General features: G+C 38.8%; 1 protein-coding gene across 1 annotated transcript; it reads right to left on the bottom strand.

Annotated features, from left to right (window-relative positions):
• Window positions 1–20,396: 20,396 nt before the first annotated feature.
• ANTXR2 (ANTXR cell adhesion molecule 2) lies at window positions 20,397–199,316 on the bottom strand. The gene is made up of 17 exons (XM_055433967.2): window positions 198,362–199,316; window positions 197,643–197,714; window positions 195,471–195,542; window positions 176,425–176,506; window positions 175,572–175,679; window positions 175,373–175,441; window positions 173,925–174,005; window positions 153,652–153,712; window positions 151,451–151,549; window positions 149,165–149,234; window positions 134,944–135,022; window positions 122,878–122,973; window positions 102,694–102,738; window positions 101,714–101,806; window positions 95,341–95,508; window positions 94,971–95,051; window positions 20,397–20,575 (listed from the first exon to the last, which is right to left on the bottom strand). Exons 1-17 carry the CDS (start codon window positions 198,511–198,513, stop codon window positions 20,537–20,539), a joined length of 1,467 nt encoding a protein of 488 aa, XP_055289942.1. The 5' UTR covers window positions 198,514–199,316; the 3' UTR covers window positions 20,397–20,536.
• Window positions 199,317–288,358: the final 89,042 nt, after the last annotated feature.

Here is a 288,358-nt window from a genome sequence, read left to right on the forward strand (position 1 = left end):
ACGGATATCAAAACAGAATAAACACCTGGAACAGTTTCGTTATCACAGAGTTAAAATGTAAAATATAAATCTAGTTGCTCAGTTTTCCATTGTGAAGGGTCACTTCACCATACAATCTTTAGAAATTAAAACTAAGACTCTGAATTAATTATCCTTTCACTGTGTTGGGTTTTCTTTCCTTTCTTGTTCAACATTAACTGCCTCTGAAATTATGTTAAAGCAATGATCTCTATCGTAATGTCCTTCAGCTGGCCCTGAAAGCAATTTCCTATGAAAACCTCCTTTTTTTCCCTGGGAAACATCTCAACCTTCTTAACCTCATCATTTTTATGTCATTTTGCTTTGTTTTGTTTATACTTAGAGGATATTACAATTTTATGTGGCTTCACTTATCTGTGACTTAAACTAAAGTCATGTTTTGCAACAAATAGAATGATTTAAAAGTATTTTCCTCCCTCAGGAAGGCTGTTAATGTACATGGGAAATTGTGCGGCAGCAAAATGAGATACTCTCCGTGGTACAGAGTTTATCTAGGGTTGCCCATATAAAACAGGCCTCATTTAGCATTAAATCTCATTTTATGTGATCAGGGTTTATTTTCCAATGGGCTACTCAGGATTCATGCGGTAAGACTGCTTTTTACTGAGCATCCTGAGAAGGCTGTCTCTATCTCGCCCCACTCAAGTTGCTTACACCTCAATTTCACACTTCAATTTGCTAAGTTTTGGCCCAATTAGCACTGAATACATTGTATGCTGCCAGTACATATTTATTAAATAAAAACAATGAACAACACATGTCAAAGTACTTTGGAAAATTATAAAGTAATAAGTACACATTATTAATGCTTTCAGATGATTTGCCTGGTTATCTTTAAACATGCTGAAAATCATTGTCTGATGTCATATTGTTTCACATGAATAATCAAGGATATCTTTAGGATTGTGGGGCACTTAAGAGTTCATCTTATGAGTCATTTTTAGCATCTTTCCCCAGAAAGGATTGTGTGTGTTTGTGTATGTGCGTAACTTATGAGCAACATGAACACTATTCCTAGTTAATGTAAAGAATTTCATAATTTTTCCTAAAAACTCAAGATTGATTGGTATATAATGTTGTATTTTAGGGGAAATCCAGCTGGAAAATCTGATCCCTTTTATTTCTTACATTTTAGAGTTTATCAGTCTTATTGATGTCACGTTCAAGATTACTACTCGAACAATATTTTAAGTAGATATTAGTTTTAATAACATTAAAATCATTCTCCTTTCTTTAATTATTTTTTATTCTGTGAAGAGAACAACTAACAGGTGAGGAGATCTTGCTGTTTAAGATCTATATATTTAGGTTGGTGCAAACGTATTTCTGGTTTCAGACCATGAATTTTAAATCATTATAACTAGGCTGTTATCATAATAACATCTTTATTAATCAAAATAGGAACCATTGCAATCAACACATTTTTGCCAATGAGAAATAAGTTTGTTTACTCCTGCAGCATAAAAATCTGTGCTTCAGGGTTTGATGAACTCTTGGAAAGCATTTTCTTCATTCTGCTGGTTGTGGAAGTGTTTTCCCTGCAAAAAGTTTTTGAGATTCATGAAGAAGTGGTAGTTGGTTGTCAAGAGGTCAGGTGAATATGGCAGAACAGACAAAACTTTGTAACCCAATTCGTTCAACTTTTGAAGTGTTGATTGCGCGATCTGTGGTTGGGCATTGTCGTGGAAAAGAATTGGCACCTTTCTGTTGACCAATGCCGTCGGCAAGCATTGAAGTTTTTGGTTCATCTCATTGATTTGCTCAGCATACTTCTCAGATGTAATGGTTTCACTGGGATTCAGCAAGCTGTAGTGGATCAGACCGGCAGCAGACAACCAAACAGTGACCATGACCTTTTTTTGGTGCAAATTTGGCTTCAGGAAGTGCTTTGGAGCTTCTTCTCAGTCCAGCCACTGAGCTGGTCATCACCACTTGTTGTATAAAATCCTCTTTTCAGCTTTGGTAGTGGTGGAACTCATAATGGTAGAAACAAAGGAGTTCATTGACTATCAGAGCTGCAAAATGTAAAGAACATTTTTTCCACTTAGAACTGGATTTACTGGCAGACGCGAGAGACGCCCGGCTCTGGCGCAACCGACACGTGCAGAATCGTGGCTGAGATGAGCTACCCCGCGCCCAGGGTTAGGGCGGTGGCCGAGAGGAGCTGTACCACGTCCAGGAGGCGGTGGCTGCTTGGGCACCGGAGGGCCGAGAGGAGCTGATCCACATTCAAAGCAAGAGGGGCAGCCTTGAGGAGATACCCCTCGTCCGAGGTAAGGTATAGCGGCTGCGCCTTGCTGGAGCAGCTGGGAAGAGGTACTCCACGATCAAGTGGAATATAAGAATCCAGTGTTCTGGGGAGGAAGGAACAAGATGGCGGAGGGATAAGATGGCAAGACCACTCTCTCCCCCACAAATTCATCAAAAGAACATTTGAACACGGAGTAAAGTCCACAAAACAACTTCTGAATACTGGCAGAGGACATCAGGCTCCCAGAAAAGCAGTCCATTGTCTTCGAAAGGAGAGAGAAGAAATCCAGCTCCACCCACCAGAACACCGACACATGCTTCCCTAACCAGGGAACCCGGACAAGTCACCCGTCCAACCCCACACACAGCGAAGAAACTACATAATAAAGAGAACTCCACAAACTGCAAGAAGAGGGAAAGGCCACCCCAAGCAAAGCAATATAAGCAAGATGAAGAGGCAGAGAAATACCCAGCAAGTAAAGGAACAAGATAATTGCCCACCAACACAAACAAAAGAAGAAGATATAGGGAATTTACCTGATAAAGAATTTCAAATTTTGATGGTGAAAATGATTCAAAATCTTGAAAGCAAAATGGAGTTACAGATAAATAACCTGGAGAAAAGGATTGAGAAGATGGAAGAAAGATTTAATAAGGACTTAGAAGAAATAAAAAAGAGTCAATATACAATGAATAATGCAATAGATGAGATCAGAAATACTCTGGAGGGAACAAACAGTAGAATAACAGAGGCAGAAGACAGGATAAGCGAACTAGAAGATAGAATTGTAGAAATAAATGAAACAGAGAGGAAAAAAGAAAAACGAATTAAAAGAAATGAGGACAATATTAGAGACCTCTGGGACAATGTTAAACGCTCCAACATTCGAATCATAGGAGTCCCAGAAGAAGAAGACAAAAAGAAAGACCATGAGAGAATACTTGAGGAGATAATAGTTGAAAACTTCCCTAAAATAGGGAAAGAAATAATCACCCAAGTCCAAGAAACCCAGAGAGTCCCCAACAGGATAAACCCAAGGCGAAATACTCCAAGACACATATTAATCAAATTAACAAAGATCAAACACAAAGAACAAATATTAAAAGCAGCAAGGGAAAAGCAGCAAATAACACATAAGGGGATTCCCATAAGGATAACAGCTGATCTTTCAACAGAAACTCTTCAGGCCAGAAGGGAGTGGCAAGACATACTTAAAGTGATGAAAGAAAATACCCTACAGCCCAGATTACTATACCCAGCAAGGATCTCATTCAAATATGAAGGAGAAATCAAAAGCTTTACAGACAAGCAAAAGCTGAGGGAATTCAGCATCACCAAACCAGCTCTCCAACAAATGCTAAAGGATCTTCTATAGACAGGAATCACAGAAAGAGTGTATAAACTTGAACCCAAAGCAATAAAGAAAATGGCTACGGGATCCTACTTTTCAATAATTACCTTAAATGTAAATGGGTTGAATGCCCCAACCAAAAGACAAAGGCTGGCTGAATGGATACAAAAACAAAACCCCCATATATGTTGTCTACAAGAGACCCACCTCAAAACGAGGGACGCATACAGACTGAAAGTGAAGGGCTGGAAAAAGATATTCCATGCAAATAGAGATCAATAAAGGACAGAAATGGTATGGACCTAACAGAAGCAGAAGATACTAAGAAGAGGTGGCAAGAATACACAGAAGAACTGTACAAAAAAGATCTCCACGACCCAGATAACCATGATGGTGTGGATTTTTAAAAATTGAATACCAATCTGTGAATGCAAAAAACAAAACTCCTTGAGACTGGGCAAAGAACTAATGAGAGGCAATAACATGATCAGTTCCAGAGAACACTCGGAGTTGGGAGGCATTTGAATTTCAACCAGCCAGAAAGAACAGAACTTTTTAAATACCAGAGGCATTTAGCAGAGACTCCAGAGGAATGAATACTATAGACCCCCTCTAATGATGCTTCAAAACAAACCTTGAAAGGATCCAGAAATTTGACTGTCAGCTAAAAAGAAATGAATGTTCTTTAAAAAAAGAAATAAAATCCATTGCTCCACATTGAAACATTCACTGTGTCCAGCAGTCAATTAAAAAATATTAGTTTGCAGAGAAGGAAAAGGTGACCCACACTAGAAGGTGGTCAATAGAAACAGAACCGGAAATGACAGGATTGACGGGATTAGTAGCACAGAATTTTAAATTTATTTTAAGTATACTCAAGAATTTAAAAGAAGTTAATATGAAGAGATAAATGGAAAATTTAAGGTGAATCAGAATCTTTAAACTCCTCTTCAATAGTTACAAAAATCTGTAGAACATTTCAACTCCAACCATTTCCTTCTGAACTTATGTGCTGATACTGCCATGTATTTTAATTTTAATCTCATTTTTTAAAAGATTTCTGGAAGCATTGTCATTTTTACTTTGTGTGACTGAGGTTTAAACTGTTATATATATTCACCGTCTTATTCTTTATGTTCTTTCATCTTACACCACCCATCTCTTCTCACTTTCTTTCCATCTAAAATAAACATTCTAGAATTTCCTTTAATGAAAAAAAAAAATCCTCTTTTCATTGCATGTCACAATCATGTTGAGAAATAGTTCATTGTCACGTAGAATAAGAGAAGACACTTCAAAACATTTTTTTAAAATTTTCAGTTAGCTCATGAGGTGCCCACTTATCAAGCTTTTTCACCTTTCCAATATGCTTCAAATGCTGAATGACCATAGAATGGTCAACGATGAGTTCTTCAGCAACTTCTCATGTAGTTGTAAGAGGATCAGCTTCAGTGATTGCTCTCAATTGGACATTGTCAACTTCTGATGAACTGTCAGTATGCTCCTCGCCTTCAAGTCTCTTGTCTCCTTTGCAAAACTTCTTGAACCACCACTGCACTGTACATTCATTAGCAGTTCCAGGGCCAAATGTGTTGTTGATGTTGCAAGTTGTCTCTGGTGCTTTATGACCCATTTTAACTCGAAAAAGAAAATTGCTGGACTTTGCTTTTGTTTAACATTAACTCTCTAGTCTAAAATAAATATAAAATACACAGCAAAGGAAATAGCCGGGGAAACAGTGTCAAACTGTAATTTTTGGAGCTCCAAAATCACTGCGGATGCTAATTGCAGCCATGAAATTAAAAGACACTTACTCCTTGGAAGAAAAGTTATGACCAACCTAGATAGCATATTAAAAAGCAGAGACATTACTTTTACTTTGCCAACAAATGTCCATCTAGTCAAGGCTATGGTTTTTCCAGTGGTCATGTATGGATGTGAGAGTTGGACTGTGAAGACAGCTGATCGCCGAAGAATTGATGCTTTTGAACTGTGGTGTTGGAGAAGACTCTTGAGAGTCCCTTGGACTGCAAGGAGATCCAACCAGTCCATTCTAAAGGAGATCAATCCTGGGTGTTCATTGGAAGGACTGATGCTAAAGCTGAAGCTCCAATACTTTGGCCACCTCATGCGACAAGTTGACTCACTGGAAAAGACTCTGATACTAGGAGGGATTGGGGGCATGATGAGAAGGGGACGACAGAGAATGAGATGGCTAGATGGCATCACCAACTCGATGGACGTGAGTTTGGGTGGACTCCGGGAGTTGGTGATGGACAGGGAGGCCTGACGTGCTGTGATTCATGGGGTTGCAAAGAGTCGGACACGACTGAGCGACTGAACTGAACTGAACTGAATAAGTCACTAGCAAAAGAAAATTAAGTGATAAATGTGCATTAAAATGATGTATAACATAACCACTTTATTTAAGAATGTATTCCAATATCAAAGGCAAATTTCAACAGTGCAAAAACCGCAATTATTTTTGCACCAACCTAATACCATTACCTCGAATCCATTCATCAGTTTTGGAATGGCCACTCCTCAATATGTCTGCAAATTTTCAGAGGTTTATTTTTTATATTAATTTGAGGGATCACTTTGCTTTTCTTGAGTTTGGCCAACTTCCTCAAGTGACAGAAAATGTGAGTTAGTAGACAACTGAAATTATGCGATGGAAGGGTTTACATTGCAGGAATGCATGCCATTTAAAGTGGAATAGCAAGGATTCTTAAAATAGCATTCTTAAAAACATAAAAACTTACTCTGTCATTTTCTCAATTGATCCTGTCACCTCCTGTAAAATTGCTCAGCCTCCCCTCTCTCTTCTTTTTTCTCTATTTTATTTCCCTTCAATTTGGGGTGGGAGGGGTAAGTGGAGAATCCCTCCAAGATTTTATTTAGGCAGAGAAATTTAGTTTTGTCCAGCCTCTGTGGTAAAACTGAGATCTGAGATTCACTTCACATGGAGGAACTGAGCTGAAGCCATGAATGCATAACTTGCAAGAGCCCCTTCTGGTTGAATTACATTCTTAGACTAAGGCTGTCATGCTCTTTAGTTCTCTACAAAGAGGAGTGGAAAGGCAGTTTATTTTTCGTTACCGAGGTACCTAAGCAAATGAGTACAAGATATTTTAAATTTCCTGGCGTTTCTTTTAAGACTCTTATAATCGACTTGGAATGTATCGACTCAATGGACATAAGTCTGAGCAACCTCCCGGAGATAGTGGAGGACATGGAAGCCTGATGTGCTGCAGTCCACAGGGTTGCGAAGAGTCAGACACGACTCAGCAACTGAACGACAATATTATTCATCAGTGTTCCTTGAAAAATATGTGAACAATCTTACACAGATTGAAGAACAGAGGCTCTTTCTGTACTCCACACAGGTCTCCCTGCTTCCATTTTTGCCTTCTGAAGCTTACTCTCCATCAAGAAGCTAGAGTCTTTTTGTTTTCAAGTATAAAGCAGAACATATGACTCTTATGCTCAAATCTTCCTAGGGCTGGCTTCCCATCACAGAGTTTAATCTTACACCCTTACATGTCCTTGCAAGCCCTGCATGCTCTGATTTCCCACTCCCCATCTTCTCTCACGCTCTCTATCAGCCCCTCTACCTTTCTTCATTTAACTTGTTGTTCTTTGTTGTTGCTCAGGCGCTAAGTCATGTCCAGCTCTTCGTGGCCCCGTGGACAGCAGCGGATCAGGCTTCCCTGCCGTTCACCATCTCCCGGAGTTTGCTCAAACTCAGGTCCATTGAGTAGGTGATGCCATCCAAGCATCTCGTCCTTGTTCTTACCAAGCTCAGTTCTGTCTCAGGACCTGGGAAGGTGCTCTTTCTTGTGCCTGGAATCCTCACCCTTCAGAGAGACTTTCAATGACCACCTCAACTATAAATCTTTTTAACTGTTTTTATGTCATTCTGTTTTATTTTCTTCCCAGCACAAGATATATATATATACACACATGTATATACAAAGCTATATATATGTATATATATTTGATACTTCACTGAGAGCATCTCTCTGGACATCCCCTTGTTTATGTGCTATTTTCTCATTTGAATATAAAGTAGGGAACTTTCTCTTTTCTTCTGTTTCTCCAACACCCAGAATGGGCTTTTAATAAATTATAACATAATATTATACGGGGCTCTTTTGGTTTCAGTTGCAGCAGAAGCCTCAGAACTTCGGAATAACACTAGGCATGGCATCCTAGTGTGCATCATAGTAGCTCTTCTGGACATGATACACTGATATTGTGAAACTGGTTGCACAGTAGTCCTTTGGTATATGCCACGCTAAGTCAGTCAATCGTGTCTGACTCTTTGCGACCCTATGGACTGTAGCCCACCAGGCTTCTCTGTCCATTGGATTCTCCAGGCAAGAATACTGAAGTGGGTTGCCATGCCCTCCATGATCTCCCTGACCCAGGGATCAAACTTGCATCTCTTATGTCTCCTGCATTGCCAGGCAGGTTCTTTACCACTAGCACCACCTAGGAAATCCAGTCCTTTGGCATGCATGGGTAATTGGTACTAGGACACTCCACCCCCCATGGATACCAAACTCCTTCTTATATAGTGACATAGTATTGTCATTGACCCTCCATATCTGCACTTCTGCATCTGCAAATTCAACCAGTGAGAACCTGTGGATATGGATGGTCGATTGTACTGACATTAGCTAATCATACCTAGACAGCATATTAAAAAATAGAGACATTACTTTGCCAACAAAGGTCCGTCTAATCAAAGCTATGTCTTTTCCAGTAGTCATGTATGGATGTGAGATTTGGACTATTAAGCTGAGAGCTGAAGAATTGATGCTTTTGAACTATGGTGTTGGATAAGACTCTTGAGAGCCCCTTGGACAGCAAGGACATCAATCCAGTCCATCCTAAAGGAAACCAGTCCTGAATATTCATTGGAAGGACTGATGCCGAAGCTGAAACTCCAATACTTTGGAGTATTGGATACCTCCAATACCTGATGCTGGGGAAGATTGAAGGTAGGAGAAGAAGGGGATGACAGAGGATGAGATGGTTGGATGGCATCACTGGCTCTACGGACATGAGTTTGAGTAAACAAGGAGGCCTGGCATGCTGCAGTCCATGGGGTCTCAAAGAGATGGACATGACTGAGCGACTGAACTGAACTGAACTGAATGTGAGGGTAAGGTTGAAGCATTCAGATTGGCAATGAGAGACTTGGGTAGAGGCCAGACCCCAGAGCTCTAGACATAGGAGTTAGACACCCTGGAAAGACAGGGGGTGCAGAGGAAGGGCAAAGTACTGTAACAAAATTATTCAAAATGGTACTCAATTGAATCTTTAAAAGTAACAGAAAAAAATAGAAGTGTCTATGGCTAGTTCTAACCTTAAACACACGGCATATGCTTAAAACTAAGGGGGAATATGTCTTAATTGAAGTAGTAGAAGATAAATGTTCCCATAATTCAAAGGAGTTTTGAATTATGATAAATTCAGAAATGTAATATCTAGCCAGTGCACAATGATGTGATATTTGAGATGAGATATTGAATTATCTACAATACATCCTTTCCTTGATGGTCTCCTCTGTAATCTATGATTGCTTCAAAATGTCATTCTGATAATACAAACTGCTTTCCTGCTTTAGACCTTCAAACCTTGGTTGAATGGCTTCTTTTCATCCTGAAGATAACAGTCAAAAATAGTGAACACGGTTCTATGCTGTCTGATTTCTTTTTGTTTGGTTTTAAATTAATTTTTATTGGCACATAGTTGCTTTACAATGTTGTGTTAGTTTCTACTGTGAACAAATGAATAATCATTAAAAAGAATCAGCCATGCATATACATATATCCCCTCCCTTTTGGACTTTCTTCCCATTCAGGTCACCAGAGTGCATTAATTAGAGTTCCCTGTATAATATGGCATTTTAAATGAAGCAACTGACAAAGGATTAATCTCCAAAATATACAAGCAGCTCATGCAGCTAAATATTAAAAAAATAAACATCCCAATCAAAAATTGTGCGGAAGACCTAAATAGACACTGCTCCAAAGAAGACACACAGATGGCCAACAAATACATGAAAAGATGCTCAACATTGCTTATCATTAGAGAAATGAAAATCTGATTTCTTTCTAAATCATCCTGCATCTTTTCCCACTCTTCCAGGCTCTCTGTTCATAATTCCTAACTCTCCATCTTCAAAGATAGCCTTAGTTTTTGTTACTTCGAGGGCACACTTGTCCACTGTCTACAAGATTCTTCTTTCCTCCTCCCTTTGTGTCTTTCAAAGTTTCTGCTTCTTTCAATTTTTCCCTGAAAGCCTAGACCAAAGCTCACACACATTTAAAACGCCTGTCCCACTTGTTACCCATTTACTTAAGGTGTTTGTTTTTTCTCCACCATAATGTGGGCTTAACTTATTCCTTACTAATTATTCCTAACTTACTTATTCCTAACTTATTCCTTAACTTATTCCCTACTAATCTGCATATTGCTTATCCCTCATTTGTTGCTCATGTTGGCATTAGAATGCCAACATATTTTTGTTGTCTCTAGTAATCTTTCAATACTTTCAGTATGACAGAAGAAAGTATTACAGGAACTAAATCTAGGTTAACTTTGTGGCTTATGCCAGATAGATCAAGTAAATACTCCGGAGGCAACAAAAACCTGCTCATATACTTCTCAGCCTCGTGTGAAGTTTATCATCTGGCAAGAATCTTCCAAGAATTTATCCCCTCGCATTTTTCCTTTTATGAGAGAAATCTCAAGTAAAACATGAAGCCACAAAATGAGGACAAACGGAATTCCTCCAAAAACAAAACCACTCATGTGATGACAAGATCTAAATAATTTGGGCAGGCAAAGATTTAATATAGAAAGTTGTAGGATTGGCATATATATACCACCATGTATAAAGTAGACAGCTAGTGAGAAGCTGCTGTACAGCACAGGGAGCTCAGCTCAGGGCTCTGTGATGACCTAGAGGGATGGATGCACAGGTGGGAGGGAAGTTCAAGAGGGAGAGGATATATGTATACATATAGCTGATTCACTCCATGGTTCAGCAGAAACTAACACAACATTGTGAAGCAATTACACTCCAATAATAAACAAACTCTGATAGAGTGCTTGAAGAAGTATGGACGGAGGTTCGTGACATTGTACTGAAGACAGGGATCAAGACCATCCCCAAGAAAAAGAAATGCAAAAAAGCAAAATGGCTGTTTGAGGAGACCTTACAAATAGCTGTGAAAAGAAGAGAAGCAAAAAGCAAAGGAGAAAAGGAAAGATATACCCATTTGAATGCTGAGTTCCAAAGAATAGCAAGGAGATAAAAAAAGCCTTCCTCAGTGATCAGTGAAAAGAAATAAAGAAAAACAATAGAATGGAAAACACTAGAGATCTCCTCAAGAAAATTAGAGATAGCAAGGGAACATTTCATTCAAAGATGGGCTCAATAAAGAATGGAAATTATACGGATCTAACAGAAGCAGAAGATATTAAGAAGAGGTGGCAAGAATACACAGAAGAACTATACAAAAAAGATCTTCATGACCCAGATAATCACAACGGTGTGATCACTCCCCTAGAGCCAGACATCCTGGAATGTGAAATCAAGTGGACCTTAGGAAGCATCATTACGAACAAGGCTAGTGGAGGTGATGGAATTCCAGTTGAGCTATTTCAAATCCTGAAAGATGATGCTGTGAAAATGCTGCACTCAATATGCCAGCGAATTTGGAAAGCGCAGCAATGGCCACAGGACTGGAAAAGGTCAGTTTTCACTCAATCCCAAAGAAAAGCAATGCCAAAGAATGCTCAAACTACCATACAATCGCACTCATCTCACACTCTTGTAAAGTAATGCTCAAAACTCTTCAAGCCAGGCTTCAACAGTACATGAATGCTGAAATCCAGATGTTCAAGCTGGATTTAGAAAAGGCAGAGGAACCAGAGGTCAAATTGCAAACATCTGTTGGATCATCAAAAAAGCAAGAGAGTTCCAGAAAAATATTGACTACTGCTTTATTGACTATGCCAAAGCCTTTGACTGTGTGGATCACAACAAACTGTGGAAAATTCTTCAAGAGATGGGAATACCAGATCACCTGACCTGCCTCTTGAGTAATCTGTTTGCAGGTCAGGAAGCAACAGTTAGAACTGGACATGGAACAACTGACTGGGTCCAAATCAGGAAAGGAGTACGTCAAGGCTGTATATTGTTACCCTGCTTATTTAACTTATATGCAGAGTACATCATGAGGAACGCTGGGCTGGATAAAGCACAAGCTGCAATCAAGATTGCCAGGAGAAATATCAATAACCTCAGATATGCGGATGACACCACCCTTATGGCAGAAAGCAAAGAAAAACTAAAGAGCCTCTTGATGAAAGTGAAAGAAGAGAGTGAAAAAGTTGGTTTAAAACTCAATATTCAGAAAACTAAGGATGGGACATCTGGTCCCATCACTTCATGGCAAATAGATGGGGAAACAGTAGAAACAGTGGCAGACTTTACTTTTGGGGGCTCCGAAATCACTGCAGATGGTGACTGCAGCCATGAAATTAAAAGACACTTACTCCTTGGAAGAAAAGTTATGGCAACCTAGATAGCATATTAAAAAGCAGAGACCTTATTTTGCCAACAAAGGTCTGTCTAATCAAAGCTATGGTTTTTTCAATAGTCATGTATGGATGTGAGAGATGGTCTCCAAAGAAAGCTGAGCGCCCAAGAACTGATGCTTTTGAACTGTGTTGTTGGAGAAGACTCTTGGGAATCCCTTGGACTGCAAGGAGATCCAACCAGTCCATCCTTAAGCAAATCAGTCCTGAATATTCATTGAAAGGACTGATGTTGAAGCTGAAACTCCAATACTTTGGCCACCTGATTCTAAGAACTGACTCATTAGAAAAGACCCTGATGCTGGGAAAGATTGAAGGCAGGAGGAGAAGGGGATGACAGAGGATGGGATGGCTGAATGGCATCACCGACTCAGTGGAGCTGAGTTTGAGTGAACTGCAGGAGTTGGTGATGAACAGGGAGGCCTGGAGTGCTGCAGTCCATGGGGTTGCAAAGAGTTGGACACGACTGAGCAAATGAACTGAACTGGACTGAAAAAACAAAATGTAAAAAAAAAAACAAAGTTAAAGTCAACTTATATATTTTCTTATGAAGTCAGATAGAAGGAAAATATTTATAAAAGGAAAAATATTAAGCTTTATGGTATGTTGAATATAGCCTCTCAAGGTGTCCATGGGAATGGCTATCCACTCCAGTATTCTTTCCTGGAGAATCCCATGGACAGAGGAGCCTGGTGGGCTACAATCTAAGGGGTCGTAAGAAGTAGAACAGGACAGAGCAACTAAGCACACAGCACAAGGTGTCCATGGCCAATCCCAGAACCCGTGATTGTTACCTTATATGGCAAAAGGAACTCTGCAGATGTGACTATGTTAAGAATTTTGAGATGAGAAAGTTATCTGGATATCCAGGTGAGTCCAGTGTAATCACAGTGGTCCTTTTAAAAAGGAAGAAGGAGACTAGAGACAAAAGGAGATGACTGAAGCAGAGGCTGAAGTGATACACTTTGAAAATGAATGATGGGACCACAATCCAAGGAGTACAGGTAGCCACTCGAGGCTGAAAAGGGCAAGGAAACAACCTCCAAAAGGAACTAATCCTGAACAAACCTTAGTTTTTTAGTTCAGTGAATCTGATTGTGAACTTCTGACCTCTAGATCTGTCAGAGAATAAATCTGTGTTCTTTTAAGCCACTAAGTTTGTGGTAATTTGTGACAGCAGCATTAGAAAACTAATCTAAGCCTTCTCTTCTCAATTGAATTGATACTAAATGTGTCTTTTACAAAGTTAGAAGTTATAAACATATGCAGACCTTGGGTTGAGAATTATTGGACTGATTTTTAAAGAGGTTGAGGGAAATATTTTTAAAAGCAGAGTCAGGGGCTTCCCTGGTACCTCAGTGGCACAGAACCTGCCTGCTAATGCAGGAGACCCCGGTTCTGTCCCTGGTCTAGGAAGTTCCTGTATGCCGAGAAGCAACTAAGCCCACGCACCACAACTGAGCCTGTGTTCTACAGCCTGGGCACCGCAACTAATAAGCCCATGTACCCCAACTACTGAAGTCTGCGTGCTCTAGAGCCCATGCTCCTGAAGAGAAGCCACTGTAATGAGAAGCCCTCACACCACAACTAGAGAGTAGCCCCCTCTCGCCACAATTAGAGAAAAGTCCGTGCAGCAACAAAGACCCAGCACAGCCAAAAATAAATAAACAGTCATCCCTTCCATTTTATCCATGATTACGAAGAAATAATTTGAGGAGTATACTATTGTTCTTCCACCAGATCAACAGATTCAATGGTTCTGAAATCACTCATGAATTGGCCTTTATCATTTTGAATTAGAATTTTAAAAACCATGGCTACCACTACAGCATTTTAGTGCTTTCTGGGAATGACAGGAATACAGAGACACTGAGTATTTTCAATGCCAACATAATTTTCTTTTGTTTTTACTGCTGTGTCCTACTATTTTTCATTTCAGAAAAAGTACATTGACTATTCCAGGTCATCACTTAATCTTGATATCCTTTATAAAGATTATTCTAAATCTTTTCAAATTTTCTATAATATACAGCACTCTCAGAAGAGTCCCAAGACTTTAACTGCAGAAGCCCTGGAACTTTCTCCCATTTTTTTAAACATTAAGAATTTATTGAAGATTTTTTTTATACTTGAACATATTGTTTAAAATATAATCTTTCTTCCCATGTGACAGCCTCACACAAACAAAGTATTTAAAGAAGATGAAGGTCTGTCATTGCTCTGTTTAATTAACAAGAGACTTTTAGAATTAGAGAATGTTAAAAAAAGAATGCAGAAGAAAACTTAGTGTGATAATGATAATCGTTTCATTTCACATCAGAATTTCAACTCATAAAAATTCTATTTACAGGTGTCATCTGCTCAAACTAGTCAATCTTCTTTCATAATGTGAGCTTTTCTTTCCCTACTTACTTATACAAATCAGATGGTAGAGTACAAAATCATGCGGAGAGGTTTAGATTTGCTTCTAATTTAGCACATGATGTAACAACTTCCTTTTTCTATCATCTATGACTTTGAAAGCGCCCAGATCCTTTGTTTTGCATCTAAATTATTTAAAATCATCTTTCCTTTTAGTACATAAAGGCAATGCCTATCTTTTTAATAGCCTGCATTCTTGAAAATTAACTCAAGGTTTCTAACCAAACTACTTCAATGCACATTTCAGGAACTTTTCAATTTATTTTGGATTACCCAGTGACATTTATAATCTTGAACATACAATTCACCTAAGATACAAATAACTTTACAGTAATTATGAGACAATGTTAAGGGTCTGTACATGCTGTGCTAAGTCACTTCAGTCATGTCTGACGCTTTGCGACCCTATGGACCATAGCCTGCCGGGCTCCTCTGTCCATGGGGCTCTCCAGCCAAGAATACTGGAGTGGATTCTTACGCCTTTTCCAGGAATCAAACCCTCATCTCTTATATTTCCTGCATTAGGCAGGCTGGTTTTTTACCACGAGTTTTCTTTTACTATAAGATAGTGGTGAATTTGTGAGAGGTTAGCAATTTTAACACAGCACATATACTCAGCTGTATTCACAGTACTCAATAAAATGTTTTCCAGTGAATACTTCTTGTGGGATGCACAAGCATAGTTATCATCAATTAAGATTTTTTCTTCCAATTTTGACTAAGGAAAGAAAGAGTTTAGCTTTCTGCGGGGTATGAAGTAGCTCAATCATTAAAACTGTAGCATAAATATCTCCTAACAATTTCTGTTTATCTTTATATATCCCTTTGAGACACTTGTTAAGACTGTAAAGTCTAAGTGAAACACATGGATATATTTTCCAATATTTTACACAACTTTTGAGAGGTTTCAGCAGGTGTAAAGTTTATTATCAGTTGCCTCTTTGACAAAACATAGTTAAAAGAAATTTACTGAGAAATTACTCTATCACGGCTAATTACCATATTTTGTAATATATAGTTCAATGCCTTTTTTATAACGAAATGGCAGTTTACAGAGCTAATATTATCACATTCTACAAATGAAGCCAGTCATTAAAATATGATATACATAAATACTAAAACAACAAATAAGATGTATATTCATAAAAATGTCAGAGCTGGAAGGAAATTTAGGTATTTCCAGTTCATCCATTTTCACTCTGTGGTTGAGAAGCTAATCTGTTCAATTTCATCAAGCTACTTATGGCTAGATCTAGGTCCAGAACCTCCATCATCTAATTCTTAAGCCAAGACAATTTGTAGCACATTTGGGCTTCCCCGATGGCTCAGTGGCAAAGGATCCACCTGCAAAGAATGAGGATAGGAAATGTGGGTTCGATCCCTGTATCGTAAAGATCTCCTGGATGAGGAAATTGTCAACCTCTCCGGTACTCGTCCCTTGAAAAATCCAATGGACAGAGAAAGCTGACGGGCTAGAGTCGGACACGACTGAGCAACCGAGTATGCATGCACTCTGAGTCAATCTCCACCTCTCTCTTCCTCCCCTGCTTCATGCACACACACACTGTACCTTAATATCGTTCTTGCAAAGCAATCTGAACAAGCACAGTTTAATATAAATTTGCATATTATACTCTGTACTTTCTTATCAGCATTTTCTTTTGGCAGAAGAGCCCCAAAATAAAATGCATTAAAAAACCCAGCACAGGGCTTGCTACACTATGAGAAAGAAGTTTTTCTATCTTTTGTCAAATTGACTGAATTAGATCCTGGTAAGAGCAGAAATATCCCCAAATTGAAGTGTTCTCTGAAATAAGCATAGAAATTCACTTGGTAAAATATTAATCTAACTCTGAGTCTAGAGTACGTGGCCACACTCACTTCATCACCTGCAGATAGACAACATACTCCAGCCTCACCTGCTTGTTTCTTTACTTAAACATCCAAGAGATGAATCAGAGTTATTCGATGATTCTAGAATAGGTATTTCCTTTTATATTAAAAAATGTATGTATTTCTCTCCTGTGCAATACTAACATTTTTCCAGTAGCAATACAGAAGTGATAAACTTCCTAAAGTAATGTGATGCTAAACAAAATCTAGTAAAAGTTAACCATAAGGCTTTGTGATAGAGGAAGTTATAATATTTACAATATTTGTAAATGTTACTCACTTATATTTTACCCTCTTAAAATTGAAAAATAATATGTAAGCAGTTCAATTAAAAAAAAACACTTTAGACACCTTCTTGGCCACAATACAGACTGTTTTAATTTTTAAAATCATCTCATAAAATGCCTCTGAGCAGTAAACAATGGTCAGTGATATCTAGATAATAAAGTTAAGTTTACAGAGATGCCCAGATCTTGTATCCAGTAAGGATTTATTGGAAAAACAAATATTGAATAATTTATGATTTAAAGTGGTTAGACTATAATTCAGGAAAAATATAAGCAAATCATTTCCTTTCTAACAATTTAAAATGTAGAACGTTTAAACCTTATATATTTTTGCCAAAATAGTAATTATCCATAGATGACAGATGCTGTTCCCCACTTAATGGAGGGTCTCAAATTTTACTCTGCATCTCATTGGGAAGGAAATATAAAAATTTAAAATAGAATTAACTCGGGGAAAGACATCAGTGCTGTAACTCTTAGCACCAAATGTTTCTTCTTGGAGCACCAAATGCTTTAAGGAAAACATTCCAAGTATCAAAGTTTTCAGATAGATAAATATTTATGGATCAAATCCATAAAGAACAGACATTGTTATGAAATATATATAGATGCCTTCAAAACTTTCTTTCCAGGCAGAGTAGACACATAAGTTAGGAGTCATTTCCCACTTAATTGTTTTTGCAACCTTATGCAACACAAATGGATTGTGGATAAAGACTTAAACTGACTTATTCACAGAACGTAGCTCTTGACTGACATTATGTCCAGAAAATTAAACAGGAACTGTTTCTCAATATAAAACACTATTAAACTTAAAGAAATGGCTTTATTTTAACCTTTTATTTTCATAGTTGAAAGGCACAGAGGTTTTCAATTTTGTCCTTTTGTGAGAAAACAACACTCCTTAAGCAAATTATTCTCAATTTGCCAGTTAGCAAAATCAGAGAAAATCATTAACCTAGATCTAGTTTGTATCTTCAAGTGCAATAAAATTCCATCTGTCTTTGAACTTTATGAACGATACGTTTTTAGTCTGTATATAGACCACTGCCTCTTCCTTTTCACTGAGAGTTCTTCATAGTGATATTAGAACCGGAAATCCATTTTCCTTACAATCTACAGAAACCTACTTTGCCACTTAAGGGCAAAGGTCTATTTACATTGCTCAGGTAAAAAACAAAAGTGTCACAGAAATGCCATTTGATACTAGATGAATTCAAAGGAACTACCAAAGAAGCAGACTTAGTTTCTGCATGTACCCTTGATGCTCTTCAATACCATTTAGGGGTGTGCACTGAACAGAAGGGCTTTCCCTGATAGTTCAGTGGTAAAGAATCCACCTGCCAATGCAGGAAGCATGGGTTCAATTCCTGGGTCTGGAAGATCCCCTGGAGAAGAAAATGACAACCCACTCCAGTATTATGGCCTGGGAAATCCCATAGACAGGGGAGCCTGATGGACTACAGTCCATGGGTTCTCAAGAGTTGGACATGACTTAGTGACTAAACAACAACTGATCAGAAATGAAATGCCAAGTTAAGAAAACAGCATCTGCACCAGATGCAAATGTAGAACAATGGTCTACAAGAACTCAATGGGGATGTATGTGGTTTCCAAGTTACACTTGCACACATGGATAATTACTACCAACACTATCATTTGTGAACATAACAGACATTTTGGAACTGGATACAATTCTGTCCCTGCAACTAGCCAAGACAGTTCAATATTCAACCAAACAAGGCTTGAGTGTATGTGGGCTTAAAGAAAACGGTAGCCAAAGCACAGGTAAAATTTTATTCATGAATATGGAGACACATGACTTTGGATCCAGCCAGCCAGTGACATAAATAAACTTGAGCAAAAGATTCAAGCTAGAGGATATATATGTATATCTATATATAAAAATGTGTGTGTCTGAGTAAGGCTTCTTGGAACAGTGCCACAAATCTGAATACCAACCATCAGAATCACTCCCGTCCTTTGAAATTTCCATTAAGAGCACAATGGGGGTAATTATACTGGGATGCTCCAAATCGCTGTTTCCATCTTGTGCACTCACATGCCCGCCAAACATGAAATGTTCGCCTTCTCCCTTCCAACATGATGGTTGTTGAACTTATTTTTAGTGTCATTTGATAAGCCTTTGTGCTCGCAGAGAGACATCCCACTGACCCAGCCACTGGTCATTGTCTATACCAGTTCACATCAAAGCAGGCGCGCTTTGTCAGGTTTCCAGTCGAATATCCATTTCGCATCTGAAGTACAGTATCGAAAGTGACTAGATCATTTGAGCTTTTTCTTCAGCTGCTGCCTCCTTCCTCCCCCACAGTCTTTCCGCTCACGCTAACATAATTTGGCACCGTCGACGTGACACGATGGTGGTTTTTCTAAAAAAAAAAAATTATAATACAGACATTTTCGATGTTTCGAGGTGGTCGACCCTCCTCATATTTTCATTTATAATTTGATGAGAGGAGGTCTTTTTGTTTTTTTCTCTACTGAATCACAACCAAGGTACAGTGCCCCTCAAAAATCCAAGAAATACGCATACAGTAATAGGTCATTCAATGTCAAAAGGCATAAAAAAGATGAGCAAAATCTTCACAGGCTGCTGCTTGCTGTTGCCTTTAATTATATTAATTAAACTTTGAAATTTTCATGCAAAGAGAGTTGCTGGCTTGTGACACTGAAGAGCCCTTGGAGACTTGGAGGAAGAAAAAACCCTGAGCGGAAGCTTTGTGGTTACTGCTTCCTTTAAATTAAAAGCAAAACAAACTCCTATGTATGTTTACAGATATTAATGCTTTATGCACTACTAAGCCCTAAACATAGCAAGAGGGGTAAATCGACCCATCACAGGGACAAGTTCTCAAATCATGAGTCCATTAAACTCCACTCAAGATCTCTGGTTAGAGGCTGTCTTCCTGTGGAATAATGCACTATTAATTTTCTTCTTTTCCCAAGTGCATAATGAAAGGAAGGTGTCTTCAAAATCTAAAGGGCAAAATCTTGCTTGCTACCAATACCTTGAGGCATTCTGTCTACATTTTGTCATGCGTGTGCACTTTTCAGTGTTAGAATGACAAGATTTTCCAGTCAGAAGCTTCCCGGAAGGCACATTGTGGTAGGGGGACTTGGAAGGCTTTCGTGATCTGACATAGCTATAAGGCAATAGACTCCATTATTTGCTGAGCCTGGTGGGAGATTTCGCACTCTGCCTTTGGCTAACAATTTTGCCATGTAAACACACAAGTGCCATGTTTCCATGTAAAACACTCCTTTCTCCATTCAGGATCCACCATGGCCAATTGTTTTTTTTCTCTCTATTTTGACATCATCTTCACACTTTTGTTTTCACTTTTTCCTCTTCTACACATTCAAGCAGACTTTCTTGTATAAATCACAGCATGTCCATTAATGTTCCTCTTTATTTTCAATGTCCTGAATCATGAGTTACCATTGAGTTTCATCCACTCCCATGTAGATGGCAGAACAAGTGTTTGAAAATGTTTGGTGCAAGCAAAGCAGAAGGCAGAGAAAACATTTCCTGACTGAGAGGAATAAAGCTGCTCTTCCAAAAACTTCTGAAATGCACTTTTTTCATTTGGTTGGAAATTGGTGGTGTGAACGTGTGCCATCTTCGTACCTCTTGGTCTTCTTGTTTTCCTTTTACTGAGATGGAACTCGAGAGAAGTTTATGCACCGGCCCTAGGAAAGAAACAAATACTTATTGAAATACTGAAATAATTACTTAAAAAGCCTGAGAACATCTAGTTTTTCTACTGAAACAAATAATTACCCAAGGTAAGGTAGACATTAAGATGAAACATGGTCATAAGTGTTTTTTCCCCCTGGGTCAAAGCATGATGGTTTATTCAGATCTTTACTATAACAAGTTCACCTACACAATGGCATGATAGAGTTAGAGCCGGAAAAAAAAAAAAAAAAACAACTATGGGAAATATAACTTTGGTATTGTTATTTAAAGAATAGTATAACTATCCTAGCAATAAAAATATCAAACCCACAAACTTATATTTTCTATATGAAATAAAAGTATCCTTTATGCAAGCTGGTGCTTTTAAAGCTGATATAAAATCGGTGCTTCAAAAATGTATACATGAAGTGTGTATATAAGGGATTGAGGATAAGAAGTCAGGGAGAAAGGGAGAGATGCAATTTCTCTGTGATTCCATTTTATAATAGGCTTTCACAAGAGACTTAGCATCCTTGTTCACTACTCGACCATGTGTCACAGCTGCACACCACCGTTACATGGTCTCTACACGGAGTGACTCTATTTACACTCCACATTTCCAAAGAGAGTCTGCCATTCCAGTTCCTTAGCACTTCAGTAAAGCTTAGAGAGAAACACTGTTTCATATGTAACTATAAATAATCCAAGAATCAGTTGAAAATAAATTTCCAGTTAGTAATAAAAGATCCCCTTCTTCCCCTCCTTGGTGTAACAGTGCTGATGTCTTGTACTGTCTAAATAAAATCCAGATTCCTTAGTCCAAAGCTACCACATTGCTTTCTACTTTAGGGTTCAGATCATCACCTTATGGAGATTGTCCTATTTCTCTTAATACCTGCTCTCTAACTTCATATTTTAGACTGTCTTTTCATTTCCCTCTAAATGTGAATCAATACATTTATTTCAAGTGTATATCCTATATACATGGTGCATTAAGAAGGAAACAAGATTTTGGTCTGTTTTCCTCTCAAAAATCACTGTACAACAAGTTGGAAATTTCAGAAATCAATGAAGAAATATCAAAGCAAGGTAGTTTACATTTGCTCTTCCCTAAGAGGCAAATATTCATCAAATTACCTGCCTTCTAAATAATTTTGGAGGTAACGTTATTACTACGATTGTTGATTTTATTCCTTACTTTGTGCCTATGGTCTACAGGTAATATCTATGCAAAAAGAAGTGGGAGAAAATCATGGAGAAGACTACTTTAGAATGAGATCAAAATTCACTGATAATAAAATGGTCACAGGTCATATATTTAGACTGTATTTTTGTATTATCTAGAACCTTCAAACAAGATTTTCAGAATGAATGTTAAGGGAAAATATGCTTTTCTCCAGATTAGATACATTTGGCATCAAGGGTCAAGAAAAACATTTTTAAATGTTATTTTCATTATATATCCCTTTTGAAAAAAAATTTTCCAGGTGGGTAGGAGGGAAAATGACATAATTAATAAATATTTTGTTGAAGCAGTAAATCAGGCCTTCTGAGCCGTGACAGTATAAATAGTATAAATATATACAATGAGAAATAGATTTTAACTGTGCATATTAAAACAATGATGTATATTAAAAATATTATTTCCTGGCAGTTTTCCAGAATCAAACAAAAGGAAATATATGACGAATGGCATTCAGAGAGCAAAGATACAAATTAATGACATCTTTTCTTGTGTATTTATTATGGACCAAAAATGTAAAAGTTTTCTCTCTTCTATATCATTTTGAAAAAGAAGTTATCATGAACTTCTACTTTTGTTTGCATTTCATCACTAGTTAACTAGATTTAGGTGTAAGGTTCTTTCTCTGACCATTTCTATTCTACATACCAGATTAATCTTAGTGACGCTGATTCATTTATTTTAAGCAACTGGAGAGTTTAAACAGAGAAATTCATAGTCCACTTGAATTTTAAAAATCATGTTAACATCTAAACTATTCCAGACTAAATTATTTTCTGTTTCATTTGGTGTGGTTTAATTAAGACCTAGAAACTAAAATGAAGAAATCCCTATTGATTTTCACCCTGCGGTCCTTACTCCAACTCTTCCCAACCTTGGGATTAAGTACTGATCATCAGTCTACTGATTTAAGTACCTCAACACCGTGATGAATACCATACATACCCTGGATTTTAGCACACACATTGATAAAAAATAACCAAATACCTCCTCTTCTTCTAATCGTGGACTCAGTGTTTTTCACTTTTATCAAGATCTGATCATGTTTTAATTTATAGGAATTCAGAAGTTGGTAACTTAGAGGAGTTTTCTTCAGAATTTACTTCCTCTGTTGAAGCTTTCCTCAGCTCACCCAGTAATGCGGCTCTTTCCCCGAAATTGCATCTCTATAAAGGCCAAACCACATTGCACCATAATTGCTTGCTCCAAGACCAGAAGAAAAGATAGTGCTCAAATCTGAGTGCTCCAAAGCTTGAATAGGTATCCCAGTTCTGTTATTTATTAACTGTGGGATCATGAGCAACTTATGATTTTTTCATCAATAAAATGGGGATTAAAAATTGAATGTTTATAAAGACTATTAAGTCTGTTAATATATATCTATAAAGCACTTAGAATAGTACCTGGCATATAGTAAACTCTCATTTAAAAAGCAGTCACTATCCATCTCCTGTCTATGATGTCATTGTACAATGCCTAACATAGAACAGACATATAATAAATACTTGCTTAGAAACAACTGAACAGATGGATGGTGTATTAAAAAAGAATACCTCTACTTGGGGAGGAGAAGACCTTGAAAATGGGAAGACAGAAAAAGTACAAATTTGACAGAGTAAAAAAAAAAAAAGGATTACAAAGGAGAAAAAAACAATAGTGAAAAGGAGAGAAGATAATATGGAAAAACATAGAGTAGTTCTAAAAAGAAAAGACAGATAAAGAATAATAAAGAAAAAAAGAAACTATTGGCCAAAGGAAATTTTTATTTAGTATTCCATCAGTTATCTTACTCCCAGGGGATTATTTCATGCTAGCTACTACATTCACTTAACAGAATATTCTAAAATCAAGGCAACATACCCTGGTTTCAAGTGGCTGTAATTAAGAGTCTGTGGGCCTTCAAATACTACTCAATACTAAGTTTACAAAACCTGTCAATATCATGCTAATTACGTTTAAGGTCAAGAATGTTTGGGCTGTACTGATATCATGGCAAGCAAACAGTCTAGGCCAGAACACTGCAGAACAATTGTTCACAGGAAATGGGATATGATAGGGCTTATAGGTCTGCTATATCCTCATGCTTACAATGCCTATACAATAAAGGTTTGTTACCAAGGTAACAAGGAAAGCAATATAAAATAGCTTGAGCAAATGACTCATCATTGAATGGTTCAGAATGGAAAATATTAGTAGTAAATAGAGATTCTTTTCCTGAGACTATTTCACTTAGCGTGCATTTGTGTGCTCAGTCTCTCAGTCGTATCCAATTGTTTGCGACTCTATAGACTGTAGCCTGGCAGGCTCCTCTGCTTGTGGAATTTTCCAGGCAAGAATACTGGAGTGGGTTGCCATTTCCACCTCCAGGGATGTGACCCAAGGATTGAACAAGCATCTCCTGCATTGCGGGCAGATTCTTTACTGCTAAGCCACCAAGGGAAGCCCCCCTATTCCACTGTAATTATAAACAATCAAGCTCTGAAAATTTTTTTAAAAGTTAGTTGAACTAACCTAAATATAAAGAAATATACATAGATACATAATTTTAATACTTTATTCTCTAAATAGAGGTTAATACTAGTACCAGGTAAAGGACTATAGAGTCTCTAAAATAAACCACTAAAATATATGCTAAACCAAATGAATGCAAGGTTTCTGCTAGCAAGAGTTAAAATAGATGTGGCTTCCCAATGTGGCTCAGTGGTAAAGAATCCGCCTGCCAATGCAAGAGACGCAAGAGATGCGAGTTTAAACCTTGGATCAGGAAGATCCTCTGGAGTAGGAAAATGGCAACCCACTCCAGTATTCTTGCCTGGAAAATTTCACAGACAGAGGAGCTACAATCCATGGGCCTGCAGAGTCGGACACAACTGAGCAATTGAGCATGCGTGCAATATTATATTTATGCTATATTTTACAAAATAATAAAAGAAGCTTGAATTAAGCTGACACAGTGTTTACAGAATAATATATAATAACATGTAATATTGTATTATGCCTGTATGCTAAGTTGCTTCACCTGTGCCTGACTCTTTGAGACCCTATGAACCCACCAGGCTCCTCTCCAGACAAGAATACTAGAGTGGGTTGCCATGCCCTATTCTTCTCCAGGGGATCGTCCTGACCCAAGGATTGAACCTGGGTCTTCTGCATTGCAGGCAGAAAAAAACATTAATTTTCTCTATATTTCCAAATTTTTATTGAATATTTTAAAAATAATTTTCCTGACTTAAAATCATGCTCTAATCATGCATCTAAATAATGCGTGAAATCAAAGTATACTGTTGTGATGATTTTGATAACACCATATTATTTATTCAATTAGTCAATCATTACAACCAACCTGAATTTTCATACCATGCCTAAATCACTAGTTCATAAGTTTCAACAGTAACAACACACAGTTAGTACGAAACTGAATTAAAATAGTATCCTCAGGACTGCATTCATTTAAAAATGAACTATGAATATATTCTATTCTTTTGCCTTGAGAGTATAGAATTCTTTGGATGCAATGAAATAATTGTTAAATTTATTCATTTTGTATGACATAGATTAAGAGCAAAACTACTTAAACATTTTTAGAAATTAAGGTTAGGCAGAACAAATAGAATAACTACTGACTTTAGGTTATAGCCAAATACATTTAAAGTACATTAATTTCAAAACTATGATAATTCAGATAATGACTGACCAGGTTACAATTTACCTTCTTACTATGTTAAACAATCAATGAGGCAAATAAACTATAAACAATATTGTTATTGACATATTTACCAACTTAAAATAAGTTGTAGAATATTAGAAAGGCATTTATATATTAACAATTAAAACCATGGTATTATGATCTGGGTAAGACATTTTATTTACCTAATAAAGATTATGGCTTAAAAGGAATAAAACTGCCTCACTTTGAACGTAAAACTGTTTTATGCAACTTTATATTGAGCACATTACCTAATTAGTGAGCTTCTGTGGCAAGAGAACCCTCACGCGTTGCTAGTGAAAGCATAAATTGGCAAAAATTATATAGTAAGCCACATGTGTAATAAATCTTTAAAAGCTTATTTCCTTGACTCAGTAATTTCATGTTGGGAATTCAGCCCAGTAAAGTATCTACAAAGATTTCAAAATGTTTACCATCAGGTTTTTATAATATGAAAAATATAACAGTTAATTTATATTTATTTCTATCAGAGAAAAATTAAATTATGATTCATTTATCATATAGGTAGCCATTAAAATAGAAAAATTTAAAAATATTTAAAGATGTAGGGAAATAATAGGTGAAAAAATTCCAATTTGTATATATTTATTATTGGGCTTCCCTTGTAGCTCGGTTGGTAAAGAATCTGCCTGCAGTGCAGGAGACCCGGGTTCGATCCCTGGGTTGGGAAGATCCCCTGGAGAAGGAAATGGCAAACCACTCCAGTACCCTTGCCTGGAAAATCTCATGGACAGAGGAGCCTGGTGGGCTGCAGTCCATGGGGTCGCAAAGAGTCAAGCACGACTGAGTGACTAACACTTACTTACAATATTTATTATTATGCAATGTATATGTCTGGCGGGCTTCCCTGGTGGCTCAGACAGTAAAGAATCTGCCTGCAGTGCAGGAGACCCAGGTCAGGAAGATCCCCTGGAGAAGGGAACAGCTACCAACTCCTGGTATTCTTGCCTGGAGAATACCATGGATAGAAGAGTCTGGAGGGCTCATAGAGCCCATGGGGCCACAAAGAGTCAGACACAACTGAGCAACTAACAATGTATGTCTAAAGAGTAAAAGACAAGACTAACAGACTGCACCAAACATACTATGAGGAGTGGAACTGTATTTCTTACATTCTATTTTATATCTTTTCTGTATATTTATAAATTTGATAGTTTAAAAAAAATAGTTTTCAAAGAGTAAATTCAATCAGCAAAAATGTGATCCTTTCTAACGATCTATATTTATGTTTCTAAAAATCAGCCCAGGAACCCACTGACTGCTCTCAGGAATCACCATCATCTACCATCTATGCCAAAGTTCTTCAGAATTCATGTTCCCATAGGTCACCTCATTTACTTGCCTCAAAGTTGTCTTTTACAGTCAATATCCTGATGAACTCATGTGAGTGCAGTTCAACTCAAGACGGTATGAGTATGGCAGAAGACGATGATTAATAAATTTTATAGTCCACAGTCAGTATTTTCATTTTTATGGTATACAATACTAAGAGTTTCCATCAAAAGCTTGTTCAAGCATTTGTCCAGGTCACAATTAGCAATCTAACTTCTTTAAATGTTTGTATGTGTGTATGTGTTCACATTCATGAGTGTACATGTACACACATAGCCTACCTCAAACCCTGTGCATACGGGAGTTGATTACCTTTAAATGAAAATATAAGATAAAACTTTCATAGCACATCAAACTTTCCAATAACATGCATAGTATCTAGGGCATATGTAGGCACATGTGTTCTGTCATGCAGTTGTGTCCAACTCTTTTGTGACCCCGGGGACTGTAGCTTGCCAGGTTCCTCTGTCTATGGGATTCTCCAGGCAAGAACACCAGAGTGGGTTGCCATCTCCTCCTCCAGGGGATCTTCCTGACCCATGGATCAAATCTATGTCTCCTGTGGTTCCTGCATTGGCAGGCAGACTCCTTATCACTGAGGCATAAAGAAGCAGGATGTGTGTGTGTGTCTGTGTGTGTGTGTGTGTGTGTATCCACTCAATCAATACCATAGAATATGTATACTTCAGGCACTCATCAACAACAATTTTGGAATCCTTCCTCCCCAGATCTGTGGGCAAAACTATATTTGAAAGTGAGGTTCTAAGTGAAATGCTAGCCATTGATTTCTCTAGGTCAGTCTGTTTTCACATACTGTAGTCCATGACGTCCTGTGGGTTCTAAAAGAGCCACTACAGCTGGAATAGTGCACAAGAATGGAGGAAACAGACACATACAAGCTCTCCTAATGCAAAGTCAAGTGAGCTAGGGGAGGTGATGGAATTCCAATTGAGCTATATCAAATCCTGAAAGATGATGTTGTGAAAGTGCTGCACTCAATATGACAGCAAATTTGGAAAACTCAGCAGTGGCCACAGGACTGGAAAAGGTCAGTTTTCATTCCAATCCCAAAGAAAGGCAATTCCAAAGAATGCTCAAACAACCGCACAATCTCATCTCAAACGCTAGTAAAGTGATGCTTACAATTCTCCAAGCCAGGCTTCAGCAATACGTGAACCGTGAACTTCCAGATGTTCAAGCTGGTTTTAGAAAAGGCAGAGGAACCAGAGATCAAATTGCCAACATCTGCTGGATCATTGCAAAAGCAAGAAAGTTCCAGAAAAACATCTATTTCTGCTTTATTGACTATGCCAAAGCCTTTGACTGTGTGGATCACAATAAACTGTGGAAAATTCTGAAAGAGATGGGAATACCAGGCCACCTAACCTGCCTCTTGAGAAACCTATATGCAGGTCAGGAAGCAACAGTTAGAACTGGACATGGAACAACAGACCAGTTCCAAATAGGAAAAGGAGTGTATATTGTCAAGGCTGTATATTGTCACCCTGCTTATTTAACTTATATGCAGAGTACAACATGAGAAACGCTGGGCTGGAAAAAGCACAAGCTGGAATCAAGATTGCCGGGAGAAATATCAATAACCTCAGATATTCAGATGACACCACCCTTATGGCAGAAAGTGAAGAGGAACTAAAGAGCCTCTTGATGAAAGTAAAAAAGGAGAGTGAAAAAGTTGGCTTGAAGCTCAACATTCCAAAAACTAAGATCATGGCATCTGGTCCCATCACTTCATGGCAAATAGATGGGGAAACAGTGGAAACAGTGGCTGACTATTTTTCTGGGCTCTAAAATGACTGGAGATGGTGAGTGCAGCCATGAAATTAAAGGACGCTTACTCCTTGGAAGGCAAGTTATGACCAACCTAGACAGCCTATTAAAAAGCAGAGACGTTACTTTGCCAACAAAGGTCCGTCTAGTCAAGGCTATGGTTTTTCCAGTGGTCATGTATGGATATGAGAGTTGGACTATAAAGAAAGCTGAGCAAGGAAGAATTGATGTTTTTGAACTGTGGTGTTGGAGAAGACTCTTGAGAGTTCCTTGGACTGCAAGGAGATCCAACCAGTCCATTCTAAAGAAGGACTGATATTGAAGCTGCAACTCCAATACTTGGGCCATCTCATGCGAAGAGCTGACTCATTGGAAAGGACCCTGATACTGGGAAAGATTGAGGGCAGGAGGAGAAGGGGACAACAGAAGATGAGATGGTTGGATGGCATCACCAACTTGATGGCCATGGGTTTGGGGACTCCCGGAGTTGGTGATGGACAGGGAGGCCTGGCGTGCTGCAGTTCATGGGGTCACCAAGAATCAGACATGACTGAGCGACTGAACTGAACTGAACTCAAATCAAGAAGCTGTACCCTTATCTATGCTCTAAAACTGCAATTCATATAAGATTTTGGTTTTGCTTACACTAAAATTGTAGTTTGATAACTATTATTCAAGCTGTTCATACCTATGTAAAACCAGATCACCAGTAAACTATCAATAAACCTGGACTTGGTGTCTTTACTTCTCTTTAGAAATATAATGCCTTCCTAAATAAATTTATGATAAGATTAAAGCATAATCCCTTCAACATTTGGTCATATCAAGAACCCATATGAACTTTGATCATATATAGAGAATTTTATATTTTGGAAAATTGCTATTGAGGATGATGATATTAAAGGATCAATTTTTGGAGTTCAGAGCTAGGTAGGAAAAAGCTTGTCATTTACGGGAAGCTCATGTGTTTCCCTTGTATTATGTAATGCCAACTGTATAACTCAGCCTTTCTCTTTGCTCCTTGACTTCCAAAAGCTCAGACATACATCATGTTCTAAAGCATTGCTATCCTTAGTGTACATTTTCTGGTATAGCTAGAACTTTGGCCCATGATTATTTCTCTATTTTTATCCTTAAGTTTTATTATACATTTTCTTCAATATTTCTTTACAAGTGGATTCAGTTCAGTTCAGCTCAGTCACTCAGTTGTGTCTGACTCTTTGCGACCCCATGAATCACAGCATGCCAGGCCTCCCTGTCCATCACCAACTCCCAGAGTTCACTCAAATTCATGTCCATCGAGTCGGTGATGCCATCCAGCCATCTCATTCTCTGTCGTCCCCTTCTATCCCACCTCCAATCCCTCCCAGCATCAGAGTCTTTTCAGTGAGTCAACTCTTCGCATGAGGTGGGCAAAGTATTGGAGTTTCAGCTTTAGCATCAGTCTTTCCAATGAACACCCAGGATTGATCTCCTTTAGAATGGACTGGTTGGATCTCCTTGCCATCCAAGGGACTCTCAAGAGTCTTCTCCAACACCACAGTTCAAAAGCTTCAATTCTTCGGCAACCAGCTTTCTTCACAGTCCAACTCTCACATCCATACATGACCACTGGAAAAACTATAGCCTTGACTAGACGGACCTTTGTTGGCAAAGTAATGTCTCTGCTTTTTAATATGCTATCTAGGTTGGTCATAACTTTCCTTCCAAGGAGTAAGTGTCTTTTAATTTCATGGCTGCAATCAGCATCCGCAGTGATTTTGGAGGCCCCCAAAATTAAAGTCTGACACTGTTTCCACTATTTCTCCATCTATTTCTCATAAAGTGATGGGACCAGATGCCATGATCTTTGTTTTCTGAATGTTGAGCTTGAAGCCAACTTTTTCACTCTCCTCTTTCACTTTCATCAAGTGGATTAGGTATAAGTAATTGTAAACTCATATATTTCTCTCTTAATTCTCAACTTTCTTAATTATGAAGATTCCACACTCCTCTAAACCTTTAAAACCTGCCAACAAATGTATTATACCTCAACATCTATCTTACACAAAAGATCAAATCTTTTCTAATTCCCTTCTTTGTTGCCTTTTCTTATTCTGGTATGACTTATTGAAGTACCGTGGAGATAGCTGATGTCAAATCAATCTTAACTGATATGAATTTGTAGCTAAACACGCAAACATGTTGAAACTATACTATTCCATAAAATTCCAAAAGTTCTTCTACAAAAATAAATCTCCTAGGTCTAAAAACTAAATGCTTAGCTTCATTTTCTTTGATTGCTATAAAAAATAAGCACAATATGATGCTTTATAAACTTTAAATATACTTATATACCAATTCACCTCTTAGAGCTGAGGTCTGTGCAGAGGCTTTACTCTGTTACTCAATTTCCCTCGTATAAGAAGGAACTGAATGTACCAAGGATATATTACAAACAGGCATATCACTTAACTCCACTTAGGTGATTTTCAGGAAACACCAAGTATCTATTACAGTAAGAAGTTCATTGTCATTTCATCATTGGCAATACCTTCTCTTGGGTCACAGAGATGACCATTAGTTTCTTCAGCTAATGAAACCAGGAGATTAAAACTAGACAACAGTAGGAACCAATATATTTACTGTTGGTTAAGGGCATAGACCCCAACTCTGTTACAATATTTGAAAATTGATTTTGCCAATCCATTGTTACTGTGACCAGAGTAGCATTAACCAGAGCAAATGCCACACTTCCCATCTCTTGAGCATTAAAATTCTGCTGGCATTAACACCTGCAAGCTCCTTTACTAGCTATCAGAACAGGATATATTTCACTGTTATAGCCGTTACAGTATTATGCTCACCTCATAAATATCCATTGACAAGCTGAAGCATACAACTGCACTTTAGTTTAGACTTTTCAAACACAGATAGCTGATTTATTTATATCTGCACTTCAAGAAAGACTTTACTAAAGCTTCATGCTTTGTGCAACAGTGAACAGTGACTCAGATTTAAAATTGTGTACAAAGCAAAGATACACAAGGAAACAGACCCAAGACAACTGAAGAGGTCTAGGAAATCACAAACGTCAGGAAAGAATGTTGACTTGAGAACACAATAGGCTCTTGGAGTGAAAATTTCCTGTAGCAACAGGAGGTACAGGGGGAGGAAAGGGCACCTAGTACTCTCTCTCTCTCTCTGTCTAAATGTCAGAACTTCCTGAGAGGTTTATTTCATTGTTTGAGTAAAAGGGCAAGTTACTGAAGCTTACATATCTAATGCTAACAGTATAATAAGACTACATTCAACTATCAGGTATATATATATATATATATATATATATATATATATATATATACACACACACATTATATATGCATATAAAAACATATACATATATATATGCTATACACACACATAATGAGAAAGATATATATACACATAGTGAAGAGTTAGTTGCTCAGTCATGTCTGACTCTTTGCGATCCCATGGAGTGTAGCCTGCCAGGCTCCTCTGTCCAAGGGATTCTCCAGGCAAGCATACTGGAGTGGGTTGCCATTTCCTTATAATATATACACAAATGTATATGTATAAAATGTATGTATAATTATATATGTAAATATATTATTTATATATTATGATATATATTATATATGTAAGAATCTGTGTTATCCTGCTTTAAAAAAAACCTGAAATATACTGAACCAAAATATAATATAATCCATATACTTTTGTTCTAACAGAAGCCCAAACTATACCATATTCCATTTACAATGGAGACAACACACCATATAGATTCAGTTAATTTCATGAAGGGAAGTACTGAGTTTGCCTGATGAATTCACCTTTCAGTTTTTTTCTCTTCATTCTGTTATGGCACCTGCAAACTTTCAGTGACTCTACATGTACTGGTACCATTTATTTTGCAAATATCTATGTATCTTTATTTTTCTGAGATTCAGGTATATAGCTGGCAGTTAATGAAACAACTAATTCATACCTCATAATAGACACGAAAGCTAAAAGTAGTCTTCACTAAATGCAAGGCAGAACCCTACCAAAAGCTGGGAACATAGCAGGAAACCTAAGAGAGACCCCTACATAGTACATAACATTTTCCTTGAAAGTAAAGCAATCAAGTGAAAGCTAGGGAGAAAAGCAGGAGGCGAGTGAAATAATTAGCTTTTCAAAGACACACAGGGCCTTCCCTAAGAAAAAAGAAGCAGCCCTTGAAGGTTTGGGGAATGGGAAGAGGAATGAGAAAAACAACCCTGAGGGACTCAGGACATTCTTGATCCACATGGCAATAACCTGTTGAAACCTGGAAGAGGAGAACTGAGAAAGATCCCTCCAGGATTCATGGGGCCTTCTGACAGTGCAGGGAATATGGCCAATCAAAGGATAGGGCAGGGAATCAATATGGAAATGGGTCTTCCAGTACAGAAAGTGATAATTGGTGGGGATAGGGGAGGTGTGGTCCTGGACACTGGAGAGCAAAGAGAACTCTCCAACAACTAGGAAGCTCACAGGTGGGTGGTAAAGGAGAGAGACAGACATAGATATGAGATGGGGGTGGAGGTGGGGTGGAAGGAGAGCTCTGCTAAAGGAAAATCCTTGATCCTGCCCTCAAATGTCTGGAAGCCAGTAGTACACTAAATCTAAGATGGCAGCAAACTGAGACCAGCTCAACCTTAAATCAGCAACATGACAGAGGAACTGTATACATGATTCCAGAGGTAAATATTATCTAGGTTAGTTTTTACTTTTTAATGACAGTGTCCAGCATAAAATCGCAAATTATCGTATTCACAAGGAAGTAGGACAATATGACCTGAAAGCAACAGAAAATACAGTTAATATAGGCAAATCTATACTTAAGAGACAAGGACTTTAAAATATGTATGGTAAAATATTATTAATAAAATTTATAATGAGAAAGATGGATAGCATGCATAAAAATATGGTGAAATTCAGCAGAAATATGCAAACTCTCAATAAGACCAAAATGGAAAAACTAGAAACAAAAAAGTAGTAGCAGATATAAAGAATGTTTTTGATTCATGTAAAAGTAGGCTAAAATAACAGCTTAAAAAATGCATTGAACTTGAAGGTAAGAGAATGTAAATTGTTCAAATTGAAAAAAAAGAGAAAAAAATAACTAAAGATAATCTGAGACCATTGGGACAGTATCTAATGGTCTGTCACATGAGTAATTGGTGTCTCAGAAGAAAGAAGAAGGAATGGGGCAGAAAAATTTGAAACAAAAATAACGGCTAAGAATTTCCTAGATTTGATGAAAGGCATAAACCTACATATCAAAGAAACTCAGTGATCTTCAAGCAGGATAAACACACAGGAAACCTTACCAGAGAATATATAATGAAACTTACGAAAATCAAAGAATATCATAAAAGGATACCTCTCTGCCCCTCCTCATTCCAACTAAAGATAGTCTATATAAAGAAAACATTTGTAAGCACAACAACTAACATTTTATCAGAAACAATGGAAAATATAAGACAGCAGAATTCTCTCAAATGCTAAATGGGGAGGAAAAAAGTCAACCTCAGGAAAGTAAGCAAAATAAAGACATTTTAAGACAGGCAAAACCTGACATAATTTATTTACAATAGATTGCAACAACCACAAGTGTTAAATGAATTTCTTGAAATTGAAAGAAAAGACACTAGATGGAAGCCTGGATGTGCAGAAAGAAACAAGGAGAAACAGGAGTAAATATGTGCATAAATGTGAAATATAAATATATAAAAATTTTATGACACTATTGATTACTTAAAGCAAAAATAATAATAACATATTCTGGAATTCATAACATCTGTAGAAGTACAATTTATGATAATAAGAACACATAGAAATAGAAGTTAATAAATGAAAGTTAGGCCACGGTAATGTTTATATATTACTTTAAATTTGTACACAATTATTAGATTGTAGATTAAGAAAAGTTATCTTTAGAGCAACCACTGAAAAATAGCACAGAGGTATACCTTAATATATTACATAAAATACTATATTAATCCAAAAGAGGTCAGAAAAAGAAACAGAGGAATAAAGAACGGATAGAATAAATACAAATAAAATGCAGTAGATGCAAGAACTGAAAATAAATGGAAACCAATGAACTGGATACATAATCACATTTACAAAACAACTATTTCAGGTGACTTAACACAGTATTTTCTTTGTGTATTTACTACAGAAAATAATTTAAGAATAACAGACCAACAAAAAATGTTTTATTTCATTCACTAGTCTTAATTTTGCTAATGCTACTTTAATATTAATTTGTAGCTAATATATATTATAGCACAGGGCAGATAAGTATTTAAATATTGTAAGGCCAAGGTTGTTAATGTAAGAGAAAAGAGGTACAAGTATGAATTCAAAAATATTTAGTAAGAGCCTTTAATTCCAAATCAGAATTGAAAATATACCATAAACTCATGATTTTCTCAAAACTATTGATTTTCCAGTTTTACCTGCTGAAAATGCTTACAAGCAATGAATACCCCCCCATATACAAACATGCTTTATCTAAATAATACTATTTACTAAAAACATCTAAATCTCCTTGGAATTGAATGATTTATTCCAGTTTTGAAACAAAAATATAAAAGATGAGTATGAGACATATTTTGACAAAATAAAATTTATCAAAGACTAATGCTAAAGCTGAAACTCCAATACTTTGGCCACTTCATGCGACGAGTTGACTCACTGGAAAAGACTCTGATGCTGGGAGGGATTGGGGGTGGGAGGAGAAGGGGACGACAGAGAATGAGATGGCTGAATGGCATCACCGACTCGATGGACATGAGTTTGAGTGAACTCCGGGAGTTGGTGATGGACAGGGAGGCCTGGAGTGCTGTGATTCATGGGGTCGCAGAGTTGGACACGACTGAGCGACTGAACTGAACCAAACTGAATGTAGGCCATGTCAAAAAGATATAATAACCAACGTGAATTAGGTTTTTACAGTATGGTTTCTCTGATCAAACTTCTCATCACAAATAGAAGAACAATTGATATGGTACATTACCAAGTGCATAGGACCACTTATTAATAGCCCATGCTCTAAAAAGGTGAATTTGAATCGGAGTCAATGATTACAGAGTGCCAGTATATATAAGTGTGTGTGTTGCAGACCAGTGCTGGAGGAGCTGTACTTTATAGAAATGTTCAGATGGCACTGAGATTCTAAGGAAGTCAATGAAACTATGACTGCCTGGGGAAGAATAATTCTGGTAGAGAAATCAGCAAGTGGAAAGTGTAACTGGCACTTCCACAGAAAAGTAATACAGACAGTATGGCAAGAGCAGACTGAGCAATGAAGGGTGGAGGATGAGGTCAGAGAGGAAAGCAGAGACCCTATGATGTAAAGTCCTGTAGCAGTAACTGTTATAAATTCTCTTTTCTAAAAGTCAAGTTATAATTACACAAAGTTAACACCAAAAGCTTTTGACTGTGTGGATCACAACAAACTGTGGAAAAATCTTTAAAAGATGGGAATACCAGACCACCTGACCTGCCTCCTGAGAAATCTGTATGCAGGTCAAGAAGCAACAGTTAGAACTGGACATGAAACAACAACATGGCCCAATCTGGACATGGTTCCAAATTGGGAAAGGAGTATGTCAAGCCTGTATATTGTCACCCTGCTTATTTAACTGATATACAGAGTACATCATGAGAAATGCTGGACTGGATGAAGAATAAGCTGGAATCAAGACTGCCAGTAGAAATATCAATAACCTCAGATATGCATATGATACCACACTTATGGCAGAAAGTGAAGAAAAACTAAAGAGCCTTTTGATGAAAGTGAAAGAGAAGAGTGGAAAAAGTTGGCTTAAAACTCAACATTCAGAAAACTAAGATCATGGCATCCGGTCCCATCACTTCATGGGAAATAGATGGAGAAACAATGGAAACAGTGAAAGACTTTATTTTCTTGGGCTCCAAAATCACTGCAGATGGTGACTGCAGCCAAGAAATTAGAAGGTGCTTGCTCCTTAGAAGAAAAGTTATGACCAACCTAGACAGCTTATTAAAAAGCAGAGACATTACTTTGCCAACAAAGGTCCGTCTAGTCAAAGCTATGGTTTTTCCAGTAGTCATGTACGGATCTGAGAGTTGGACCATAAACAAAGCTGAGTATCAAACAATTGATGCTTTTGAACTGTGGTGTTGGAGAAGACGCTTGACAGTCCCTTGGACAGCAAGAAGATTTAACCAGTCCATCCTAAAGGAGATCAGTCCTGAATATTCACTGGAAGGACTGATGCTGAAGCTGAAACTCCAATACTTTGGCCACCTCATGCGAAGAACTGACTCATTTGAAAAGACCCTAATGCTGGGAAAGATTGAGGCCAGGAGGAGAAGGGGACAGCAGAGGATGAGATAGTTGGATGGCATCACCAACTCGGTGGACATGAGTTTGAGTACGCTCTGGCAGTTGGTGATGGACAGGGAAGCCTGGCGTGCTACAGTCCACGAGGTCGCAAAGAGTTGAACAGAACTGAGCAAATGAACTGAACTGATTGAACACCTGTATTTCTCCTCATCTCTTTTACAACAGACTGAGCTAAGATGTTAAGTGATTTCCTCTTCAAAGTTCATAAGACCAACACACACACACACACACAGACACACACACACACACTTTCTTTCTTTCCCACATACACTCAACAAACAGGATAAAAAACCCAAACTCCAACCACTATGTCAAATAATAGCTATTTGAAAACTCAACTCACATTTGAATTATGTGTTTATATAAATGTTAGACAAATCCAAATGAAAAGTATGTTATATCACAACTCTTCAATCAGGTGGGAAATAGAATAAATTAATTCACTCAGTGTGGAAGAATGATGTATGAAAATATTAATATTCACCTGAGTATTTATAGACTTAAAATTTTAACCCCCAGTTGTTAGTATCACAGAGCAAAAATTTTACATGCAATTTGTGTATTTTTTCCTAGAAAATTAGGCATCAAGATAATTCATTTGTATTATCAAACTGATTTTGGCACATTAAAAGAGAAATCCCAAATGATTATACACCATTGTCACTGAAAAACATTTATTGGGAGATTTTGTTAATGTATACAATCCTAGTAATACAATGATTTCTTCCTAGCTAAGTTTAGATTCTAAGAATTACATCCTCACTTTTGGGACAGTGTATGTTGTCCCAGTTAAAAAAATTAATAACTAAAAATTTGTTGATGAATTCAGCCTATCAGGAAGATCCCCTGAAGGAGGAAATGGTTTCATTAGCTGTCTCTGCTTTAAAGTATTCACAGCTCTTTGGGTCATTTGTCAGAGAGCTAAATTCCCAGCTAATCTGAGACAAACTCCAATGATTTAAACAGATTCTTTCAAAGAAAAACAAACATTAAAAACTGCACTTTAAGTTTTAAAATCAATACTTAATGGGTAATACCAATTAAAAATACCTTAAAAGATTTAGTTTTTAAAGCTTCATTTCGAAGGGAAATTATAAATTACTTTCTAGATGATAAATGAAAAAAATTTTATAGAAAAATCTTCCTAAAGCGTTAGCTGGAAAATTAGTCACTCTTATGCTGTTTCCCTTCAGTGCAGCAAATATTTAATGAACTCATTCCAGACATTCAATTTGAACACGGGACATATGTATACCTTCAATTTTTGGACAAAAAAATTTATGCTTTAGATATTTTTATTACATTTGGGAAAAACAATTTTGAACAATTGCTGAAGTCATTTTTATATTTAATAATGGTATCCAAATCCCCAAAGTCAGGATTTCATTTTGAACATTTATTACTGACTAATATTAAGACATGAAATGATATATACTTTTTTATAACACAGAAGTAATGTGGATTAAAATTATTCACAATACACTTCAACATTCTAAACTGCCAGAGCAGCAGCCAAATGATTACATTTACTGCTAAATTTATACCAGGGAGAACAAAACTTCAAGTAGCACCTTAAATCGTTGATATGGAAATTAGGCTGATACCAGTGTGAAGACTATCCTCGCTTTTATGTGCAGATGCAAGTTTGAACAGACCTTTCAGATACAGCCCCTGGGATTCATATTGCAAAGATAGATGCCACTGTGACCCAGATGTCACTTCACTTATCAATGAGTATACAATGGCACTTAATGGGAATCCCTTGGTTTTCACATTATGAAAAGAAACTAAATATGAATTTTGTCCCTTAATCAATACAGGCATTCCTTGCTTAAATAACGTATCAACTAACAAGATAACTCTTAAAATAATTGAGGTAATATTAAACCATCTCAAGAGATATAAAATCTCCCTCAGAAGGAAAGGACAGACTTTTAAAGTTTAAACATTTATACAAAGATAAGCATATACATACACTCAAATAAGTAGACAAACATGACTGTGATACTGTTTCAGAGTACTAATGATCTATTCATGTGTAATAATTTACCTTTATATAGAAAGGACATTTATACTTCAGCCATAGAACTCAAAAGTGCTGAAGACATGTACATTTGAGTCAAATAATTAAGTGACTGACTTTGATTATTTAATTTCCATTTGATTGTTACACATAATTATTTAACATAAATCCCAAAACCAGAAACTGGAGTTTAGGTCTATCTACAACTTGAATACTGGGTCTAGTGTTAGTGTAAATAGATGATTTATGGATGGATGGATACATAGAAAGATAGATACTGATACACATTTTGATAAATAAATAGGAAGATATATAGGTAGACAGATGTGGATATAAAATCAATTTTCAGTTAGTTAAGAAAAATTCTGTTATTCTAAGCCAAAATTATTTTCTAAACCAAAAATTATATAATAGGCCTAATGTTCTACTTGGAGAAGGAAATGGCAACCCACTCCAATATTCTTGCCTGCAAAATCTCAAGGATAGAGGAGCCTGGTGGGCTACAGTCCATGGGGTTGCAGAGAGTTGGACGTGACTGAGTGACTAACACTCATATTCTACTACAAAAGATATAATTAGATTTCAGATGATAGCAAAGTTTGTTCAGCAGTACAACAACTCTTTTAATTTTTTAACAAAAAAAATTTTTGTTTAAACTCTATCTTCTTTCCCAGACTATAAGTTTCATGAGGGCTTCCCTGGTGGCTTGGATGGTAAAGCATCTACCTGTAATGCAGAAGACCTGGGTTCGATACCTGGGTCAGGAAGATCCCCTGAAGAAAGAAATGGCAACCCACTCCAGTATTCCTTCCTGGAGAATTCCATGGACAGAGGAGCCTGGCGGGCTACAGTCCATGGGATTGCAAAGAGTTGGACACAATTGAGCAACTAACACACAAGAGTTTCATGACTGTTTTTTTACTACCATTTTGTAAATGCTTAAAACAGTGTTCACCATACAGTCTGTGTTTAAAACATATTTACTGAATTAATGATAACTACTGAGTATGAAATATTAAAGTTGATTTATGCAGCTACTGTCTCTCTAAAACATATAATTGATATTGATACAGACATTCATGTGACTATTGAGGTAGTTCAATTTAACCACATAATGATTAGGAAGCTATAAATAAAAGACAGTGGTTTACTTGCCTATATGTATAAACACAAAACTATGAAACTACATTTCAATTTTTGCTGACTTATGATTAAACAATAGTGGCATTGTTCTATGGTCAGAGTCTTCCTGGCTTCTCTTGTGATGTGGATATTCAAAGCAATCCTTAGAGGTCTCCTTTCCTATGTGTCAGCCCAGTGCTAGGCATAATAGAGAAAGAGCTGAAGTGGAGGGAAGAAGTATTCTAAGCTGGAAAACAAGTAGGCATCAGGGAGGAACTGAACTAGATGTCGATTTTAAATAGAGAACAGATGGTAGGAAGTGAGGTCTGCTTCAGGCTTGAAATCACCAACAGAGAGAGAAGATAATGGTACATATTCCAAATCCATTATGATATTTAGATCTAAATACAACACATGTTTGACAAGCAGGAAGTGGTCATTACGAGTAACCTAACCACATGGAAACATGTCATGAAGTACTGAAATATTAAATCTGTGCCCAATTAATCAGTTTTGTGGGTGTTTATTTTCCTTTATGACTCTGCTATTCCCCGTCAAAGAAATCAATATTTGAAGAAACATGGTACTTCTTAATATAAGGGGCATATCTCGATGTGTGTCAATAAAAATTCCAGAGACCAAGTCATGCATCGGGAAAAATTATTCTATATTTTCTATTGTTAACATCATGAGATTTGAAAACAATATAGCATAATTCATGCAGACTTGCCAAAACATATTTTTTCAAAACTCTCTTAAAATTAATGACATCTGTTCTTGCCTGGAGAATCCCAGGGACAGGGGAGCCTGGTGGGCTTCCCTCTATGGGGTCACACAGAGTCGGACACAACTGAAGTGACTTAGCAGCAGCAGCAGCAGCAGCAGCTGACAAATGTGAAAGTTTAATATTTAATATATACTGTGCTGTGGTTAGTTGTCCAGTCATGTCCAACTGTCTGCAACCCCATGGACTGTAGCCCACCAGGCTCCACTGTTCATGGGGTTTCTCCAGGCAAGAATACTGGAGCGGGTTGCCAGGTCATTGTCTAGGAAATCTTCCCAACTCAGATGTCGAACCCAGGTCTGCCACATTATAGGTGGATTCTTTACCATCTGAGCCACCAGAAAAGCCCAAGAATACTGGAGTGGGTACCCTATCCCTTCTCCAGGGGATCTTCTGGGTCGTGAAGATCTTTTTCTGTATAGTTCTTCTGTGTATTCTTGCCATCTCTCTTAATATCTTCTGCTTCTGTTAGGTCCATATAATTTCTTTCCTTTATTGTCCCCATTTTTGCACAAAATGTTCCCTTGGTATCTCTAATTTTCTTGAAGAGATCTCTGGTCTTTCCCATTCTATTGTTTTAATCTATTTCTTTGCATTGATCACTGAGGAAGGCTTTCTTACCTCACCATGCTATTCTTTGGAATTCTGCATTCAAATGGGTATATCTTTCCTTTTCCCCTATGCCTTTAGTTTCTCTTCTTTTCTTAGCTATTTGTAAGGCCTCCTCAACAACGATTTTGACTTTTAGGATTTCTTTTTCTTCAGGATGGTCTTTATCAATGCCTCCTGAACAATGTCACGAACCTCCATCCATAGTTCAGACTTCCGTCCATAGATGGTGTGATTAATCACCTACAGCCAGACATCCTAGAATGCGAAGTCAAGTGGGCCTTAGGAAACATCACTACGAACAAAGCTAGTGGAGGTGATAGAATTCCAGTTGAGCTATTTTAAATCCTAAAAGATGATGCTGTGAATGTGCTGCACTCAATATGCCAGCAAATTTGGAGAACTTAGCAGGGGCCAAAGGACTGGAAAAGTTTTTTCAGATTTCTTCCCAATCTCAAAGAAAGGCAATGCCAAAGAATGTGCAAACTACCACACAATTGCACTCATCTCACATGCTAGCAAAGTAATACTCAAAATTCTCCAAGCCAGGCTCCAACAGTATGTGAACCATGAACTTCCAGATGTTCAAGATGGATTTAGAAAAGGTAGAGGAAACAGAGATCAAATTGCCAACATCCATTTGATGTATCTTTCTCTCAGGGAGAAAAGCAAGAGAGTTCCAGTAAGACATCTACTTCTGCTTTATTGACTACACCAAAGCCTTTGACTGTAGATCACAACAAACTGAAAAATTCTTAGAGACAGGAATAGCAGACCAAATTTCCTGCCTCCTGAGAAATCTGTATGCAGGTCAGTAAGCAACAATTAGAACTGGACATGGAACAACAGACTGGTTCAAATCAGGAAAGGAGTATGTGAAGGCTGTATACTGTCACCCTGCTTATTTAATTCATATGCAGAATACACCCTGTGAAATGCCAAATGAATGAAGCACAAGCTGGAATCAAGGCTACCGGGAGTAATATCAATAACATCAGATACACAGATGACAGCACCCTTATGGCAGAAAGCGTAGAAATAAAGAGCCTCTTGATGAAAGTGAAAGAGGAGAGTGAAAAAGTTGGCTTAAAACTCAACATTCAGAAAACTAAAATCATGGCATCTGGTCCCATCACTTCATGGCAAATAGATGGAGAAACAATGGAAACAGTGACAGACTTTATTTTGGGGGCTCCAAAATCACTGCAGATGGTGACTGCAATCATGAAATTAAAAGACGTTTGCTCCTTAGAAGGAAAGTTACGACCAACCTAGACAGCATATTAAAAAGCAAAGACATTACTTTGCCAACAAAGGTCCCTCTAGTCAAAGCTATGATTTTTCCAGTAGTCATATATGGATGTGAGAGTTGGACTATAAAGAAAGCTGCGTATCAAAGAATTAATGCTTTTGAACTGTGGTGTTGGAGAAGACTCTTGAGAGTCCCTTGGACTGCAAGGAGGTCCAACCAGCCCATCCTAAAGGAGATTAGTCCTGGATGTTCATTGGAAGGACTGATGTTGAAGCCGACACTCCAATACTTTGGCCACCTGATGCAAAGAGCTGATTCATTTGAAAAGACCCTGATGCTGGGAAAGATTGAGAGCCAGAGAGAAGGGGACAACAGAGGATGAGACTGTTGGATGGCATCACCGACTCAATGGACATGAGTTTGAGCAAGCTCTGAGAGTTGGTGATGGATAGGGAAGCCTGGTATGTTGCAGTCCATAGGGTAGCAAAGAGTCGGACACAACTGAGTGACTGGGTTGAACTGACTGAGGGGATCTTCCCAACCCAGGAATTGATCTGGGGTCTCTTGCATTGCAGGCGGATTCACTACCAGTTGAGCTATACTAATTCTAACAGATTGCCGGGAGAAATATCAATAACCTCAGATATGCAGAAGACACCACGCTTATGGCAGAAAGTGAAGAAGAACTCAAAAGCCTCTTGATGAAAGTGAAAGAGGAGAGTGAAAAGGTTGGCTTGAAGCTCAACATTCAGAAAACTAAGATCATGGCATCTGGTCCCATCACTTCACGGGAAATAGATGGGGAACAGTGGAAACCGTGTCAGATTTTATTTTTTTGGGCTCCAAAATCACTGCAGATGCTGAGTGCAACCATGAAATTAAAAGACGCTTACTCCTTGGAAGGAAAGTTATGACCAATCTAGACAGCATATTAAAAAGCAGAGACATTACGTTGCCAACCAAGGTCCATCTAGTCAAGGCTATGGTTTTTCCAGTGGTCATGTATGGATGTGAGAGTTGGACTGTGAAGAAAGCTGAGCGCCGAAGAATTGATGCGTTTGACCTGTGGTGCTGGAGAAGACTCTTGAGAGTTCCTTGGACTGAAAGGAGATCCAACCAGTCCATCCTAAAGGAGATCAGTCCTGGGTGTTTATTGGAAGGACTAATGCTAAAGCTGAAACTCCAATACTTTGGCCACCTCATGTGAAGAGTTGACTCATTGGAAAGGACTCTGATGCTGGGAGGGATTGGGGGCAGGAGGAGAAGGGGACGACAGAAGATGAGATGGCTGGATGGCATCACTGACTCGGTGCATATGAGTTTGGGTGAACTGGAGTTGGTGACGGACAGGGAGGCCTGGCGTACTGTGATTCACGGGGTCGCAAAAACTGAGTGACTGAACTGAACTGAACTCTATCAAAAAGTAAAGATGAAAGCTTAAAAAGAATGAAAACCTGCCTAAAAGGAATAAAATATACCTTGATAAATCAATTTCGGTGAGTCATTATTTACAATGAAAGAGTGTTTAATCTACAATGTATTATTGGAGTTGTTCTCTCTTTGGTAGCACATTATTAGAAAAGTATCAATTCTGTGACAGGTCTGGTATTCAGAACATTTTTCCGAGTCAGGAACGTGAAAGGAAAAGGCCAGAAACTGCCTTTTGCCATTGCAAAAAATATATATATAGTGTTCATAAAGCTTGCTTTCTTTGAATTCAGTCTTTTGTCACACTTTTAAAATGTGACAATGAAAATTCAATTCCAAAAACTTGCCACTGGAAAATGTCTCTTTGACTGAAATGAAGAGAGGTGCTGGTAGCGGTGCATCAGTACACCACAATGAAAGCTGTGCCGAGCTGTCATATTCTAACCTAGCATCCCATCACCATAGATAGAAAAGCTATGTGAGATGACAGCGTAATGCGTGGTTTGAATGGCATCCCTAAGAAAAACCCAACTGCAGCAGCACATTTTTAGATTTAAATGTGGAAGATGGGTCATACTAAATATATATCATTGTATTTTTTCATCAGAGTCAACATCTATCTTTGGGACGTAGAGAAAGCTGAATGAATAAAATATGCTTGTACTGGCAAAACCCAAACCTGGACAATTGTATCAGCATTTTTATTCGGTCTCTTCTGACAACATCAATGTACCTTGCAAAAAGAAAGCCAGATGTTCCTTCCACTCAGTGCTATTAAAAGTCTGTTTTAGAGACTTAAATTATATTCACTGTTTCTCTTTTTTTTCCAAATGATGATGGCATTGAAGCCTTTGATAATGAAGAAAACACATTTTTATGTGGGTTTTTTAGTACTTCTAGATTTAAATATACGGCTTAACATATGTTTAAGACAGAGCATATGGAAATAAGAAAAAGCAAATCTGAAATCCAGGCACAAATATTACTTTATAGTCATTTCAAATCATGCAGGTTATTGAGACTCAGAAACAACAAAAATATAATCTCTTTTGCTATAATCATACTAACCTACAGGACTTGAAATTTCCGTGGTTAATGTCTCATTGTTCAGATTCTACAGAATTCATCCTAGATTTTAAAAGGATGAAACCAAGAGAGTTCTTCCCTTCGTGTGACTTGGGGTCATTTCTTACTGAGCAATATTAAAAATAACACCTTTACAAATCAGCCAGTGAATAAATTAATTAGCAGCAACCAGTGAGTACTTCTAGTGTAACAACTTCAATCTATCCACTTAACTGCATTATTACAGAGGTGATGCCCATGAAGAAGTCAGTAGAAAAATATACAAAGAAAAATGTACAAAGCAGAGACATCACTTTGCCTACAAAGTACTCATGTTCGGATGTGAGAGCTGGACCATAAAGAAGACTGAGTGCCAAAGAATTGATGCTTTCAAATTGTTGTGCTGGAGAAGACTCTTCAGTGTCCCTTGGACAGCAAGGAGATCAAACCAGTCAATCTGAAAGGAAATCAACCCTGAATATTCATTGGAAGGATTGTTGCTGAAGCCTAAGCTCCAACACTCACGAAACCTGATTCAAAGAGCAGCTCACTGGAAAAGATTCTGATGCTGGGAAAGATTGCAGGCAAAAGAGGGGGGTGGCAGCAGATGAGATGATTAGATAGCATCAACAGACACACTGGACATGAATTTTGAGAAAACTGATAGATACTAGAGGACAGAGGAACTTGACATGCTGCAGTCCATGAGTTTCAAAGAGTTGGACACAACTTAGCAACTGAACAACAGCAACAACATTGTATGATTTCACTTTTATGTGGTACCTAGAATAGTCAAAATAATAAAGAAAGAAAAATAAATAATGGTTATCAGGAGCTAGAGGAGAGGAAACATAGCGAGTTACTGTTTAATAGGTACACAGTTTCAGTATGCTTTGCTAAAAAGTTCCAGAGGTGAACAGCGATAATGGCTGCACAACAATCTCGACGCACTTCACGCTACTGAATTGGACACTTAATAATGGTTAAAACTGTAAATCTTATGTGATACGTATTTTACCACAATAAAGAATTATTATTTACAGAATTTAAAAGTCAACTAATATTATTACCATAATTTACAGGTTAGTTAAATTGTAGAATTTAATTCATGATAGATGAATTCGAGATCGAAAAAATCAAAAGTTCTCATATATCAGTAATAATTAAGTTAGGAATATTTTTAAATATATATTTAAATAAAAATATTTCATTTATTCTAAAAGATATAACAGACTTTTATACATTACTCCTCTTCCTCATAGCTCATTGGGTAAAGAATCTGTCTGCAATGCAGGAGACCCAGGTTCAATTCCTGGGCTAGGAAGATCCCCTGGAGAAGGAAATGGCAACCCACTCCAGTAGTATTATTGCCTGGAGAATCCCATGGATAGAAGAGCCTTGTAGGCTACAGTCCATGGGGTTGTAAGAGTTAGACATGACTTAGCAACTAAACTACCACCATATATTACTCATATGTGGTTATTTATCTATCTATCTATATTAATCATAATTATTTTATGTCATGACAGTCAATTTACTGTAATGTAATAAAACCAGTGACAGCATGAAAAAATAATTATTGCTTAATAAGTATTTTGTAAGACACACAGCCAAGTAAATATTTGATATTTCAAAAGTTAACTCAAAATTCTATTTTAGATATAATTTACTATCTTAATCTCAGTAAAACAGTAACAGAGTCAAATAAAGTCTTGACCATATGCAGTAGTTGGGAATAAGTAATTCAGAGTGGAAAAACTATCATGATAATTGAAAATGAAAGGCAAAAATGCTGCTGGCTTTCCCCCAGCCTCTGTTCCATTCCTTCAGTCATTCAAGTAGGCCCTAATAGGAGTCCTCTCCCCTATTTACCTCGGAGAAGGCAATGGCAACCCACTCCAGTACTCTTGCCTGGAAAATCCCATGGACAGAGGAGCCTGGAAGGCTGCAGTCCATGGGGTTCTGAAGAGTCGCACACGACTGAGTGACTTCACTTTCACTTTTCACTTTCACGCATTGGAGAAGGAAATGGCAACCCACTCCAGTGTTCTTGCCTGGAGAATCTCAGGGACGGAGGAGCCTGGTGGGCTGCCGTCTATGGGGTCGCACAGAGTCGGACATGACTGAAGCGACTTAGCAGCAGCAGCAGCCCCTATTTACCTATCATCTGGTGGACATAGGTGACAACCATTGGGCCCACAGACTCAGCCACCAAAGACAAAAATGTAAAGATTCTAACTAATAATGGAAGAATAAACTTTTTGTGAGTTGTCCTTCATGTTGCTGCCACCACTATTTTCTCCAAATGAGACAGGACCCAGGGCCTAGGAGAAAAGCAAACACTACGGCATTTCTCTCTTCTAGTGCTAACTTGGCAATACAACTATGGTTCTGAAGGTCTTTCCAAACTGATACATGGGTAAACATATGCAAAATTGTCAGAGAAATCAGTTACAATCACTTTTAATAATATAATTTGAGCCATAACCCACTATATTCCTCAGGAATATAACCAAAAGTTTTCTGGCAACAACAGCAATGATAATTATGACCAACCATTATACAATTTAGTCCATATATATAAAGTGCTTTTCTAAGGGTTACATAAGGACTTGACTGTGTGGATCACAATAAACTGTGGAAAATTCTGAAAGAGATGGGAATACCAGATCACCTGACCTGCCTCTTGAGAAACCTGTATACAGGTCAGGAAGCAACAGTCAGAACTGGACATGGAACAACAGACTGGTTCCAAATAGGAAAGGGAGTACGTCAAGGTTGTATATTGTCACCCCGCTTATTTAATTTATATGCAGAGTACATCATGAGGAACGCTGGGCTGGAGGAAGCACAAGCTGGAACCAAGATTGCTGGGAGAAATATCAATAACCTCAGATATGCAGATGACACCACCCTTATGGCAGAAACTGAAGAACTAAAGAACCTCTTGATGAAAGTGAAAGAGGAGAGTGAAAAAGTTAGCTTAAAGCTCAACATTCAGAAAACTAAGATCATGGCATCCAGTGCCATCACTTCAAGGCAAATAGATGGGGAAACAGTGGAAACAGTGGCTGACTTTATTTTTCTGGGCTCCAAAATCACTCCAGATGGTGAGTGCAGCCATGAAATTAACAACGCTTGCTCCTTGGAAGGAAAGTTATGACCAACCTAGATAGCATATTAAGAAGCAGAGACATTACTTTGCCAACAAAGTCCGTCTAGTCAAGGCTATGGTTTTTCCAGTAGTCATGTATGGATGTGAGAGTTGGACTATAAAGAAAACTGAGCACAGAAGAATTGATGCTTTTGAACTGTGGTGTTGGAGAAGACTCTTGAGAGTCCCTTGGACTGCAAGGAGATCCAACCAGTCCATCCTAAAGGAGATTAGTCCTGGATGTTCATTGGAAGGACTGATGTTGAAGCTGAAACTCCAATACTTTGGCCACCTGATGCAGAGAGCTGACTCATTTGAAAAGACCCTGATGCTGAGAAAGATTGAGGGCAGGAGGAGAAGGGACGACAGAGGATGAGATGGTTGGATGGCATCACCGACAGAATGGACATGGGTTTGGGTGGACTCCGGGAGTTGGTGATGGACAGGGAGGCCTGGCGTGCTGTAGTTCATGGGGTCGCAAAGAGTCAGACACGACTGAGTGACTGAAATTGGGTTGTTTACCCATCACTTCTATGTGGTGGGTATTGATATCTTGAATTTACAAATGAGGAAACTGATGCTTGGAGAAAGCAAGTCCTTTACTCAAAAAAGTTCATTACAAGTAAGCAACAGCTCCAGGATATGGACCCAGGACAGTCAACCTCCAACACCCATAATCATCATGGGTTTGATTATGAATGAATAAAATTCTTTATTTTGTATATATGTATGCTGCTGTTGCTAAGTCGCTTCAGTCGTGTCCAACTCTGTGCGACCCCATAGATGGCAGCCCACCAGGTTCCCCTGTCCCTGGAATTCTCCAGGCAAAAACACTGGATTGGGTTGCCATTTCCTTCTCCAATGCATGAAAGTGAAAAGTGAAAGTGAATTCGCTCAGTTGTGTCCGATTCTTCAAGACCCCATGGACTGCAGCCTACCAGGCCCCTCTGTCCATGGGATTTTCCAGGCAAGAGTACTGGAGTGCAGTGCCATTGCCTTCTCTGGTATATATATATAGATATTTTAAAATTACATTGAAGATGATAAAATATTACTGGATGGGAATATAGGAAAATGACTATCAAGTGGCACTAGTGGTAAAGAACCCACCTGCCAATGTAGGAGAGCTAAGAGATGCCAGTACAATCCCTGGGTCAGGAAGATCCCCTGGAGGAGGGCATGGCAACCCACTTCAGTATTCTTGCCATGGAGAGAAGGGCATGATGGGCTACAGACCAAAGGGTCCCCAAGAGTCTGACTGAAGGACTTAGCACACATGAAACTTACATCTAGTGAGAATTTAGAAATTATTAAATATATTATAAATTAAATCTGCAGAATGTTATGAAAAGAATTACAAAATTTATAAAGGGAAATTACATAAGAGAGACCTTACCTATTTACAGCCAAATAAAATGAACTCAGATGCTTAGCATTAGCACAACACAAACTAGTATGTAAGAATAGATGTGAATCGACTACATTAAGTCCCCAAACTTTACATACTTTCCATTTAGGATGAAACTCTTTTCAGTAACATACTCACACTCTATCTTCCTAGACTCAGTTGTCTGACAAGTTCTCATATCCAAGACAAAGCTTTTCAATGATGGAAATTGATAATTATACTAGGATGTAGTCCAGCAAGATCCTTAGGGCATTCTGGGGAAGATGAAGTTTCTTATATTAAACAACTCCAGATTGCAGCATCTGAGTCTTGTGTCCATTCCTTTTCTCATTCTCTTTCTTGCAAATCTTACCTCTCATTACTGTGATATATGTATCTTTTGCACTCCCATTTTATCATATTCCTTCTAATATATATATATTATATTTTATTATATTGCTTCTAATTGCCACAGGTATGGAAACCAGATAATCAAGCCCACTAAAAACAGGTATAAGATAAAAGTAGACAATATTGTAAAGAGCTGGCACTCTTCAAAATCTGTTTTTACTGATTGGAGAATTATTTATCCATTTACAGCTCTAGAGTATGCTCTAGGTATGAAAGTTGCTGATCTATTTTACAGTACTATATATTTTAATATATATAATTTCACAAAGATTCTACAAAATAAATTCAGTTGATTATATGTTCAGTACAGAGCCATACTTTCCCTACATATGACCGTAATATTCTTGAGTCTCAATTTCAACACATTTACCAAAATAGAGTTCAAATCAAGAAGCCTACCAGATCTAATCAACAAAACCAAACTTACTTTATGTATATTCACTGTCATAGAAGAAGTGCACATATATTCGAATTGTACATAATTTCTCTCAACTTGAAAATTTTGCAAATGTGCTTTGTTATATTTCCTTATTTAAATGCTTGGTTTTAATCTCATTTGCATATTACAGGCTGAAAGTAAATAGCTATTTCATATATATATGTATGTGTATATACATATATATATATACATGTGTATATACATATATATATACACACACATACCTTTTTTAAGAGAAAGCAAATTAATAGTTAATTTTATAAGGGTTGCAGTCAGGGACACCAGCTGCAAATATTTTATCCTTTTCTAAATTGTATTTGTGCCAATGGTGAGTAAAATAAATGCCCTAGGATCTCTCTTTCTCTCTCTTTTCCCTCTCTCCTCCTCTTTCTCTCTCTCTCCCCCTCTCTCCACTTTCAGATAAATGCCAGTCATTTGGCCAGGGCTCACTCACAGAAGGTACAGCAGGCACAGATGGCACTAATGCATAAATGTAATCTAGCAAAAGAATGCCAACGCCAACCCAGAAAAGGTTCCAAAGAACTGCAGTGCACTTACAGGAAGTCTGTGATTGGCAAGGTTAAAGCTGCAACTGTGAGAGCTCACTATTTGTTCCCAGATCAACAATAGATACTCTTGAGCAAATGAGCATATTTAATTTGCTTTATTTGCCACCAAAGTATTAATTTAGATGGCATTTAGATTAGTGATATAGCCTTAGAAATAACACTAAATGAGGATCATCGAATTCCTGCAACTGAACATCTTCATAGATTCATGTCCGTCTGAGTATCTGTAGACTCTTTCCATTCTCTATTTCCTTACCCCAGTTTGTCTTCTTTGCAGCTCTTGCTACCTGAAATTATATTTTGCCTATTAATATATCAACATATGCCTCCCCTAGTTACTTTCATTCAATCATTCTTCAAAGGATTTCACATTTCATGATTATTTTAACTTTATTTTCTGTCTGTCCCCTGAATTCAACTCCACAAGAACAGAGTCTTGATCTATCTTGTTTACCTGTCTCAGTGCAAAGTAATAAATTATTGATTGAATATTAAAGAAAAAAGGGGTGAATAAAGGCACTCACATGTAACACATGCTTACATGTTAAGTAACAGTATTCTGGTGTCCATTCAAACTTACTGTAAACTGCTGATATAATGCTACTCTGAGGATAGTTTCTCTCTCTTTTTTTTCTCAAAACCAAGTCATCCCACCATACTATAAATTTAGAATGCTCACAAAATATTCATTATTTGGTAAATTAATTAAGGCCTTCGATATTAATACTTGGGTAATTATTAAATATGAGCAAAATATTAATAATAATATTAACTGCATTTAGTAATCCCACCACTGCCGACTTAGAGTTCTATTTGTTTCATGAAATACGCCACCTGATTGACTAGCCTAGGAAAAGCAGGAAGATTAGTGAAAGAGACATTCCAGGAGAAGAGCAACATCAGGGCAGAAAGGATTTCCTTGTATAGTGATTGAAATGGTTTACAATAACTCTTAATAAAGGAATGATGTGTTTCCTTAGCAAAAGATACTGCTTCTGAGTTCTTCATTATAAACCTATTTATTTTCTCCTCAAAAACACCCAGCTTGCAATAAAGCAATCATTGCTGCATTAGTTATAATGCTACCATTCACACCATGATTGAAAAACTATTAAGGATTCAAACTCATGAACAGTATGAAAAGGCAAAAAGATAGGACACTGAAAGATGAACTCCCCAGGTCGGTAGGTGCCTGATATGCTACTGGAGATCAGTGGAGAAATAACTCCAGAAAGAATGAAGAGATGGAGCCAAAGCAAAATCAACACCCAGTTGTGGATGTGACTGGTCATGAAAGTAAAGTCCAATGCTGTAAAGAGCATATTGCATAGGAACCTAGGAGTGTTAGGTCCATGAATCAAGGCAAATTGGAAGTGGTCAAACAGGAGATGCCAAGAGTGAACAGTGACATTTTAGGAATCAGTGAACTAAAATGTACTGGAATGGGTGAATCTAACTCAGATGACCATTATACTGTGGACAAGAATCCCCTAGAAGAAATGGAGTAACCATCATAGTCAACAAAGGAGTCCGAAATGCAGTACTTGCATGCAATCTCAAAATCGACAGAATGATCTCTGTTCGTTTCCAAGGCTAACCACTCAATATCACAGTAATCCAAGTCTATGTACCGACCAGTAATGTTGAAGAAGCAGAACAGTTCTATGAAGAACTACAAGACCTTCCAGAACTAACACACAAAAATGATGTCCTTTTCATTACAGGGGACTGGAATGTAAAAGTAGGAAGTTAAGAAATACCTGGAGTAACAGGCAAATTTGGCCTTGGAGTACAGAATTAAGCAGGGCAAAAGCTAACAGAGTTTTGTCAAGAGAATGCACTGGTCATGGCAAACACCCTCTTTCAACAACACAAGAGAAGACTCTACACATGGACATCACCAGATGGTCAACACTGAAATCAGATTGATTATATTCTTTGCAGCCAGAGATGGAGAAACTCTATACAGTCAGCAAAAATGAGACCAGGAGGTGACAGTGGCTCAGATCATGAACTCCTTATTGCCAAAGTCAGATTTAAATTGAAGAAAGTCAGGAAAATCACTAGACCATTCAGGTATGACCTAAATCAAATCCCTTACTATTATACAGTGGAGGTGAGAAATAAATTTAAGGGATTAGATCTGATAGAGTTCCTGAAGAACTGTGGACAGAGGTTCGTGACATTGTACAGGAGACAGGGATCAAGACAATCCTCGAGAAAAATAAATGCAAAAAGGCAAAATGGTTGCCTGAGGAGGTCTTACAAATAGCTGAGAAAAGAAGACAAGTGAAAGGCAAAGGAGAAAAGGAAAGATATATCCATTTGACTGCAGAGTCCCAAAGAATAGCAAGGAGAGATAAGAAAACCTCCTCAGTGATCAGTGCAAAGAAATAGAGAAAAACAATAGAATGGGAAAGACTAGAGATCTCTTCAAGAAAATTAGAGATACAAAGGGAACATTTCATGCAAAGATGGGCACAATAAAGCACAGAAACAGTATGGACCTAATAGAAGCAGAAGATATTAAGAAGAGGTGGCAAGAATACATGGAAGAACTGTACAAAAAGGATCTTCATGACACAGATAATCACGATGGTGCCAGACATCCTGGAATGCAAAGTCAAGTGGGCCTAAAGGAAGCACCACTACAAACAAAGCTGGTGGAGGTGATGGAATTCCAGCTGAGTTGTTTTAAATCCTAGAAGCTAATGCTGTGAAAGTGCTGCACTCAATATGCAAGCAAATTTGGAAAACTCATCAGTGGCCACAGGACTGGAAAACATCAGTTTTGATTCCAATCCCAAAGAAAGGCAATGCCAAAGAATGCTCAAACTACTGCACAACTGAACTCATCTCACACACTAGTAATGCTCAAAATTCTCAAGCTAGCTTCAACAGTACATGAACCCTGAACTTCCAGATGTTCAAGCTAGATTTAGAAAAGGCAGAGGAACCAGAGATCAAATTGCCAACATCTGTTGGATCATTGAAAAAGTCAGAGAGTTCCAGAAAAACATCGACTTCTGCTTTATTGACTATGAGAGCCTTTGACTGTGTGGATCACAATAAACTATGGAAAATTCTTAAAGAGATGGGAATACCAGACCACCTGACCTGCCTCTTGAGAAATCTGTAAGCAGGTCAGGAAACAACAGTTAAAACTGGACATGGAACAACAGACTGCTTCCAGTTAGGGAAAGGAGTACGTCAAGGCTGTATATTGTCACCCTGCTTATTTAACAGATATGAAGAGTACATCATGTACTCTGCACATCAGAAATGCTGGGCCAGATGAAGCACAAGCTGAATCAAGATTGCTGGGAGAAATATCAATAATCTCAGATGTGCGGATGACACCACCCTTAAGGCTGAAAGCAAAGAAGAACTAAAGAGCCTCTTGATGAAAGTGAAAGAGGAGAGTGAAAAAGTTGGCTTAAAACTCAACATTCAGAAAACTAAGAATGGGTCATCTGGTCCCATCATTTCATGGCAAATAGATGGGGAAACAGTGGAAACAGTGACAGCCTTTATTTTCGGTGGCTCCAAAATCACTGCATGACTTTAGCCATGAAATTAAAAGACACTTGCTCTTTGGAAGGAAAGTTATGACCAACTTAGACAGCATATTAAAAAGAAAAAATTACTTTGCCAACAAAGGTCTGTCTAGTCAAAGCTATGGTTTTTCCAGTAGTCATGTATGGATGTGAGAAGCTAAGTATCAAAGAATTGATGCTTTTGAACTATGGTGTTGGAGAAGACTCTTGAGAGTCCCTTGGACTGCAAGGAGATCCAACCAGTCCATCCTAAAGGAAATCAGTCCTAAATATTCATTGGAAGGACTGATGCTGAAGTTGAAACTCCAATACTTTGGCCACCTTATGCAAAGAACTGACTCATTGGAAAAGACCCTGATGCTGGGAAAGATTGAAGGCAGGAAGAGAAGAGGACGGCAGAGGAAGAGATAGTTGGGTGGCATCACCGATCCACGGATGTGAGTTTGAGCAAGCTCTGGGAGTTGGAGATGGACAGGGAGGCCTGGTGTGCCGTGGTCCATGGGGTTGCAAAGAGTTGAACATGACTTAATGACTGAACTGAACTGAACTGATGCAAACTCAGGGGGTGCCTACATTTACCATGGGAAAATGCTTGGTAAAATGTTATGTGAATGTTATCATAAAAACTGTGTAGCAATATAAAAACAAAAATGATATAATTTTAAAGCAGATTGGAAATTAGTATTTATAAAGTATGATTTCATCTATATTTAAAAAAGAAATTCAGAAAAATTTTGAAATAATATTTTCTTTAATAGTTTTGGTTTGTGCGATACTTATAAGAAGATTTCTGGGCTTCTGGTGGCTCAGACAGTAAAATCTGTTTGCAATGCCGGAGACCTGGGTTCGATCCCTGGGTTAGGAAGCTTCCATGGAGAATGGAACGGCTATTCACTCCTGTATTCTTGCCTGGACAATCCCCAAGGATACAGCAGCCTGGTGGGCTAGAGTCCATGGGGTCTCAAAGAGTTGGACACGACTGAGCAGATTTCAGTTTCACTTTTTTTTCTATAAGAAGATACTATTTTCTTCTCTGTCCTAAATGTTCTGCAGTTTTTCTTTAGTAAATGCTTGCTTTATAATAATGAAGAGTTGAAAGATAACTTACCACTTTATTTATGTATTTTACCCCACCTTATTCCACACACACACAAATTGAAGTTAACTGTAAACTGTAATCTCTCCTTGAATCAAATTACTGGAAGAAACTAAGTAGCTGTTAATATTTTGAGTGTTCTCTCGGATACAAATTGTGGCATATGACAAATGTGTACAAAAAACACTAGAAAAGAATTTTTGGCACAAAGAGTATCAGTAAATGATGACATCAAAGCTTCTGAGGAAGATGAAAGGCGTAGGTGGGCTCTTTCTATCTTTGAAAACCAAGTCTACAATGAGAGTCACTTGACTTGGAGTACTGTACCTTTTTTTTTTGAGTAATGTGTCTTTTCCACTATAATTTCCTCATTTATAAATTTTGGACAATAGCATGGCCTCATGGAGTAAGTGGGAGAACTCTGGGCATGCCCGTGAAGTTCAATGCCTGACACAGGATATGCATATGTTCCTACCACTGTTTCCATCTAACAGAGAGGAACTGGCAAATACTATGGTGCATTGAACTGTTTTAAATAAAACTTCAAAGCAGATATAGGAGTAAAAAAAAAAAACGCCTTCATTAGTCAAGTTCCAATCCAAAGAAATACTATCTATTCAGCGGTTCTTTCATGAAGAACATCAAGAACACAGTCATCAGAGTGAGATCCTGTGTGCTTTCAGAGGATTGACTCTGGACATTTTATTAAGAAAACAACTATATAGTGTCAGCCATAGCTAAGGACAGACAGGTTTGTAATATGCTCCTAAGATTAAAATGCATGCCCTCTACCAGTGTGGAGAGTTTATAATTTTTATGTTGCTTTTTTTGAAAGAAAGGCACTGCATCTGTCAGTCAAAACAAGCACCCTCTCCTCCATGCTAACCCAACTTCTCAGCACAAATGGGCTGGATTTCAGTGACCACTCCTCATTCTTCCCTCAGTTTTCACCTTTACACAGGATATGACTTGGTATTAGTGGTTCAGTGGCTAAGTCATGTCCAGCTCTTTGTTACCCGATGGAGAGTAGCCCGCCAGGTTCCTCCTTCCACGGAATTTCCCAGGCAAGAACACTGGAGTGGGTTGCCATTTTCCCGATCCAGAGATGAAACCACATCTGCTGCATTGCAGGTGCATTCTTCAGTGACTGAATCCCCAGGACATCCCCAGGACATAATTTACTCAACTAGAAACAGCACTGCTGAAATTATACATAGTTCATGATAACACAACATGAACCACAAACATAAAAATGACAATGCGGGAGGCACACTGTTTCAGGAGAAACACTGAACACAAAAAGAAGAGCTCAAAAGTGAGCTGGACTGGAAAAAAGAGGATCTAAAACCGGAGGAAATGCCACAAGGAACAGTAACTTGGGTGAGGGCGAAGTCAAACACAAATATGAGGAAGCAAAGTAGAAACCACAGAGCAACACACCACATTGATATTTAGGCTTACATGCCCATGATGTGTGGCGTGAGATGGGAAGGAAGTCTTCTTTCCCTTGGCTGCAGAAATTGTAACATGAAGAAATTTCAGGATGTCTGCAATTCAATCAAAAGACCAGCATCTAAGGTGACTTAGAGTGAAAATGCTGTGTCCACCCTTGTGTATGTTGGCCACCTGTTTGTGGAAGGAACATTTACTATTTCACATTCATTGTGTTAATAGGTAGTACGTTTCTATAGCTGTCGAGTTGTTGTAGAGCCACGCTGAAGAGTGATACTTCAGTTAAACTACTTGTAGGAGATGGCTTAGCTTCTAGTAGAATCTATCTTCTTAAATGGTAAATGCCTGTTTTGGAAAATAAAATGCACCAAGAACTGATTTCATTCTAAAGTTGTAAGAAAATGTATCAGTATTTGACACATGTGCAACCTGATCACAGGCTGCCCAGGTGGTGCCAGTGGGAAAGAACCCACCTGCCAATGCAGGAGAGGTAAGAGATGTGGGTTCAATTTCTGGGTGGGGAAGATTCCCTAGAGGAGGGCACAGCAACCCACTCCAGTATTCTTGCCTGGAAAATTCCATGAACAGAGAAGCCTGGTGGCTACAGTCCACGAGGTCTCAAAGAGTGCAACACAACTGAAGTGACAGCACACACGCACGCACAACCTAATTACAGGCCACACATTCTAAAACTAAAGTATTATTCATTGTCCTAAAGGTAGGGAGTAATCACATCATTGTCAGAACCATCATGATTCTTCTCTTTAAAGGAATTTAAATTTGTTTCAATCATTTCTCTTAAACACGTATACAATAAATGACCTAATTATTTAGTCAGAAGCTCATTCTTTTGCTGGATTTTTAATTGATCTCTATTCAGATACATTTCACGTACAGTTAGAACTGGACATGGAGCAACAGACTAGTTCCAAATTGCAAAAGGAGTATGTCAAGCCTGAATATTGTTACCCTGCTTATTTAACTTACATGTAGAGTGCATCATGAGAAATGCTGGGCTGGATGAAGCACAAGCTGGAATCAAGATTGCCGGGAGAAATATCAATAACCTCAGATATGCAGATGACACCACCCTTATGGCGGAAAGCAAACAGGAACTAAAGAGCCTCTTGATGAAGGTGAAAGATGAGAGTGAAAAAGCTGGCTTAACACTCAACTTTCAAAAAACGAAGTTCATGGCATCTGGTCCCATCACTTCATGGCAAACAGATGGAGAAATAATGGAAACAGTAGCATTGGGCTCTGTTGGGCTCCAAAATCACTGCAGATGGTGAGTGCAGCCATGAAATTGAAAGATGCTTGCTCCTTGGAAGAAAAGCTATGACTAACATAGACAGCATATTAAAAAGGAGAGACATTATTTTGCTAACAAAGGTCCATCTAGTCAAAGCTATGGCTTTTCCAGTAGTCATGTATGGATGTGAGATTTGGACCATAAAGAAAGCTGATCATCAAAGGTGAACACTGATGCTTTTGAAATGTGGTGTAGAAGAAGACTCTTGAGAGTCTCTTGGATCACATGGAGATCAAACAAGTTAATGCTAAAGAAAATCGATTCTGAATAAATATTGGAGGGATTAATACTGAAACTGAAGCTCCAATACTTTGGGCACCTGATGCAAAGAGCTGACTCACTGGAAAAGACCCTAACGCTGCGAAAGACTGAAGGCAGGAGAAGGGAATGACAGAGGGCAAGATGGTTGGATGGCATTACCAACTTGGTGAACATGAGTCAGCAAACTCATGGACAGGAGACAGTGAGGGACAGGAAGCCTGGCGTGCTGAAGTCCATGGGGTCACAAAGAGTTGGACATGACTGAGCGACTGAATGACAATATTCAGATACATTTTTAAATGACACAACGCTATTCAACTGCTATTTTCAGATCTTCTGTCATCAAAACTTGACTATTCTCTTTCAAAACTACTACCATTCTCTTTCCTAAATTAGTACTATAATTGGTAGCATTGTAATCAACCTTCCCTACCTACAATTTCTCTATCTATGGGTTCCTCGTTGGCAAATTCAACCAACCTCAGACTGAAAATATTCGGGAAAAAAATCCAGAAATTTCCAAAAAGTGAAACTTAATTTCCATGCACTGGCAGCTATTTAGATAGCATTTACATTGTATTAGGTATAATAAGGAATCTGGAGATGATTTAAGATATACAGGAGGATGTGTGTAGGCTATATGCAAACACTACTACCATTTTACATAAAAGACTTGAGCATCCACAGATTCTGTATTCCGGAACCAATGCTCTGGAAACTGGATAATGGGGGACAAATGTACTTAAAATCCTGCTTCGATGAGTCACACAAAAGTTTTCCCCTTAATCACACATCTAAAACTTAAATGAAGAGCCAAAATGTTCTCACATTTTTCTAATTCAATGAATGCTTCTTTTCCTTTTACGAAAATTTGTTTTCTCATAAAAGTTCAAGCATAACTGCTAATGGAAACAGTGAAATATTTCAACAGTATTCAAATTGGTCTCAGAGATTGGTGAATGATGCAAAAGAAATAAAAATCTCACATTAAAACTAAAGGATAGTGAAGAAAAAAACTAACATGTGAAATAATCAGAGAGCAATTAATTTGAAAATTATTGCACAATATTTAAAATAATTCACTTTAAGCTCTGGTTATTTATTGCGCTCTGACGTATAATGGCTTTTGCACTTACACATATTCCTACCCACTACTATACAAGAATAAGAGCTACCTTTCTATTTTCTATTTTTCTGTCTCTTGCGCAATTCTAGACACAAAGTCGGCAAGTAATGAATAACTTCACTATGCACTCATTCAATCATTTGGAGGCATTTCTCATTTAAATCTTTGTTATAAAGAAGAAAAAGTGTGTTGGTGACTTTTTTCTTTATTTTAAAAAATTAATAAATGAAGGAGCCTTAATTTTATAAAATTTAAAAACATCAGAAATTTAATTAAGCTTTTAATTCAGTGATAAAGAATAGGAATCAATCACTATAGTCTCAACAGTAGTATTAAGAAAACAAGGTGCCCATTTCAGTTCCTTAATGAGGCAATTACCAGTAATAGGAAAAGCTCAAAAGATTCAGATTTGGCTAAATTAAATTCCTTGAAAACCAATCTCATCTAAAATAGCACAAAGCAAAGCAGAAGAAATTCTCTGGAAGATTATTTGCAATATCCATAGAAGTTTAGGCTAAGGCAGCCAGTTTCTGATTATATGTCTTCAGTCATATCTATACTGACAACTTCACTATAGTAAATTCATAGAAAACTGTCTATCTGCAAGTGACTTTTCTGCCATTCACTTGGGCCACTTTTTCCCAATTCTAATTTGCAACTCATATTTACCCTGATAGAGATACTGCATGGAGTGTGACATTCTTAAACAACAGATATCTGTTTCATTATCTGAACCAGAAATAAAGAAATCACAAAATCACTGACAAAGTACAACTGGATGACTTAAGGATCTATTAAGCCAAATATTTGTACTGAACATCAACCATGCTCCTAGCCTTGTGTTGGTGTTTCAAAAATGCCTAATATTTTTGATTAGTTCATTGCTTTTCAGTGAAAACAAGAAATGATATTTGACATTTAGTTACTATTTTATTCTAGTTTTCACTAATCAATGATGCCTTATCCATTCCTTATTTTTAGGAATTTTCTGTTTCAACACCTCACGAAAAAATTTCATGAGGTTGGTAACACACATTACTGCTGTCCACTTAGACAGAGATGGTCAGAAGGAAAGTTCAGTTCAGTTCAGTTCAGTTCAGTTCAGTCACTCAATCGTGTCCAACTCTATGCGACCCCATGAACTGCAGCATGCCAGGCCTCCCTGTCCATCAACAATTCCCAGAGTCCACCCAAACCCATGTCCATGAGTCAGTGATGCCATCCAATCATCTCATCCTCTATCGTCCCCTTCTCCTCCTGCCCTCAATCTTTCCCAGCATGAGGGTCTTTTCCAATGAGTCAGCTTTGCATCAGGTGGCCAAAGTATTGGAGTTTCAGATTCAGCATCAGTCCTTCTAATGAATATTCAGGACTGATTTCTTTTAGGATTGACTGGTTGGATCTCCTTGCAGTCCAAGGGACTCTCAACAGTCTTCTCCAACACCACAGTTCAAAAGCATCAATTCTTTGGCAATCAGTTTTCTTTACAGTCCAACTCTCACATCCATACATGACCACTGGAAAAACCATGGCGTTGATTAGACGGAACATTGTTGGCAAAGTAACGTCTCTGCTTCTTAATATGCTATCTGCTGCTGCTGCTGCTGCTAAGTCACTTCAGTCGTGTCCGACTCTGTGTGACCCCATAGATGGAAGCCTGGTGGGACACGACTGAAGTGACTTAGCAGCAGCAGCAGCAGCAGATAGCATATTAAGAAGCAGAGACGTTACTTTGCCAACAATGTTCCGTCTAATCAACGCCATGGTTTTTCCAGTGGTCATGTATGGATGTGAGAGTTGGACTGTAAAGAAAGCTGATTGCCAAAGAATTGATGCTATCTAGGTTGGTCATAACTTTCCTTCCAAGGAGCAAGCATCTTTTAATTTCATGGCTGCAATCACCATCTGCAGTGATTGTGAAGTCCAGAAAAATAAAGTCAGCCACTGTCTCCACTGTTTCCCCATCTATTTGCCATGAAGTGATGGGACCGGATGCCATGATCTTAGTTTTCTGAATGTTGAGTTTTAAGCCAACTTTTTCACCCTCCTCTTTCACTTTCATCAAGAGACTCTTTAGTTCTTCACTTTCTGCCATAAGGATGGCCTTACAAATAGCTGTGAAAAGAAGGGAAGCAAAAAGCAAAGGAGAAAAGGAAAGATATTCCCATTTGAATGCAGAGTTTCAAAGAATAGCACGGAGAGATAAGAAAGCCTTCCTCAGTGATCAATGCAAAGAAATAAAGGAAAACAATAGAATGGGAAAGACTAGAGATCTCTTCAAGAAAATTAGAGATACCAAGGGAACATTTCATGTAAAGATGGGCTCAATAAAGGACAGAATTGGTAGGGACCTAACAGAAGCAGACTGCAAGGAGATCCAACCAGTCCATTCTAAAGGAGATCAGTCCCGGGTATTCATTGGAAGGACTGATGCTGAGGCTGAAACTCCAATACTTTGGCCACCTCATGCAAAGAGTTGACTCACTGGAAAAGACTCTGATGCTGGGAGGGATTGGGGGCAGGAGGAGAAGGGGACGACAGAGAATGAGATGGCTGGATGGCATCACCGACTGGATGGACATGAGTTTGAGTGAACTCCGGGAGTTGGTGATGGACAGGGAGGCCTGGCGTGCTGTGATTCATGGGGTCGCAAAGAGTCGGACACGACTGAGTGAGCTGAGCTGAGCTGAGCTAACAGAAGCAGAAGATATTAAGAAGAGGTGGCAAGAATACACAGAAGAACTGTACAAAAAAGATCTTCATGACCCAGATAAGCACGATGGTGTGATCACTCACCTAGAGCCAGACATCCTGGAATGTGAAGTCAAGTGGGCCTTAGGAAGCATCACTACGAACAAAGCTAATGGAGGTGATGGAATTCCAGTTGAGCTATTTCAAATCCTGAAAGATGACGCTGTGAAAGTGCTGCACTCAATATGCCAGCAAATTTGGAAAACTCAGCAGTCGCAACAGGACTGGAAAAGGTCAGTTTTCAGTCCAATCCCAAAGACAGGCAATGCCAAAGAATGCTCAAACTACCATAAGGAAAGAACACTGAACAAAATGGTAAGTTCTCCTGCTAAGTATGAAAGCAGAGTGTCATTCACTTCTTAGTTTGAATCAAGTCAATTAAGACCTGCCAGAGGCTTTGCAAACCCTACCACCACTAGTGTTGCTCATACAAATTACAAAATATTTTACTCCAGAGGATATCTCTGTGAGCCACAAAACAGTAACAGAAAAGCAAGAAAGAGAAGAGAGGTCTAGAATTCAAGCTCATTAAATGTATCCAAAATGTTTCTGCCTTTTCATGCCAAACTCTCTATAAGCAATTCAGTCCCTACAGAAAAATGCGAATGATGCTGACAAAGGAGGACATTACCTTCAGGATTGCTACTTTGTTATTCATGGTGGTTAATATATTGTATTATATATAGGGATAATTACTACAATTATACTCATTAAAAGTCACTAAATCACAAGACCATTTTAAACTGCTGCAGTAGGAGAAAAACGTTCAGATTTTTACAGTATCCAATTCTGGCACCACACCAAAAAAATGATGTACTGTACTACTTGGGAGATTAAAAAAAATGTGAACATGAGTTCTGGTACTTATGTGTATATTTCCAATTTGTGTGACAAATAAAAGGTATTTCGTTCAGCCTTCAGAATTAAAAAGTCCTACTCTATGCCTGTCACAACAGAAAAGCAAGCCACTGGCCTAATGCTGGCGCCCATATGGTTGTTACACATACATTTGTGAGTGTGGAACAGCATGCTTTGTATTGGCCATTTTAATTTCAATAGGCTATTAATCTTTTAAATACATTAAGCATGTCCACCCCTGCTGCCAGGGTCTCCTGCCCCTCTGATTCTCCTTCCTTCTAGCTCAGGCTTTTTGCCCTAGAGCTGGAGGTTTCAGCAGAGTGACTCCTGCGAAAAGGAAGACAGAGAAGTTCACTTAAAATTAGAGTTGTTTTGAAATTGCCTAGTGACACTATAATTTTCTATTCTTAAACTTCATAAAATGAAGCCTAAGTGCTTTTCAAACAGATAATGCTGGTTTTTACAAACATGACTTGAATTATTTAACTCAAATCTAGGCTTAGTTTCAAGCAGCTTCATTGGAGATAGACTGGCCCATGATAGAGCTACCTCGGTGATGAGTGTGGGCTTCCCTTGGCCCCCTTCACATTTATACTACAGAGAATTGCCCACGGAAAGGAAAGATGAGAAAGCAATCAGGTGGTGATTTCTTGCCCAATGAGAAAACTCGGTATGTTAAGAAATATGTACAAAAGTCCAATATGAAAATCCCTTGTTTAGGAATATACTCCCCAATTATTTTATGGAGTAGTTGTTAACCTCAACATGGAATAATCATATTCCTCAAAATTCCCATTACAGTTTCAACTTCCAGATTTGTAAGTCAACCACCATCCATCTTATATCATTTTATTGGAAGAAGTGCACTGATTTCCTATGTACTGTTACTGTTACTAATGGCTCAAACACATGTTAACACTGATTGAACACTGACTTCATGCCAGGCAATGTTCTAAGTGTTTTACATGTAATAACTTCACAAAATTAAGCAGGGTATTCATATGACTTAATGCCAAGGAGGCAATTTTATGTTTTCTTTTTTATGAAGAAAGATATTGCTTATTTTAGAACCCTGGGGCATTTACGGAAATGCAGAAACCTTTTATTCAGCATTTGAGAAGTACTTAATCTGATGGGCTTCCCTGGTGGTTCAAACAGTAAAGAATCTGTCTGCAATGCAGGAGACCTTGGTTCAGTCCCTGAGTCAGGAAGATCCCCTGGAGAAGAAATGGCAACTCATGCCATTCTTGCCTGGAGAATCATAGGGACGGAGGAGACTGGTGGGCTACAGTCCATGGAATTGCAAAATGTAGGACACGACTGAGCGACTAACAGATTACTTCTGCTACCAGTTTGATGTAATACAGATAGATATTTTGGATTCGTCCAGAAAAGAATGTGTTATTTTCTAAGCTTATTCTATACACTGAATTATAAATTTTTAAAAGGCCAAGAAAGAAGTGCTTAGGTCCTTCTGCTTATCCATTTAGCAAATCAAAATATGATTATTTGATAGTAATTACCATAAGAGAATTTACCATCTGAATTCCATAACTACATAGAAAGATTTTAATACAGATATCTTTAATATTTGGAACATATTTTATAGGGGAGATTTTTATTGGAGTATTGATGTTTTTCATCTTATAAACCTACTATCTATTGATCTGAGATTCTCAATACAAGTTGAAATCAAAATACTCAGTTTTCCCTAGATCCCTTTGAATCACAGCCACTTCAGACTTGCTTTTGTGGACCTCACTTGGAACTCTTCCAGGAGCCTCAGCCATCAAACTTCTGGTAGAAGAAGAATGAGTGAAGGAGCCCCATGCAGTCAGAAAGGTCTGAATTATACCAATTGGAGCCTAATTTACTTTGCTAATCACAAATAGGCCCTATCTTAACATATTTGTTCTTACACATAAATATATACCCAGATTTATCCACTAAAATTTTTAAAAATAAAAATTTTAAAAGCTGAAAGCAGGCTATATATGAAGTGGTAAAAATGTAGAGTGAGAATGAAACTGAGAAGCAGAGGCTGCCAAATTTGGAAATATAATAAGTATATAACAGCAAATATTTATTAAGAACTTCCTGGATTTCAGTCACTGGGCCTATGTGCTTCACTATCTCATCTAATCTTCCGTAAGCAGGGGTGGTAGTGCTATTATGAAATAATTCTTGTTTTAAATATTTTTTAAAAAGGAAAATGAGCTTTAGAGAGCCTGAGAATGTGCTTAAGGGCACAGAGTAAACCATACAACCACGAATGGAACCCAGGCATCATAAATCAGTTAAGTCATACACCCCTGTGAACACACTAAGATGAACATCTGTGTGCAGAATGTTTACTGGGCAGCACTGTCAGAAACAACCCTTGTTTCTGTGAAGAACATCGAATTGGACAAGGAGAGAATTTGTTTTGTGTTTCAGTTTCAACAGAGGCCTCAACCAATTCCATGAAATTTTTGGAGCTTCAGGTTAAAAAGCCTTTGCACACCCAGATCCTATTCTATTACTATGGAAACTTCAGAGAAAATCCAGTCCTCATGAACTGTCCATCATTTAAAAAATAAGAAAAGAGGGACTTCCCTGGTGGTCCAGTTGTTAAGAATCCGTGTGCCAATGCAGCTGACGTGGGTTCAATCCCTTGTCTGGGAAGATTTCATATGCCGTGGAGCAACTAATAAGCTCGCGTGCCTAGAGCCTATGCTTGGCAAGGAGAGAAGCTACTACCATGACAAGCCCACACACAGCAACTAGAGAAAGCCCTGAGTAGCAACAAAGATCCAACGCAGCCAGAAATAAATAAAGGCTGTGAAACGGTAATAAGCTTAACCAACCTCTGTTTTTGTTTTTTAATCGAAGGCATTCCTTTTTTAGAATATTAATACTATCTGAAGATCTATACCAGACAGTTTATGTCCTGTCAGCTAAAGTCCTTATCCCTAAACCTTAGGATCTAGATATCGTATAAAATAAAAAAGGCACAGTGCTTTCTCTCTTTTCTCAGTAAAGTAAGGATTTATATAGCCATGTGAGACAATATTCAAAACTGCTATGAGCCTCTTCTATATGTGAGATGCCTACTTATTCTGCTAGAAGCAAATAGGAACCGACTATAATGACTGAATTGTAATCTCTACTTCTCAGCTGCTGCTGCTGCTGCTGCTAAGTCGCTTCAGTCGTGTCCGACTCTGTGCAACCCTGTAGACGGCAGCCGACCAGGCTCTGCCGTCCCTGGGATTCTCCAGGCAACAGCACTGGAGTGGGTTGCCATTTCCTTCTCCAACTTCTCAGCTAGATGGGGCTATTTTAAGACTAATGAGAATGGCCACCCTAAGGTAAAGTGGTTCTTCCCATTAGAATTGTTCTCTCTCCAAATTTCAGGGCAAGTAGATTATTCACGTTTGTTTTATTTTTATTTAAAAAGTTTCTACTGAAATATAGTTAATGTATAATATTATATACTAAAGGTGTGCAAAATATAGTGACTCACAATTTTTAAGGTTATTTAGTCCCTTTAAGTTATTATAAAATGTTGTACAGTATGTCTTTCTACCTTATTTATTTTATACATAGTAGTTTGCATCTCTTAATTTCCTACCCCGATATTGCTCTTTCCATCTCCCAACTGTAACCTCTAGTTTATTCTCTATTTCTGTGAGTCAGATAATTTTTTATTATATTCACTAGGCTATTGTCTTTTAGATTCCACATTTAAGTGATATCATACAGTATTTGTCATTCTCTGCCTCATTTCACTTAGTACAATACCCCTCCAAGTCTCTTCATGTTGCTGCATATGCAAAATTCCATTTTTTATGGCTGAGTAGTGTTTCACTGGATATATACACCACATTTTCATCCATTCATCTGTTGATGAACATTTAGGTTGTTTCCACATCTTGGAAATTGTAAACAGGGCTTCTGTGAACACTGGGATATGTGTATCTTTTCAAATTACTTTTTTTTCCAGATATATACCTAGGAGTGGAATTGCTGGCTCACATTGGAAGGACTGATGCTAAAGCTGAAACTCCAATACTTTGGCCACCTCATGCGACGAGTTGACTCACTGGAAAAGACTCTGATGCTGGGAGGGATTGGGGGCAGGAGGAGACGGGGACGATAGAGAATGAGATGGCTGGATGGCATCACCGACTCGATGGACATGAGTTTGAGTGAACTCCGGGAGTTGGTGATGGACAGGGAGGCCTGGCGTGGTGTGATTCATGGGGTCGCAAAGAGTCGGACACGACTGAGCGACTGAACTGAACTGAGCTGAATAGTAGTTCTAATTTTAGTCTTTTTGAGAAATTTTCATACTGTTTTACACAATGGCTGTACCAATTTACATTCCCACCAATGTACAAGAGTTTCTTTATTCTACCTCCTCACCAACATTTGTTATTTGTGTTCTTTTTGATGACAGCTATTCTGACAGGTGTGAAGTGATATTTCATTGTGGTTTTGATTTGCATTTCCCTGTTGATTAGTGACATTGAGTATCTTTTCATGTGCCTGTTGGCTATCTGCAATTCCTGTTTGGAAAAATGTTTATTCAGTTTTTCAGTCCATTTTTTAATTGGGTTGTTTGGTTTTTTGGATATTGAGTTTGTTTATTGCTTATATATGTTGGATATTAACCCCTTATTGGTCATAAAATTTGCAAGTATTTTCTCTCATTCAGTAGGTTGTCTTTTCATTTTATTGATCCTCTCCTTTGCTGTGCAAAAGTTTTTAAGTATAATTAGTCCCATTTGTTTATTTTTGCTTTTATTTACTTTGCGTTAGGAGACAGATCCAAAAAATATTGCTATGGTTTATGTCAAAGAGTATTTTATGTTTTCCTCTAGGAATTTTAGTCTTACCATTCAGGTTTTTAATCCATTTTGAATTTATTTTTTTGTATACTGTATTAGAGAATGCTCTGATTCCCTTCTTTTACTTGCAGCTGTCCACATTTCTCTTATTTTAAACTAGCATACGTAAACAGGGAAGAAAGTACTCATAAGCAAAATATGAAATTGGAAGAAAAAATAATAATCACGCTGCTCTGCGTTGCTACCTCCTCTCATAACCAAATCTACTCCGGCATATTGGTTCAATTAGGTAAATCTGATTATGTAGGTAGCAAGGTCCTATTTACAACAAGGATTGGTTTAGCCTAACCATCATTCATGTTTTCAGTGCCACAGAGACTAAATAGCAAGACAAACTCATAATGAAAACAATGACCTAAAAATATTTATCATTGTGCACCAGCAGAACGTTTTCTAACCTACAGCTTCCAATCACCTTTCACTGTGGGCGATGTCAAAAACACTTATTGCACAAGCAGAGATCTGTGTTTCCTTTGCCACAGACAATAAATCTTTAGTGTCTGCTCCTGATACGCATCACTCCACTTGTTCTCAAGAGGCACTGGATGTCTCTCTTGCCTTCCCCCTCACCTAACAAGGTCACTTTTGAGTGATGATACAACTTACTGCAAAAATGTATAGGCATGCACAATAATTATTTAAATATCTTATCAGTAAATATTACAAAGCTCTAAACACTGTTGCTTTCCAAACTTAATATAATGTATATATAACCTTGGTATTTCACTAATATATGAAAAAGATAAGACCATCTAAAACCAGATTTCTGTCCTGTCCTCTCTGTTTATTATTGCTATACAGTTATACTTTATCCAGAAAGTACATATTTGAGAAATTTTAGCTTCAGAGAAATCTCCTTTTCACTGAGTGGTAATCTGGGAATTAAAGAAAATAAATTGCTACTTGAATGAATTCACCTCTAGCTTACAAAGCCAAAGTTTTTTCTCAGTTAGTGAGAAAAGTAGTGGCGAAAATATGTAGAGTGCAATTTTTTATCTTCGTTAGCCTTTCTCAACCAGGGTTTTGTAAGTGCACTAACACCTCTGGAGCCATCTATTGTATATGATAAGCTAACTTCTCACCCGAGCCTGTGAGTTGTGTAGCATCCTTGGAAGAATGAGAAAATAATTCCTTCAATTATTTTCTCTGTTCTCTGATTCAGATAAAAAGCCTCAGTTGAAAAGTTCTTTTAATAAAAAGGTTCAGAGATTATACAACTTGCTGAGGGCCAATCAGTTGGAAAATTCAAAAGCTGATATTTGAACCTGGTCTTTTGACGATAAGCTGGGGCATATCATATAATGAATACAAGACATGTGTTATTCCAAATTTCAGGCATGACATTTTGCTTTCTTTAAGGGTCAAATTAAGATACATAAAAATTCAGAAGCACATTTTAGATTAACTGTCCTAAGTAAAATAAGCCAAAACAGATACCTATGCATCTAAAGCAAAACAAAGATAATACAAGTCAAAAAAAGAAAGTAACAGTCTTCAAACTCTGAGACAAAGGAATTTCTAAACACATTCAAATAAATATGTAATAATATTTTGATGATGTAAAATCATGATAGAAAACCTTTCCATTTCAGTAAGATAGTGAATCTCCCATGTGTTCTCAAAGTAAATGCGAAGACAAAAGGGAGGAAGAGAGGGAGGAAACTGTCCTTGCAAGTAACTCAAGATCTTTAAATTAAAGCAAAGTTTTTAATCAGGCACTATAGTACCTTCTGTACATGATCTATACCTTTTAAATTTGCTCCTCATCCTTCCTTTGGGTCAGCACTACCACTCCTTCTTCTACTCTAGCTCTCCAGTATTTTCAGTAGGACAAATAACCACTCTAAATCCCTTGGCCATGTTTTATGTTCAGGAAATATTATCCCTTCATAAATGTCTGGCTAGTATTTAAAAACTAAGGAGATGAATCCTTTCCATGTGAGTGAAAGAATGAAAATACTTCAACTGAGGTATAAAACGTATTTAAATATCATGAGAAAAAAGGAAACGCAGAGGACACAGGTATCCACAAACAAGATGAGAACACAGGAGCTAAGATGGGCTTGGCATATTATCACATGACACTTACACGTCTGCGATGACTAAGAGCTGTCTGTTAAATAGAGGATGACAGGTAGTAATTATTCTAATGCAATACATTGTACACTAAACAAGGATGGCTGGGATAAAGTGTCAAATGCAGGTCATTAATGATGACAAGGGCTGGATTCAGCTGCAGCAGCTGTCACCGTCCCAGGTGGGTGACCATACTGCCATAATCCCTGTCTCTACAGAGGTCCTTCCTGGGAAAGTACAAGCCAATACTGCAGGTTAAAAAATAAGTAATACTATATACAGTAACATGCACATAAAATCTCAGTGTCCTTAGTACCCCCAAGAATTTACTTCTTGGTAGATTATACCTCTACAAGTCACTAACTCCAGTGTAATTTACATGACAACTTTGATATCATCAAACTCTGAGTTTAAACTTTACCACTTGCCAGCTGTTTAATCTTTTTTTAACATCCTGTGTGTGTGCATAATGGAGAATTTACTTTTTATGAGGACAATAGTGAAAAATGAATGTTACATAGTGGGCACATAGACAGTATAAATTAAGTGTTAGTTATCTCCTAAGCCATTGAACAAGTTGGTCAAATCTAAATTGCTTTCTGTTAGTGAACATGTATCATTCCTACCAAGATTTGATGAAAAGACATCAATTTTACAAACACTATAATTTATGAATTATGGTCCGATATTTAAAAATGAGGCAAAAAACTGATGATTATATTCAAAATTCTAGGATAAGGAAAGGACTAGAACAGCTATCATATCATTGTTGTCCTCTGAATATGCATGATTACAACTAAGTCTGTAAAACAACTAGAAAACTTCCATTCTTAAAAAATTCCCACTCAATATTCATTACTTTATTCAGTATCACTTCACATTTTTTAAGCTAAATGATCATCCCAAAACTCTCTGTTGGATCATCAATCTTAGAAACAGTTGCAGAAAATAATCAAAAATTCCATTATTATATCTTCATTCACACTCTTCCCCTACTCTAAGACTTCAGAAGTTACTATCTGGACTATTCCTTTCAAAACATCCAATATCATCATTCACATCATTCTTTAACACTACTTTCAGATACACTGGTTTACAAGAACCCACGGTCTCTCCTCTCTATTTCCTCATGGATTTATGAAACTCCCACTGCTTCAAGAGAAAAAGGGTTACATCGCCAGTAGCTACAAATCTATTGACATATTTCTTGATAACTAATGAGAACTCACTCTGTAGCACAGGGAACTCTACTTAATGCACTGTGGTGACCTGAATGGGAAGTCCAAAAGGGAATATGTACGTCTGATTCATTCTGCCAGCACAGTAGAAAGTAACGCAGCATTGTAAAGCAACTACCCTCCAATAAAAATTAATAATAAAAAGGAACTAAGCTGCTGAAAATAGCTGGAGCAAGTTAATAGTTTCAGAATTTTTCAAACCAAATCCCATATTTATTTTCCCTTTTTCTCTCATTCCCTCTGCTGACCCACCCTCCACTGTAAATTATTCCAATAGTACCTCAGTTTCTATATATTTCATGTTATCAAAAATGCTGAAGATTTGGAAAATACAAATCTATACCAAGGAGAGGATGGGATGCTAATTCTAATTTTTAAAAATTAAACCAGATGCCAGTTTTGATTCACAAGAAAGAAAATACCCAATATTAAAGAAGGAGAAAACCAATCCTCAGTCTCTTAAACATAGTTTCAACTATTTAAGGAACCTCTCCAATCTTCATGTCCAGGTCTGATTTTTTTCCCCAAACCAGTATTTCTAACTTTCCACTGGCATTTCCAATTTTTTCCTCAAGCTCAATTCCATGGCACCATCCTCAGGGCCTTCTGCTTTTCTTTATTCTCCTTGTCACACATCTAGCTCCCCTTAGTGACCAAGTGCTGTTAGAAGCCCATTTTCCACTCTATTTCCATTCTGTTGGAATCCCACTGTCCCTTGCCCCAGTTGGTGCCCTCACTTGGTGGTTCCTGCATTAGTCCAGCCTCCTGATCTTTCCCTCAATCTATCCAAGAGTACACTATCTGTCATGAACCTAATACTATTTTTTAAAAAAAACTGAAGTAGAATTTCTTTACAATGTTGTGCTAGTTTCTGCTACACAATGAAGTGAATCACGTGTGTGTGTGTGTGTATCTACTTCCTCCCACCCTCACCCCCTGATCCGTGTGTGTGTGTCTACTTCCTCCCACCCTCACCCCCTGTGTGTGTGTGTGTGTGTGTGTGTGTGTCTACTTCCTCCCATCCTCACCCCGTGTGTGTGTGTGTGTGTGTGTGTGTGTGTCTACTTCCTCCCACCCTCACCCCCTGATCCCTGCCCTGTAGGTCATCACAGGGTATGGAGCTGAGCTCCCTGTGCTACACAGCAGCTTCCTACTAGTTACCTGTTTTATACATGGTAGTGGATACATGTCAATCCTACTTTCCCAATTCGTCCCCCCCTCACCTTCCCCTGTATCCACACGTCTGTTCTCTATGTCTGCATCTCTATTTCTTCCCTGCAAATAAGTTCATGTGCACCATTTTTTTAGATTCCATATATATATGTATTAATATACAATATTTGTTTTTCTCTTTCTGACTTACTTCACTGGGTATGACAGACTCTAGGTCCATCCACATCTCTACAAATGACCCAATTGTGTTCCTTTTTATGACTGAGTAATATTTTATCACATTCCCCATCTCCTTTATCCATTCATCTGTCAATGGACATTTAGGTTGTGAAGCTAATACTCTTTAAAAAATTGTTTCCATGAGGTCCTAATACAGAACTAGAAAGCAAAACTGAATAAAACGTTTTTGTCTGGTGGGGTAAAACTTTAAAAAGCTTGAGGGGATTTCCCTGGCAGTCCAGTGATTAAGACAAAGTTGTAGGTTCAGTCCCTGGTTGGGGAGCTAAGAGCCCCCATGCCTTGTGGTCGAAAAACTAAAACATAAAAGAGTAGTAATATTGAAACAAATTCAGTAATGACTTAAAATGTATGTGTGCGTGTGTGTGTGTGTGTACACAAGCATGTGTGCTCAGTCCTATCCAACTCTTTGAGACTCCATGGATTGTAGCCCACAAGGCTCCTCTCTCTATGGGATTTCATATGGTCCACATTAAAAAAATGTAAAAATGAAAAGCTTGATAAACAGCACAATGAAATACTTGCTGGATATTAAGTGCTAAATGTTAATCTAATATACTGAAACCCTCAGAAATGGATATGACATATATTTATTCCCCATTATTTCCCAACATGTAACTTGGAAGTGACTAAAGCATATAGTTGAGCCACTGTCCTGGAACACATGTGAACTTTTTTGTCTTCTCTACCGGTACAAATCCTTCAAGGTTAATTCAAACCTTTCTTCCCCTATAAACTGTCATCTTATTTCCTCATCTGAAGTGCTCGTCCCTGATAACTCAAATAGCAATTAAAGTCTAGACCATTCATTTGGAAATTAATTAGACAACACATTAGCTACATCTCTTGTTACTGCCTTGAACTGATATTTAAATACCTCATTATTTTATTTTCTATATATGTATTCTTGATCCTTTGAATAGATCAAAAATTTACTGAAGACTATTTACCAAATATTTTGGGAGCTCAAAGACTACTTAAAAACACAAGGTGCTCAAGAAAAAAGTTACTATTTTTATGCCTCTTACAGTCTAATTCTAGCTAATTTTGTCAAACTACCATTTGATGTGAAATTATAACTGTGTAGACATAAAGACCCTGATGCTGGGAAAGACTGAAGGCAGGAGGAGAAGGGGACGACAGAGGATGAGATGGTTCAATGGCATCACCGACTTGATGGACATGAGTTTGAGCAAGCTCGGGGAGATGGTGAGGACAGGGAAGCCTGGCGTGCTGCAGTCCATGGGGTTGCAAAAAATCAGACACGACTGAGCAATGGAACTGAACTGATACATATTTTACACTTTTATTTGCTGCATTAATATATAGTATAGATTATCTGTAATATCTTTGTGCATGTATTACTAAGAATTAAAGCAGCAATATTAATTCTCCAAATATAGTATTTATCAAAATCATCACTATCATATATCTGAAGGCCATACAAAAATTGGAGTGGAAAGCTAAAGTAGAAATTAGAATCCATCCAGAATGTACAATGGGTTTTATTTTTTTATATTTGTTTTTAAATGAATTTTGCTTACTTTGCTTTGAATTATAATTTTTGAGGCTTTACTTTATCCTCTACTCCAAATAGATCATAAATTATTAGAAGGTTAGGGACAAGAAGTAATTTTTTAAGTCACATTAATTTTTTTAAATGTTTCTCTTAATTAAGATAAAAGAGTCTATTGACAATAATATAGTTCATTTTCCTTTCAGCCTAATTTTACTGAAAAGCATTTCAACCAAAAGTGAGAAACATGTTTAAATGCATATTTTCCAACACATAAAAAAGAAAAACTCTAGCATTAATAATTTTTAAATTCAAAGATATCTACCAGCAGTCTTATAGACCATATAGTTTCATTAATGCCATTAACTATTCCATAGTTTTCCCTATTTCTTATTCCTATAAAAAGATTTTAGAAACAAATCAGTAAATGTTTATAAAGCATTAGAAAAACTGTTTACTATCAATATAATAAACTAGGCTTTAAAACATAGTTTAGGGCTTCCCTGGTGGCTCAGTGGGAAAGAATCTGCCTTACAGGCAGGAGACAGGGGTTCGATCCCTCATCTGGGAAGATCCCACATGCCATAGAGCAACTACACCCATGAGCTACAACTACTGAGTCTGTGCTCTAGCGCCCAGGAGCCACAACTAAAGAGCCCACGTGTTGCAACTACTGAAGTCCACGTGCCCTAGAGCCTGTGCTCTACAACAAGTCACCGCAATGAGAAGACCATGCTCCACAAGAGAGTAGCCCCTGCTCTCTGCAACTAGAGAAAAGCCTGAGCAGCAGTGAAGACCCAGCACAGCCAAAAATAAATAAATAAAATTATATTAAAAAAAAAACACATAGTTTATAAGGACACTGTTCTCATGCCTTCAGTTACATAAATTATCATTAGTATTAATTTTAATATTAGTAGTTTATATGAGGGGGAACACATAGAACGGTATCTGAGAAATAAGGGAAAGAGTATTTCTCAAAATTTGTTAAGAAGGTATTTTCTCAGCAAAATAACAACAACGACGGTTGTAATGATAATGTCAGCGAGCCATGTCATGAAGGTCTTTCTAGATGCCTCATCAAAGCCAGTTTTATGACGAGGAAACCCTGGGCTCACCGTGTGAAGTGGAAGGTACGTAAGGCCCACTTGCACCACTACACTGTAGCTATCAACCTGCAAACGTCAGCCTTCAGCTCCTGATACTTGCATGCTAGGAATCTGTCTTAAAAGTAATGGTTGACAGCCTGTTTGCTTCAATTTTCACTAATGTACCTTAGAAGACACTTTAAAAACCATTTTAGTGGGCTCGTGTAGGATGATTTGGGGCACACTATTTGCAGCTAGATCAAGGGATAAATTTGACAAGTGGAATCGGTTGCTCCATAGATCAAAATGAGAGCTCAAGCAAGAGAAAATGATCGAGGAAATAAACAGTAGACTCAATAAATATTTAACTGAAGTCGAAAATGATGATGAAATATTCTGAAAACAAGATTTTAAGAGGGATTCTAAACAATAAATTATACGACTGTGCCAACAGCATCCTAAACTAAAAATTATGGCCTTTCTTTAGTGAATATGAGTTTTGATATGAAGCACATTTAGAAAATATAACTTGGAATTGTGTCATAATCTCTGGATGGAATTTTTTAGTTTGATTTTACAGATCAGAAATAACCATTGATTTGTAAAAGTTTAATATTAAGATTAATCAGTCACTATATTTTCTACCATTAATTACATCTCACTTCTTTTTGAAAAGAAAATGTTTTATACTTATTCCTTATTCTTGGCCCCTCCATAATACCTGAAAAGTGCCCCCAAGTAAATCCACACATAATTTTGTGACCCCAATATTTTAAAAATGTAATTAAAATACTTTACATATACATGCTGGGTATACTGTATCTAAATAGTCACTAGTGATTCCTATGTTATTTAAACAGTTGACTAGTAATTCCCATTTCTATATTGGACTTTGCAATTTAATTTCATCAGTTCAATGCACTGGTCTATAAATTGTAACTAAAACACTGAATGCATGTCTATATAACTGGCCAATTAACTTTAAAACATAAAGTAGAATTTAAACAGTACACTAAATTTTCCTATAACCTAAAGTTCAAACCAAGTCAACACCCCTCACTCACTACTCCTCTGTGTGACGCTAACAACTTATCTGACCTTTCTGATCCTCAGTTTCCTTATTCATAAGCATGGGAATAAGGAAAGTGAGTTGCTTTGAGAATTATGGTGACACATACAAGGTCACTAGCATAGTGCCTGGCACATAGCTGCTGCTGTATAGATTATGCTGTTTTTTCATTACTGATGATATTAGAAGTGATGGCCATGTACACTGACTTCCATAGAACTAGCTTAATTTTTTAGTTAAGCATATTCTTCAAGTTTTGACTTTCTATACAAGCCATCACAGTTTTGGATCCTGACACTGTCCCAACATAAATGTAGTTAATCTAGGCATATGTTACATTGGGGTCTTTCCTGATTTATCTTTTCTAGTTGCAAATATGAAATTAAAAATTACTGTTTCCAAGTCTTTCTCAGTCAGCTCAGTTCAGTAGCTCAGTTGTATCCAACTCTTTGTGACCCCATGGACTGCAGCATGCCATGCCTCCTTGTCCATCACCAACTCCCAGAGCTTGTTCAAACATGTCTATCGAGTTGGTGGATGCCATCCAACCATCTTATCCTCTGTCGTCCCCTTCTCCTCCCACCTTCAATCTTTCCCAGCATCAGGGTTTTTTCCAGTAGGTCAGTTCTTCACATCAGGTGGCCAAAGTATTGGAGCTTAAGCTTAGCATCAGTCCTTCTAATGAATATTCAGGACTGATTTCCCTTAGGATGGACTGGTTTGATCTCCTTGCAGTCCAAGGGACTCTCAAGAGTCTTCTTCAACATCACAGTTCAAAAGCACCAATTCTTCAGCACTCAGCCTTCTTTATGATCTAGCTCTCACATCCATACATGACAACTGGAAAAATCATGTCTTGCTACGTTCTAGTATTTCCCAGTAACATGTTACTATTTATATCCATGTTGTATTCATAATGAGATATTTCTGACATAGATTTGAAATATTAAAAGTCTAAGAAATTGTGGTTAAGTAATATTAAGAATTTTCTATTTACAAATATCTAAAACTACTTTTATCCAATCAAGAATAAGATAATTTTAACATTACAATAAAATTGCAATCAAACCATTGTCCTCAGAGTTTTCTGTTAAAAGTGTTCAAAGGCTAAAGATCAAAACAAATGTTATTTGTCTTCTAGTTAGCTGTAGGGGAAAAGACCACTTAATAAAAGGAGTATATTTAGCTGATTTAAATCAAAGTGATTGATTTTCATTTAACATTTGTCCACTGTTGTTAGCCCAAGGTAGAAAATCAATTTCAGAATGACCCAATGGGAGAACAGTCCCATGTAGCTATATATATTTAATGACAAGAACACATTAGTATTTCAATGCTTATAACAGTATTAAATAAAAGAAACTTTTGTGTTTAAATTATTCTATAGTTGTGACATAAGACAGAAAACTGCCACATATCAAAATGACAATGGAGATAATCCAAGATCACACATTAATAGCTTCTCTTTTTGTTTTGAAAGAAGCAGCAAAAAATAGATGTCTTATAGAAAGACAGAAAACTGGCATAAAATTTAAATATACTGCTCTCTTAAATCTGTATCCTCTTTACTTTCTTCTATGTGCAGTTATTATCAATTTATTTAAAGCATAATAGTAGTAAAATACCCATTATGGATCTAGAATCATAGCATTGTCCTATTTATTCTAGTGTATTTCAGAATATTGAGATATATATGCCACTTTTAATTCTTGTAGTAACCTGTAATATGGTTATATGTATTAACTATTGATGATATCATGAAAGGTCTAATTACTCAAAATGTATGAATTTAACAGCTTTGTAAACAACGAACCAAACATTCTACCAACATAAATTTTTTCATTACTCAATGATTATCAAAGCCTCCTGTCCGAGAGCCAATGCATAAGCTCTTGGGGTTATACTAGTGAGCATGACAGGACAAGTGCCATGTTCATGGGGAGCTGGCTTGGTTGGAATTACATAAAAATCAAGATTTTGAGAATTCAAAGTTACCTTTGTGATCATTTATTTCTCTTAATACAAATGAGAAAACTGAGGACCAGAGAGATGAGGAAATTTGTGGCAGTTTTCAAGACAATGTCTTCTGACTCCTAAGACAGTGATCTTTCCAAAATGACACCAAGGACTTTAGGAATTGCTGTAACTCTGCCCTCCTCTTGGAACTTATCTCCCCATCTCCCAATTTGTTGCTTCAGCCAAGGAAACTACCTGCAATTCCTGGAATATAAAAGTTATTTCATCCCTTGTGCCTTTGAACATCCTCTTCCTTTGGAGCCCAGAATTGAGGTAGCAATAGAAGTTGCAGTGTATGAAGGTGTTGAATTACGTAACTTCTGAGGCCCTTTATGATGCAAAAGTTCCTTATTCCACACAGCTCATGAAATTTCTGAACAATTTACTGCCACTTCTAATATCGGTTTTTATTTATAGATGCATGCAAAGTTAATTATTTTTATCTATGTAATAGGGTAATATGCATGCCAAAGAATGCTCAAACTACCACACAGTTGCACTCATTTCACTTGCTAGTAAAGTAATGCTCAAAATTCTCCAAGCCAGGCTTCAACAGTATGTGAACTGTGAACTTCCAGATGGTCAAGCTGGATTTAGAAAAGGCAGAGGAACCAGAGATCAAATTGCCAACATCCGTTGGAGTATCGAAAAAGCAAGAGAGTTCCAGAAAAACACCTACTTCTGCTTTATTGACTATGCCAAAGCCTTTGACTGTGTGGATCACAATAAACTGTGGAAAATTCTGAAAGAGATGGGAATACCAGACCACCTGACCTACCTCCTGAGAAATCTGTATGCAGATCAAGAAGCAATAGTTAGAACTGGACATGGAACAACAGACTGGTTCCAAATCAGGAAAGGAGTACATCAAGGCTGTATATTGTCACCCTGCTTATTTAACTTATATGCAGAATACATCATGAGAAACTCTGGGCTGGATGAAGCACAAGTTGGAATCAAGATAGCTGGGGGAAATGTCAATAACCTCAGATATGCAGATGACACTACCCTTATGGCAGAAAGCAAAGAAGAACTAAAGAGTCTCTTGATGAAAGTGAAAAAGGAGAGTGAAAAAGTTGGCTTAAAACTCAACATTCAGAAAACTAAGATCATGGCATCTGGTTCCATCACTTCATGGCAAATAGTTGGGGAAACAATAGAGACAGTGACAGACTTTCTTTTTGGGCTCCAAAATCACTGCAGATGGTGACTGCAGCCATGAAATTAAAAGACTCTTGATCCTTGGAAGAAAAGTTATGACCAACCTAGACAGCATATTAAAAAGCAGAGACATTACTTTGCCAACAAAGGTCCATCTAGTCAAAACAATGTTTTTTCCAGGAGTCATGTAAGGATGTGAGAGTTGGACAATAAAAAAAGCTGAGTGCCGAAGAATTGATGCTTTTGAACTATGGTGTTGGAGAAGACCCTTAAGAATCCCTTGGACTGCAAGGAGGTCCAACCAGCCCATCCTAAAGCAAATCAGTCCTGAATATTCATTAGATGGACTCATGCGGAAGCTGAAACGCCAATACTTTGGCCACCTGATGTGAAGAACTGACTCACTGGAAAAGACCCTGATGCTGGAAAAGACTGAAGGCGGGAGGAAAGTGGGGACGACAGAGGATGAGATGGTTGGATGGCATCATCGACTCAATGGACATGAGTCTGAGTAAACTCCAGGAGCAGTGATGGACAGGGAGGCCTGGCATGCTGCAGTCCATGGGGTCGCAAAGAGTCGGACACGACTGAGCAATTGAACTGAACTGATGCATTCTGAATACATAGTCTCTCTGTCCTCAGTATCCACAGTGGATTGACTCCAAGACCCCCCAGGATACTACAATCCACTGACGCTCAAGTCCTTCATCCGAAATGGTTCTACTCACTGTTTCCACATCCACAGATTCACCAATAGTGGACTGAATTTCAACTCTACACGCTAAAAATATTTATGGATACAGACACAGATACAAAATTTCACATTTTGGCCCAAGAGAATCAGACTCAAAATTGGAAATTTTAAAAAGCACTTCTCTACCTGTACAAAAGCCCTAGTTCACTGAGTTATTGACTGAACAGGACAAAGAATAAAGAGCAGCACTGGACAATGATAGTATGTCATAATAGGGCACTCACTGAACTGGAAATAAATAAAACCTGGGTTTGAATCTAGGCTCTGTTATTTTTCAGCAATGTAACCTTGGCAAATGCAGTAAATTTCTCTGAGTCTCATGTTCTTCATCTATAAAATGGAAATGAAATGACACCTAATTCTAAGTACTAATAGCTGAACACACCTAACTGAACATACCTAAGACATTTGCTGTAGCTTACTTGCTATATCATGTCTGACTCTTGTAACCATCTGGACCATAACTCGCTAGGCTCCTCTGTCCATGGGATTTCTCAGGCAAGAATACTGGATTGAGTGGCCATTTCCTTCTGCAGGGGATTTTCCTGATTCAGGGATCAAATCCTTGTCTCCTGAATTGGCAGATTTTTACCATTGAACCACTGAGCCACCAGGGAAGCACCTAAGACATAGTAAGTGCTCAGCGATTAGCTGAATTTGAGTCCTAAACCCTTCCCATCAAGAGAAAGTGCTCCCTCTCCTGAAATTATGAGTGCCCTCAACAACTGTGATGCCCTGCTGTCACCCTCATTAGATGCATACACACCCTCCACATGCATGCTTGCATGCACATATGAATAAATATATGTATTCATATACATCTGATCTGCGAGTCTGAGCTTTATCTATCTAAATATTACTAAGAAAGATCTCTAGACCTCTGACAAATCAGGAAAAATACATGAAGCCATGAAACATCAGATTTTTAGCTAATTAACCTAAGTTGGTATTTTTAAAAAAATGGGATGTCTGTTAGAAAAAAAAGTGTTATTTTATCCAAAAACCACTTAGTCATTTGACAATCCATCAGGCCTCCTATATTACAATGTTCATGTGATTCTTTCTGCAACTCATGATGAAAGACTACACATAAATATAAAAGCATTGATACTAGATTATCACACACAAAAAAATTATCTCCACTCCTCTCCCAAATTTCACTTGGTCACATTACTAGCCAGCTCCAAAACTTTACTGGCTCTCCACTGCCTATAAATTAAAATCTAAACTCTTGATATCTTCAGATTTTTGCACTATCCCTCCAATAATTAGTGTGCAAAATAGGTAGATAAATACTATGTCATGTTTTATCTTATTTATATTTAAAGGTAATAATAAAAGGAAGAAAACACTTCTGTAAAGAATAAATATTATATATCTCAAAACCTAATTTGGGATTTTAAATTCCTGGACAACAATATTCAAGTCACTGGCTATAACCTGCTACTGCAATTCAGTTCAGAGTCATTGGAAGAAAGATATACATGTAAAAATTAACTTAGTGCATTATATACTTTCGTTATAGACCTTTTCATTTGTCCAAATACATGGAGAATTTGAAATATAATTCTGAAATCATAATTCGGAGACTTTAAGCCATACCTGCTTTTTGGCGATTTTTCCCTGGAAGTACTGCAAGCCTTATTCCATAGCCTCCTTGGCCAAAATATTCACAATTAATACAGTTAGTTGCAATTTCACACTGAAAAGTATCATGGAATAATAATGGAGATTTAATAGCAAAGTAGGGTAAACCTGACAAACATGAGTAGAATAGCCAAGTGGGAAGAAAAAAAGAATTTTAAAAGAAAGGCTGCTCAGTCATTTCAAGGTTCAACTTGTTTAATTCTAAATGATTAGGGCTGCAATAGAGGAATATGGAACTATACAAATGCATAATTTGTAGTTTAATATTTAAATAAACACTAATTCTATTGCCTGCAAGTTTTTCAGAAGAATAATCTCTTTCTCATTCATTTCTTTTTCATTTGCTTCTTTTCCCACTTCTGTTCATGATCTTCCCTCCTTCTATTTCAGCCCATAATCTGACATTTCCTCTTCAGTGAAGTATTTTGTATGCAGGTAAACATGAAAGCAATATTATTCAGATTTACTGCTGCTGCTATATCTAGAAATTTTATTTGGATTTATTGTTACTTGTCTATAATTCCTAACTGCCCTACAGTAACTGTCAAAAGGTGAAGGCCTGAATATTAACCCAGGAAAATGTTTGAAAGATGTAAATGAAAATATTTATGTAAGATACATACACACACTTCTCTCCCTCCTAAACCTTTTATCTTATAAAAGAGCATCTGATGCCAAAGCATGAACAGTATATTAAGGGCTTAACTTCAGTATTAACTCTTGGCAATTAATTAAGATTAATGACAGAAGTCATCCCTTTCTCCCTAATGTAACACTTCCTCCCATCTCTTCAATTCCCCACTCCACTGACCCTTCCATGCTCATTTCAGGCTGTGAAAACCTCAGGTCCTGAAACTCTGATCCTGTTAGGGGCTGCCTTTTGTACCTGAGATTAACGAAGTAGACATTAGCAAATTTACAACCAACAGCTCAGACAGCTGCCCTACTTTAAGCAGTTAATGGAAAAGGAACTAATCTAGTTAAGAGCATAGGACTAGTTCATAAATCTGGATTCAGAGAACAGATAAAGCCATCATGCTTCTTCTGGAGAGTAGGGACTGAGTTCAGTTGTCAGCTTTCTGGTCATTTTGTTGAGAAGAGCCAGTGTTTCTAAAAAATGGACTAATGAGACTCAGAGCTAGCATAAGCCGCATGTACGCTTGCACAGAAGATGATAATGCAAGAGACTGACATCATAATGTATGATTTCACTGGGATAAACATACATCTTACAAGAATCCCAGTCACTGAAAATTTCTCTTGGATCAAATATGTAACAAAGAGTAAATCTGTTTAAAAAAAAAAAACAAGAAGAATGCAAATGCAAGCAAGAAAATAATAAACATATCCCAATAAAGAGAATTAATAAAAATTATAAGCCTTCATCTATTCAGAATTAAACCTAAGGAGAAATAATTGTGTCATGCTCTTATAACTCAGAAAATGTTCAACAGATTTAATTATGAATTAAAAATTAATCATCATCCCCAAATGATAAACCTTAGCTCCAGAGAAATAGCATTTTTATGTATCAGCATCCTCAGTCATACTATTATAAGAGACAATTCATATTTGTCAAATTTAAGAATTGCTCTGATGTCATAATTTTCTCAGTAGCTTAGTTTCAGGGTGGAAACATGAAGGTAAAATTGTAAGTCCTGCTTACAAAAACCTTTTTAAGTTCCACAAAATAAAAATATGTATCTCTCAAGAATCAGTAGAGTTTACTACATAAATTCATCAAGAATTCATCTTAATCAATTACAATAAAGCTAAAAGGGACATTAAATCACATAATTCTGTTCATTCAATCACTACCTTGTATACATTATAGAGTAATATTGTGATTTTTTGGCATGAGACATCATACTCAGAATAAGTTAAGGTCTTGTCTCTGCTCACTGAATTGTGGGAACCATGAGATCTGTTCAGCCTCAGCTTAGATGCAGCAGGGGAAGGGTAGCTAGAATAACGGAAATAAAGTTAATATATGAAAAACATACATAAGGAATATGCTAATCCAGTTAAACACAGAGAACGTGGTAATAATACAACATTTAAGAGGAAAATTCATACACGTTTTCAGAGACAAGAAAGAGGAATGGAAAAAGGAGGCCAGAACTGTCTAAACCTGTGTGTATCGTGATGAGAGCAAAGCAGTGAAAATCGACATGGTCTCTAGAGAAAGCAGGAAGAAAGAAAACTTAAGATCAAGGGTTAAACTGTAGGAATCAACCAATGTTAGGTGATAGGAGAAGGGAGAGAAATGAAAGTGTTAGGCACAGATAACTGGAGAGTAATCATTCTTTACTCTCGACCTCTAACCTATGTACTATGTATATAGATGTGCTATTTGAATTTTTTATTGAAGTGTATTTTACAGATTTACTGTCAATCAAGATAGGATATAATATGATATGATATGATGTATGTCTGTGTGATTGCAAACCAAAATGTGCTTAATACTGGTCAGGATTATGAAAAAAATATAGGTATATATATTTTCAATATACTAACCTGCTTTTGAAGACACATTATGGGAATCTAAAATTTAGAAAACGAGAACCACCTTTTCCCCCCTTATTTTCTAAGTGAAAAGAGTTCTCTAGGGTGAGAAATACGAAGTATATCAGTGAACAAAATTATTTTGAAATGGGAAAGTGTTCCAATTTCATTAACTGAAAAAAGAAAAGCATTAGGAGAAAAAAATTTCTTATAAGTCTTTGAAATAAAAGGAGTTAATTTTTAATCCAAAGTCAGATAAATAAAAATGGTAAAAAAAAGTAAATGGCCATTGGCATTCTTAAACATAATTTTTGCAAAGTCTGAATAGTAAATCATTTTTTATTTTTTACCTTAAAGTTTACAACAGTTTCAAATTCCTCATACATTAGAGGCTGTGATTTGATTCAGAGGGGAATTAGGGAAGAATATAAGATTATATGAAGCAATTTTAAAGATGATTTACTTAGATTATAAACGTATATTATAAAAATTATAGTGTTTTATTTAGAAGTAGAAAAAGAAATGAAAGCTATTTAGCCAAAAATTTATTTCTCCTTAAAAGTATACATTTATACAATGTATTAGTATAAATTCATTTTTAAAAGAAGGGGACAATGAAAGCTCCCTACTCAAGCCAATTTCCTTAACTGAGTTACAAAGGTTTCCTTAAACTGAACTTATAAATGGGGGCCTGGTAGACATAAAGGCACCATCATTAGGCTCTCAGTTAAAGTAATAAACTGTCTACAAAACAATGTACTTTTCCCCCTCATTGTACTATATCCTTTGAGCTCTAAATTGAAAGCAATATTTAAGATATACAGAATAATATAAATTTCTGTAAATTATCAGAAATTGTCAGGTGACATTTAAATAAATATAAACTTAATCTATTGTAATTAAAATTACATAAGGGCTACAGAAAAAGTACTTTAAACACAGAAAAAGAAAGGTTAAAATTCTACCCTTGCTGACATTTCTACTCCCAATTGGATGATTTAATTAATGTCCTCCAGGTGCTTAACAACAAAACTGTATATGAGCCTAAGAAAATAATGTACTTGGCCAGAGAGGGAGCAGAAGACGACGGTGGAGGAGTAAGACCAGCCTCCCTACAAATACAATAATGTATTTGGCCATGGAACCAATGTTAACAAGGTTGATATTTTTAAAGTATTCTTTTAGTGTGCCAAAGCTCACTGGTGACAAAAAAAACAGAGAGAGAGACTTATTTTTAAACTCAGGGCATTAATTCAAGAGGATATTTATATTAATTTAATAATTTTTGTCTCGTGATTTTCTAAAGGTTGCTGATCAATTTTAACCAAGAAATATCTCTACCTAAATTTATAAATTAATATATAACATATATATGAGGCCACTAAATACATTTTGGATCAGAGGGGTAAAAAGCCAATTAAATATCTAAGTTCTACTTATACTTTGGTTGAAAAAAATAAACCTTTTTTGGTAATTTAAATGATTAAAATTTGCATATTCTGTTTTTCACTTTGGGCAACCAAACTGAGTCAACACTTTCGCCAGCTTATATGCATAATTAAGGAACAATTTTATTTAAACTATGCTGCCACTGCTGCTGCTAAGTCACTTCAGTCGTGTCCGACTCTGTGTGACCCCACAGACGGCAGCCCACCAGGCTCCCCCGTCCCTGGGATTCTCCAGGCAAGAACACTGGAGTGGGTTGCCATTTCCTTCTCCAATGTGTGAAAGTGAAAAGGGAAAGTGAAGTTGCTCAGTCGTGTCCGACCCTTAGCGACCCCACGGACTGCAGCCTACCAGGCCCCTCAATCCATGGGATTTTCCAGGCAAGAGTACTGGAGTGGCTTGCCATTGCCTTCTATGAAATGGTATCAAAAAAGCACTCTATTTTCTGAACTTGCTATTTTCCACTGAAACAGACATTAGTCAAAGACATATACACTGAAAAATATGTTCTGTAGGATTATATATACACATACATTTATATTAAACATTATACACACACATATACCGCACACACGCATAAATCAGATGGGAAACTGTAACAATGGCGTGTTCACGACATGAGTTATTCTAGTAAAAATTTGTCTTTCAAATATGTGTAAGCCAAAGTTGTTTCTGCTAATTTAAGTGGGATATTTATGGTATTTTAAGGATGCCCTGAAATGTAATGACAAGAGGTGATAAGAACTGGGGCTTTCCTGATGGTCCAGTGGTTAAGACTCCATGCTGCCAGTACATGGGGCAGGAGTTCAATTCCTAGTCAGGGAATTAAGATCCTCATGCATGCCATGCGGTACAGCCAAAAGATTAAATAAATAAATCTGCCTACCAAGGCTGTTTTCTGAAGGAAAGAAAAAGAGAGAGAGAAAGATAGTAAGAATGGGAAAAGACTGGTGGTAACAAAAAGGATAGAAACATCTTTTCAACATAGGTACTCTTTTTAAGTGCTGTTGCATCATACTTGGCCTAGAAGACCATACAAAATTTCAGATCTTATGGAAACAAAATCCAAGCAATCACTTAAGAGTTTTTGCAAATGATATTTTTCTCTACTCTTTAAGTATAAAAAGGGAAAAGTGAAAGCATTGCGGGCATTTTGTGTTCAGTAGGACTGACTCAAAGCTAAAGTACAGTCCCTAAAATCTATGTTTGGCTATATGACACAAGGAATTTACGTGAAATTCAAAAACGAAGTTTAAGAATGCAGTTATTAGCAGCATAGTTCCAAGCACTGAAGACATCTTACACATCAAATCGTCTAAGTGAAGGCTTCAATCTGCTCACAAACATCCACAAGTGGTTTACATCTTGCAAATGTGATGCGGAATTTAAAATCGCTGCCTTCCAGATGTTTCTTCAATCTGAAGATGAAGTGGTTTGATAGCACAGAGTGCTGCTTTGTAAGCACGCGCATTCAGAGTGATTCTTGGGAGGGTAAGAATCCTTGAAAAAGCTGCTGCTGAAGAGGTGAGGCCATTAGTTTGGAGCGCGAGAATTCAGAAGCAGGACTGACAAAGGACTGAACCTAAATCAAGATCTGGAGATGGAAGCCAGAGGTCCAGCCCGAATCATCTGCCACTGAGGTTCTCAGGCTTCTCTGGTGCCTTCTAAATAAACCCGTGCTACCTATGTTCTCAGACTGGGTTTTGGTGGGAGGGTTTTTCTGTAGATTTTTTTTTAAATCAGAGGACTAGCACTGAGTTCTGTTATAATGAACTTTTTTTTTTAAGCAGTTACCATCAATCATTTTTAAAAATGAAAATATCTGCACAATTAATGGAAGTCCTCTCCATGGAATAAACTTAACTGGAAACTCACTATGCACCTATATTGCTTATTTCACCACCGACTGATGAAAACTTTGCCAAGTGCTAGCATCTCTCCTCAGGTCATTGCACCCAGGCTGCCCTCACTCCAAAAGTCATTTTGGATGAGCTCCTCTCCTTTATCTTCGTGGCGGCCCAACTTTCAGTTCAGTTCAGTTCAGTCGCTCAGTCGTGTCTGACTCTTTGCCACCCCATGAAGCACAGCACGCCAGGCCTCCCTGTCCATCACCAACTCCCGGAGTTCACTCAAACTCATGTCCATTGAGTCGGTGATGCCATCCAGCCATCTCATTCTCTGTCGTCCCTGTCTCCTCCTGCTCCCCATCCTTCCCAGCATCAGAGTCTTTTTCAGTGAGTCAACTCGTCGCATGAGGTGGCCAAAGTATTGCAGTTTCAGCTTTAGCATCAGTCCTTCCAATGAACACCCAGGATTGATCTCCTTTAGAATGGACTGGTTGGATCTCCTTGCAGACCAAGGGACTCTCAAGAGTCTTCTCCAGCACCACAGTTCAAAAGCATCAATTCTTCGGCGATCAGCTTTCTTCACAGTCCAACTCTCACATCCATACATGACTACGGGAAAAACCATAGCCTTGACTAGACCATAACAGTTTATATTACCATGGAATCCTTATTACCTTACCATACCCCGGAGTTTTACTTGTCAGACTAATATTTTTACGAATCTGTTGTGCCAATAATGTGCGCACAATTATAAGTTTTTGCAATATTCTCTGCGAATTATACAAATTCTTAAGATTTTTTTCCGGCTGAACCTAGGTGGTAGAGGAGGAAACTTCCTTAAAAGGGAAAAAAACACTTCCATTAACATGTTAATCTTACTTTTGATTTTTAATACCCAACTATCGCTACACAGCCTTTATAAATGAGAAGAAAATTAAAGTCAGTGCAATATTCTCAATTTTGTCATACTAAAATTTAAACACATCTGGCAAGAAAACCTAATTCTCTTTCATCTCCATGTAATAAAAAGCCCTAAGTTTAAAAAACAAAGACATAGTGGGCATACATCACGGGTGTTACTACCACCAGCATTCTTTTCTGGCCGTGTTTCAATTTCTGTCTGCTTACTGGTGAACGAGGGACTACGGTCTGAAGGTTAACATAACCTCGATGACAGACAAGAAGCTCCTTGGAGATTGACTGGGTTTGTGGAACAGCTCCCTAACCAGGGATGCGCTTTCTTCTTTGCTTTGCTGCTTCTCTCTCTTTTCAAATAGAAAAAGAAAAAGAGAGAGAGAGAACGCCTGCTAATGCATCATTTATAAATTACCTTGTTATGGCAAAAACAAAACACCGCTTTGAAAACCAAACGCACGCCTGCCGCAGACCCCAGCCCGTTTGATGGAGGCCCTTCAAAAGAGTCCCCGGCTTCGCGGAGGCCGTTTATGTGGAGACTTCGATCGGTACCTGCTGTCCCCCGTCACTCCCTGGAAACTTGGCGGCAGATGTTGCCGCGTTAAGTTGTCTCTGAAGTGGCTTTCCGTCCTCGTCTCCCCACCGCCACGGAGTCAAACTGCATTAGATCTCTTTATTCGCGCCTAAGGCAAGTTCGGGAGCGCAGCTGTGTCCACCCCCTGCTCCTACCTTTGGTGTTTCAGGCCTCCAGGCAGCGAGAGGGAGACCAAAACGGTCCTGCCGCTCTCAACTACCTCGGCTGACAATCCGGCCGCTCGCTGAGGGCCGGGGGAGGCCGCCGCCGCCGCGGCGAACAGATGTCGGCGACAAGCTGCGAGCTCACACCTGGCCGCGCCGCCCGCACCTCGCGCCCGCGCGCTGAAACATTCATGAGTCCGAGGCCCCGCGGCCGCCTTCAAAGCCCGGCCCCCGGGCCGCCCGCAGCCCCGCCGCCCCGCCGCCGGGCGATGGCTGGCGGCGCCCACAGGTAGCCGGAGCGCGGGGCCCGAACAAGAGATGCCTCAACTTCAGTTACTTGATCAAGGACTTCAGTTCGGCCGCGGCTGCTGCCAGTGAGCCCGCTGCGGCCTCGGAGCCATGAAAGGAGAGCCATTTGGCTGGAAATTCAGCGTGACGGGCCTTGCCGGGGAAACGTGCGTGACTCCGGGCTTGGTTCTATGGACGCTGATGTGTTTATGAAACCAGACTCTCAAGAGGCAGAATCTGCAGTAAACAATTTATAAACCCATGACAGGATGGGTTTTCGAGGTGGAAACCGCGCTGTTGACTAAAGCAATGTGGTGTTATTTTGGAACCAAAAGCCACAATCTGAAAACAATGGTGTTTTATTGTCTCTTCAGCAGTTTTGTTGTCTTCCCCCACCCCCCAAAGAAAGAGCGTGACTATTCCTTTCTTTAAAATTGAGAAATGAGAAAGCGTTCTCATTTGTTTTTTGACAATATACAGCAAAACTGCATCCATGCCCAACGAAATGAAAATGTTTCCAAAAGTCCTCCTAAACTCTGCAAAATTGCTTTAAACACACACAAACACACACACACAGCTCTTATACCATTATGCACACATTTCACAAGAAGCACAGTCAAAGGTAAACACACTCAAGCCTTTACAAGCACAGAAAATTCACAAAATTATTTGCAAAATTTATTCACCAGTTTGTTTGTTGATAAGATTAAGTTTTTCTTATAAAGAAATGGCCTTGAACAGCTAATGACATATATTCCAATGAACCATTTGATAGGCAGAGACAAATCTTTGTAGTGGGAATCAATATTGATACATATATATACCTATATATACTATATATGTAGTACACACATATTTAAGAAATCTTTCATGAGTTGTCTGAGTAGTCAGAGATCTGTATTTTAACTTAGTTTTATCAAGTACTGATTGGTTTCAGGGGAGTCAAGTTGAAGATAAAATTTTATCCTTCCTTATGCTGGCGAAGCCTAGTCATAGGTAAATCTAGCTATCTAAATGTGTCAAAAAAAAAACCTTCCAAGACTAATTTTCCCATTCAGTGATTATGCCCCAGCTTCTCTAGGAAATCCAAAACAAAGAATAGGCAGAAAATTAGAGGACACTGCTACTTAGACATCCTTGTCTTCTAAATTTAAATTTTCCTCTACTCCATGTAATCCTATGAGATAAACCATATCTATATAAACTAAGTTGATAAAAATCTTGGAGTTCAGACAGTTTAATTTTTGAGAGCTTACCTAACTAGCCACAATAAATAGAAGGTTACAGTGAGCCATGGTCTTCTCCTGCGTAGGTAATTATAGAAGCAAAGCATCCTATCTTACTATCATACACAAAAATTAGCTGTGCCAAATATGTTCTATATCACGTATTTTCCTCCTACCTCTGGGTCCTTAATTTATTACTAGGTAAATTAAGTTTCTCAAATGAAAGCTATTCTAAAGCAAAAGAAAAGTACTGGAATTTAAAAAATATTATATGATCTTTTTTAAAAATAAAATTTGTGGGATGCTGGCATATCAGCACAGATTATGCTATGTACCATGCAAACAATTTTATTTAGAGAAATAATTAAATATTACTTTTTGGATAATAATATTTGATGTATTCCAGTCACTGTAAAGTTTTTCAAAATAAAACCCACCAAACATTTACTAAGTGTCCTATGTTTGATGCAGATTCTTTGGGGCACAAGTACCAAAGTCCCATGAGTTGGCCTTATCAATAACAGTATTTACTATGCTCATGAGGAAAAGAATAGAGCAATTAAGAAGCCAGAAAGAAAATTAGCATAGTGTATAAGAAATTCATAAACTAAGACATCAGCATATGGAGGATGGGAAGTTAATATTGGAATTAACTCTATCAAATAAGAAGAACCTGGTAGATGATACAAAATTGAAAGAAACTCAGATATTCTTAATAATCTTTGTGAAACATGAAAAATGGGGAAATGAGAAATAAAAAGGGGGGAGGGCAAAGATTTCCCAGGCTGTCTAAAGGGAAAAAGTTATATGCTGTAAACTACAGGTCTGACATCAAACCCTAGTCTAAAAAAATAATAAATATTATAAAAGATCACAGCAAGAATTAAAAGTAAGAAAAAAATCATGTCACAATTACTTGATTTCCAGGACCAAATAATTTTGCATCACTGATTCGGTTGAATGGGGGAATACATAAATATACATTATACCTTAAATACAGAAAACTAATAAAATTTATTAAATATCCTTATGAATAAGATGGTAAACTGAGTTAATGCTATTGGTGGGCTTCTACCTTTACCATATTCATTTCAATTAACAGTGTGGAGTGTCAATCTGTGTGGAAGGTGCTCATGGAGTACCCCACTGAACTTGATCTAAGTGACAAAAATTTGCAGTTGACAAAATTTTGGAAGCAGCAAAGCCATCAAGAATAGGTATTATGAATAAAGATTAAACCAGACTGTGTCAGACACACATAGAATCATAATATATATCTGATGGAAAAGCAAATCAATTAACTTAACCAACAATTGATATTTACTAAGTTTAAAGTCCTGTATTTAAACAAAAACAAATTTAAAAATCATAAATCACATACATAGGTGAAGAGTGAAAAAAGTGGTAAACAAAAAACTGGGAAACAATAAAAGTTTACTATCTTTTGTCTATATTTTTTAAATACAAAATCTTTAAAATCTTAAAGTTTTGTTAACTGTGTCACTAAAATACATTTGGAAGAAAAAAACTGACCTGAACTAACTGGAGAGTATTTATGGTCTATTACTATGCTCCTGTTCAGTTCAGTTCAGTTCAGTCGCTCAGTCGTGTCCGACTCTCCGCGACCCCATGATCACAGCACACCAGGCCTCCCTGTCCATCACCAACTCCCAGAGTTCACTCAAACTCATGTCCACAGAGTTGGTGATGCCATCCAGCCATCTCATTCTTGGTCGTCCCCTTCTCCTCCCGCCCCCAACCTTTCCCAGCATCAGAGACTTTTCCAGTGAGTCAACTCGTCACATGAGGTGGCCAAAGTATTGGAGTTTCAGCTTTAGCATCAGTCCTTCCAATGAACACCTGTACTAATCAATATTTCTGTAGTAGAATGTCTCAACACTGAGCTCAGGAGATGATGCTTTCCACAGTATATAAGCAGATATATGGACTGTATCAGATTCACAAAATTTGAAAAATTCTGAGTTTTAAAACAATTTAACCTCAAGAGTTAGGATAAAGGTTCTAGGATCATATCAGACAGAAGAATGAGCAAATTCTCAAAAAAAAAGGAAATTTTGGTCAAAATAATGAAAGCATTATTCTGCAATCATGGAAAAATAAATGATACTTTAACCTGCTGGGGCAACATGTATACTATTCTAGCACTATAATCTAAGAAGAACGTTAGATTTACTTAGTATCTAATAAAGTGTTTGGTACATTTTAGACATTAGATAGATATTTGTTTGAATTAATCAAAGAATGATTATAATGCATCATTCAGAAGCACAAATGTATCGATTTATCCAAACTCAAAGATTTCTTCTATTCCCAATTCATCATTCTGGCTTGAATCCCCAACCCCCAGACTATCTTTTAATCCACACATCACTGTTCTTGGCTACCTCAGAGATTCTGCTCATGATGCTTCATCTGTGGAAATACTCATTCCACCTAGCTCCACCTGATGAAACTTTATGCATTTTCAAAGCTAGCAGGCCTCTATTTTTGATGAAACATTCCCAGATTCCTCCAGGAAGAGTTAATGTCTCTTCCTCCATGTACTCAAGAGTACTTTATGCTTATCTATATATGGCTTAGATCATGTTCTGGAATAAATTTTATTTTTGTGTGTCTCCCAAAGTTTAGATTTCTTAAGGGCAAAAGTTATCATCTGTATTCCCAATATTACCAGATGCTATTACTTGTGCATATTTATAATCTATAAATTATTGAATTAAGTCAAAATTAGTACAAATGAGAAAAGACCACAAAACTAAATTTTAATCATGAGAATTAAAGGAATATAGAAGGTTATGGACAAGAGTGTTGGAACCACTCTCTTGTTTTTGCTAAGACATCTTCAGTGCTACCACTATACCCAACACTTAAAACGTTGAAAATTAATGTCTAAGTTGGGGTACAGAAAACTAAGATGATGCATGAAAACAATTTTAAAACCTATAAAGTGAAAGTCTAGTATATTGAACATTGTTATATGTTGTTTGAGAAGCAGAACTCTAGATTATGCATTAATTTAAACAGAGGCACAAACTTCATTAAATACAACAACTTTGTATTAACCACAGTGGTTTGGTAATGAAAGAGCCTGCTTCACAAACCACCTAATTCTCTCTACCTATGGTCATAGCAAAGGGTAAACGATCTGTTGGGAATATTCCAGGAATACTTCCTCAAATTGGTTTTCTAAATGGTTGAACTCAGATGTTTTTAAAATTATCTCCATCTCATAGAAGTAAAATCTTAATATTTAGATATTTTGATAGTTTAAACACCATGCTAGAATCATATAACACTAAATATGGCTTGGCACTGAAAATATTAATCTCATCAATTATTTCATCCTTAAAAGAATAATCGAGCTTTTTCCCAACACACCCCAGGTACAAACCTCATCTCCTTCCTGAGGTCGCATCAAGGAAACGCGGTCATACTGCCTCCGTAACAAAGCCCAGAGCGCATCCAGCCGGCCCTAAAGGGAAACATGAACTGTAAATCTCTGGGAAACGCACTCAACCTCTGCTTGCTAGACAAATGAGCTAAAACGAAGAAGATATAGTCGTTTCCTCTACTCTCATTTCTTTCATAAATGAAATGAATAAATAACAAAAACGGAGTTCCTAGTTGCTGAGAAATGATTCAGTTGTTAGAAGGTAAATTGAATGTCTGCTATTTGATATACCTTGGTCCTCCTTCAGGGCGACTAAAAGGATTACACTTTAGGAAGTTGCAGTTAAATCCCACAAAGTTTGAACAGTCACCTTAATCGGCGTGTACCACTTTGTCTGAGGAGGCTGGTGTGTGGGTTTGGATCGTGGTGGTCTGGGTCTGATGGGTTCCTCTGGTTCTTCAGGAAGGGTTACCACAGCATTTTTGGCTTTCTCTAGCCTTGCACCTTCTTCTGTAGATCCTTTATCACCCCAACGAACCTTTAAAACAAAGGGAAATATTGCTATCAGACATACAGTGGCCTAGGAGAAGAGACTCTTGTTCAGCTGGTTCTTGGCTCACCACCTCAGAGTCAAAAGATGAGTAGGTAACCTAACTCCAAATTCCTCTTCTTCTGAGATTTACCAGGTTTTTCACCACTCCTTATGTATTTAATATCAAGATCCTAGAAATAAAGACCCTTTATAAAAATTTGGCATCAATTAAATTTAATATAACCATTTCCCCATTGTTTCAAATAAGGAGTTAATTTGTATTTTACAAGGGAAATGTGTAATTCTGTTCTCTAGGTATGTTCTCCTTCTAGCTAAACACACACCCCTATATACTGATGACAATGGTTGAAATAGATGGTAACGATGACGATAATTAGCATTTACTGAATAATAATTATCATGTGCCAAGCTGCATTTAATCCATACAAAGCATGCTATGAGGTAGATACTGTGTTTTTTGCTTCCCACGGAGGAAACAAAGATACAGAGAGCTTACATGATGAGCCCAAAGCCACACGGTAAGTAGCAAGACAGGGATTTGAACATGTTAGTCTGAAGTGGACAAGATGTTTCAACTAGGTTCCAATTTTACAAATGCATTTTATAAAAGGAGTTAATTTCTCCTTCCAAAGTTTCCATCAAGTTTGACTAAGGACAAAATTATGATTAAACTTTCGCCTTTGGAAGTAAAAATAATTATGTATATTTTATCTTCACTTTTTAAAGCTCAACTTTGTAAAGCAGCTCTCAGTCTTCAGTTCCTCTGCTCAGATGGATATGGTTATTTGACATATACATTTTTTCATTAAGGAAGACAAATCTGAAAAGACTCTGAAGAGAAGGATTCAAAGACAGCAGAGATTTCCACAAATTTGGGGGAATTCCTTTCTCTGAAAACCCTGGCCACTGAAAAGAACTGCAAGGTCAAATGATGTTTTTTTTTCAATGAAAATTGGCTAAATCTGAGCCAAATTTTTTTCAAGTGTGGGCATGTGAAGAGGATGCGGCCCCTGAAGGAAGGTTTTGTTCATCCAAGATCAGCAGAGAAGTCTAAAAAGCAAGGATGTTACCAAAGAAGACAAAGATAAGTGAAGCTCTAAAAAGAAACAGGAAGGCCTGTCCTGGGCACAGAGTGACTCACCATTGTTAAGTAATTTCGACAAAGAAAAAATGATTAATAAGCTTTTTAAAAGCATTTTAATGACCTGAATTAGTGGACAGGAATACAGATGATTACTGTTCATAGAAAGATCTATTCATAGCTTTTTGATAAGGCTTACTTAGATGTTTTTACCTTTTTTTAACTACAATTTTAGAATAGGTTTTCAATTTCAAGTGGACCCTGTTGAGTCATTAAAATGTATCTGTATCTTTCAGTGTGATCAGTGGTACTAGAATGTTCTTTATGAGGTTGTTAAAATTGTTTTAAACACCATTAAACCTTTAGAGCTAGATAGTTGGCGTTCTTTCCAGAGAAATGACCTTCTCTTTCAAATCAGTGTCTTTGCCTAGATTAATTAAAACTTTAAAAATCTTTAGATATATTTAAATTGAACTAAAAAATTCTAAAACCAGGACCCATCTCCTGCAGTTGTAAAGTCTCAATTTTAAGGGAAAAACAAAAAAAAAACAAAATAAGATACATAGTCAAATAGTATCATAACATAGAGAAGTAATTCGGAGTAGAAGTGTAAGTAGGTAAAATTTAGGATCATTCAGAAGTTATAATTTTTAACTTAGATTTTAACTAGTGCAGCAGTCACAGTTGGTATCACAGAGGTAACAGTGATCGTATCCCTCCTCTAAATAACATTGGCACCATTCTCAGACAAAGAACACAAAGATAGTTGAACTTGAGTTCTCACCCAACATGGCATTTCTAAGGACTCAACTATTAAACAACTAAATGTATGATACTAGGTTAGTGGAAAAGTCCATTTTACAACATCTTATAGAAAAAACTGAATGAACTTTTTGGCCAACCCAATATATAATTGTTGTTGCTGTTGTTTAGTCACTAAATTGCATCCAATTCTTTTGCCACCCATGGATTGTAGCCTGCCAAGCTCCTCTGTCCATGGGATTTTCCAGGCAAGAATACTGGAGTGGGTTGCTGTTTCCTTCTCCAGGGAATCTTCCCGAGCCAGAGATTGAACCCGTATCTCCTGCACTGGCAGGAGAGGCTCTTTACCTCTGAGCCACCAGGAAAGCCCCAATTGTAGTTGCTGAGGTCTAAAATAAATGCATCACATAAATCCATTATTCTCAGTTCATCATAGCTGTTTCATCATTAGCACCATCACCACAAACAACAGCACAATCAATTCTCACTCAACTTCAAATTCTAAAGCTAGGAAACACTATATAGAGTTTTCCTTAAACTCTTAAAAACAATTAAATATATATATACACACTTATATGTATAATTTAATATTTTACTTTGACCACACTGAGATAGCCAAAAAGGATATAAGAATAACAGGAACAGATTGCTAAAGGCATCCTTAACAAAATTGATACATCTGACATCAGTTCAGTTTAGTCGCTCAGTCGTGTCTGACTCTTTGCGACCCCATGAATCGCAGCATGCCAGGCCTCCCTGTCCATCACCAACTCCCGGAGTTCACCCAAACTCATGTGCATCAAGTCAGTGATGCCATCCAGCCATCTCATCCTCTGTCGTACCCTTCTCCTCCTGCCCCCAATACCTCCCCGCATCAGGGTCTTTTCCAGTGAGTCAACTCTTCCCATGAGGTAGCCAAAGTATTGGAGTTTCAGTCTCAGCAGCAGTCCTTCCAATGAACACCCAGGACTGGTCTCCTTCAGGATGGATTGGTTGGATCTCATATCTGACTTATGACTATTTTTAAAAAAAGTGCAAGTTTGATAACTAAATGTTTCTGATTCTATTTGGTTTTCATGATAAAAAATGAAATTCCATAATTCCTGAGCATATTCAGAGGTTGTATCATAAAGGAGCAATTTCAGAACTGAGAAAAGAAACAAAAACAGTTTCCTGCTGAACTGCCAGAAACACACATGTGAAGTCATCAGGTACTGTGGATCAGTTGTGCTAACAGCTGTTATTAACATCAGGTCAGCTCCAGCTTTCTGCAAATAGCCATTACCATAGTGTTTAAACATTTAATGTAAAGGAGAAGGAAGAAAGACTTTCTACTAAAATTCCTATACTGGCTTAAAATAACATTTAGTTACAAAGACTTATTTTTTAATTCAGATGTACCATGATTTCTATAATTCCATTTACTTTCCCTTTAACATATTTTTTTTAAGGAAAATACTTTCCAGATTTGAATAGGCATGATTTTAAAACAAGGTATGGTTTCTATTTCTTCTCTCCAAGTTTAAATAAATTCATGCTTGAAAAAGTCTCAGTTCAGTTCAGTTCAGTCGCTCAGTCGTGTCCGACTCTTTGCCACTCCATGAAGCACAGCACGCCAGGCCTCCCTGTCCATCACCAACTCCCGGAGTTCACTCAAACTCATGTCCACAGAGTCAGTGATGCCATCCAGTCATCTCATTCTCTGTCGTCCCCTTCTCCTCCCGCCCCCAACCTTTCCTAGCATCAGAGTCTTTTCCAGTGAGTCAGCTTGTCGCATGAGGTGGCCAAAGTATTGCAGTTTCAGCTTTAGCATCAGTCCTTCCAATGAACACCCAGGATTGATCTCCCTTAGAATGGACTGGTTGGATCTCCTTGCAGTACAAGGGACTCTCAAGAGTCTTCTCCAACACCACAGTTCAAAAGCATCAATTCTTCGGCGATGAGCTTTATTCACAGTCCAACTCTCACATCCATACATGACCACGGGAAAAACCATAGCCTTGACTGGACGGACCTTTGTTGGCAAAGTAATGTCTCTGCTTTTTAATATACTATCAAGGTTGGTCATAACTTTCCTTCCAAAAGTCTAATGGTGCTTAATTCTCAGTATATTTTTATTGTGCATTTTTACATATTGTGTTTCCCCTTTGTGATGCCCATATTTACTTGCTCATATTTTTCATCATTCCCATCCTTATTTCCACCTCACTGATGGAGTAGTCCATAAAATGTAACCAAAATTATCCATGGTTAGGGAACTTCCCCAGTGGTCCATTGGTTAAGACTTTGCCTTCCAATGCAGGGGGAGCGGATTTGATCCCTGGTCTGGGAAGTTAAGATCCCAAATGCCTTGCAGCCAAAAAAACCAAAATGTAAAATAGAAACAAACAATATTGTTTCGAAAAACCAAAATGTAAAACAAATTGAACAAATTTAATAAAGACTTTCAAAATGGTCCACATTAAAGAAAAAACTTTAAAAACATTATCTATGACTAAAATGGACTCTGATTTATTAACAGTGAGTCCTTCTCATAAATTTTCTTCAGCTAAAAAGGAAGCACAATGTAATTTCATATTAAGTCAAAACTAAAACACAAATAAATTTCAATTCAACTAAATTTTAAATAAAAGAGTCAATAACTCTTAAAATTTGAAATGTGAGTTACTCAAAGATGCTCATGGCCCCATGGCTTTCCTGATCATATTCCAATAATATGCCTTTTAACTTGGAACCCATTCAGGAGCTCATATATATTCTAGTACATTCGTGTAATACTAGAATACTGGAGTAACAAAAGTCTGCCACAATTCCTCGTGTTTTCAGTAAGAACAAATACACCAGGTGGCTCAGATGATAAAGGACCACCTGCAATGCAGGAGACCTGGATTTCATCACTGGGTTGAGAAGATTCCCCGGAGAAGGGAGTGGCTACCTACTTCAGTACTATTGCCTGGAGAATCCCATAGACAGAGTTGCCCGGCGGGCTACAGTCCATAGGGTCACAAAGAGTTGGACACAACTGAGCAACTGAGCACACATGCAATGTATCTGAACACCACTGTCATGTGGTATTTTATATGTGTGGATTTCAAAATGGAATTAGGCTTATTATTCTGATATAAATTAGTACATGCTCTCTGTCAAATAGGGCATGAACAAGCAGAGAAATACATAACACACATTGAAAATCACTCCATTCAAGGAAAACTACCAATATGTTGTGCTAATTCCTGTCTAACTCTTTTCCCCCTACATACATTTTCTTATATACACGCTTTGCCAGGATCTGTGTTTAATAATAAAGCCATGATATCAATGACAAAATCCCTCCAACTGCTCCCTTGGGTGGAAGGCTGGCTTATCTCTGCCACTGTTAAGGGGTCAGGGCTGACAGGACTTGCTTATTATTAATTATTCCATCACATTGAAAAATATGTCTGTGGTGATAAGAAGACTTCGTTTGATGTTTAAGATATAATATTTAAGTTCTATTTTAATCCGTACTTTTTGCCAGTCTAAAAATTTAATACATTCTATAAATTATATTTAATATTAATTATGATAATTCATAAGTGGCAACTAAAACCTATTTTTAAAAGTCTTAAAGGTACCTCCTCTACATTTGTGATAGGGTCATATCCACTCTACTGAATATTTTAACATTTTTTTCTCCCCAAACAGTACTTAACTACTGAATCTTTTCAAAGACAAGCATTGTTACAAAGAAGTAGTTGGCTTCTTCAAAGTTAATGTTCTCTGTAGTCATTTTTTCCAAAACAGTGAGGAATATCCCTAATTTTGTTTTGCCCTTTAGAATTCAGTCATCTTATCAATGCAATCCATTGGCGAATGAAGTCAGTTCTTGCACAATTTTGAAATGGCTAGAATTATTCCATGGAAAAAAACTGCCCAAAAAACTACCACATGTTAAGAAAAACTGGATAGTATTAGGAAATTGAGCTGTGAAAAGTAGTTTCCAAGGCTTCACTTCAGTTCAGTCGCTCAGTCGTGTCAGACTCTTTGCAATCCCATGAATCACAGCACGCCAGGCCTCCCTGTCCATCACCAACTCCCGGAGTTCAGTCAAACTCATGTCCATCGAGCTGGTGATGCCATCCAGCCATCTCATTCTCTGTCATCCCCGTCTCGTCCCACCCCCAATCCCTCCCAGCATCAGACTCTCTTCCATTGAGTCAACTCGTCGCATGAGGTGGCCAAAGTATTGGAGTTTCAGCTTCAGCAGCAGTCCTTCCAATGAACACCCAGGATTGATCTCCTTGCTTAATAGTTCTAAAAATATATATTCCAGATTAGCAGCTTCTATTTTTTTTAAGATATACCAACCTCCATTCTTTTAATTCCTCCAACACCTCGACCGCCATAATAGGAAGCATCCACGGTTGGCCATTTCTTGGTAGGCAGAGGTTCTTCTTCCTCCTATTCAGATACAAGTTTTTAAAAATGTGTTTAATTAATTTCTTAAAATGTTACTTAGTCAGAACTGGCTCACATTTAGATATTTTTCTGAATAATACCACTGATATGGAAGAAAATAGTAAAAATTACACATAGCACGTCTGTATGTACTTCTGCTTATTTGTATAAATTTCAAGTGAAGTTCTACAGAATTTAAGGGCTCCTTTCATTCCACAATTCATGGAATCTACCTTATTTTGCTAGGCTACCAGAAGTTGCTCCTTAATTATGAACTTCATTTGTTTTTTCCAGATTTATTCATCATTTCATATGTAAAAAGATAAAACATTAAAATTAGGACCACATTTTAATGATCGTTTAAAGTCTCAACATATGTGTAAATTTGAACCCTGCAAAATTGGTACTAAAAAGGTAGTTGAGAAGTTCTGAAAATGCACAATGCCATGTTTCTTCTTGCTAACACAATATTACTAGTATATACTAGTAATATAATATTTAATATATACTACAGTAATAGTATGGTAATACAGCATATAGCAACAATATAAAAGTAATAATAATTTTGAAGAAAGTAATAATATCTTTAAACTGCAAGCTTGGATCTTCCAAGGTAAGTAAAAATTATTCATATATTGGTATAAAAAGTAAATTAAATTTCTATGTACTGTTGCTCCTGATGGGCAGTCTGTGTTTATCAATGTATGAAGGTCCCATCTTCTAACACATAAGAGAAACCACAAGGTTTGAAAAATAACAAATGACTTTCATAAACTCAAAAGTCAATAATATATCAGAGTTACCTAACAACAACGTAATTGATCATATCTGGGCATAATATCTTAAAAAAAAAAAAAAATACCCACACCACTTATTAAGCACTCATTTACCTCTTTCGGTGCAGAAGGTGGTGGTGGAGGAGGATCCTTGATAACCTATACCAAAAAAAAAAAAATTAAATGTAGGAACTTCAGTGGCATCGTGAGGAGACAAAAAGAATGTATAAAAATAATTAGATTAGTAAAATACTGTGGTGGTGCCAAAGATATCCCTGATCAACTTAGCTTCTCAATACTTATGCCCCTATTGCCTTTGAAACTGGGTTTTTTAACTAGCTTTTGACTTACTAGCAACTACTAGTAGTTTTTTTTTTTAACTAACTAGCTAACCAACCAGCACATTCACTCATTTTATCTTTATGATATAGACACATTATAGCTTCATTTTTCAGGTGACAAGAAAACTGTCAAATACCTTTCACTAGGTGTTTCTTCTAATGTTAATTATGCAAACATTTTTCACTAGATTACAGCTTGTTCCCTCAAATGGAGAGGGTATTTACTAGCAAAGTCTTCCTGCTGTGATTCACCGATTCTTTTCAAATTGATGATATAAAAATCAGCTTGCATTGGATGAGATAAGGGAAATGAACATACTCTCTTTCCCCACCTTTTTTTTTTTTTCTAGAAACAAATCAACCTCTTAGCTAAGATTCCTTTCCTGTGAATCATTACTCAGTATATTATTTCATGAAGTCTGATATGGTTATTTCTTTATGTGAGAGGAATATAGACTGAAATCTGATTTAAATGATCTTCACAGGTATTGGGATGTCTGGACTTTCATACCATCCTGATAGAAAATGACTGACCAAGTGCCAATGGCTTCTGATAATTTGGGTACACATCCAAGTCTGTATACTAAGAAGAAAAAATTTGAAAATATTACTGCTTCACTTAATTTAAGGTCAAATGTTTCAATTCTGTTATTAGATGCTTAAAATTTTAAAAGAGTAGCTTTGAAAATGAATATCATCAAAGCTTTTACTGTACCAGTATCTTCCTATTATCATGAATATGTTTTTATTTATTTTTTACACTTTTTATTTTGTATTGGGGTATAGCCAACTAACAAACAATGTTATAATAGTTTCAGGTGAACAGTGAAGGGACTCAATCATGCATATACATGTATCCATTTTCCCCCAAACTCTCCTCCCATCCAGGCTGCCACATAACATTGAGGAGAGTTCCATGTGCTATACAGTAAGTCCTTTTTGGTTATCCAATTTAAATATAACAGTGCGTACATGGTCCATCCCAAACTCCCTAACTATCCCTGAATATATTTTTTATAGACTGCTTATATTTTAAAGATATATACCGAATCACTTCCAGGTTAATGATATAATACTGATATTTTCACCAAAATAATTTGAGGTGGGAAGTGAATAGGGTTACAGATGAAATAAGATTAGGCATAATTGAGAATCATTGAAGCTGTGTGAAGAAGACATGGAGGATTCATTATTTTACTCTTTCTCTTTGCATATGTTTGAAATTTTCCATAATGAAAAGTTTTTTAAAAATATTTAGAGAACAGACTCATAATCTTTTTATGTATATTACTTTTATCATTCTAATTTTGGTTTAGATCTAAATCTCAGGAAGAAAAAAAACAGGCAGTAACAACAATTACATGGCTATAACTGGACAGTAATTTAATCTGATTGAATCTCAAACTAATTCATCGTAGCATTTGAATGCTATAAGAAATGTTGTTATTTTTACTTAACCCTTTTATTATCCAAGTTCATTTTATCAATAAACATAAAATTCCAGTTCTCTTTGGTAATATTGAACGATAGAAATCTGTGAATTTTGAGATTTAGCCCAGAAATAAATGCCGAGAGGATAAAGATTTAAAATAATACTGTAGTAAAATAAGACAAAGGTTATTATGCTACAGATGCATTTCCTTCATAAAAAGGAAGCACTCAACTTATTGGCAGGGCAGGAACAGAGATACAAATGTAGGAAATGGATACCTGGACAAGGAGAGGGGAAAGGAGAGAGTGGGAAGAACTGAGAGAGTGGCACTGATGTATATAACTAGCATGTGTAAAATAGAGAGCTAATGGGAAACTGCACAGGGAGCTAAGCTCATTGCTCTGTGATGGCCTACAGGGTGGGATGGGAGTGGAGGGTGGAAGGGAAGCTCAAGAGAAAGGGGGTATATGTGTACATAGAGCTGATTCACTTTGCTGTACAGCAGAAACTAGCACAACACTGTAAAGCACTTATACTTCAATAAAACAAAATTAAAAAATAAAATAACAGTAATCTAGAAAATAAATAAAAGTATGGCAAATCAAAAAAAAAAAAGAAGCACACAAGTCATTATCAACGTGCATGTCCAAAATAAATGAAAACCACATCAGTCAATATTTCTCACTCAACAGAGTCAAAACCAACCTAATTACCTTCATTTAAAAGCTTATTCTTCTTCCTGTCTTCCCTGTTTCTTTCAAGTAAATCATTTTCTTTAAAATTGCAGCCTCAAAATTTTCTCATAATCTATAATTTATTCTCACCTCTGAATGACTTCACCAAATCACTTACCAAGTCCAAAAGACTTTTTGAAATATTCCAGTCTCTGCAGTGTGTATGTGTGTGTCTGTCTCTCTTTTTGTCCCCACGTTCCTAACTTTTCCTCTTCTTTCCCCACCATGAATTCCCCAGTCTTCTCAAAGTAGTTCAGATTTCCTTAGTATGCACGGATGCCTGTTTGTTCTCCCCTAGCATTGATCACAATTGATAATTTTATCCAAATCCAAAACACTGTAACTTCTGTGAGGATGAATTTTATGTCTGCTTTGTTCCTAGTTATATTCCCAGAACTTAGCCAAGTGTCCAGCAGAAAAGAAGGGAAGAAAGGAAGTCAGAAAGAGAGAAAAAGGAGTAAGGCAGGAAGAGACAACAAGATGGAAGAAGAGAGAAGGAGGAAGGAAGGAGGGAAGAAAGGCAGGAAGGAGGAAAGGGAAGGAGAGAAGAGAGGGGGAAGGAAGGAGGGGGAAAGGAAGGAGGGCGGGCAGGAGGAGAGGGAGACAACAGAGAAGGAAGGGTTCTTTACATTCCTTTCCCATTCAGTTCAGTTCAGCTCAGTCACTCAGGCGTGTCCAACTCTGCAACGCCAAGGACTGCAGCACGCCAGGCCTCCCTGTCCATCACCAACTCTCGGAGCTTACTCAGACTCATGTCCATTGAGTCGGTGACGCCATCCAACCATCGCATCCTCTGTCATTCCCTTCTCCTCCCGCCTTCAATCTTTCCCAGCATCAGGGTCTTTTCCAATGAGTCATTTCTTTGCATCAAGTGGTCAAAGTATTGGAGCTTCAGCTTCAGCATCAGTCCTTCCAATGAACACCCAGGATTGATCTCCTTTAGAATGGACTGGTTGGATCTCCTTGCAGTCCAAGGGACTCTCAAGAGTCTTCTCCAACACCACAGTTCAAAAGTATTAATTATTCGGTGCTCAGCTTTCTTTATAATCCAACAGTCACATCCATTCCCATTATTACTACCTAAAATCATGAACTTGAGAGTCTTTGGACCTTAAAAATATCTAGTACAATATTTTTCAACTTCCCCAATGCATCCAACCAGAACTTCACTATTCTGAAAAATCCCCACCTAGTTGTCATCCAACTCTCTCTGAATTCCTGCAATAAAGAGAAATTCACTACTTCACTAAGCAATTCATTCCACTGGCAAGGAACCCACATCATTTGAAAAAATTTCCCCTAAATGAAGCCAAAGCCTCCCTCTTCGTCGTTTCCACTTTTTAGCCCTGATCCTACAGTGTGAAATGTATACACACACAGAGAGACAACTATTTTTAATTCCAAAAGGGAGGGTTTCCTGTTTTTGAATACTAACCATATATCATCTGAGAGCTAAACCTCACAATCCTTTTCATGTAACGGTCTAAGATATTGGGTGATCTTGGTCAGTTTCTTTAGTATTTATTCATTTGTACAATATCTCAAAGTGTGTATTCTAGAACTGATAAATAGCATTTTAAGTGTGGCCAAGCCATTAATTAAAGGCATGGTACTCAAGAAAAACAGATGTACCCCTGGCAGTCCTCACCTTCATTCCATGCATTTTAATTAATAACATATTGAAAATTAGGATTGATCTATAATTACCATAGCTTTATTCTGGCATTAACGTCTACATACTTTGCGTGTGTGTGTGTGCAAAGTCGCTTTAGTCGTGTCCAACTCTTTGCAAACCTTGAACGGCAGCCTGCCAGGCTCCTCTGTCTGTGTGATTCTCCAAACAAGAATACTGTAGTGGATTGCCATGCTCTCCTCCAGAGGATTTTCCCGACACAGGGATCGAACTGGTGTCTCATTATGTCTCCTGCACTGGCAGGCAGGTTCTTTACCACTAGAGCCACTTGGGAAGCCCCCACAAGCTTCCCTGGTGGCTCAGAGGTTAAAGCGTCTGCCTCCAATGTGGGAGACCAGGGTTCGATCCCTGGGTGGGGAAGATCCCCTGGAGAAGGAAACGGTAACCCACTCCAGTATTCTTGCCTGGAGAATCCCATGGACAGAGAAGCCTGGTAGGCTACAGTCCATGGGGTCGCAAAGAGTCGGACACGACTGAGCAAAGGAACGGAACGGAAATTATACATGCAACTTGCTTCTCTATCTCTAACTCATCCTTCATTCTAATCTATGCAGCCAGGTCAATATTTTTCTAAGCTTGTTGTTGCCTGCTGTTCAGTCTCTAAGCTGTGTCCAACTCTTTGCAACCCCATGGACTGCTCCTCTGTCCTTCACCATCTCCCAGAGTTTGCTTAGATTCGTGTCCATTAAGTCGGTGCTGCTATTTAATCATCTCATCCTCCGCTGCCCTCTTCTCCTCTTGACTTCAATCTTTCCCAGCGTCAGGGTCTTTTCCAGTGAGTCAGTTCTTCACATCAGGGGGCCAAAATATTTGAGCTTCAGCTTCAGTCCTTATAATGAATATTCAGGGTTGATTTCCTTTAGAATTGACTGGTTTGATCTTCTGCAGTTCAAGGGACTCTCAAGAAGCTTAACTGACTGCAATAGGAGCTTAATTGATCATTTCTCTAGTCAAAATGGATCAAATGTTCCAGTGACCACAACTGAAATCAAGGAATTACTGCATTTTTGGAAGAACCTTATACATCATGCTTCTACTCAGTTTTGCAAATTATCATAAAGTGCTCCAGAGTTCTTTCACTAGGAAGAGGCTAAGGTACCTCCTTCATTCCACTAAGTCTAAGTCTAATATACGGTACTCATTTTCATTTCCTTGTGAGGATTTTAAACTTACTCTGGTTACCACATGTGCATCTTGTACTGGTATACGAATTTCTGAGAACTGAAATAGTATCCCCAATCCTATATTAAACTATGTGCACGTGCGTGCTCAGTTGCTTCAGTTCTGTGACTCTATGGACTGTAGCCCACCAGGCTCCTCTGTCCTTGGGATTCTCCAGACAAAAATACTGGAGTAGGTTGTCATGCCCTCCTCCAGGTGATTTTCCCAACCCAGGGATGCAACCTGCATCTCTTATGTCTCATGCATTGGCAGGCAGATTCTTTACACTAGTGCCGCCTATATCCCCTTGAGAATTACTGAACATCCACCTCCATAACAGCTCTTTTGTTATGTCATATTTATCATGCTCATTATCCTGCACAGCATCGAGTTTTAGCATGGATATGGGCAAATCAAGTTTCAATTTAAAATCCTCATCTGACCGCTGCTGACAACCTCACAACAGGATAATAATGACAGGCATTTTTACCTTCTTTCTCAGAGACTCTTTATCTGTTATCATAAGCCACAACTCGGAAAACAAAAAGTCCTTTTTCAGTGCATGAGTCCTCCTGCACTGTGATGGTTCAAATGCCTTAGCATGGCCCTCAATTCAGCCCTAACACTCAATCTACAAACCACCTCATGCAAAGAGTTGACTCAGTGGAAAAGACTCTGATGCTGGGAGGGATTGGGGGCAGGAGGAGAAGGGGACAACAGAGAATGAGATGGCTGGATGGCATCACCAACTTGGTGGACATGAGTTTGAGTGAATTCTGGGAGTTGGTGATGGACAGGGAGGCCTGGCGTGCTGTGATTCATGGGGTCGCAAAGAGTCGGACACGACTGAGCAACTGAACTGAACTCCAGATTGACTGAAGACCCCTTTGCTACCCCCAATAAAATGACCATTTCCATATTAAGTCCCTTCCATGCTTCATAGAGTAGTCTACCAAATTTCCATTCCATTATCTAGAAACTTTAAAACTTTTAACAATATAAACATTATAGCCCAGTTGAACCATTCATGCTTCATCAATCTGGGTTTATATGTTTATTTCGGAATTTTTCAACTACCCCTCAGAAGTGTTGATTTCTTAGGGGCATTATCATCTCTCCCTCTTTAAAAATATCACGGTGCCTAATAAAGTGCTGAGAAAACAACAGATACTAAAAACATGATTGAAAGTGAGTTGAAGGAACTAGTTGAGAATGTTTGCAAAGGCTCATAGCCAACCTCTAAATTTAGAGAAAAAAGATGCAAATGATAACTGATAAAGATTTCCATGAAAATAAAATATTGCTAGTTCCAAAGTAAATGAAGTATCAAATATTTCTTTTGACCAATAAAGTCCAAGAGCTAATGAACTCAAAGATAGATGGGACAATATAAGACCATGCTAAGTTTCTTCATCTGGGAAATAAATCTGATTCACCAGAGGTCCTTCCCAAACTGAAAATTCTGGTAGAATGATAAAGACAAAATATGTATCACAATATTTCCAACAGGTCTTTTGCTTCTATGCCTTTACATAATTAAGTAAGCCATATGTCTACATGTATTTGTATTCACCTTATTTCAGAAAAGAACATTAGGGTTTGTTTTTCCAATAATGTGTAATTAATTGTATGTATGACTAATTGCATGACTTATCATAAATTTAAATTGATTTTTAAATCCTGGCAAGTGTACTTTCTACATTGTTAACAATGGGAAAAAAAAACCCTTAAAACTCTGCATAAATAAAAACTTGACCTTGTAGATTAAGAGACACAACCACCACCACAACAAATAACAGAACTTTCAGAAACTGAAACAGACCCAAGGCTCATCTGTGTGCTGTTAATACTATTAACAATAATCACAATTTATTGGTGCTGGCATATGCCACACACTCTATATTTCTTTCATTTTCATAATGCTATGCCATAACTATGCTTATTTTAAATATAAGGAGAGGGAGGCTCTGAATTCAGTAACTTGTCCAAGGATATACAGAGAAAACATCAGAATTAGTATTTAAACCCAGGACGCTGGTCCACCTACCTCCAAACTCTGGGTTCAACTTTCACTGGCACATGACATCCTCTTAAAATAAGGTGTGAAGGCCAAGGGAAAGGGTACAGGAGAAAAGGTTTAATATGTGTTGAGAAGTACATTACTTGGTGGGATGGATGGATGGTTAGATAGATAGATGAATAGGTAGATAAGATAGATATAGACAATATAGATCAGTATTTATGGTAACTGTATGAGACAGATGCTATCATCTTCATTTTATAGGGACATAACATATTCATTCATATGCCCAACATCATTGCCCTAGAAATGTTGGAATAGGAAATAAATGTTGTGTGTGTGTGATGTTTCTAAATGCTCCGTCTCTCCATTGTACCACACAACCTCATAAGTAACAAAGGAGAGTGAAAATAATCTGAAGTCATTCAGTCCAAAAGCCAAAAATGGCAAAAGTCTATGTCCACTGATGTCCCTACATTTCAGTAAAATTAGTGCAGAAGAAAAGGAAACCTTATTGTTGGTCCAAATACATTAAAAATAACAGTCATGAGAATCCCATTCTTGTATTAAATAGTGCAAGAACACTCATCTCAGAAAAGGATGTATTCGTATGCACCATATTTTATGAGAATTTGCAGATTTTAAAAGGCATAATATTGCCTAGTTGCCAGGAATTTTTCTACTTAGCATCCTTCAACTCGATATTGAAGATTCTGGAAAACACTTTCACCACTTTATGAACCATATGCAGAGTTTGATTCTTCTCCAATTTTTTTTTTCATTTGTTATTATCATCATCAGAGAGGATTACATCTCATCTACTTAGCTGCTAGAATGAAGATTTCAGTTTGGAGGAGAGCCGATTTAAAAAAAAAAAAAGTTAGCTGCTTCAGGCAACAGTCCTTTTGATCTGCTCATTAACACTTTTCAAATGTTCGAGTGATGTGGGCATTCTTTGCGCTAGAAAATGTCAGCACTGGAGCCTGCAGCCAGCTTGATGCAATCATATGTTCCGATATTCAGAAAAGAGTGAAAAGAACTGTCAACAGTGAACTGCCTTGGATTAAAAAAAAAAGATACTGTGTAACGACTGTAGATCAAGTAGTATTTCAGAAGTGACTCTTGCCAGTGACAGAAGCAAATGCCCAATATTTCAGCAATGTCATCTAAGCACCTAAGGGTCCACAGACTTCAAGAACTCATCCTTAGTGTGTACAAAAACTTGTTTAAAATACATGTGGAATTTCCTTTCACTCTTCCCTTTCTTTTTTGATAAGATCATAGAACAAGTGCAATGCCTTTCCTCTCATGAATACAAAGTTCTCTGACATTAGTGTTTGGGAAGTCCTTTTCCAAATCCCACAAAGTGAGTTGCTTTCAACAATGAGACCAAGATATGGCTGGGTTATCTGCCTCCCTTTCCTTTCCTCCTTGACAGACTCATCAATGTTCAAAGAGACTGCTTAGAATAAACAAATAATAGTGGGAAGTCCGGACAATAAATATAATTTTAAATGCCTAACGAGGACTGGGAAGAACAATGTGAGAGTGTGCTTTGAAGGGTCAGGGAGCATGCATGCTCAGTTGTGTCCAACTCTTTTGCAACCTCATGGACTGTAGTCTGCCAGGCTCCTCTGCCCATGGAATTCTCCAGGCAAGAATACTGGAGTGGGTTGCCATTTCCTCCTCCAGGGGATCTTCCCGACCCAGGGATCGAACTGGCGTCTTCTCTATCAGCAAGCATATTCTTTACTACTGGGCCACCTGGGAAGCCCCGTGAGAGTGTATTCTCCTGGAGTTAAGTAAAGGTACTGCTCTCAAGGTAAATAAACTAACACTGGGAAGAGTGTGATACCCTGTTCTGTAATGATGATCTGTTGGAAAACATCACCATAGAACCAATAAGTACTAACATCACACTCTATTTCAAAGAGGCAACCAAACATAAATCATTTTAATTAATGGTGCAAGGAAGGCATATTAAAATTTAAATTCCTTCTGTTTTATTGTGCATTCTTAAAAAAAAAAATCAGGCTGCTCTCAAAGTAACTCAGTAAAGGCACCAAGAGCCCTCCTCAACAATAAAAAACAAGTGCAATGTAGAAGCATTATTACTATTTAGAAAGGACAGCACAGCTGTTGCTGGCTAAGAAAATGATTCTATATAGCTCTAGTCAGATATATCCTCATCATGAAAGCCCCAGCTTACTTATAAGTAAACTGGGCTTTAAAAATATAACTTTTTAAAATGGTTTTTTAAAAAGATTTATGAGATCTTTATGCAATGTCTTAAATGTACTGAGGAAAAATGAGCTTGCAGTTCTCCCTTGTGGATGGAGAACTTTGGCCAAGGATACTAGAGCAAAGTGAACATTTATCATTTTCAGCATATTCAGATATTTATTTGCAGCTGGATAACACACTCTAATTGACAACACTCCAGAAAGTCTTTGTTTGCCACCTCAATAGCCTTACATCTGTAATTTTGCAGAATGCCCAGTTCTTCCAAATGATGCAACTAAAGGACGGTCAGTTCTGCTATCCTGGTAGTAAAACAAACCTGCCGTAAACTCAACACATCTTATTAGTTAAACAGTGATGTAAAGAGACGTATTTTCTGATATCTCCCTCATGATTCAATACATAATTGTTTTTAACTTCTCCCCTTTTTTAATCTAAGGAAAAGGAAGGCTGCTGCTGACATCTTTGTTATAGAAAAGCAGTTATGAAGGATGGATATGGGGTTATTCAATGAATAGGAAACAGAATCATAAACAGGTTATGAGAAATAACTTTACACAAAAATGAGAACTTCCCCCCCTGATGGAATAGTTTGCAAACTCAACATACTCTATAGTTCACTAATAACAGAGCCTAAAAATTCCAGCTTTGCATGAGGGTTCTACTATTATTACTACTATTACTACTACTACGAGATAAAGTTCTCCAAAGATCATTGATTTAGATCCTATTTGCCATGGAAAACCTAGGCACACAGAGGACACAAATCTGCAACATTTTAATCTGTCTTTAATGATATCACCTATCTCTTTTATCCTTTAATATACTCATTAAATGAATTGAAACATTTAACATTTTTAAACAGTCTAATATTAAAAGCATCATTGGTAGCCAGATATTCTATTTGGGGAGTTTTTTCCTAACCTTTTTTATTCTATATTCCTCTTTGGCAATCTGATTATAGGGGACCAATGAACCCCTTCCTAGACTTAACAAGCTAAATAAAAATACACAGGATTAAAAGGAAGCCAATTGTATTGAAACGTAACTGTCAAATCTACTTTAAAAACAAGAAACCAAATCTGTGAAACAGAAATACTATGTGCTTCTTTATTAGTTCATCAAATAATGAAATATAATAGTAGGTCTAGGAACTATCATGATTTCTTAAAGTTTAATTGACTTACAATAGTTTTGTGTGTACAGCATAGTGGTTCAATATTTTTATATCATAGAAAGTTGTAACAATACAACTATTTTGCCTGTTCCATACATTATATCCTCATGACTAATTATATCCTCATGACTATCTTATAACTTGTATTCTGGATCTCTTAATCCCCTTCACCCATCCCTCACCCCTTCCCCTCTGGCAACCACTTGTTTGTCCTCTGTATCCATATCTTCTTCTGTTTGGTTATACTTGTTCTTTGTTTTGTTTTCTAGGTTGCACAAATAAGTGGAAACATATGGTATTTGTCTTTCCCTCTCATAATTTTGAAATAGTGGTACGTATCTGAATATGTATGGGACTGGACTGGTTTCTACCATCACATAATAAGCACCCTGAGACAGCTGACCATGGATCTTTGCTGTCATGCTGTCAATGGGTTCTAATAACATATATGTCTCGGATACTTCGTAAAATAGGAAACCTGTTTCTTCGACAAATTCCTGTCACTCGGAAACAGTGCATAAATTCTACTCAGTATATAAAGCATTACGCATATTTACTTGACAGTTGACCCAAAACAAAACAGAATGGTAACTCTAATTTTAAAGAACGCACATGGGTTTTAACTGCCACAGAATCACTGCAAATATTTTAAGAATATTTCCTTATCTCCCATCTTACAACTTCTTGCACTCCGTAGACAGTTTTGGTAATGAGTTGATCCGAAAACATATTATATAAGAATTCCCCAAAATCAATAGCCCTGAGCGGTGATCCCCAGCTCTGGCGAATATCAGAATCATGTAGGGAATCTCTTAGATCTTTAATGCTGCAATAACAAATTACCACAAACAGTGGCTTAACACAACAGAAATTTATATTCCTATAGTTCTAGATGCCAGGAGTCCAAACTGAGTCTTACAACTAAAGTCTGGTGTCATTAGAGCTGGTTCCTTCTGCAGACTCGAGGGGTTTATCACTCCTTGCCCCTTCCAGCTCCTGGTGACTGCCAGCATTCCCTGACTAGAAGCTGCATCACTTTGGTCTCTGCCTCCATGGTCACACTGCCCTCTCCCCATCTGTGGTCTTATCTCCTCTGTCACCCTATTATATGGGTACAGTGATGGTATTTAGAGCCAGCTAGGTCATTCCGGATGATCTCCCTATTTCAAGATCCTGAATTTCATTATATCTGTAAAGTCTCTTTTGCCATAGAAGACAATGATCACAGTTTCCAGGAATTAAGACCTGGATATCTTTAGGGATCAGTATTGACCTTACCATAGGGGCTATCCTAAACCATACTGATCCCTGGAGATGTCTCAGCCAACCACCCTTTCCCCTCAGAGAGAGACACCACAGATAGAAATCTGACAGCAACTACTCTGAGAGCCTTCCAGTTACTAGGAGCAGAAAAAAAAAAAATCCGGGTTAAGACATAGGTAACATTGTCATCTCTGAGTCATTAATTAGATATCTGTGAAATTTTAATCTCTGAAAAATGAATGGTTAAATTATTTCACAAGATATTTTTTAAAACTATGAAATGATTCAATGAAGAATGTGTGACAAATATGGGTGCCTCTGTTCAGGGTTTGTTTCCATTCCAGGATTTCTATCTCGATAAGAGCTTCTAAGCATATGATTCCCAAGGAGGTGATGGCTGACATAGTCTAAATGTGCCTGAAAACAGACATTTTAAGCTGTTTAATAATATTTCAGTTGAAAGGCTAAATGTTTGCCCCCATACTTAAAAGACACTCAAACAAAAGAAATTTACACAACACCAAGCTGAAATAAGGACTTCTCTGATGACTCAGACATTAAAGAATTGACCGGCAATGCGGGAAACCCAGGTTTGATCCCTGGGTTGGGAAGATCCTCTGGAGAAGGAAATTGCAACCCACTCTAGTATTCTTGCTTGGAGAATTCCATGGACAGAGGCTACAGTCCATGGGGTTGCAAAGAGCTGGACACAACTGAGTGACTAACACTAAGCTGAAATAAATGCATTTCAATGCCTATTAAAAAGAATTATTACCGGTAATAGTTGATAGTCAAAGTCCAAAATAATCCCTAATAACCGAACATTGCTAAAAATCAACTAATCATATTCTAATACCAGCATTGTGGAAATATGTTCTCTAAACATAATCAAATAAATAAATATCCTGCAGCTGTACTATCATAGTACACCTCCTGTTATACTCAAGATCTCGTTTTTCATAAGGCTATGGTCTCCTTTGACCCTTCCTTTTTACATCAGCTCCTCATCTTTCTCTAACTGATTTAGCTTACTTGTTATATTCCAACTCTCTATACTTTGTTAGAGACACTTTGCTCAGGCTATATCTTTTTTTTTTTAAATACAAATGTTAAAGGTTACACTCCATTTACAGTTATTACAAAACAATGGCCATATTCCTTGTGTTGTGTAATACATCGTTGTAGGAGAAGGCAATGGCAACCCACTCCGGTACAGTGGCTGCACTCTGCTGGAGCAGCTGTGAAGAGATTTTCCACCGCCAAGCTAAGTGAAACCCAAATAAGACGGTAGGTATTGGGAGGGGCCATTAGAGGGCAGACACACTGAAATCATAATCACAAAAAACTAGTTGATCTGATCATATGGACCACAGCCCTGTCTAACTCAATGAAACTAAGCCATGCCGTGTGGGGCCACCCAAGACGGACGGGTCATGGTGGAGAGGTCTGACAGAATGTGGTCCACTGAAGAAGGGAATGATAAACCACTTCAGTATGCTTGCCTTGAGAACCCCATGAACAGTATCAAAAGGCAAATGATAGGATACTGAATGAGGAATTTCCCAGGTCGGTAGGTGCCCAGTATGCTACTGGAGATCAGTGGAGAAGTAACTCCAGAAAGAACGAAGGGATGGAGCCAAAGCCAAACAAATACTCAGTTGTGGATATAACTGGTGATAGAAGCAAGGTCCGATGCTGTAAAGGGCAATATTTCATGGGAACCTGGAATGTTAGGTCCATGAATCAAGGCAAATTGGAAGTGGTCAAACAGGAGATGGCAAGAGTGAACATAGACATTCTAGGAATCAGTGAACTAAAATGGACTGGAATGGGTGAATTTAACTCAGATGACCATTATATCTACTACTGTGGGCAGGAATCCCTTAGAAGAAATGGAGTAGCCATCATGGTCAACAAAAGAGTTCGAAATGCAGTACTTGGATGCAATCTTAAAAACGACAGAATGATTTCTGTTCGTTTCCAAGGCAAACCATTCAATATTACAGTAATCCAAGTCTATGCCCCAACGAGTAATTCTGAAGAAGCCGAAGTTGAACGGTTCTATGAAGACCTACAAGACCTTTTAGAACTAACACCCAAAAAAGATGTCCTTTTCATTATAGGGGACTGGAATGCAAAAGTAGGATGTCAAGAAACACCTGGAGTAACAGGCAAATTTGGCCTTGGAGCACGAAATGAAGCAGGGCAAAGGCTAATAGAGTTTTGCCAAGAGAACGCACTGGTCATAGCAAACACCCTCTTCCAACAACACAAGAGAAGACTCTACACATGGACATCACCAGATGGTCAACACCGAAATCAGACTGATTATTTTCTTTGCAGCCAAAGATGGAGAAGCTGTATACAGTTAGCAAAAATAAGACCAGGAGCTGACTGTGGCTCAGATTATGAACTCCTTATTGCCAAATTCAGACTTAAATTGAAGAAAGTAGGGCAAACCACTAGACCATTCAGATATGACCTAAATCAAATCCCTTATGATTATACAGTGGAAGTGACAAATAGATTTAAGGGACTAGATCTGATTGATAGAGTGCCTGATGAACTCTGGACAGAAGTTCGTGACATTGTACAGGACACAGGGTCCAAGACCATCCCCATGGAAAAGAAATGCAAAAAAGCAAAATGGCTGTCTGGGGAGGCCTTACAAATAGCTGTGAAAAGAAGAGAAGTGAAAAGCAAAGGAGAAAAGGAAAGATATAAGCGTCTGAATGCAGAGTTCCAAAGAATAGCAAGGAGAGATAAGAAAGCCTTCCTCAGTGATCAATGCAAAGAAATAGAGGAAAACAACAGAATAGGAAAAACAAGAGATCTTTTCAAGAAAATTAGAGATATCAAGGGAACGTTTCATGCAAAGATGGGCTCGATAAAGGACAGAAATGGTATGGACCTAACAGAAGCAGAAGATATTAAGAAGAGGTGGCAAGAATACACAGAAGAACTGTACAAAAAAGATCTTCACGACCAAGATAATCACGATGGCGTGATCACTCACCTGGAACCAGACATCTTGGAATGTGAAGTCAAGTGGGCCTTAGAGAGCATCACTACAAACAAAGCTAGTGGAGGTGACGGAATTCCAATCGAGCTATTTCAAATCCTGAAAGATGATGCTGTGAAAGTGCTGCACTCAATATGCCAGAAAATTTGGAAAACTCAGCAATGGCCACAGGACTGGAAAAGGACAGTCTTCATTCCAATCCCAAAGAAAGGGAATGCCAAAGAATGCTCAAACTACCGCACAACTGCACTCATCTCACACGCTAGTAAAGTCATGCTCAAAATTCTCCAAGCCAGGCTTCAGCAATATGTGAACCGTGAACTTCCAGATGTTCAAGCAGGTTTTAGAAAAGGCAGAGGCACCAGAGATCAAATTGCCAACATCCGCTGGATCATGAAGAAAGCAAGAGAGTTCCAGAAAAACATCTATTTCTGCTTCATTGACTATGCCAAAGCCTTTGACTGTGTGGATCACAATAAACTGTGGAAAATTCTGAAAAAATGGGAATACCAGACCACCTGACCTGCCTCTTGAGAAACCTGTATGCAGGTCAGGAAGCAACAGTTAGAACTGGACATGGAACAACAGATCGGTTCCAAATAGGAAAAGGAGTACGTCAAGGTTGTATATTGTCACCCTGCTTATTTAACTTATATGCAGAGTACATCATGAGGAACGCTGGGCTGGAAGAAGCACAAGCTGGAATCAAGATTGCCGGGAGAAATATCAATAACTTCAGATATGCAGATGACCCCACCCTTATGGCAGAAAGTGAAGAGGAACTCAAAGGCCTCTTGATGAAAGTGAAAGAGGAGAGTGAAAAGGTTGGCTTGAAGCTCAACATTCAGCAAACGAAGATCATGGCATCTGGTCCCATCACTTCATGGGAAATAGATGGGGAAACAGTGGAAACAGTGTCAGACTTTATTTTTTTGGGCTCCAAAATCACTGCAGATGCTGACTGCAGCCAGGAAATTAAAAGACGCTTACTCCCTGGAAGGAAAGTTATGACCAACATAGATGGCATATTAAAAAGCAGAGACATTACTTTGCCAACCAAGGTCCGTCTAGTCAAGGCTATGGTTTTTCCCGTGGTCATGTATGGCTGTGGGAGTTGGACTGTGAAGAAAGCTGATCGCCAAAGAATTGATGCTTTTGAACTGTGGTGCTGGAGGAGACTCTTGAGAGTCCCTTGGACTGCAAGGAGATCCAACCAGTCCATTCTAAAGGAGATCAATCCTGGGTGTTCATTGGAAGGACTGATGCTAAAGCTGAAACTGCAATACTTTGGCCACCTCATGCGACGAGTTGACTCACTGGAAAAGACTCTGATGCTGGGAGGGATTGGGGGCGGGAGGAGACGGGGACGACAGAGAATGAGATGGCTGGATGGCATCACCGACTCAATGGACATGAGTTTGAGTGAACTCCGGGAGTTGGTGATGGACAGGGAGGCCTGGCGTGCTGTGATTCATGGGGTCGCAAAGAGTCGGGCACAACTGAGAAACTGAACTGAACTGTACTGAACTGAGGAGAAGGCAATGGCAACCCACTCCGGTACTCTTGCCTGGAGAGTCCCAGGGACGGGGGAGCCTGGTGGGCTGCCGTCTCTGGGGTCGCACAGAGTCGGACACGACTGAAGCGACTTAGCAGCAGCAGCCTAACTTATACCCAATAGTTGGTACTCCCCACTCCCCCCATCCCTACGTTGCCCCTCCCCTGCCCACCGCCATATCTAAGGCACACTGTCTATTACTGGCTTGTATTTCAATAGCTGATGGATCTCAGTTGGGTAAGACTTAATCCCCACTGGGACCAGATCTCAGCACCATATACAGCAAGTAAAGCTTCTTTCAGGGCATCAGTGATCAAATCTTTCCAGTGTTTTCTCCTCACCGCTGGGGTGAGTTCAAACTTCCTCAAAGACATAGGAGGTTCATGCCTAGATCCTAAAGCATATTTCACTGCTCCTTTCCCTGGCACGCTAGACCTCAGCCTATGACATCTCAAAGCACGTCTGAATAACTTGTAATTCCACACACACTTCATAGGAAATGTCCCTCATCAACTGCCAAAGTCAGTTTGGAATCGGCAGCTCCACCCAGTTTCCCTGAAACAATCCCTCAATTCTGGCAAATTCCTCTTTCCTTTGTGTTCCTGACATGTGTTGCTCCTGGCATACTCATGAACCTCCATTCTCACTTTGTCTACCATTCTGTGCTTCGTATTAAAATATGAGTTTCCATATCATATGGTAGACATTTCTGAACCCCTAATTCCAAGCCCATCACTGGCTCAGATTACTAAGGGCTGAATGCAGAATTTTGCCTCTATTTTCTCTCTGCTTTTAAGTCTGTGTTTTTAGGGAACATTTGTTCTGATTCATTTATGTGCTCAGTCGCTCAGTAACGTCTGATTCTTTGTGGCCCTGTGAACTGCAGCCCACCAGGCTCCTCTATCTATAGGATTTTCCAGGCAAGAATACTGGAGTGGGTTGCCATTTCCTACATTTTCTTCCTGACCCAGGGATCGAACCAGCATCTCTTATATCTCCTGCTTTGGTACGTGGGTTATTTACTACTAGCACCACCTGGAAAGCTCAATTCATTTATTTTTAGATCTAAAGGCAAGTTCATACTCAAGGCTAACTGCTCTGTAGTCTATATTTCTAAATGTAAAATAAGGATGATTCTCTCTATTAAATAAGTTGCAGAAATTAGTAAGCATTCATGATGTCTCTGTAAATAGAAAGCCCTGCTGACATCCTAAAAACACACCTTAATGGTGTCCCTCTATACCCTGCATAAAGAAATATAATTCCTGATTCCCAATCTGCAGAGTTTCAGGGATGGAATGGATCTAGTCTCACTACCTGATGATTGAATCCCCTCTATAACATCACATGTGACGGTGAAGACTTCATTTGATTACATCAAGTGTTATGGTAAAGAAACTGCCTGCCAAGCAGGAGATTTGGGTTTGATTCCTGGGTTAGGAAAATCCTCTGGAGAAGGAAATGGCAAACCCACTCCAGTGCTCTTGTCTGGGAAATGCCATGGACAGAGGAGCCTGGTGGCCTACAGTCCAGGGGGTTGCAAAAGAGTCAGACACAACTGAGCAACTGAGCAGGAATGCAGCAACCTCACAAAGAAGCCCAGTTCAGTCTTCTCAAGTGTCCTTGTAAAAAACCATATACTTTGACACTTTTGAGCCCTCTGGTCAATAGCAAATGAAAATGCAAAGTAACAAAAGAATGAAAACCACCCCTGTGAATTTGAAATTAAAAAAGTAAGGAGTACAAATCATATTGAGGCACCTCTTTGCTTTTTAATTTGAGACTCAAGAAAGTTAGCTCTTCTAAAAATCACCATATCTAATATAATCAAGATTACAACAGGAAACTGAGCATAAATTGCTGTGGCAGGAAACTGATTAGTTCAGCAAAGAGACAGGATGCTTCTTGTCTCTGCTGTTGTCTAAATTAATTCTGTGCCTCCTCCGTGGCCAACTGCTCTGAGATAAAGGATTGTAAAGTTGCCTCATGAAAGTGGACTGAAGTACGATGAATAATAAATGTAGAAGTAATACAAAGCACTGCCTGAAGTTGCAAGGAGTGGAAATCAGTCAGCAAGGGTGAGAGGGGAAAAGAGTCTAGTAATATTACGTAAAACACTACTGTGATCCACAAAACATAAAGTTCAATATAATGTGCTGATAAGAAGAGGATATCAAAATAGGTAGTAGGCATGCTTTGAAGGAGCACTTCTTCAGAATAACCTTTTCTATGAAGCCTGAACAATCCAAGTTATATTGCTTGAAATGTGCTGATGTTTGTTACTTAGAGCTCCACCTCGTGACAGGCAGAATAATGGCCCCATAAAGATGTCCACCTGCCAAAGCAGGAGATGCAAGAGATGCGGGTTCGATCCCTGGGACAGGATGATCCATTGGTGAAGGAAATGGCAACCCACTCCAGTATGTTTGCCTGGAGAACCCCATAGACAGAGGTGCCTGGAGGGCTACAGTCCATGGGGTCACAAAGAGTCAGACACAACTGAGCAACTGAGCACACACACACATACAAGGATCAGTTCAGTTCAGTCACTCAGTCGTGTCCGACTCTTTATATCCATGCTCTAATTCCCTGGAACTGTGAATAAGCTGTCTTCCAGGACCAAAGAGACCTTGCAGATGTGATTAGCATGAAGGATATTGAGATGCGAGATTATGCATGCATGCATAATGCATGCATGCGTGCATCAAGGTGGGTCCAACCTAATCACATGGTTCCTTGATATTGGAGGTCCTTTCCCAGCTGGGTTTGGAATCAGAAAGACATGTGACTACAGAAGAATGGTGACAGAGATGCAGCATGCCTGGCTCTGAAGCTGGAGGAAGGGGCTTAGGCAAGAATGGAAGGAGCCCCTGCAAGCTGCAAAGAGCAAGGGAGCAGATTCTCCTCTAGAGCATTAAGAGAGGAATGTATCACTGTCGATACTTTTCAGCTTAGTTTAGCCCAGCAAGACCCATGTTGGATCTGTGATTACATAACTGTTAGGTAATAAATTTGTGTTGCTTTAAGCCAGCAAATGTGTGGCAATTTGCTACAGTAGCACTAGAAAGCTTGCATATATCCATGTTCTTTCAGAGGTTTTACTCAAGCATGAAAAATGACACAACCTCAAACCAACTGTCATAACTTCAAAGTGACTGTTTCACAGACACCCTAACATTTGCATGTGACTTATTTCTAAAATGTTTTTCCAAGAGGCAAACAGAAAAAGTCCTGAAATAGTGTATCTTTCAAAGAGATAATGAAACATTCAATAAGCAATGAAAACAAAACAAAATAAACCCCAAACCTGACAGATTATCAACCCCTCTCAATGAATCCAGTAGAAAATATCATTCAATTTACTTGAAATTCTTTTGTACTTGAGTGGGAAATTCTTTATCCCTATCATCATTCCTACCTCCTCCTCTTCTTCCCCTAAACCTGATTTTGAAGTGCTTCCTAGATGAAGTTTTATAGTAAACATTTATTAGCAGGCATGAATAGAATTTCTGACAATGATTAAAATATATAACTATTAAAATTCAATTTGCTAACTGAAACTTTGCTGTTGTTGAGCAATGTGGCACTGATTCATATTTCAGCCTTACTTTACACCTTGATGTTTAAAAAAAAAAGGACTGCAAATCCTTCTTACTTACCACTTTGCAGCAAAGGGGCCAAAACCACCACATCAGTCCAATACCCAAGAGCAGCAGTAACACCAAAATAGCAATGAGGGCTGCAATCCCACTAGACTGGAGGAAGCCGAAAACAAAAACAAGGCAGTCAGCAAAGTTGATGGTCCAATCCCAAACATATACTTTTTAAGGAAACACCAGAAAAAATGATAGGAAGCATCGTAATGTTAAACCAGATTGCTAATATATTCCTTTACATTCTTTAAATTGTATAAATTATCTTACTACTTATATACTACTTACATTATATTCCATTTTATATTTATATAATATACTAAATATAATCTATTTGTATTAAATTTCCTCATATTATACCTCATATATATTACGTTAAGACAGGCAAGGATAAGTATAAAACCCTCCCAAAGTGTTTGAAATTATACCTTAAAGAAAAATGGGAAAAAAATCACAATTTGGAGTTGTGCGAATGGTCCTGTGCTGTGTGTGCTAAGTTGCTTCAATTGTATCCAACTCTTTGTGACCCACCAGGCTCCTCTGTCCATAGGATTCTCCAGGCAAGAATATTGGAGTGGGTTGCCATTTCCTACTCCAGGGATCGAACCACATCACTCTCCTCTCTTGCCATGGCAGGCAGGTTCTCTGGCACTAGCGCCACCTAGGAAGCCCCATGAACAGTCCCTATGGTCTCTGGGAAAAGATTATTGTGGCTACAAGCATGATTACCTCTAGGCAGAATTTATGCAGAATTTCCCCAGACTTTTTGATGATGGAGCATTATTTCTTCATATACTTAAATGGTAGGACACGATGAATACCAAAACTCACCAAATAGGTGACAAACCAACAACAATGGTTCTTGTTGGCAAGTGGCACACATGTATCAATGTAAGGATGCAATTTTATGCATTCGTATATCAGAGGATCACCCATGGCAGTTCAAGTGCTGCCCAATCACAACCACAAACCACACTGGTGTTCTTTCACTTCCTAATAACGAGCTCCTCCAGTCCTAACACCTCTGTCCTGGGCTCAACTTCTACCTGCTTCATCTACCAACGACCTATTCATCCTACAGGGCGTAGCTAAAGCCACTTCCTCAGGAAGCCTTCCTCGTACCTTCTGGCTAGAAAGTACCCCTTCTTACTGTACATGGCACAGTTCTCTGAACCTTAAACTTTAGCACTTAGCACAATTTATGTATTTGATTTGCTTATTTATTTATGATAAACTACAATTATTTAATTTGTCTTTTCTATATTCACTATGAGTTCTAGGAAGGCAGGGCCTATTCCTAATCTATTTATCCAGGTATATTCCAGGCCTGGTATGTAAAACTATTTACTAAGAGAATGAACTCCAAATAAATGAGATGGCAAGAGCCACAAACACAAAGTGAAAGTTTCTCGGTCATATCCGACTCTTTGCAACTCCATGGAATACAGTCCTTGGAATTCTCCAGGCCAGAATACTGGAGTGGATAGCCTTTCCCTTCTCCAGCAGATCTTCCCAACCCAGGAATTGAATGAGGGTCTCCTGCATTGTGGGCAAATTCTTTACCACCTGAGCTATGACACAAAGAAGAGTACTTAATTTTTAGCACAGAGATCAATTTTCCAAGAGAACAAAGTGTCTCTTTCAAATGCTTACTCTCTGAGATCCCCAGTAATCATGTTTTGTTTGTATTTTTATTTTTTTAAGAAAAGACTTCAAGGAAGGAAAAAAAAATCAAAGAAATAAATCAATACATTCTCTCTGGGTGGGAATTTGGGTCTTTATAAGGCAAGTTTTCAGAGATACATACTCGGTCATTCAAAACAAATAAGAAGTTCAAGCCCAGAAATCAAGGCAAGAATCACATTTATCCCAAGAGCTGATAAAGAGAGAGCCTGAAGCTGAAAGAACCTACCAACGCTCATCTTAGAACGGTCTTGCCTTACAATTGTTAGTCTGGATGTCTAATTTTAAGCAAGCTGTTTAATTCTTAGGGGACTCTGTTTTCTAATCTATACAATAATAAAGTCAGTTGTCCCAAAGCATGAAATTCTTTGTGGCAAAGTGATAACCAGGATATCTCTCTTAGAAAAGCACTGTGTACATTAACATATTTTTAAAGCTCTGAATGGTTTTGCAGTAGGAAAAAAAAAGTCCAAATTACATCAGCACAAATCAATATTTTTCTCATAACATTATCAATATCCTACAGAACTAGGATCCCCCAGTATCCATTTGGGGAAATGTTAGGACTGATCAAAAAACTAAAAGACTTTTGGATGTTGAAGTAACAGTGGTGCTGGCATTAAATTAGAACATTTTATGATGGAATTTGAATTGTAATGCATAATAACTTATGCACAAAGAGATAATGATCTTTATGTAGACATGCTTGACTGCTCACTCCCTCAATCGTGTCTGATTCTTTGCAACCCCATAGAGTGTAGTCTTCCAGGCTCCTCTGTCCATGGAAGTTTCCAGGCAAAAGAATACTGGAATGGGTTGCCATTTCCTACTCCAGGTGATATTCCTGACCTAGGGATTAAACTTGTGTCTCCTGAATTGCTAGGTGGGCTCTTTACCACTGAGCCGCCAGAGAAGCCTCTTTATGTAGATAGTTATTTGTAAATAACTGAAGAAGAGAAGGTAGTTTTCAAAAGTATTAGTTTAAGGAGCGTTAGCAAAATATTCTTTATATTATCAGAAAAATCTTGAAATGTGAGTCACAGTTTCCCAGTATTATGTTAGTATACCACAGTATAAAAAAAGAAAAAGATTACCATACAGTGACTTGGAAACTATCTCCAAACAAATCAGTTTTCAAAGACATTGATTATTAACTGCGTTTCAATTTTAATAAATCCACTAAACATAACTTATAAAATAATTCTCAGGGCAACACAGACCATAAAACATGCACTGACTTCAGAAATTTTAGAGAAGATTAACAATCAAGTATATACATGAACAATGAAAGCCATTCTTTGCTTTCTAATTTTGCATCTGGATATAAGAAGGAATAACCTACAAGCTATTTATATAACTGATGTTAGGTTGCAAATTAACCAAAACAGACACCACCAAAATAGCACCTAGAATCTTTGACTTGTCATGTAATCTATTTTCAGAAGACAATAAAAGTTAAGTACAGAAACTTCACACACACATACAATCTTCATAAAGCTCTATTATTTACAATTAACCCACTTTTAAGGCACTTGAAGATGCTGCTACATGGTATTTACCATAAAACATTAATTTTAATTTTAAGAAATGAAAAGACATGTAGTCATCTAGCAACTTCTTGATGTATAGTTTGATAGAATTAAAGTATAAACTCAACATGTATTTATTGATGTAACCTAAACATCTAAGTCAGTGTCTTGCAGATAGAAATTTGTGTGTGTATATGTGTGTGTATCAGTGAGAGAGAAGATAAATACATCACAGAAAATGTTCAGGTAATTATCTAAGTTCTCTGTTCTCAAAACCAAAGGAAGTAATTCAGAGCACACATCAGGATACTTATGAAAGCACTCAAAGTGCATCTTTCTACACGGAATTCCAAACATTCATGAACAAATCATGCAATGATTACACTAAGCTCTGAAATCTAGACAAACAAGAATATAACAATATCAACAGAATACATAGAAAACTATGATATCCTATGGGAGAAATGTTGTCAAATGTGTTAAATTCATGATCCCACCTTTAAGTTCTTACATAAGACACTCCCAATCTGTGACCATTCATGTATGGAGTGAACACAACGTTCCCCCCAGACCTTTCCTGCACGAGGATTGAGCCACAGTGTCCATGTTTCGAAATGGCTCACCATTTGGCTCTGCTCACAAATTCCAAAAGGGTACTATGAACATTTGTTTTCCCCTTTTCTTAGAATTCAAATCCTATGTTCAGAAATACAGACATGAAACTAGAAGGTGTGAATATGCTACAAGTTTAGTGGTTAGTGTTTTTTTTTTTCTTTCTACAAATGTGTCATGAGCAGAAAATTCAGAAAATCATACTGACAGAATACAAAGTAGACGGGCTAGCCATGACAGGCCGTCAAAATTCTTGCATTTTCTTTCAAAAATGTCCCTGTGAGGAACTCACAAAACACTGTGCACATCCAGATGTAAATATAATTTCATATAATAATATTATCATCTCAACTGATTCTGAAGATTAGTATACAAGAAAACTATGAAAATATACACTTTCCACAGACCTTCAGACTTGTTCTATCATATTTAAGTTAAGCATGAGGGGGAACAGGTCACAGTAAGCAAAGAATTGAACGCAACTGGAACTTGCCGTAAACACTCCCCTGGATGCCCCAGTCCCAGACATGAGTTCAGTTAACTGGATACAAATCCAGGCTTCCACAGTTCCTTCGTTTTGATTTTCCAGAGCCGTTATTAGAACATGAAAGACCTCAGCAATGAAAGGGAAATAATTCCATTGTTCGGATAACTTTATAAACAAATTAAGAAAAAAGGTCAAACATATCATAGATTTCAGTTCTATGAGCAGACACTGTGCTGCAAAGTGCAGACTTCAAAGTCAGATGAAACCAGATCTGATTACACAGAGATCTGTATCATAGGGAGAAACTAAAAGCCTCTCATTTCTGTTTAGGTGTGATGCTCTTTAAACAGTAGAAAGTTAAAAAGCTGCCAAAGCTATGTTGTGCAAGTCTTCGTGAAGCCCACAGGTTAGTTAGAGGGACACCCCTTGAACACACAATCATAAATGTGAGGAGGATGGAAAGACGGTACAAGAGAAACAGGGCAAAGAAGGAACAAGCCTGCACTGGGGTTCTCAGAGGACCTCCTGGGAAGTACAAGAAAGCCCAGGAAGAAGTGGGGGTCTAATGAGTGGCTTCTTGCAAGAATAAGAAAAGACAACTTTTGGCTGGAAAACAGAACCTGAGGGGACCTGAAGCAACTGAAGAAACTAATGAAACACAAATTTCTAGAAAGCAGGAATCTTCTTTATTACACAGAGAATTGGGTTGTTGGATTGTTTGGGTTGATACCTAACAAATTTGTTGGATGACCTTCAAAGTGACCATCTGTTGGATCAATTCTTCCTAACTATAGTTCTGAACAAGTAGCATTTTCAGATGTCTACAAAGACAAGTTAGCTGAGGAGACCAATTAGAGACTTAGTACCTTGGGGCTTCCCTGGTGGCTCAGATGCTAAGAAGTTCGTTTGCAGGGCAGGAGACCCAGGTTTGATCCCTGGGTTGGGAAGATCCCCTGGAGAAATGAATGGCAATACACTCCAGTATTTTTGCCTGGAGAATTCCATGGAGAGAGGAGCCTGGCTGGCTACAGTCCACAGGGTCACAAAGAGTTGAACACAACTGAGCGACTAACACTAACTCACTCAGGTGTTGGTCAAGGCTGTGAAGCCAAAACTTTTTAAAGTTTCAGTTGGGGACAGAACCTTGAGCTTGATTTGGGGCTAAAAGGAATATATTTTCTAGTTGTCCTGGACGCATTCAGTCTTTGAACTTTATCTGCATCTAATTTCCTTTTCTTCATTCAAAGCAAGCTATAAGGTACAATGAAAAACTTTGCCAAACAGATGTGAAATTCTAGTCATTAAAGAAGTATAAAAACAAATCAGAGTTACTACTGTACTTGCAAAATAACTACAAGAAAAGAGGAATCACTCAAAAATTTCAAAACTTTGTGAACAGTATGTTGCAATCTAGAAAATAATTAATCACAGCAACCACAACCACATTAGAATAAAACAGAAACAGAAAAGGGGAACTAGATCTCCACAACTTCATTTCCATGAGTCCAGAGCTTGGGAAAAAAAAAAAAGGGTCATAAAATAGGTGATGATTTCATTTACTGGATTTTTTTTTGAAATATTCCATATCAGGAATGACCAAACTATGACCCACAGGGCAAATCAGCTCATCAATTTCATAAGATACCTAGCAAGCTAAAACAAATATTTTACATTACTATATACCTGGAAGAAAGTGAAAGAAAAATATATTACATGAAATTCAAAGGTTAGTGTACATAGTTGGTTGAACACAGCCATGCCCATTTGTTTATATATCTATAGCTGCCTTTGCACTAATGGAAGAGTTGAGAAGTGCAACTGTATTGCCACCAAAGCTGAAAATAATTACTATCTGACCTTTTACAAAAAAAAAAATTGCCAACCTTTATCTTACATAAATCAGATCAGGACCTGGTAATGAATGGAAGATTGTGCAACAGGGGCAGACAGACAGGTTCAATTCTCAATTCCAGCATTTACTCGACTCTGAAACTGAGCAAATAATTTAACCTCCAGAGTCTCGAGGCTCCCAGTCTCCCCTTTCTTGGGGGCGGTGAAGGCTGAAATCACTTAATATTTGGCACATCAAGCTGTGTGTACCCTACTGAGAGTTAGATCCACTTACGAGAGGAAGCAGCTTCTACTTTGCATATATGGGCACTAAAGATTGGAGGTGGCTCTCTGTGTTCCTAAGTTTTCTCATCTGTAAAATTAAGATCATAATAACAGCCTTCTCTTTAGTGGTGAGAATTATAAAGTGCTGAGCACATGTCCAAGGCTTAGCACAGTGTCTGGAATGTAACTCTTGCTCAAAAATACATTCTTAGTATATTATTATAAAAGAATCAGAAGAGCAGTGGTTCCAAAGGGGAGAACAAATATCTCTCATTGCATTTTAAAAAACAGAGACACATTTAGGAGACCTTCTGAGACAAATGAAGAGAATGGACTCCCTGAGGGCTTCCCTGGCCATCCAGTAGTTAAGACTCTGTGCTTCCAAAGTAGGGGACACGGGTTTGATCCCTAGTCAGGGAACTAAAATCCCACATGCTGCCTGTTCATGGCCAAAATTTAAAAAAAAGAGAGAGAGAACAGACAGCCTAAGTCTAAGCCCTCCTCAGACCCTAAGCTTAAATCTCTTAAATCCAAATCTTAGTATCCCCACTTCGAATATATAGGTACTGTCATTCATTCCTTTAACAAATAATTTTGGAGCACCTGCCTTGTGTAAGCACCAGGCACCAAAAGGGAGGCAGTGAGCAAGCCACAGACTGCAGAGAAAGGCAGAGAAGTAAACAGGAAATTACAGACCAGTGACATAAGTGCCTTAGTAGGACCGAGCCCAGATGCTCCTGGAGAACAGAGGGGGTTCTTTATTTGTGGGATTTCCACAAGGATTAATCAACTGCTAAAGTAATGGTATTTTATTTGGTGTGACTTTCAAATGCTTATGAAGAGCCAAAAACATCATCCTAGAATGAATAAGATTACTAACCTAATTAACAATATCTGAATATTTCAATACATTCCCTAAGTATCATATCCAAATATGCCTGAAAGGCTAGGTATCACATAAATACAATGTCCACCATTTATTATATCATAGTATTACCCACTGTCCTCTTCTATTCTGAATAGAGAGGTAATGCACACATCCACTGGTCTTTTCTCATCAGCTCCAGTCTCACTTTCCATATTGATAAAATGGTAATATTACTACCATCCACAAGGAGAAGAGGGCAGCAGAGGATGAGATGGTTAGATAGAATTAATGGACATGAATATGAGCAAACTCCAGGAGAGAGTAAAGGACAGGGGAGCCTGGAGCGCTGCAGTCCGTGGGGTTGCAGAGTCGGACATGACTTAGCAACAACAAAGCCAGACATATTTGAGCTTGAATAAAAATAATGATTAAATCTAATGAGAAAAAAAGAATCATCCCATGGTTATGTAAGTAAATAGCTATGTTGTACATCTTAAACTTATGCAGTGCTATATGTCAATTATATTAATAAAATTGGAAAGAAAAAACTCTAAACTTTGTCTCTTCAGAGTTAAGCTCAAGCTCTCGTGAACATAGAAGATGTTTTTCTCTTCATTCATTTTTAAAACTGACATCTCTGTGTACTAAAGCTGAGGAACCACAGACTTGGAGGATGAACTCTAAGCTCTTTATTTTTCAGGTTGTTGATAATCTGATCTAAATGTTCTATTTCCAAGCTTTCCTTCCACTGTTCACTCTAACCAGAATGATCATGGAACCCAAGACCCTCTGCTGCAATGCTAGTACCTAAGCCTCTCTTCCAACAACAAAATACAAAGAAACTGTAAGGGACTAAAAATAACTGTGTGTATGCACAGCTAGAGCAAATTTTGGACAAAAGATACAAAGAGACCTTCCACTGTTTTCCACTGTTTTCACTCTAACCAGAATGATCATGGAACCCAAGACCCTCTGCTGCACAGTGCTGCAATGCTAGTACCTAAGCCTCTCTTCCAACAACAAAAAACAAAGAAACTGTAAGGGACTAAAAATAACTGTGTGGATGCACAGTTAGGGCAAATTTTGGACAAAAGATACAAAGAGACCAAAAAACCAAACTGCCACTTCTTAAGAGTCAGAACAAAAGCAGGGTACTGCCCATGCCCCCTGCACACAACACCACCTAAGGGGTGGGCAACCACCTAAGTCACCCCACTGGCCCAAGCCCTGGACATACCACTACCCTCACCCATTGAAAGGGACAAACTCCCTGCCCAGCAAGCAGGAAAGCAGAGGAACTTGTTGTTTGTTCTTGTTCCCCCTTGCTGCAACAAGAGCCCCAATAAAACCTTGCCTGAATTTCTTGTCTAGCCTCTGATCAGTTTGTATTGATGAAGGAGGCCAAGAACCCTGGTGGGTAATAATCCTCTTAAAACACTGTCATACCATGTCATCACTGTGGATGGTGACTGCAGCCATGAAATTAGAAGATGATTACTTCTTGGAAGGAAAGCTATGACAAACTGAGTGTATTAAAAAGCAAAGACATCACTTTGACAACAAAGGTCCATATAATCAAAGCGATGGTCTTTCCAGAAGGTGTGTATGGATGTGACAGTTGGATCATAATGAAGGCAGAGTGCCGAAGAATTGATGTTTTTGAACTGTGATGCTGGAGAAGACCCTTGAGAGTCCCTTGGACAGCAAGATCAAATCAGTCAATCCTAAAGGAAATCAATCCTGTATATTCTTTGGAAGGACTGACAATGAAGCTAAAGTTCCAATACTCTAGCCACCTGATGCAAACAGCCAACTCACTGGAGAAGAACCTGATGCTGGGAAAGATGGAAGGCAGAAGGAGAAGACGGAGACAGAGAATGAGATGGTTGGATGGTATCACTGATTCAGTGGACATAAACTTGGGCAAACTCCAGGAGATGGTGAGGGATGGGGCAGTCTGCCGTGCTGCAGTCGATGGGGTCACAAAGACTCGGAAAGACTTGGCATTGAACAACAACAACAACCATGTCACCTTCCAATGGCTCCCTGTTTCATTAGAAGAAAAATTCAAGTCCTTACAACGACTTATAAAACCCACAATGATCTCTCCCCTCCCTCTGCTCTTCCACTCATCTCAAGCCTCCTCCTCCGCTAGCTGCCTTTACCCTACACATTGGCTGCCTTGTTCCTCTTTAAGCCAGCCAGGTACAGTCCCACCTTAGGCTCTGCTTTAGCTGCTCCCTCCGCATAAACACTCTTCCCTTACATGGTCTTCAAGGCTTACTCCCTCACCTTCCTCAAGTCTTCACTCAAATCTCTTCTCAACGGAAATGACTGAGATCCCTTGTTTGATATTACAACATGTCCCCACACACTCTCTCCATCTTGAATACAACTAATGTCCCTTTTTTCTGAAATCACCTTATTGTTAAACCACCTCTAGTCACACTCAGTTCAGTTGCTCAGTCATGTCCAACTCTTTGCGACCCCATGGACTGCAGCACGCCAGGCATCCCTGTCCATCACCAACTCCTGGAGCTTACTCAAATTCATGTCCACTGAGTCGGTGATGCCATCCAACCATCTCATCATCTGTCGTCCCCTTCTCCTCCCGCCTTCAATCTTTCCCAGCATCAGGATCTTTTCCAATGAGTCAGTTCTTCGCATCAGGTGGCCAAAAATATTGGAGTTTCCGCTTCAGCATCAGTCCTTCCAATGAATATTCAGGACTGATTTCCTTTAGGATGGACTGGTTGGATCTCCTTCTGTCCAAGGGACTCTCAAGAGTCTTCTCCAACACCACACTTCAAAAGAATCAATTCTTCAGTGCTCAGCTTTCTTTATGGTCCAACTCTAACATCCATACATGACTACTAGAAAAACCATAGCTTTGACTAGACAGACCTTTGTTGTCAAAGTAATGTCTCTGCTTTTTAATATGCTGTCTAGGTTAGTCATAACTTTTCTTCGAAGGAACAAGTGTCTTTTAATTTCATGGTTGCAGTCACCATCTGGAGTGATTTTGGAGCCCCAAAAAATAAAGTCTGTCACTGTTTCCACTGTTTCCCCATCTATTTGCCATGAAGTGATGGGACCAGATGCCATGATCTTAGACTCCCCTGAAAACAAGCAAGACCTAGAAAGACTTCCTCTTTCTAGGAAGCATACAACCTATAAATTCCAAATGGGTTATATAACTTCAGCATCCCTGTACATGGAAACTGTGTATGGGTATAGGATTCAGATAAAGATCCTATAACCACACTTGAGTGGAAAAGAGGTTAAAAAAAAAAAAAAAAACAGCTGGAGGTGCACAATAGGATGGATGGAGAAAGAATGCCATTTCAGTTGAGGGAACACTGAGAAACCATAAACCACAAATGTTTGTAATCTCAACCACATCCTGAGGGACCAGAAAATATACAAACTGCAACATCCACAAAATCTACAAATTGCAATATGAATTGAAAATGAAAAGTCTGGGGTTGGGGGTGGGGGGGCCGAGCTATTTTTAAAATAAAAAAACAAAAACAAGTGTTGATAAAGAGTTATCCAGGGAATTCAATAATGACCCAAGAGTTCATATGGATGCTGCTTTTCCTGCAATGTTTTCTTACAAGAAGAAATAAACTATCTCTATACAGATAATGCTAAAGCTGAAACTCCAATACTTTGGCCACCTCATGCGACGAGTTGACTCACTGGAAAAGACTCTGATGCTGGGAGGGATTGGGGGCAGGAGGAGAAGGGGACGACAGAGAATGAGATGGCTGGATGGCATCACCAACTCGATGGACATGAGTTTGAGTGAACTCCAGGAGTTGGTGATGGACAGGGAGGCCTGGCATGCTGTGATTCATGGGGTCGCAAAGAGTTGGACATGACTGAACGACTGAACTGAACTGATACAGATAATATTGAGTTGCCTTTTTTTTTTTCTGGAGGATGGATATCTCTCAAAGTAAAAGATCAAAATGTAAAACCATCTCATGAAATCATGAGATTGTGGGACAATGTTTAGGTTTGGGGTTTTGGTCTTTTGAAGGGCAGGAATTTCTTTTTTTTTTTTTGCTCTTATTTATTTTTTATAAAGAAAATGCAGTCATAAGACTAACAGCCATGTGATCAGTTCCTTTTAATGTTTTGTGTTTTCATGTTCAACAATCTAATATCAAGACTTAAACCAAAAAAATTAAGGAAAACATTGTCTTATCAATGAAGTTTACATACCAAAATAATGCATTTTAGGTCCACTATGATCTATGATATAAAACTATCACCTCAATTAAATTATAGCTTCAATATAGTTTCAAGCCAAGATATTATCAAGCTTTCAAAATCAAATTCCTACTTATGAGAAAATACCAACATTAAAATGGACAAAATAATAAGCTCACTCATTAAGATGCACTAATAACTTCAAAACATGATAAATGTCTTAGATACTACAATGCAACCTTCATTAAGAGAAAGACATTACTTTCTTTGTAGTTAATGTTTTAATAAAAAAAGAGCTTCATTTGGAAATCATTCTCCTACCTTAATCGGATATGACTTTCCAATTTTATAAATATCAAAACACAATGTATACTCCCTTAATCCCTTTTAAAATGAAACTAAAGGAAAATGCAAAACAATCTACAAGTGCAAGTGTTTTCTTGTGAATGGTCTTCAGTGTTACTGTTTGTACTTTATTGTAGTCTGCAGCAACACTGAGAGACCATAGATTGTTTCTGGGTAGATTTCTAAAAGGTAACTTTAGGCAAACTGTGACTCACACATTCTGTGGCCGTGACTATTAGTGAACTCGAGATGACAGACTTTCCTTCATTAAAACTCACTGAAACATGAAGAGTTCTGAAAGAAAAGGAATAAACAATAATTAACAATGAATTAAAAAGTAGAGCTTTGTGGGAGATTTTTCTTTCTTTAAATAATTCAAAAGTAACCAGAAAGTCTATTTTAAAAGTCAAGTGCCTGATCAGTTATCTTAGCTTTTATCTTTCTTAGTTCCAGTCCTTACTCAGTAGCTAGAGGCAAATTCCTTAAGTGATTCAATTGCTTCTAAAAGAGGCACGGATGTAAACAGAAACATGAAAAATTCCTATGGTTGACCTTGCAGTTTAAAAATGCTATTTTTCGGACAAAAATTTAATTTAGAAGAATTCCTTAATGCAAAAAAATGCTGAGATTTTTCAGGTTCACAAAAATCTTTTTAAAAAGGAGAAAAATCGTTCCATCCAATTTCGCTTTTCCCTGTCTGTAGATACTACAATTATTACAAGATCTTTGTTTAAGAATACAAAAATAACCAACCATTCAAAGATAAAATACAGAGAAAGTGATAATGAAAGACAGAGATAAGCTGAATGGAAAAAAAGAATACATTTAAATATCTGTAGGCATTTGTTGCAAATACCCAAGATTTTAACATATCCTGAAAAAGGCAGAGAAAAGAGAATAATTTTTGTCCATTGCTGAGAACTACTGTAATTAAAATACAGGTCTCATTTTGAAAATATGATTTCAAATTATAATATAATTAATAATAATTAAAATTTCATTAATTCAGGTTTTATTATAGTAATTCATTAATTGGAATCAGTTGGTAATTTTTTTTTTCAAGCTTTAAGAAGATGGCAACCCACTCCAGTATTCTTATCTGAGAAATCCCACGGACAAAGAAGCCTGGTGGGTTAAAATCCATGGGGTCGCAAGAGGCAGACAGGACTTGGTGAATAAACCACCACAAGAAGATATCAAAGGGGGAATAGCAACAAGGAAATTTTAAAGGAAACAGCTCATTTCCAAAAGAGTTTGCAAAGTATATTACCTATAATAATCAATATACCAAGAAAACAAAGCTATCCATTCATTAAAGTGAAATAGGCAACATTTTGTTAATCTAGCTTCTATACCACACCATGCCCCAGTGTTTACAAAATATTCTAAATTCCAAGAATTAATAGGCAGAAACTTTGCCTTAATTATTCTGGATTAGTAGAATATTATTAAATTTATTAGAGTTCTACTCTAGGCCTTGAATTGTCTGTCAAACACTATTAGTTACAGACAGAATAAAACAGAAGCAATCTCAAGACACTGCTAAGATTTTCAATAATGATGCCAGAGATGACAAATATTATTCAGTTCCTGCCAGATGCTATCCTGGGCATTTTATGATATTATCTCATTTAATTCTTATAACTCTTAAAGTAAGGAGTTTCACAGTTTTATAGCTGAGGTACATAAGGCCCCAAAATGCTAATAACCTTGTCCAAAATGGTAAAGACAGGATTCTTACAGATTTAGAGTTCTTTCCACTATACCACTGAGGCTTGAAGAAATGAAAGTTCTTATTGTGTTTCTCTTTTTTATTATTCTCTCAATGTGATATGTAGCTTGGGTTTTTACAGTGCTAGAATCTCCAGGAAAGCTAAAACTAGTAAACTTCTAGCTAAACTCTTCTTCAAAATTCAGGATTACTCCTATTAAAAATATTCCCTGCAAATTATTCCCTTCAAAACATTTTGTTTTTAAAAATATGTTTAACTAAATCCAGAAACAAGCAAGAACTTGGGGTGTTTATGTCAACTTTACTGAACTTCTATGAACTTCCAACACAGAATGAGAAGTGGCTTATTTAAGAAGGTAAACTTAAAATTACTCGCTTATTCTGCAGAATTGAGTGCCTTGTTTTGTTTTGCTTTTTTGAAGACTAAGCATAGTTGAATCCAAAAATAATGTTTACTAGATCTTAATTCCTCCACTCTAAAGCACGTACCAGAAAGCACATGATAGAGAAGGCATGGTTTTGGTTTTGGGGAAGATTTATTTGAGTCATAACACTGTGTGATTGTTGCAGATAATCTTATTAATTCAACTTTGAAGGGCTCAGTAGACATTGACATAAATTGTTTATAATCTGGCAGGTAGAACTCACCAGACATGAACCAGTTCTCTAAATAACAAAGGAAACATTCAAAACATTTAATGCTTATCCAAATGGAATAAAAACAGAAGATATTTTTACAACAAAGTTCACTCTTGCAGGCAACCAGAACAACTGCACATTATTCCTAAAATCTCAGTCTAGTATAATGTGGTTGGAGAAATAAAACTGAGTTAAGTCTCCACAGACATGGAAATCCACCTGATGATTCTTTGGTCACATGGACTCAGTTGAAACAATATAACCTTCCACTTCCTGAGAGCAATAGTAGCACTATCAAACTATTACCATTAACAACAATACTAATAATGATGGCATTTGTCGATTCCTTACTATGAACCTGAGAGTTAATTCTTCAGTTCAGTTCAGTCGCTCAGTCGTGTCCGGTAGGTTGATAAGGAGTCTGGGGCCCTCACGGAGGAGAAAGGGGTCCAAAGTCCTTGGGGAGGAGAAAGGGGTCTGGAGTTCTCAAGGAGGAGAAAAGGACAATGGGTTTTTTCTACATTCCTTCATCTTAGTCACATAAAATGTTTTTTTCTTTAAGCCCAGAGTTAAAGGCTCAAGGGTATGTTTTCCCTTAAACTCTATACTAAGGATTATATAACAACAATGGATCTTGCTCAAGGACATGCTTCTTGTTTTTAACAAGGACTTCCTGACTAATCTTGTTATCTTTAGATGTATGCTCTGGGAGTAGGTCTGGTAAAAGTATGTAAGACCTCCATTAGACTAGCAAGGGGGGCACTGGCCATCCCCCTTCTGATGTCTATGTCAGAAGCTTTCTATGTACCTTTTATACTTTAATAAAACTCTGCTATACAAAAGCTCCTGAGTGATCAAGCCTCGTTCCTGGCCCCGAAGCTAAATCTTCGGAGATCGTGAATCTGACATTGTTCACCATAAGCTGTCAAACCCAAGACATTAACGCATCTTCTCATTTAATTCTCACAACAATCCACTGAGGGAGGCTGTACCATTATCTGCATTTTCCAAATAAGGAACTTAAAGCTTAAAAAGGTAACCTGCCCAAAAGTGGACTTCTCTTGACTCTGTAGTCAAACGCTTTCACTTCTATTGCACATTACCTTAATCCTCAATAAATGCTTTAGGGTCTGATATCTAATTTTTGCTCACTGGCAAAATTTTGTGTCAGTCCTCCAACTTTTTACAATATTCATGTTATTTCCCATGGTTAATTACATTAGCATTTACTACATAATGAAGAGGGAAATGGCAACCCACTCTAGTATTCTTGCCTAGAGAATCCCATGGACAGAGGAGCCTGGCAGGGCTATAGTACACGTGGTCACAGAGTCAGACATTACTGAGCAACTAACAGTTTCTATATAAAATACTTATTTGTGAATATATCTGTATTATTTTATATGGATATATATTTGCTGGTAGTTTTTTTCAGAAATGTTGCAAGCATGAAAAACATACTCTAAAAGTTATTTCTGCTTTTAGATTTTGTTGTTTCTTTAGAAAAATATTTTGAGATTATTGGTATGATAATGGCACTGTTTGATCAAACCAGTCAAACCTAAAGGAAATCAGTCCTGAATATTCATTGGAAGGACTGATGCTGAGGCTGAAACTCCAATATTTTGGCCACCTGATACAAAGAACTAACTCATTGGAAAACACCCTGATGCTGGGAAAGATTGAAGGCAGACGGAGAAGGGGACAACAGAGGATGAGATGGTCGGATGGCATCATCAACTCGATGGACATTGAGTTTGAGCAAGCTTCAGGAGCTGGTGATGGACAGGGAAGCCTGGAGTGCTGCAGTCTATGAAATCTCAGAGTCAGATGTAACTGAGCGACTGAACTGAATGGCACTGTTATGAGTTGATACCTTTGTCCAAAGCTCTGCTCCTTCATTGATGGCACACAGATTGATAAAGCCACCTTATCCTTTAACCCAGACTCAATACCTTGACCATTCTTTGCCCTAAGACTCCAATATATGCATATCATATTTTGTCATATTTTATGTAATTCTGCTAGAATTTATGGATTTCTCATTCTGACTGCTATATAAACTCTGTTGCTGGTTAGTAATGTTTAGAACAGTAGAACTCATACTCTCAGTTACAGAAACTTTATTATGGACAAAAATGTACTAAAGTCATTATTTTTATGTAATTCCACACATCAGTGAGAGGTGAGTCAAGATTCATCTTTATTTGTCCCAAGAATAAAATAAAATTGAAAAAGAGGATAGATTCTGCCCACATGTTCAGGAGTTCTAGGTTTGAACCCTAGTCACTATATGCTCAATCTTGCACTCCTCAATCTGTAAAATGGGGATACTTGTACCTACTTCAGAGTTTGGGGGGAAAAAGCTTGATAAAATAATGGCCACAAAATGTCCAACACAGTGCTTAGAACACAGCAGATACTCTATAAATTACTGTAGCATCAGACTGCTTGTAAAAAAAATTTTTCAGAATATCAAGATACTTTTATATCAAGTTAAAAAGCAACACCGATAATACTGAAGAATGTATTGTAGCAATGAGATAATTGCCCAATACTTTTTTGTTTAAAGAATTTCTCTTCCCCTTACTTCCACATAAAAATAGAGAAAGCTAAATTGTTCAAAAAATGCCTAGAATATAATATCATGCAAGTTTACTCAAAGAAATTTTTCAGAGCTATTTCCTTCCTGTTACATGATGCTATCTTGACAAAACCCAACATCACAACTGTGTTGACTGTGTGCTTGAACTTAACACTTAAAACTACACTCCAAATTGGTTTCTGAATGTCTGCCAATAAGTTCAATCAATCACTCAATCAGTCTATTGCTCTAATATTTATAAATTACTTGCTGCTGCTAAGTCACTTCAGTCGTGTCCGACTCTGTGTGACCCCATAGACGGAAGCCCACCAGGCTCCCCCTTCCCTGGGATTCTCCAGGCAAGAACACTGGAGTGGGTTGCCATTTCCTTCTCCAATGTGTGAAAGTGAAAAGTGAAAGTGAAGTCACTCAGTCGTGTCTGACCCTTAGCGACCCCACAAGGCTGTGCTTGGTAATAGGGCTGCAAAAGCAAATAAAACACAGAATAACAATGTAACTGAAAAGAAGTCACACAAAACAATTACAGTAGAATGTGATGTTAACTAAAACAGGTACCAGCAGAAAGGCACTAGAGCACAATGTAGGAAAGACAACCAACTCAGCCTTGCATGAGGGCATCAACAAAGGTTTCCTGCAGGAAGTCATCTCTATGATGAATCCTAAAGAATGATCAAGAATTAGTTAGGAAAGGAGATGAGAAAGGAATCTAAGAACATGGAGCACTATTTGACAAGCTAGAAGATAAGAAAGGCACAGAATAGTCAAGGAACTAAAAAGTCATTCAATATGGCAGAAACAGAGAATATGACAGTGAGAATACATGGTTTGAGACTGAAAAGGAGAACAGGATAAGGATCATGAAGAACCCAGGATGCTATATTTAGATGTTTGGGATTAGTCTTAGAACTTCTAAGACAGGTAGAAATCTGGTCATAATTGTGTTTTACAAATACCACATGTGTTGCATTGTAGAGTAACGGTTGGAAGAGTAATAATTTCTACAGTAGAAGACCAGTTAAGAAAGTTATGGTGTATTCCACTCTTGGTAGGAATGTAAATTGGTGCAGCTACTTTGAAAAACAGTATGGAGGTGTTTGAAAAATTTAAGAATGGAACTACCATAAAATCCAGTTATTTTACTTCTGGGTATTTCTCTAAAGAATACAAAAACACTAATTCAAAAGATTTATGCACCTTGATGTTTACTGCAGCATTATTTAGAATCACCAATATATGGAAGCAACCTAAGTGTCCACTTATAGATGAATGGCTAAAGATGTACAATGCACATGTACAATGGAATAGTATTCAGCCTAAAGGAGATAGAATCTTGCTATCATGACAACATGGATGGATCTTGAGAATACTAAGTGAAATACATCAGATGGAGAAAAACAAGTATGTATGATTTCACTCACATGTGGAATATAAAAGCAAACAAACAAAACAAAAAGAAGCACGCAGATACAGAGAACAGACTGATGACTCACAGAGAAGAGGGGGAGGGTGAAATGGATAAATGGGGTTAACTGTATGCTAACGGATGGAAACTAGACTTCTGGTGGCAAACATGCTGTAGTGTATACAGAAGTCAAAATTTAACATTGCACACATGAAGCATATATAATATTATAAACCAATGTTATATTAATTTAAAAAAATGTTTAAAGAATTTCTTAATGCATTTTAAATAAAAATCAAAGTAGAATTGAGTCAAATAGTGTCAATGGGGATAGCGCAAAAATAAAAACTGAGAGATATTAAGGAGTTAAAAATAGAAAGGACTTGGACATTTATAGAATGCAGGAAGTGAGGAAGAAGGAGTAGTTAAAGATGACTTCAGAGTTTCTGTCTTGCACAGGAAGCTGGGTAATCCTGAATAGGAATCATGAAAGGAATAGGTTTGAATGGAAGTACATGAGTTTAATTTGGGAACTTCAGGTTTAAGGTGCCTAGGGGAAATACAAGTGAGTTAGTTGACATCTGGATAGTAGACATCTGAATGAATATTTGGCTTAAAGCTAAGGGAAAGATCTTGTTTGGAGACTGGGAGCTCATCAGCACAAAAAGGAAGCCTTAGAGAAGGCGAGTTTATGGGTTAGGGATCTAGTTATGGTGAAAACTGGCAAGGACCCACAAGAAGAGGAAGCACAGGTGACATCAGAGAAGAAACAGCCAGGGAGGTGGGACTATAAAGTCGGGAAAGATAAGGGAGAGCCTTCTGAGGCAGGACTGGCCCACCGTACAGATAATTCTGAGTGTTTAGGGAAGGTGAGGCTCAGAACCAATGACTCTTTCAACTTTGTTTTCTACAAATTGGTGCTACATTGTTTAGAATAGTGTACAAATGTTCGTTTTCTCTTTGCTCCATCCTCAGAATATTCTTTTAAGTAGTAGGAGAGAAGAAACCTAAACATCTTAACAGAAAGACTGTTGGAAGTGCATTTTAATGTCAATTGCTTCTCAAATTAACAGCGATAAAACTAAATTCAAATGTACTAAATTCTTTCCACATGAGAAATTATTCAATAGTATCGGGATATTTAATGAAGTAAATAAAATTCAAGGGCCTAACAATCACAGTGCTTTTATTTAATGTTTAAAGATGTATGAAAATTCCAAAACAGGAGAATAGCTCAGTGCCATATGTTATGGTTACTCTGATCTGAGAAATTTCATACTCCATGAAATATGGTTGACATTTCAATCCACAGTAACCTATTTGCAAAGTATTCATTTGCTGCTTACTTTATGCATAACCAATAAAAGACTGCCATTTTATGATCCATTAAAAAAGATGAAAAAATTAAATAAAATTGTGAAAGACATTTGCTGAAACTAATAAATAATTTACCTCCAATTTGCATATACTGAAAATTAAACTGGTAACTACTCAAAAAGTTATTAAAATTATGTCAACTGAAGATATTTTGAAACCAAATGCTACTATTTAATACTCTGTAGAGCTTTTTAAAAGTTAGCTTTATGAATAATAAATTATGAGTTGAAAATCCAATTTCATATTTGTGAATAAAGATTCAATTTCTAGTTATGAATATAGATGTAAATTAATGTTTCATCTAAGAATATTTTCTTCAAAGGGTAAAAGGATAAAATAATTAAATAAAATAATTTCTTTTTGAGATACTCAATATAGTTATATAAAACTGAAACAAATACACTGCAGTCAGGAAGATTGCTAGATTTTAGAAGAAAAAAATGCTGTATCAGAGAAGTACTGGATATCACATCTAAAGTTGTATTGGAAATGTTTTCAGTATTACACTGAAAATAAGCCCTTTTTAACTGCACTGTGTATTTTTTAAAGTGCTCAAAAGATGCTTAGAAAAGATCACTCAATTTTTAGTGTCTTTCATCCAAAAATGTCAAATGTCTTAATAATAGTAAAATCTTTAATAATATAAAATTTAAAAGTAGATCTATAAGAGGATTTAAATACATATTTACTTCCCCAGAGGCTTAGTTGGTAAAGAATCTGCCTGCAATGCAGGAGACCGGGGTCCGATCCCTGGGTCAGAAGATCCGCTGGAGAAGGAAATGGCAACCCACTCCAACATTCTTGCCTAGAGAATCGCATGGACAGAGGAGCCTGGCAGGCTACAGTCCATGGGGTGGCAAGAGTTGGACACGACTTGGCGACTGAACTACCACATCTTCCGTATCATCGCATGGCTGCCCCTCCTGGAACACTTTTAGTTACCAAAACACTCACTAAATGATTCTAATTTTTACAGAACTCTTCCTTAGACTGAGCTGAAATGTGCCTCCCTTTATCTTTCATTGTTCTCTTGTCTTTGGAGCAATACAGAGCAAATCAAATCTATCTTTCACACAACAGACCTGAAGTCTGAAGGAAGCTGAGGTGTCACATCTAGATTATGTCTTTTTCAGTACGTTAACTGCATCCTATTTAACATTTTAACACTTGACCACATTCTGTTAGCCACCCCCGGATGTACTTGAATTAATTATTGTTTCTCTTAAAAGGTAATCTCCAGAACTGAAAGTCATATTTAGGATCAAGATTCAATGCAGATTAGGTGAATTTATCACATTTACAGGGCTTCCCCATGGCTCTGCCTGCCAATGCAGGAGACATGGGTCGATCCCTGGGTTGGGAAGATCCCCTAGAGAAGGAAATGGGAACTCACTCCAGTTTTCTTGCCTTGGAAATCCCCTGGGCAGAGGAGATTGGCTGGTTACAGTTCATGGGGTCACAAAAGAGTCTTAACATGACTTAGTGACTAAAAACAACAACAACATATGTACAAAAATGTACAACATTTGGCCACCGTGTGGCCTAGTGCTCCTAGAATGAGTGGCTGAGTTCCCCTACAGACATTCACCCCAGCACAAGAGGCTGTCATGGCTGTAGCTTGGTGTCTCTGGAAGGCCAATGTCCTGGCAACTGGAAGGAAACCCACTGATGGACACATTCACATCTAGAATGTCTGCTATGTGGCCTGAGTGCTGTGGATGCTTCTGGACATGATCCATCCTCTGGTCCCCTACTATAAGGAGTTCATCTCAGGCCACGGCTTTGCTCAGAACCAGCTTGTTATTTGGAAGCACTCAACCATGGGCTTCGCTGGTGGCTCAGCCGGTAGAGATTCCTCCTGCAATGCAGGAGACACGGGTTTGATCCCTGGGTTGAGAAGATCCCCTGGAGAAGGGCATAGCAACCCCCTCCAGTATTCTTGCCTGGAGAATCCCATGGACAGAGGAGCATGGAGGACTACCGTCAATGGGGTTGCAAAGAGTTGAACATGACTGAAGTGACTCAGCCCACTTACTGAGTACAACCATGGCCAAGGTGGCTAGGCTCACAGGTCACACAATTCAGGTCCTCGGTCCAACCATGAGCTCACGAGGGACCCTGCAGCTATGGCACTGCTCTGATTGGACCCTGAACGAGGGAGAAAGTGGGAAACCAGGGCAGCAAAGCAGCCTCATCTGCCGTGTCACCTGTTGAGGACCAATTCATCACCTCAGTTTTGGAGTGGTTTTTAAAGAATTTTTCTGATTAAAAAATTGTGTCAAGTCTCTCTCTCAAAAAAAAAAAAAAAACAACAACAAACTGACAAGATGAAATTCACCTAACCATACAAATATATTAAAACTGTTCATGTGAGGAGCTAGGTTAAAGGCAGAATTTGTCAAAACAGGAAAGGGAAATGGGATTAATTTTATTCCAGGCAAAATTAATTATACTGAAAAAATAACAACACTGAGGAAAAGAAGATTCTATCACCAAGTCAGGCTCTAACCCCAAGTCTGCCACACATGCATCTCCGTGATCCTTCAGTATCAGCTGCTTCAAATTTTCCACATACACTGATGTCCCACCTCCTCTTACTCAAAACACTCTGTCAACTGTCTTTCCGCACAGCCTTTTAAGAAAACTAATACTATCAGTTTCATCTGATTGAGATATTTATTTCATATTTGCCAGAAGATTCTGGCCAATGTTTTTGAAAGCACATTTAACTATACCATATGCCTCCTTAAATCATCTCTATCAAACAAGCTGTAGGATAAGGCTCTGGTTCATTCTGTTCTGTTTTTCTTTCTTCACAATGTGTTTATGTATATTTACCCAATTTGCTCTGTTCTTCTTGCCAAATTACAGGTTTGAGATCTCAACTAGTGCAGAGCAGCTGTGCTATTGTTGATGTCTCACCAAATAAGGGTCAGCAAATAAGCCCATTTCGCGAGAATGGTGACACCTGCACATTCCACTCGAAAGGCGACTGCCCTCGAAGGGGTGGGATCCACCGGGCTTCACAGAGTCCTTCCTACTTAAGACATTTTGGTACAAATAAACCACTGACATAAACTACCTTCCAATCCATACATCTTTCTAGGTAAGACAAGATGTTTAACCACAGGACATTTTTAAAAATTAAATTGTATCCAACGGAAAAAAAAATAGAAAGGAATTACCTCCTTTACATTCTTTCTGTTTAATGACTAAGAATCTGTGCATTTTGGTGTAAAATTCTCTACCAAATAAAGAAATGTAATACATAGATATCCCCTCAAAGAAAGGACTCCAAAGGCCCATTCTAGCAACACTAAGCAATGATATACCCAGATAAGATTTGCCCAGATAGCTTTAACTTTTGGTTACTCCATGACATGTTGTACACGCAAGGTAAGTCACATCAGTTGCGACCCCACGGACTGTAAGCCCACCAGGCTACTCTGTGCATGGGATTCTCTATGACATCAATTTTCAAATGCAAACTTATGTCCTAGTTACCCTTCTACATCCTTAATTCCATCTCCAAAAAAACATCTTCATGTGAAGCCTCTTTGAAACCAAAATTCATGAGCCCTGGATTTTTAAAGGGATCATCCTCAAAGAAAATGTGTTTCAGGAAGTAACATAAAGATAAGAAAGGGACTGAGCAAGCACTCTAATGAGATGAGGCACATATCCGGGGCTCCAGCTCTGAGACTGTGCATCTGGCTTTGAGGCTGTCTGTCTAGGGTTACTTCACCAGCATGCTGTTAATTATTTAAGTGAGAGAACAGGGGGAACCATCACCACATCTGTCACCCTCACACAGGAAAAACCTTCATTCATTGTTGGGCCAGATGTGTTTATTTGAAACACAGACTAACTAGCGACTTAATGGGTTTGAATCCTTAGCCAAAAGCTAATTAGACAAACATAGTAAGCATCAGTCACCTTACAAGGCTAAACTGTTTCAGTGGTGTTGATTTTAATCCAATCTCATAAGAGGGCTCATCACCTACAAAAGTATCTGAAGGAAATGCAAGGCAGAGGAAAGGTCCAAATGACTTGCAAAGCACTTAGTGGAACACATAATGATGTCGCCAAATGTCCAACAGAGAAACAAACAAAATCTTCTCCAATTTTGCCTCAGTGGTATCATGTACTTGATACAAAAAAGAGGAAAGCAAAATTATTTTAGACAGATCTCCTTCCAAAACATTCTCAGCTAGCTTGTAGGTGAAATATTAACATCCAAAGCCAAACAAAAGATGATTTCTTGTGCCTGATATTTTTTGAAAATCATATAACATAATAAATATCAGGCACGAGAAACCATCATTTGTCTGGCTTTTGACGTTAATATTTCACCCACAAGCAAGCTGAGAAGAGGATTTGTCTACAAATCACTAAAACATTCAGGCAGTATGTATGGCAGCCTATTCAAAAGGGGACTGTGCCCCAAGGCAAGTTCTACAGAAAACGAATTCAGTGTTAGACAGAACAGGAATATTGCATTTTATAAGTACTTTGGAGAAGAAAGTAAGCTGTCTTACCTTACTCGTCATTACCATGAAAAATCCAACTTAGTTTTCTGCTCTCTTAAATGATATAACCCCCAACAGAATTCTGATCATCTTTCTCCTACCTAAAATACCCAGTAACCAAATGCACTATTTTAGTCCATATATAAATAATGAATCAAAACGTTTGAGAAACACGTAACAAATATTTCACAAATCTATTATGTGTCCAGCATCATGTCCAGCAAGAAACAAAACAAATTCATTCTAGCAAGAAGGAGACACAATAACAAACAAATGCTTTGGAGAAAAAGTAAACCAAGAAAAGGAAATAGAAAGTGTTAGACTCAAAGGAGGGAGTAGACTGTAACTGGGAAGGGCTTCCTGAGAAGATGACACATAAACAAAACTTGAAGAAGCTGAGCAAGTGAGACAAGAGGGGAGGAGCCTCTTAAGCAGAGAGAACAGCATATGTAAAAGATGCTGGAGTGGGAGTAAGCTCACGTGGTTAATGAAGAGCAACGAGGCCAGTGTGCCCATAGCAGAAGGGGCAAAAGAGTATAAAGTCAGAGATGCAGCAAGGGCCAGATCCTGTAGAACCTTGCAGAACATTGACTGCAGTGATGACTTTCAGTGTAATGTAGAACTCATTATCAAGGATAAGTGAAGGTGATATAAATTGATCTGTTTTAATAGAATCACTTTCGCCAAAGACAGAAGCAGAAAGAGTATCTGAGAGGCTAATAACCGAACCAAGAACTGACAGTGGCTTGGTTTAGGATGGATCAGTGGAGGTGGTGGGGAAGGACTGGATTTTGAATATATTTTGAAATCAGAGCTGAGATTTGCTGATGGCCTATATAAAAGAGAGCAATAATGACTCAAAGGTTTTTTGTTTTTTTTTTTCCTGAACAACAAAAAGGATGGAGCTGCCAATGACTAAGACAGAGAAGACATGCTTTGGGGGAACAATCAGGGGAGTCAATATGGAGTCATAGATTCAATAAAATAAGACCAAACTTTAAGTCAATAGATTTACCATTGTTAACACAGGACAGTATTGTTCAGAAAGACATTGAGCCTCACTGTGCCCTTGGGGTAAAGATGGCTCAATGTAAAATGGACTGGCCTTAAGTTCAAAGGCAGTCTAATTTGATATAAGCACATTATCAATAATGCTAAATTAATATATGGCAAAGAAAACAAATACTTTTTATAGAAAGAAAAAAGATTCTGATAAGTGTTATTTTTATGTTATACAGCCCTTTATAACCAATTTAAAATAGAAAGCTGGTACCACTCCAATTCACTCAGTTGACCAGAACCAATGTCCAATAGATATCCTGCATATTTAAGCATCCACATAATTCAAGTGCTCAAGTCAACTTCAAACTGCTAAAATAATTTTCTTAGGTTCCACAAACGAAAATATAATCCTCCCTCTCTGAACTGTATCCTATTCATTATCTTAAACATATTGCATCCACTACTGTTGAACAAGAGAACATGTGAACTATTCACGGACATTTTCTGCACAATAAAGAGAGCGGAGGGAAAAGTCACAGATGGAAATATTAAGTTACTGATAAAATTATCTGTGCATTTTAGGTGACTAAAATAATAGCCCTTCCTCTAAACTAAATAGCTCTTAGTTTATCCAGGTATCATGGTTTATTGCCACACCAAAGAACATAAGAATATAGACCTTAACAGGACTGGGACACAACTTAAAGCACAAATATTTCCTAGTCTAAGTTGTGCCTTACTGAACCACATTCCTTTTGCTCTTCAGTCTTAATATTTAAATACTATACTAATTAGTCAAAATCCCACTTTTGAAATTTGTGTATGTGTGTAAATTCAATACACTAAAATTCAAAACACTGGCCATGGCTTTACTATTTAAAGACTCTAACAATAGATCTCCAACCTACCCAGATAAATATTTATAGAGTCTTTTAATCAATATTTAAGAAACAAGATAAACAGACTTTACCAATTTCAAACCTACTAAGAAACGTATAAAGTACTAACCAGGGTGATTTGCCTAGGTTTTACTATTCCATGTTCAATCTGTATATCAACAATAGATGAAACAACTACTGTGTATATTGTGTCACAATTTCCTTATAATTTGTAGCTAAAAAGTTTTTAAATGTTTTAATGAAGCACTTACTCTCCAACTTCATGCAGGGTAGGAGCAGGACAAAGCATAGAATTCTGTTCCACACTTACTGGCTTTACATCTAGAAAATAAGATGCCATTGAATTAATAAAGGGCTTTATGTATCTCATGCAGTTTTATTAATGATATGAAGAGATACAGCAATCAGTGTTCAAGTGTGGGGCATTAGATACATCAGCATGAAAAAACAAAAAGATACTCATCTAAAGAAAGAAGAGAAGGAACACAGAATGAAAAATAGATTATATGCCTTATTGATATACAGTACTGGTAAATCAGAAATTATGATTTTTTATATAACATTCACATATAGTTTGTAGATACTACAAAATTATCACCTTTTCTCCCTCAACTTTGTCAATATATTAGATATTCAAGAAAAAATGATGCATATTTTAAAAGCAGAATTTTAAAATGATAAAGAAGATAAATATCCAAAGGATAATAAATTTATTTCAAGAGCTTAATAAAATAATTGGGTCTATAACATATAAACAGGCTTCCTAGGTGGCTCAATGGTAAAGAATACACCTGCCAACGCAGGAAATGAGGGTTTGATCCCTGGATCCTCTGAAGATCCTCTGGATAAGGGAATGGCAACCCACTTCGGTACTCTTGCCTGGAAAATTCCACAGACAGAGGCGCCTGGTGGGCTATAGTCCATGGGGTTGTAAAACAGTCAGACACGACTAAGCAACTAAACAACAACAAATAATATATAAATACATTTTAGAGAATACTTAAGTTGCCTTGTAATTTTAATAGATATGAGAAAAATGATCTAGACTATAAATATTCAGAAAAGCTACATGATCAGATAGGTAATCTTAGAATGCAAATGATGAAAATACAATCTGACTCAATTTATTTGAGATTTATTTTAATAAATTTAATCCTATATAGCTAAACATAAAATATGTTTCTATTATAATAAACTCCAACCCATTATCAAAAGAAATCAAGTAAAGTTAATGCTTAGATATAGATGACTGCTGCTGCTGCTGCTGCTAAGTCGCTTCAGTCGTGTCTGACTCTGTGCGACCCCATAGACGGCAGCCCACCAGGCTCCCCCGTCCCTGGGATTCTCCAGTCAAGAACACTGGAGTGGGTTGCCATTTCCTTCTCCAATACAGATGACTACTAAATAAAAATACTAAAATAATTTTTCCTCTTCAGCTGTAGAACCTACTAACAAGAGAGTTCGTTACAAATATTATTGCCTTTCCTTACCAAAATGATGATTTTAATAGAAAAGATAGGAATTAATGATGCCATTGACCATGCTGAGACCCTTAACACTTTAATTCAACAAACATATTGAGCAGTTACTTTGCATGCAGACAAAGCTGTGCTAAGCAGAGAGTTTATAGCAGTCAGATAAACAACAAAATTGTAGATGATCCTTTCAACAAATATTTCTACCAGAGTTCACAGAGTTGTAGCATCTGCCTTACAGTATAAAATTTTAGAAGACAATATAATCACCAACAAGGAGAAAAGTCTTAAAAGAGAACCAAAAAGCCCAGAATATTAAGATCTATTTATTTAAAGAGGAGAAGTTTTTCTCAGAATAAAGATTAAAAATGTTACACTCATCTGCTTTTCTGAAAGTCAAGCTAGGCAAAGTGAAATTTAATTCCTTAAATATGATAATTATCAACAAATACTGTACCAGGGAGACATTAGAGACATATCTTTAAGGCAGGAAGTCTGTCCTCAGGAAACTGGCTGACAACTTATTTGCAAATTAGACAAAGACAGCAAGTCTTACTACTTATTACCTCAATAAGGAGTAGAGTAGTCCAAGATTGGTAGACTTTCAAGCAAGAGTGACAAGAAACAAATGTCGAGAAACAGACAATTAAATCAGGGGGTGGGTACAGTCCATACAGAATGCAATCAAGAAAACGGGGTTCAATTCTCAGCTCTGCCCACTATTAGTTGTGTAATCACAGACAAGTTACATGACTCTTTCAGGAACAAGGCCATAATTTGTATAATGAAGATACTTCAGATATGGTCCAGCATTTAATAAGTTATGAACAACTGTTGCCATTACTAAGTAACTATTAAGGGGTCGCAGAAGTCAGACATGACTGAGTGACTGAAACAAACTGAACTGAACTGAAGTAACTATTATTACTACTTGCATTATCATTGCACTTCCTTTCTTTACTGATTAAAAAAATATAGCACTGTTGGTTTCAGCTGAGAAAAATACTTCATGCTGAAATACTGCACAGATATTAAAGCGATACTGAAATTACGGAGACATACTCATTGTGTATGTTTCATTTATAGTGTAAGTACAGAGAACACTGCCATTCCGACTCCCCAGGTTGAATCCTCTTCCATTCAAAACAACTTGAAATTCCTCTAGAAGTAAAAGAAAGAATAAAAAATGTAAATGATACTTTACAAAAACAACAACAAAAAGCATCACTTGAATCAAAAGCATCAAGGTGCAAAGAACTTTTTAATACTATTCGGCCAACTAATAACAAAAGACATGGTCTTACTAGCTTTCTTAGACCTTCCAAGGAAATACAGTGGAGATGCCTTTCACTGCCAGGTAGAGATGCATTATTTTACGTTTTGAACAAAGTGTTTTCCAATAATAACCAAAAAGAACTGAAGTGCAATTGACCAATAGAATTGAAGCACAACAGTCATTCCAGACAGATACTGTACAAACTTGCCCAAATTCTATCCCGAGGAAAATATCTATAGGAAAGAAAACCCTTTGTTTTCCTCTTATCTTAGGTGCTGAGGTATGAGAATGTGAAGAAGTTAATGCCTCATTTTACCTGGTTCTTAGAACAGTCGTGTGTTATATTTTCTTTAACCTATGACACCCCATACAGAGGCTCTTCTTTAACAGTTTCTTCACATATCTAATCCTACTTTTAATTTCTGTTGCATACAGACTTGTAACTCATCAAAAGTCAGGCATTTTGGACGAATAATAATCTGTGGCCAATTAGTAAAAGAAGTTGATTTGATTCATACTCTGTGTAAGAGGAGCAGTCACTAAATGTTAGAGAGTGAAATAATATGCTAGAAGTTTAAATGTTTATATCTTTACTGCTTAGCTGCAAGAAGATATGTCAACTCTTTTAATAGTAATTAACTTTCAATCCTCTTCAGAGACACCCTACCCAAGATAATCTAACACATATCTAATAATTAACTGTGGAAGAAAATGCTGCCATGCCATTGTCCATTCAGTGTGTTACTGAATGTAAAGAATGTTCTTATATGTTACAATAAAGTGCAAGTGAAATGTAAAATGTGACTCAGGAAAAGAACTTGAGCTTTAGGAGTCAGACAGACAAGAATCTAACAGGACATTTACTAATAGCAACTACTAAATACATTTCTGTCTCAGTTTCCCCATCTGTGAATCCAGGATTATAAAACTGCTGAATAGTGTTGTTGCGAGGATTAGGTCAAATTATAAATGCAAAGAACACCATCCCATTCTAGAATATTCAAATGCACTATTCCTCTTAAACATCTCAATAATCATTAATGAAGGGTGGGTCTAAAAGATGCCTGCAATGCAGGAGCCCTTGGTTTGATTCATATGTCAGGAAGATCCCCTGGAGAAGGGAGAGGCTACCCACTCCAGTATTCTTGGGCTTCCCTGGTGACTCAGCTGGTAAAGAATCAGCCTGAAATGCGGGAGGCCTGCGTTCAATCCCTGGGTTGGGAAGATCCCCTAGAGGAGGGCATGGCTACCCACTCAAGTATTCTTGCCTGGAGAATTCCGATGGACAGAGGAGCTTGGCAGGTTACAGTCCATGGGGTCGCAAAGAGTCGGACATGACTGAGCGACTAAGAACACAGAACACTAACAGATGTAGAATTTCATCCCATGTCCAGCAGATGGGAGGCCACCAGGCCCAATATTTAACTTTTGAAAGAAAAGTTGGGTTAAAATGATCTCCAGGTTAAAACTTGAAGAAATTATATAAGCCACAGAGAATCCCACTCTCTTTGGGTTGGATGGCTTGAAAGTGCTAAAACCTGAGTCTGTTTTTTAGCACCAGTTGATCAAGCCACCTGCTTCTTTCCTGCCATCCACGGTGAGCTGGCAGGGACATACTTTGGCCAGGTCATCAAAGCATGGAGCTCAAAGTCTACAGATAAATGCCTGTTTGTATAATCAGATAAAAGAGAAAATTTCCTATTTTATTTTACTTGTCATAAGAAAGGTCTCAAACATGAACTAAATATACAGAAGATTTTAAAAGCCTGTCACACAATATGTTCATTATTTAAAATAACACTCCAATCTTAAAAATTTGAATTTAAAATAGAAATATTTCAAGGAATTATTTAAAAATTCTTGCAGAAAAAGATGCCAAAAAATTAATTTTGCTATTCTCTTTCCAACATGAGTTTCAAACCATATATTTTAACTAGGAAAAAAAGTACAATTTCTTACAAGGTATTTTTAAATTCTAACTACTTACGCCCCACACAGACACTTGAGGGCCGCAATTCCAGGATTTCAGTGCATGACTGAGCTAGTATCTAAAAAGGAAATAGAAAAGAAGACCAAGATATGTAACTAAATCATAACATGTAAAATGAATCATAAGATTACTAATAATCTGCAGTCCTCCCTTTACAATAAATGGCAGAGAAAATTTATTAGCCACATATACAGCTACCAAGCTCTTATGAAATTTCTGTGTCACCTTTTAGTATATATTTTAAGTCTGTATTCTGTAGGAATGCTTATTTGATTAGAATAAATACAGATAAGCACAGATAAAAGGAGTTGTTGCTTCAAAGTCTGGAAGCCTTGAATATGAAAAGATAACTAAAATTTCTCAATAGCCATAAAATAAACGCTAACTTTCCCATCAAGCAAAAACAAGACAGCAAAATCAGACCTCCTATTTAATTATGCTAATTTAACATTTTCTATTAAAAGATTCAACATGATACCAATAAACAAACACTTCTTTATTTGACTCTGGCATTTCTATTCAATTTCTCTGCCTCAATTCCCATGGATGCTAATCCTCCTTCCATGCATCAAACATTACACTTGCAGAACACAGGCCCCTTGTATGAGCCAAATATTATTCTCAAAAGCACAGACTCTCTACTCTAGCATTCCCAGAGCACAGGAACAGAACAGCTCTTCTTAGCATGTTCTGAGAGACAGAAACCACCATACAAGGCACAAGGCTACAAGTGAAAAGCAACAATGATGAAATAAGCTGCTCCTCATGGACTCAACAATCCTGTCTTTATTTTTAGAACTGCTCTGCACTACATTAGCAAAGGCAGACAAGTTCCAGATGATCTTTGAAAGACATTCCTTTCTTGCTAGAAGTTAAGGACAGACGATGTACAGTAGTTTCCAGCATCTCCTGCTCACAACTAAAACAGGAAAGAAGGACTGTGGCACGATATAGAAATGCTTTCCATGCTTTCTTTAATAACAGTAGAAATATAAATTGTCAGACTCTAAAAATCAGCTGGTCAAATCATGAAATTTTTGTTGTTGATTATGCCCCTCTGAAAGAGGGTACATTTGTACTTTTCAGGCTCATTTCCCAGTGAATCCACTTTTCACATAGTGATTGAGGAGTAAAATACTGTAACTGAGAAACTGAGTGAGATCTATTTAAACTCAGAAATGAACAAAGAGATTCCACCATCACCCAAAGACTTTCAGGGCCTCAACAACTCTTGGTCTGCTATTCTATCTCCGATAATCAACACCCTTTGAAGAGAAAGCACCTAGTTCATTTAAGAATTGAGGATCACTGTCAAAAGTTAATGTACCCTCTTGGAGAGAAAGAATCTCAAATCACTAACATCTTTAAACTGTCTAGTCATAATTCAGATAACAAGACTCTGAAGGGAACAGAATACAAAAGTTTTGCCAAAAGAGTAAGAAGCTAAAAAGGTTCCAGTTAACAACATAGGTGCATTATTGCTCTAGGTTTGACCAGTCTGAGATAAAAGTGAGAACTGAGCCATGAAAATGGAAGGTCAAAGGAAAGCATAAACCCCTCACATCTATTTTGCTATTGCTACTGCTAAGTCACTTCAGTCGTGTCCGACTCTGTGTAACCCCATAGACGGAAGCCCACCAGGCTCCCCCATCCCTGGGACTCTCCAGGCAAGAACACTGGAGTGGGTTGCCATTTCCTTCTCCAATGTGTGAAAGTGAAAAGTGAAAGTGAAGTCGCTCAGTCGTGTCTGACCCTTAGCGACCCCACGGACTACAGCCTACCAGGCTGACAACAATTCTTGAAAGAATTTATTTGAAAATAAATCCTATTAAGAAGACTGACTCATCTTAGAGCTGATAATCTTTTTACTATTCTAGTTACTTTAGGCACACCTTTATCAGCATTACAGAAAAATGTTTTGAGTGTTGAATCACCCCCTCTATTAAAACACAAACTCTTAGAGCATAGAAATGGGATATCACACTGTGCAAGCCTTCCAGGAGTACAACATTGTTTTGTACTCACAGTGCAACCAAAAAAACACTGTTAGAGAATAAAGACCAAACATACTGATTAATGAGAATATTAAAAATGTCTAGTAAGCAAATCAATAATCATAAAAGGACTAAGATAAAGCAGAATAAAGTGAATTTATGTTTTTACATAAATGAGATGCCAATGTTGGAAAATAATGTCTCTGTCTACATGTCTTTCTGAGGGAGGTCTGTCCCTCTGTTACTGTTTTTCTTAGTTTCTTTCCCTCCTGTATCTGTGAACCACAGGGTTGTTAAAGGTTTTTAACCGACAGTTGAGCCCACAGGGCACAGATTGGGTTGGAGGTAAAAGTGTGACCTTTCAGTGGGGAGAGGTCTGGGCAGAGAAGTTGATGGTATACGCAAGACTGTCTGCAAGACCTGTGTTTATTTAAAAAATCCATAATAAAAAAAGAGGCCGAAAGATATAGAATTCTAAATTCTGTTACTTTGTGTAAAAGGTCTATCTATGTTCCAGCTCATTGTACCAAGTGGTGAAATGCCTAAAAATGGTTTTATATATTCAATCTCTATAATATCAATCATAGTCCTTTCTCATTATCAAAACTTTCTGTCCTATTTAAAATGTAATTTGTTTTGATATGCCTCCTTTAAAATGTATGATAGGACTTTCCAATGCAGGGGACAAGGGTTTGAACCCTGGTCCGGGAAGAGTCCACATGCCATGCAGGAACCAAGCTGGTGTGCTACAACTACTGAGCCTGTGCTCTAGAGTCTGCAAGCTGCAACCACTCAGCACAAGTTCTGCAGCTACTGAAGCTCGTGTGCCTAGAGATCATGCTCCCCAACAAGAGAAGCCACTACAATGAGAAGCCCATACACTGCAACAGAGTAGCCTCTGTTCACTGCAACTAGCGAAAGCACTCCTGCAGAAACAAAGACCCAGCACGATCATAAATAAAGTTACTGTAAAAGTGTATGGTAAAAAGCCAGAAACATTATCGCAAGGAAGTGAAAATTCAAGTCATCCCCCTCTTCTGAGTTGTTTGGAATAAAACTGCAGGGGGAACAAGAGCATTCAGCCTTACGAATTATAATTATTTATTTTCTATAATTATTAAGAAACCAGTTGTTTCTAACTAGTTGCATACAATTTTATATGTTATTTGCACAATTTAGACCATCAGAATACTCTCAATAGTTTGGTGAACTCTGTAAACATGGATATCATGGAATTTCTCTATTTGGCAAGGTTGTGGGGTAGGATAAGATAACTTACGCTCCCCTCTGGGTTAGTTTTGGTGAGCCGAAAGACCGGATGTAGCCTTAGGGGTCAGCTCTGACCATACTGCCAGCTGGCCTCTTACAGATGTTTGGCAGGAGATGAAAGTAGATTCCATTGTGCTGTCCCTTGTCTGAAGTTCAACTTGAATGAAGTACCAGAATGGTGTTTCACCCTGGGTATTCCAGGCATGTTCCAAATTAATTTCAATTGACTCTGCATCTAGCATCATGTACTTAGGTTGCAGGATTTCACTAGAGGCCAGATTTGCATACAGAGCAACAAGGGGGCAGACATGTACATTGGAGCTAGAACTGGCAAGACTTATGGCCATGTAGGAACCACTGCTAAGTCAACACACAGCTCTTCCAAGAATCCCAGTGGCTACAAAGCAACTTCTTATCTTGTTTATCTATAGTGTTAGGATCAGATCTTTAAAATTACTGAATAATAACTATGTAAATTAACAGTATTAATCTAGGAAACATTTACAGCAGAAATAACCAGAAAGCATCAGTCTTCTTTCTTAGCTATTTTAAGATACATATGAAACCACATTTTGATTGAGATCTGTAAGTACCTGAATATGTTTACATAATGAACACATGCTATAACAACAAATATCGAATATGTAGGAAGCAGTGTAAATCATATTACATCCCCCCAAACTGCATACAATGAATATAGCTTTGGCCTTTTTCTCCTGGCATTGAGAATAAAATGAGATTAATTAGTGGAGAATTGTAGTTGGGCTGCATCCAAGATAAAATTCAGCATGAAATTAGTTAAGATGAGGTGACAAAGTCAAAATATTACTTAGCACCTACAGTGTCTTGGAAGTTTATACTGAATTTGGGAGCAATATCTAGGTCTTATGATTTGAAGACCAAACATCCAGTTTAAATAAACAAAAGCCCACTTCCTACAACTAATATACATCAAGACAGATTTTTTATCTATATTTTTTCCAATTTCTAAATGGTGATGGTAAGGATACTATATTTGGAAAATAGAATAGAGCCCGTTCCACATGAAACTAGGTAAACACTTTTTTTAATGAATGATAACACCTCATATTTAAAACCAATCTAATATAAAAAGTATATAGCACAATGTTATAAACAGCAGCTGCTCAGTTAATATTTATTGAATTAACTGAGTAAATGCAAAACTTTCTAGTAAAAAACAAGCATCTTGACTATAAGACAAATAAACAGGGTGTGTAACAATGGACAGTTAAACATATTTAAAATTAAAGAGCTTTTCAAACCACATTTTTGGTCACACACAAGGAAAGGAAAACTTATTTGTATAGTTCAAATTGTGGTAACCAATGGCACTAATAAGGCATTGAACCAAATACAAAAAAGAGACAAATTTAAGATATGCACCTTTTTTCAAAAAGAGGGTTAATTTTAGATAGGATATGTGGAAGAGAAAAATGATATTAAATCCCATCGAATGGTTTCCTCTGTAACCTCTTTTTCAAAGGTCAGTTCTAAATAAAAAGATTTCTCCCCCAAACTGGATTATTTCTTCACCCTTAAATTCAATATGCTACCCAAACATCTTCAACATTTTCAACGTTATTCAAAATTCAAAATATTCATTCTAGCAATAACTTTCTAATACTGACTTTGAGTAAACAACATCACATACAACTGAACATTATAGATAATTTACAAGCACCCTCAGTGTATCCTTAACAAATAGAAACTGCTAATTTGCATGACATATAGCATGCTAGAAAATATCAGTAAGGATAATAAAAAGGTCTGATAAATATAACCGATTTTTTTCTGACTCACTGAGAGTCTTTAAACAGAGCAGGAGTTCATCCCAAATATAAAGGATTCCAAGTTTAAATCTCATAAGGAAAAATCAGTGAAGAACATTAGTTCCCAAAAAAAGTTCCCCCCAAAATAAAGCTTTAGTAATTAGCTACACATGCCCACAAAATAAGCAACTAAAACAAATGGAAAGATGTTTCTCACAATCTTTTCTTGTTTGCTTTTAACTTTTAATATTTAGATACAATTTTTATTTTCTCTCTAGCTATAAAACATCCTACCAAATATATTTTTCTTTAAGAGGTAATGATTCAATGAAAACAATTATAACTTGTAGTCACATGTTTTGTTCTGTTTTTTTTAAATGCCTGGAGCTTCAAAATGCCAGTTGCTCAATACAGCATGACCCATTTCTAAATATGGATTCTTTCTCCCTTTGAGTAATATAAGCACAAGTGATAAATTCTAAACAAACTTCTACTCTAATAAATCTAGGGAAGAATGTAAGTGACAATCATTGCCTTCTACTCTTCTCTGCTCCAAACATAACAGATGAGCAGTTCTGAGTATAATGTTAGTAAAATTATGCCCATATCACAAATTGTGAAACAAAATACTGAAATGACATTTAAAGTTCTTCTTCCTGTTATAATTGCAATTTTCATAACAAGTCATATTAGTAGGTCTTCCTTTCTCACTATAACATAAAAATATGCCCCAAACTGGATTGTGATACGAAACAAAAATTTATATGCCTCTCCTTTTTTTTCTTTTGTTCAGCACAAACTCAGAATAATCATTTAATGTTTTCTTAATGGATGAACAATAGACTTTACATTAAAAGTGCATTAAAATTATGGGATTTACACTGATGGTACATTTAATCATAAATCTTACCACTTTATCCCCCTTTTCAATGTCCAACTTAACCGAATTTACTTTCACAAACAAGTGAGACTCTAGAAGTTTATCTTCTTTTGTAGCCCAAAAGATTAACGTTAAGAAATAAACACTTGACACTTAACTTTGGCGGTGAAACCTAATACCACCACTTAAGTTTTCTCACAAAATATCACAAAGTTGTAATTATTTATCAAAAATGGATTTGATTTCCCCATACTACAATCCCCACCAAATAATGATAAAGGAAAGAATAATATTAAGTAAAATTATCATGCAAATACAAATACACCATTGGACAAAAGATGTCAAGATTATAAAATTTCAGTAAATTAAATGAATATTTTATTTTTTAAAATTTTTATTTAATAAATGGTACAAAGCACAATGCCATAAACATTAACAGTTAAAATTTCACCAAATGAAAAAAATACTATAGAATACACAGTTGCAAAAAGCTACATGTAGTTATTTCACAACTGCCTCAAGCTGCAAAAAGAAAAAAACCCAATGCCATACCTAAGTTATCCCTCTCTCAAAATAATGCCATTTATATTATAAACCACGAGCTCCCCATCAAAAGATGGGAACTGCTTTTGTTAATTCATGTATAAATATATACGACTGTATCACTTTGCTATACACCTGAAACAAACACAACACTGTAAATAAAATATACTACAATATAAAATAAAAATAAGTAACAGATCTTTGGGGCTTTACACTGAGTTAGAGTTCCTATCAGAGGGATAACAGCACCACAGCCACACTGAATCCTCATGAAGGAGGCACACGAATGACAAGGATTACAGGAATGAGAGCTGCTCACTTCTTGAGTTTTACACATTCATAAGTGAATGATCTGTATCTCGTGCCTTTGTTGGTTTTCTGTGAGCTGTAGTTTCTGGGAAATGAGCAGCTCTAAATGAATATTTTAAAGTGAACTTTCTATTTGTATTTTTTTAGTTAATTAGAATTAGGAAGAAACGAAGTACCTTATTAGAATCTGTTAAAAATATTTTAAATATATTTTAATATAGTGGATTGTCATAGCTAGTGATTTTTCTTCCCTATTCTTAACATTTTTTCATCCTTACATGTCTATAAACAGTGTTGCCTTTGTACTGGGAAAATTTTTCTCTATTCCATGTGGTTCTGGTGAGGCGATCAATCATGATACCTTCTCTTTCTCCACCTTGTTCCCAACCTTCCACCATGGGGGTGAGCATGTTACTCAGGCTGGTCCAAATATGTCTGTTGACTATGTATTCGTTGTAAGAATGAGCACTTGACCCAGCTGAGTCAATCAGAGTCCTTAACTGGGATAGAATATACCGATGCTAAGACAATGGGCTTGCTAACAGGCCCATGTAAGCTGAAACCTTTGGCAATTAACTTTCCTCTGATGATCAACAAAACAAGGAGAGAATGAGGCAAACAGATGCCGCTGCTGCTAAGTCGCTTCAGTCGTGTCCAACTCTGTGCGACCCCATAGACGGCAGCCCACCAGGCTCCCCCATCCCTGGGATCCTCCAGGCAAGAACACTGGAGTGGGTTGCCATTTCCTGCTCCAATGCATGAAAGTGAGAAGTGAAAGTGAAGTCGCTCAGTCGTGTCCGACCCTTAGCGACCCCATGGACTCAGCCCACCAGGCTCCTCCGTCCATGGGATTTTCCAGGCAAGAGTACTGGAGTGGGGTGCCAGTGCCTTCTCCAGAGGCAAACAGAATCATAGGCAAAACTTAGAAAGGGAGAAGACCTTAAGAGCAGATTGGTATCCTGGATCCAACTGCACCTGGGGTAATTTCCTCCTCTAGACCGCCAGTTAGTTAGATAAGCCAATAACTTTCTTTTCCTTTCTCTTAAGCTACTATGCACTCGGTTTTTGTCACCTGTAACCAAAAGTCTTAATACAGCGGAATATATACAAAAGGATGAAATAAAGTAATGTAGAATCAAAAGTCAATTCAAAATAAAGTATTTTCTGGTTAAAAAAAAAGATGAGTTGGTTTTTCTGATACTTACATACTCCATAACTATATTATAAAAATATTTTCAAGGAGCATAGTGAAGTGAAGTCGCTCAGTCATGTCCGACTCTTTGCGACCCCATGGACTGTAGCCCACCAGGCTCCTCCATCCATGGAATTTTCTAGGCAAGAGTACTGGAGTGGGTTGCCATTTCCTTCTCCAGGGGATCTTCCCGACCCCGAGATCAAACCCGGGTCTCCCACATTGTAGGCAGACGCTTTACCATCTGAGCCACCAGGGAATATTTATTTATTCACTGATAAATGGGAACTGGGCAGTGTCTACTTACCCAACACTGTATTAGGCACTAGAACAATAAAAAGGAGGCAGAGGGAAATAAGTCCCAACCTTTCTATCATTAATGTGAAGGATGTTATGAAAAGAGACACCTCATCTGTATTTAATACTAACGATTCTTGGATAAACTGAAGCCCAGGAGAATCTGACATACAGTGGGCCTCACATTACAGCCTGTCCCTTTTTAAAGGGAGTCCTACAAACTGACTTCCAATTTTGAGTAAGTTGTACCAGTTCAGGTTGATTTCCTATGAAAATATCTTCACAGTTAGCTTACACTTTAGGGTTTTCATCCAGCCATGATTTTATAAATAGAGATTCCCACAACCAAGCAGTCAACATCGCAGCAGAACCTGCCAAAAGTATTTAAGCTAAAGTCTTATCGGGTAGTTTATTAGGTATCCTCTTCTATGAAAACGATTTTCCTGTAGAGAAAATGATTTTGCAATGTCTTCTCATTCCATTAAAAACACAGTTTAGACATCTTTCTTAGATACTTTCTAAAAATAATAATAACAACAACAGATATGGCTGAGAAAAACAACTTGGCTCCAAAGGTCAAATGAAGTTTATATTCCCAGCACTATGAATGAAGTTACCTTTTGAAATGTATATTGTACTTTCTTCCCTTTATAAACAATCTATTACAGTTTCATTTAAATTTTCTACACTTCTGAGTGACCATGCTCTTCCTGTTTAGGCTCTCTTATTTTCCCATTATGTACTCAGGAACCTTAGCATTTGCTGCCATCACCTAGGATGTAGTGTTCTTAATTCTTCTGGATCAGCCAGCTCCACAACTGATTCATCTCTCCTGCTTAATACTTTCTGAGGTACTGTATCAAAAAAATTTGTGGAACCAACTGCAAAGAGTAAGACAATGCATGGCCTTGTTTTTAGAGGGGAAAAAAAAAGGGAGGGAGGTTTCTCACAGATTATTTTGCTTTTGATTCTTCCCCTATTATTCACTAATCATGGTTTTGTTCTATTTTCAATGTTCTCTTCCCAAGCACTGCATAATGAAACACTGCACTGGAAAGTACGTGGTACTCACTGGCTAGTCTGACCTATCCTAGCTTGAATAAAATTTCATCTTCAAATAAAAGTCCTATAATTGCCTTTCCAAGAAACCAAAAATAAGTATGTAACATTCTAAGATTTTAAAGTTAACCTAAAGTGGAAAACAGAATAAAATCCTTGTGTCTGTGGGCAATGGGAGAGAAGAAAGATCAAGAAGACGGAGAATGACTCAAGTCTACAGTTTCCTGGGTTGAACATTTCTCTGCATTTCCACTTCCCTCAGTGACATTTCCCACTGGGATTTCTTCCCAGGCCCAATTTCACTCTGTCCTCTAACCTCTGGCCCTTCTGTGAAAACCATTTTCACTCTCAATGCTTCTAGATACTCGGCCACATTATCAGGAGTGGAAGTTGTATTTGACTCCCCCCTCTGTCCTTTTCATCCTATATCCAGTGAGCTCCCAGGTTCTATTAATTTTTTAAAGCTTCCCACATTTACCATTTTATTTCCAGTTTCACTACCATCACAATTTTAACAGCAGCAACTAATTGTCAGGTAACATTCATTGGAGTCTTCAGAGCCTGGCTCAGAAAGAGCCAACAGTTTTATACCTAGTGGTTCAGCCCCACCTTGTTCCTGACATAATTCTGACCAGGACAGTGAATCTATCAGGCACTTCCCTTGACATCCTTGACCTAGTTTTATTGGGAGAGACCTAGAATCCCAGTGCTAGAAATACGCCCTAAGGACCTGTGCTCCACTGGGATGTGGTTCCCCCCTAACAAAGTAAAGTTTCTACTCTGAATCACTAATTAGTACCATGAGTTCCCCAACAAGAATGGAGAATCTTGAAGTTCTACACAGCTTTTGTCATGGGAATTCTGAATCTAGTTTTTCAGCTGTTCTGTGGGTCCTAGACCTGTGCTCACTCAGTCATGTCTGATTCTTAGCAACACCATGGACTGTTTAGCCTGCTAGGCTCCTCTGTCCATGGGATTTCCCAGGCAAGAATACTGGCTGTGCTGAGTTGCTTCAGTCATGTCTGACCCTCTGCAACCCTATGGACTATAGCCCGCCAGGCTCCTCAGTCCAAGGGATTCTCCAGGCATGAATACTGGAGTGGGTTGCCATGCCCTCCTCCAGCAGATCTTCCCGACCCAGGGATCAAATCCAAGTCTCTTGTCTCTCCTGCACTGACAGATGAGTTCTTTACCACTGGGAAGCGCCACCTGGGAAGTCAAGAATACTGGAATGGGGTGCCATTTCCTACGTCAGGGGACCTTCCCGACCCAGGGATCAAACCCACGTTTCTTGCAATTCCAGCACTGGTAGGCAGGTTCTTTGCCACTAGCGCCATCTGGGAAACCCTAGACCTGAATCCTGAGAATTTAGAACTAAGGCACAGTCAGATCTTGACTTTGACTATACCATCTTGAAGTCCTTGTTGTTTTGATCCCTTGCTAGATTTGATCCTTGCACATCTAATACCACCCTCTTTAGATTTACAGTCATTGATCACTTAGAATACTGAAAATCTCTCTAAGTGGACTGCCCTACAGAAGGATCAATAACCCCATCCTACATGGTCCTAGCTGCTTGCCATTCCTAGCTTCCTGTCACGTTTTAAAATCCAGCCCTTCTGAGTTAGATCATTCTTAATCATTATCTCATGTAATTCACAAAACAACCCAATGACATAGATATCATTATCCTCATTTGACTAATGAGAATTTTAAAACTGAGAAAGATTACATTATAGGACACACAGAAGGTCACATGGCTAGATACCAGCTGTGCTGGAACTTGCACTTAGGTCTTCCTATTTCTTTTTTTTTTTTTTATATCTAAAAAAGAATTTTATTAAAAAAGCACAAATGCAAAGAAATGAACAGAGGAAAATTTATGCGTCGAACCTGGACTGGTCACTTATGATAATATACATGCTACAATTCCATTCTCTCCAATCATTCCACCTTCACCCTCTCCCACAGAGTCCCAAAGACTGTTCTAAATGCCTATGTCTCTTTTGCAGTCTCTTATACAGGGTTCAGGTTACCATTTTTCTAAATTCCATATATATGCGTTAATATACGGTATTGATGTTCTTCTTTCTGGCTTACTTCTCTCTATATTGGGTTTCCTGATACCATGTCTCACAAGCACTACTGCAAGAGACTTATAATACAGCTTTTCATCTTCCAAATCATCCCATATATTACCACAGGAATATCCTACCTGAATTTCCACTGCTTTCTTATAAATTTCAGGCTCTAACTGAATTTTTCATGGTTCCTCAATTATTTATGCAAAAAGTGCCAGTTCACCATCCAAACACTGGACGATCTCCATAATCTGGATCCAGCCTACCTATCAATGTTTATCCCTCACATCACTTCACAATCCAGGCCAAACTCTCGTGTGCTTCAGCCACTCAGCCTAAGCTGTTTCTGAGGTTCTAATTAATTCTGTTAATTAATTAATCTATTCCAATTGCCAGAGTGCAGTTCAGATCCCACCATAAAAAGCCTCCCATGACTTTACATAATCTTGGAGGGTACCACCATAATCCAAAAACCTGAATTGTCACTCTCCAGCCCCTTTGCTACTGCTAAGTCACTTCAGTCATGTCCGACTCTGTGCGACCCCACAGACGGAAGCCCACCAGGGTCCCCCATCCCTGGGATTCTCCAGGCAAGAACACTGGAGTGGGTTGCCATTTCCTTCTCCAATGTGTGAAAGTGAAAAGTGAAAGTGAAGTCGCTCAGTCGTGTCCGACCCTTAGCGACCCCACGGACTGCAGCCTACCAGGCTCCTCCATCCGTGGGATTTTTTAGGCAAGAGCACTGGAGTGGCTTGCCATTGCCTTCTCCTCCAGTCCCTTTAGAACAAACAATTTGTCTTATTTAAGTTTGTGTCCCCTCTTCCAAGCTTAACACGATGCCCTAACATAGTAAGAGCTCACTAAGTGAATAATTGAAAGAATACATTAGGTTTTAGGAGAAGGGTGAAAAAGACAAATAATTTTTCACTAGTATGGCCTTGAGATAATGAATTCTAAACCTTCATATATGTTAATTAAGAATGGAGTTAAACCAATGGTATAAAAAATGTTATGCCAAAAAAAAAATGTTATGTATCATTTTCCTAGACAGAAATCTAAAAATTTTGATGATACATTTCCCTCCAAATTAAAATAGAACATTAAAATGATTTTCTGAATCAAATTTTAGAAAATTCGCTATTTATTTGTTAATATGTTCATAGCAAAAGCCTTTTACAGTTCATTGTTTTCGAGGTTATAAAAGTTATAACTACTACAGTGTTTCTTCTTTTTATGAAAACTGTTAGAACTTTTTGCAGAGTGATTAAATTGTTGGAGTCACTCCAATAATTCATGAAACTTCCTGTTGTTCTACATCTTCACCAACATTTATGTTGTCAGTCTTTTAAACTTTATCCATTTTGGTAGGAATGTAGTGGTATCTTGTGATTTTAAACTACATTTCCTTGATGACTAATGATGTTAAAAGAAATTCTTTTTATGTGCACATTACACAACTAAAGATATGGCTATCCTATAGGCAGGCCAGAAACTTCACTCCTAGGTATTTACCTGAGAAAAATGAAAATATGGGTTTGAGTGAACTCCAGGAGTTGGTGATGGACAGGGAGGCCTGGCGTGCTGTGATTCATGGGGTCACAGAGTCGGACACGACTGAGCGACTAAACTGAAGTGAACTGAACTGTGCCCAGAAAAAGAATTCTACATGAATGTTATCAGCAGCTCTATTCACAATACCCCCAAATCGAAACAGTTTAGGTGTCTATCTATAGGAGAACAATTGAGTAAACTGTGCTATAGTCAAACAATGGAATAAAAGGTAACAAACTCCAAGTATACATAACAGGCAGATGAATCTCAGAAATACTCTGCTAAGTGAAAGGAGCCTTATATGGATGAATATATACTATATGATTTCATTTATATAAAGTTCTACAACAGGCTTAATTAAACTCTCCTGGAAAAAAAATCAGAACAGCAGCTGCCTCGGGGATAGAGAGGGCAAACAATAAGAGGAACCATTAAGGAACTTTCTAGGGTGAAAGTAATGTTCTATACCTTGATTGGGTTTTTTAACACAAGTACATGCCTTTGTCAGAACTCATTGAATGCATAAAATTTGTGTAGTTCATTTCATACAATTGTTTCTTTACACTGTATATAAATTTCACATTAAAAAATTGTAGACAAATGAAAAAAAACTATAATGAAGGCTCCAAAATTAAACTCCTATCCTTGCTGATTAAGAAGTTGATTACAATCAGAGAAATGCAAATCAAAACCACAATGAGATACCATTTCACACCAGTCAGAATGGCTGCTATCCAAAAGTCTACATGCAATAAATGCTGGAGAGGGTGTGGAGAGAAGGGAACCCTCTTACACTGTTGGTGGGAATGCAAACTAGTACAGCCACTATGGAGAACAGTGTGGAGATTCCTTAAAAAACTGGAAACAGAACTGCCATATGATCCAGCAATCGCACTCCTGGGCATACACACCGAGGAAACCAGAATTGAAAGAGACACATGTACCCCAATGTTCATCGCAGCACTGTTTATAATAGCCAGGACATGGAAGCAACCTAGATGTCCATCTGCAGACGAATGGATAAGAAAGCTTTGGTACATATACACAATGGAGTATTACTCAGCCATTAAAAACAATGCATTTGAATCAGTTCTAAAGAGATGGATGAAGCTGGAGCCTATTATACAGAGTGAAGTAAGCCAGAAAGAAAAACACCAATACAGTATACTAACGCATATATATGGAATTTAGAAAGATGGTAATGATAACCCTGTATACGACACAGCAAAAGTGACACAGGTATATCGAACGGTCTTTGGGACTATGTGGGAGAGGGTGAGGGTGGGATGATTTGAGAGAATGGCATTGAAACATGTATATTATCATATGTGAAACAAATCACCAGTCCAGGTTCGATGCATGATACAGGATGCTCAGGGCTGGTGCACGGGGATGACCCAGAGGGAGGATAAAGGGAGGAGGGAGGTGGGAGGGGGGTTCAGGAAGGGGAACTCATGTACCCCCGGGGCGGATTCATGTCAATGTATGGCAAAACCAATCAATATAATAAAAAAAATAAATAACTATTTGTTTAGGAAAAAAAAAAGTTGATTATAAACAAACTATGCGTTAACAAAAGGTGATATCTTATACAATAAGGGGACCAGGCCAATTAAGTCACTGGACTTTGGTGGGCAGGGAAAGGAGGACAAAGTAAACAAGAAATTCATGTTATCAATTTTTCTCATGTAAAGATTAACTTCATGGAAATTAATATACTGACAATTAAAAGGCAAGATGGATTTAAATAAATTATACAGGAAAAATAAATTATCAATCCATTTAGCAAATATTCTGCCTTCAGTATATCAAACATTTAAAAATTTAAAATTTTATGATTTCTTCCATTTGTTTAGTGTTAGTGACTCAGTCATGTCCGGCTCCTTGAGACCCCATGGACTACAGCCCACCAGGCTCCTCTGTCCACGGGCTTCTCCAGGCATGAATACTGGAGTGGGTTGCCATTTCCTCCTCCAAGGGATCTTCCCTACCCAGGGATCAAACCTGCATCTCTCATGTCTCCGGCTCAGCTTTGTGTAAAACATTCCACAGTAGAGTGTAATCCATTCGTTTGGTAAACCATAAAGAACAGACAGAAATTCTCTTCTCTCTGCTCTATACCCTGAAATAGATACACTATATTTGTTTTAAATACCAGATACAATTTTTAAAGATAAGATGGTATTCTAAATATAAAGGGTAATTCAAATTTGAGGCCGATATACAGCTTTTGCATATTATCAGAGGTGGTGAAGTCTCTGCCTTGAAGAGAAAGTACTTGAATTGCTTTAAATTTCTACAAAATGGGCATAAATCCCGTTACCATCACGATGATAAAAATCTCAACCACTGGTGTCAGCAACTTTGATTGCAATGCTCTGTGTCTTTGTGCCTGCCAAGTCACCACCAAGGTTTCCCCAGAGGCTGACTTCCCCGAGGATCACTTGCTCCTGCTTTTGTGACAAAATAGCTGAAGTTTAACTACAATGAGATGATAACTATACCCATCAGCTCCCTCCACATGAAACATAAGAGGCTTCGTTCATGATTGGTGGCTAAAATAACCCAAATTTTTCTAATTTCAAGTTAAGCCTTTTGACATAACTTTGCTGTTGTTCAGTCACTAAGTCATGTCTGACTTTTTGCAACCCGATGGACTGTAACACACCAGGCTCCTCTGTCTTCCACTGTCTTCCAGAGTTTGCTCAAATTCATGTCCACTGAGTTGTTAATGCTATCTAACCGTCTCATCTTCTGCCATCCTCTTCTTTTGCCTTCCATCTTTCTCAGTATTTTTGGTATTTTCCAATGAGCTGGCTCTTCCCATCAGGTGACCAAAGTACTGGAGCTTCAGCTTCAGCATCAGTCTTTCAAATGAATATTCAGGGTTGATTTCCTTTCAGATTGACTGGTTTGATCTCCTTGCAGTCCAAAGGACTTTCCAGAGTTTTCTCTAGCACCACAATTTGAAAGCATCAATTTTTCAGTGCTCAGACTTCTTTATGGTCCAACTCTCACATCCATACAAGATTACTGGAAAAACGATACCTTTAACTATATGCACCTTTGTCAGCAAATTGATGTCTGCTATCTAGGTTTGTCAAATCTTTCCTTGCAAGGAGCAAGCATCTTTTAATTTCATGGCAGCAGTCACTGTCCATCATGATTTTGGAATCCAAGAAAATAAAATGTCATTGCTTCCACTTTTCCCCCTTCTATTTGCCATGAAGTAATGGGACCAGAGGGATTTCCAGGTGGTACTAGTGGTAAAAGAACACAACTGTCAATGCAGAAGACCTAAGAGACACAGGTTCAATCCCTGGGTCAGGAAGATCTCCTGGAGAAGGAAATGGCAGCCCACTCCAATATTCTTGCCTGGAGAATCCCATGAACAGAGGAGCCTGGCAGGCTACACTCCATAGGGTCACAAAGAGTCGGACATGACTGAAGTAACTTAGCACGCACATACCTCCACATACAATGGGACCAGATGTCACAATGTTAGTATTCTGAAACTCTTGTTTGAGTTTCAAGCCAACTTTTTCACTCTTCTCTTTCAATCTCATCAAGGGGTTCTTGCTCTTTACTTTCTGCCACTAGAATCTGCATATCTGAGGTTGTTAATATTTCTCTCAGCAATCTGGATTCCAGCTTGTGATTCATCCAGCCCAGCATTAAGCAAACCGTACTCTGCATATAAGTTAAAGAAGCAGGGTGACAATATACAGCCTTGACATACTCTTTTCCCAATTTGGAACCAGTCCATTGTTCCATTTCTGTTCCTAATTGCTGCTTCTTGAGTCGCATACAGGTTTCTCAGAAGACAGGTAAGGTTGTCAGGTACTCCCATCTCTTTAAGCATTTTCCAGTTTGTTGCAATCCACACAGTCAAAGGCCTCAGTGTACTCAATGAAGCAGAAGTAGATGTTTTTCTGAAATTCTCTTGCTTTCTCCATGATCTGACAAATGTTGGCAATTTCATCTCTGGTTCCTCTGCCCTTTCTAAACTCAGCTTTTATATCAGGAAGTTCTTGGTTCACGAACTGTTGAAGCCGAGCTTGAAGGATTTTGAGCATCACCTTGATGACATGTAAAATGAGTGCAACTGTATGGTAATTTGAACATTCTTTGGTATTGTCCTTCTTTGGGATTGGAAGAAAAACTGATCTTTTCCAGTCTTGTGGCCTTTGCTGAGTTTTCCAAATTTGCTGACCTATTGAGTGCCACACTTTAACAGCATCATCTTTTAGAATGTGAAATAGCTCAGTTGGAATTCCATCACTCCACTAGCTTTGTTCACAGTAATGTTTCCTAAAATCCACCTGACTTCACATTCCAGGATGTCTGGCTCTAGCTGAGTGAGACCTTCTGGATCCTGAAGACCTTTCTTGTATAGTTCTGTGTATTCTTGCCACCTCTTCTTAATCTCTTCTGCTTCTGTTAGGTCCTTATCATTTCTGTCCTTTATCATGTCCATCCTTGTATGAAATGTTCCCTTGATATCTCCAATTTTCTTGAAGAGATCTCTAGTCTTTCCCACTCTGTTGTTTTCCTCTATTTCTTTGCATTGTTCATTTAAGAAGGCCTTCTTATCTCTCCTTCCTATTCTCTGGAACTCTGTATTCAGTTAGGTATATCTTTCCCTTTCTCCTTTGCCTTTCACTTCTCTTCTTTGCTCAGCAATTTGTAAAGTCTCCCCAGACAACCACAATGCCTTCTTGCATTTCTTTGTGGGTTTTTTTTTTTTCTCTTGGATTTGGTTCAGTCTCCTGTACAATGTTATGAATTTATGAATCTCTGTCCATAGCTTTTCAGGCACTCTGTCTACCAGATGTCTACCTGAATCTATCTGTCACTTTCACTATATAATCATAAGGGATTTGATTTAGGTCATATCTGAATGGCTTAAGGGTTTTCCCAACTTTCTTTGATTTAAGCCTGAATTTCGGGATCTGAGCCACAGTCAGATTCAGGTTTGTTTTTGCTAACTATATAGAACTTCTCATCTCTGACTGCAAAGAACATAATCATGGCAGCTGACTCCAGTATTCCTGCCTGGAGAACCCCATTCAAAAGTTTCCTTAATACAAATTCTAAACATGAAACTGAATAAATAAATATAACAACAACTTTATCTCCTCCAATAATCAACTACTTAATTTCTTGAAGGAGAAATCTGTAGTCATAACCCACAAAAAGAGAGTTTTTAGATGCCAATTAATCACCAGGAGAATTCTGAATTAATCCTTTGATAGAGAGAAAATAATTCCAAGGGGTAAACCCACAGAGGTCTTCTGTCCTTCAGTATAATTATAAAAATAACTGAAAATTCCGAAGTACAATAAAATTCTATTTAAAATACAATACACTTTTTTTCACGGGCTTCCCTAGTAGCTCAGCTGGTAAAGAATCTGCCTGCAATGCAGGAGACACCAGTTTGATCCTGAGTCAGGAAGTTCCCCTAGAGAAGGGAGTGGAGGTACACAACTCCAATATTCTTGGGCTCCCCTAGAGACTCAGACGGTGAAGAATCTTCCTGCAATGCAACAGATGTGGGTTCCATCCCTGAGTTGGGAAGATCCCCTGGAGGAGGTTATGGCAACCCACTCTAGTATTCTTGCCTGGAGAACTCCTATGGCAGAGGAGCCTGGTGGGCTACAGTCCACGGGGTCAAAAAGAATCAGACACGACTTAGCAACTAACCACAGCACAGCACACTTTTTTACAGGGTCAAATTATCCTCCCTTTTGCATTGTCAATACATTTTCCTATATTTTAAAACAAATTAGTTGTACAATATGTACCTTGAATCCATCTCTAAAAATATTTACTATTTTTACATTGAAATTTTTTCCTGAAACTAAATACATATGTAAAACTCCTAAAATAATTATATCTCTGTTCCATTCTGCACTTAGGATTGGCCTGTCCACTGGCTATTCTTATATGTGATAGAACTAAATTGCATGTTTTCCCTGAAAAGCCCCATTTATCATGAGGAAAAAAAGCAGACATGCTACCAAAAACAAATTTTTTAAAAGAATCTCACCCTGTGTTTCTGAAAAAAACATGATCTTTAAAAAGAAATTTGAAATACCAAAACCAAATGTCAGAAAAAAACTGAGATTTTTTTTTTTCCCCTTCAATAAATATCCAAAGATTAAAGGAAAAACTTTGGCTTTAGAGAATATATATATTATTCACTTCCATTTTAGGATGTTGTTTACCAAAATATCATAAATACTTAATAGCAACTGTTCCTAGTGCTTCTAGCAAAAGGCAGTAAAACGAAACATAAACCTCGGCTGTGAAAGCCCAGGAGTTTTGCTTTGCATTTCATCACTCCACTTCCCCTTCCCCTGTTTAGGATGGCCCGGATTCTAACAATCACCAGAGACAGCTCAACTGAATTCCAAACAGAAATATTATGAGCTCCAGTGAAACTATTAATCATTAAAATGGAAAGAACAACAACCGCAGTCAAATACTCTGCCGCTGGTTCGAGTTGCCTGACTGATAGCTAAGAAATACCCATATTTGGAGCAGGAAGCAATCACACATTCCAATCCAAATTTTTATTTTATACTTCTATAAAGGCTATAAAACTTTCAAGATAGCAACTCGGTGAGGAACTCCAGGCTCAAAGGGCGCTCTGAGACTGGTGATGACAATCTTAAACTTGAAATTACAAACCCAGGCTCACAGCACTCAATTTGTAAGAGTTAATTCCAAATCTCACAAACAAAATCCAGATCTCTAGAATCTCCCTGCATGTGCAATACTCAACAAATTTCCTTCTTAAATTCTCTATTCAAGATAACAAGATTACTCCCTATAGTTTAAAATATATCTAAGGGATGCCCCTTATATGTGGAATCTAAAATGAAATCACATAAATGAACTTATAAAACAGAAAGAGACTCACAGATTCAGAGAATCCGTGATTTAGAGAAACTTATGGGGACAACTTTTTGCCAAAGGAAAGAGTGGGGAGAAGGGATGGTTAAGGAGGTTGGGATTAATATCTATACACTGCTATATTTAAAATGGATAACCAATGAGGACCTACTTTATGTTTAACACAGGAACTCTGCTCAGTGTTTTGTGGCAGCCTGGTTGGGAGAGGAGTTTGATGGAGAATGGATACATGTATATATATGGCTGAGCCCCTTCACTGTTCACCTGAAACTATCATAACATTGTGAATCAGCTATATTCCCAAACAAAATAAAAAATTAAAAAAATTATTTTAATTTAAAATATGTCTAAAATGATGAGCCTTTCCTACCCCAAAGAAATACTCACAGAATTAATTATTCCTTTAAGAGCTTGAAATCCACCTTTGACAGGGAAAACTTGTTCCTTGGAATCAGCGATTCTTTCAAGCTTCAGAAAAAGGAGGAAAAATTCACTGATAGGTGGCTGAGACATACAACCTTTTATACCCTTCCATACTTGTTAGTTACATTCATCTGAAAAATTACACCAGAGGATTAATTCTTTGTCAGGAATTGACTGGAGTAACTGATGTTACTCTAAATCATCACAATAAAATGAACTGAGATCAGGCACAGCCCCTTTACAGCTGTCAAGTCTCAATTTCAAAACAGTGCAGAGCTCTACTAGCTGTAAATGTCATGAGACACAGAAGCTTCACTCACACTCAACCAGACATTTAAATGTAAAAACATTTTGTGAGTGGGGAAAAAAAATTTAATACATAAACCCTGTAAACTTCATGAAAAAAAACATTTTTTAAGGAAAATCATTAAAGATTTTTCCAACAGACTTCCCAAATCCTAAGCTCCTAAGAGTCAAGTTCTCAGTCAAACTAAAACATCTAAACAAGACTTGTCATGATAACCTCATCAGCTGATTAAAGAGGAGCATGCATATTATTTTTTTAATGTTCAAGAAAAATAGAGTTTTGTCTTCAGTTTAATTAGGTAATGAAACCTATCAAAATCAGACATTACTAACACAGAGGTCAAGATAGGGGGCCATTTTTATAGAAAATCTTTAATAATTAAGTGGGTTTCCATGGTTGCTCAGATGATAAAGAATTCTGCTGAAATGCAGGAGACCCAGGTTTGACCCCTGTGTTGGGAAGATCCCCCCAGAGAATGGAATGGCAACCCAATTCAATATTCTTGCCTGGAGTATTCCATGGATAGAGGAATCTGGCAGGCTACAGTCTATGGGGTTGCAAAGAGTCAGACCCCACGAGTGACTAACACTGTGCTTTTCAGGTGGCACTAGTGGTAAAGAATCTACCTGCCAATGCAGAAGACATAATAAGAGACATGGGTTTGGGTCAGGAAGATCCCCTGGAGTAAGGCATGGCAACCCACTCCAGTATTCTTGCCTGGAGAATCCCATGGACAGAGAAGCCTGGCAGGCTTTAGTCCACAGGGCTGCAAAGAATCAGACCCAACTGAAACGACTCAGCATGCATGGAAGTGTTAGTCGCTCAGTCGTGTCTGACTCTCCATGACCCCATGGGCTGTAGCTTGCCAGGCTCTTCTGTCTATGGAATTTTCCAGGCAAGAATATTGGAGTGGGTAGCCATTTTCTTCTTCAGGGGATCTTCCCAACCCAGGAATTGAACCTGGGTCTCCCACATTCCTAGCAGATTCTTTTCCATCTGAGACACCAAGGAAGCATGCATGCAAGTCATTATTTTAAAATCTGATCAACTCTCCTTGAGACTGTTATGTGATTTAGATTCAAGGCTGCAGATCTGCTGTACTTACTTGAGCTTGTTCAAAGTCAAGGACACCAACACAATAAACTCTAGCCCCAAGTGACCTGGATATCTTTGCCTATTGAGAGATGGGGGGAGAAAGACAGAGAGAGGGAGATAGGTGAATTATTCAAACATCAGGCTACACATGCAGAGACATACAGCAAAATACACTGGGGTGTAAAGAACAGTTTCAGTTCAATACTCACCTCTTTCTCTGCATATGATGGCACCAGACCGTCCAACTTACCATCTGTCAGAGCAATTATGATACTGGAGGTTTTTAAGCCTCTTGCTTTCTCAATTTGCTCATTTGCCTGAAAATGAAGAAAAATTGTCCAACTCACAAGTTAATCTTAACTTTTAACCAGCATGTTCCATCAAGCTGCATTTTAAGTCTGGCAAAATCAAACTATTTTGGACTAGCTTTTAAAACAGGGTAGGGACTAAACTGAACTGAGGGCTTTCCTGATGGCTCAGGTGGTAAAGCATCTGCCTGTGAACTGGGAGACCTGGATTCGATCCCTGGGTTGGGAAGATCCCCTGCAGAAGGAAATAGCAATCCACTCCGGTACTCTTGCCTGCAAAATCCCATGGACGGAGGAGCCTGGTAGGCTACAGACCACGGGGTCGCAAAGAGTCAGACACAACTGAGTGACTTCACTTTCTTTCTTCTTTCTTTAAAACAGGGTATTTTATATTAAGTATTTTAATTTGAAATATACATATATTCACATTGTAGAGTAATTACTATTGGGTGTAAATGATAAAGGTTTTTAGCCTTGGCTGACTATAACCACAGAGAAAATGTGGTTCTCTGAATATAGTCGCAGAGAAAATGGAAAATTCCTTAAAAGGCAAACTGTCATCCAAACTTCTTTTATCACCATGGTAAATTCTTTCTATCAGTCTTATCCCTAGAACAACTAAAAGAACTTCTTTTTTTAAATTTTAAGGTAAGCATGTAATGGCATCTTCGAGTTTTACTAGGGAGTTATAACTTAGTTCATTACAGAGTAAGGAAACGTTCTTTCCCATACTTATAAGTATAAAAGAACTTACTAGCTTTAGTCCTTCATGGATGTATGTCTCTCCTACGGGACTAACACGTTTCAAGTTGTCCAAGCCTTCACTGATTTTGCCTCTGAAAATAATACAGTATAAAATTAAACAAAAGAAAAATGAAGAAAGATCTCAATAAGCACTTTTCAAAAAATGTGGCAGTTTTGCCCCAGGTTTTGAGGGCAGATAAAGACTCTTGAGAGTCCCTTGTACTGCAAGGAGATCCAATCAGTCCATTCTAAAGGAGATCAATCCTGGGTGTTCATTGGAAGGACTGATGCTAATGCTGAAACTCCAATACTTTGGCCACCTCATGCGACGAGTTGACTCACTGGAAAAGACTCTGATGCTGGAAAGGATTGGGAGCGGGAGGAGAAGAGGGTGACAGAGAATGAGATGGCTGGATGGTAACACCGACTTGATGGACATGAGTTTGAGTGAACTCCAGGAGTTGGTGATGGACAGGAAGGCCTGGCGTGCTGTGATTCATGGGGTCGCAAAGAGTCGGATACGACTGAGCGACTGAACTGAACTGAACTCCTCATACTGTCGTTTTAATGAGTATTTAATAATGTCTGTATTTTAAGCATAAAATCATCCACCAGAGCCTCACCCATTTAAAAATAACTTATTTTAATTTTAAGGATTCTATTTTAATATTGTAGTGAAAACTATTATCAGACAAGTTCATCTCAGGAAGTTTCCAGAAAACACAACTTTCAAAGTATAAACCTAATCTTCCTTCTTTGTAACTCAGTCACCTCCACCAACCCATGTTGATTGTCTCTTTTAATACTCGTTTTAAAATCTACCTATTCTAAACCTAACTAACTTCAGTACACTCTTTTATCTAAGATGCCCCAAATATATTCATGTTCAACTTTTACTGCAGTGAACAATTCTGTATCTTAAAAATATTCTACTTTAAAATAATTTCACTGATTTAACATTTTCACTTAACTAGAATGGAAGCCTACAGTGGGCTATTACCATGTATTTTATTTAATGTATCCCCCAACTTTGTACTAGTTACTTATTATAATGCCTTTTACAAAGTAAGTGTTCAATAAATTTTTCAATCTACCCTAGGAAAAAAATTCAAAGTTCCACAGATGATGGAGTAAATTACATAATTTATAAACTTGTTTTATCTAAATATTTATGTTTTAATATCTACAGAAACAACTTGAAACTGACTCAGTCTGAATGCAGATAAAAACCAAATATTTGGTGCTTCCCAGAAATGAGTGGCAGCGTGTCCTCAAGCATTAATGTTTGCTGCCAAAAGAGAAATGAAAAAAGACAACTGAAATCCAAGTTTACACAAACAGCTTTTGCCTGGTAAAAATCGCCTTCTCCATTTAGTTCAGATTCTAATCATCATTACTTCTGAGGACTAGACAACACTAGTAGAAGACTCTAAGCAGAAAGAACTTGCCAAATGTGGGATTCAGAGTGGGAAGGTAGGTCTCTGCCTGCTTATTTCACTGAAAGAAGTAGAGCACTCTTGCCTGTATCCGTTCCAGCCACTGTGACATTCTAGTTTCTCTGAACTGCTTCATTACTTTTGCAGCTACAGTCATAAGAGGAAAAGTGCTCCTTGGCCATACCCAACAACATCAACATACATGAGCCCTGGTCTGTCACTTTCCAGAGTAACTACATACTCTGTCAGCCTCTCCTCTACCAATAAGTATCACGGGGACTTCCCAGGTGGTCCAGTGATAAAGAGTTCACCTTCGAATGCAGGGGATGCTGGTTCGATCCCTGGTTGGGGAAATAAGATCCCACATGCCATGGGGCAACGAGGCCCAAGCGCCACAACTAACACCTGATACAACAAATAAATAAAAAGGTTTTTAAATCGGAAAAAAAAGAATGTGTCACCAAATGGGAAATGGAAATCAAAACAAGATAGGGCCTTTGAGGGATCCCAGGTAACTAAAAACAAGTTTAAATTTTCTTTATCAGTAAATGGTGAACTGAGGGAGAAAAAATCATGTAGTAGGTAAAAACGCAACTCATCCATTTATACTGTGACTTAAAGTTCTAAAGGAAAGGGAGAAAATGTTTAAAAACAAAAGAAGAAAAAATGTGTATGTTATGAAGATCAGCTCAAATCAATATCAGATTCACTGAGCTTGGCTTTAACGCTGTCTTCAACTACAACAAACAGCAATACCGAAACTACTTTGGAGTTTGTTGTGATTCTGTAGCCAAGGATGCAAGACACACAAAGTCCCCTGTGACCTCACAAGGCAGAAGTTTCTTTGCCATCCCTGAGTAATTGCTACACACTTCCTCTTTTCTGCTAACTACAGCTACTTCTTGCCCTGACTATCAGGAACTGCATGGTAAATGTCTTCCTCATTCAGAAAATTCTGTTAAGCTCATATGGTTATCATATTGCTATATCCTCTTTTCTAAGATCTTAACTTAACTTTTCAGATGCTACTAATTTTCTGCAATGTTACTGTATTCTGTGTGATTTCAAATACTTTTTGGAAAGAGGCAGAATTTAAACAAATAAAATGGGATATGAAACCTCTGTTTGATTGCTGTTGCTATTGTTGTTTTTTTCTTGTTTTTGTTGGGCATCAGGGTACCAAAATCTATGATCAACTCTTTCTTCTTCACTTTATAACTATATTGATTGAAAAGATGAGGCAGAGAGGCGGGAGGTGGGGGGCGGTGACAGAGGCAAAAACATATTGACTCATTTTTTAATCTAAAAATTAACACTCTCAGCTCTGTTAGTATCCTTCAAAGTTCTCTGCTGAGTAAAGGAAAGAAGAGATAAGAAGGGAAGAGGAAAGACAAGAGAAGGGAAGGGAAGGAAACATAGCAACCACAACTGCTAGGCATGGTGCCACATCAGTGGCCTTTCTGCAGCCATAAGACCCTTGGAACTATGGAAGGTGTACATGATGGCACAACTAAGGTGAAGATATATTTTATAAATCATGGCATAATAAAACAGTCGGCAGAAAATTCTGACTTGCCCAACTAGCACAATTCAGGCATAATTTTAAGTCCTTTCTACTTGTGACTAAAGATATACATTTATAAATGTATCTCTACACTTAACCTGAACTTTTCAATGTGCGTTGCCTTAACTTTCCAGATTTCAAAGCTCTTTCTAGGTTTCAGTCAATCAGTCTGCACACATTGGCTGAGCACCCACCCATGTGAACACCGTGATCTTACACTGTGATATGACAACAATTTACACCTAGTCTACAGCTACCCTCTCACCCATTTACAGGTGCAATGCCATTCTCCACCCTGGCTGGACACTGGGATCACCTAAACGCTTTAAAAAAAAAAAAAAAACATCTTCTGGACACTAATGGAAAAAATTATAATTTACTTGATGTGTGCTGGGGTCAGGGTATTTCTTGAAAATTCTCCAGAGCATTCTATAGTGCGGCCAAGAATTATGAAACTCTGATCTAATCTAATTTAAAAACCTTTCCATGTTGTTGGAAACGGCTTCCCAAGTGGCTCAGTTGGTAAAGAATCTGCCTGCAATGTGGGAGACCTGGGTTCGATCCCTAGGTTGGGAAAATGCCCTGGAGAAGGAAATGGCAACCCACTCTAGTAATCTTGCCTGGATAATTCCATGGAATGCTGTTGGAATGCTCTTTTCCTTACCTATTCTGCCAGTCAGTTCTTCTACTAAAGGGGTTTGGAGGCAACTAGGATAATCTAAAATGTAAAATGCAGTTTCTGGGATGGATGACATATAGCCAGAGAGAACATGGATTAATTCCAAGCCCAATCTCATTTTCTCAACTATGAAACAAAGAGGAAAATACCTGTACCACAGGGCCATTGTGAGGATTAAATGGCACATAATAAGTACTGGGTTAGGGGACTTCCCTAGCTGTCCAGGGGTTAAGGCTCCACACTTCCAATGCAGGGGGTGCAGGTTCAATCCCTGGTCAGGAAACGAAGAGCGAACAGGCCATGCAGCATAGCCAAGAAAAAAAAAAAGTAGACTTAGTTGTAGGTACTATGGTTGTTATTGACAGTGGTCATTCCTCTGTTCGTAGGATTTTGTTCACCCAGTTTACTTTCTTCTTGATTCTAAGGAGAGCTCACTCAGCAAACTGAGGGTTGAAAAAAATTGATAAAGACCCAAAAAGGAGGAGGGAAAGGAATAGAGGAAAGAAAGTTTTATACTGAAGCTTTACTGAGAACAAATTATATGGAAAGCTATAGAATGAGGTGGGAAGACTCAGCTTTGGAGTAAATCAGAAACGAACTAAAACTTCGGTTCTGCAACGAGTGTAAGCACTGGCAGTTGTTTAATTTCCTGCAGCTCAGTTTCCATATCCATAACATGTAAATAAGAACGGCTGCATTCACTCATTCCACAGACATTTATTAGGCGACTACTACCACATTTATGAAAGTGTTAGTCGCTCAGCGACCCCATGGACTGAAGCCCACCAGGTTCCTCTGTCCATGGAATTCTCCAGGCAAGAACACTGCAGTGGGTAGCCATTCCCTTCTCCAGGGGATCTTCCCGACCCAGGGATCGAACCCAGATCTCCCACATTGCAGGCAGATTCTTTACCATCTGAGGCACCAGGAAGCCCATCATCTTTTTAATATAACGTTATTATATTTGGCAGCTTTGCATATTTCAGAAAGCTGTGGGGTCTGGACAGAAGAGCTATTAGAGGAGATAGACCAGAGAAAGGAAGTGGCTAGTGCCCAAAACAAACCCTCTTCACTACAGTTTTCCCTCTGCATTGCCATGTTGCTCTTCTAGAAAACCTACAAATGGTGGCAAGCTGAATTTGAGGTGACAGATGGCACAACGGACAGGAGTCCAGACTGCTCCAGCCAATTATCTACCACCGCATCCTTCAGCGGTTTCATGTTAAGCAAAAGTAACACCAACACTAACTCCACGGGGTTGCTGTGAAAAATCAAAGGAGTTGACGCATGTAAAGAATTCAGTGCAAAGTCAGTGTCACATAGACATTAGTTATTATTCTTTTATCAAATGATGTGCCAGGAACTGAGCAGGGTCATCTGCCAGCCAGCCCTCATTCTTTCATCATGCCACCCGGCATCATACCACGAATGCAACCCACAGGTCAAACATGGTGCACTGGCCACCTTAACTCCCAGCTCTAACGCTCACTGGTCTCAGTAATTTTGTGACTTTGTTGTGTCCTCTCTGAGCTTGCATTTCTCCCTCTGAAAATGGGAATATTGATAGTATTTATCTAGCAGAGTTGTTATAAAAATTAAAGGGACTATTACTTGTATTATCAGGGCTTCCCTGATAGCTCAGTTGGTAAAGAATCCTCCCGCAATGTAGGGGACCCCGGTTTGATTCTTGGTTCTAGAGGATCCACTGGAGTAGGGATAGGCTACCCACTCCAGCATTCTTGGGCTTCCCTTGTGGCTCAGCTGGTAAAGAATCTGCCTGCAATGCAGGAGACCTGGGTTTGATCCCTAGGTTGGAAAGATCGCCTGGAGAAGGGAAAGGCTACCCACTCCAGTATTCTGGCCTGGAGAATTCCACGGGCTGTATAGTCCATGGGTTCACAAAGAGTCGGACACGACTAAGCAACTTTCACTTATTACTTGTAAACAGTTAGTACACTGCATGGCACCTAAGTGTTCAATAATCAATACCAACTGTTTATATCAATTTTCTGTGCATGCATGCTAAGTTGCTTCAGTCATGTCCAACTCTTTGCGACCCCATGGACTGTAGCCCACCAGGCTCCTCTATCCACAGGATTCTCCAGGCAAGCATTCTGGAGTGAGTTGCCATGCCCTCCTCTAGGGGATCTTCTAGGGATCGAACCTGAGTCTCCTATGGCTCCTGCATTGGATTCTTTACTGCTGAGCCACCAGGGAAGCCCAAGTGTTAGTTGCTCAGGAAGATCACGTTGCAGGCAGATGCTTTATGTCTGAGCCGCCAGAGAAGCCCATCAATTCACTGTACTGCTCTCTTAACCATTGAAGGTAATGTAAATAGGAAAAATCACCTTTGTTTTTCACAGTTTGGGAGCCTTATTTGAGAACTTCTCTTCACTAGTGCTCCTAAAACACATAGAATTTTTAAACTTTGTATTAAGTTATACAAACTCCAATTCATATGCATATGTTCAGTATTGCTCTTGAATAGGTGAATTGAATATCAACAACCCCAAAATGTACTTCTATCACAGCACAATTTTAAACTATTTTAGGAAAATTATCATTTCTGATAAATAAAACTTCAATTCTCACATTTCTACCTTACATATTAATTCTTAAGACTTTGAGAGTTTGAATTGAAAAATACTATTCAAAGTCACGAAAGTAAAAGGAAATGTGCCCATTTATTCCAAACTAACTCAAGAAGGAAATAATTATAATATTAAAATAATACAAAAATAAAGTATTAATGTTGTTAATAAACAGTTTTAATTCATACAAAAGAATAAGAGGAATGAGAGTGAGAGGCTAATAATAAAAAATAAAAGTAAATAACACCTCATTCAAAATTTGCTGACATGGGTTATGGGTTACAGCAGAATCTAAAGACTAGTGCCAAAATTACCAATCTAATTTGTTATTTTGGTTACATACAAGGTTTTTTTTTCTCTTAGCTGGCATGTTTATTTCTGAAAGAGATTCATCTTTGGATGGAGTTTCATTATTACTTTCAGTATGAACTATGGTACAGAAGCTCTAAATATGGCCTCTATCAATGTCTTCCCACTCTATATGCACCCATTCTCCCATCAAAAGTTGGAATTTATCCCCCATCCCTTTGATTCTGGCCCAGCCCTGTTACTACCTGGCACTAGAACAAAGTAGAAGTGATATTCTTAGACATCCAGCCCTTAAGAGAACTGGAGACACTGTTTCCTTCATCTCATAGTACTTACTCTTGGACCCAGTAATCATGCTGTGAGAAGTCCAGGCCACAAGCCGAGGTCCCATGGAGGAAAACATATTATTCCAGTAACGACCACTCTCTGTGCTCCATAACGGTAACCACCTTCTATGATTATAGCACCAGATAATATCATGTGGGACAGAGAAAGCTTCCATTTGAGCCATCCATCACAGAACAGTGAGAGATAACAAAATCATTGCTTAAGCCACTAAATATTGGGGTGGTTTTTCATGATCACTATGCCTGCTCCAGGACTAAGTCTAAATGAGGCACAGGACTTTTCCCTTTATGTACCCTTGGTAGCTAGCTGCCGTACAAAAGCTTTGATTACCCTGAAATCACCATGGTAGCAGGAAACTTAACCTAGCCATGAGTAGAAGTCATGTGTACCAGAATGAAGACTCAGGCAACAGTCCTAGCTGAGCTCCTAGACAATAGCCAGCACCAGCACGAACTTTCGAACCACGTGGGTGGGGTCATTTCAACTCTTTTAGCCATTCCAGCTTTCTAGCTGACAACAGGCAAAGCATAAGAACTGCCCATTTAATGCACAATATCATGAGAAACGACCAGTTGTATTTACACCACTAATACTGGAGTAGTTTATTATGCAGCAATAGATAATCAAAATAAATGTTGTGACTAAAGTAAAAGCTAAATGACTTTGAAGAGATGGATAGTAAATACTGGAAAGGCAGTGAGCAAATTGTTACTGGAGGCTCAGTTTCATGCTCATTCATATCTGTTGCATTCCATTGGTTAAAGTTAGCCATAGGCCCAGCCCACATTTTTTAAATTATATATTTAAATAAAAATAATTATGTACACATATGTAAATACATGTGTATATTTAAATATATATAGTTAATATATAAATATATGTGTACTTATGTATATATATAAATATATAAAAATACTTGCTGCTGCTGCTAAGTCACTTCAGTCGTGTCCGACTCTGTGTGACCCCATAGATGGAAGCCCACCAGGCTCCCCCGTCCCTGGGATTCTCCAGGCAAGAACACTGGAGTGGGTTGCCATTTCCTTCTCCAATGTGTAAAAATGGAAAGTGAAAAGTGAAAGTAAAGTCACTCAGCCGCGTCCGACCCCTAGCGACCCCACGGACTGCAGCCTACCAGGCTCCTCCACCCATGGGATTTTCTAGGCAAGAGCACTGGAGTGGCTTGCCATTGCCTTCTCCAATAAAAATACTTATATACACATAAATTATACCTATTACATATATAATCATATTTGTCTCAGGGGTAAATCTGCCTGTCAATGCAGGAGATGTCAGAGAATAGGGTTCAACCCCTGGGTCGGGAAGATCCCCTGGAGGAGGACATGGCAACCCACTCCAGTATTCTCACTTGGAAAATTCCTTGGACAGAGGAGCCAGGCACACTACAGTCCATGGGGTCACAAACAGCCAGACACAACTGAGTGTGTGCACTCCTGCACACGTATGCATATATGCTGTATGTATTCTGTGTTTCACTGGAGGTCACAAAAGAGCAATCTATCACAAAAACTTAAAGCCTCATACATCTATGCTACCAAATGCCAGTTTAGATAACTCTATAAGCATAAGTGTTAGAAGTATGGAGGCAGAGGAACCAGAGATCAAACTGCCAACATCCGCTGGATCATCGAAAAAGCAAAAGAGTTCCAAAAAACATCAACTTCTGCTTTATTAACTATGCCAAAGCCTTTGACTGTGTGAACCACAACAAACTGTGGAAAATTCTTCAAGAGATGGGAATACCAGACCACCTGACCTGCCTCCTCAGAAATCTGTATGCAGGTCAAGAAGCAACAGTTAGAACTAGACATGGAACAACAGACTGGCTCCAAACTGGGAAAGGAGTACATCAAAGCTGCATACTGTCACCTTGCTTATTTAACTTATATGCAGAGTACATCACGCAAAAAGGCGAGCTGGATGAAGCACAAGCTGGAATCAAGATTGCCAGGAGAAATATCAATAACCTCAGATACACAGATGACATCACCCTTATGGCAGAAAGTGAAGAAGAACTAAAGAGTCTCTTGATTAAAGTGAAAGAGGAGAGTGAAAGAGCTGACTTAAAACTCAACATTCAGAAAACTAGGATCACAGCATCTGGTCCCATCACTTCATGGCAAATAGATGGGGGAACAATGGAAACAGTGACAGACTTTATTTTCTTGGGCTCAAAAATCACCGCAGATAGTGACTGTAGCTAGGAAATTAAAAGACGCTTGCTCCTTGGAAGAAAATTTATGACCAACCTAGACAGCACATTAAAAAGCAGAGACATTACTTTGCCAACAAAGGTCCATCTAGTCAAAGCTATGGTTTTTCCAGTAGTCATGTATGGATGTGAGAGTTGGACTCTAAAGAAAGCTGAGCACAGAAGAATTGATGCTTTTGAACTGTGGTGTTGGAGAAGACTCTTGAGAGTCCCTTGGACTGCAAGGAGATCCAACCAGTCCATCCTAAAGGAAATCAGTCCTGAATATTCATTGGAAGGACGGATGCTGAAGCTGAAACTCCAATACTTTGGCCACCTGATGGGAAGAACTGACTCAATGGAAAAGACCGTGATGCTGGGAAAGATTGAAGGCAGGAGAAGGGGACGACAGAGGATGAGATGGTTGGATGGCATCACAGACTCTATGGACATGAGTTTGAACAAGTTCTGGGAGTCGATGATGAACAGGGAAGCCTGGCATGCTGCAATCCACGGGGTCACGAAGTGTCAGACTCGACTGAGTGACTGAACTGAACTGTACTTTATCCTCAAGAGATGATCAGCCAGGGATATGAAATGAACAAAACTGCAAACAAAATGTAGGAATACACAGAAACTTTATAAAGATTTCAGTTCAGTTCAGTTGCTCAGTTGTGTCCGACTCTTTGCGACCCCATGGACCGCAGCACGCCAGGCCTCCCTGTCTATCACCAACTCCCGGAGTTTATCCAAACTTATGTCCATTGAGTCGGTGATGCCATCTGACCATCTCATCCTCTGTCGTCCCCTTCTCCTCCTGCCCTCAATCTTTCCCAGCATCAGGTTATTTTCCAATGAGTCAGCTCTTCCCATCGGGTGACTAAAGTATAGTTACATAACATAATTAAATATTGCTCTTGGAAAACAAAACTTAGTAGATTGAGTAGAATATGAGACAAAACAATCTTCTCAAGATGTTGTTCATGTCCGTACAAATTTACTATCAATTTATAATCCACTTAGCATTGTACTTACCTGAGCAATTACAGATAAAGCATTTAGCAAAATGTCTGATACATAGTAACTGCTCAATAAACTTTACTACTTCTGTCTCCTTCCATTAATAAACCACAATATTATATAATCAGTCTGACAAAATTAGAAAAATTACAGGAGGGGAAATCTGCTCACTCATTCAATGTGGGACCATCCTAGCTATCTATTTAATTATGCCATTATATACTGTTATATGGCATACAGTGTGAAGAATAAACTGAAAAAAAAAATTGTTCCCTATTAGCTCAACTTAAAAAATTTTCAAGGGTTTCAAAAGAGTGAAAGATGATTTTTCAGACAAAACCATTGCTAATACATTATCTTAGGAACTCACACTTTATATAAAAACTTGCTTACTGTCTATTTAACATGTCACTGTAAGGCCAATATATGTCAAGGTCTCTGTGGTACAGATTCCAGACCAATGAATCCAAGGTCAGAGTCCTAGATTCAAAAATGTCTGCTTCCAAAATGCCCCATACAATATGGGTTTGTGAAAATTTGTCTCTAATTTAGCCTATACTTATCTAAGTGAGGGACCTAGATGACACCTAAAGTCTGTATCTGCTGTATCTTGTATGTTTATACCCCATTTCCTCATTCAACACCTTAGTGGGCCATGAAAAAATGACCTCTGCATTTTACCACCTTAGTGTGCCAGGTCTGTCTTCCAGACATGAGCAACAATGCATTTAATTTTCTAGAACATACCCATAAAGCAAACATGGGACTTCACTAAAAACTATTCCCATATCCACGACTAGAATCTAAGTTGCTGCCATGCTCAGACCTCTCAGAATTAGCACAACGTGGGACCAGCACTGACTTTTCTCAACAGGAAAAATTACTTCCCTATTAGAATCTAAACAAAAACAACTAGTCACTTCCTCTCACCACGTCACTGGTTTGTAAGAGAACAGAAGAAATTTAGAGGATGAATATATCTTTGAATTAGGACAACTCTGACTAATTCTGGAAACCAGCTAGAGAAAGGGGGACAAAGATTCTGAGCCAGTGGAATGGTTGGGTGCTCGTGCTCAAGAGCCACGTGCAGGGGTGAACTCTGGCTCTGACTTAGCCGTGTCACTTTGAGTCAAGTCACTTGACTTCAAACTTCTGCTAGAATCTGGGCACATAATGGTGATGAGGCGGTACAGTGATAAGACCCAGATCTCATCTCAGCCTCGGCCTCCTTCCCACCTAGTCATTAATTAGGCCTCCTCATGCATTACGTGCACTTAATCACCCCAACATGTTATCACCCCAACATTTCTACACAGTAGGAATGATTAGCTCCTTATAACAGACAAGGGAATTGGATAGCAAGAGGTGAAATAACTTGTCCAAAGTTACACAGCTCGTATATTGCATCTATGTTTTTCTGACTCAAAGTCCAGTCCTGATGTTTACCTTTAACAAGCAACCTTCAGGATCTGTGCCCCCCACCACCAGGCTTCCCTTCTGGCTCAGCTGGTAAAGAAGCCACCTGCAATGTGGGAGACCTGGGTTCGGTCCCTGGGTTGGAAAGATACCCTGAAGAAGGGAAAGGCTATCCACTCCAGTATCCTGGCCTGGAGAATTCCACGGATTGTATAGTCCATGGGATCGCAAAGAGGTGGATGTGACTAAGCAACTTTCATTTCACTTCACTTCAGCACTCCCCAAGTTAACAGCTGAATATGTTGTATTCCTATTCAGGAAATCAACCCTGAATAGTCATTGGAAGGACTGTTGCTGAAACTGAAGCTCCAATACTTTGGTCACCTGACGCAAAGAGCCAACTCATTGGAAAAGACTATGAACCCGGGAAAAATTGAAGGCAAAAGGATAAACGGCAGCAGAGGACAAGATGGTTGAATAGCATCACTGACTCAATGGGTTTCCCTAGTAGTTCAGCTGGTAAAGAATCCGCCTGCAATGCAGGAAACCCCAGTTCGATTCCTGGGTCGGGAAGTTCCCCTGGAGAAAGGATAGGCTACCCACTCCAGTATTCTTGTGCTTCCCTGGTGGCTCAGACCATAAAGAATCTGCCTGCAGGGCAGGAGACCTGTGTTCAATTCCTGGGTTGGGAGGATCCCCTGGAGGAGGGCATGGCAACCCACTTCAGTATTCATGCCTGGAAAATCTCTATGGACAAAGAAGCCTGGCGGGCCACAGTTCATGGGGTCAAAAAGAGTCGGACTTGACCGAGCGACCAAGTACAGCATACCACTAACTCAACGGACATGAATTTGAGCAAACTCCAAGAGATAGTGGAGGACAGAAGAACCTGGCGTGCTGCAGTCCATGGGTTCGCAAAGAGTCAGACTGGACAGAGTGACTGAACAGCAACAACAGCAATGCTCTATTCTTAACGTTTATACTTTCTAACTCCTGAGTTCCATTCTGATACCAAGAGGGTTGTTTCTGGCTACATAAGTCAGTGACATTTCTTTTAAACCTAAGCATTATTTTTTTTATAAATTGTACATTATTCAAATAAAATTGAGTAACCTAAATGTATAGAAACTAAAACATGAAGGAGTCCCCACCTTGGATCTCACTGAAGGAACCCCCACCCTGACTCTCATTGCTAAGACAATACTGTTGTTAGCAATCTGTTGCTCATCTTCCAGACTTTTTCCATGCATTCATTATCATACACACATACCATAAAAACCACTAAACTTTTTGTTTTTGTTTATCATCTTTGAGTATTCCACAACTTGCTTTTCTCAACTAGTATATCTGAGACATGTTTTCATAGCAATATATATAGATTTTCCAATTCTTTGAATGACTGTATAGTATCCAATTCTATGTATATACTCTAACTTAATTACAGTATCATCAACTGATGAGCATTTAGATTTACTACCATTTTCACATTATGAATAATGCTTCAGGGTTTAATCACGCACATACCTATCTTTGCACACTGATGCACTATTTCAGTAGGGCATAGTCCTAAAAAGTAAAATTTCTGATAGGAGACTTCTAAATGTTTACAAATAATGACAAATTTCCCTGCCTGCAAATTGAATGAACCAATTTATAAATTACCAACTATCTTATCACAAGTAAACTTTTAACTTGGATTCAAAGGAATTAAAATAAATTCTTTCAAATAACTTTTACACTTTTTAAATAAATTTAATCAAATGACTTATTTTTATTTCTTAGAAGTTTGCCTATGGAATATTTTTTCTTAAGTAATTGATTATTATTCTCAGGTCAAACAATTATATGACTTTTTCAAGTTGGGGACAAGTATATCAAAAAGAGAGTTGCAAATGTTTGTAACTGATCTATAACAATAGGAATGAGAAGATTAGCAAATTAAATCATGTTTCATTGTTTCTTAAGGAGAGAAAACATTTGATAGCAGTTAATAACTCAGGTTCTAGAGTCAGACCAACCCAATCGTTCATTCAGCATATATTTACTGAGCATCTACTATGTTTCAAGCTCTGTTATAGGAGTTAAGATACAGAGGTAAAGGTGAACAAGACAAAGAAGATCCCTCTGCTCTCATGCAGTTTACATTAGGGTTACGGAGAAAATAAATCGATTAATTATCAGAACAATTTCAAAAAGTGACAACCAAATAGAGAATTATGAGACATTCCTGGGAAGGTGGAGTAGGATTGCTTCACACCTGATGCCAAGGCAAGGCCTCTCAGGGGAGGTGACGCATGGGATGAGGCCAGGGAAGAGCAAAACTGCTAGTTCAGAAACACGCTTGGCCCGTTCAGGGAAGGGAAAGGTGGCCAGTGGGCGAGGCTGTGGCATACAGTGTTAGGACAGGATTGGGTGAGCAGTCAGGTAGGGCTTTTAGGCCACTGGGAAATGCTTTCTACTCTAAGTCATCAGATTGTCTTAAGAACAAGAGTGGCACGATCTACTCTATGTTTCAAGAGACCATTCTGGCTAATATACTCCTCATCACCGATTAACTGTGTGTCCTTGGACAAGCTACATTTCCTTTCTCAGCTTCAGTTTCCTCATTTATAAAGTTGAGATAATAGTATTTATGACATGGAGTTGATATAAGGGTTAAGTTATGAATGGAAAGCATTTTGCACAGCATCTAGTACATAAAAATCTTCACTAAATGTTTCCAACTAAATCGCTTTTACCTCATTAAGATTACACTGAACAGAGCTAAGCATAATTCACTATCACCAATTATTCAACACAATAACTAAAAATATCCTTTTAAATGAGTCTTGATTCAAATTCTCTTAACACTGAGAGGCTGGATATTTCCATATTGAGTCAACACTCAACACTTTCCTCTTACTGGATCCTATAATACAGCCCTGAGTTATATGTGTTACACTCCTCACTATCACACACAAGATTATCCATCCTTGTGTTACCTCCAGAGCACATAATGCTCAAAACATGGTATACAGGGTAGGCAGAGCAGGATGGTGGGTAGGTGAGTGGAGGGATCACCAGATATATGGAGGATAAAAGAAAAAATTCTTGAAAGTCCCTTAGACTCCAAGAAGATCAAACCAGGCAATTCTACAGGAAATCAGTCCTGAAAATTCATTGGAAGGACTGATGCTGAAGCTGAGCTCCAATACTTTGGCCACATGATACAAAGAGCCTATTCATTGGAAAAGACCCTGATGGAAAAGACTGAAAGCAAAAGGAGAAGCAGGCAGCAGAGGATGTAGATAGCATCTCTGACTCAATGGACACAAATCTGAGCAGGAGACAGTGGAGAACAGAAGAACCTGGCGTGCTACAGTTCATGGGGTCGCAGAGTCAGACAGGACACAGCAACTTAACAACAACAATGAAAATAAAATAAAAATCATGAGGGCAAAAGAAGAGAATGTTTCAGATTGAAATATTCAAAATAATAATGTTTTTAGGACTTTTCTGGTGGTCCAGTGGTTAAGAATCTGCCTGCCAATGCAGGGGACAGAGGTTTGATCCCTCATCCAGGCAGATTCCACATGCCACAGGGCAACTAAGCCCGCGAGTCACAACTACTGAAGCCTGAGTGCTCTAGAGCCCATGCTCCACAATAAGAGAAGCCACTACAATGAGAAGCCCTCACACCGCAACTAGAGAGTAGCCCCTACTCACGTCAACTAGAGAAAGCCCACATGCAGCAACGAAAACCCAATGCAGCCAATAAATAAATATAAATTAAAAAAAAATAATGGTTTTGAATCATGAGCATATAAAATGGATAACTGATCATTTCTTGCCATATTTATTATTCTGTTCATGCATTTACATAGTTCCACACTTCATGATGGAACCCTAACAGAAGACACAGTCCAACTGTAAGGACTTACGGCCTTACTTCCTCTTGCTTCCTCTCTACTGAAGATATTTAGCAACACTTTGAAACATGAAAGAGGTACTTCTCATATTTACCAAGGCATGGAAGAATTATGAAGAATATAAACAAAACTGTGAAACCTGATGTATTTGACTTTTGCTTTTTCTATGCACTCAGACGTCTAAGTGTGACATCAAGAAAGTTCATGCACAGAATTCCCCTTTCTAGACTTTGAAACAAGGTTCCCCAATAGCTGTGGCAACATTCGTTCAGTGATCTTGCGTCTAAATATGCGAATGGCTTCTACACACTTAAAAGGCAGGAAGAGAGATGCAGATGTAGAAAATGGACACGAGGACATGGAGAGAGTGGGTTGAATTGAGAGATTAGGCTTGACATAAATACATCACCCATGTGTAAAACAGATAGCTGGGGGGAAGCTGCTGTATAGTATATGGAGCTCAGCTCGGCACTCTGTGGTGACCTAGAGGGGTGAGATGCTGGGGCAGGAGGTGGGTGGAAGGAGGGGAGGAGGGGGAAGGGGTTCCAAGGAAAGGGAGGTCCAAGAGGGAGGGGTTATATGCATACATATAGCTTACTCACTTTGTTGTACAGCAGAAACACACAACATTGTAAAGCAACAATACCCCAATTTTTTTTTAAAAGGGGGTATAATGAATGAAAAGTGACCTTATATCCAAATATAGAGGACCACAGAAATTTGAAAAGTTACTAATTTAATTAAATAAAATTGGTAAAAGAACAACTAGGTTCAGAAAATAATCCTGTAGTGGAAACTGTTCTGTAATATACAAAATACTTTTCTATGCATTGTCTTATTTTTGATCCCCACAAATCTCTTAAGAAAACACAGTAAACAAAAAAAAGAAGAAAGAAAGAAAACATAGTAGGTTATGCCTGCAGTTTATAGACACAAATACGGACACAATGAGATGATTTATCCCAAGTCTCTAACCAATAAGTAGCAAAACTGGATCTCTCACCCAGGCCTTGTCAGTGCACATTCTGCTACCCCAAACTAACGCAATTTGGCAAACAGGGAAATTTGTTAAAACTAAATTTATTTCTATTTAAAAAGAGACAGAAGAGCCAACTATGTTTTTCTTTAAAGTTGCAAGTAGCATTATATTAGAATTCCTCCTGGACTACTATAAACTCTTTCAAGCAGTACAATAATCCCTTTATGTAAGGATAATGCCGCCCCATCATTAAAATCCTGCACACTCCCTAACTGCAGATAATAACAACAACAAAGCTCTCTTCTCTTGATACAAATATGCCAGACTCTGTTCCACATTGTCCACACTCACTGACTTCAATTTTTACAGCAGTCTTATGAGGCAGGTATTACTATTATGACCATCATCGTTATCATTATTCAGATGGAAAAAAGAGAAGCATAAAGAGATTGTCACTTGTCTGTGACCATTTGGCTAGGAAATTGGTTCAGCAACTTTCAGCTGCAATATTACGCTGCCTCTGGAAAGAGAAGCCTCTTTATCCCAACCTCTGCCTTCTCAGATTCAACCAATGATAACGGAAAGTCTTTTGTGAGATTCAGTTCAGTTCAGTCTCTCAGTCATGTCTGACTCTTTGTGACCCCATGAACTGCAGCACGCCAGGCTTTCCCGTCCATCACCAACTCCTGGGTTAAAATTGTGTTAGTGAGATTGTGTACAGTAATATAAATTTACTATTACTACAGTGTAAAGTAATAGTAAAAATTGTGTTAGTGAGATTAACACAATTTAAACCCTTTCTGTGCCTGCTGATGCAATACCAATCTTGCTGACCTGTGATTACAGTTCATCAAAGTGCTGGAGAACTCACATATAAAGTACCTAACAGAGAACCTAGCACAAAGTATGCAGTTAACAATTACTGAGAGTCTACTGTGTGTCTGGCAATATTCTAAATGCTTTTCTCTACATATGCACTCCACAAATGTTAGCATGGTTCTCTTTTGGTCTTAACGGATGTGCTATGTATATGCTCAGTTGCTCAGTCGTGTCCAATTCTTTGCGACCCCATGGACTGTAGCCCGCCAGGCTCCTCTGTCCATGGGACTTCCCAGGCAAGAATGCAGGAGTGGGTTGCCATTTCCTCCTCCACAGGATCTTCCCAATCCAGGATCAAACCTGCAGCTCCTGCATTGGCAGGTGGATTCTTTACCACTGAGCGACCTGGGGTGAATCAAAAGCTGTTTCTTTGGAAATTAAGCTGGGCAATGGAAAAAATTATTTTCATGAAGGCAAGGACTGTTATATCTATGGGAATAAACAGCTGTTGTATTTGGGTTGTTAGGGACTACTGTTGCCCCGGCCTTTGATGAGACCCAGATGCACATGAGAAAGTATGAAATGAAGTATGAGAGAGGAGACTGAGGTCATAAGCTGGACTCCCCACCTACAGAGAGATTTCCTCTCCAGGAAAACCAAAACTTAAAGCACAAATACGTTTGATGGATTTTCCAAATCAATTCTGGGAATTTTAAATAAGTTTCCTCTGTAAGCTCTTTTAAATATTATGTGTTCTCGACATTTTTAAAGTAAAAAAAAAAAAATACTTTATTTAAAGGAATTATAAACACAAAACTTCTCAGAAATCCACATATTACACAGAACAAGGTACAATAGCCTTCCTTGCTGAAACTATAGTTTGGAGAAATTGGGTTTCACAATAAAACTAACCCAGAATTGATCAAGAACTACCTTGTGTACTTCGTGTTAAATGAAGTAGAAAATCTCCCTTCCCACTATGGAAAGAACCATTCTTTAAAATGTCAACGACTACTTATTTTTTTAACTTTTTATTCTATGATGGAGTATAGCTGATTAACCATGTTGTGATAGCTTCAGATGGACAACAAAGGGACTCAGCCATACATTTACATGTATCCTTATTCTTCCCCACTCTCCCCTCCCATCCAGGCTGCCACCTAACATCAATGACTACTTCTAACTTGCCACAATGATTAGTTCATATAAAGTATTATGACATTGATTTGGGGAAAATTATATATATCTATGAAATTAAAGTAAAATTCATAAATATATATATTTATGAAATTAAAAGCAAGTTCTTTCATAAAGGTTCACAAGTTCTTTCATATTCGGCATCAATGGACCTCAGAGTAAGTCTAAAGATGCAGGATGTCTGCTCCGTCTAGTAAATTATCCAAATAGATCCATATCTTTCTCCTCCTTAATGTTCTTCAAACTCCTAGTTGATTAATATATTACATCTAAACAAGAAAGATGTACAACTACTTACAGTAACAGAGAAGGGGAGAGGTGGGAGGCAGTAAACACACAACTAAGGCAGAGATCTGGGTCTCATTGTACATTCCAAAGCAATATGAATGATATTGATTTTCAGATTAGCTGCTCTTTTATATTATTCATACCTCCTTTTCCCTCTATTAGTGAAGAGAACTAAATTGTCTGTGTACTTGCTTGATTCCACTGAGAGGCCTGAATCACCACTTGGAAATATCCATCATTCCTTTAAGATTAGTCTCTACTAAAAGCCTGCAGCAAAGTGATAATGCACTAACCTGTCTCCGGTTAATGGCAAAATAATGGTGGCTTGAGAAGAAAACACAATGAAAGATAATCTCATTTGAGGGCTGCAAAATAAGAAAAGAGGCAGTTAAAACATTTTTAAAAGAAATATTGATATAATACAGATGTATAACTAGGGAGTCTCATTTAAAATCAGTCTCACTGAACGGTTCAGGCTTCTTTTAAATGGAGCCCCTAAGTAGATCCATGAACTCTGCTCAACATTACCACTATCATATAAGTCATTCTGGATTTAGTCGCTGCTGCTCAGCACTCAGGCACTCCTCTCTGACCCACAGGGCCACTTTAGGAAGAAATTACCTAGAAAGATAAATTCCAGGCCATTGGAAATTTTTCTTTTTTTTTTTTTTGGTAGAAAGCTCTTTCTTTGGCCTTCTACCTCATCTCCGTCAAGGAGGCCAGTCCCTTCAGAATGATTATCATAGCAAGTTTAGGGCTGGAGACAAGCCGGTTTGATTTAATTACCACAACTATGAGAGGACTTCAAGCAAGTTATCCTGAGGTAGGATTACTTAAAGAGTGTCACAGACAATGTGAAAAAGAAGAACAAAACACATTTTGATTAGACATGTTCAGTTCTCTGTCTTAAGCATCATACTTCCAGCTGGCAACAACTGCCCTAGTGAGCTACACCTTTTAAGCTCCAAGCCTTGATCTCACAGAATGATTCCTGTTTCAAAGACACCCTATGCAATGTTTATTAAGATCTGAACCTGAAGCTGTAACACTCAGCTCTATAAACTGAAGAGCAGAATGATGCCCAACGGTTATACATATTTGAAAAGTCATTCACTTCAGTAGTCACCCTTGACTCATTTCCTACAATATATTATGAGTTAGTAACTGAACAACTAAACATGCGCCAGAGAACTGTTTATTACAGAATTCCAATTTGTAAACCCGACCAAATAAGAGCCCTACTTCTAGGAAACATACTGAAATGAACCACTGCTTTTGATCAAAATCTATGAGACACTCTGCACACTCTTGGATTAAATCAGAAAATTTATCAACAACTCTCTCTCCTGCCTTTGACACTTGAGGATATACAATCTTGTTTATTTTTCTTTCCTAGACAAGCTTACCTTAGACCCTGTCCAGAAATGAGTGTTATACTTGGCTTCTTAAACAGGAGCCTGATGACTGAACATGGACAAGCATACATTTTTATAGGGATAAGCTTACTGCTGCCAATAACTGAAAGCAAGGATTTCCTAGGCCTCTACAGATTGTTTGAAGTTACTTGCAACATGACTTTCAAAATGTTTTGATCATCCAAGCCTGTTTTAAAGAAAACATTTGGGCTAACACGACTGAAAGAAGCAATATTTAATGATACAGCTCCTTTTCATGTCCTTTCCATTATCTTGATAAACTTGCATTTCCTCATTGCATTTTTTCTTCTTTAAAAAGAAAAAAAAAAAAAAACAGGAGGAGGAAAAAAGCCTCAAAAGCCTAGTGTCCTAGGGTTACTTTTAAATAAGAAAGCCACTAATTTCTGGTTACCTCTAAATAAGAGAGTAAGCTGGATATCATAGCAGTTATGCTTTTTATAGGAGACAAACCAATCTTTTCTAGTAAGGCTTATTGCATATATAGAACAGTTAAATTTTAAACCAGCCACACACCCACACATTGTGTAAACACAAGTCATTTCCTTAAACACACACACACACAAGTGCCTTTTCTGGTAGTGGGTTATTAACACATGCTCATTTGAAGTTTACCAACACTTTTTTTTCTTAATGAGGACCTCAATAATGTTAAGAATTGTGTGGAATGGAAAATATATTATGGGTATTATTAGCATAAACTTTTAAAGTGATAAATTATGAGAAAGCATAAATGAAATTCAAAACAGATGAAAACTCAGAAAGGAAAAGACATTTGGAATCATATCTGAAGATACTTCCCCAGAGCCTGAGCCAAGTTTCTGGGATCCAGATGAAATAAGCCCTCAACAACTGAAGGGCTGTCCCAATAACAGTATGTGTGTGATAAGACCTTGAGGCACTTAAAAATCAACACTTCAGTAAAGGCTTTCCCTGCAAATGGTTTCCAGAAAAGGATACCCTATCGAGCCTTTGGTCTACTTGCCTCCACCTCAAAGTCCCCTGCTTAGAAAAGGAAAATAGGAGAAATACCTTACAAATCTCTCTGTAAGTTGCTGGACAAAATTGTAAATTTCAATCCAGTTATTTGCCACACTCCCAGACCTAAAAAAGAAAATTGAAAGAATCAGAAAAACAACACATTTACAGGGTTGTAACCTGACCTCTTCTTCAAGCCAAATTAACAGTATCAGCAACTGAAAGGTAGGTGCTATAAGAACCTAGGAAGTCTACCCATCTTCAGGGACCACCTGCCTGCTAATTGTCTGGAGTAAGATCCCAGCTCTTCAAATAAACACAGCCTTCCTTAGAAGGAAATGCAAACCAGAGTACGTTTAGACTGCCAAGCTACAGTGAAAGTGCTGTGCTCAGGATAAAACCCGGCAAACTTCGGCCAGCCTGAGGCGTTGAGGACTGAGGGACCCAGAAGGAGTCTTCTGTGGGTCCCAGGATCGCAGAAGGTTACCCCAAGTGACCGCACTCCCATTCCCTAAAAAACCCCGCAACTGGCCAGCAGTGACTGTCCATCTCCCTAGAGAGCCTAGCAGCTCGGGGCTCCTCCTATCACCCCGCAGCCCGCACAGATCAGAAAGCGCTCGCCTTTCGGACAGAGATGGCAACAGGGCGCCCATCACCGGAGTTACCCTTCACCCCTCCCCAGGTCCCACAGACATCTCAGCTTCCCCCCAGCACAGCTCACCACCCAGGGCCACTCTCCCCAAGAGACCCCGGATCCCTTTGCCCGCACTCACTTGTCCAAGACGAAGTAGAGATCAAAGGCTCCGTGGCAGGAGGGCTGCTCCTGGGCGCTCAGCAGCCCCCCGGGACCGCTGAGAGCGAGCAGCCACAGCCCGGGGACCAGCCAGCGCCCGGGACAGCGGGCCGGGGAGGGCCCCGCCACCATCCTGCGGCCGGGGGTCTGCGGCTCCCTGCTGCTCGCAGCCCCCCTCGTCTCCGCTCGGCTCCACTCGGGGGCGACGCGAGGGTGGTGGGAGTGACCAGGGACGCACCCTGAGCTGGCGGGGAGAGCGAGTCCCTTAGGGCGCCGCGCCTGGGTCAGCGGGACCCACGGACTGACAGCGGGAGGGAGAAGGGAAGGAGGGAGGTCCTAGGAGGACAAAGGGAGACTCTGCCGCCGCTGCCGCCGCCGCCGGAACTCTTGACGAATCCCCGTGGAAGAGCGACCCGGCCCTCCCCTTCCCGACTCCGGAGAGTTCCTGCAGCCCGGGGCCCGCGGCGGCTCTCGCGGAGAACTTCCTCCGCCGCCTCGGGTCGAGCCTCCAGCCTCCGCGACGGAGCTCGGGTCCTCCGGGAGGGCCGCCGGGACGCGGCCGCCGCCGCGCACACTTCAAAGCGGAGGACCGCCCGGTTCGGCGTCCCCGCCTCCGCCCGGCTCTGCAAACTTTTCCTCCTCGTACTCGGCTCTGGCACCGCGCGGCGGCCGGGCGGTCCTCTTGAGGGGCGGAGGCCGGGCGGCTCCGGAGAAGCCACTCGCAGCCCAGGCCAGAGCCGCAATCCGGCCGGGTCCCCGCGGTGGCCGTGTGCGCCCGAGGGCGGGGCCTGAGCCGAGCCACACACGCACACTTGTGGGTTCGTGCCGAGCCGAGATGACTAACGCTTGCCAGCTTTTGGAAAGGAGAGAAGTAGTTTAGAAAAACAGATGTCCTCTAGAAACTAAACAACCCCCCTTCCTGTACCCTGCAGGCTCGGCCTGTTGCAGCAGCTGTGCAGAGCAGCCCGTGGCGGGGGTTGGGAGACTGAGGTCTAACGGTCTTGAGAAAGGGCATGACCCCCTCGCTCTGCCCCACCCTCGTTATCACAAGCGCACTTGCTGCTCCCCTATCTAAAGAAGGCAACTTCCTTTTTTAATTTTTTTTAAATAAACCTACTTCATTCTTTCATCTCACTAAGACTAGAAACTTCTCTGTGTGGGGGTTTGGGGGGAGTAAGGGTGGGAAACTCTTCAGGAGTGAACAGTTGTACCTCAAAACATTGCATCTCACTGACATTCATCTCAAGCTCCAGATATTAAGAATTTCATCTCGGAGCCAGCTGGGTCACCCTTGCCAAACTTGCACAGGAGCAAGAGTTTGCAGGCATTTTGGATTCTCTGCTTACCCATTCTGCACTCAGCCTCTCCTCTCTGCCCCCACCGCAACTTGCCTTCCTTCCCCTGGTGGAAACTGGCTTTTAGAGTCTAACCATCTGACCGCTGTGTTAGTCGCTCAGTCGTGTCCAACTCTTTGTGACCCCATGGACTGTACCTCCTCAGGCTCCTCTGTCCATGGGATTTCCCAGGCAAGAATACTGGAGCCGGTTGCCATTTCCTCCTCCAGGGGATCTTCCCTACCCTGGATTGAACCCTCCTCTCCTGAGTTTTCAGTATTGGCAGGCAGATTCTTTACCACTGAGCCACCAGGGAATCCCACTGATATGTGATTGAGAGTAACATTCAGTGTCACCTCCTCTTCATTTGAATTAAATCAAGGCTTTATGATAAAAAGTTCATATAGTACTACATTACATGTTGTCTCAGCAGTTTGAATAGTTGTGGTGCATATTTAACTTTTCGTTTACATTGTCTTTGACTGCAACCAGATTTGCAAGCTGTTTGAAGATAGAAATCCATCACCTTAGTGTCTACTTTAGGTAAAGAATCTGACTGCCCATGCAAGAAACACAGTTCAGTCCCTGGGTCGGGAAGACCCCTGGAGAAGGAAATAGCAACCCACTTCAGTATTCTTGCCTGGGAAATCCCATGGACAGAGAAGCCTGGTAGGCTATAGTCCATGGGGTTACAAAAGAGTGGGACACAACTTAGCACCTAAAACAACAACAATATGCCTGGACTTGTTCTAGGGCTAGAGTTAAAGCTCAGAATAAGATGACAAGCCCCAGTTTCCATGAAGCTTGCAGTCTGGTTGAGGAGGAAAAGCAGGCAGAAATACATAAGTAAATGTCCATAGCCTTTCCAAGAGCTAGAGGAGGAAACATTTCCAGTGACTGCAACTTTCCAGAAGTATTAGCTTAGCACATTGAAGAAACAGAAAGAAAAACAGTGTAACTGGAGTTTCATGAGAGAGAGGAAGTAAGAGAGCCAGACAGGGGCTGGCTAGTATATGTGCTTCATAAACTGTGGTAAAGAATTCAAATATTTTATATTGTGTGACTAAAGCCCATTAAAGGAGTTCTAGGGGTGGGGAAGGGGATAAATTGTTATGATCTATGTTTTTAATAGATCATTATAGCTGATATGACACAATGAATTTGGAGACAGCAAGAATGAAAGCGAGAAAACCAGTTAGGAGACTAGTGCAGTACCAGGGCACAATAAAATGGTACCTTGGACCAGCGTCCGCCGGGAGCCAGCGAGGGAAATCCTACCCGTGGCAAAGGTCAATTGGGGAAGAGGCCTGATGGGCAAAGGCTAATCAGGACTCGAGGAACCCCCTGGACTTACCCGAGCATCTACCCCAAAGAAAACCGGAGTCTGACTGCCTTACTATCTTACGTCTCTTCCCAAGTCCTCTAATACTTACGGGGGCTTCCCCCCAACCACCTTTCTCTGAAAACATTAATTCAGAGCTGTAGTTAAAAAGTTCTCCTCAGCTTAAAAGGAGTGTTCCAATCCAAGCCCCTCTGATAGCTTTCTAACTTGCCTGACAAGTTTGTCCGGGCTCTTACAACTAGAATGTGACTGTTTACAGCCTCCCAGCCATGCAAGGACAGAAAGCCTAATATTCTAAAATACAGGAATCTGTTGAAGAAGTTAAAATCATTAGACTAGTACTAAAAAATATTTCATTGTTGAATCAATGCTTGGTGCAAAGTTTCCATATTTTCTATTGTATCCTTGGTAATATATTAATCACATATAGAGAAAATAAGTAGTAGCCTTTGATTTAACCACATCAGATCTTAAGTTAATAAATTCTTTTCTTGTAGCTCACTACACCCTTGCCTTATAGGAATGTAACCTTGTCATGTCTTTGGAGAATAGCGCCTGACTCTAGGAAAATCAGCTTGAAAGAATATAAGCTTTTTTCTAGCTAACTAACCTTTGTTAGGAGAGCTAACTAACCTTTATTAGCCTTTGCCATAAACTGTTAGCAGGCCTCCTGGCCAGAAGGTGATGTAAACCACCTAAAACTTTTGTGTATCATGAGACATACCAAAATAAGCCCTGATCCTGATAAGGGTCAAGATTGCTGACCCCGCGTGATTCTGGCGTGACTCTATACCTCCCTTTCTCTATTTTTTATGTGCACAACTGTAGGGTCCTCTTGTTTCTCCCCCAGTGGCACCGCGGGGGAGAGCAAGGCGTTGGCAAGTCCTCGGCCTCGGATGTGCAGCCCGTTTTGCCTCCCCGCACCGGAGCGGTGGGGAGGAAACCCCAGGGGGAGGGTGAGCTGGCTGCCCGCCCCGCAGCCCTCCTTGCCCAGAGAAGGACACTCACAGGCAGCGGAGGTTCTGTCAACGCAGTTCCGCTTTATTGTTACAGGCTCTCCGTATATAAAGGCAAGTGTGGGAGTTTTGCAAGGGACTTTCCGCGGTCTGTTCCAATCATGTTAAGGGCCAGGTCATCACGCACTGACATCACAATAGAGGTCTAGGGTGGTCATGCACTGTTCATGCAAGGGGAAGTGTTCAGGAGCCAATCACAATTTTTTGTGATTATCTGGGGCTGCGCCCTCCTGACATCCATCCGGCACCATCTTTATGGGTGCGCCTTTGCCATGTGTCCTTTCTCAGCCATGCGCCCTATACACAACTTAGGGTATAAAAGCAGCACTGGAAAATAAAGTTTTGGGCCTTGCTCACTGAAGCTTTGTCTCCCCGTGTCGTTTTTTCTTTTTCCATCCTTTTCTCTATTCTCCTTTTTCTGGTTGAGATCCTTGGAGCGCTGGGCCCTCTGCGTTTACTTATCTGCCTGGGCTTCTAAGACCCACTCGAGGGGGTGCCCTGGTGGGGTGCCTCCAGTGATTCGAGAGGGCGCCTGCGGCCTACGTAAACAGAGCAAACCCCGTGCTGGAGTTCTATTGGTTTCCTGCGTAAACCAAGGAATCATCAGCCCCTGTCTCTCTCTCTCTCTCTTTCTCTCGCTGACACCGACCCAGTTCATCCTGAGGATACCCTGGGCCATATTGAAGCAGGTCCCCTATAAGCGTCTCTGTAGTGTCTGAACATAAAGATAGGAACAGGTAAGAACTTCGGTAAATACAGGTAGACCCCCAGTTTGGAAATGTCTGCCACTTAGAGATGGAAATTCCACTATCATCCACTGGACCTACCACTTCTTACCTGATAGTGTAAGGCAGGAGGTACTGATGGGCCAAGTGGCTGATTGAGTGGAAGATAACACTTTTGTTAGAAAGAAATACAAATCCTCCATTGTTTTCAAGTAAGTGAGCTCCAGGGGGGAAAAAGTCCAATGAGAGGGATGGCTATATTATCAGCATCCTAATTCTGTGCTCCTTGGTCTCATCTTCTCTTAAGTTTCTGAAATTCTGATTCTTCTGCAGCCATGAGGCCTCCAGGAATATGCTGCCACCTCTCATTTCAGATTTAGGCCTTGTTGTGGATACACTGGAAATCCCATGGCTCAGACAGTAAAGAATCCTCCTGCAATGCAGGAGACCTGGGTTCAATCCCTGGGTCAGGAAGATCCCCTGGAGAAGGAAATAGCAACCCATGCCAGTATCCTTGCCTGAAGAATTCAATGGGCAGAGGAGCCTGGTGGGCTACAGTCCATGGGGTTGTAATGGATACATTCATCTCTTTGACTTCCCATAGCAGAATTGACACAGGTTGACTTTCAGGAAACTTATATAATAAGCTTTTTATTCAAGGATTTTATTATTTACTGTTGGTCAAAACTGATTTCCATTTTCAACGTTCATTTTAATCAAGATAGAATCCAAGATACCATATACCTTTAGCAATGAATATCATATTAGTACATGACTGAATAAAATCAGGGTGGGGGGGATTGACAAAAAGCGATAACCATTGCTTTCAAGTTAGAAGATGACAGAAGGTAAGGAAATATGTGTCTCATGTACTCTGTCCTCATGATGAAGTATTTTAAATTCACATACATTGGCTTCTTTTCCCCAGGTTCCTTGACCCATTTCTGTTCAATTTCTGGGACTTCACAAACTAGTTTAAGGATCCATCTTGTGCTAGGAATAAACTAAAGCAAAATACTTAGGAATTAAAACTTGTTCTTCCTCCTAGACTTCTCTTATTCAGTTCTTTCCTGATAAAGAAGGAAAGATTGATCCTTGTTGATTTATTTGGGTAATTAATCCAGCCCAGTTCTGAAATTTTTATCATTTCAGCAGGGATGTGGCTTCATCTAGCACAGGCCAATAATTAATCGAATCATTTTCATCTAATATAAATGAGTGGGAAGGTCATTAATTTACTGGGGCAACCAACTATCCCGATTTGTCCCAGACTGAAGAGTGTCCAGGGACATGCAACTTTCAATGCTGAAACTGGGGCAGACACTGGGATGGTCCCTAAAGAGGGCTGTTAGTCACACTATTTCCAAGAAATAATGAGGGAAGGTGACAGCGAGGGCAGACTTAGGAATCTCAACAAGCCATGAAGTAGGAGAGGTCACAACAGTAAAATTTTCTCTTCCCCCACTCTGGGGAGAGAGGACTTAGGCCTTGTGTCAGCTGGACACTAGCCAGGTAGAGCTTCAAATTGACTTGTGTACCATTACAAACATTCTGGCACACTGTTTAACTTTCTTTTATTTTTTTAATTTATTATTTTTATTTGGCTTCTTCAGGTCTTAGAGCATGTGGGATCTAGTTCACCAATCGGGGGTTGAACCCAGGGCCTTTGCATTGGGAGCACAGAGTCTTAGCCACTGGACCACCAAGGAAGACCCTAACTTTCTATTTTAAATCTAAAATGAGAAAAGAAATGCAGATTTTTAGCAGAGAGGGGACACTTCAACTGAATGATTTAGATAAATCTAAAATATTTCTATTTGATAAAATTTTCTGCATTTCTGCTGAAGTAGTTTGCTTCATAACCCATACAAGCCCCTACTCCTTGAAAGTTATTCTTTGTATCAAACTGAAGTTCTAGTTCAGCATTAGAATTCATTACCTTATTATAAAACATACTAATAAACCCAAGAACATTTTAAACTCAGTTTAAGGCCCTTAGAGTAGCTTGACATTGACACCTGATTAAAAGTATCCACTAGGCCTTTGGTCACGTCCCATCTCTTACACCCACAGAGCTCCTATGGATTTTATGTTAAATGTTAATTATTTATTTACTAATGTTTATTTAACAAGTATTTATCAATACCTACTAGGTATCTGGTAATATTCTAAGCATATAACTTATGCTTTCAGGAGTTCATCTTTCCAATATCCTATCATTAATTTGTTTCTGTCTCCTCTGACACCAGCAAAGAATAAACAGAAGAGACAAAAAAGCTGCAATAATAAACACAGGAAAATAGAAATGAACGTATTGTTTATGTGTAAAAAGTCATATAATCTATACTATTTACAAGTCGATAACTTTGAATGACATATACAGTGACCAACATGATGCTCCCGGAAAGGACCACAACAGAAGTGATTCATATTCACAGTACCTGTAGAGTGATTCATTATATAACTACCATGATTCACAGGAAGACAATGAGCTCCTATAGATGACAGAGTTTATTTAAACCTTTATCAGTATAGTCACTAAAGAGCTAGATTTCCCCAACGTCTGAACTAGTTCCTGACAGTGAACAAAATGCTTTTTGAAGGTGCCAAATACGTCTAAGTTAATATCTCTGTGTGTGACAACAGGAGATGTCAGTCATGTCCAACTCTGCGACCCCATGGACTATACAGTCCGTGGAATTGTCCAGGCCAAAATACTGGGGTGGGTAGCCTTTCCCTTCTCCAGGGGATCTTCCCAACCCAGGGATCGAACCCAGGTCTCCTGCATTGTGGGAGGATTCTTTACCAGCTGAGCCACAAAGGAAGCCAGCGTGGGTAGCCTATCAATTCTCCAGCAGATCCTCCCAACCCAGGGATCGAACCGGGGTCTCCTATATTGCAGATGGATTCTTTACCAACTGAGCTATCAGGGAAGCTGCTTGGGATTGGGTGTGTCTTAAATCCAGTTTCCCAGAAACAGACCTGAGACTCTGAGATCTTCCTGCAGGAGATATATTAGGTCGTGCTCTCAGAAGCAAAATCTATGAAGAGTGAAGAAGCAGAAATTGTCAGAGGAAAAATTGAAACATAACACAATTGCAGAGGCAGTCTCAGCCCACCCCACTGGTAGTCTGGAGCTGGAATGGCCTTTCACAGCTGTCCTGAATTGAATGAAGTCAGAGTTTTGTGTCCCTGTGGACATCCCTTTAAAAATAAGTGTAACCTTGGACAAGGCAGCTTCCTCTGACTTAGGACTTTTATAAGAAGGAGATGTGAGCTGCCAGCAGTCAAAACTCCTGGCTGTGGGAATGAGTACCTCAATCCTGAAGGAGGACCACAGCATCCAGAACATCCAGAAAAAGCTAAACACCTGGCAGCTTGTTTGATGAAAGTCATATCTCATATGAAATGTCAGATGTTCACAAACCAACGCAGTCTTTGAATGACATCCTGGAAAGATAATGTCCTGTGATGACATCCTTTCTTCTTATGCACTCTAGAGCAAACCTGGTCCAGGCCAGTTTCTCAATGCTTGGTGAAATTATTCTAATAATGTTCTGTCTTCCCATACCTCCTACACACTTCAGTGTGATTTATTTTTCTGAAGTGCAAACCAATCATGCTAATCACCTAAGCAATAATTGCCAGTGAGATACCATTTCCTAGCCATTTAAGGCCCTCCACAATAGCATCACAGATTAGCTCCATATCTTTACCTCGAATAAGTTAAGCCCCCTCATGTACTCTATGCTCCAGAGAAACCATGGTAGTCACCGTGCCCCCATATACACAAATATTCCTTTGGGACTTGCCCCATTTTGTATTTCCATTTCCCTGACACCATATTTCAGGTTTCAGATTCTATTTCCTCTCTCACTTCCCTTCCATTCTGTTACTGAACAATTCAGGTCAAAAGCCATTAGACGAGGCCAAGCAAACAGTGTTCTGGTGGAGAAGATCTATAGTAGTCGAAGGCAGGATATCAGAGGCCAAGCAGAGTAAGGAAGTTCCCCAGGTGCAGGGAGGGGCAGCCTGGCTTGGAATATTGAACCAAAAAGGGTGAGGGAGATGTCCACATGGGAGGGCAGTGGCCCAGCATGAGGCGTCAAAGAATCAGCTAGGTGAGGAGGTTACCCGTGTGTGTGTGTGTGTGTGTGTGTGTAGGGGGCACTACCCAATGTGTGGTTTCTGAGCCTAAGTGAGGAGAAGAAGACTTCTGTTCAGGGAAGGAAGCCCACTGTGAAGCAGTTGGAGCCTACGCACAGACTCCCATGCAGGGAAGTCCCCCATTGTGGGGTGTCAGAGCATGGATAGAGCATGAAGAAGGACTGTACTGGAAGACCAGCTGTCCAGAATGTTGAAGCATGAGGGAGACGAGTCGAGGGTGGGGCAGTGCAGAGCTGAGTGTAAGAGCCTGCTGCTGCTAAGTCACTTCAGTCATGTCCAACTCTGTGCGACCCCATTGACAGCAGCCCACCAGGCTCCTCTGTCTCTGGGATTTCAAGGCAAGAATACTAGACTGGGTTGCCATTTCCTTCTCCGAGCGTGAGCAGTGTGTAAAGGAATTCTGCACAAGGGAGCCAGCCTGCTGTGGGACTGGACCTAAGCAGAGCAGGGAAAGTTTCAGACTGGAGAGCACCTGGCTGGATATATTGAAACCTAAGTATTAATAGCATGTGGAGGCTTTTATTCAGGAGTCACTTCCATAGCGTTTCAGAGCCCAGAAGGGTTATAGAAAGAGCCACCCCAGGGTAGGGTGGCAGCCACGTAGAGAGTTTGCCACTGCCTGAGTGGGAGCAGCAGATGGTGACAGTGTCAGAACTCCTGCAGGATGAGGTCGTCAGTCCTAGGGGCGGGTCACAGTGGTGATGAGAAAGCGGTTACGTGCAGAGGGATAGACAAATTGAGTACACAGATAACACACTTTTCACCATCTGAGAAGGAAGTTACAAATAAGGAAATGAGAAAGTAATTACTCTTCTCATAGGTCTGTGATGCATCTTGACACAACTTGATTCATACTCCAGTTTTCAAATTCTAGTCATTTTGCTGTTTTTCAGCATCCCAGCTCAGGGAGTGGTGGAAATCAAGGAAAATAGAAAAGCTGCCTGAAATGGTGGACCTTAATTGAACTCACTCAACACTGATCCAACTCTCCTCCAATGTGTTTTTTGTGTGCTAGAAAAAGCTAAAAATGGACATTTCCTAAACTCCCTTACAGGTTTTCCGCGTGGTTTAGAATCCACCCATATATGCTCAGGCTGGACTTCGGATCAGAACTAAGTGCTATGAGGAGACAAGCAGGGCATGCAGTGTCATTTGTTTATTTAATTAGCTGTGCTGGGTCCTAGTTGCAATAGATAGAATCTTTAGTCTTTGTTGGGGCATGCGGGATCTAGTTCCCCGACCAAGGATCGAACCCAGGACCCCTGCATTGGAAGCTCAGAGTCTTAGCTCTTGGACCATCAGGGAAGTCCCTGCAGTATCCTTTTGCTGGTGCAGGTCATTACAGAGGCTGTGTGCAGAAGGCAGCATCTGGACCTTATTTAGTGGCTTCAGGGTTCACCACCTCAATCTCAGTAGAGTGAGCAGCTCCCTTGCACCCCCATGCTGGGTGTATTTGGGGCGTTGTCCCTGAATGCTCGGCCTTCACCCTCCTTCAGCAATCCAAATGACTCTGTGAGCTCTTTATACTTCTTAATAAATCCTTTTCTCTTAGCCCTGATTCTGTTTTCAAGCACACAGACACAGACAAGTCCTAACATTCTATAATCTCTGTGAATCTTACATTAGTCATTTTGCTGTCATTTATAATTACGATAAAAGATTGTAAATGGAAGAAAAGAGATAAGAAATTGTGAATTTTTAAGTTATTCTTTGCACTCATTTGATATTATTCCTCTCCTTGGTAAACACAAATATTCTGTAGGAAGTTCAGTTCAGTTCAGTTACACAGTTGTGTCTGACTCTTTTCGACCCCATGGACTACAGCACTCCAGGCTTCCCTGTCCATCACCAGCTCCTAGAGCTTGCTCAAATTCATGTCCTTTAAGTCAGTGATGCCATCCAACCATCTCATCCTCTGTCATCCCCTTCTCCTCCCGCCTTCAATCTTTCCCAGCATCAGGGTCTTTTCCAATGAGTTAGTTCTTCAGATCAGGTGGCCAAAGGATTGGAGTTTCAGCTTCAGCATCAGTCCTTCCAATGAATATTCAGGACTGATTTCCTTTAGGATTGACTTCTTTGATCTCCTTGCAGTCCTGGGGGCTCTCAAGAGTCTTCTCCAACACCACAGTTCGAATTCATCAATTCTTCAAACCATAGCTTTGACTAAACAGACCTTTTTTGGCAAAGTAATCCTGAAGGAAAGGGGAAATTTTAAATGTTTTTTAAATAATTTTATTGATTTATTTTTGGCTGGGCTGGATCTTCATTGCAGCATGGGCTTTTCTCTAGTTGCAAAGAGTGGGGACCACTCTCCAGTTGTGGTGGTCAGGCTTCTCATTGTGGTGGCCTCTCTTGTCTAGAGCACGGTCTCTAGAGCATTCAGGCTTCAGTAGTTGCGGTGTGTGGGCTCCTCAATTGCAATTCTGGGGCTCTAGAGTCCAGGATCAGTAATTGTGGTACATGGGCTTATTTGCTCCAAGGCATGTGGGATCTTCCCAGATCAGGGATTGAACCTGTGCCTCCTGTATTAACAGGCAGATTCTTTACCACTGAGCCACCAGGGAAGCCCTAAATGTTTTTTTTTCTTTTTTTTTTAAAGAGAAAAGTTTTCAAAAGGGCTTTACAGTCTTCAAAAGTTTCACACACATGATTTCATATAATCCCCTAATAACCCTTTCTGAAAAATCTATTCCTATATTGCCCCGTCCACCTTTCTTCTCCCCACTGGTCAGTCACTCTGTTGGTCCTCTTCTTTTTGGTTTTATTCACTAGTTTGTTGTAGTTTTTAGATTCTACATATAAATGATATCATGCAGTGTTTGTCTTTCTCTGTCTGACTTGTTCCACTTGGCATAAAACTGAACATTGTAAAGCACTGTAGAATTTAAAGAATCTTTCATTCAAAAACAAACAAACAAACAAACATAGGGCTTCCCTGGTGGCTCAGTGGTAAAGAACCCACCTGCGAATGCAGGAGACACAGGTTCAATCCCTGGTCTGAGAAAATTCCACACACCCTGGGACAACCAACCCCATGTGCCACAACTACTGAGTCTCCAGAGACTCAGAGACCAAGATCTGCAACTACAGAAGCCTACACAGCACAGGGCCTGTGTTCTGCAACAAGAGAAGCCATTGCAATGAGAAACCCATACACTACAACTGGAGAGTAACCCCCACTCACCACAACTAGAGAAAAGACCACGCAGCAACGGAGACCCAGCACAGCCAAAAAGATGACCTTAAGTTGTTAAACAGTAAACTTCACAGTAAGCAAATCAATACATTTTTACATGCTGGAAAATATTTTTTAAAAAAGTAGAAGAGGAAGACCCAATCTACTTCTTTGAGGATATCATAAGACAACTACAAATTTTTTTAGCTTTCTTAAGAACACAGAAGCAGGAATTTTAAATAACAAAATTCAAAGAATGGAAGTGGCTATAGATAGAAACAGACAACTCAGAAGGGAGACAAAACAAGTTACAGCTAAGAACAACACCTTCCTCAAAAAAGATAGACAAATAAACCCCCAGGTTTATCCTGTGGATGATACCAAATGAAGGTCTTCTTAGCCCATCCATTCAGGTGAAGGAATTCAAGTTTGGTTGCCCATCTTCCCTTACCTTCAAATCACTGTGGGAGAAGGGCTCCCTGTACCTATGTCTCCACCATTTTCAAGAAGAAAAAAAAAAAAAAAAAAAAATCCCTCTTTAAGGCTAAGCACTATATTTAAAGACTTTGTAGGAAACATGAAAAAGAAAAAGAAACTTTTTTTTTTTTGCTTCTTCCAAACTTGTTTATATAACATTTTAAACAGCCACATTGTTTCTGCTCCAAGATATTTAAGCTGTGGTATAAACTATTTTTTTTAAGATAAAAAAGTTTGAAATGTAATTTTTCTATTTGGAGTGCCTACCATAAGTACTACAATTAAAAAGATTCTTCATATTCTGGAGTCCTTGCGTTTCTCATGGAAACCACTTGATGGGTGCATATCCAACTTTATTTTAACAGCACATATGGCACATAGATTATCCATCCCAGTTTTCTTGGGAAGTTCTTTGAAAGGAGCAGTAGGAAAGTTGTCAATCCCCAAATGGCCAATGGGTTTCATATGTAGCAAATTTGGCTAGCAAAAATACCAGCTTAACACTGGTATTCACCAACATGGGACCATAAGTGCCTGAGGATATTTTTTAAAGTTTACTAAACCAGAGGTTTGCTTTTGACCCTGATCTTTGTACAGAGTTAACACTTGTTCATCAAATAAAGGAAGAATCTTAATTTGAAGAAATTCATTTTTACAAATTGTTAAAATTTATTAATCAAGCAAATGTTTAATGCCCACTTTCTGCTAGGAACTAATCTCTGCTCTTTGGAAGACAGAGTCTAGTAAGAGATACTCTAGTGAGATATTCTTGTTACTGAACTAAGATAATTAAATACCCATAATACCAAGATTAAAATTATGTGATGGAGTGTAATAGGAATTCCAAAGACTGAGCAGTTACTCATAGCTGGAAAGATCAGGATCAATGGAGGACAGAGCATTTAATCTGCATTTTGAGAGAAGGATAGCCTTTTTAGGTTAGCCCAGATGGAGGGAAAAAATGTCTGCAGAAAAACAAGCATAACCAGCTCTTGTCTGATGATGGGGGTGGGTTGGTAAAAAGATGGCATTATCAATTAAGATGAGTAGAAGGAAGATGGTGGAAGAGTAGGTGGATGTGGAGAAAAATCTCTTTCCACGGACACATCTGGATTACACCTTTAGACACAGAAGACCTCACAGAACACTAGCTGAGAACAAGAAGGAATCCCTGACCACCGGAAAGAAATGTACAGACCCATGCAAAACTCAGTAGGACAAAGGAAGGAGAGAAAATGAGCAGGACTGCACCTGCACCCAGGGGTGGGGGAGCTGAAGCAGGGGTCAGATCCCCACATTGGGGCAATTGTTTGGGACAGAGAAGAAGCATTTGAGGCTGCTGGAGAGTGCAGCAGCTGATCTGTGACAATCAGAATGGAATGAGAACCACACAGACGAGCTTTGCCGCAGTTCTACATACCCAGGACAGGGACACAAGTCCCCTGGAACATGCAATGGCTGGGAGCTGGAGAATAGGGGCTGGAGAGAAATCCCAGGGTGAGGTCTGTTGTTGATTGTGGGGAGATGGCCTGAGGGGACACGAAGGAGGAGACTGAAGTGGGAAATGACTTTAAAGGAAGACATATATGTATCCATGGAGGCAAGTCACGCACAGTGAGTGGAGCAATCACTGTAGACTTTGTCTCCCCACACACCAGAGCCAATATAGAAAGATCCAAAGAGGATGGCCCTTTAAGTCCCTGACACACTGAGAAATAGAGGACTCCAATCAGGGGGGCCCTTTAAGTACCTAAAGACACCAAGCAACAGAGAAAGACCAGCCAAAGAGGACCTTTGAATGCCAGCTGCCAGAGGCTAGAAAAAGACTCTGATAGTATCATAGCTCATTGCTGCACAGTTGGTACCACCAGGGTCCCCACGATCCAAGCAGCTGTGCCACCTGCATGTTCAGTCCTCACTGGGGCAGAGCTGCCAGAGATTAGAAAAAACCCTAATAGCACCATATCTCCTGCATCCCTTGCCGTGGGCTCCCCCTGAATACCTGGCACTGTCAGGGTCCCTGCAGTCGAAGCAGCTGTGCCACCTCCACATCCAGACCTCCCTGGGACAGACCTAAGTCCTCCAGGGCAGCCTCAGGAGCAAATTCCTGTGGACGATCCACATGCAGATGTGAAGATAAAACCACAGTTGAAATCCAGGGGCAGTGTGGCTAAGGAAGAGAATTGAAAACCTTCCTACCAGCTGTACAAGCTTCAGATTAAATCCACATAATCAAGTAGGCAAACTCTGTGTCTATAAAATATATAAAAGGACATTGAGAGTTCCCACAAAAGAAAACATACTAGCTCTGGCAGCTGTAGACATTGGAGGCAAGAACAAGCAGGAGTAGGACCAATTTAGAGTTTGAGCTGTCCCCACAGCAGGTCCAAAAACCAGCCCAGTATTGGAGGGAATCCTAAGGATGTGGAGGTGGACTGTGACTCAGTGAGCTGAGATTTGAGAAAAACATTTATTATTATTCTTATATTTTGATTTGCTCTGTAGTTGGTTCTAGATTTTTTTTCTTCTTTTTATTTCCTCTGTTGCTGTGACTGTTGATTGTATTATTACTATTAACTATATTTAAGCTTTTGAGAATGCTTTTTTTTAATGACAGTTTTTATTTCCTTAATATGTAACTACCTCTACATTAGCCTTTTGAGTTTGTATGGGGATCTGTTTTTGGTTTTTTAATTTTTTTCTTTTTTCTTTGATTTTCTTCTCTTTTGTTTTTCTTTTGTTCTTTTCCTACTATAGTTACTCTTTAAAATATATAAATCTTTTTTTAATGTACTTTTATTTAACTTTGCTTTTCTATTTTTTCTTTTCTTCCTTTTTTTCACCATGTTTGTTAGTTTGTTTTGTTTTCTCTATTTTATTCTCCAGTTGGCACCCTACTTTGGTTTTGTTTTCCAGTTTGTAATTTAGTCTATTTTTAATTGGTTGATATCATTTTTGGTTTCCTTTGCTTGCTGGGTCACTCTCTTGTTTTCTTTGGAGTGTTTTGGTTTGTGTGTGTGTGTGTGTATGTGTATATTCCATAGTTTCTGTTCTTATTTGTCTGGTTTTGTATTTACCATTTGTCTGGGATTCATCTTTGTTTCTTATTGTGTTTTTGTGTGTTTGTTTTAATTGCCTTTAATGCCATAAAAACAACTTGTGGAATCTTGGTTCCCCAGCCAGAGAGCAGGCCTGACCCTTTGGAGTGGGAGAGCTGAGTCCAGGACCCTAAACCACCAGAAAACTCCTAACCCCAGTGAGTATTAATTAGTGAGAATTCCTATAAGTGCCTCCATACAAGACTCAGCATCACCCAACTGCCAGCAACACAAAGTACAGGATGCCTCACCCAAACAACAAGCAAGACAAAAACCAAGCCCCATCATCAGCAGACAGGATTCTCACAGACACTCCAAAACATACCACATCACCCAGCCTTGCACATCAGAGGGGGAAATAAAACTAACTTCCCTCCTCTCACCAGAATGTAGGCACAAATCACTCCCAACACAAGGCCTACACAAATCACTGGACCAACCTTATCCACCAAGGGCTTAAACCAAAAGAAAGGAGGAAACCTACCCTAAAATTGGGGAAAAGGTGACCTCAAACACAGTAACTTAGGAAAAAATGAAAATATGTAAATATTTCACAAATGAAGGAACAGGTAGAAACTTACAAGGCCAAATAAAGGAAGAGGAAATAGGCAAACTACCTGAAAAACAACTCAGAATAATGATAGCAAAGATGATCCAAAGCCTCAAAAAGCAGAATGGAGAAAGTGCAAGAGTCAATTAACACATTCAATAAGGACCTAGAAGAAATAGAGAATAAACAAACAGAGATGAACAACACAATGACTGAAACTAAAAATACTCTACAAGGAATCAACAGCAAAATAACTGAGGCAGAAGAATGGATAAGTGAGTTGGAAGATAGAATGGTGGAAATAACCGAAGAGAAGAATAAAGGAAAAAGAAGGAAGAGTATTGAGGATAGTCTCAGAGACCTCTGGTACAATATTAAACACACCAACATTCTAATTATAGTGGTCCCAGAAGAAGAGCCAGTACTCTTGCCTGGAAAATCCAATGGACGGAGGAGCCTGGTAGGCTGCAGTCCATGGGGTCGCTAAGAGTCGGACACGACAGAGCGACTTCACTTTCACTTTTCACTTTCATTCATTGGAGAAGGAAATGGCAACCCACTCCAGTGTTCTTGCCTGGAGAATCCCAGAGATGGGAACCTGGTGGGCTGCTGTCTATGGGGTCACACAGAGTCGGACATGACTGACGTGACTTAGCAGCAGCAGCAGAAGAAGAAGAGAAAAAGAAAAGGTCTGAGAAAATTTTTGAAGAGATTACAGTCAAAAACACCCCCAACAAAGGAAATAGTCAATCAAGTCCAAGAAGCACATAATATTCTCAATAGACACAAAAAAAGCTTTTGACAAAATTCAGTACCCATTTATAAAAACTCTTCAAATAATGGGTACAGAAGGGACCTACCTCAACATAATAAAGGCCATACATGATAAACCCACAGCAATCATTATTCTCAGTGGTGAAAAACTGAAAGCATTTCCTTTAAGATCAGGAATAAGGCAAGCGTGCCCACTCTTGCCACTATTATTCAACGTATTTTAGAAGTCCTTACTATGGCAATCAGAGAAAAAAAGTAATTATAGAAATCCAAACTGGAAAAGAAGTAAAACTCTCACTGTTTGAAAATGACATTATACTATACATAGAAAACTGGAAGAATATAATCAGAAAATCACTAAAGCTGATCAGTGAATTTAGTAAAGTCACAGGATACAAAATCAGTATACAAAAATCACTTGCATTCCTATATATTACTAACAAAAAATCAGAAAGAGAAATTAAGGAACCAGTCCTATTTACCATTACAGAAAAAAGAATTTAAAAACCCTAGGAATAAACATACCTGAAGAGACAAAAAAAACTATATGCAGAAAACTATAAAATACTAATGAAAGAAATCAAAGACAATATAAATAGATGGAGAGATATTCCATGTTCCTGCATTGGAAGAATAGATATTGTGAAAATGACTATACTACCAAATGCAATCTACAGATTCACTGCAATCTCTATCAAATTACCAAAGGCATTTTTCACAGAACTAGAACAAAAGATTTCACAGTTTGTATGGAAACACAAAAGTCCCCAAATATCCAATGATCTTGAGAAAGAAGAATTTAACTGGAGGAATCAACCTTTCTGACTTTAGATCATCTACAAAGCTACAGTCACCAGACAGCATGATACTGGCACAAAAACAGAAATAGACCAATAGAACAATATAGAAAGCCCAGAGTTAAACTCACACACCTATGGGCACCTTGTCTTTGACAAAGGAGGTAAGAACATACAACGGAACAAAGATAATCTCTTCAATTAGAGATGCTGAGAAAACTAGACAGTTACAAGTAAAAGAATTAAAACACTTCTAACTCCGTATACAAAGATGAACTCAAAATGGATTGAAGACCGAAATGTAAGACCAGAAACTATAAAACTGTTAGAGGAAAACGTAAGCAGAACATTCTATGACATAAACCAAAGTAATATACACTGTGACCCACTTCCTAGAGTAATGGAAATGAAAACAAAAATATACAAGTGGAACCTAATTAAACTGAAAAGATTTTGTACAGCAAAGGAAACTATAAACAAGGTGAAAAGACAGCCCTCAGAATGGAAGAAAATAATAGCAAATTAAACAACTGACAAAGAGTTAATTTCCAAAATATATAAAATAAGCAGCTCATGCAACTCAATACCAAAAAGACAAGCAACCCAATCAAAAAGTGGGCAAAAGACCTAAACAGACATTTCTCAAAAAAAGACATGCAAATAACTAATAAACACATGAAAAGATGCTCAACATTCTCAACTTATTATTAGAGAAAGGCAAATCAAAACTACAATGAGGTATCACTTCACACTTGTCAGAATGGCCATCATCAAAAAATCTCCAAACAATAAATGCTGGAGAGGATGTGGAGAAAAGGGAATCCTTTTGCACTGTTGGTGGGAATCGAAATTGATACAGCCACTATGCAAGACAGTATGGAGACTCCTTAAAAAACTAGGAATAAAACTACCATAAGTTCAGTTCAGTTCAGTCGTGTACAACTCTTTGCAACCCCATGAATCACAGCACACCAGGCCTCCCTGTCCATCACCAACTCCCGGAGTTCACTCAAACTCATGTCCATCGAGTCGGTGATGCCATCCAGCCATCTCATTCTCTGTCGTCCCCTTCTCCTCCCGCCCCCAATCCCTCCCAGCATCAGAGTCTTTTCCAGTGAGTCAACTCATCGCATAATAAAAAGCAGAGACATTACTTTGCCAACCAAGGTGCGTCTAGTCAAGGATATGGTTTTTCCCATGGTCATGTATGGATGTGAGAGTTGGACTGTGAAGAAAGCTGATCGCCGAAGAATTGATGCTTTTGAACTGTGATGCTGGAGAAGACTCTTGAGAGTACCTTGGACTGCAAGGAGACCCAACCAGTCCATTCTAAAGGAGATCAATCCTGGGTGTTCATTGGAAGGACTTATGTTAAAGCTGAAACTCCAATACTTTGGCCACCTCATGCGAAGAGTTGACTCACTGGAAAAGAGTCTGATGCTAGGAGGAATTGGGAGTAGGAGGAGACGGGGACGACAGAGAATGAGATGGCTGGATGGCATCACCGACCCGATGGACATGAGTTTGAGTGAACTCCGGGAGTTGGTGATGGACAGGGAGGCCTGGCGTGCTGTGGTTCATGGGGTCGCAAAGAGTCGGATACGACTAAGCGACTGAAGTGAACTGAACTGAACTGAACTCATCGCATGAGGTGGCCAAAGTATTGGAGTTTCAGCTTTAGCATCAGTCCTTCCAATGAACACCCAGGATTGATCTCCTTTAGAATGGACTGGTTGGATCTCCTTGCAGTCCATATGACCCAATAATCTCACTACTGGGCATATACCCTGAGAAAACCATAATTGAAAAAGACACATGTACCCCCAGTGTTCATTGCAGTACTATTTACAATAGCCAGGACATGGAAGCAAACTAGATGTCCATAGACAGATGAATGGATAAAGAAGTTGTGGTACATATATACAATGGAATACTGCACTGTGCTGGGCTGTGCTTAGTTGCTCAATTGTGTCCGATTCTTTGCAACCCCATGGACTGTAGCCCACCAGGTTCCTCTGTCTGTGGGGATTCTCCAGGTAAGAATACTGGAGTGGGTTGCCATGCCCCCCTCCAGGGGATCTTCCTGACCCAGGAATCAAACCCAAGTCTCCTGAATTGCAGGCAGATTCTTTACCAGCTGAGCTACCAGGGAAGCCCACAATGGAATATTCCTCAGCCATAAAAAGGAAGGGGTGTGAGTCAGTACTAATGAGGTGGATAAACCTATAGCCTATTGGACAGAGTCAGAAAGAGAAAAACAAATATCGTATATTAACACATATATATGGAATCTAGAAAGATGGTACTGATGAACCTATTTGCAGGGCAGCAATGGAGACACAGACATAACAGACTTATGGACAGGGGTGGAGGGAAGGAGAGTATGGGACAAATGGAGAGAATAGTACGGAAGCATATAGCTATCATGTGTAAAATAGATAGCCAGTGGGAATTTGCTGTATGACTCATGGAACTCAAACTGGGGCTCTGTGACAACCTAGAGGAGTGGGATGGGGTGGGATGGGGTGGGAGGTGGGAGGAAGGTTCTAGAGAGAGGGGACATATACCTAAGGCTGATTCATGTTGTTGCATGGCAGAAACCAATACAATATTTAAAGCAAATATTCTTTAATTAAAAATATAAATTAAAAAAAAAAAACGTGTAGAAGTGCAAGCATGTGTTTTTTAAGGCACGATCCTTTGATTACCTTCTTTACCTGTTTCACAGGCTTAGTATCGTGTTTTAATTATGTAAAACCTAATAATGCTTTCTCCAGAGTATTGTCATCATACCCTTAACAAGTAGTATGACCACATGATATCTTAAACTTAATGTTAAGACACCCCTAGTGGAAAATATGCTTGGAGAAACAACAGTCCCCCCTGAGCCCTACTCCAGTCTCCATCCAAGGGAACAGAAGCATAGAGTAGTGAATGTACAGAGTACCTAACAGGCATGGAAAAAACTTAATGTCAATGTTCTGAGTCCTGAGAGTATGAAGGGAGAGGGTAGAAAGTAACGCTGACTGAGCTAGGTCCAACATGTAGAAGGCTTTAGGTTAATACTGTCCACCGCCTGTTTTTGTAAATAAAGATTTATCAGACACAGTCATGTCCAATTGTTTACATATTATCTGTGGCTACTTTTGTGCTACAATAGTATACCTGAGTAGTTAAGACAGAAAACATATGGCCTACAAGCCTAAAACATTTACTGGACTTTTATGAAAAAAAAGTCCAACCTTTGTTTTAAAAAACTTTTAATGTATGAACTGTTCAGTAGACAGAGTGTAGATAATAATAACTTTTACACACCAGAATTCAAACAAAGCTTTGCATTTAGAATTATAACCAGGTTGCTTTGGCAAGACAAATTAGAGAGGAAAGGCACAAAAGAGCTGAGAACACTTAAAACTATTTTCAAAAGAGATAAAATCTGGTATTCTTTTCTTGCCTTTTATCTTCTGTTCAATGAAACACTAAAGCCTAGACTGATTCAAAACTGCAAAGTTGGCAGTAAAATCAGAAGAATGACACTTTTAAGAATGATAAGGTATGAGACTTCCTTGGTGGTCCAGTGGTTAGGACTTAACCTTCCATTTCAGAGGGTGTGGGTTCAATCCCTGATCAAGGAGCTGAGATCCCACATGCCTCGTGGCCAATGTTGTAAAACATAAAACAGAAGCAATATTGTAAAAAGTTTAAAAAATGGTCCACATTAAAAAAAATCTTAAACAAACAAAAAAGAGTGGCAAGGTATAGAGATTTCTATGCCTTAGAGAAACCCATGTAGTCAGGATGGAAGCTTTGCCTGGAGAGAAGCTGGGGAGTGAGCAGCACGGCGTAAGAAGGCTCTGAGGAGGCAACACAGCGTAAATCGCATTGCTGGAATCCAGTCCTGGAAAGTCACCATGGTAGGTAGTAAGCCTGCCATTTCTAAGCCAAAGTCTTCAATTCCATCCATAGGGTTCACCCCAAGGAAGAAGTAAATCTGATTAGAGTAACAGATCCCGAGGTGAATGAAGTAAAGACCAAGAGAAGTATCATTAAGCTACAGAGTGTCTCATAGAAACTCCGGAGCAGACTGTAATGGCACTTAGGGATGGGACTAGAGTCTGAACTTGAAGATCCAGGTTCCAATTTCACATGTCCAGAAAGAAAGGTTTGGTTGCATTGATGTCATTTGGTCCAGATATCCACCCTTGACTGAAACTCAAATGCAGAGGCAGGAACATGTAATTGACACATGGCAGACAGGGCCCCACCAGGTGGTGAGAGGACATTTTCTAGAGATGACATACCAGGAAGATACCTTGAAAGGTGTCCTCTGCAAGAAGAGGAGCCCCTCTTTTATAAAGAGTCATTGAAGGAGCAAGATTCACTTTACAAAAATTCTACTTAAAGCCAAGTTCTTTGGGAGACTTCAGTTCCACAGAGTAAGTGTGTGTATTATTTATACCGATCATCTCTTTTCCGTCCAAAAGATTTTTCTCTCACATGAAGCTCAATTAAACAAAGAAAAGGCTGAAAGTGACTTTTATAAATTAATTTTCAAACAATTACAGTCAACATTTTGATTGATAATCTAACCAACTATTAAAAAGAAATAAAATGCAGTGCATGGTTCAACCAACAAGCTTCTGTTTTTGAAACTCTGACCTTGACAAATTTGCATTTTAAAGACACTCATTAATGATTTCCCTTCTGTGGCACTAATACTGAATATAAACCAAGGGAGCCTGGGTAGTCACAAACATCAATATGTAAAGGATATCGCAGATAAATTCATTGCACCTTGAGGTGATTAGTTTAAAGCTCATTGAATTTCTAGTCTTTGAATTAATGCCTTTTTTGTTCATACATGATATAGTACAAGAAGAATCATGTGGCAGTCAAAAAAATAAGCTAACAAAGTTGATATCTTCACCATTCATCATATCCTTGACACTTCTAACAAAATGGTTTTCCACCCTGAATTGACAGTCAAAACAGAGGGACTTCACATAGAATTTTAAACTGCATTCATGTTAGATGGTATCAAAACACAATACCAAACTCATGAGATCAAACAAATAATTTCTCTTTTCCCTGATGCAGACTTAAGAAGTGTATCATCCCTTTTAACCAGTAATTTTTCTTACAAGAGTATCTTGTAAGAGGTAAAGTGCATTGACATTCTTCATACATTACTTTACACTGGGATTTAAAGTGAAAGCTAGTTCCATAGGGAAATGAGAAAAATAGCATCTCTGAGTCTCCTTGCTGTGGCTTACTAAGAAAGTTAACGGTGCAAACTCAAAGTGTACACATGAGTATAAAATAAATTCATAAAGAAATACGACAAAATGTTTGCAATGACCCTTTTGTTAAAACTTATGGGCTATTCCGTTTCCAGTATATGGAGAAATGAACCTTTCGATTGTGTCTGCGTTATCGACTTTCTCTTTAGTCAGAGCTTCACTAGCAAAACACATACCTAATATTCTTGAACCTGATGATCCAGGTAAAAGGTGTGACTATTTTTTTTGGTATTTTCCCTTTCTCACTCTGTTCACTCACCTCTAATTTATTTCTCACTGATTCAAACTTGCTGATTCAATTGATCCTATGTTTATACACAGATAGCTCTGAAACTTTTGTCCGTGAACGATATATGTATATTAATCTCCTTCCATATATTAACCTTAAGATTTATCTCAGGTGAGAAAGGTCTTTCTTTCCTTTTACCTGTGCCTTTAATGTCTACATCCCCCAGAATAAACATTCGTTTCTTTCAACCTTCCTTCTCTGTGAAGTCGCTCAGTCGTGTCCGACTCTTGGCGACCCCGTGGACTGTAGCCCACCAGGCTCCTCCGTCCATGGGATTCTCCAGGCGAGAATACTGGAGTGGGTTGCCATTTCCTTCTCCAGGGGATCTTGCCAACTCAAGGATCAAACCCAGGTCTCCTGCATTGCAGGCAGACGCTTTAACCTCTGAGCCACCAGGGAAGCCTCAAAGAAAGTGAAAGTCACGCAGTTGTGTCTGACTCTTTGCAACCCCGTGGACTATACAGTCCATGGAATTCTCTAGGCCAGAAACTGGAGTGGGTAGCCTTTCCCTTCTCCAGGGTATCTTCCCAACCCAGGGATCGAACCCAGGTCTCCCGCATTGCAGGTGGATTCTTTACCAGCTTGGAGTTTTTATGTAAATGATGTCATCTGACAATGAATTTCTGGAAAAGGTACCGTAACCTCTGGATGAGAAATTGATGCATAGAGAACTGAGAGGTAGCTAGTACACTGAAGGGCAGAGACTTAAGGGCGGATCTTTTGATGGATGTTCTGTGTACTTTTCTTTCCACTATGCCGTGGTCCTTCTGCAGGGTCTTCCCATCAAAGCGCATAGCTTTTGTCAGGCAACTTTCTCTGCACAGCTCTAGATCTAACTGCTTCCTGATCTATTCCTGCCTTTTCCTTTATAAATCACCTCTCCATTAGATTATCTAGTTGGAATATTTTTAGCCTATTTCCTGCTGGGAACCTGATTGATATGCTGCTGCTGCTGCTAAGTCGCTTCAGTCATATCGACTCTGTGCGACCCCATAGACAGAAGTCCACCAGGCTCCCCCTTCCCTGGGATTCTCCAGGCAAGAACACTGGAGTGGGTTGCCATTTCCTTCTCCAGGGAACCTGATTGATATGGCTCACCCCTAAAGAGAACTCTCCAACTCCCAACCCCCCCTCCCATTTCTACCATCTCAACTATTCTCTCACTTGCTCCCTTTAAAGTACTGCTTGCTGCAATTCTTGTTCAAAACAAACAAGCTCTTCAGGATTTCTTCATAAAGACAAAATAATCTGGTAAAAAAAAAAATTCACACTAATATATGCAGCTCTAATAAATATTTAATGTGTTACCTTTCCTTCTACCCTGTCTCTAAGCTGACCAACAATATTTGCATATTTGCATTAATCTCAAAGAATAAATATCTAATGGCAGAATGCCAGCCATCTGTTGCAGGTGGCTTAGGGTCAGATTTTTTTTAAAAACCATGTAGGCTCAAAGGACCATAGTTAAGTGGAGGGACTATTGGTTAAGGCTGAGTTTCAAAGTTATTTTTGTAACATCTAACTCATTCTCCCTGCACTGAATTCGGTTGGTGATAAAAGCATCTAATAGATAAAAATTGGTAAGTAATACATTAATATTAAACAGGAGCAAAAGAGTGTGCTTTAGATGGAAAAATCCAGGGGGCTTTCTATATACAGGATGACTATGTATAATCGCCAACTCTCATCACATGGGCAGTTGGCTTAATCAAAAACAGTTTTTTTTTCAATGAGATAATATAGTCAAATAATTTTCAATGAACATATTCTTTGTTATTCCATGTAATTTTTCTTTTCCTCTTGAATATGGATAAAAGAAGTCTTGCGTGCATTTCAGCTAAATAAAATATAACTTAAAAATATGTAACTAAAAATTTTCTATGGAATTAAAAAAAAACAGACACATTAGAGAGGATTGAAGGTTGGATGGTCAGTACATTATCAAATAATAGCCCAAATAAAAATATGCTTCCAGACATGTACAGATGGCTGTTTTATAATCACTGAAACTTTAAAAATGATGAAATATGGCTGGCCTTTAGGTTTCCTGGATGAAGTCTATTATAGGATGATTTACCATCTGAGGACCCAGAGGATGTATAACAAGTGTTATCACTAAAATAATGTTGGATGAAGTCTTGAGCCAAGCAGAAGTAAGAAAGCAGCCTGGGGCCTTGGGAACCTTCTGTCTGGCCTGTGGCACCATTATCTGCCACAGTATCTAGTCTGTACAGAAACCTTATTTTAATTTCACTTGGGATCCATATGTTTCTGCTGACCTTTCCTTGCAAAGATGACTTTTTTCCCACATTTTGCTATTTTCTGCTTTCCAAGCATGTGGGTATTTTTAAAAATTCTTTTGGTTTTGTTGAAGTGACATTTCACTGGCTAAGACAAACAAAGCTTCTAACATAAGGGTAGTGATTAAAAGAGTTTGATAGCATCTTAAATGTACACATAATATAAAGAAGAACACAGACTGTGCATTCTATATTCTGACACTAACACCTATGCTTCTAATGCCACATTTGTTTAATCCAATAATCATCTTTAGCTTCATTCTTATCAAAATGAACTTGAGTTCATTTTCATTAACGGTTGGGTTTTCTTGTAAGGCACTCATAAGGATATCTGAAAACCATATGGATACATTACTCATTCTTAATCTATGCACAAACTGGGCTTTCTAATTGTCATTTAATATGTGATACTCATCAAGAAGTCATGACTGGAATGTGGCTTGATATAAGAGAAGGCTTCAACTTAACCAACTGTACGGAAAGATCGCTGAAGAATAAGTGTCACCAGATGGTCTGCATGAAGTCAAAGAACACAATTCTGTCAGTGTAGTTTCAGCATCACCCAGAGATGAAGGTGACTTGGTCAGCTGACATGGACATTCTGGTTGCTTGGCAAATATTGCCTTACCGTGTGTTGGGGGACATCAAGTGTCATCATTTGACAATATCAGCCATGAAAATCATCCCATAGCAGTGCTGTGATTGCATTTCTACCAACTTATTTGAATTTCCATAGAAATATATTTTTACAACGGAGAGAACGTGCATACTGGGTGATATCAGTATATTAATTCACTTGGCAGTTGTATTTTCCACAGAAAATTAATAAATGGTCACATTGAGGCACCTGTAACAAAATTATTGTCTCTAACTTTGCTTCTATAGCTATGCTAGTGTTTAAACAACTCCTATGGTTTTTTCCCTTTCTCACCTCCTAACAAAATCAACTGTAACATGTTATCCTACCTGTTCTATAGGGTAATTATGAAAATTGTAAGTGAAAGAATATACATTAAGGTACTTTTGAATCCCTGGGTTGGGAAGATCCCCTGGAGAAGGAAATGGCAACCCACTCCATTATTCTTGCCTGGGAAATCCCATGGACAAAGGAGTCTGGCAGGCTACAGTCCATGGGGCCGCAAAAGAGTGTGACACAACTTAGCAACTAAATAAAAACAACAACTTTTATTAAATATAACAACTATGTGATTTTATAATTGAAATGAGTACCTGTTGGGTACCTCAGACACGACTGAGTGACTTCACTTCACTTCAATTTAAACGTAAAGGAAAAATATAATTGTCTTTACTGTGTCTACCCCTCACTCAACTCCCCTTTTTTATATACTTCGTGTGTGTCTGTGTATGTGTGTGTGAAGTGACGTGACGTGAAGTCTTCAGTCGTGTCCGACTCCTTGCGACCCCATGGACTGTAGCCCACCAGGCTCCTCAGTCCATGGAATTTTCCAGGCAAGAGTACTGGAGTGGATTTGCTGTTTCCTTCTCCAGGGGATCTTCCCAACTCAGGGATCAAACCTGGGTCTACCACACTGCAGGCAGACGCTTTACTGTCAGAGCCACCAGGGAAGCCCTGTGTGTGGGTGTGGGTGTGTGTATGTGTTCAGTTCAGTTCAGTTCAGTTGCTCAGTCGTGTCCGACTCTCTGCGACCCCATGAATCACAGCACGCCAGGCCTCCCTGTCCATCACCAACTCCCGGAGTTCACTCAAACTCATGTCCATCGAGTTGGTAATGCCATCCAGCCATCTCATTCTCTGTCGTCCCCGTCTCCTCCCACCCCCAATCCCTCCCAGCATCAGAGTCTTTTCCAGTGAGTCAACTCGTCGCATGAGGTGGCCAAAGTATTGGAGTTTCAGCTTTAGCATCACTGAGAGCTAAATATTTATTCCTCTCCTTACTCTGGATTGATTTTTCTTCCCATCTTTCAAAGGCATTGTCATAATAGTATTCGTTAAGCTTTACTGAACACTATATGTGGTGAGTGCTCAGTCACTTCAATCATGTCCCTTTCTTTTTGCCCACAGGACTGTAGCTGCCAGGCTCCTCTGTCCATGGGATTCTCCAGGCAAGAATACTGGAGTGGGTGGCCATGCCCTCCTCCAGGGGATCTTCCCAAATCAGGGATTGAACCCATGTCTCCTGCATTGGAAGAAGATTTTTTACCGCTAAGCTACTGGGGAAACCCATTGGATACTACACTAAGTATTTAAATACATTATCTCATTTAATATTTAAAATAATCCTAAGATACAGATATTATTTATTTATTTATTGCTCACTGTATGCCTGCTTGTCCTAATTTTTGATTTATCAAAGAGAGAACTGAAGTTCAGAAAATTTAAGCAATATGGCCATGGAACTCATGGACAAAGAAGTCGAAATATGATATGTTTAACTCCACTGATTTCTCTTTTTTTTAATTCACTTTTTAATTGAAGTATGGCAGTCTATAATGTTATACTAGTGTCAGGTGTACAGCACAGAGGTTCAATATTCTTATAGATAACGTTCCATTAAAAGTTATTAAGAAAATGTCTATAATTCCTTGCGCTATACAATATACCGTTGTTGCTTATCTATTTTATGCATAGCAGTTTGTATCTCTTAATCCTTTACCTCTCATTTGCCCCTCCCCTTACTGTTTCCCTTGGAGAAGGAAATGGCAACCCACCCCTGTATTCTTGCCTGGAAAATCCCATGGACGGAGGAACCTGGTAGGCTGCAGTCCATGGGGTCGCAAAGAGTCGGACAGGACTGAGCGACTTCACTTTCACTTTCTACTCTTTCCCTATTTGGTAACCACTAGTTTATTTTCCATATCTGTTCATCTGTTTTGCACATACATTCATTTGTAATATTTTTTTAGATTCTACATATAAGTGATATCATACAGTATTTGTCTTTCTCTGACTTATTTCACTAAGCATAATATTCTCTAGGTCCATACAGATTGTATCTATTTTTTATATTTTATCATTGTGAAGTAATACATTTCTCATTTTCTTAACCCACTTCTAATTCTTGCTAAGAAGAGGAAAATGGATAAATTCACTTTCAAATACTTTAGTAACAGATTCTGGTATTGTCTTTATAGTTCCAATACTCTGTAATAACAAATAACATACTTATTTTGTTATGTTCTGATTTATCACAAATGATTACATGCTATAAAAAATGAGCCTTAACTCCCTTATACCACTGCCTTGTATGTAGCAATTTCCCTCCTCTCCCCCACCTTTACAAAAGAGCTATAATATCTGTAGGTCTTTTTTCATAGGCTGTGTTTTTCCAAGGAACCCTACACTCTACTGCCCAGGGAATAAAAATTTAGCCTCCAGTATTCTAGATGTTAAGAACCCCATGGAAAAGTGTTCTGAGGGTCTCATTTTTTGTAATGCAGGCTTTCACATTTTCCCCATCTTTATTATGGTATCAGCTCTCCATATCCACTATTTGAAATATTTTTTTGATATGGGCTACTTTCAGGTCTTTATTGAACTTGTTACAATATTGCTTCTGTTTTATGTTTTAGTTTTCTGGCTGAGAGGCATGTGAAGTCTTAGTTCGTCAACCAAGAATCAACCCTGCACTCTCATGCATTGGAAGGCTAAGTCTTTTAACCACTGGATCACTCGGGAAATTCCTTCACTCTCAACTGTGTCTGGAATCTCTATGAGCAAAACATCCTTGGTTCAACCTGCTAACCCTCAGGCTACTGCTTGGGGAGGGGATGGAATAGGGGGACTGGGAGCCCCTCCTCATAACACAGCACTGTGGACCTAGTCTCCTGCTTTGAGCCCCACCTGCATTCTCACCTTCAGAAGCACCTGGTGGTTTCAGCGCAAGAACATTTCCAGGGTTCAGCAGACTGAATTAGCTTATTGGTAGGCTTAGGTTTCAGCTTTCCTAGATCTGCTAAGTCCCTTACCATTTATCCATCTGCTTGGCAGCCTCCAAAATTATCTGTTGTTCCAAAAATGTACTGGAATGTTAAGTGAGTGATTGAGAGGTGAGGTCTTATACACACCAGATCAACCAATGAGAACACACTTACCCACAGTGTTCTCAGTATCCTGGCCTTTTCTAAAGCAATTTAGGGAATGAGAATGTTGGTTGAGAGAAGAAATTATAGATTATACAATTTCCACTTAAGTCTATGATTAAATAACCTTATGTGAAAATTGCTTGTAAGAACACTCTCCCATCACAATGTCACATAAACTCTTAGCTTGTCTGCTTGCAAACATCCCTCTCCCTGGACCATCTACGATCCTTGTCAGTAAATCCCCAGTGCCAAGCATGTGCCTAACCACAAATCAGTGCTTCAATAAACGTCTGTTGAAGGAACGAACACAAAGACCTGTGTTAGGATGGATAACAGAGAGAAGTTTAGTTCAGCACAGCAAGAAAGTTTTAAGGCTTATCGTCATTGTTATTTTCAAACGGATTTACTTTGCATCGATATCGGTTTCATGATTATAGAGAATGCAGTGAAATCCTCATGAGAAACATCCTCATATTTCCTTGTTCACAAGTCTAGCACAAATAAGAATCCTTCTTAAGGCATTCTACTTAATATCTACTTTGGATAGAAACTGGAAATTTAAGAGGAAAATGCATAAATTGTACATATGTTTCACATTTGAATCTCATCCCGAAATCAAGATGTTGAAGAAACTTGATATTATTTCTGTTGTTCTAGCTACTAAATTCCTACTGGGGTAGAAAGTAATTAAACAATCTCGGTCAATCTTAGTGACTCCTCACTCCCTTTTCAGGGTACATCTACAATCAAAAGGACATCTTCAATACCAAGGTATTTATACATGCAGAAATAGTAGAGGATGGACAGATAGAATCTCATCCTAATTGTCATGTCCCCATGGCATGCATCAACAAGCTTCAATCTGCAAAGGGGAAGGGGGTAGAAGATGAGCTTAAGAGGAAGGACAGTGGAAATGGAAATGCCAAGAAAAATTTGATTAATATCTCAAAAATATTATTCCATCTTTCCCAGTTGGAATCCCATGGGGTTGATCTACTTCAGTTTTTATTTGATCACGTCCTTACCCAAACCTCTTTCTGGTTCTTATCCTTCCACAAGCTGTCTGCCTTCCCCCCCGCCATCCCCACATTCCCCAGTGGCTTACTTTGCCTGGCCCAAGCTGTTTGTTTGTGTCTCACAGCTGTCCTGCTGCCAGTAGGGTGGGATGTCCACGCTAAGCCAGGCTATCCGGATAATGTCATGTTGGCAGGAAGAGAGGTTTGCAGCAGTAACACATTGCGCCTTCCTCACATTCCGGACACTCCCAGGAACCATGTGGGGCCCACTTACATAAAACTGGCTCTCTGCTTCATTCATCTGGCAGCCAAGACCCATAAACTAAATCTGGTTTCCAGCAACAGCAGTGGTAACATCAGTATCAAAATTAGTTTGCTCCATTCCACAAATGTAAAATTCTGTTTTTTATTTGCTTTGACAAGTACTCCTGCAAGCAGTGTTTCTGGAGACCACCTCGAACCATGTTTTGTACCAAGAACTTGACTTTTATGAATCATAACAATAATAGCAATTGACATATAGTTCTAAGCTTAGGTTAAATGTTTTACACAAACTATCTCACTAAATCCTCATCACAATCTCATCTACATTTTACAGATAAAGAAATAGAATGATAGAGAGTAGTTATATTTCTTGCCTAAAGTCATATAAATACCAAGTCCAGAATTAATTAAGACTTTTATCAGAATCTGAACTTTATCTTCTTTGACCAACCAAAGTGGTGTAAGAATGTATAAGTAATCTCAAACTATAGATACAGATAGCACCAGAAAATTAAACATTATGAAGAAAGGAGAAATTTAGACTTATGTTAACTGTTCTGGGTTAAAATATTTATTTCTGAATTAAAATGATCACACAGATATATAATTAACACCAAAATGTACCCTGAAGAAAACAACAATGAATAGGTCCATTATTTAAACTTTGGAGACACTTTATAACATCACAACAGTGAAACCAATAACCAGAGAACAGAAACAGAACCAAAATAAATGAACAAAACAAACTGTTAATTTATTTCCACCCCTCTTCTTTTTTGATTTTCTTTTCCTGGTACTTGGATATAAAATACTATGGAAATGAACATTTATTTATCCTTCTGTCATAACAGGAGCTAGTAGAACCACCACTAAACCAGGGATAAGACTACATTTAATGCGAACTCAACCACTAATCAGCTATGAAAATTTAGATGAGTTGTTTGATCTCTCTACCTTAGAGAAACATTCTGCAGAATGAGACTGGTCTGAATTAACTTCCAGATTATTTCCAGCTTGAACATTCTATTATATCAGCTGTTTAGCTCATGCTACAGAAATTCCTTTTCTGAGCTAGCAGGCCCAGACAGAGGACTTGAAGAAGACAAATATAACATGAAATCAAAAGTAATTAAGAATCTGTCATTACAAATCAAGCCCAAAGTTCCATATTTCTAAAAGGTTGGTGTTGTTCAGTTGCAAAGTCATGTCCAACTCTTTGCAGCACATCAGGCTTCTCGGTCCTTCACTATCTCCCTGAGTTTGCTCGAACTCATGTCCATTGAGTTGGTAATGCCATCCAACCATCTCATACTCTGTCACTCCCTTCTCCAGAAAAAAAACTTAATTGCTCCCTTCTCCTCCTTCCCTCAATCTTTCCCAGCATCAGGTTCTTTTCCAATGGGTCGGATCTTTGCATCAGGTGGCCAAAGTACTGGAGCTTCAACTTCAGCATCAGTCCTTCCAATGACTATTCAGGACTGATTTTCTTTAGGATGGACTGGTTTGATCTCCTTGCAGTCCATGGGACTCTCAGGAGTCTTCTCCAGCACCACAGTTCAAAAGCATCAGTTCTTTGGCACTCAGTCTTCTTTATGATCCAACTCTCACAACCATACATGATTGCTGGAAGAACCATAGCTTTGACTCTATGAAGCTTTCTCAGCAAAGTGATGTCTCTGTTTTTTAATACCCTGTCCAGGTTTTGATCTTAGTGCTACTTATTTTCTGTTTTCAACTTAAACATAATTTTCTCCAAGAAGTTCTGCCTGACTCCCTCTGGAAGGAGATAAATGCACCCTCTGTGTACCTTGATCCTCTATGCATTTCCTAATAGAGACATTTTATAAATTCTTTGTAATGACTTATTAATTGATTCTTCTCCAAATAATGTCATAAGCTTGAACTGGGAATCTCTTTTTCTCACAAGCACCTACAAGAGTTGCTGGCACATGACAGTTTCTCAATAAATGCCAACTAAAATTTTCTCTCGTCCAACCTCCTCACTTTACAGATAAGAAACTGGAGCTCCTGAATATGAACATTAGACTTCCAGGAAAGACCCCTTTTCCCCCTCAACACTGTCAAACTTAATATAATAAACTATATATTATCATAATAACTATGAGCAGAGATAGAGATGATTATAACTATGTTATGGAACACAAATAAGACGTATACCGAATTTTTAAAAGTCTTGCCATAGATAATACAAGCAGAAAAAGATTCAATTGCTAGCTGATAGTCAGATTCAGTTCAGTTCAGTTCAGTCGCTCAGTCGTGTCCGACTCTTTGCGACCCCATGAATCACAGCATGCCAGGCCTCCCTGTCCATCACCAACTCCCGGAGTTCACTCAACCTCATGTCCATCAAGTCGGTGATACCATCCAGCCATCTCATTCTCTGTCGTCCCCTTCTCCTCCTGCCCCCAATCCCTCCCAGCATCAGAGTATTTTCCAGTGAGTCAACATGAGGTGGCATCAAAAAAGCTGTTGACAATTCCTTAGCTGTTAAATCAGATCATAATCACGACCAGTTAAAGACAATATAAGTGTTTAATCCAGGACTCGACAAGAAATGAGGAAAAACCCAGAGTTATCAGACTTAGGAGGAAAGAGAACATTTAAAACTTTAAGCATGTTATTGATAGAAGGATAAAAATGATTTGTAAACGCACATACACTACCACACAGTTACCACCACCATACATGTGTGAGGGTTTTTAAGGTTTCAGAAATATCCACAGGTGTTCATGTACATCATACAAAAACATTCTGTCTAGTTAAACTCTAAAGTAATAAAAAAAATCAAATGAGTTATCAATACAAGATAACTATGAATCAAACAGTGGACACATGATTTTATTCCTAAATCTGATTAAGTTGACTAAATCTGATTTGTGGGATTTGGCCACCTCATGCGATGAGTTGACTCACTGGAAAAGACTCTGATGCTGGGGAAGGTTGAGGGCGGGAGGAGAAGGGGACGACAGAGAATGAGATGGCTGGATGGCATCACCGACTCTGTGGACATGAGAGTGAGTGTACTCCGGGAGTTGGTGATGGACAGGGAGGCCTGGCGTGCTGTGATTCATGGGGTCGCGGAGAGTCGGACACGACTGAGAGACTGAACTGAACTGAACTGAACTTTGAGTATGTATACTCCCAGAATCTTCTACAGGCAAAATGAAAGCACTCCCCTCCGCGGTCCCATTTACTGACAGGGAGCTGTGATCAGTGCATCTGGAAAACAAAAGGGAGGACAAGTATGGGGTGAGGGGTGATGAGAGTAACACAGACACTGGGAGAAAAGAGAATGAAAAAGCAGAAATGCGTTCTCAGCAGGCGTGTGGGCATCAAACAGCCTGCTTCTCGCCTTTTAGCCCCCTTGTGTTTTTTGGTGCTGCAGGAATTATCTGGGATTCATGAGGAAACAAGCAATGGAACAAAAACAATGCTCTAAGAATGACAGAAGGGACAGAGGAAAATGCCTGCTTGGTTTTACTTGAAAAGATTCTTATGGTTCCATATGATCTAATATTACAGAACAATTCATTGAAAATGAGTTATTCATACTCTATATTTAAAGTATGCAAAGCTCACTAAAATGTTTATTAAATAAAACAAGCAACTAACACAAGCACCCCATTCACAATCTAGCATTCATATACACACAACTAACCACACAACTGATGACTAGCAATGCCTCATAATGTATATATTACTGTAAGCTGTAGCTGGGGATATGATTGAGGGAGATTTCTGGCCTCTTCCTGCTTAGAATCTTTTTTCTTTTCCTATTTTCAAAGAGTTGAAAAGTAGCCTCTTTATAATGATGTTGTAAGGAAAAGTGAACACATATTTCCCTGTGGAAACTCTCCAACTATTTTATTATAAAAACATATCCTAAACCACCCTCCAATGTAAAAATCCCATACTCACTGAAATGTGTCAGCAAGAGTCTGCTTGGGAATCAAGGAGTTCATATTTAAATAGAACAAATATGCCTTACACACTGAAGGAATGTTTTTTGTAAATATTTCCAACCAGTCCATTCTAAAGGAGATCAATCCTGGGTGTTCATTGGAAGGACTGATGCTAAAGCTGAAACTGCAATACTTTGGCCACCTCATGCAACGAGTTGACTCACTGGAAAAGAGTCTGATGCTGGGAGGGATTGGAGGTGGGAGGAGACAAGGACGACAGAGAATGAGATGGCTGGATGGCATCACTGACTCGATGGACATGAGTTTGAGTGAACTCCGGGAGTTGGTGATGGACAGGGAGGCCTGGCGTGCTGTGATTCATGGGGTCGCAAAGAGTCGGACACGACTGAGTGACTGAACTGAACTGAGAACATTATAAAATATTTTGTTGCAATTTATATGCTATTACTAAAAATGGGACACATGCACACTGGTGGGCAAAACAATGCTTTGAAAATAAAGAAGATGTTAGATTTTCAAATGGGATTTCTTAAAGCATTAAATATGTTTCGTTTTAAAACATGCTGTAGTTTCAACAATACAGAATAGAACATCAAAACTGGAGGAGACAGAGAGATCTTTTAAATCATTTTAAGGAAAAGGAAACAATGGGAATGATTGAGTAATTGGAAGTCAAAGAACTCAACCAATGCTTCTGTAAGAGACCTTTTTAACCTTGAACAACGGAGGAAATAGAGGGTGGGGTGGAGACAATGGCTTCTTTAAGGCCCTGCTAGTCATCCTCACCTCATCTGACTTTCTGTTTTCCATCAATCTCAAACCCCGAGTGGATTCCCTCTCCAACTCTCCTCTCCCTGTTATTCTCTGCTTTGTGTTTCCCACATCTGGCTGGAGTGTAGTTTTTCTTCTTGTACTCCTAGGAAAATGTACCAAATGAAAGGGACTCTTCCATCTCACTGTCCTTTTATAAAATTCTCAGGCTCCAAGTTGTTTCTCCAAAATTCCCCTGAAGAAAGAGAAATCTTTAGAATAGCAAGTGATCACTCCTTCACCAGGAGCAGGGATGGGAAGAAATCATCACCCAAGGGAGAAAAAAGTGATGAAAAAACAACTGCTTATCGTGGTGTTTGGAGAAAATTATGTAAATATTTATGCAAAGACAGCTTTGCAGAACACAGTGAGCTACATCAGAACTGCCTGTGCCAGTGCGCCCAGGCAGCCTCACAGTTGGATCAACAGCCTGAAAAGCAGATGTGCCAATTTCCTGTATTTGATTATGATGATTCCTAATTATGCCAAAGCTGTGGCAATGTCCTTCCCTCCAATGACTCTTAATTTTGTTTTGCTAAACCACACACACAACCTGCTTTGGACGTGTAATTCATTGTCGCGTTAAGTCTGTGAAATACTCATTCGTGGGCCGAACAGTTCTGAGGACAATGGCTCACGAGAATGTTGTTTTCTTATTTCATTGGGCATTATCAAACACGCGGGGGGAAAAAGAAAGAAAATAGGCCTCGTGATAGAGTCATGCTGTTTAACATTAACAAGGTTTTCCCATCACAGTCTGCAAATGAAAATAACTGGTATACAGTTGTTTCTTGAAAGGGCAATTTTCTGGCTCTGTAGTTACATTTCCAATCAACAAAAAACAGCAACCTTTATGATTAGGCACGGATTAAAAGCCATAGTAAGCAGATATGAATAGATACTTGGACATGAGGGGAAGGGGGTGGGATGAAGTGAGAGATTGGGATTGACATAGATATACTACCATGTGTAAAATGGATCGCTGGTGGGAACTTGCTATAAAGCACAGGGAGCTCAGCTGCTCAGTGCTCTGTGATGATCTAGAGAGGTGGGTGCCAGTCCAGGTTCGATGCATGATACAGGATGCTTGGGGCTGGTGCACGGGGATGACCTGGAGGGAGGATATGGGGAAGAGGGAGGTGGGAGGGGGGTTCAAGAAAGGGAACACATGTACACCCGGGGCAGATTTGTGTCAATGTACGGCAAAACCAACCAATATATTAATGTAAGGTAATTTGCCTCCAATAAAATAAAAATAAATAAATAAATAAAATTCTAAAGGAAAAAAAAAATAGAGAGGTGGGTGGGAGTGCAATGGGAGACACGGCCAAGCAGAAGGGGATATATATATGCATATGCTTGATTCATTTCATTGTGCAGCAGTAACTAACATTGTAAAGTTATTGTATTCCAATTAAAAAAATTAACAAAGAGCTTGACCACTGAGGTGCTTAGATCGAATGGTGTGATAGTTGGAAGGAATAAATCAAAATATGACCAGCTCAATAGTCGTAGAGACTTCCATGTGAGGCCTTGAACATTTCTGGCACAACTAAAGGGATATTTACTAACCTGGACTTTAATAAGTACACTTATTTACATGTCTCACTCAACAATTGATATTCATATTTTCTTTTCAATGTAAAAATGTGCTTTTCACTTATAATCCTTTATCTACACTGCACAACAATCCTATGAGTCAGTGTTATTATCCTTATTTATAGATATAGAAAGTACATAGATTTAAATTACATGTTCAAAGTAAATTGCAGAGCACTTACCCTGGTGGTGGTGGTTTAGTCACTAAGTCGTGTCTGACTTTTTTGACCCCATGGACTATAGCCAGCCAGTCTCTTCTGTCCGTGGAATTCTCCAGACAAGAATACTGGAGTGGGTTTCCATTTCCTTCTCCAGGGGATCTTCCCAACCCAGGGGATCCAATCCAAGGCTCCTGCATTAGCAGGTGGATTCTTTACTGCTGAGCCACCAGGGACTTAAATGACAACTTGTATGTAAATCAACAATTAGTTTTTAAGTATTCACTTATTAGGTTTCTTCGATGATCCAGCAGATGTTGGTAATTTGATCTTTGGTTCCTCTGCCTTTTCTAAAACCAGCTTGAACATCTGGAAGTTCACGGTTCACATATTGCTAAAGCCTGGCTTGGAGAATTTTGAGCATTACTTTACTAGCGTGTGAGATGAGTGCACTTGTGTGGTAGTTTGAGCATTCTTTGGCATTGCCTTTCTTTGGGATTAGAATAAAAACTGACCTTTTCCAGTCTTGTGGCCACTGCCGAGTTTTCCAAATTTGCTGGCATATTGAGTGCAGCACTTTCACAGCACCATCTTTCAAGACTTGAAATAGCTCAACTGGAATTCCATCACCTCCACTAGCTTTGTTCATAGTGATGCTTCCTAAGGCCCACTTGACTTCACATTCCAGGATGTCTGGCTCTAGGTGAGTGATCACACCATCGTGATTATCTAGGTTGTGAAAATCTTTTTGTATAGTTTCTTCTGTGTATTCTTGCCACCTCTTCTTAATATCTTCTGCTTCTGTTAGGTCCATACCATTTCTGTCCTTTATCGAGCCCATCTTTGCATGAAATGTTCCCTTGGTATCTCTAATTTTCTTGAAGAGATCTCTAGTCTTTCCCATTCTATTGTTTTCTTCTATTTCTTTGCATCGATCACTGAGGAAGGCTTTCTTATCTCTCCTTGCTGTTCTTCAGAACTCTGCATTCACATGGGAATATCTTTCCTTTTCTCCTTTGCTTTTTGCTCCCCTTCTTTTCACAGCTATTTGTAAGGCCTCCTCAGTTAGCCATTTTGCTTTTTTGCATTTCTTTTCCATGGGGATGGTCTTGATTCCTGTCTCCTGTACAATGTCATGAACCTCCATCCATAGTTCATCAGGCACTCTATCAGATCTAGTCCCTTAAATCTATTTCTTACTTCCACTGTAGAGTCATAACGGATTTGATTTAGGTCATATCTGAATGGTCTAGTGGTTTTCTCCACTTTCTTCAATTTCAGTCTGAATTTGGCAATAAGGAGTTCATGATCTGAGCCACAGTCAGCTCCTGGTCTTGTTTTTGCTAACTGTATAGAGCTTCTCCATCTTTGGCTGCAAAGAATATAATCAATCTGATTTCAGTGTTGACCATCTGGTGATGTCCATGTATAGAGTCTTCTCTTGTGTTGTTGAAAGAGGGTGTTTGCTATGACCAGTGCGTTCTCTTGGCAAAACTCTATTAGCCTTTGCCCTGCTTCATTCTGTACTCCAAGGCCAAATTTGCCTGTTACTCCAGGGGTTTCTTGACTTCCTACTTTCGCATTCCAGTCCCCTATAATGAAAAGGACATCTTTTTTGGGTGTTAGTTCTAGAGGTCTTGTAGGTCTTCATAGAACTGTTCAACTTCAGCTTCTTCAGCATTCCTGGTCAGGGCATAGACTTGTATTACCTTGATATTGAATGGTTTGCCTTGGAAATGAACAGAGATCATTCTGTCGTTTTTGAGATTGCATCCAAGTACTGCATTTCGGACTCTTGTTGACCATGATGGCTACTCTATTTCTTCTAAGGGATTCCTGCCCACAGTAGTAGATATACTGGTCATCTGGGTTAAATTCACCCATTCTAGTCCATCTTAGTTCGCTGATTCCTAGAATGTCGATGTTCACTCTTGCCATCTCCTGTTTGACCACTTCCAATTTGCCTTGATTCATGGACCTAACATTTCAGGTTCCAACAGCATTGAACCTTGCTTCTATCACCAGTCCCATCCACAACTGGGTGTTGCTTTTGTTTTGACTCCATCCGTTCATTCTTTCTGAAGTTATTTCTCCACTGATCTCCAGTAGCATATTGGGAGATTTTTGCATTTCTTTTTGCAAAAGAAGACCTGGGGGATTCATCTTTCAGTGTCTTATTTTTTGCCTTTTCATACTGTTCATCTCAAGGCAAGAATAGTGAAGTGGTTTGCCATTCCCTTCTATAGTGGACCACATTCTGTCATCTGTTTCTGCTCTTATTGACTATGCCAAAGCCTTTTACTGTGTGAATCACAATAATCTGTAAACTTCTGAAAGAGATGGAAATACCAGACCACCCGACCTGCCTCTTGTGAAATCTGTATGAAGGTCAGGAAGCAACAGTTAGAACTGGACATGGAACAACAGACTGGTTCCAAATAGGAAAAGGAATACATCAAGTTTGTATATTGTCATCCTGCTTATTTAACTTATACACAGAGTATATCATGAGAAACGCTGGGCTGGAGAAATATCAATAACCTCAGATATGCAGATGACACCACCCTTATGGCAGAAAGTGAAGAAGAACTAAAGAGCCTCTTGATGAAAGTGAAAGAGGAGAGTGAAAAAGTTGGCTTAAAGCTCAACATTCAGAAAACTAAGATCATGGCATCTGGTCCCATCACTTCATGGCAAATAGATGGGGAAACAGTGGAAACAGTGGCTGACTTTATTTTTCTGGGCTCCAAAATCACTTCAGATAGTGATTGCAGCCATGAAATTAAAAGATACTTACTCCTTGGGAGGAAAGTTATGAACAACCTAGGTAGCATATTAAAAAGCAGAGACATTACTTTGCCAACAAAGTTCTGTCTAGTCAAGGCTATATTTTTTCCAGTGGTCATGTATGGATGTGAGAGTTGGACTACAAAGAAAGCTGAGCTCTGAAGAATTGATGCTTTTGAACTGTGGTGTTGGAGAAGACTCTTGAGAGTCCCTTGGAATGCAAGGAAATCCAACCAGTACATCCTAAAGATCAGTCCTGGGTGTTCTTTGGAAGGACTGATGTTGAAGCTGAAACTCCAATACTTTGGCAACCTGATGCGAAGAGCTGACTCTTTGGAAAAGACCCTGATGCTGGGAAAGATTGAGGGCAGGAGAAGAAGAGGACGACAGAGGATGAGATGGATGGCATCAGCAATTCAATGGACATGGGTTTGGGTGGACTCTGGGAGTTGATGATGGACAGGGAGGCCTGGCATGCTGCGGTTCATGGGGTCGCAAAGAGTCGGACACAACTGAGTGACTGAACTGAACTGAATTAATTAGGCTTGATCCTTATGAAAGGTAATGACAGAGGCAAAGCTTGAATTTGACCCCTCCCTATCTCAAACATCTAACAGATTGAGACTGTGTCTCTCTCACTCCAGGAACCTAGTGGCTTCCTATTTTTCTGTGTATGAAGAACAGACTTAGGCTCCTCTATCCCAAGTTCTGGATCTTTCTTTCCAGTCTTCTCTCAAGTCCTACCTAATCTACTTCTTTACAAACCTAATCCAGATTCATTCACTGTGGAGAAACTTTGAGACTTAGCTAATTTGCACTACAAAGGAGTCTTCTGAAGAAGAAGGATTCTTAGTCTAGTTTTTTCATTCTGCATTTCCAGTAGAATATTAAGTGGTGCCTGGAACACCATAAGCATCAGTAAATATTTGTTAAATGCATCTGGTTGTGTTCCATCCTTAAACTCATAAAGGAACCACTAACTGTCTTAATTTTGTTGTTTTTGTTCCCTCGCTAAATCCTGTCTGCTGCTGCTGCTGCTGAGTTACTTCAGTCGTGTCCGACTCTTTATGACCCCTTAGACGGCAGCCCACCAGGCTCCCCCGTCCCTGGGATTCTCCAGGCAAGAACAATGGAGTGGGTTGCCATTTCCTTCTCCAATCAATCATGTCTGACTCTTTGCAATCCCATGGACTGAAGCATGCCAGGATTCCCTGTCCTTCACTATTGCTCAGAGTTTGCTCAAACTCATGTCCATTGAGTCGGTGATGCCATCCAACTATCTCATCCTCTGCTGTCCCCTTCTTCTCCTGCCCTCAATCTTTCCCAGCATCGGGGTCTTTTCCAATGAGTCGGCTCTTCACATCAGGTGGCCAAAGTATTGGAGTTTCAGCTTCAGTATCAGTCCTTCCTGAATTTTCAGGGTTGATTTCCTTTAGGATATACTTCCTGAATTTGGATTCCCCCAAAGCAGAACATCAGATAAGGACTTAATTTCAAGCCATAAGGAGAAATAATAAAGGGAGGAGAAAAGTCAATATAACATTTAAGAATCAGGTTTGCCCTCTAGGTAGTAGGAGCTGAACTTCCCTAGAGCACTCACAGAAAGGTCCACCTGAGAAACAGGATGCTGGAGCATTAATATGTGGGCTCTGTTGATAGAGGGCCACCCTGGGAGTGTCAATATCCCTACACTTCCAAAAAGCACAAGTAGGTTCACATAGCTTTGGAGAAAGCCTTGAAGAAGAAACTAGAAAGATGCAGGCTAGTAGTTGCTAGCAAGATGAGATGAGCCTGAGTTTACAGGAAACTAAATATGATAGCAACAGCTAAAATTAGACGTGAAAAGAGAGGATGTGAAACAAAGAACCAAAACACCTGCTCCACTAACACAAAAGAAAGAGAGGTTCATGGTATTTATTCTTCTATTTTCTAAAACTAGAAGAGTTTCTGAAATTTTGGAAATTTGGGAAGAAGATCACGTTCTGATAGGTTGAAAAAGGTCTCAAGTGCAGCAAGTTCTCTTTCAGTTATGCAACAAAGTTGAAAGATACCTGAACATCAGTTCATATACAGAGATGCCACAAGTTGAATGATAAGATTCTTAAACCATATGCTCAAATAGAAAAGAGAAGCCCAGAGTATACTTACATTAACTTCCACCTGAAGACTGAAATAAGAATTTAGGAATAATTAAGATTTTAAATCTAAAATCGTAATTTGTAGGAATGCAATCCGGTATAGCTTTTTATAAAGGATTGAGAATATGTGACATTTTGATACAAAAGGAAGAGGCAAGTAGTTCTCAAATTGAATTTCTAGACTTAATCTTCTCAAAGTCTGATGACATGATTTGGGGGAATTCACAGGTTGAAGGATATATGTATATTATATATATATATATGTATATTATATTATATATATATAGCCAGATATATATATTATATATATGTATATTATATATACTATATACAAAAACACATATATATAATATACATGTATATGCTATATATACATATATATATAGTAAATGGATCATCTTGATGATCACTTTCTTAGAGATGCCCAAAGCATAAAATCATCTTTCATATTTAAAATTTTAAATTAAAAATTTAAAATCCTGTTTGAATGACAAGTACAAAGTTAACAAGTTAAAAAATCAAAAATATTAATATTTTTGACAAGTGAAAGTCATGTTATGTTACAGGATGCTCTGAAAAATGTAAGTTTGAGTAAAAACAAAGTGACAGAAAATTGAGACATCTCAAATATAATGTAGTGTAAGCACTCTCAACTCCATAAAACCCTGCTCCATAGAAATCCATACCAAAGAGTCCATCTTAGAAAAAACGATCTCATCTGCTATATTAAATTAATGTTACTGACTTTCTTTTTTCCTGTCTGATTGGCAAATTTGCTTTTATTAATATAAGAACAATAAGCATAGAGAATTTATTCCCAACATTTCTGTTTTAACTAGTTAAGAATTACTGCAATAAAGTAATTTAATTCACCTCTCAGGATCTGCACGTGCATGCCCAGTTGCTAAGTTGTGTCTGACTTTGTGACCCCATGGTCTGCAGCCAGCCAGGCTTCCCTGTCCATGGGATTTTCCGGGAAAGAATGTGGAGTGGGTTGCCATTTCCTCTTCCAGGAGGTCTTCATGACCCAGGGATCAAAGTTGTGTCTCCTGCATCTTCTGCATTGGCAGGCAGATCTTTACCACTATGTCACCTGGGAAGACCCTTTCAGGGTCCATAAGTATCCTTTCAGAAGGAATACCCGCATGACCTAAATCTTAGAAAGGTTGACTCAGGCTATAAAGTATACCCAAAATGAATGTCTCTATAAGATTTTATAACGTGCCATTATAAAGGAAAGGCATGCCATTTCCTTCTCCAATGTGTGAAAGTGAAAGTGAAGTAGCTCAGTCGTGTCTGACTAGTAGCGACCCCATGGACTGCAGCCCACCAGGCTCCTCCATCCATGCGATTTTCTAGGCAAGAGTACTGGAGTGGCTTGCCATTGCCTTCTCCAAAGCAACTAAGCACAGCACAGTGCATTATATTTGCTAAATAAAAGGTGTGGACAAAACCTATAGGAGGCAGACAATGACATGAGCTTAGTTGTAAAAAGGGGCTTCATAAATAAGATGAAATTTGGAGAAGTTCTAGTGGGTGAAAAGGACGAGACTTTGGATAACAGAGAAAGCTTTTCAGGCAGAATGCTAGCTCAGAAATGAGAAAGTGGAAGGGTGTGTGCCTTCATGGCAAAACAAATTATTTCACAAAATGGAAGTACATTTTGAAGAACAGTGGAAGGTAAGATTGGAAGGTAAATAGAGGCTGTAATTAAGAGAACTGTGAATAGCGCCACTGTAATTTGAAATTTTTAGCTCTGATAGCCAGAAGATTTGGAGGAGGTGATGGAGCAAGGATTGAGGATTGTTTTCAGAATACTAGAGCAATGTCACTGATGGCTGAAGAAAACATTAGTTTTTGTAGTTCAGCTTCAAATTATCTTAACCCCTAAATGAATTAAAACCGTAGAAAAACGTCCTTAAATCCAAGAAGTCAATATAAAATCTCTCAGAGAAAGATACCATTTCTTAGACCTCAAATTATCTTGACAATGTTTTTCGTATACAATGTCAGACATGCAATCCAAATTAAAAGTAGGGTCAGTTCAGTTCAGTTCAGTCGCTCAGTCGTGTCCGACTCTCTGCGACCCCATGAATCACAGCATGCCAGGCCTCCCTGTCCATCACCAACTCCCGGAGTTCACTCAAACTCATGTCCATAGAGTTGGTGATGCCATCCAGCCATCTCATTCTCTGTCGTCCCGTTCTCCTCCTGCCCCCAACCTTTCCCAGCATCAGAGTCTTTTCCAGTGAGTCAACTCATCGCATGAGGTGGCCAAAGTATTGCAGTTTTAGCTTTAGCATCAGTCCTTCCAATGAACACCCAGGATTGATCTCCTCTAGAACGGACTGGTTGAATCTCCTTGCAGTCCAAGGGACTCTCAAGAGTCTTCTCCAACACCACAGTTCAAAAGCATCAATTCTTCGGCGATCAGCCTTCTTCACAGTCCAACTCTCACATCCATACAAGACCACGGGAAAAACCATACCCTTGACTAGATGGACCTTGGTTGGCAAAGCAATGTCTCTGCTTTTTCATATACTATCTAGGATGGTCATAACTTTCCTTCCAAGGAGTAAGCATCTTTTAATTTCATGGCTGCAATCAGCATCTGCAGTGATTTTGGAGCCCAAAAAAATAAAGTCTGACACTGTCTCCACTGTTTTTCCATCTATTTCCCATGAAGTGATGGGACCAGATGCCATGATCTTTGTTTTCTGAATGTTGAGCTTCAAGCCAACTTTTTCACTCTCCTCTTTCACTTTCATCAAGAGGCTTTTGAGTTCCTCTTCACTTTCTGCCATAAGGGTGGTGTCATCTGCATATCTGAGGTTAAAGCAGGGTAAGAGAAGACAAAAGAAGAACCAGATTAAAAACAAGAAAAACATGAGAAATTAAAAAAAGAGCCATATAGATGTCAGCAATAATTTAAAAATAATTATGCCTTATATGTTCAAGGAAATAAAAGAATTTTAACAGAGAACTAAAATTTATTTTTAAATAAAATACAGTTTAGAAAAAAAATACATACCAAAATTAGGAACTTAACATAGCGGTTTATGAGCATATTAGATAAGGTAAATAGAAGATTAATGAACTTGAAGGTAAGTCAAAGTAAGATATTCTAGATGAATATTACCTATTTATTTCTTACAGTTTATTTCTGTGTCTTGAAATAGGGAAGAGAACTACTAATAAAGAAACTTTAGGCATGAACAGGACAACTGTTATTCAAGCCTCCAGGTATCCTGTCTATTAAATACCTTACTTTTACAACTTTCCCAAAAGACATCTATTTTTCAAGTCCTTTTCTTCTTTCTCTCATGGGAGATTTTCCCTGGGTTGCTTCTCACTGAGTCATTCCCCACTCCAAGTTTATTTCATATTTTAAACCACACTATGGTTAATGACTCACCTCTATATCCTTCCTTATCACTTGCTTTTTTCCCTCATAATTCCCTGGAGAAAAAAAAAAAGGGAAGAAATTATTGAGTGTGTGTGCTCAGTCGCTCAGTTGTGTCCAACTTTATAACCCTTTGAACTGTACCCCACCAGGCTCCTCTGTCCATGGAATTTCCCAGGCAAGAATACTGGAGTGGGTTGCCATTTCCTTCTCCAGGGGATCTTCCCGACCCAGGGATTGAACCAGTGACTCTTGTGTCTCCTGCATTGCAGGCAGATTCTTTACTTGCTGAGCCATCAGGGAAGACCAGAAAATTGGATACCTATGGAAATTCAAGGCCTCAAATGAATGGAGTCTCAACCCAAATGGTAAGACACTTCATCCTCTATATCTCCCAATGTTCAATTCAGTTCAGTTCAGTTCAGTCGCTCAGTCATGTCCGACTCTTTGCGACCCCATGCATCACAGCACGCCAGGCCTCCCTGTCCATCACCAACTCCCGGAGTTCACTCAAACTCATGTCCATCGAGTTGGTGATGCCATCCAGCCATCTCATTCTCTGTCGTCGCCGTCTCCTCCTGCCCCCAATCCCTCCCAGCATCAGAATCTTTTCCAGTGAGTCAACTCGTCACATGAGGTGGCCAAAGTATTGGAGTTTCAGTTTTATTAGAACTCACAATTTTAACCTGTTCTCTAAAGTTTCTAATTTAAACCTTGGGTACCAATATTTACATTTGTTTAGTGATACACTGTATACATGGAGAATACTTTGGAAAATGTAACCTTTAACAAAAGAAGTGGGGTGAAGAAAAAGAAGAAAGAAAAGGGGAAGATGAGAAGAAAGAGGAACCAGTAAAAAGGAAGAAAGGGGATGATAGGATGTAGAAAAAAGAGAAATAGAATATGAAAGAAAATTAGGGAAGATTAGTGAAAAATGAAAAACAAAAATAAAGACTAGACTTCTTGTGTCTAGGTCCATGTAGAAGGAGCTTAGAAATTGTCACTCTGTTCTAACAAAACATTGAACAGACTGAAAAATCAACAACTCTTCTTGGGTCCATAAGAGAGAGGAAGGCACAGGGAAAACCACTGCCCCCCAAAGTGGAGAAACAGGTGGATATAGGGATTCATGGCTTAACAAGAGCAGACTCACAAGTAGAAACCACCTTGGGAACAAGTGCTGGAGTAGGAAACCCTGAGCTAAATTGATAAATTTGCTGGAGGCTCAGTGAGGGCAGCTAAAACGCCAGAGGGAGTCTGAGGGAGAGGTCCCTAAATATTGATGAGAGTTACCTACGGAAGCTGACCAGGTTCCCATGAAAGTGAAAGTGAAAGTTGCTCAGTCGTGTTTGTGTCTTTGTGACCCCATGGACTATAGCCTGCCACGTTCCTCTGCCCACGGAATTCTTCAGTCCAGAATACTGGAGTGGGTAGCTGTTTCCTTCTCCAGGGGATCTTCCCAACCCAGGAATTGAATTGGGGTCTCCTGCATTGCAGAGGGATTCTTTACTGAGTTACCAGGGAAGCCAATAAATATCAGGGGAAATATTTTTGTGCTTCTGGAAAGGGGAGGGGAAAAGGAACCATTTCAAAATATGCCAGAGAACTCTGTTTTTTTTTTTTTCAAACGACAGACCAACCACCAGAACCAGACATGACAGGCATATTGGAATTATCAGATTGAGAATTTAAAATAACTATGATTTGCATGCTAAGAACTCTAATAGATAAAATAGTCAGCAAACAAGAACAGATGATCAATGTAAATAGAGAGATGAAATCCTAAAGGGGAAAAAAAAGTTCTAGAGATAAAAACACTGCAGCAGAAATGAAAAGTGCCTTTGATGAGCTTATTAGCAGACTGGACATGGCTGAACAAAGACTCTCTGGTCTAGAAAATGTATCAATAGAACCATCAAAAATAAAAAGCAAAGGGGGGTAGTGGCCAAGATGGCTGAGTAAGAAGACCTTGAACTAACCATGTCCTACAGGCACACCATAATTAAAAACTTGAGCTATCAGGGAAGCCCATTTATCAATAAGAACAACCCAAAGACAAATAGAGAAGATTTTTCAAAACCAAAGATACAAGGAAGGAACAAAAACAAGATGGGTGAAACGGGAGGTTGTGGGATATATTTAAGACCCACAGCCCTGGAATGTGAGCCACAGAAGAGGACAATCAACTGCAGAGGTTCTCCTCAAGGAGTGAGTGGTCCAAGTCCCATGTTAGACTCCCCAACTCGGGGTTCCTACACTAGGAAGATGAGGACCCAGGATAAATGTCACTGAGAACCAGCAGGGCTTTGCTTATGGGAGAGGCGGAGAGCTACAGGAAAAGAGATGCTGCTTTAAAAGGCACACACAAACTCTTACACCCTGAGACCCAACACAGAGGCAGTAATTTGCAACCCTGGGTCAGATCCACTTGTTGATCTTGGAGAGCCTTCCAGCAAGGCAAGAAGCAATGGGAATTCCTTCTAGGATCATAGAGGCTGGCAGCACACATTTTGGGGAGCTTGTTCTACCATGAGGTTACTGGTGCCAACAAACACAATTCTGGAATCCTCTCTCTAGCCTATCAGCCCCAGGGGCTTCCACACCCAACAGGTGGTTGGTACCACTAACAAAAGCCCCAATACCAAGCAGCCAGGCATATGGGGACTCAGTCCCACCTACCCACCAGTGGGCTGGCAGCCTCTGCATGAGGCAGGGCCTGAAAAAAACCAGGTCAAGAAAAAGTCATACCTATATACCTATCAGTGTGGCCTTGCCACAACACCAGGGCCCATGCAGCCCACATAAAGGGCATCTCTAGAGCATATAGCTCTGGTGACTAGAGAAGGATGTGCTGCTAGGCCGCATTGAAAATCTCATACATGAGGCCACTTCTTCAAGACTAGGAAATACAATAGACCTAACTAATATATTGAAATAAAAACAGAGAATCAGGCAAAATGAGATGAAGAACTGTGTTCCAAATGAAGTAACAAGGTAAAACCCCAGAGGAAGAACTAAGCAAAGGGGTGAAAAGCAACCTACCTCATAAAGACTTCAAGGTAAAGATAGTAAAGATGCTCAATAACCTTGTGAGAAGAATTTAACAGAAAGTTAGAAAATATAAAGAAAAATCAAAGAGGTTTAAAGAATACAATAATTGAAATTATAAAAAAATTCAACAATATGAATCAAAAGTGGATTAGATGATAAAGAGGAACAGATCAGTAAACTGGAAAGCAGAGTAGTAGAAATCATCTAAGCTAACAGAAAAAAAGAATTTTAAAAATGAAGAAAACTTAGGAAGCCTCTGTAATAAAATCAAGCATACTAACAATTACATTATAGGAGGCCCAGAAGGAAAAGAAAGCGAGAAAGGAGCAAAGAATTTATTTAAAGAAATGTTAATACTGAAAATTTCCCTAACCTAAGAAAGTAAATATCCAGGTCCAGAAGAACAGAGAGTCCCAAACAAAATAAATCCAAAGAGAATCACACTAGGATACAGTATAATTGAAATGGCAAAAACACCATTTTTGTTCTCCAGGGGATCTTCCAGACCCAGGAATCATACCTACATCTCCTGCATTGCCCACATCTCTTGCATTATAGGCAGATTCTTTACTGCTGAGGCACCAAGGAAGCCCAAAGATAAAAAGAAAATCTTAAAAGCAAAAAGAGAAAAGCAACTAGTTACGTACAAGGGAGTTATAGTAACATGAACAGAAGACTTTTCAGCATAAACTTTGCAGACCAGAGGAAATGGCATGATATATTTAAAATGATAAAAGGAAAAAGGAATAAAACTAGGACTTCTCCAGTGCAGGGTACACAGGTTCAACCTCTGGTCAGGGAAGATTCCACATGCTACAAGGCAACTAAGCTAGTGTGCCACAACTACTGAGCCCAGGGTCCAGAGCCCCGAGCTACAACTACTGAGCCTGCATGCTCTAGAACCTATGCTCCACAAGAGAAGCCACAGCAATGAGAAGACTGCACACCACACCTAGAAGTAGCCCCTGCTCACCACAAGTAGAGAAAACCTGTGTGCAGCAACAAAGACCCAGCATGGCCAGAAATTAATAAATAATTTTTGTTTGTGTTTTTTTTAAAAGGAAAAACCTACAATCAAAATTACTTCACCTGGTAAGGCTATCATTCAAGTCTGAAGGGGGGACAGTTTTATAAATAAGCAGAAGCTAAAAAGAATTCAGCACTACTAAGCCAGCTTCACAAGAAATATTAAAGGGACTTCTCTAAGTGGAAAAGAAAAGACCACAACAAAATGTGAAATATACAAAAGGAAAAACCTTTATTGATAAACAGTAAAGGTAGTTGATGAACCACTTATTTACGAAGCAAGAATGTCAAAATACAAAAGTAGTAAAGTCATCATAAGCAGTTAAAGAATATATAAAATGTAAAGATGTAAAATATGATGCCAAAAACTATAAACAGGGAATTACTGAGTGGTCCAGTGGTCAGGACTCTGTGCTTTCACTTCCCAGGGCCCATGTTCAATTCCTGGTCACAGAACTAAAATTCCCATAAGTTGTGTGACATGATAAATAAATAAATACAATAAATGTTACATGGTGAAATTAAAGTGCATGGTTGTTAAACTGAATTTGAATTTAAGAAGCCAACTTAAAATTATCTTGCGTATGTATTGATTGCTATTTATAATCTAGTAATGTGATATGAGTTTGGGGAGGGGGGTGTTTTAGTTTTCCTTAAGCCTGAGTTGGATTTTCAGTCATTAGCACCTGAAGGAATCTTACCTGATACAGGCCTTCATTTTAGACAACGAGTATGACTAGGTATTAGATATATAATAACAAAAATATACTACTTCTAACTTCAGAGTTTAAAATCTAGATAAAGAGATAAACAAGAAAGTAGTCTTTTAAGTGTTGAGAGGAAAAATTCAGAAGGCTCTTTTGCACACATATAAGTTCTAGATAGCATCTGTTCTTAGCATCAGGTGAAGATGAGGTTATCACCAAGATGTTCGCTTGATATGCAGTGGTAAAAATTGGATGGAGTTTAACTCTATGTTTAATCCAGTTAAAACTTTGTGGAACTCTGGGAGCATCATTGGCCCAGCCACTGACTGAGATTCAGAATCTAAGTTCCCCACTGATGGTAAGATATTGGTGAAAAAACTACTTTGGGTAGCCTCAAAACAGTGAGTTTTATGTTGGTAAACCTCAGGACAGTTTTATCATTAGATATCCACAGTGTTCTAAAGTCCCTTCAAGAAGAAGACTTAGAAATATTGCAGAAAAAAAGGAGGAGTGTAATATTAGTTTCATATTCTAACCTTCATCAAGTTCAAATTTCCTCCTTTCATAAAACTTTGAGGGAAAAAAGACTTAGTATAAACCTACAGTAGTTAAGATGGTGGTATTTGTGAAAGACTAGACAAATAGATCAGTGGAACAGAATAGTGAGCCTCAAAATATATCCATATTAATGTAGTCAACTGATCTTTGACAAAAGAGAAAAGGCAATGTAATGGAGCAAAGATAGTCTGAAATAATTGGCCATTCACATGAAAAAAAGTGAATCTAGACACAACTTGCACCATTAACAAAATTAACTCAAAGTAGATCACAGACATAAATGTAAAGTATAAAACTATAAAAATCTAAAAGATAATATAGGAGAAAAATCTAGACAACTCTACTTGGGATAATAACTTTTTAAATTCAATACCAAAGGCACGATCCATGAAAGAAATAATTGATAAGTTGTACTTCATTAAAATAAAAGCTTCTGTCTGCAAAAGGCGATGTCAAGGGAATGAGAAGACAAACTCCAGAATAAGACTGTTATCCAAATATTTAGAAAGAACCCTTAAAATTCAATGATAAGGAAACAACCCAATTTTTAAAAAAGGCCCCCCAAAATTAACAGACACTTCACCAAAGAAGATATAAAGATGGCAAATAAACATACAAAAAGATGTTCCATATATATTATCAGTTCAGTTCAGTTCAGTTCAGTCGCTTAGTCGTGTCCGACTCTCCGCGACCCCATGAATCACAGCACGCCAGGCCTCCCTGTCTATCATCAACTCCTGGAGTTCACTCAAACTCATGTCCACAGAGTCGGTGATGCCATCCAGCCATCTCATTCTCCGTCGTCCCCTTCTCCTCCCGCCCCCAACCTTTCCTAGCATCAGAGCCTTTTCCAGTGAGTCAACTCGTCGCATGAGGTGGCCAAAGTATTGCAGTTTCAGCTTCAGCATCAGTCCTTCCAATGAACACCCAGGATTGATCTCCTTTAGAATGGACTGGTTGGATCTCCTTGCAGTATAAGGGACTCTCAAGAGTCTTCTCCATCACCACAGTTCAAAAGCATCAATTCTTCAGCACTCAGCTTTCTTCACAGTCCAACTCTCACATCCATACATGACCACGGGAAAAACCATAGCCTTGACTAGATGGACCTTGGTTGGCAAAGTAATGTCTCTGCTTTTCAATATACTATCTAGGCTGGTCATAACTTTCCTTCCAAGGAGTAAGTGTCTTTTAATTTCATGGCTGCAATCAGCATCTGCAGTGATTTTGGAGCCCAAAAAAATAAAGTCTGACACTGTTTCCACTGTTTTTCCATCTATTTCCCATGAAGTGATGGGACCAGATGCCATGATCTTTGTTTTCTGAATGTTGAGCTTCAAGACAACCTTTTCACTCTCCTCTTTCACTTTCATCAAGAACCTTTTGAGTTCCTCTTCACTTTCTGCCGCAAGGGTAGTGTCATCTGCATATCTGAGGTTATTGATATTTCTCCCGGCAATCTTGATTCCAGCTTGTGCTTCTTCCAGCCCAGCGTTCCTCATGATGTACTCTGCATATAAGTTAAATAAGCAAGGTGACAATATACAACCTTGACGTACACCTTTTCCTATTTGGAACCAGTCTGTTGTTCCATGTACAGTTCTGACTGTTGCTTCCTGACCTGCATACAGGTTTCTCAAGAGGCAGGTCAGGTGGTCTGGGATTCCCATCTCTTTCAGAATTTTCCACAGTTTATTGTGATCCACACAGTCAAAGGCTTTGGCATAGTCAATGAAGCAGAAATAGATGTTTTTCTGAAACTCTCTTGCTTTCTCCATGATCCAGTGAATGTTGGCAATTTGATCTCTGGTGCCTCTGGCTTTTCTAAAACCTGCTTGAACATCTGGGAGTTCACGGTTCACATACTGCTGAAGCCTGGCTTGGAGAATTTTGAGCATGACTTTACTAGCGTGTGAGATGAGTGCAATTGTGCGGTAGTTTGAGCATTCTTTGGCATTGCCTTTCTTTGGGATTGGAATGAAGACTGACCTCTTCCAGTCCTGTGGCCACTGCTGAGTTTTCCAAATCTTTTGGCATATTGAGTGCAGGACTTTCACAGCATCATCTTTCAAGACTTGAAATAGCTCAACTGGATTTCCATCACCTCCACTAGCTTTGTTCGTAGTGATGCTTTCTAAGGCCCACTTGACTTCACATTCCAAGATGTCTGGCTCTAGGTCAGTGATCATGTTATCGTGACTATCTTGGAGGTGAAGATCTTTTTTGTACAGTTCTTCTGTGTATTCTTGCCACCTCTTCTTAATATCTTCTGCTTCTGTTAGGTCCATACCATTTCTGTCCTTTATCGAGCCCATCTTTGCATGAAATGTTCCCTTGGAATCTCTAATTTTCTTGAAGAGGTCTCTTGTTTTTCCTATTCTGTTGTTTTCCTCTATTTCTTTGCATTGATCACTGAGGAAGGCTTTCTTATCTCTCCTTGCTCTTCTTTGGAACTCTGCATTCAGATGCTTATATCTTTCCTTTTCTCCTTTGCTTTTCATCTCTCTTCTTTTCACAGCCATTTGTAAGGCCTCCTCAGACAGCCATTTCGCTCTTTTGCATTTCTTTTCCATGGGGATGGTCTTGGTCCCTGTCTCCTGTACAACGTCACGAACCTCCGTCCAGAGTTCATCAGGCACTCTATCAATCAGATCTAGTCCCTTAAATCTATTTCTCACTTCCACTGTATAATCATAAGGGATTTGATTTAGGTCATATCTGAATGGTCTAGTGGTTTTCCCTACTTTCTTCAATTTAAGTCTGAATTTCACAATAAGGAGTTCATGATCTGAGCCAGAGTCAGCTCCTGGTCTTGTTTTCGCTAACTGTATACAGCTTCTCCATCTTTGGTTGCAAAGAATATAAACAATCTGATTTCGGTGTTGACCATCTGGTGATGTCCATGTGTAGAGTCTTCTCTTGTGTTGTTGGAAGAGGGTGTTTGCTATGACCAGTGTGTTCTCTTGGCAAAACTCTATTAGACTTTGCCCTGCTTCATTCCGTGCTCCAAGGCCAAATTTGCCTGTTACTCCAGGTGTTTCTTGACATCTTACTTTTGCATTCCAGTCCCCTATAATGAAAAGGACATCTTTTTTGGGTGTTAGTTCTAAAAGGTCTTGTAGGTCTTCATAGAACCGATTAACTTTGGCTTCTTCAGCATTACTGGTTGGGGCATAGGCCTGGATTACTGTAATATTGAATGGTTTGCCTTGGAAACGAACAGAAATCATTCTGTCGTTTTTAAGATTGCATCCAAGTGCTGCATTTTGGACTCTTTTGTTTACCATGATGGCTATTCCATTTCTTCTAAGGGATTCCTGCCCACAGTAGTAGATATAATGGTCATCCGAGTTAAATTCACCCATTACAGTCCATTTTAATTCACTGATTCCTAGAATGTCTATGTTCACTCTTGCCATCTCCTGTTTGACCACTTCCACTTACTAGATTGGCCAAAATCTGGAAAACTGACAAAGTCAAATACTGATAACAATGTGGAGCAACAAGAACTCATCACTGATGGGAAAGCAAAATGGTACAGCCACTTTAGAAGACAGTTTTGTGATTTCTCACAAAATTAATAGTGCTTCTTGATATTTACCCCAAGGACTCGAAACTATGTTCACACTAAAAGCTGCACATGGATGTTTATAGAAGCTCTGTTCATAACTGCTAAAACTTGGAAGCAACAAAGTTGTCTTTCAATAGATGAATGAGTAAATAGAGTGTAGTACATTCAAACAATGGACTGTTTTTCAGTGCTAAAAAGGAAATGAGTTATCAAGCCCTAAAAAGACATGTAGTAACATTCAAAGCATATTACTAAGTGAAAGAAGCCCATCTGAAAAGGCTACATACTGTATAATTCCAATTATAAGACATTCTGGAAAAGACAAAACTATGAAGACAGTCAAAATAATCAGTGACTGGGGGTTGACGGTGAAGGCATGAATACAATCTTTAGCACCGTGTAAACAGTCTGAGTGATATGATTATGATGGACACATGTTACATTTGTCCAAACCCATATAATGTACAACAGCAAGAATGAACCCTAACGTAAGCTATGGACTTTGGGTGATTATGATGTGTCAACATAGCTTCATCAATTGGTAACAGATGTACTATCTGGTGAGGGATATTGATAAAGGTGGTTATACACATGTCAGGGCAGAGGTATACGGAAAATCTCTGTACTTTCAATTTTGCTGTGAATATAAAACGGCTCTAAAAATGTCTTTAAAATGAAATTAAGAATAAAGAAAGTGGGATACAATTAACAGGGTGGTTAAGAATACTGGTTATAGAGCTTGACTGATTCCATTCACATTACAGTTTTGCCACTAACCAGGTATGAAACCTAGAGAAAAGTAGTTAACCTCTCAGCGCCTCAGTTTCCTCATCTTTTAAATGGGGATAATAGTAGTAACTGTCTCATCGGGTTGTTGTGACTAATAAGGTAACATATGGAAAGCACTATAAACAATTCCTAGATATAAGAAATTCTAAAAAAAAGTGTAGCTGTGGTTTTCATATTAGTTGAAATATTAGTGTCATCACAGTAATAGTTGGATTCTGTAAATTATCAGCATTTAGAATTTCTCCCAACACCTTGATCTCTACAAATCCAATAATTAGAAAAACTCTTACTAGAGATGCCCAGTATATTTGTCAGTGGATATTGAATGTTACTATCTCACTAAGAATGTGCTAATGAAAATTCAGCAAAACAAGTCTTTTCACAACTTGTATAAATGTGCTACAAACACCCGGAAAAAAAATCTAACCACATTTTGTACTGGATTTCATGTCTTTATTTTAGAATATCTAGGCACCATCCGAGAGGCAGGACCTCCCACTTAAAAATACTAGGAGGGGTGAGGGAGACTTGGAAGCCCATGCATTAAATGTGTTTCCATTCGTTTCACAGGAAGCTGACCTCAGATTCCAGCATGTGTGTATAACTGTCTCAGATACCTGAAAGTAAACAAAGCAGATAACTAGCCCTGCCTATTGAACCAACATAAAAGTTCCGATCAAAAAGATCTCCTCATCAGATGTTCACATATTCAAGTTTACCACATCCCATAAGGTGTTGACATGTTTACCATGGTTTGCTAAGAGGCAGAGAAGACTTTCCCCCACTTAACAAGAGGTTTCTTTAATCAGGCTCCTGGAGGGTGATAGCAGTTCAAGCAGGTGGGTGACAAACATAATTACAACCAATAGAAAATGCAGTTAGACCAGCTTCTCCTACTCAACCCTCCCCTATAAAATATCTCACATTAAACTGAAAAAATGATAAACTTCAGAAAATATTCACAGCCCAGTGACACATTTTCAAGCTTTTATTAACAGACACCTAATATTGCCTTGCTTCATATGACTTGAAGATTGAAGAACCTGAATGCTTTCCTTTTCACAATCATCTGATGCTGTCATCTTACAGTAGCTGGGGCAGGAAAGAATTCATGAAATGGAAGACAATGTATATGATATCATAGAAAAGGAAATGAACTGCAGTTAAGAAACTTGGTTTTAAGACAAACCATTATTTTTTCAGTTTTTACAAAATGAAAGCAATGGTTTTTCACATGTAAGTAGGACTTTCCATTGACTTTCACACACACATCTTTATATATATATATATTATATATATATATATATACTATTTATTTATTTGGCTCCCTTAGTTGCAGCATGTGAGATCTAGTTGCCTGACCAAGGACTGAACCCAGGCCCCCTGGTGGCTCAGATGGTAAAAAATCAGCCTGCAATGCAGGAGACCTGGTTTCAATCCCTGGATGGAGAAGATCCCCTGGAGAAAGGAATGGTTCCCGACTCCAATATTCTTGCCTGGGAAATCCCAAGGACAGAGGAGCCTGGTGGCTACAGCCCATGTGGTCCCAAAGAGTTGGACACAACTGAGCAACTAACACACACACATAGACAGAGAGAGAATCTAAGTTCTATAAAGCTCATGTTATGTTTCCAGTATAATTTCCAGGTCAGGAATGCCTTTTGAAATATGCTACCCACTGTCCTCACTAACCAATGCTGAGTGTCTTGTTCATTCTGCCTTTAATTACTGCTTTGTCACTTGATGCCTGTCCTACTTGGAAGCCAAGTCTGTCCCATCATAGCCTCTAGTTATCAGTGAAATAAACCCTAATTCTCCTTTGGAATTACTCATCTATATGTAATGCTTGCCTCTCCCACTTGGGTGCAGGGGACTCTGAGAGGCTGTCCTTGGACTCATCAATCAGACATCTTCAGCATGGTCAATCCACCATTCAGGCACAATGATGGATTGTGGGCTTCTCCATACTTTGCAGGGCTGTACCTTATGGAGTAACACCATAGACCATCTCTTCCAAGATCCCCACACACTTGACTGAACTTTCTTTCGACCTCCCTCTGAGGTTTAGACTCCAAAGAGAGGAAACAAACTGGCCCTTTCTGACCACTAGTGCTCCAGCAGGTCCCTCTCAGACATCTTCCCATCAGCTGGTTAGACTCTCATAGCTTTTGTTGTTGTTGTTGAGTCACTAAATTGTAGTCAGCTCTTTGCGATCCCATGAACTGCAGCACACCAGGCTTCCCTGCCCTTCGCTATCTCCCTGAGTTTGCTCAAATTCATGTCCAATAGCCATTAAGTGATCAAAAAAAGAACTACATCTTCCTACATTTTTTGCCAACTCAGTACTGCAGTATTTGGCAAATGGTAACCAACAACAACTAGTAGTTAACATAGGAAAGTATGCAAAAAAAAAAAAATGCATGCCCTTAAAGTTTTGGGTGAATGAGTAATTTGAGTTGAAATTACTTGATAAGAAGGTTAGAGGATACTGTAGGTTGAATAATGGCCCACGAAGGGGTGTAAGTCCTAATTTCCAGAATCTGTGACTATTACCTTACATGTCAGAAGGAACTTTGCATGCTTGATTAAATCAAGGATCTTGAGAGAATCATGGACTATTGAGGTAAATCTGGTGTAACCATAGGGATCCTTATAAGAAGGACGCAAGAGATCAAAGCCTTTCCCTGGTGGTTCAGTAGTAAAGAATTTGTCAGTGCAGGAGACCTGAGTTTGATCCCTGCATTGGAAGATCCCTTAGAGAAGGAAATGGCAACCCAACATTCTTGCCTGGGAAATCCCATGCACAGAGGAGCCTGGCAGGCTACAGTCTATGGGGTCACAAAGAATCGGACATGACTTAGCACCTGATCAACAAGAGGAGATCAAAGAGACATTAAGAGATATAAAAGCAGAAGCAAGACAGTTATCATGAGTCAAGGCATGTGGGCAACCATGTGAAGTTGAGAAGGGCAAGGAAATGGATTTTCCCCTCAGAGACTCTATAAGAAAGCAGCCCTTCCAACACCTTGACTTTACCACAAAGACCCATTTTGTACTTCTGGCATCCAGGGCTGTAAAATCATAAATATGTGTCATTTTAAATCACTAAATTTATGGTAATTTGTTACAGCAGTAACGAGAAAGTTAATACCAAGAATATGAAACAAAAAATCAAGGTATTACCATTTTGAAAAACAATTTGGCAATTTATTATACAGTTAAATGTGTATTTATTATATGACCCAGAAATTCCATTCTAGATGTTTGCCTAAGATATGTGAAAACACAGTCCTGTACACCAGTATTCATTTTTATTCATAACAGACAAAAACTGATAATGGCCCATATGTCCATCAACAGGTGAATGGATAGACAAGGTTGTGATGTATTCATGTAATGAAATGTGATAACACAGCAATAAACAGAAATGAACTACTGATAGTCACACCAACATGCATGAATCTCTAAAACATTATGCAAGCTGAAGCCAGGAACCAAATGTACATGCTATATATTTCTTCTTTTAAAAGTTCTATGAAGGGAAATTAATCTATAGTGCCAGAGATCAGGTCATTGGCTGCTTAGGGTTGTGGGGAGTGTTGCCTGTGAAGGGGCATGAGGTGTGATGAAGAAAATATCTTACATTTTGATTGTTGAGGTGGATACACAGGTGTGAAAATGTACCAAAACTCATCAAACTGGTGCTGACAGAACTTCCCTGGTGGTCCAGTGGTTAAGAATCTGCCCTCCAATGCAAGGGACACAGGATTGAATCCCTAGTCTGGGAAGATTCCATATGCCACCGGCGGCTAAGCCCATGTACCACAACTATTGACATCTGTATTCTAGAGCCCATGCTCAGCAACAAGAGAAGCCACCACATGATAAACTTGTAATTTATCAGGTAAATATTTGTTTGTGTAGTTTCCCAGGGTTATTTTCTGGAAACCAGATGGGAACATTTAGAATCCACATGAATTCAGAGCACTAGTGTAGAGCAATGTCTCTGACATTTTTGAAGTCTTGAACAATAATCATTGTCAGCACTAATTTTTTTTTTAGAGTTAAATTTTTAAAATATTTATTTGTTTATTGGCTGCACGGGGTCTTTGTTGCTGTGAACTGGCTTTCTCTAGTTGTGGCAAGCAGAGGCTACTCTCTAGTTGAAGTGCATGGGTTTCTCAGTGATGGCTTCTCTTGTTGCTGAGCATGGGCTCTGAGGTACAGGCTTCAGTAGTTGTGGCACACGGGCTTACTTGCCTTGTGGCATGTGTTATCTTCCAGATGAGGGCCTGAACCTGTGTCCCCTGCACTGGCAGGTGGATTCTTAACCACTGGGCCACTAGGGAAGTCCTGTCGGCACCAATTTGATGAGGTTTGGTACATTTTCACATTTCATTTTCACAGGGTGGCTTCCCTGGTGACTCAAATAGTAAAGAACTGGAGAATCCCATGGACAGTCCACGGGGTCACAAAGAGTCTGACATGACTGAGAGAGTAACACACACACACACATAATTATGAAACTTAAGATGTTACTACTCAAAATATAACAGAGTTACTGTTTTTAAAAGCATCCCTTTTTTAGAGGAGATACTGTTCCTTTGAGGAAGCCCTATATTTTAGGTTGAACCATGTGAAATTACCCTTTGTGTCAGTTGATTTTTTTTTTAATATCCTTGGGTGAATATCCTCTTCCAACTCACATTTTAAAAATTGTAATATAATGACTGTCTTTGTTTTAGTCTCTGTCAATTGAGTTTCAAATATAGTATATATTTTTAAAGTATTTTTATATACAAAATGCTGTCGGTTTAAAACACCCTGCATATATTTACATTCCAAATCAGTGTCACTTTTATCATATGTTGCCATCGTGGAGTGTTTCTTCTGTAATGCATTTAAAAAAGAGCAAAAACGGTATTCTTAAGCAAACAGACTTTGACAAGCTGCTCTGCAAAGCTGATTTAAGTGCATGTTTTTTATTATTTCAGGTGTCTATAATTACCTAAAAGCATGGTGAAGGACAGGGAAGCCTGGTGTGCTGCAGTCCATGGGGTCACAAAGAGTCAGACATGACTTGGCGGCTGAACAACAGCAACAAAATCTAGTGATGAGATTTGACCCAATTCAGGTCCTTCCTTCTAGTATTCATGTCTTTAGTTATTGACTAAAATAATGGGCTTTTTATGTTTGGAAACTACTGTTCTAGGATTGAGTTGAGGTGATAGAGGTACGATGAGAACCTATCATAAAAATGAATTTAAAATTCAGAGAATATACATGTGCTATCCACTTTTTTTGGTGGCATCAGCCATAATTGACCTGTAGAGAAGAGAGTTCTAAGGAAAGTCTATAATATTCTTGTCTCTGGCTTTCTCTATCAACTGGGATAGAAATAAAATAATTTAGATGGACTATTTCAATCCTTTTGGGAGAACATGTACCAAAAACTTAGTCCAAGGAATCATTTTCCTTTGACTGAAAGGGGCTTAAGTCTAAGTTAACAATCAAGAAAATAAAGAAAATCTGTAAAAGAAGAATATAAAAATGATTTATCTTATCAAGATGGGGGTTGGAGGCCTGCAAGAAAGCCCTATTAAGTTCTGCTTTTCAGTATAGAATAATAACTACATTGCTGAAAAGGAAACAAAGGGAGATGGTACTACCACCAGAACATGTATTTTCCCCCTGGATATTTAGGAAGTATCCAAAATACATTCTTCTTCATTCTTAAACTCAGCAGAAAAATGAAAATGTCATTAATATTTTGACCTTACATGTTTTTCTGAGAATATTTTCATCTGTGAGAACCCTTAGATAGTGTTTTCTAGAATTTTCAAAGTAATGAATTTCCTTTCTCTCACATATCATAGCACTCCCATTCTTCTTCATTGTTCTTCCTTTGCCATTAAGCCCAAACTTCCAAATCCTCTAAACTCCAAACTAACAAAAGATACAATTCTTCAGCTTGCTTTCATATTTTTTTTCTGGTATAGCCAAGACTACATGTAATCCAATGACTGAAATATCTATTTGGGCATGAGGAGACATATTTCAAATACTTCTTTTCTGAGATGAAAATAAAACCCTCTTCAATTGTGTGTTCCCCCTTAAACAGTCTTACTTTTAACCTTCGGTTTGCCAGATGGTGGAACTGAATATCCACTTAATATGAACATGGTACCTAGATAGGTTAGATTAAGCCATAACAAGAAGTAAAACAGGAATGTAATTTCTCTATGCTTTCAAAAAAAAAAAGTATGCTTTTTATTTTTTCCTCATTTGTCTGACTCTGAGACAGTGAATACTGATTATAAAAGACACATTGGTGCACCCAACTTCAGTCCATTTTATCCATCTGGGTAGAGAAAGTATGACAGGCGTGCGTGGGTGTGGATGTGTGTTGTGAGAATGTATAAGCAGGAATCCAGGCTTGAGAGCGCGAGAAAGTGAGAGCGAGAAAATGGACTGTGAAAATTTAAGTCTATCCCAAATCCTGATTAACAAGCCTGTTGTTTAATCTTCATTTATCTTAACTCATTTTGTAGTCAGGGCACATGGGCGTCATTTTCCTCAAGGAAGCTTTCTCTGATTAGAAATGCAGAACCAATAGCACTGTGGGCTATTATTTGAAATGCTTCCCTGGTCGTTATTTTTGGATGCCTGTCAGTAAACACAGGTACTAATGGGAAGGTCTCCAGTGTAATAACTAAAACAAACATAGAAGGCAAAAATCACCATCACAATCACACTGGTAATAGGGACAGATAAACCCAGAGCTGCAAATCCCCTGTTCGGTGCCTTGACTGCAGACTCCGACACTTACCTTGAGCTAGACTACTTTTATTAACTTTGCCTTTTTAATACTTCCCCCCACCCCAAACTACCACCATTGGCCTTATTTTTGTTTGCCCCTTGATTTATCTTTCATATCCTGCTTATTTTCTAATATCTTGCCTTCTAATGTCTTCTGAAATTCATATTATCATTTATATCAACTACTACAACTTTTCTTAATTTTTCTTTTTACAAAAGCTAAGGCTTCCTTTTTCCTTAAAAGCACACTTCTTAAAATCTTATGATTAGTGGACACTTTAATTCTTCTAGTGAAGTAAATTATATTGCCTGCTGCTCCTTGGATTAACCTACTTCTCATCTAGGGGAAGTATGGGTTGACCAAAAAGTCTGTTCAGGTTGTCCAGTAACATCTGAAGAAAAAACCCAATCGAACTTCTTGGCCAACCCAATACATGAAGCTAATTGGCCTGTAAAAATACTCACAGAGAGGAAAATGACACTTGTTAACCAACAACCTAGAATCAATGACATTTATAAATTTAAGTGTGGGTAGAGGACTTGAGTTTGAGTGAACTCCGGGAGTTGGTGATGGACAGGGAGGCCTGGCGTGCTGTGATTCATGGGGTCGCAAAGAGTCGGACACGACTGAGCGACTGAACTGAACTGAGAGGACTTTTTACAAAATTCTTTTCATTGTTATTATATAATTCTTGCATCTAATGAGATTAGTATAATCTCATTTCATAAGGGTCAAACCACAATTTAGAGAAGTTAAGCCCTTTGTTCAAGGTCACACAAGTAGCAAGTGGCAGAGCAGGGCCTAAGCCCATTTCTCTATCTGCAAATGCCATACCCTTTTCAACAGAAAACCTTAGGAAGAGCAGCCCAGGTCTTCAAAGTAAAGGCCAGCTATATACATAAGTTAAGCTAAAGAGGATTTTTGTAAAACATGTTTTAATTTAATGCCTTTACTTGCATAAATTATATTTCGCTAACATCAGCTCCCCCTTATTTTAGATGTCAGCTGACCTTCAAGTCTGGAGAAGGAAATGGCAACCCACTCCGGTGTTCTTGCCTGGAGAATCCCAGGGATGGGGGAGCCTGGTGGGCTGCCCTCTATGGGGTCACACAGAGTCGGACACGACTGAAGCGACTTAGCAGCAGCAGCAGCAGCAGACCTTCAAGTCAAATTAGGCCTGGTTCCTGTTTTTTGTAATAATGTTTTATTGAAGGAAATAGCCTTACCTGTTTGTTCATGTATGTCTAGGGCTGTCTTTGTACTACGAAGGCAGAGCTAAATGACTGAAACAAGGACCATATGGTCCAGAAAGCCTGAAAAGTTCATTATCTGGACTTTCTCAAAATAGGTTTGTTGACCTCTTAGATATTTTACTCCTGTTCATCCTTAACAGTTTTTAGATAAATGAGAATAGACTGTAGCCAGCAAAGTATAATTTCCTTAGAAGTAAACTGTCTATGTATAGCTGTCAAAGTAACCTTTCTAAAGTCGTTTTTTAGTAACATCAAGGGCCAGTCACGCTGTAGTCGACTGATTCTACCCCAGGCTACTCTTAATTAGCTATTGAATATCAACACTACTGGAGCAATTAAGATTGTGGTCCAGTTATTTCAGATACATTTATTTGCATATTTTAAACTATTCCTTATAAATCTGGGATATAATCTCACATAGTCATGGTATATTGTCTTTTTTATGTGTTACTAGAAAATCCCATGGATGGAGGAGCCTGGTAGGCTGCAGTCCATGGGGTCGCTAAGGGTCGGACACGACTGAGCGACTTCACTTTCACTTTTCACTTTCACACATTGGAGAAGGAAATGGCAACCCACTCCAGTGTTCTTGCCTGGAGAATCCCAGGGACGGGGGAGCCTGGTGGGCTTCCGTCTTTGGGATCACACAGAGTCGGACACGACTGAAGTGACTTAGCAGCAGCAGCAGCAGCAGCAGCAGCAGCAGCAACTTCCAATCATAAAAAAAAATTTTGTATGTGTTTCCAAGTTGTTTCAACAGGGATTTTTCTGATATTGGATAGTCTTCCCCAGATGAGAATTCACTGATTCACTTAAGAAAGAAAAATGTTGAGAAATGTTTCTGTTTTACAAAGATGAAATCTGTTAGATGCTCACTGCCTTGTCTCAATAGTAACTAAACAATATGATGTGACAGATGTTTGAGAAATTCATGTACTAATTATATATCTCCATTTTTAACTTCTCAACTCTAGAACTCTAGTCCTGAGAAGCTGCTGTTTTTTTTCTTTCTTTGTCTCTGATGGACACCAAGGGATAAATAACAAGAATATTCAGTTTAAATACTAAAAATAAATCCACAATCATTTATTTCCCCCTTAAATAACTTAAGTGCATATCACAAGAGTGTATTAAATTCATTTTGGAAATTCTACTTTCATCAAGAACTTCTCTGTACAAAATGAGTTTCATAATTCACTCTCTGCTGAAATCTATCAATTAAAAATTCCTTTGATTGTCTTTGTTTTGCCTCTTCTAGGAGAGTTGCCTCGTTTTCATAAACAAAAGAGAACCCTTACTGATTTTGAAGGTTTGGCTCTCCTTTCAAACTTTGCCATTTTATATTGGAGTTTATTTTAGCTTACATTTATGTGACTTGTTCTTGTTTAGCCGCTAAGTCCTACTCTTTTGTGACCCCATGGACTGGAGCCAGCCTCGCTCTTCTTCCATAGGATTTCCCAGGCAAGAATAATGGAGTGGTTAGCCATTTCCTTCTCCAGGTGGCTCCTGCTGCATCTCCTCCATGGCAGGCTGGTTCCTTAACACTGAGCCACCAGGGAAGTCCCAGCATTGCCATTCTGCTTGGTTCTTTCTGGTTTCTTACCTTTAGTGCTTCATTTTTCATTATATTCTTGCATATTGTGATCCGACCTATAAATTTTAAGAACAGGCACATTTGTACCATAATTTTCTGAAAGAGAGGATACTGTGTTATATTTTGTTTCCTTTCCATTCCTGGTGACTGTCAGAACTTCACCTGTCTTTAACAGATACACCACAGTATTCAGAGAATAGTCTACAATAACCCCTGAACTGTAATGTTAGATACAAGTCCATTACTCTGCAAGTGTAGTTTGGATTATTTGCTTCCTAAACACATGATTCAGCAGGTAAAGAACTCGTCTGCAACACAGGAGATGTGGGTTTGATCCCTGGGTCGGGGAGATCCCCTGGAAGAGGGCATGGAAATCCACTCCAGTATTCTTGCTGGGATAATCCTAAGGACAGAAGAGCTTGGTGGGCTATGGTCTGTGGGGTCGCAAAGAGTCAGATACAACTGAAGTGACCGAGCACAAACACATTGGTTCATTATCTTAATCTTATTCTCTGTGAGATTTATATGTCAATTTTCTGTCCACTAGCACAGCTTTATGAGGTCTTCCTGCAGTTTATCCCCATCAACTTGAAATTTTATTAATGAGAAGAGTTTAATGTTACTGGCAAACTTGGGAATTTCATTGTGAACACTTTCTTTTCCACATTGTTTATAAAGCTGCTAGTAAGATCAGCCTCTGAACTAATTCCTGATATAAAGTGCTTGAATAAACTAAATGTATGGAGAAGAATTAAAACCTATAATTGCTATTTCAGTGCAAGAGATGGTTTTGAGTCAATGTTATTTAGAAAACAAATGAATTAAATCAACTGCTATAAAAGGTGAAACAATAATTATAGATATCCTTAACTATTCATAGTCAGACCCAGTGGGAAACTACTATATTTTTATCAAAAAACAAAGAAGGGTAAGTCTCCCCTGTGTAGACTGGAGAGTCCCTTACTCCTAAACCAAGACGTAAGATATGGATGCTATTATCCCTGAACACTGAGGGACAGTTGTGAACATCAAATCTTTTACATCATATCCATGAGCATGAGAGAAAATGGATGAAAACATTTCAACAAGATTTTATTTAATGCCAAAGGCAGCAGCAACAAACAAAAATACACAGAAAGAAATGGAATCCAGAGGATCTGGACTATGAATTTTGAAAAAAGAAAAAAAAATTACCAGAGCTTAAGTTCTCATCCTATCCAGATGCTGGCTGGCTTCCAAGAGAGGTGTTGTCTTCAGCACTCAGCACTCAATAACCTAAGCTTTCAAATTCAGTTCCCTTCCAAATTCAGTTTTCTTTCCCTGTCAATCGAACCATTCAAAACAGAATGTACTTTGTGATCTATGAAACCCTGGTTTCACTCTTGTAAAGTAAATCACAACAGGATAATCATCATCTTGAGATCACAAGACAATTCTAACTTTGGTACCAGAGATACACACATCAGGACTAAAAGAGAAGCAATTTCCCTACAACGACCAATTTGATAAACTGTAACTTGTGTTAAGACTTAATATCAATAAACAATTGCTACTTCAATAATACACATCATTGTATTACACATCAGTGCAACATAAAGGAAATCTTGATTGGATCAATAAAGAGCGATAGATAAAGATAAATCTGACCCCTCTGGGATCTGGAAGAACTCAAAGCAACTTCATTTGAATTTGGTGAAATAAAAGCAAACACTTACTTAGCCATACCACGTCAACAGTTAAGGTTGATGGGATGAATTTAGCAAATGGTTGCTCTATTTTGAATATTTTCTGGGTAATATGTAAAGCAGAGCCCTGTGCCACTTTCTTTCAGTTCATCCTGAGTGTCAGCTGAAGCTGTGATAGACAGATTCTGTGTCGGTTACACAGATCCGCAGCCCCCTCAAGGCCCCGCTGTATTACTCCATCTTTCTTCATTCTGCCTGCACGAGGGGCAGCCCAGAAGCTGGCAGTGAGTTAATCCTCCCAAGGACAACCCGCAATTAATTGAGGAGGAGAATCACCAGGCAGATGATCTGGCCCCTTGGTCTCCCATCCTCTGGAGGGAAAACTCTGACTGCGTTCTATGTGGTTTCTCTAGAGGATCCTCAGCAGAAATGAGTTCCAGTGGCACAGAGCAGAAACTAGCTTGGGAATACTGATGCCCTCTGTGGACTTCCCCTCCGTCCCTGCCTCATTTTCCTGGCTTCTAACCAGGACCTCTCATCATCCCTAGTCAAATAAACTAGCAGCATCCTTATCTCAGACTCAGCTTTAAGGGAACCCAAATTAGCACAGGATCTGTATATCAGATTTATTAACACACTTGTCATCAAATAGGTAAAATAGATTTTAATTCCATCAAAAATTAAAATGTTTTAATACCTGAATAAAAAGGCAACTTGTCATAGTAACAATTGGCAATGTTAACCATGGGTGCATGAATGTTATTAACAAATAAAAGAAAAATACTTTTTATCTATTAAGAATGTCCAAAAAAGTGGATTTTGTGAGGAAGTTAAATTACAGAAGAATGACTAAAAAGTATATCAAGGGTCTAACAAAGTTGTGAAATAGATGCCTGATTTTGTTAAAAATGCAAATCTAACTGTAGACGTAAGATTTGTGGAAGAGGAACTACATTCACAACAGGAAGTTACATAACATGGCAGTTGTCATCATTCGTAAGTAACTATATACAAAAAGGAAGATCTGTTTTAGGAAATTGCAAACTGTTTCTATGACTTGAAGGTAGGACAATGTTGGGGTGAAAATAATATATAATACCCTTCTTTTCATAACCACTTTTTGGACTAGTTAGAGAAAAACAGAGAAATTCTTCTTCTGTGGTGCCGTGCATAATAATCCGCCTGCCAATGCAGGGGCACAGGTTCGATCCCAGATCTGGGAAGTCCCACATGCTGTGGAGCAGCTGAGCCCATGCACCACAACTACTGACCCCGTGCTCTAGAGCCTGGAAACCACAACTAATATTTTTGGGGAAAAAAGTGCCTAGAGCCCGTGTTTTGCGACAAAAGAGGCCACTGCAATGAGAAACCCACACTCTGCAACTGCAGAGTAGCCACCACTCATTACAACTAGGGAAAGCTCAGGCAACGCAACTAAGACCCAGCCTAGCCAAAAGTAAGCATAAAATAAATTTTCAAAAAATTAAAAATCATAAATGGGACTCAAGCGGATAGAAATAAAAATATCACTTTAATCACTTAGACTGACTTACAGGCCAGGGCCTTTCTTTATATTTACTCAGTTAATTTCAGGGAATAATTTACCCCCTCAGGCATCCCTGAGTGGAGAGACCTACCCCTGTAAAACTTACTCCAGGAAGAGTCAGACTGTGTATGTGTTTTCTTTTTTTTCCTTTACAGCTATTTCCCAAGAGAAATGGGAGTTGAGGGGAATAAATTATGTTTGCCTAGTTTCTCCTTCCAAACTCAACTATCAGATAAGTCACTCTTTCCTCTCTAAGGGAGGAGTGAGGGCGTAGGCAGAGGGCATGAATGTTGCACTAATTAAAGGCTTTCCACATGGAATGAAACTTTAGGAAAAGGGAGAAGGCAAAATACCCAACCCCAACTGATTTAGAAGAAGTTTTTCTGAATCTATCATGTCTGAACCATCAGACATGACAGACCAATCTCCTATAACACTTACCATTGTCTACTTCTACTTTCTGAGAGAAAAAGAAAGTATTTGATAGGGTGAGTATAACATGGGATATTACAAAGTAATTACTGGCCACTAGTAACTCAAGATGGAGAAGGCACTGGTGACCCACTCCAGTATTCTTGCCTGGAAAATCCCATGGACGGAGGAGTCTAGTAGGCTGCAGTACATGGTGTCATGAAGAGTCAGACATGACTGAGCAACTTCACTTTCCCTTTTCCCTTTCATGCATTGGAGAAGGAAATGGCAACCCACTCCAGTGTTCTTGCCTGGAGAATCCCAGGGATGGGGAAACCTGGTCAGCTGCTGTCTATGGGATCGCACAGAGTCGGACACAACTGAAGCGACTTAGCAGCAGCAGCAGCAGTAACTCAAGAATGAGTTATTCTGAGTTCTTTCATTTGAATTAGAATTCCTGGGTAGCCAGAAATACAAGAATTTCCAAGGATAACACTCAACCAAATGGAGAGAGTCACTGGATAAAAGTTTAGGCTTCCTGTATCAAGATTTTAGGAAGAAAAGTTTATGAGTATTTTACATTATTCTGCAGAGGATCTCCAGTAGGACTGGGCTTTAGTCACCTAGCAGTAACCAGTTCAATAATATACCAAATAGTCAAGAAACTCATCTTTGATTATTGACCAATAGTTAATGTTATTTAGTTTTAACAATGACCATTAAAAGATAATTCAGAAATTCTATCATTAAAATCTTAATATTACTATATTACAATCTGTTCTAGTAGAATCTCTTAATGCCCAAGTTATATTAGAATCTATTAATGCCTTGCACAAAGTAACAGTGATTTGAATTGTGGCTCAGCTGGTAAAGAATCCACCTGCCATGCGGAAGACCTGGGTTTGAACCCTGGGTTAGGAAGATCCCTGGGAGAACACAAAGGCTATCCACTCCAGTATTCTGTCCTGGAGAATTCCATGGACTGTATGGTCCATTGGGTAGCAAAGAGTTGGACACAACTGAGCGACTTTCACCATCATACACTAAAACCAGCCAATTACTTTCTGGTATTTTAAATTCTTACATATTTTTTCTTTATTATTCCCTTCTTATCCTAATTCCTATTCTTCTTCTTCCTAAATACAGTTTATAGTGAGATTAACAAACATATATTCCTAGTAGAAATCTCAACAGCATGAAAAACTGGTGTCTCTAGTCCAAATAGCAAACTGGATTATCTACCAAGATTCCTGATTGGGACATGGAACAAGAACGCAGAGAAGCTTCATTTCTCTGGCATTATCATTGTTGGTGTATTAATAATCTGTTCAGTTCAGTTCAGTCGCTCAGTCGTGTCTGACTCTTTGCGACCCCATGAATCACAGCATGCCAGGCCTCCCTGTCCATCATCAACTCCCAGAGTTCACCCAAACTCATGTCCATCGAGTTGGTGATACCATCCAGCCATCTCATTCTCTGTCATCCCCTTCTCCTCCCACCCCCAATCCTTCCCAGCATCAGATGGGGAAACAGTGGAAACAGTGTCAGACTTTAATTTTTGGGCTCCAAAATCACTGCGGATGCTAATTGCAGCCATGAAATTAAAAGATGCTTACTCCTTGGAAGGAAAGTTATGACCAACCTAGATAGCATATTAAAAAGCAGAGACATTACTTTGCCAACAAAGGTCCGTCTAGTCAAGGCTATGGTTTTTCCCGTGGTCATGTATGGATGTGAGAGTTGGACTGTGAAGAAAGCTGATCGCCGAAGAATTGATGCTTTTGAACTGTGGTGTTGGAGAAGACTCTTGAGAGTCCCTTGGGCTGCAAGGACATCCAACCAGTTCATTCTAAAGGAGATCAGTTCTGGGTGTTAATTGGAAGGACTGATGCTAAAGCTGAAACTCCAATACTTTGGCCACCTCATGCGACGAGTTGACTCACTGGAAAAAATAATCTGTTACCACATAACAAATTATTCAAAAGCTTAGTGGCTTTCAACACCACCATTTATTATCACAGTTCCTGAGGGTCAGGAATCTGGGCATGGTTCAGTGGTCCTGTGGCTCAAGGTCTCTCATGAAGCTGCAATCAAGGCAATCATCAAGGATAGAGTCAACACAAGGCTTAACTGAATCAGTGCCCATGCCCATTCATTTTTCTGTTGGTAGAATTCAGTTTCTTCTGACTGTAAGACTGAGAGTCTCAGTTCTTCACTGGCTGTTAACAAGAAGTTACTTGCAGTTTCCTGGTACATGGGCTTCTCCATAGGGAAACGCGCAACTGAGGCAGCTAGCCTCATTAGAGAAAGCAAACCAATAAAGCCAGAAAGGGACAATAATGAAGTGAGTCAGTCTTTTCAAAACCTAATCTAAGAAGTGATATCGCATCACTTTTGCATGTTCTGTTCATTAGATGTGAGTAACCTGGTAAGGCCCTCCCTCAAAGGAAGCGGGTCACCCGAGGATATGAATGCCAGGAGACAAGGGCCATCCTAGAAGGCTACCTATGACGACTGGAAATTTACTGATATCTTAGCTGTTTCACCGTAATGAACAGAGCCATCTAAAAATCTCATCACTCAGCTAAAGAGTTAATTATGTGAAGGTAAATCTGCTCTGTAGAAACTTTGGCTACTCTGTCACTTCCATATACACAGATAGAGCTTCTTTCCACTTTGTTGATATGTTTGCCTACTGGTTGTATGTCCGTACGATGGGTAACCACCAGGACTGGTTGTTTGTGTTAATTACTGTTCTCTGAATTCACTCCTCTCTATTTATTTAGAAAGAAGCAAACAGCTATATTTTGTGAAAATTCATCTGTATAATAAAATGAACAAAGTATTTCTCTACTTATTAAAATATTTTAAAAAATCTTATTCTGCTATATTCTCATCATCTTTTTATTTTCAAGTTTTTCATAGCTATAACTTTTTGGCATGTCATTAAGGATTCATGGACTTTCACACATTCAATTTATGGTTAATTAACAGTAATTTTTATTGTGTTTTGAAACTCAGATTTTCATAAATTGAACTTCATTAGTTTATCCTTTTAGTCATCATCCCATGATGTTCCTAAAAACATTTTACTCTCTAACAAAAGCTGTATGTTTTAGACCTGCTGTTTCCAATCCTGACTTTTTACTGCTTAAAAACATTGAACTAAAAAGCCTCTTGATGAAAGTGAAAGAGGAGAGTGAAAAAGTTGGCTTAAAGCTCAACATTCAGAAAACTAAGGTCATGGCATCCGGACCCATCACTTCATGGCAAATAGATGGGGAAACAGTGGAAACAGTGGTAGACTTTATTTTTCTGGGCTCCAAAATCACTGCAGATGGTGACTGCAGCCATGAAATTAAAAGATGCTTACTACTTGGAAGGAAAGTTATGACCAACCTAGATAGCATATTAAAAAGTGGAGACATTACTTTGCCAACAAAGGTCTGTCCATCTAGTCAAGGCTATGATTTTTCCCGTGGTCATGTATGGATGTGAGAGTTGGACTGTGAAGAAAGCTGAGCACTGAAGAATTGATGCTTTTGAACTGTGGTGTTGGAGAAGACTCTTGAAAGTCCCTTGGACTGCAAGGAGATCCAACCAGTCCATTCTAAAGGAGATCAGTCCTGGGTGTTCATTGGAAGGACTGATGCTAAAGCTGAAACTCCAATACTTTGGCCACCTCATGCGAAGAGTTGACTCACTGGAAAAGACTCTGATGCTGGGAGGGATTGGGGGCAGGAGGAGAAGGGGACGACAGAGAATGAGATGGCTGGATGGCATCACTGACTCGATGGACATGAGTTTGAGTGAACTCCAGGAGTTGGTAATGGACAGGGAGGCCTGGTATTCTGTGATTCATGGGGTTGCAAAGAGTCGGACATGACTGAGTGACTGAAATGAACTGAACTGAACTGAACTAAAGACATTGAAACAGCTACTGTCAAAGGAAGTGTGATTTCTTTCATTGGCAAAGGCTGTCAGAAATAAAATTCTAAGCATTGGAGGTACATACATTTATGTTGTAGGAAAGAATGCTAATACTGTTACTAAATTTTAGAGAAAGATATGGAAAAAGTTTTCCTTTTTAGAGTCAAGTTTCAAATTGATTTTTCTAACTTAACACCATTTTAAACATTATGTTGTGTTATCTAACTTTTTTAAAATAAAAATTTGCAAAGCACTAGAGTACATCATGAGTAACGCTGGGTGTAAGAAGCACAAGCTGGAATCAAGATTGCCGGGAGAAATATCAATAACCTCAGATATGCAGATGACACCACCCCTTATGGCAGAAAGTGAAGAGGAACTCAAAAGCCTCTTGATGAAAGTGAAAGAGGAGAGTGAAAAGGTTGGCTTGAAGCTCAACATTCAGAAAACAAAGATCATGGCATCTGGTCCCATCACTTCATGGCAAATAGATGGAGAAACAGTGTCAGACTTTATTTTTTGGGGCTCCAAAATCACTGTGGATGCTGATTGCAGCCATGAAATTAAAAGACGCTTACTCCTTGGAAGGAAAGTTATGACTAACCTAGATAGCATATTAAAAAGCAGAGACATTACTTTACCAACAAAGGTCCGTCTAGTCAAGGCAATGGTTTTTCCCGTGGTCATGTATGGATGTGAGAGTTGGACTGTGAAGAAAGCTGAGCACTGAAGAATTGATGCTTTTGAACTGTGGTGTTGGAGAAGACTCTTGAGAGTCCCTTGGACTGCAAGGACATCCAACCAGTCCATTCTAAAGATCGATCCTGGGTGTTCATTGGAAGGACTTATGCTAAAGCTGAAACTCCAATACTTTGGCCACCTCATGCGATGAGTTGACTCACTGGAAAAGACTCTGATGCTGGGAAGGATTGGGGGCGGGAGGAGAAGGGGACGACAGAGAATGAGATGGCTGGATGGCATCACCGACTCGATGGACATGAGTTTGAGTGAACTCCGGGAGTTGGTGATGGACAGGGAGGCCTGGTGTGCTGTGATTCATGGGGTCGCGGAGAGTCGGACACGACTGAGCAACTGAACTGAACTGAACTGACTGAAGCACTCTCATTACATGAAAGGCAACCAGGCAGGTAAACCTCACCTGTCTCCGAAAGAAGGACGTGAATATGTCCTTGATTTCGCCGGAGCAGTGAGGTCTGCAGACTGAAAGTTCAGACTCTGGTCAGTAACTGCTGTGGCGCAACCTTTACATGCAGCTCTCTGTTTCTCATGGTTCTGTGCATTCCATTGTTTATTTAGTCTGTCATTTAGCAGCTTCTCAGTGATCTATTGTGCAAAGACTTGGTATCTAAACCCTTGCCTGTTCAAAAACTCTTGTACGTGAAGGAAGAAGTCTATATGGAAACTTCTCCAACTCCACAAATCATTGCTGGTATTATAGAGCACATCCACTCTCTGCAGCCCTTCTTCTAAATATAGATGGATATACCACTTGCTGTAATTTCAACCACCTTTTTTGCCATCAGTCTGCTTCTCATTCTACACTTTAAAAGATGTGATTATTATATGAACGGAAGTTAGAACAAAATACATATGCATTTTCAGACATGTGTGAGTGCATGTTTGTATGTAATGATTTTACATACATTCTGGGGCAAACATTACTGTTTGGCTAATTCAGTATCTACTTCTATTCCCCTCCTCTATAATTGTTTCCCATTATAGAAGAAAGAAATAGTCATCATCAGTTCAATTAGGCCATGTGCCACAATTTTGGGCAGAAATGGGAGTTGCTAAATCTAGATGATGGCATCCCAGGTGGCTCAGTGGTAAAGAATCCACCAATGAAGAAGACATGGGTTCAGTTCCTGGATTGAGAAGATCCCCTGGAGAAGGAAATGGTAACTCACTCCAGTGTTCTTGTCTGGGAAATCCGATGGACAGAAGAGCCTGACAGGCTACAGTCCAGAGTGTTGCAAAAGAGTTGGACATGACTTAGCAACTAAACAACAAACAGACAAATCTGCATAGAATTACATATTTTTCTTAGAATAATCTTCTGGTGTTGTTGTTCAGTCACCAAGTCACACCTGACTCTTTGCGACCCCATGGACTGCAGCATGCCAGGCCTCCCTATCCCTTGCCATATCCTGGATTTTGCTCAAGTTCGTGTCCAGAATACTCTTCTAGAGAAACTCAAGCTAAGACAGAAATGAGATGGTGGTAACTCCAATAGTACTGTAACAACACAATTAGAGGCTTAGCTGTGGTGACTTGGGATGGGATTTGTGTAGAAGAGGAGCACTGGCTTATACAACATCTCTGAGTTTTGAGAGGCAAAAGGGACAGTGATAATGATAATACCCATGGAGATGTTGCTGTGTAATCAAAGTGACAAAGAAAGAAGATCACAAAGTCATACGAGGGAGCTATCAACTCAAAACACAGTGTGAAAGCCACCGGCCTATTATGACAGTATTCAAAGAGACTCCTCATCCACAGCCAGAAAACAGACTGAGCTGAAAATGAGGTGGTGTGTCTTATGAAGAAAGTAATCATTGCAAATAAAAGCTGAATTTACAACCCCCTGGCAAGTCTCTATGCTAAATTCATGGCCCTGATGAGGAGGAAGGGAATCTAAAATCTGGAACAAGAACATCTGGGTTTATACACATAAGAATCTTCAACCACTAAATCCTCTAAAAATTGGTAGCCAAAGCAACTGTCTCCTCCTTGGTAGAGGATCACAGCCTCTCATTGCCTGGAAACCATGAGAGGTCCTCACCTAAGGCAGATGACCCACAGATGATGTCTGCATTCCTCAAGATCTGCCCCACTGCTGGTCATGGCTTCTAGATGTGCTGTGCTTAGTTGTTCAGTCATGGCCCACTCTTTGCGACCCCATGGACTGTAGCCCTCCAGGCTCCTGTGTCCATTGAATTCTTCAGGAAAGAACATTGGAGTGGATTTCCATGCCCTCCTCCTGGCGATCTTCCCAACCCAGGGATTGAACTCAGGTCTCCTGTATTGCAGGCAGATTCTTTATCGTCTGAGCCACCAGGGAAGCCCAGCTTCTAGATGAATGGTCCTCAAATTTCAACATTTATCAGCATCACCTGGAGTACTTGTTACATCACAAATTACTAAGCTACCACCCCACAGAGGCTCTGATTCAGTAGGTCTAGGATGGGACTTGGGAGTTGGCACTGCTAACAAACTCCCAGGTGATGCTAATGCAATGGCCTGGACACCACACTCCCAGAACTGCTCTTTTAGAAGAATAATGAGGAACAACTCTCAGTCCAGCTTAAATTAGGGAAGTAGTCTCTGTTAAAAAGGAGGAGGTTATGTACCAAAAAAGCCACAGAACCTGAATAATTTGTTACCATAGGAACCAAGAAAATGAGCCCAAGAATGGATCTGAGAGTATAGGATATAAAGCAAATATAAAGCAGTTTTGACTCTTGAGGTTTGATCTACACTCTCTCATCACTCTGGACACTGGGAACAAAGATGCTTTGAGCCCATTGTAGCATGTTGCTGAGATAGGTCTTTGGTGTGGGGATGATAGTGGCCTACAGTAAATGAAATAGAATTGCCTTGGCAGAGTGGTTATGATGGAGGCAAAAGGCTCAGAGAAATGGACATGTTACAATAAATTCTTTCATGTATGACCAGAGATCATTATCTATGTTCCTTTGCCATTACTGTTCAGTCACCAAGTCATGTCCAACTCTTCACGATCCCATCCATGTACGGCAGCACACCAGGCTTCTCTGTTCTTTAGGAGGGTCCAAAGGATATTCTCTTTGTTAATGCAATAAGGAAGGCACAGGCATCATTGAGTAGAATGGCAATCCTCTTTAAGTTACTGGGTTCTCTACTTGCAATGGGGAAAATAGAATTCTAAGATAGGAGAAACCAGGTGATAGCACTTAACTTCCTGAAGCAAGATGGACATAGGCAGCAAAGTTGGGGTGACAGTGAGGGATTCTTGCCCACAGAGGCTATATGAAAATAGCTAGTAGACCTTAGAGTTCCAAGAAATTAAACTGACAGACAATGTGGGTATTGCTTCACCTGTATAACCAAAAACGATCAAGAGTGAGTAAGCAGAAATTTGGTGTCAGTTACTACAATTGAATGTCATGATTCTTCACCTAGTTTCAAGATCTTGGCCAGTTCTTAGACCCAGAGGCCAATAATCAAAAGGGAATTCAATCTCCTTGAGGAAGGATCTTTACAAGTATATACAACTGTGATCCCCCTTATACTTTCCCAGAGTGACTTATAACCACTTACAGAAATTTTACATTTATTTTACTTTTATTAAAGTGAAATATGCAAATGTTCACAGGGATGTTGGATACAAACACTGAGATAATACTGGTACGGTAGAAACATTATTTATAATGAAAGAAGTAAATACATGACCACTGGACCTCTTATTTTTTAAATACTCAGCTGGAATTCTGTGAGCTCTTAGCATCTGTAAGATGTAAGACTTCATCTTACATTTGAAGTCTGACTTCAAATTACAGCACCTTCATTTCCTTAAATGGCTTTCTCTAACCATCAAAGCTTGCTCTTGCCTCCACACACAGCAGACAGGATTCTTAAAACTGAATGCCACCTAAGAACAACCCAACTCCTGCTACCTTTGAGGCTTATGTTCTACTCTGTTTCAAATCATATTTTAAGTGGCTTGGTAAAGCATTTTATATTTTCTGTCTTTTCTTCTTGGTCTTGATTTCTTTCTCTCCTAGCAGTGTTTCCAACATCTGTTGGATCATAGAAAAAGCAAGAGAATTCCAGAAAAATGTCTACTTCAGCTTCATTGACTACACTAAAGCCTTTGATTGTGGGGATCACAAAAAAACTGTGGAAAGTTCTTACAGAGATGGGAGTACCAGGACTTACCTGTCTCCTGAGAAACCTATACGCAGGTCAAGAAGCAACAGAACCAGACGTGAAACAATTGACTGGTTCAAAATTGGGAAAGGAGTACATCAAGGCTGTATATTGTCACCCTGCTTATTTAACTTATATGCAGAGTACATCATGTGAAATGCAAGACTGGATGAAGCACAGGCTGGAATCAAGATTGCCGGGAGAAATATCAATAACCTCAGATATGCAGATGATATCACCCTTATAGCAAAAAGTGAAGAGGAACTAAAGAGCCTCTTGAAAGTGAAAGAGGAGAGTGAAAAAGTTGGTTTGAAGCTTAACATTCAAAAAACGAAGATCATGGCATCTGGTCCCATCACTTCATGGCAAATAGATGGGGAAACAATGGAAACAGTGACAGACTTTATTTTCTTGGGTTCCAAAATCACTGCAGATGGTGAATGCAGCCATGAAATTAAAAGACGCTTCCTCGTTGGAATAAAAGTTATGACAAACCTAGACAGCATATTAAAAAGCAGAGACATTATTTTACCAACAAAGATACATCTAATCAAAGCTATGGTTTTTCCAGTGGTCATGTATGGATGTGAGAGTTGGACCATAAAGAAAGCTGAGTACCAAAGAGTTTATGTTTTTGAACTGTGGTGTTGGAGAAGACTCTTGAGAGTCTTTTGGACTGCAAAGAGATCAAGTCAGTCAATCCTAAAGGAAATCAGTCCTGAATATTCATTGGAAAGACTGATGTTGAAGCTGAAGCTTCAATACTTTGGCCACCTGATGCAAAGAACTGACTCATTGGAAAAGACCCTGATACTGGGAAAGACTGAAGGCAGGAGAAGAAGGGGATGACAGAGCATGAGATGTTTGGATGGCATCACCAACTCAACAGACATGAGTTTGAGCAAGCTCTGGGAGTTGGTGATGGAGTCTGTGACTCCATGGGGTCACAGAGTCGGACGTGACTAAGAGACAGAACTTAATTGAGCACTGTTTCCATAGATCCTCTCCCAAATGTGTGTACTCAAATATTTGTGTCTAGCGCTGATTCTGGGGAGGAATGCATATTAAGATATATTAATACAAGTAAACAGAATGGGAAGTAAAAAGTTTCTTCCCTTTTTCATTTGGGATTCTGGCACATCATCACCTAAGATATCCATCATCAATACAGGATATCTGATAGAAACTGTGATGTGACACTTAGGCACAAAAACAGGGGCAAGAAATAACACCTTCTGAGTCTTCTTCTGTGAAGCTTGTCAGATATTCAGAAATTCTGATGTGATGTAATTGAGTTGAAAGCCAGAAGATCTGCTAGGGTGAGATAGCAAGAGACCAGAAAAGTCTCTCTAGCTTCAGACAGACTTCTGCAGGTGATTCCATAAGGGTATTTATCTACGATGAGGAGGGATGAAGGGCATTGCCCAGAACCCAGGGAGAATACAATCTCCTATCCCATGACCATAAGGACACATAAATCCTCTCGAATCCAGATATATTTCAAGTAATATAGGGGAGGAGGAGTCACAGAAAGCCAAAATTTGGACTGTCTGAATGTGTGTGCTGTGCTAAGTCGCTTCAGTCATGTCCAACTCTGTGCAACCCCATGGACAGTAGCATGCCAGGCTCCTCTGTCCATGGAATTCCTCAGGCAAGAATACTATAGTGGGTTGTCATTCCCTTCTCCAGGGACTCTCCCCAATGCAGGGATTGATCCTGTGTCTCTAGCATTGCAGACTGATTCTTTACCATCTGGGCCAACAAGGAAGCCCAAACAGTAATATAACATGGGGTTGTCTAAAACCAAGAGACTGAGATCATTTTTACTGCCCAGTTTGAATACTGCCACAGCACAATCTATGTTGTCCAGTTAAGTGGGGCTCCAGAGGAAGAGTTTCATGTTAACAGCACCCTCAGTTTATAGATTCAAAGTCTTTAAAGAATAACTGAATTCTCACTTTCCTTTATTTATTAAGGGGGAAATGCTTTTGATATATATATTTAAATATAATGATATTGTAATAATATAATACCCTGGAGTGCATCACTTACACTTTCCAGGGATGTAAAGGCAGAAAAAGACAAGATCCTAAGCACAACAGGCTATACAGGCTAGAGAGCCCTTGGATGCAGACACTCAGATTCACCTGAGACCAGGAAAGAGGGGAGGCTGTACATTAGAGGATCCTGAGCCTCAGGGGACCTGAAAGAGCCGTCAGGACAAAAGGCAATTAACAACTGTCCCTGTACCTTCTCCTTCTCTCTGGAAATTTGTCCCCTCCCTTCTCCTATACATGTCCTGTGTCTTCTCTTGACAATTCGTAATTCAGCCACTCTGAATCCAAATGTCATTAAGAAAGATAACACAAAGGGAAACTTTAGACACCTTAGAACTGAAGCAGTTCATTCAGATGAAGAAGTACTGTGTTTTATAAACCTCTGTGAAATAGATCCTAACACAGAAGTCAAAAAAATAGAACTGTGGGGATCTCAGAGTTTAACAGTCTACATAAGTATAACGGGAGCTTCAAACCCACGTCAGGTTTAATTAAGATGACTCAAATCATAATTTTACAGAGCACTTTATAAATTATGATATAAACAAAGGCACTATTATTGGAAATCTAAAACAGAAAAGGCAATTGTTGTTCAGTTGCTCGATAGTGTCTGACTCTTTGCGAAACCATGGGCTGCAGCACGCCAAACTTCCCTGTTCTTCACTATCTCCTGAAGCTTGTTCAAACTTACCTCCATTGAGTTGATGATACCATCCAACCATTTCATCCTCTGTCACTCCCTTCTCCTCCTGCCCTTAATCTTTCCCAGCATCAGGGTTTTTTTCCAAGGAGTCAGCTCTTTGCATCAAGTGGCCAAGGTATTGGAGCATCATCTTCAGCAACAATCCTTCCAATGAATATTCAGGATTGATTTCCTTTTGGATTAACTGGTTTGATCTCCTGCTGCCTAAGGGATTCTCAAGAGTCTTCTCCAGCACCACAGTTTGAAATCGTCAATTCTTCAGTGCTCAGCCTTCTTTATGGTCCAACTCTCACATCTGCATACAACTATTGGAAAAAACCATAGCTTTGACTATATGTACCTTTGACACTAAAGTGATGTCTCTGCTTTTCAATATGCTGTCTAGATTTTTCATAGCTTTTCTTCCAAGGAGCGAGCATCTTAATTTCATGGCTTTAGTCACCGTCCACAGTGATACTGGAGCCCAAGAATATAAAATCTGTCACTGTTTCCACTTTCCCCCTTCCATCTGCTATGAAGTGATGGGACCAGATGCCATGATCTTCATTTTTTGAATACTGAGTTTTAACCCAGCTTTTCCACTCTCCTCTTTCACCCTCACAGAGGCTCTTTAGTTCCTCTTCACTTTCTCCATTAGGGTAATATCATCTGCATATCTGAGGTTATTGATATTTCTCCCGGCAATCTTGATTCCAGCTTGTGCTTCATACAGCTCAGCATTTTGCATGATGTAGTCTGCATATCAGTTAAATAAGCAGAGTGGCAATATACAGCCTTGTAGTACACCTTTTCCAATTTTGAACCAGTCAATTGTTTCACATCTGGTTCTAACTGTTGCTTCTTGGCCTGCGTATAGGTTTCTCAGGAGACAGGTAAGATCTGGTACTCCCATCTCTTTAAGAATTTTTCACAGTTTGCTGTGATCCACACAGTCAAAAGCTTTAGTGTACTCAATGAAGCAGAAATAGACATTTTCTCTGGAATTCCCCTACTTTCTTTATGATCCAATGAATTGCTTCTAAACCTGCTTGTGCATATGTAAGTTATTGGTTCATGTCCTGTTGAAGCCTAGTTTGAAGGATTTTGAGTGCAATCTTGCTAGTATGTGAAATGAGCACAATTGTATGGTAGTTTGAACATTCTTTGGCATTGCCTTTCTTTGGGATTGGAATGAAAACTGACTTTTTCCAGTCCTGTGGCTGCTGCTAAGTTCAAATTTTGAGTGCATCACTTTAACAGCATCATATTTTAGGATTTGAAATACCTCAGCTGGAACTCCATCACCTCCGCTAGCTTCATTAGTAGTAATGCTTCCTAAGGCCCACTTGACACTAGGATGTCTGGCTCTAGGTGAGTGATCACACCATCGTGGTTATCCAAGTCATTAAGACCTTTTCTTGTACAGTTCTGTGTATTCTTGCCACCTCTTCTTAATCTCTTCTGCTTCTGTTAGATAGATCTTTACTGCTTCTGTCCTTTATTGTGCCCAGCCTTGCATGGAATGTTATCTTGATATCTCCAAATTTCTTGAAGAGATGTCTAGACTTTTGCATTCTATTGTTTTCCTCTATTTATTTACATTGTTCACTCAAGAAAGCTTTTTTATCTCTCCTTGCTAGTCTCTGGAACTCTGCATTCAGTTGGATATATCTTTCACTTTCTCCCTTGCCTTTCACTTTTCTTCTTTACTCAGCTATTTGTAAAGCCTCCTCAGACAACCACTTTGCTTCTTGCATTTCTTTTTCTTGCAGATGGTTTTGGTCACTGCCTCCTGTACAGTGTTATGAACCTCTGTCCATAATTCTTCAGGCACTCTGTCTACCGGATCCAATCCTTTGAATCCACTCATCATATGAAATTTCTTTTACAGATCAATCTGATAATTAGTACAGGAAAAAGAAAAAGTGAGGATTAGGCCTTCCATATGACTGGGAAGTAGGAGAGATGTTGAGGGTGAGGGAATCAGGGGAACCATTAACACCTCTGTCAAGAAGAATAGCAAAGTAAAGTAATTAAAGCCCAGTTTTGATACAAGATGGGCTCAGATTTTAATCCCAGATCTTCCACCTGCTACCTGTGCAATCTTGAGCAATTTATTTAACCTTTCTGAGACTTAACTGGATGTTATGAGGATTAACTGAGACCATATAACGTTTCAGGAACATCACAGATGTCCAATAACTATTCATTTTTCCACCTCATTCACACCCACTACCCACATTTAAAAGAAGGAAGAGGTGGAATCTTGGGTAAATGAGACTGAATATTCAGAGGAAGAAAGCAAAGCTCCAGGAAAAATTGTAGAAATAAGAGTGAAAAACAAAATAGTTTATGGAAGGAGCTTTGATTTTCTACCACATGCATTCTAACAAACCCAAATTTTATGTCTAGTCTGAGCAGTCAAGTTTTCATGACAGGTGACTACTAGATTATCTCCAGTCTCCTCAAAATCCTCTGGAACCCATCTGAGATCAGTGTCCAAACTGGGGAACCAGCTACAATGTTGATTCCCGGGTGCCAGGGCCAGAGGTTTTGATTCAAAATATTCTGTATTTTCACAAAAGAGACTAATGTTTTTAGATAAGAACTGAGGTTTCTCTCCCCGCTTTCATCTGATTACTAAATTTTCATTTTGCTCTTCTCTTTTTCAGTCAGAAGCTGCATGACCTCAGGACAAAAAATAATAAAAACAAATGTCTTATTATTAGAAATTACTTTTTTTATTTTTTTTGTTTAATTTTTTTATTTTAATTTTTATTGGAGGCTAATTATTTTACAATATTATATTGGTTGGTTTTGCCATATATTGACATGAATCCGCCCCAGGTGTACATGAGTTCCCCCTCCCGAACCCCCCTCCCACCTCCCTCCTCCCCTTATCCTCCCTCTGGGTCATCCCCGCATACCAGCCCCGAGCATCCTGTAACATGCATCGACCCTGAACTGGCGATTCATTTCACATATGATAATATACATGTTTCAATGCCATTCTCCCAAACCATCCCACCCTCACCCTCTCCCACAGAGTCCCAAAGACTGTTCTATACATCTGTGTCTCTTTTGCTGTCTCGTATACAGGGTTATCATTTGCATCTTTCTAAATTCCATATATATGCGTTAGTATATTGTATTGGTGTTTTTCTTTCTGGCTTACTTCACTCTGTATAATAGGCTCTAGTTTCATCCACCTCCTTAGAACTGGTTCAAATGCATTCTTTTTAATGGCTGAGTAATACTCCATTGTGTATAGAAATTACTTTTCAAAGCAAACTTTCAAAAGAAAATTTTAGAGTCAAAGAAATTTTAATTCCACAGAGCCTACAATTTTGAAAGGAGGAAAAAGGTTTATGGTGAATGTCAAAATATATGACCCATACCATAGGCAATAGATTTGAGGAAGAATCAGATAACATCCCATTTTTCCACCCAACCTCAGTCCAAGAAAAGGATGTAGCTTACCCAACTAGAGGTAAAGGAGTCCTAAGCCAGAGAACAGAATTAGGTGTGAATGTGAAATTCCCGGTCAGCAAAGATCATTGCAGCCATGAAATTAAAAGACGCTTACTCCTTGGAAGGAAAGTTATGACCAACCTTGATAATATATTAAAAAGGAGAGACGTTACTTTGCCAACCAAGGTCCGTCTAGTCAAGGCTATGGTTTTTCCCGTGGTCGTGTATGGATGTGAGAGTTGGACTGTGAAGAAAGCTGATTGCTGAAGAATTGATGCTTTTAAACTGTGGTGTTGGAGAAGACTCTTGAGAGTCCCTTGTACCGCAAGGAGATCCAACCAGTGCATTCTAAGGGAGATTGATCCTGGGTGTTCATTGGAAGGACTGATACTAAAGCTGAAACTGCAATACTTTGGCCACCTCATGCGACGAGTTGACTCACTGGAAAAGACTGATGCTGGGAAAGTTTGGGGACAGGAGGAGAAGGGGACGACCGAGGATGAGATGGCTGGATGGCATCACCGACTCTGTGGACATGAGTTTGAGTGAACTCTGGGAGTTGGTGATGGACAGGGAGGCCTGGCTTGCTGTGATTCATGGGGTCGCGGAGAGTCGGACACGACTGAGCGACTGAACTGAACTGAACTGAAAGATAAGGAGCTTGGAGGACAACTTAGTCCAAACCTCTGATGCCCTAAAATCATTAAATAACTTTGGAACTTGGGTACAGTTTCAGGAAAAGGAGGTGGAACAGAACTCTGAGTAAACTAAAAGGTACAATGACAGGATAATCCATGAATTCCAATGTCAGTAGATTAGTTCTTCTGTCATCACCGGGAACAATGTTTCTTAGCAGAAATTAAATCCAGTTATACAAAAACCTTATGGAAGTTAAATTTTCCCACACATTTTGGAAGTTGTACGCCTACTACAGTTTAAAAAGCTATGTAAGTTCTTCTGATTCTAGTGGCCTGCAAACCACACTCTGAGAACACTGTGAACTCTACTTAAAGTCTGGGTCCTACTCCATACAGATCTTTAGCTTACCCTATAAAATGGTACCTGCTGCTTAGGGTTAAAGGTGAGGATTTAGTGAAACATGTTACTTGGCATATAGTAAGTTCAGTTCAGTTCAGTTCAGTTCAGTCGCTCAGTCGTGTCCAACTCCTCCCACCCCCAACCTTTCCCAGCATCACACAGTCTTTTCCAGTGAGTCAACTCGTCGCATGAGGTGGCCAAAGTATTGCAGTTTCAGCCCCAGCATCAGTCCCTCCAATGAACATCCAGGATTGATCTCCTTTAGAATGGACTGGTTGGATCTCCTTGCAGTATAAGGGACTCTCAAGAGTCTTCTCCAACACCACAGTTCAAAAGCATCAATTCTTCGGTGATCAGCCTTCTTCACAGTCCAACTCTCACATCCATACATGACCACGGGAAACACCATTGCCTTGACTAGACGGACCTTGGTTGGCAAAGTAATGTCTCTGCTTTTTAATATACTATCGAGGTTGGTCATAACTTTCCTTCCAAGGAGCAAGCGTCTTTTAATTTCATGGCTGCAATCAGCATCTGCAGTGATTTTGGAGCCCCAAAAAATAAAGTCTGACACTGTTTCCACTGTTTCCCCATCTATTTGCCATGAAGTGATTTACTGATAACTATTAACTCATTGTTAATGAGAAACATTTCTTACTCTCTCCTTTATTTTATCCTATATTGAGAGGCCTTAATTAGTGTAACTGCTGGTGTTTTTTACACAGTTTTATCTGGCCCAGGAAATGGAATGACTTTTTGGTCGCTTTGGGAAGAATGAACTGGAGTATTGTTAGCTCAGTTCCTTCCTGCTTCTTCATGGGAACCTGTAGCCAATGATATTCCACTGGGAACATGTCACCTACTACTCCCTCAGAGACAGACTCTGTCCCTATAGTGAAGCTTTCCCCTGGTCCAGCATTATCTGTACCTGCGCATTCTACTAACCCTGGGCTCAGTTATAGGCTCATTTAGCTTTCACATGATTTGACATACAAGGTTCTATTTTAGCCTACTGCATTCCTTTGTATATAAGTTTATTTAAAATCTGAATATTGACGGCTGAAGACGGCTACTTAGTAAGTTTCTAAGGAATCTCAGCACTTATTTTAAATGAAATAAGTAAGAGTTATAAAATTTACACAAGAGTCTTTGTTTTTACATCCTTTGACCCAGAAATTTCACCTAAAGTAATTTAAACAAAGGCAGAAATATGTATACATAATAATTTTCATAATCTTTTTGCATAATAATTTTTATGATTGAAAAATTGTAAATATCCAACAACAGGTAATGAGTTAACTTATGGTATTGATAAAATGGAATACTATGAATATGTTAAATATAATACTGTAGACTTCAAATGATTACTAGATGAAATAACAGAGACCAGATCGACTCTGCCAATTTTAACAGCTAAACACATGGACAGATATGTGAACAGTTTTCAGACATGGGACAACAAGCAGCATAGAACTGTGGGACCCCTGAGAGATCAGAAACAAGCAAGGTGAGCCCTGCATTTTCATCAGCTTACTGCTAGGAGACAGTTTCCAGTCCATGGAACAAGTAGGAAGAACTCAACTAAAGATTATCAGTATTGCCTAGTTGAGAAGACAGAGATAGCATTCAAGGCAGCTATAAATTGTAGAGCAAAGTCATGAAAAAGAGGGAGCTCTCTATAGAAAGAGCTTTGTAGCTCTGCAGATGGATCCCACTGAGTCTTTAGTTGAGTACTGGTCAGTACATGTTTAAGAAAAAAATATGTGTGGTCAAGGGGGAAATACCAAAGAGGAATAGACAAAACAATTCTGGAGCTCACACAAGCCTGGAAATAGTCTGTCTTCACATCAGTCAGAGTAGAAAGATCTCATAACATATGGTTATCAGGTGGAATTCTGAGAAGGGCATCACCTTGATAGTAGAGTTAAATTAGTCTCAGACTAAAGAGTTCTCTATGCCAATAAGCAGACGAAACCTTGAAAAAGTATAATTGATTAACTGTAGATCTGAACAAAATCTAACATTAAAAGATAATCAAAATCCATCAACCAGCAACCTAAATTCACAATGCCAGGTATCTAATAAAAGATTGCAAGACATGAACATAAACAATAAAATATGACTCATAACCAGAAGAAAAATCAAACTATAGAAATGAACAGAAAAATTCCATACTTGAAATTAGCAGACAGGAATATTAAAACAGTTAATATAAATAAACTCTGTATCTTTAAGAACATAAAATCATGACCATCGTGAGGAAATAAATGGAAGTTATATAAAACGTTATATGTCTAGAGAGGTGAAACACTGTATCTGTAAGGGGAAAAGGACGTGAAGTGGGATCAACAGCAGATTAGACACTGGAGAAGGTAATATCAGTGAACTGAAGACATAACAATACTAACTTTCCAAATGAAAGACAAAGGGAAGAAAGTACTGAAAATGAGGTAGAGACTGGACACAGCATTTGAAAAAATAATGGATAAAAGTTTCCAAATTTGATTAAAATACTAAACTCACAATCTAACTCAATGAATCCCAAACAGGAGAAACTTGAAGAAAAAACAGGCCAAGACACATAATAATCAAATTGCTGAAATGATAAATTCAATAAATGCAAAAAAAGAATGGCTAAGTTCCATATCTATTTCTGATGGAACTCTCCACAAACTATAGATGGAAGTGAATTTCTTCAACCTAAAAGATAATCTGAAAAAAAAAATCACCAGTAGAATACTCAGTGGTGAATAACTGGTTATTTTACCTGCAATTTTGGAATAAGGCAAATTATTTAGAATAAAGCATTTATTCAATAATCCCCTGAAAATCCTAGCCAGTGAAACAAAGCAAAATGATAATAATAATTTAAAAGTCACTCATGTTTGAAAAACAGAATTTTTTAAAAATTATCTCTTTTTTTTTTCCAAAAGAGATACCTGGTATATGTAGAAAATCCTAAGGAATCTACAAAAAAAAAAAAATACTAGCTCTATTATAATAAGTAAGCTAAGCAAAATCACAGGATACAGGTTAATCTACAAATACCCATTTTATTTCAATATTTTATTAGTACACATTTGGAAACTATGTATTTGTCAACTTTAAAGTTTTGCAATTTATTTTTTCCTTTTAAATAAATATTCACTGTTGCACTTAGCTTTCTATCCATCATTTTGTATTCTTGCTCTTTTACCTGGGTCTTTCCCCAACACAAATGTTCAGTTCAGTCCAGTTCAGTTCAGTTCAGTCGCTCAGTCGTGTCCGACTCTTTGCAACCCCACGAATCACAGCATGCCAGGCCTCCCTGCCCATCACCAACTCAAATATTAGGGCCTACTTAAATAATGTCTTATTGTATACCACTGTAATGTGGAGCAAGCTAAAGAAATAATTAAACTTACTAATGCAACATTCTGCATGCTTCCTTCAAAAAAATAGTTTTGAATTATCACTGAGATCACTGATGGAAAGCATTCTGAAAAGTAGTGACTACTATATCCATGCAAATTATTATTTTTATTATCCTTTTATATGCAAGCATCTGGAGCTCTCAACATTAGTTTGATAACTATTTTGTGATCTTCCAGTAAGTGTATGACACTCCTGGGGCTGTGGAGGATATAAAGATAAAATACCTCCAATACTTCCCTTTGAGTTCACTGTCTCCAGTTTGAGAACACTGTAAACTGAATTTAAGATATAAACTCTATGTTAGTGCTGTGGACTGAATTTTGTTTTTGCTGTCGTTCAGTTGCTAAGTCGTGTCTGACTCTGCCACCCCATGGACTGCAGCACACCAGGCTCCTCCCCTATCTCCCAGAGTTTGATCAAAATCATGTCCATTGAGTCAGTGATACTATCTAACCATCTTATCCTCTGTCACCTTCTCCTCCTGCCCTCAATCTTTTCCAGGATTGGGGTCTTTTCCAATGAGTCAGGTCTTCACATCAGATGGCCAAAGAATTGGAGGTTCAGCAACAGTACTTCAAATGAATATTCAGGGTTGATTTCCTTTAGAATTGATTGGTTCAATCTTCTTTCTGTCCAGTGGACTGTGACGGGTCTTCAGCACCACAATTCGAAAGCATTGTGTCCCTCCAAATTTTTTTGTGCTGAAGCCCTAATCTTAATATAATGGCTTTTGGAGAAGAGGCCTTGGGAGGTAATCGGGTTTATATAAGTTCATGAGAATAGAGCTCTCATGATAGAATTAGTGCTCTTCTAAAAAGATACCAAAAAGCTTACTCTCTTTCCTCACCATGTGAAAAGGCAGCTGTCTGCAAGCCAGAGAGAGTTCCCGTCAGGATTCAACAATGCTGGCACTCTGATCTCTGACTTCCAGCCTCTACTGTAGGAAAATTAACTCATGTTGTTTAAACCACCCAGTTGAGGGTATTTTGTTCTGTCAACCAAGGTCAACTAATACGTCAGAAAATTTTAACATTTTAAAAATGTTACTTTAAAAAAGTCCACATTGTAAGTGGAAATTATGGTCTAATACACACATACGCATACTCAGACAAACATTTCACAAAATAATACTCACACTTACCATATACTATAATTTCTCATAGTTTGCTGTTCTATTCCACTTCATTTTGTAAAGTCCTGGTCACAACTCTCTTAATTTACTTCATAATCTCCTAATAAATTACATCCTATCATTTGAAAGTTGCTCTTTCCTGTCTAACTCTTTTGCAACCCCATGGATTATACAGTCCATGGAATTCTCCAGGCCAGAATACTGAAGTGGGTAACCTTTTCCTTCTCCAGGGGATCTTCCCAACTCAGAGATCAAACCCAGGTCTCCCACATTGCAGGCAGATTCTTTACCAGCTGAGCCACAAGGGAAGTGTGACTATTTCTTCCCATGGAATGTACACTAAAAATGCATTAATACAACCTATACAGAAACAGGTTATATTACAGAAATCTTCCTTACATACAGAAATCTTCATTAGCTGTAATAAAAATTGTTTTGAACTCTATTAGAGTGAAAAAGAAGACACCAAAATCCTAACAGACCTTTTCTCCCAATTAATCATATATGTTTTATTAGAACAAAGACCTTAACTGTCCCTCTATATACATATATATTCTAGGAAGCACACACACACACAGGCACACGCACACACATATACTCAAAAGCCTTCACTTCCTGTATCTATATATTAAAATTGATTGCTTTTTCACACTGACAACTGCAATGAAAGCTCCCTGCAGGGAATCACAAGAGTCTGAGTGAAGGGGTTATTTTAGTGGTTCTTTGCCATCCGAGAATTGCATTGAGCCACAAGAGCTTTCTGACAGGACTTGGCAAGCTCTGCA

The sequence above is a fragment of the Moschus berezovskii genome, chromosome 5, assembly GCF_049115385.1.
Source record: "Moschus berezovskii isolate FMDL1 chromosome 5, NW_MosBer_1.0, whole genome shotgun sequence".
Taxonomy (NCBI): domain Eukaryota; kingdom Metazoa; phylum Chordata; class Mammalia; order Artiodactyla; family Moschidae; genus Moschus; species Moschus berezovskii.

Excerpts from the sequence above, each read along its gene's own strand:
- ANTXR2 (XM_055433967.2), bottom strand. The coding sequence starts at position 198,513 with ATGGTGGCGGGGCCCTCCCCGGCCCGCTGTCCCGGGCGCTGGCTGGTC. Across the intron at positions 174,006-175,372 it reads TTGACTTTGAACAAGCTCAA|CTTGAAAGAATCGCTGATTC; the intron begins GTAAGTACAGCA and ends CTTTTTCTGAAG. Across the intron at positions 122,974-134,943 it reads TAGTCACGGCCACAGAATGT|TCTAGTGGGATTGCAGCCCT; the intron begins GTGAGTCACAGT and ends GGCTTCCTCCAG.